The sequence below is a fragment of the Anguilla anguilla genome, chromosome 3 (genome assembly GCF_013347855.1).
Source record: "Anguilla anguilla isolate fAngAng1 chromosome 3, fAngAng1.pri, whole genome shotgun sequence".
Taxonomy (NCBI): Eukaryota; Metazoa; Chordata; class Actinopteri; order Anguilliformes; family Anguillidae; genus Anguilla; species Anguilla anguilla.
Window position 1 is genome coordinate 48,248,079 of NC_049203.1, and position 249,720 is coordinate 48,497,798.

Here is a 249,720-nt window from a genome sequence, read left to right on the forward strand (position 1 = left end):
AAACATCTGTATTGATACCCATTGATGTAGAGAAGACTGATATTAACGTTAGGGCTGATGCATGTCATTTTATGTCATTTGAGGCTTTTAACATTTACTTAAAAAATTCACTTAAAAACAGATTTTTGTGATTCATTCCATTACTGTATGTGTCTGGCACACCAAATTAAGTATTGTTTACTTAAACATGGATTACCAACCTTGCACATCATAGCACATACAATATTAAAGACAAAGACGTGAAATTGAAGTTTCACTATTAAACTAATAATAGAAAAAACATGATGACTTCTGTCCCTGGCTCAAACCATATTGTGCACTATTGAATTTGCATTTGGAAATGTATGCACTTATACGCAGGATCTTTCTCATAATCAATTGTGACAGAATGATTCTAATCAGTTCTAATACCTGGGGAAATATAGATACTTAATATTCCAGTTCATGTGAGTAATAATCCAATTAAATGAGCACTGACCGTGGTCCTAGACCCCAAAGAACCAGAGACATATAAAGAAGAGCACGAAGGTTGAACACTAACATGTATAATGCATGCATTGGATTTTATAAATGAATATCAACCATTCTGACATTGCTACATGCATGCATGTTATCACGTGTACAGTATCTGCAACTTTTAAACTGCATGCTTTTGTAACCGATGTGTAAATTTATTTATACCAGTCAAAACAAAGTGAGTGGATGGTACCTCAGTGGCAACAATGCAACCCAGAAACAGAGTCAGGAGTTTAATATAAGGATTCAAAGGCTTTAATGATTCAAACATACAGTCAGCCTAACAACCACAGGGCCTCTACCACAGCATGGGGCAATGTATTGTGTACAACCCATGCACAAGGCTCCCTTACTAGCGAGCAGGAATATACCTCACCACACACAGTGAAAAATTAACACCAGTCAAAGCAATTAATTTTGGAGAGCAGTGTGGAAATTACATCAACCGGGAGTATATAGTATCTTTCAAAGCACCTACAAGTACACGACTCACTCTAAGGCAATTAATGATAGCTTCCAAAGCACACAATACATATACAAATTCACAGCACAGTGTAAAGCCGGACGTGATCACACACGGCCACTCACTAGTCGGGACCCCCCAGCATAAACGTACAATAAACACGCTGCAGGGCTAGCCCCGTTTACTTAAAATAAACACAATGAAAATAACAGAACAGAATTAATACCTCGCTAACAAACAGGAATACAACAATTCTAAAACCCATGGACAATTTCAAATATATTCGGAATGTTACAAACCATATTAAAATAAAACACTTTACGTGTGGCGCCACTCAGAAGCGAATGCGAGGGGAGACAAATAATTAGGCTACCAACTACTTACATGGATCTACCCAAACAGACGACATAAGCGTGTAGGGTCACTATAGCGAACAGCCAGAATTACATTACTTTAGAACAACCATACAATACCCAAATGGAGGTGAAGCAATTCGGGTCTCCCAACTCACACAGGCTTGAACAAAAAAAGGGATTTTTGTTTTGTGATTCAGGTGTGCTACATTTTAAAATGTATGAGCCCCGCTGATTTGCCCAATGCAGAGGCTTAGCCACCGCACCTTCCAATCAGCACGCAGCAATTACTCAATTTGGGAAACCGATGGGAAAAAAACAGAGAGAACAATTAGGGCAGTGCCGTAATACATTTCCCCAGCGTTAAACACAAAACACCCCTGCTACACTTTCTTGATAGAAGAGTCCAATTATTAGCACTGGATTGTAGTCTTTATGAGGGGTTTCAGAAACATACAGACCCACTGAATAAATATTTTGCAGGCACCATAAGGTTTAAATTTAGAATTAAAAATCTACTTTTATGATGTCAGTACAACTGCATGCACTCTAGCCATTGTGTTTTATTTATTTATTTCTGTGAATGTCTAGGGTACAGTGTAGTCTATTTTTCCACTTGCATCTTGAAAGCAATCTCAGACCCACTTGAGTCTGTGACCAAGGAGTGCTTGAAACAAATTTTCAATCCAGCTAAATTGCACTTATAACTGTGTGCGCGGTAGCCAGTAAGCTTCATTTCTTTCTGGGGTTTTGTATTATGGATGAAGCAGCTATCTACCGATTACGTTTATATCTACCCAAAGGACAAATATTTGAATATTAATTAGGCCACTGCCTACTACTAAGTCATATATTGCACTCCAGTTGTACTGTAACTCTTTATAACTCTTTTCAGTTGTAACTACTTTTCAAACTATTTATGTTTTGCTGTGTAAATATGACATATTTATTAATAATGTGCTTTCATTAAAACAAAAATAGTCAGGTTTCTTGAAACTAAATAGGAAGGGGCTACTATATGATATCAGGGACTATGTGCAAAGAAAAGGCTTATTGGTTCAAACAAGTCAGTTTAGGAACTCATTGTAGTTTCACCTTATATGGAGAAAGAATCCTCTTTCTCCCACCAATTCAAGTGAATTGGTAAAATGTGTTCAATATTCATATATTGTTTTTATCTCCACTGTTATTGTTTGTTTTTCCTTAATAATTCTCAAATCAATGTGAAAACTAAACTTTTTTGTTCTTGAGGCATTGTTTAGTCTGACACAAGGAATGAGCCCAGATGAGGGAGTCATGTGGCAATGCATTCTCATCTTTCTGCCACCAAGATGACTCTCTCAAGATGAGCAATATCATATCCTTGGTCTCTTTCTCTTTGGATCCCAAAATGGTGTTTTCAGGTGGGGAAAAAAAAACTGGACAGGAGGACAAATATACCCCATGGGCTCAACTTCATCCATATATCTTTTTTGTCTGTCTGATTTTTTATTTTTTGAAACATTTTTACCCTCTAGCATGGTTGGCATGATTCTAATTTGACCTCAGTATTAGAGTGGTTGAAGATTTCTGTAATCTTTGTACAAAATGATTTCTGTTTCACATACTGTTGAACATAACTCCAGGATTGAGACAGCCATTTATTTCTATTTGTATTATTTTCATAGGTCATTAATCAGAATTGTGTCAAAGTTTATTATGAACTATAATATTGATTGTTGCTATGGCTTAGTCACTGCTCCATAATGCATTATCTAAAGTTTCCTGTACTTCCTACCCTAAATGAAGTACTGAACACTTCAACAGTATTACATAATGACAACAAAGAAAAAAGCACACTCCCAATTTGAGAACATTCTTATGAGATCTGCCTGACATACAGTTCAGTACAGTGTGTGTTCAATGTTGCGAAATCATGGATACTGATTTGTTTTTAGTAAAAAAGCTGAATTATTTCTATGGTATGCTTAATAATTTTTTTAGAGACTGATACCATACATTAGTCCACTGATAACATTGTTTTGAATTTGCCTCACCTTTTGTTCTCCCATAGTAGTGAGTGGTATATTGTGGCTTGTGCTGAAAATGATATTGTGAGCGAATTCACTTCTGTTGCTACTGAAAAAAAGGCCTGCCATGTCATCGACCATTATGTGACATTTACAACCCATACATTACTCAGTATAATAAAACAATGGAAATAATTGGAGGGAAGTGTGGAGGTTCATAGCATCAAGTAAATTCAAATTTGAGTTTGATTCAGTCCTTTGGGCTTTGTTTTCATGGAGGGCATGTCTTGTGTGGATAATTGGATTAGGGTTCAGATGTATGATCATTTGTGCAAGTGTGTATTTTATTTTAAGTTCCATTTGAGGCCACCAGCAGCTGTGTAGTAGAAAGGAGCATGCTATCTGTGGAGTCCAGCTATGCTTCCTGCAGCAGCGTATTAATCTTAGCCAAAGGTTCACATTCACTGTATATAGGAAATGCAAAATAATTGCATTAAAGGGAAAGACAAAACACTTATTTTCAATCTACACTCACAGGCCACTTTATTAGATACACTAGTTTTTGGTGGGACCCGCTTTTGCCTTCAGAACAGCCTGAATTCTTCGAGGCATGGATTCAACAAGGTGCCAGAAACATTCCTTAGGGATTTTGTTCCATGCTGACTCAATATAATTTCATGGTTCCTGCATATTTTTCAGCTACGCATTCATCCTGTGAATCCCCTGTTCCACCTCATCCAATGGTGCTCTGTTGCATTGAGATCTGGGGACTGTGCAGGCAGTTGGAGTAAACAGAAGACACTGTCCAACCAGCTTGAGATGATGTGCGCTTTGTGACATTGTCCTCCTGGAAGTATCCATTTGAAAAAGGGTAGACTGTGACCATAAAGGGATGTACATGGTCAGCAACAATGCTTAGATATGATGTGGCATTCAAAAGATGCTAAATTGGTATTAGGGGGTCTAATATGTGCCAAATAAAACATTCCCCACTCCATTACACCACCAGCAGGAGCCTGCACTGTTGACACAAAGCAGCACGGATCCATGGATTCATGCTGTTCATGCCAAATTCTGACCCTGCCACTTACTTGTCACAGAAATCAAGATTTTTCAGACCAGACAACATTCTTCCAATCTTCAGTTGTAGCCCTAATCTAGCCTTACCTTCCTGTTCTTAGTTGACGAGAGTGGGACCCAGCATGGTCTTCTGCTGCTGTAGCCCATCCACTGCAAGGTTTAATGTGTTGTGCATTCAGGCATGCCCTTCTGCACAACACTACTGAGAAAAAGCTGTAATTTGAGCATTTGTAGTCTTTCTGTTAGCTTGAACAAGTCCGCCCATTCTTCTCTGACCTCTCTCATTAACAAGGTTTTTCGGCACTGAACTGACGCTCACTAGGTGTTTTTTTTTATCACGCCATTCTCTGTAAAGAGACTGTAGTGCCTAAAAATCCCAGGAGAGAAGCTGTTTCTGAGATGCTGGACATGTCATCATGCCTGGCATCAACAATCATACCACAGTCAATTGTTGCTTAGAACAAACAGCTTGCCCATTCTAATGTTTGATTGAACAAAAACATAGACCTCTTCACCATGTCTGCGAGATTTATATATTGAGTTGCAGCCAAATGATTTGCTCTTTGGAGGAGGAGTAGGCTATTTTCGGTAACAAGCCGGTGTACCTAATAAAGTGACCAGTGAGTGTATGTTCCACATTACTTTGGCACTGACTAGGAGACTTGAATTTAAGATTGGTTGGCTGTCTTTTTGTCTCTTATTGACAAACCTGATTGTTGACTCATTCTCTCCAAACAAAAGGGCAACAACTGTTCGCCCGCCCTTTAATTAGTCAAATACGTGGCCTGGATTCATTTCACAAGCGGCAGTAGCATGGGCTAGTCGTTTAATTTTATTACATGGGTTGTAAAAGGGGCTACATAATGAGATACACAGAAAAAGTTTCAGTGTTAAATGAATTGTGATAAATTATATTTCACCCCAAAACAGAGCATATGATCCCTGCTGGAGTCATAATCTCTTATTTTAACACATTGTGTACATGTGATTGTTAGTGTGACTAGTGGCTGAAGAAGGACTTATGAATGTAGGTGTTGATAGATATGCCCTTGGCACTAGATCTTGTAGTTTTGTAGTTTTCATTAAATATGCAAAAGTTACAGGTTTACTGTACAGGAATATCTCCAGTATTTTTTGTTTAAGAACCAACTCAATGAAACACGCATAGGTTTAATGGTTCCCTCCCCCTGCAAGTTCAAGTGGACAAGGGTTAGAGTGACAGTTCAGAGGGAATATCCTCTGTGTTGCATGTTTTGTAGCATATTTAAAATTAACTTCAGAGACTGATATAGCCAGATCATTTCCCTCTTCCACAAAATATGCCTTCATACAGTGAGCAGATTTGGTGTTGTCCTGTGCCTCCAAATTCTGCTAACACAAATCTTGGGAAAGGTTTTAAACCCACTATGCACTTCAGGTCAAAATGATAGCACTGCAATTCCATGCCTATGAATGAACTTTTATTGCCAGTATACTGTATGTCTTGTCGTACGTGAAAAAGTTAGTACTTAAATGTCATTCTTGTGTTCTTTGTAAGTGTAGTGTATTATAGATTTAAGTCAGATAACACATTTAAACAGAAATTTAAATTTGAACACAGTAGCCCTTGGAATGTTATTAATACATTTATTTTATTCATTCAGTCATTTTGTGGAAATGCCTATAAATATATCATGTACCTGATCTGGAATATGCACTTTCCAGTTTGCAAGTCAGAAAAATTATGTCAAGCAAACTAAACCTTTTTTTTTTCTTTTTTTTTGTACTGTAACAACAGCCATAGTATACAATTTTCTGTTAATACTGAAGAAGCCTAACTGGTCTTAAAGTTTACTTCTAAATTCTTGGAAGGAATCACTCCCCTCCCAGAAGAATTAAAGTCCAGAAGCGATAAACTAGCCTGGCCAAACCCCAGGAGCAAATATGCAGTAGCATAAAGCGAGATTCGTAATACATTTTGATTAATTTCAATCTCAGGTGGATGCCTTCTGTCACAAATCCACAGTTCTTGACAAAATATCTGGCTTGCTAGTTTGGAAGTGAATTAAGTGCATTAATATTCCTCCGAAATACTGGAAACCCCACATTTCATATGTATTGACAGGTATGACACCCCCCCCCCCCCTCCCCCCCAGGCTATATCAGTTACGCATTGAAAAAATAATCGGCTGAAGCAAAGCAAAATAATGATGCTTAGTCCACTTGAAATTTCCCAAACAAAACAATGCATTTTTAATATATTTTTCTGTGTAGGTGTGTGCAGAATGTCTGAGTATGACTGAATGTACTATTTGTTGACTTTCTGGGTAAATACTGTTAAACAATCAATTTATATTACAATATTAAAGAGAGATTAAGGGAAGCACCAGACCACCGTAACCTGACATTTTCTTTACTCTAGAAAACATTCCCTCAACATTGAAATTAGTTTAATTCAGATTTTTGGTGTGTATAGACCTCATTGTTTTTGTGCCAGACACAATCTTTTAAAGGGCCATTGAAAAAGCTTTAGTGGCTGCAGTTTTAGTTTGAGTGTGCAGTTATGCACATCACCTTTACCTATGGCACAATCACCTGCTCTGTAACAATGGTTCACTTCAGTGCTTGTTTGATTTACCACAGAGAAACATTGCCTGCACTTCATCTTTGTCTGATTCTTGGATTTTTCAGCTTCTAAATATTTAATCAAAGCTTAAAATGTAATGCAATGGTATGGTAAATGGCTACGGTGCATTTGCATATTTATGATAGCCATATGAATTATAAAAATAGGATAATGACAGCAGACACATTCCTTTCAGTGAACTAGTGAGAAAGATTTAACCCATTACTTCAGTTATCATTACTGAAAACAACATAAAATGCAAGTGAATTTAAGTCATGCATTCATCCTGTGACTCCACTGTTACCTTAACTTAATTTATTGAATGCATCTTGTCGCCAATGGGTCTAAACTTACCAATACTACAAACTATGATTGTGATGGATCCTTAACGATAAATTTATTAATCAGTCTTGCGAACCTAAGACAGGGGGCTACACACGTGCATTCACATTTCTAACTGCAACTTATTTTATCAACAGTATTTTATTTTAGATATCAAATGATTATAGATTAAGATGTAGATTATAGTCATGCCCTATGCTTAATACTCATAGCCTTATAGTGGTCTGCATAATTAACCTTTTAGTCAGGTTCTGCCTCAGAGTTTTCATCAGGTCTTCCCTGTCAAAGAGAGAATCTCTTTTACTTTGCAATTCGTATTATCAGTAGTACTGTATTAACTATGATTGTGCTTTTCTCTCTCTTGTTACTCACATAGACAGAATGTCATGGCATCAAGCATTAAATACTGGACTCATTAGAACAGATTATTAAACATAGTGTCGGTCAGATTATTTGTATCAATAGACTGCGTGAAGAAAATTCATATTTTTGACTACTAATTGTCAGGCTTGTGTCCCTAGGTATCATTTCTAATGAACTAGTTTTAGTTCCCACTGGCTGACTTTGGGTTTAGTTGAGCATTCCATATCAGCTATTGTGTCACTTCTTAGTGTCTAACTGTTTTTACACCTGTAACATTTTAAATGAGGTACCATAAGATTCTAAACCATGTGTAAGTCCTTTCTGAAATGTCATATTTATAAGTGTTTGGAAGAAAAAAAGGCATTCCAATTCCTCTGTCCATTTAAAAGTTAAGGTTTATGTTAGCTCCCCTAAAAATGTACTCCTCATTCACATTTTACTTACAATATGCTCACTAACTGTCTAAACAAATTTTGGGAAGACTCTATTAGCTGTATTTGTTCCAAAGTATTCCCATATTGAGCAGGTGTTATGCTTTGGTTTACAGCCAACGGGTCCTTTAGAGTACCTGTTGTTTCTGCGTGACCCTTCCTGTAAACTATGAATAATCCTCTGAGAATTACAGAACTCTGTGTTCATAATGGATGTTTTTGACTTGTAGCCAGGGAACATTCTGATCATATCAGCTTTTGATGTAGGCAGCTGGTTTTGTTTTGAAACACCTGTTCAAATCATATTTAAAGTTTTTTTTTGTTTTTTTCTGGAAAATACTTTGATGTAGGGTTCACTCTTGTTGAATTCACATCATGGCATAGTATGGGATACTGGGGCTATATTTTGTGGAAGCCTTTTGTAGATTTGGAAACTGGCATGCTTGCAAAACTCCATTGCTATATTGAAAACCTCCATCAGTGCCAATCCAGTGTATTGCAGACTGCTAAAAACAAAAAAGGTGTATATTTCAAATGTCTGCTTAATTATGTCATTAAGTCAGATCGTTGTCATTGCCCATTTTGTTATCTAATATTCCTTTAATAGGAAATGAAGTTAGGCCTTGAAAATTATTTCATTGAGCTTGAGGAGATTAAGTTTGAGAGTGGATTAAATTAATAATGTGCCTTATGCAATCTTTGGCAAGGCAAAGGTAATATTAAAGTCGTGGTAGCATAATATTGTGCATACTAAAATATTAGTGCTGAGCCTTACAATTGCTTGTATTAATTTTTTAAAAATCCTAACTTCCTGCTTCCAAATGACCTCAGGCTATGGCAGGCAACCCCCTCTTACTGGTAGGCAAGAAAATACATTTAAATTCAGGCTACATATTCCATGAATTTGTTTGTTCCATGAAAATATTTGCTAATTGCTACACTGAGATATGTAGTCTCACTTTTTTATAGTTATCCTATGTTCATCTTGACGTAAAAGCTTCCCATGTTACACCAGGCTGGTGGGGTATACTCAATAAATGATTTCATGTTTCTTTTGGTAGACCTTAATATCTGTATCTGGAAAGCTCCTCCCTTGCTTCTGCAAAGGTTGTTCTTGGATTTCTTTCCCTCTCCTTGTACACCAAAATATCCCAGCTTATATACTATAAGCCCATCCCAGAATGTTCCTCCCTCACAACAATGGGGGGAAGCATTATATTTCACCCCAAGCATTACATCCATGCCATGGCTACATACTGTATGTCACATTAGGGTCCATGGCACACATGGAAATATCCACCACTTAACCACTCAGATGAAAAACATTATACAGAGTGAAATACACATCTGTATAAGAACGTGACTTTGCCTATGCATAACTATGGCCATTTTAAATTTTTGACAAAACCTACTTTGTGCAAACATGTCCTCTGCCATTAAGATGAGCGTCATCGAATTAGGCTTGAAATAATCTGTGGAGTTGGAAACTGAATAAAAAAAGATGAACTTTCAAAGTCATATTTTAAAATGGCTGTCATCAACCAATGAGTTATCAGTGGGCATGTGACAGGCTTTGCAATGGATGATCATCATGAAGCTTGTTCACCTTGCAGCTATGTAACATTTTTGGACAGAAACTTTTGTACTGTTCATCCAATATGTGTCTTTACAGCTTAAAAATTCATGGTTGCCGCATTATGCTTTGCCTCCGTTATTTACTGCCTTCGGTTAAATTTTAACTTGTGATTCAGGTACACCACTAGTATGATTATGATATTATTAAAGCTTCAGTAAGCTGCTAAGCGGGGTAGCGCCCATTTCAATATTATTATTATGACATTTATCCAGGCATGAATATTCCCCAATGGCTCTGTCAGTCACCATTTTGACAATGTACTGCATCTGTTTGATATACAGTATATTTCATTGTAATTCAGGCAGTATTTTAAAATACCTATGTTTTGTACTATATTCACCCCAGCGTCAAACATATTTACTGTAAGCATAAATGCAACACCTCATTATCAATCTCATTCAACAACGTAATTCAAAACTAACTCTTGCCTCATCCAGAATCTTTATGCTAATCAAGCAGGGGTTATGCCCATGAAGAAAGCAGTCATGTGTTAGGGTGTCAACTGTTTTGTGGTTTGTTATGCCCTGCAAATTGAGAGACATTAATCACCATTTTAAATTGTCACTTTGCCTGTGTTTCCATTGAGAGCCCTCTCTCTCTCTCTCTCTCTCTCTCCCTCCATCCCTCTCTCTCTCTTTCTGTGTGTGTGTGTGTGTGTGTTGGTATTTGTGTCTGTGCAGCAACAATATGATGTAAAATAAGACAATTTTCTTAAATAGTCCTGTCATAATACTCTGTACACTTCAAAGTTTGAAATATTCTATGCCCATGTCTACTTTTATTTCAGTTCCCTGTACTGGAATTATTAAGTGTATTTTATTTATTCATTAATTTTTAGTATATTGCTATGGAATCATTAATTAGTACATGACAGTGATGTGTAACTGCAGTTTGTTTATTTTTTTTTGGGTTATCCAAAGTGTGGGCATCAAGAACATGTTCTCTGTTAATTGAAGAGTATGCACACAAGCGCCTATGTCCTTTGTTCCCTCTGCAGTGGGCACAACAATTTCTGATGCTGTAATCCAACAGGCAGTTACAGGACCAGGGAATTTGCGACTGACATGGCTGGTGCATGAAGACTGTAGGTGCTTCATGACTTGAGTCCCTAATGAGTGATGTGGTGGGGAGTACTTAATAACTTTCTCTCTGAGTGATGCTATGGTCATTTATGGATTGTCCTGTTAGAGCCCTGGTCACAGTCAGCACTGGCATGGTCATGATTTGATTCCCCACTTCTCTAAGATTAAATGAGGTGGATGTTTTACCTTGGCGCCATATTACAGGGCATTTCCGTACATATACTGTTTAGGCTCTTGTGAAGTTCAGGTTCGCATCCTGGTTGTGTCAGGAAATAGACCCTAGTGTCCTCAAGATTGCTGCTGAGTATTTTCCAATGACTTGTGGCTTGTCGATGAACATTGTCCAATATTCCTCTCTCAGTCACTCATCACTGTGCGGATCCTGGATGATAAAAGCAATTTACCCTCCGCGTCACTGTACAGTCCAAGCTGATGGGGCAAACACGCTGACATCTGGAAAGAACAAATCTGCTTTAAAGTAAGTTGAACATAAGCAGGACTTTTCACACAGAGGAATATATTATGTATTATGGAAATTCAACAATATAGACTTGACTCAGTGTCTTCTCTCTTTTCTTATCCACTCCTTATTGTTTTCTACATTTGTGACTGCATATGGGTGGCAGTGTCCCAGTGTTCAGGGAGTTTAATTAATTGAATCAATCAGCAGCCGGTTCAGGTGTTAGAAAACAGGTGCGTGGTCTGTTTACCTAATCAGTGACATAAAATGAGTGCTGCAACACCAGCTTACACCCCAGGCCAAAATGGCTGGAGTTCTGTAAAACCAGTTTTGATAACAACATCTATAAAGCAAATGAATGATGTGTTTACCCATCCCTCAATTTTCTAAACCAGAAACTTGTGATCAGGGTCATGGAGGGGCTGGAGGCTATCCGAGCATACACTGGGTGAAAGGCAGGAATACATCCTGGACAGGTTACCAATCCATTGCAGGGCCTACACACTATTTGCTCACGCATTCACACCCAAAGGACAATTTAGACTCTCTGATTAACCTACGTGTCTTTGGACTGTAGAGGAAAGCGGAGTGTATGCCTGTAATGTAATGTAATGGAGTACCCAGAGAAAACCCATGCAGACACCGGGGGAACATGCAAACTTCACACAGAAAGGCCCTCGTACGAGATTCAAACTCGGTACCTTCTTGCTGTGAGGTGACTGCACTACTCGCTGCACCACTCACTGTGCTGCCTTTTATTTTCATACTAACTGATTTTTAATGGACATTGTCCTTGGAAGCCATTGCTCAAGGAATGATGAAGCATATCCATGAGGTAATGACTTCTACTCATCCTCATCTCCTGTTTCAGAATTCCTTCTCTGATCAGCTGTTGCACTCTAATGACTGAAGACCTCCTTGGTATTGGCAGGAAGTGAATCATGAATGTCTTGCTGAGATTTCTTCTAGCTCTTTATTGATTCTACTCAGGACCTCTCCCTATCCATGCATTTACTTAATATTAGCGAGGGCTCAGCCACCGGTCTGTTTCTCAGAAACTGGAAGTGCTGCCCACTAACGCCAGGTTGTATTTTTGGCTCTTTTTAGTCACCACATTTTACTGAGACCGAATGGACTGTACACATCATTTATACTGACTTTCTTGTGGCAAGTGAGGCATAATAACACAGTCTGTCTTCAGGAGTCACTTCTGCAGTATGTTCTCCGGGTGATGGCTGGCCATGTACAGAGCCTAAGTATGGATAATTAATGGACATTTAAAGAAGTAGTGCTGTTCTGCTCAATCTAAGCTTCATATTATATTTACTGTCACAAGTTAAGAACTCAGTAATAACATACCACAAAGGAATTTCTAATCACTGCTTCTTTCACAAGCTGTTACTAGTGAGCTGACGCTGGCATTCTAATGTCAGGTACCATAGGTAGGCCTACATTGAGGCTGGCAACCAAGTAACACAATTTCACTGATGAAGGAAATGTTCTTTTTGATCTACAATTTCTTCTGACCTTTCAATTGACCTTATAGCCTTCAATTTGCACTTGTTGCCTCCCGTCTTCAGAAATTACATTTGGTGTGAAGGCACAGCTCCACTAAGGCATTGTACATGTCCTCAATGTAGGCCTTCTAAAGACAATTTTGAAATAACCAGAAGGGTGCTACATGAATAAAGTCTCCAATTAGGATAGTGTCTGTTGAGGAAGTGAGTGGATCATGAAGAGCAATAAATCTCACATGGATAGCATATTCACACCCCCTTCTCTTATGAAAAATACACCTTGTAGTTTGTCAAATGAGATACAGACCAGTCCATTGACTAGAAAGACTGAGAAGCAATACATTTTATTCAAACTTTCTCCCAACAGGAAGATCGTGACATTGTGGATTGTGGTGTGATTATGGTGTGCTTCTGCAAATAATGCGGCTGGTCCATGTAATCTACAATGTCATATTTTTAATGTGGTGTATTATATACTAATTTAAGTATTTTATTTGAATTGGTTAGTATGATAAGTATTCGTATCACATAAATGTGTTTGACCAGTCGAAGTTTGATATTAATTTTGGGGGGTGTATGTACAATGCTGTCCAGTGTTAATTCAACTCTTAACAGATAACATTTGGTCTCACTTTACTGTGTGGAAAGAACCAATTAAGCACTACCCTTTCTTTGTAAATTAATTTTAAGGACAAGCTATTATTTATTCCAGGCCATATAGTATTGGCAATTAGCACATATTGACTAACTACACTTTCATTTCAGTAAATGGAAAAAGAAAACATGCGTGGGTACACGATGAGGCAATTTACAGCAGTCTGCAATGATAAGATTAGATAGAAAAAGTATCAGCCTTGAAACCTGATGTAGGCAAAGGTAATGCAGGCTAACAGCGGTCGTATGTAGACTGTCTTGCATTGGTTGCATACCATATGCGTTATTACATTTCTGATTGAAATTATAACCGACACATTATACACAAGCAGTTTAGGTGTATCGAATGTCCCTAATGTCGGTTATTGTTATCCTGCACGTTTAAATTGATTTAGTTGATTAAAGACAAAATCAGCCATGTTTTTAAAGTGTTTAAATGTGTATTTAATCGTGTAATGAAATCATTGATTCCAAGGGACAAACCGAAGGCTTTTTAAACATGCAGCGGAACAAACAGGAGTCTGATCGAGGCAGACTGCTATGTGACAGCTACATATTCCATTCCGTGTTTTGCTGTGCGCTGTGACTCGGTGCCTTGCTAATGTGCAGTGTGTATATAGTTCTCCCAAAGATTTCGGCTTTCCTCCGGGTAGATGGTAGGCTAATACAGTATCTCCCGAGAAGTTGACTGGACATATCACAGGGCGCCGCTTCCAAAGCCGGATTTACGTGGTTATACTTGGACTCAAATCGTGTGTTTTCCAGGGAAACGTCAGAGTGGCGGTGTTGGTTGCAAAGTAAAGTACGATTTTTCATTGATAAAGATTTTAAAATCTGCAGCCGAAAAAGTGGAAACTACGGTGCTCTGTATTATCCACGGATTGTACAACCGCCCGGTTTGTTTAACGGGAATTCGCTGTCGAACAAATACGGATTAATCAAGTTAAGTGCAAAATGTTGAGTATACAAGCCTTGTTTTGCACTTTCTCAGTGCTGGCTCTTTCAGGTGGAGCTGATCTAAAAGCACGAAGCTGCAGTGAGGTCAGACAAGCCTACACCGCTAAAGGCTTCAGTCTCGTTAATGTCCCTCATCAGGAAATCTCAGGTAGGTAAAGGATACGATATGAATGCTATTTCATATCGTCACTGATTTGTTTCTTCCCCGGCACATTCTTTTTAGCGGTGCCTGCATTTTCATTCAAGATAGGCTACTGTATGAAGATGCGCGTTAATAAAGTAACGGACAAGGCAATCGAAAATGCCCCCGTGTAGTGACCGATATGTTTAATTGAGGTAAAGCACTACGGTGCAGTTAAATCCTCAAGTGAGAAACTTGTCATAACATATCCACGAGGATGCCACCCAATCGCATGGGGTTTTATGCATCCGATCAGAGAGGTTAAATGGACATTCAATTATTATTATCGATAATTTCATCTCGTCAACTTGACAACAATACAGAACACACAGTTAATTGGCTTCACGTGGCCATTCTCTTGTGGATTCCCTCATGATTAGGTCCAACTTTCTGTCGTACTTTTCCTTTGTGACTGTAACTTTGGATAGCCGTGTTTTCCTTAATTATACCGCCGTCTTCCACGTAGTTGAGGCCAGGTTTTAATTTAATCCACATTACGTTATGAATTATACAGTATGGATTGCTCCATCGCTGCAACTGTTGCTTTATGAAGTTTAAGTGAAAATCAGTTGCTGAACTGTTTGCAGCAGTAAGGAGAAATGGTAGTAGGGAGGCCTAATTAAAGGAAATGGCAGACTGCCACAGGGAACAAGAAATCCAATTTATTGAATTGAATACAATCCTAAAATATACCACCAAGTAATGTTGTGTCCCTTATACTTTCAATAGAGTAAGAGAGAAAAAAAAAAACAATGTTGCAAGAGAATACAGTCATCCCTGTACAGTTCTTTCAATCAAATGGCAAATTAAAAACAATTGCTAGAATTGAGCATCTTTTTAAAGAACTAAACTGCAACTTCACTAAATGTTCTGAGATCAATGGCAAGCTAAATTGAATGCTTTTAAATTATTTTTTATATCTAAGGAAAATAAAGCCTTTACTGTATAAGTTTGTCTAACACTGTTTGAGCTACCCCCGTTGTGATTTATTGCAGTGTATATGCTTCAAGACCGGCATATTGGTACTAATAAAATGCCAATATGGTACTATGCAGGTTTTAATAACAAGAACAGAAAATTAAAAATTCTTTGTCATACTCAGTACTGTCTGCCATTATGCTTTCATGACCAATGTAATCCTTATATTTGGCATATATGAGTGATGCTGCAATTCTACATATTTGGTTGCGTGTGTGAAAAACATCAGGTCCATTTGTTGTCCAATGCTGTGCAAGCATGTACTTTTGATTTGTTGAAAGTCATTGCTGTGAATCTATAGCAAGCATAACTCTGGTTTAGATCTACTGTAAAATAGTTATGAATAATGTCACAGTTTATAAATAACACATCTTTTTCTACGTAAATGAAATACCCAGACAAACTATGTTTTGTTCCGCTCCTGTGGACACTCCTTTTAGTCTAAGGGTTCTGTGTTCTTTTATACAATTTTCATTTAAAACAGTTACTTCACTTCATGTTAACATGATGATTGTTTTGACAATGTTGACAATGTCATTGACGTGAGGCTGTAAAGGTAAATGAATTGGTGACATTTTGCTTGACTGAATATTTGTTCCCGGGTAAAATTTTGTTACACGTGTCCAATATTGTATCAAACTTTGAACGAGGAACCTTATAAAATGTCCAGCAGGGGGCTCTCTGTCTACAGTTGGATTGACTGATCTTTACCATTGAATTCACAATGTTCTTACAACTGAGTTTTATACATCTACTTTCATATGTTGCATGTAGGGCTTTTTATCTGTTCTGCAACAATCACATTTAAGGTTTAACCTAAAATCATCTTATCTGATTTGTGCAACTCTGAGAACATACTGCTGTGCAATATAACCAAACTTTGCATTACAAGTGAAAAGAAATGTACTGTATACAGAGGTGCCAGTTAAGGCTAATGTTGCGACTATAAGTTGTGAGTTGGAGATGGGGTAAGTTAAGTGTTTTCCTCAACCGTCTGGTGTGCAACATATGTCTGTTGCTAAAGGCAAGTAGCAACATATTTCCCTGGCAGTGAGTGTAGTAGGCTACTTGATATTTCCATTTGCTGGTTTGTTTCTGCTTCAGCTCTCCAAATTCCTTGCTGTTTGATTAAAGTGTAGGTTGGCTTGTAACAGACGTTCATGTATAAGAATGGAAGCTGGATGGAGTTGAAGGCTGGTGGATATTTTTTTAAATTGTCATGGTGAAAGAAATATAATTTATTCTTGGAATTTATATCTTGGAATAAATGGGCTTAGTTTTAGTATATAACATCTACATTTCTAGTCCATGGTATAGCCTATAGACTGTATATGCCTTTAGCACCTTAAATATGTGTTTAGAAAAAAAAATTATTAAAACATGTTATGAAAATTATTTCAGTTTGTTAAAGAGAATGCTCTAAATATCCTTTGGCAGACAGCCATCTTAATGTTATATTGTTAGCATGGAGACAGGCTGTTCAAACAAGGGAAGGCAGAGGCTGTTTAATTGCTTCTATAATTGTGAATCATTTAAAATCCAGAGCATGGTTTATATTGTAAATATATAAAGGTGAGCACTTTTTTAATTTGTCAGTTGGTGTTTTTTCCCCTCTAAAGATGGGTCCGTGAAGTAGGCTACATGTGGGTGCATACCAGTTCTCCATAAAATATCATATTTACTTATGAGCTGTAAGGGAATAGTGAGAAGGCTCATTGGATCATTACCAATTTGTGTGTGTGTGTGTGTGTGTGTGTGTGTTTTGAATGTAAGCTTTTGCATTAAGTGATACACTTTATATTATAGTGATGAGAAAGTGACTTTCTCTTGACTAGGTGTAATATGGGCTACTTTGTCCAACAAAAAGCTAATAAATTAAATAATTACATCATGATAAATCTATTATATGACTCAGGTTGTTTATAGTACACATTTTAATCAGTTATTAGACATTTTAATCACAGAGTGAGAGATGCTGTTTCTTTCTAACAACTGCAGACAAGCACACAATGCTCACGTTTGACAAATGAGGTCAGATGCCATGTTTATTCAAGATAATGATGGAGTTGCATATAATGAGCTCTGATAGTCTGATCACTACCTGCCAGTCACTGTTCCTTATTCATAGAACATGACAGCATTTTACCAAGTGGGCCACGCTACATTAATTGTGCTGGTATTGTGACCCTATGAATGTGTGGCGCATATCTTGTTCATTATCCCCAAGGAAAGGACAATAAAGCTGAAAGGAGGAATTTAAGTTTGCTTTTATAGTCATTTGGCCACCCGTGCATTAAACTGTCTTCAGATTACCCAAAAAACCTATGATGCCTACATACAGAGGGTAACTGGGAGACATTTTTGCCCGCTCTCATTTTCATTTTGCGTGATGCTGTCGATAAATCTGCATAATGCCTGCTCGTACCATGCAGAGCGAAATAGGCTATAACAGTTTATTGTATGTTTATTGCCAGTCTATTGAAACAGCTACCTGTACAATTCTCATCATGACTAGCATCATTTTGCAATAAAAAGAGCATAATTTTGCTTAATATAGCCTAATACAGGTTGCTTGTTTCATTTTGTGTGGTTAATTCCTATTCTAAAATAATGACTGTTGACAAGTGGTAGGCTAAGCCATATTGAATTGATGGGGCACATGTCAGAGGACTGTCTGATGCTGTGGACATGTGGAATAATTCATATAACTAATATTTTTCCTTGTTCATCATGTTCAATAAGTCCAACCAAAAACTGATACAAAATCATGGATTTTCATCATTTTTTTTTTTTGGATGTCAGCCATTTGTTTGCTGTACATGTTTGGTTAGCTTCCATTAAGTGAACATCAGAACTGGGTCATTTTCATGCATTTGAGTCAGCTCTCAATTTACAGAGGTAATGAAGGAGGGCAGTGCCAAGTAAAATTGAGGTACTAAGGATAATGCAGATGCCCTCAATATTAGTATATTTTAATCTTATTATTTAACGCAGTGTCTCTTTCCTGTGATGGTCCTACCCATCTGAAAATAAAACCCACATACAGTAATACAGTTGTTGGGCCAGTGCGTTGTCTGGTCTTGGTATCTGCAAATAAGCATTTTGCTACAGATTTATCTTTCGGATACTTTGTGACAGTACAGAAAATGTAATAGTTAATGTATTATTCCATTTCCTGTTTGAACAATGCTGTGTTAGTCATTTAAAAAAAGAAAAAAAAGAAATTATACTGATCCAAATCAGGTTTGATTATGCAATATCATCTTCCCACTGATCCACCTTTGTCACCTTAACTTCACTATGGCAGTCACTAAACTAGAAATACCCCTCGTTTAATGTTATTTGAATGATAAAATCCTATAGGAAAAAAAAGGTTTTGCTTATTTTTGTTGACCATTGTTTACCTCTGCTTCAGTTTCCTCACAAGATTCCACAGAGCATCATGGGAAATGAAGTGCTTATTCCAGTACTGGTACTGAATGCAAAATGTAGTGTTTGTCGCCTTGCCATGTCTCTTACACTTTATGAAAAGTGGCAGTTTGTTTTATCTCTTTCCAAACTCTGGGCACTCTGGGTAAAGTTGATTTATACTGTCAGTTTCTTCCATAACGTTTTAAATTATGTGCCTGTCTGACATGCTATTTTAATAATCCAGCATGGAATTATGCTTTGATTTATTTTTCTACACATGCCAGTTGCAAAGTTAATAATTTTTCTCTTTTTAAATGGCATTATTTTCAGTATAAGGTTTAGCTGGGAGTTTTCTTGCTGTGCAAACCTTTATCCTTCCCATGTTGCTATCACCAAACTTGTATCGCAAAAAAAAATGAAGTTCAATAACAAAAACGGGACAAGTATCAACATTAGAGTGATATTTTTTGCGAGCTGACGTGTCTGCCAGCTGATACTTTAGTTGAAACTCAGTGGTGTAAAACCATTGAATTTGATTCAGGCATTACAGGGAGTGTGTTACTGTATAAATATCAAGCTCTGATGATCTTGGAGATAATCAGATGTGCTACTCTATCTGCTGGTACTTTACATCCTGAAAATGTGCGGTTGTGTGCCAACCAGGCCACGTATTATGTTTGTGAGATGAGTGACAAAACTGTGATTACTGCTTTAGACATCTTGAAATTAACCTATGATCTACTTTCACGTATATCACCGACCATGAATATGTGTTGCAGTTCTATGTTTTCATTGGCCATGCACAGTAAAAGTTATGGTTGCATTTTTAAATTACATACATATTTATTTTAGAAATCAGCGCATACATTATAATGCCACGGGTCTTAATTCAAACACACAGTTTGAACTGTGTACCACCGAAACATCATTTTTAGTGACCAGCTATGCTGGGAAGTGACACACACACACAGGTATGCCACACATGCAAATTTGAATATAAATTCTATTTATATTACACTGTGTAATGAGTACTTCTAAATAAATTCTATAAGAAATGTTATTCACTGCAGAACAACAACTGTAACCTTCCTGCACATTGCACATTGCAAAAAGTCATAGTTTGTTACCCAGCTAGCCACTTCACGTTAATGCTCACTGCTGCAACCTCCCTCAATTTAGCAGTACTCAGAAAAGCATGCACTTTCCTTCAAGAAAGGCTGTCAGAAACTGCACATATCTAGACTATAATCTTACTACAACCATGTGAACGTTACCTTTAACAGCCATCCAGCAGCCCCCACATGTAAAAGAAAATGTGTCTGATGATTTTTCAAGTAAAAAACAAGTCTAAGTTCTGAAGAAAAAAATATGCATTTGGTGTCTTTAATAATTTTTAACATGGCTAAATAATTGTACTTTGGGGTTATATTAAAAAGAGAAGCATTGGAAATTGAGTTCCTACAATGTTTAAATAATTGAAACCTCCATTTTGTTTTTTTGTGTAGTCCTTCCGTTTACATCTATCGCAATGCTAATGAAAACTGGGCCTCACCATATGAGGTTGTTTCTGCTGCCCCAGTTGCTATTTCTCAATCAGCTGTCAGTTTTCTCTTTCTTTCTGTTCTGATAGGAACCTATCCTTTACATGTTTTTGCGTAGCGAGCTAACATTATTAAAATCGTTCTGTTGTAGTTATGCAAAATTATATTCATTTTCCCTGTTAGTCTGTTGTGTCATGTCATGTATTGATAGTTATGCAGTGGTGACTGTTATCAGCTCTTAAACGTAGATCCTAAACTTTACATAGTTGACTGCAAAAATGCCTTTGTTGTTTGAGAGAACATCAATACTAGGCTATATATAATCTGAATGATTGGCTCACTCTGCATCTTGGCTGTTAATTATCCTGTTAAAGGCCCTTTGCCTTAATAGCTAATTTCCCTGTAGGTACCACCAACTTTGTATCATTTGCACATGTCCCATTTTTTGCTTATCTGCTGAAGTGGATGTATATTTTATATGCTATATGGCCAAATGTATGTGGACATCCCTTTTAATGGCTACTTCAGCCAAACCCATTGCTGACTAGTGCATAAAATCAAGCATACAGCCATGCAATTTCCATAGACAAACATTGGCAGTAGAATGGGTCAGACGGAAGAGCTCAGTAACTTTCAATGTGGCAGTGTCTTAGGATGCCAGCTTTCCAACAAATCAATTAATCAAATTTTGGCCCTGCTAGAACTGCCTTGGTCAACTGTCAGTGCCGTTATTTTGACGTTTTTGATGTTTGGGGGCAACAACAGCAGCGGTATGCCACACAAGCTCACAGAATGGGACCGCCTAGTGGAAAGCCTTCCCTGAAGAGTGCAAGGTGTTATCGCAGCAAAGGGGGGACCAACTTCATATTAATAGCCATGTTATTAATGTTTTGTAATTAGATGTTCAACAAGCACATATGGGTGTGATGTTGGGGTGTCCACATACTTTTGGCCATGTAGTGTACTTGCTCATAGTTTATTGGTAATTACAAATTGTAATTCCTGTTAGGCTATATTGTATGGCAACCGGTGAACCCGATGTGTTTTACCAACGTACAAATAAGTATTTGATTGTTCAGATGTTCCCACTAGATTACTTGGCAAAGATTACCTTCATATCATATAGGCTAAATTACTTTGAAATATTTTTGTAACGAGGTTGTTTCTGGGTTATTACCAAGTTAAGTCTCTAAAGTAGAATCAAAATGAAATGCGTAAGTAGTCCTGGACTTACGTCCTTTGCAACTTAAGTATTGTAAGTAAAGAAGACGCATATGAAATAAACTACAAATAACCAAATAATGCAATAAATAACAAAATAATACCAAGGCATTTTAACAAAGGTTATATGCTACTTGTGTAATGTTTATACCTGGTCTCTAATGCTATTCCAAAAAAAAAAGAAATTAGAATTTTAAAAGTAATTTTTTAAAAATGTGCATGTTTAGTTATTTATTAAGCAATTTATTTTGTTTGTTTGTTTATAAGAAGTTAGTCTTTGGCTTTTCTATTACAAATTATGCAGAAATAGCCATAAATCAAGCAGCTTCCACAAAGTGTAATTCTCAAGCTAACCTGTCTCATGCAGACTTAAGAGGCTAGCTGGTGCCCTGGTTGAACTTGAAAAAAACAATAAAAACTTTGGTGACACATCAAAAGAATGCTCAATTGTGCATAGGCACTTGCATGAATATCCAGGAGCTTGTGCTTTCTTATAATAAAAAAAATATGTGCAGGACTAGTGCTATGTAGCTTCTGATAACATAACTATTTTGTCCTTTTAATCTTGCTTCTGAGAGAAACTGTGCTGTTCTGGCTTGCCTGAAATCCCTGTTCAACTTGAGGACACCAACAGTTGGATTCTCTGATTGAACATTTGTCACATACCAGTGATCCACCAGTGATTAGAGCGGTGCAGAGTAGTGTGGATTTTTCTAGAAGGAAGAAGGATGGCAGTTTCTGTTATGCTTGTTTGCAGGGCTCTGTTGCATTGAATTGGAATGGCCATCCCGCAAGTTATGGCTTGGTGAGGCATGCCCCATACTTATACAGCACTGAGAGTTTGGCACTTTTCAGGTTTCCTGCAGAAATTTCCTACAGAAATAACCACAGACTCTGACCCCTTAAGAACAAAGTTTGAATGACCACATTCTCTTCAGATGGTAAGAAAAAGCATTGGGCCAAGTTAGGCTACTTGAAATTATTTAAGAGACATTGGGTAGCATTTATTTGCAATAAAGCAAGTTTAATTTGTATGAGCCAAGATAGCCAATATTGTTTGTTGTAACTTGGGCTCAGTTCAATCTCAATACTATGAATGGAAGGCGTAGATTTTGCTAGTTTTAATTAATGCGTTATGGGCAGTGCTTTGTGTAAATGAGTAACTTGCCATTTAGGTTTAGGCTGAAAATGTGATCTCATTTACTATTGAGGTTGTGTCTTCTGAAAAATGAAGTATTGAAATACGGAATGTGTAATGAGTGGTGTTCAATCATTTATTTTTCGAGAGAGAAAAAGAGAGAGAGAGAGAGAGAGAGAGAGAGAGCGAGAGTGAGAGAGAGAGAGAATTGTCAAGTAAGCACATGTGGCCCTGAGTCAGCCAGGCCAGACTAAATGTCAGCACTGGTGTCAGTGTTATTGACAGGAGTGCTGCTTTCAGTCTGGGCCTGAAGGTCCCAGGATTGGCTCAGGTAGCATAGAGAGACTTTGGGACCAGGCTTGCACTCTTAAGAGGCTCAGGAATAGATTGTCAGCATCTACTGAAAAGGGGACTGAAAAGGCAAACATACAGAAATACAAGCCTGACAGGTCTCCTCCTAAACCCAGTGTAGCGTAGCTTAAAGACTTCAGCTACGCTACACAAAGATTCATGGTCCACAAAAATCATTTGCATTGAGGATAGTTCAGACAGTTTTAAGAGTAACTGGCATTCCAGAATCTGACTAAAAGCGGTTTATAAATGTATTTTTGTACCTTTAAACCAGCAAAGATTTACTGCTTAAGAATCCACATTAGTCTTTCAAATGGCTAGCCTAGAATGAGCTTAGAGTTTACTGTTCCTTAAAAAAAAAAAGAGTAGCCTAATAGCAAAGCAATTGAAGAGGTGCAAATGAGGTCCAACAGAAATTCTGCTTACTGCACAAAGCTGTAAAAAACTAAGAAGTTGTGCTTGTATTAATGTAAAACAAATGGAAGAGAATAAACATAATGAAAAACACTAATAAAGAACAAACAGAAAATGACACCAGTATGATACTTTATGACTTTTATTTATTTTTTAACATATTTTTCATGTCAAACTGGGACTATATCTCGTTATTTTGAGTTAGCCTTTTGGCTGACATGTTTACATTTTCAGATGTCATTCAGAGCTTGTTTAGAGTCAAGCATGCATTTCAGAACACACAATCAGAAAGTGCATTGCATTTCAGGGATGGAATAGTTTTATGTCCGCCTTGATAAAGCAGGTCCTGCTGCTCAGGCAGATGGCTTGCCTCATTTTTGCTGTTAAAACATTTATTTAATTCATTTTAAAATATTAATTTTAATTTTTAAAAATACTATATGTTTACACATTTAACTGCTCAGCCCTAGGCCTAAGGTTCCTGCCAACCTGGATATGTCAGTGAGGCCATGTGCTCCAGGCAGCTATATGTGAGGTCATAAGGCTTTGCTGCTATGAGATTCCCACCTGCGTACTGGACCAAGAGGTTCATCTGGCTCGGCTTTCACTGTGAGACAGACAGTGATGGGGGCATCCTGCAGGCGCCCACATGATGCCACATCCATGGTTTCATCAGAGTCTGGATGTTAGGGGCCACAGCAAGCAAGTGCTGGGCTGTCTGATGCCGGGAAACGCACCCACGGGGCTGCAAGATCAGATGTACTGGTTGAGCTGCCAAGTTTTTCCAGCAATATCATATCTAACATGGAATATTTATAGTTGAGCTCAGCGAGGTTTCCTAGAATGACATCTCTGTGCTGGTCTGCCTAGTTCCTGGCCATGGCAAGGAATGCTGGCCCCAGGCAACCCCCACCCTGCAACCCTGCAGCAAATCCTAACTGAAGGGAAAGAAGAGCCATTCTGGGACATCTCGAGTGACAAGTTCAGCCCTGTGATCCAACAGGCATCAGCCATATTGACAAGCTCCAGAGACCTCCATTTTGTAATCGTCTCTGTGACATCAATCATGGATGGCTAGTCACAATTCCAGGAAGTGATTTCACATAAATGTAGCATTAGTATACCTGAAAATGGGGGGGGGGGGTGTAAGGCGTAACACCAGGGAAAGGCCAGGCCTCAATGTTAATTGGGCCTCTCTGCTCCCAAAGAGATTTACACAAGAGGCACTGCCCATATACCCACCATCTCCTCCCTACTAAGCTCTCCCACCAACATAAAATCACAGCGCAGCGGGGCCTCACGACAGGCATTCCCCCTCTGTAAGAGAATAATGACAGAACAGTGTTTCATCGCATGGTGGTAACACGCTGAGCCAAATCACAGAAACTCAAAATCCCAGAGCCGAAATCCATCAAAAGAAGAACTTCCTTACCTGTGGATTTAGTTTGTTTTTGTCCTCTCGTGATTAGAGGGTATATGCATGTAACCAATGGCTTCTCAGAAACAAGAATGCCTTGGTTTCATCAGAAATGATGTTAATGGTTGATGTAGCTTTACTCCAAAGAGTACTTAATACATATCCATGTGCTCTGCCCCTACCTTTGATCCTGCTGACATTTTTCTCTATGAAAAGTGTTTGATCACTAATTTCAAGCTCAGGGGAAAAACATTTTCTCTGAGTGCTTCCATTTGTTTTTGTTTCAGTCATAGACATGCAGTAAGATAGCAGCACCATATCATGTTATCTTATGAAGTATATAAATACATGTACACACCACTCTTTCTGTGGTGAAAAAGTTTTTTTAAAGAGAATGGTTGGACTTGCAGCTTTATTTGTAAGCTTTTTAACAGGAAAATAATAGAATATTCACGGTAAATCAACTTCGTCTTAGGCAAAAATGTGTATTGGGGCAATCATGTCATTCAAAAATGTAAATAAACAAAACTACCATAATCCACTGGAGAGACACTAGAGTTGACAGTTTCATAGTTGCTCAGCTAGGCTATAGGCTGTGTTCATGTCTTGAGAAGTAGCTTACCTCTGTTCTGCTTGACAGTCTGCCGGGCTTCTATCTCCACCACTAGAAGGACAGTAACAGATGGTTCACAATGGAGCCAGTAGCAGTGGACTTCCTTGCTACAGTGTCACCAAAGATTAGTAAAGAAGCCACATTACATTTAAAGTGTACACTGACAACAGCCATTATTATACCTAGCCTTCAGATGCATACAGTACATGTCAATATGTATTATTGGCATGTACTGTATTAATCTGAAGGCTAGGGGAATTTTTTTTTGATGTAGTCTTCATGTAAAACTTTTGGAAAAAAACAATAAAATGCTTCACAGTTTTGGCAATTATAAGGAATATATTGTGGCAATGTTAATACTGTTTTATGCATATCAGTTGATTATTATTTTGTAGTGAATTAATATCAGATGTTCAATATTTTGTTCATGTTCATATTACACATTTATTGTTCAAAAAAAACAATTTTAACACAGTGTTTTGGAAAACTGAATATTGTCTGAACTTGAGAGCTACAGTACAAGTAGGCTATTAAAATCTGCCTTTCAGAACATCACATTGTCCTCTGTCCTGATATGTCTGGCCCCCAATGGAAATATGAGCTTCCTATTGCAGTTAGGACAGCATAAAACCTACAACTCTCCCAACACATACTGAAGACTAACCTCCACAGGCTGCACTATTCTCCTCTTGATCTTCTTTAGCTATCTACTTTGTTTGTGGATGTCCTTTGGGGATAATACTGTTTTAGGTATGGCTGTGTAAAGATGTGTTATCTGTGTCGTGGCATTTACTTTTGTTTCCAATGTTTACACTTTTGTTTGTGTGATCGGCTAACTTTATACTTATTGATTATACATGGGCCTTCTGTGCCTTCTTGTTTATATTGCACTTTTGTATTCCTGAGAGTAACACTGATCTTCTCCAATTTTTTAAGTTGCTCTGGATAAGAGCTTCTGCTAAGCGATTGTAGTGTAATGTAATGTATTGCCCATCTTATCCCCACTTTTGCTAAGTGGGGGTGAGAAAAACATATACAATATGGTACCATTACTCTTACGGTTACATGGCAGTGCAATAAAAATGTAGGCTAATTGGTTTCACTGTACAGAATACAACAGGTCAATAAAACCTTTGTAAGGTAATAAATGGGGCCAGGAGAAGCCTTCAGTTTTAATTTACAAGCCATGTGAATGATAAAAAAATGTCATTACATGGCCAAATTTGAACCTTTCTCTTTCTGAACTTTCTTTTTGACATTCAGCCAAATTTGATAGGCTACAGCAGATCCCCAGCCTTTCAATATAAAATCTGACCAACATTCTTATGAATCCTTGCGTAATATAGGCTAAATAAAGCTAGAAGCTTTTCTGTAGTGGCACGCTTGCTGCAGTCTGTAAAAACGTATGCCAGAACTGCTTTACAGTATGATCTTAGTTTTTGGCTGTCACCGTATCAGTATAGGACAGGAGACTGAATGGTTTCAACCCCTTTTTTTATTTTAAATACAATTAACATAAGGCAATTAACATGGAGGATTTGAATGATGTTGTAATTAACTGAAATGGTGAGAGTAAGGGATGGCAGAAGAAAGGGGCTTTACAGTGAATCTGAGCCAATTTTGGACTGAACATTCCTGAGTGGAAGGCAACTTTGAGCCATATATTAACCCAGGACAGGGAAATGGCTATATATTTAACTCTACCATTTATTCATTTTTTTCCAGTCAAGAAATGTCATCCTTAAAACAAAGCATGAATGCTAGTTTTCCCTTTAATTTAGGAGCACACTTCTGTTACGTGCTCTATTAAGTGAGAATTAATTTAGACAACTTTAAGACTGGCCTGCATTCAGTCACCATTTGTCCTTAACTTTAACGGAAAAGTAAATGCAAGCTTAAAACTTTTTCTGCTTGGTGAGTTAGTTTACTTTATTGCTGAACTCAACAAACTGTTTGTGAAGAAAAAAAAGATCTGATTGTCAATGTAATGGAAACTTTTTGATTGAATCCCAGCCAATACAAAGCATAAGGTCACATGACAATTGAATTCAGAGGTGAAAATATGGGGGGAAATGGCATGGCAATGTATTGCTTTTAATTTAAATTTCCATAATGATGAAACAATCTATGTGTGACTACTTTTGTAGTCTGAATACATATTACAAGCTCCTAAAGAGATGGCTGCAAAGTATGTCTTAATGTAGGCCTATTTATCTTTGTATTCTAGAGAAGCTTTCCCTCTTAGTGGAGTCTTTGAAAACTTTAAATTATGCAAAAGACTGTTATCATTTACTTTTATCCAGGCAAATCCCTGTATTTCACCACCCATGATGCACTACAGTACATTTTCAAAAGTATGTGGACACATAGGCCTAAACATCACACCCATATCTCATTCCAAAACCAAAAGTAGATTTTAGATCATGGCTGCAGGGATTTGCTTCCATTCAGCCACAAGAGCATTTATGAGGTTGGGCACTGACGTTGGGCGATGAGAACTGGCTCACAGTTGGCATTCCAATTCATCCCAAAGGTGTTTTATGGGGTAGAGGGCAGGGGTCTGTGCAGGTCAGTCAAGTTCTTCCCCACCAAACTCAGTAAACCATTTCTTTATGGACCTTGCTTTGTGCACTGGGGCATTGTCATGCAGAAACAGGAAACCCCAAACTATTATGGAAGTGCAAAATTCTCTAGAATGTCATTGTATGCTGTTGCATTAAGATTTTCCTTCACTGAAACTAAGGGGTCTAGCCCAAACCATGAAAAACAGCCCCAGACCATTATTCCTCCTCCAGCAAATATTACAGTTGGTACTATTTGGGCCAGTACAGTTGGCAATGTGCATTCTGCCAAACCCAGATTCCTCTGTCAGACTGCCAGATAATGAAGCGCAATTCATCACACCAGAGAACATGTTTCCACTGCTCCAGAGTCCAATGGTGGTGTGCGTTACACCACTCCAGCCGGCGCTTGGCATTTCGCATGGTGATTTTAGGCTTGTGTGCAGCTGCTCAGCCATGGAAACCCATTTCATGAAGCTCTTGACGAACAGTTCTTATGCTGACATTGTTTCCAGGGGTAGCTCGTAACTCTGTAGTGAAGACAGATGAACTTTTTTCATGACAATTTGCATAAACTGCATTAAATCAACATGTGTCCTTAACTTTGAATAGAGTAACATGGAAGTTAGATTTTCATTTTGCCTTCATAAACACTGTTTGGTGATTTTAGCAGTCATAAAAATTAATTGCCAAAATTGGGTGAAAAAAGAACACTTGTATTTATGTGTAAGTAAAGATAAGAAAATATATTGATTGAATCCTGGCCAACATGACAATATCAGTCTTTCAGTACCCTTTCTGCTAGTGTATCCACATAGAAATACATAGAAAAGGCTTGGTGCTGTGAATACTCTGAAACAGTGATCACAGATGCATTTAATTAGTGTTTTAACTCAAGCATTTGATGGGAAATGAGATGTTCATTATCCCTCTGCCCTGTCTGAACTGTGAAGACATTGCAGTGTGCTGCATGGCACCAGGTGAATAGGTATTCTGATTGTCATTTCCTCATGCACTCAGCAGTAAGGTCTGATGTGTCCTCTAGGGAACGATGAACTGAAATCCTGGCAGTTCTGTGAAAATTTAGAAGAAACTGAATTGAGGAACTCAGGCTCTCAAAGGTGTTATAGGCAGAAGAGAGGTGTACTCCCAAGGCATGTTTTTTATTTCTATTTTCTCCAAAACAACCTTATTCCCTTTGCGTATGAATTGTGATTTCAGAGCCATAAATGTTCTGAAAACAAAACAACAAAAAAAAGCTTTATGAATGGTTGCAGAAGTATGCGTCAGGCACTGCAGTGAACATTAGGCTACATATTTAGCTGTTTTTTTATAATGCATTACAATGCATAGAAAATGTGTGCCATTGGCATGGAAATGTCATTTGGTTGTCATTGTGTGGGGACCATTTACAAAAATGGGCAGGTTTGACATGAATTGGGTCGACCAGGTCTCAGACGTGAGTAATAGTATGAGCACAAGACCTGTGGCAGCAACATTAATAAAAAAACACACATATAAGTGTTCTGTTAAATCAGTTTTTTATTTTTCTTTCTTTCTCCTGTTCTTCAGAACATGAGACAATTGCGGCTGTAAGAAAAGGCAATGGGAAAAGTGCCATTGGGATTATACATTTGTGTACAAATACTTAGGAATGGCTTCCTTTAGTAAATTTGAAAACCTGACTCTATCATCCATTACTTAAAAAGTAATGTGTGTGCGTGTGTGTGCGTGTCTGTGTCTGTGTGTGTGTGTGTGTGTGTATTATAGGGGTGCGAAATATACCTTGTATGTCCTTGTTTCACAGAATGTTTGCCCTTCTTTTGGATGACATATCTGTTTTTCCTTTAGCTTTTTTTGTTTTTAACAAATATTTGTTGTATTTAAGAGTTAAGTTTTAATTTATGTATTTGAACCAACTGATTTATTCATAAAAAATATGACAGTTGCTAAATTTGTAGCTCCTAGCTTTGTGGCATGTTGAATTAGGCTGTACGTTCTATTAGAATTGACACCTGAGAAAATTAGCAAAATTTCATTTATTAGAAGTAAACACGAAGCAAGAGATTGCTTGAAGCTGGTTCTTCAGACATTAATAGATTTTTTTTAAGTCTAAATGCAAAGTGCAGTTAAATGCAAAAGTATTGGGACAGTGACACAATTTTAGTTGTTTTGGCTCCATGCTCCAGCACATTTTATTTGAAATTAAACAATTAATATGTTGTTAAAGGGCAGATGGTCAGCTTTAATTTGAGGGTATTTACAGTCATATCAGGTGGTCCTTGTATGGCTGTATACATAGTCCCCTGATTTTATGGGAACAAAAGAGAGAATTGGCTGCTCAGCTGTTTCTTGTCCAGCTGTGTGTGGAATTTGCATTTGTAGTTTGTTGCTGTTGTCTCTCGACAAGAGTACCAAAGAAGTACCAATACCAGGAAATTAGGCCATCATGAAAAATCTGAATAAATCCATCACAGACATAGCTAAAGCATTGGATGTATCAAAATAAACTGTTTGATATATTGTTAGGAGGCAAGAACGCACTGATGAGCTCAGAAATAGCAAACAATCTGGTTGACCATGGAATATCACTGTAGTGGATAACCGAAGAATACTTTCAGTTGTGAAGAAAAACCCCCTTTCACCTGTCTAACAGATGAAGAAAACTCTCCAGCATGGCATAGATGTGTTAACGACTGCCATAAAGAGAAGACTACACCAGTATAACCTCAGCGGGTTCACCAAACAATGAAAACCCCTGATAAACCTCAAGACAGAACAGCCAGGTTAGAGCTTACAAAAAAGGTTCAGTTCTGAAACACATTCTTATGGACAGATGAGATATTATTGTGTTAACATGTACCTAAGTTATGGAAATAGAAAAGTGTGGAGAAAGAAAGGAACTACTCATGATCCAAAGCACCCCCCCTGAATCACCCCTCTTGTGGAAGTAGTATTATGGCTTGGGCATCTACAGTATGGCTACCATGGAACTGGCTTTGCTTCCCTAAAATAGGGAGGGGGGCACTATGTATTAAAACGGCTGTAGTTCCTGCTTTGATCTCCTGATGTGGATGTAAATACCCTCAAATTAAAGTTGACAATATGCACTTTTCCCCTCATATTCATTTCTCTATTACAAATTAACTGTGCTCGAGTACAGAGCCAAAACAACAAAAACTGTGCCACTGTCCCAATAGTTTTGCATTTAACTGTACATTGAGTTTTCAGGATATCCAACGATTTGGCTTAGCAAGACACCTTGCTCTTAAAAAAAACTACTTAAAAAATAAAATAAAAATAAAATAATAAAATAAAAATAAAACATTTACATTCTCCACACCACACCAGTGTACCCCTGCAGTCTTTGGGAAGGAGGCAGAAAAAACAGTTATACGAATAATAATGAAGCTTCCTTTTGCTTTAATTCGTTGGGAATTGAAATAATATTTAAATAACTGCATTGCGGTTAAGCCCAATTGGAGCAGAAAGTAGGACATTGCTGAGAGGGCTGTGAAACATAATTATGGCACATAACATAAGGAGTTCCATTTAAATGAAAGAAATTGGATATTTTAGGGAACTTATTTAAGAAAATTTAAGAAGTGGTTCTTGCTGTTGTTATTGTCAGGAATACTTTAGTTATGTAAATATACTTAAGCAATTTTCGCTATTTGATTTTGAATAACAAATGCTCATGAAGTATTTTTTCCTTAAAGTTTCATATTTTCACTGTGGATAAGATAATTTGTTGCCGAAAGTTTGCTTTGTGGTAAATGATTAAGTATTATGCAATATTGAAAATATTGTAGAATTCTGCTTTATACATACTTGTCAAATTAGAAACATGGTTAAAACAGACTTCTTGTCTAGCTTTCTCAGATCTCTTACTCATGTGGTCATCTCTTTCCTTTCAGCTGTTGTGAGCCCAAAGGAACAGTAGGCTGGATGACTGTGTTATCAGTGTTACACGTTCTAATTCTTGTCGACCCATCGTGTCAGTTGGACTAAATAAATTGGCGCTAGTTTGTTTGCAAATTGATTCAAGTTTGGTTGAAATTTACTAGTCTGAAGCTAACCTCTGTTTCCATGCTTTGGTTAGTATAGTTATTGCTGAGGAAGTGTGTTTCAAATAATTTCTAAGTGTATGCCTGAGAATAAAAAATAAAAAACTTTTTCTTTGCAAAGATATTCAACCAATATTGCTTATGTAATGCAAATAAAGGTCCAGCTGCTGAAATTGTCTGTTATTTTTGCCCTTGAACATTGTGACAAGGAGGTCTATGGGAAAAAAACAAAACAAAACAACAACCCTAAAAAGCCCTGGCCTGTTTCCTGAACCATTATACTCAATCATATTTCCCTTTACCCTCTTCTGCCTGTCAAAACAGTGCATCATCCGGAAATGAAGCCCACCCCGAAAGCCTCATCGCCTTCGTCGTTTCTATCTTTAGCTACTTACTTAGGCCCTGTCATTTCCCTCCTGTTCACAAGCCGGCCTCGACAAGTGGACCAGGATATGTAGCCTTTACAGGGCTTTGCTGTGAGAAGCCGTGACACGTTTGGGGTTTTGGGAGCGTGGAGGTCGTTTGGCGGGTCCTCGTGAGTTTTTATCCGACCCGGTGGCCCAGCGGCCCAGCGCAGAGGGACCCTGCACCTTTAATTAGGTATCCAATCTGGGGAAAACGAGCGGTGCTGAAGTAAGCTGTAAATGAGGAGTAGGATCTACGATCGCTGGATGCCTCCGGGCTCCTGCTGGGCCCTGTCCAGCCGCCATCTGCTACCTGTAACGCGCTGCCATGCTCCAGTTAGCCAGCTTGAATTTCCGGGGTCTTCCCCAATCCGCTTTGACGTACAAGCCTGAAGACTGATTATAAAAATGGCTGCATTTTTTTGTCCCTCCATCTCCCACTTATTTCCTGATATTTACTGTAAACAATCTGTTTGAGAGGAAATTTTTTTTTTCCCTCTTGAGAGAAAATTAAGCTTTCCATTCCGTTGAACAACGACTGCTAGCTATTCTACCTGCAAAATAGTGACCTGTTTGTTTGTGGAAGGCTAGAAAGCTGTTTGCTAAAAGCATGTCTTTTTGAAGTAGATTGTCTCCATTATTGTTCAGAAGGGGCCACAGGCTTGACTGAAGTTCATAACCAGTAGCACTTTTCATTTGACATTTACAATATGGGCTTTCGACTTGTGAAAGGATTGTGACTTCTAATTACGGTTCATCAGGGTATAGCCAGGCAACTGTTAATAAGAGCATGAACTTTAAGTAATTGACACTGTGATACAGTGCTGTGATATGTGCACAATCAATTTCCAGTATGAGCTGTGTAAAAATGAATGTCCTATTTATTTATTTATTTATTTATTTGTTATATAGAGGCCCACTGCCTTGATGTTTTAAAAATGGGAGGGCATGACTTGGTTATTTATTTATGTCCAAGTAAATGTCAAGTTGTCAGGACTAGCTGGATATTATTGGATATGGTTTAGTAATTGACTCCCATCGTAGTAAATGGAGCCCATTGTGCCCGTCCTTGACTTAACTACAGCCCCGATCTTTGACCATTCCCCCATACTCAAATTTGTTTAATGCTCCAAGTTCCAACTGGCTGATGATATAAATTTTTTCTAACAATTTTCTTCTTTCTTGCTTTTTGTGACCACCATAACTGTACCTGAAATTATTTCTTCGCGGAGCCTTCTGTGATCATCTGAAACATCTAATATGGCTTTTAAAGTCATTTCATGTGTTCTTTTCCAGAATCTTCTCGTATAAAAGGCACATTCATTTTTTTTATTGTTTATTTTATCATTTAAACTCATTAAGATTAAATATTTAGTTTTCATGAGTGCTGGCCAAGGGCAGCAGTGTGCCAACGTTCATATACCTCTTCTCCATGTACAGTGTAGCAATCATTTAGTATTTCTGCATCGATGGCACTTTCCTTCATCATTACACTGTTTTTAAGAATTAGGCTATGCCATCTCCATTCCCTCCAAAATGTGGAATTTACAATTTGCTATGTAACTATGTACAAGCAAGCTCATATATGGCTCCTGCTCTCTGGAACCGCCACGTCTGGCACCACCAATCATACCACGGGTCGAAGTCACTTAGATCATGCATCTTGCCCATTCTAATGTTTGGTTGAACAAAAACTAAACTTCTTTACCATGTCTGCATGCTTTTTATCTTCATTTGCAGCCACAGCATATATGGCAAAGGCATGTGTATTTGAATGAAAGCCACTTCCCCTGAAATGTGTTTTACATTATCCACTTTTGTTGCAGGTAGATGACAACTCATATTCACACCAGCGATACTTGCTTACATTTCTTATCACAGCAAATACTTCTTAATATGTAATGCTGTGTATTTCCACCTGCAGGTCTATAAGGGCCCTTGGGCCCTATTTTAAAGTAGTTGCAATGCACTTACACATCACTCACACTTTTACAGGCATCGTTTAGTCTACAGCAGTGTAGCTAGAGAGCTAGGTGGCTTATTATAATGTGTGATCCTATAGGTTCTAGTAGTAACAGCTTTGAAAAGCTATGAAAAGGTTCTCAAAAGCTTGTGTTTTTGACGTTTAATGAAGTGTTTAATAAAAACGTCTTACAATGGTTGCAGCCAAAGCAGTGAAAGCATACTGCGATGAGGAGAGGGACAACGGAGTCTGCAGTATTTTCCAGAAGGTATTTTCTCTTCGATGCCTTCTGTATGCCAGTCAGTTGGATCACAGGTTAGAAATGAATGTAAGAGTGCACACCAGGAAGGTCCTGACTTTTATACCATGTGGGGTATGAAAGACTGAGTTACGCTAATAAAGGGTGCAAGCTTTCGCTGTTCTATTTCCACCTGTCTTTCAGAATCACTGTCCAAGGTGCTGAATGTGTTTTAGGGTCATGGTTTTAGACTCATTCTCAGAGACTTAGTGCAACATGTCTCTGAGAAAAAAGATCACTATCCAGAGGCTCCGTCTCTTCCACAGAAGTGCCAGTGAAGTGTTTTGAATAATTTGCGTTAACAGCGTACTGCCAATGAGAACCTGTTATTTCCGAATGTAAACTGTCATTCACACTGTGTATGACATAATTTGTGCCCTGCTCATTAGTATTTCACAGCTTATATATTTTAGGTTATATGTGGATTGTGAGATTAGATCATTACTCAGAAATATAATATATTCCATTCTCCAATTCAGCTTCCACAGAAGTTATCTCAGGGCCTTTAAGAGTTTAACCACAGCACTCAATCAATTCTAGCTCTTCCCCCTTACAACTTGTTGGCAGCTGCCTTTTTATTAAAATATTTTATTTTTATTTTAGAAAGATATTATAATGTTTCTATTGCAGTAACCAATGGAACACACTAGCAACCATGTCTCTGTATACACTTGTCCTGCCAAATGGCTGAAGTTAAGCAGGTTTGGGCTTGGTTAGTGCATGGATGGAGGACCTCTTGGGAAAACTATGATGTTGCTCGAAGTGTTGTGGGACTGTTTTCCCTCTGGATCAAAAAAAAACTGCAAAGCCTCTGTGCTGTGGTGGGGGCACAGCTATTGGATGAAGTACTGAATTCCTGACACACCATAGTCATTAAAGATTCCCTGGTACATATCACAAAGTAAGGTCGAGTAAGGCATTCTGTGGTATTCTGGCAAAATTCCCAAGCTGGAATAATAATAATGGATGTATAATCCTACTTAATTGGCTCATTAATTCCCTCTCTCTTCACCTAGTCTAGTGTGTGCTTAGTATTGTGATTCAAACTTCTGTACATTGTTTTATGGGTGGTAAATGTTGTTGGTTGAGGTGAGTTCCCTTCCTGCTCCCCTTAAGGGTAGACACTTGTAAATCGTAAGTGAAAAGTGCTGTATAAATGCAAGCCATTGTTATTATTCATAAGGAGGGTACCAGATTGTGTGTTTATGGCACATGCTATTCAAAACAATGCCTTTCTGCTCCCTGAGGAATAGAAGCAGTCTTTCAGAGCTAAAAAAGTATAAATATAAGTATATGGCATCATCTTCCACATGAGCCTCCACTGTTGATGTACAAATGTAGACACTCTGATTGCAAAACTACGCATGGGCTTACAGAGGTGTATTTGATGCCAAATTATTGTCAGAGTGAGGGTGATTCATTCTTCAGGAACATTTAACCTGCTGTTGGTATTGAGCGTCGGTTTAGCGCAGTGTGAAAACCGAAGTCGCAGAGAGGGACCCCGTTTGATTAGTCATGTAATCGGCATAGGCTCAGGCTCCCGCCTGATCTGCGTATTTGCCATAGTGTCGTTTCGCCACAGCGTGTGACAGAATTGCTGTTCTTCTCTCCCTTTCTGCTACCGATGAGCTTTCTGTGATTAATGGCCTTCTTTTATTTATATGCACGATTTCCCCACGCAGCATCAATAAGACAGAAAAGCGTTGTAACTTATGTGACTTCATCCTTTTCACTTTTCCACAATGGGAAACTAATAAAACGGCAGTTCATTTGCTCAACGGCTGTACAGTACGTCCGGAATCGCTGTGTCCTGTCAAATAAATCGAAGGCGTAAAACACAGTGCCTTGACGTGCCTGTCTTTTGCTTTCCTGTTTTTGCCAGATGACTGGTGTTAGGATATCTCCCTTTGTGGGACTATAACATTCAGAATGTGGATCGCAAGCAGTTCTACAGATAGAAGGGCACTTTTGTCATGGGCCACTTAGGCCTGGCACGATGAATACTGTGGAATGCTGGTCTATTTATTTCTGCCATGGATTGAGGTACTTTCATGCACATTTTTGTGACTTTTTTTTTGTTGTTCAATTTATCAACTAGCTTATGTGCTAACGCACCTTTCTTCCATGGTTCTCTAAGCAGTTTACAGAGAGAGGGTGACTCATTTCATCCAGCGCCTGTTTCTGCCCCCTAGCTATATGATACTAATTTTGCACCTGAAGTCAACATGTGCAGCGAGGCGTTTGGGATTTTAATTAGCCAGAATTGGGGGTGATTCAAAGGGTTAGGCTGATGTGTCATATTTTAGATTAGTACCCACACAAAGATTTTGCCCCCTTTTGCCTGGCATAAGTTGATTTCTGAGTGCCTCGCCAGCCCCGTCTCTTAAAGACTTCCTTGGAGAATTAATCGAAAATTAAGCGAGTGTTAGCCAAGCCTTCGGCACAGGCTCCAGATTGGCCTACAAATAAAGCAGGAGTAGCTAGACTTCACTCATGTAGGGTGCACATAGCCCTTCAACATACATGTAAAACCGCACACTGTCCAATCTTCTGCTGACTAGATTACCCACTTTGCCTGGAGGATCCCATGGAAACGAGGAGGCGGACTTTAAAGAAACGGACCTCTGCATCATTCTGAGCGGAAGACCTTCTCATTTTTATTTTTTTTCTTGTCTCCCATGTTTGTCCTGATTCTTTATATTCTGCATTATGAGCAAGCAAAGGGCAAAATGCAAAGCCCCTGCAATGAATACAGATGAGTGGAAGTAAGGGGAGAGGCCTACTTTATATGCAGAGTAAAGGAAGAGGTATGTTTCCTGGCAGTGTGTGGAATATAAACTCCCTCTGTTATGGGTCATGCGGAAGCAGCCCATCAGCGCTGCTATTGGGGAAAGTGTTATGATCAGGAGGTGCAGTCTGCTGCCTAACATGATTGTGGAGTTCTTGGCTACAGAAAGCAAAGGTGGCTTGGGTAGGCAATGCAAACGCCTGCATGTGGGTCTTTTTTTATTTAAGTATAGATATCTTATTACTATTCTCTATGTACTGTATGTGTACTTCCCTGGTCTGTGGTGATAAATCTATATACCCTCCTGGACTTTGCTGCTTTTCATGGAGGACTTCAGCACAGTCTGCATCTAACATCTACACTCCAATCCAGGGGCGTGGCTATGGGTGGGCCTGGCTGGGCCTAGGCCCACCCACTTCTTGCCTAGACCCGTCCTAGGGTGCAGCTCGAATCTCATCTTTTAGCGATAACAGCAAAAAAAAAAAAAAAAAAGACACGCGGACTTGTCACTGTTGTTACTTTGAGAGCGTAGTTTCCCTGCTGATACGATACCCCTCCCCCGACTTAGCCTAGTGAAAGCATTTTCATCTATTCAACATCTATTCAGTCAAGCTCATCCAAATTCAGTGCGCGGATTCCGTGAATACAGTACTAGGGAATGAAGCCGAAAGACTAAGTGAAAGGGATGAAAATGCCAACGAGCTTTGATTGATTCTCGTGGCTTTTTCTTTTATCTGATCCAGGAAAAAAACGAACTTTCAGGTAATGAATTCTGGTAACAATTTTGGTAGCCTATATAGCCTATCGAATAGCAACATGTACTTTTATATTTTGACTCAAATTTTCATTCATTTCCAGCAGCTGATTTATGAGACTTTCTCACGCCGATATGTTTTGAGGACATCGATTAGTTTACGTTACCTGTAATGTTAGTGGTTTAACACGATCTTTAAGTGTAATAGTAATGACAAATCAGTATTACTGAAAATAAACCTGGCGAAAAGAAACATCCACATAAGTAGGCAAAACTAAACAGATAAACAACACAGCAGTGTAACACAGCAGGCCAACGCATAGCAGAACACTTTCACGTTTGTAATGTACTGTAAATGCTATTGAGCTATATATGGAATGAATTCTGTGGCCCACCCACTTTTATTCAGGTGCAGCTGCAATTTAATTTCTGGCTACGCCACTGCTCCACTCCACTCCACTGTATACCTTGTGAAAACTGTCAGTAGCCTAATGCTTAACAGTATATTAGCTTCTTGATTGCATGGATGTCTACGTTAACACAGGAAGACATTATGTTAGGTATCAACTTGAATAATATGTAGGGAAATGCTCAAGATGTAACATAAAAATGCTTTCCTCAGAAAGTACAATTCTGATAGTGAATGTAAATTTTATTTGAAGTGGTAAATATTGTCTGCATATCATTAATGACTGGGACAATCCATTTCCTGAAGTGTGGTATGAACCTTTAAAGTTCCTGTTATGTTGCAGGTCAAAATTTACTAGACCAGTTCCTTGCCCAGTATACTATGCTGCCACCCTTTTTATAATGTAGTAACACATCATTGAAAAATTCACTCTACTACTAAATTAAACTATTGCAGTGAAGTGATCTCTAATGTTTCTGATATTTGCATGCACAGAGTACTCCTACCTGCATCAGAATGACAGGGCTATACAGTCACAGGTCTATGCTGCTGTAGAGTAGGTTTGATGAATGTAGCTGTAGCAGGAAGCTCTCTGTGGCCACAATGAAGCCAGCGGGATTGTCATTGCATACGTGTTGGGTCATTATGGCTTGACTGTGCCTTGTTACCACTGGATACCAGCAGGTTCAGTGTGTACCTTTGACAGTTTTTTTTATTTTTTACCATAGCTTGCTGAGTGTCTGGTGCCTTCTGTGAGCCAGGCTGGAGAGGAAAACCTTTACCTCTGCTCTTAAAGAGCCCCTTCCTCCAGTACATAGCCCATCTCTGACACGATCCTTGCTTATTATGGACTTTGACTTTTAGGGGAATTTGAACAAATCTGTATTTTCTTGAAGAGCAGTGTATGCATACTCAGACATTAGGAAAAGAGAATCTCTTTTATGGTACAGAGGGTTAGGGGCGTTGCTAGAAAATTGTAATTAGGCTACATGTTGCTCCTTCCTTCCAAATAATGTTATGTACATTATTGTTGATGTACAAATTCTAATTAGCAATTAAACTTCAGCTCATCTCACCAGTAATACGAACACCTCAATTTAGTAAATGTCTTTGTATAATTAAAAAATACAGAGTCAAGCAATTGTGCAGAGGACATCCATGCTATAAAATATATACTATGCCAGTATAGCTCACTTGGAAAGGAAATGGGGTTTTACCAAGAACTGCTTTGCTAATACAAAGAACATGTTTATTTATTTATTATTATTATTATTATTATTATTATTTATTTGTTTTGCTATGTGGTGTTTCCAAACAGAAACATAGGCTGTCTGCAATTTGTTGAATTTACTGTCTATTTTACCTGTTACTATGATTTATTTATGGAATATATTGTATTATAAAGGACCGCTGACCAATTTTCTCTGATTAATGACATTGCACTCTGTCAAAGTCAGTTTGTGAATTACTACTGTTTTCTCTGCTTGTGATCTTCAGCTTGGCTTTTTCTTGCCACAGTGTGATGTGATGCACAGTAGATGCATAGATACAGTTCATTTAAGGACAGTGTGGGTTCAGACATTGGGCCACAGAAGCTTGGATAAAAAATAAGAAGGCAAATATGGAGGCTTGTCACCTTGTTTTACACCCATGGCCTTCCTCAAGACTAATAGCTGGTCCTGAAGGCAAACTCTGCAATTGCAGGGTATTAACCAGGGGAAATAAAAGCAGAAAGCATCAGCTTCAGCAGACAGACATATTATCATATTAGAACACAGGCAGTCGCACATGATAACCGCCCTCACTGCTGCAAAGGTGCGACTTTATTTTGTTTGCAAATCAAATTGTATCACATTGTAGCCTCCGTGTATAACTCACCATTTCCAGTACATGTCTGTTTCATGTAACCATTTGTTTGTGTCGTTTTTGAGGGTGTATCATGAGTACTGGTCAAAATGGATGGTTTCCATCAATGACGGGATTTTTTTTCTAGTCCATTAGTACATAATGGATTTTTTTTCCCCCTTAACTGATCCAATTTAGTTCAGCATGGAAAGCTCTGAAATTATAATCACACCGGAAATGTACTCATGCGTGTGGATGGTGGTAATATTATTATATTAATTAACAGTGTCAATCAAACCAGACTTGCATTACAAACTGAGGAATTAGTGAAATTAAAACTCCAGTGCTTCACTGCAGTTGCTGAATATGATAGTGTTGCTGGCTCTATGGGTGTAACCTGATGTCATGGCAAGAAGCAACAACTGAAGTATATTTTCGAGCCATGCTGATAACCAGCAAGGTTTCAACCTTGTGTCATATATTTCCTTCGGGTCCTACCCATGTCACCAGCTTCACCATTGCCTATTTAATTCAAAATAAAAATTACAATTATTAGTGCCAGAGCATGCTTACATTTACTAGAACCATAGTACCTGACTGCTTTAGCCAGTGGCTGCAAGTTAAAATAAGACCAAAATCATAATCTTCAAAATCATAACGAGAGCTTAAAACCGTAGAAATAGTGCTTACGAAGCTAGTGAGCTAAATTAGTGGCCTCCTTAGCTCATGTTGGAAGAGTTTTGGCTTTGTCACTCATATTTTGCTTTACATAATTTATGTGGTGGGGATACAGGGCTGTAGTTACCTTGGTAAAGTATCTACATGCAATGCCATGTACAATTGCTTGGTTACAATTGACACCTGGCGTTTTATCTGATGTTGCATAAGTTATGTATGTAGACTGATTAAAAGAAAAGGAAGACCCAAATGTATCTTGATACCGCCACATCATCACTTAAAAATAGTCACGAAGTTAGTGTCATGCAGTTATCAAATCTAATTTTAGTATCATTCTAGACCCTGGACAAGGGCCTGGGTCAAGAGTTTCAAGCGGCCAAACTGTCATATGCACATTTGCTGCTATGGAAAATACAAATACTTTCTGTTTTCCTTTGGGGAAATGCATTACTTCATATCCACAGTGGTGATGATTCAGTACATTTGACCGCTCAAAAATACCTTATTTGATGTGTGCTGCAATCAAAACTGTCTTGACATACAATTACTGCCTCAACTCAACAAGAACTCAAGACTTGCTTTGTTTACATAGGAAAGGCATGCAGAGTCTTAAAAGATATTTCAATTCTTTTGATCTTTGCTACAGCAAGGCATTGTTTGATATATTATTCCTTCTGATTTAGTTCAGAAGCAATGTGCTGCTTTAAGTAAGCTGTCACATGTGGTCACTGGTTTAATTGGGGATTGCTCTCCTTTGCTGTGATATTACTAGTGCTGTTCTGCTTATCCCGTTTCTCTCAAGAAACTGGTGAATATAAATATTCTGCACATTGGCTTGCAATAGTGCTTTCATCATACTCCCAAAGGCTCATTTTTCAGTCATTCCTAGATATTATACAACATAGTTATGCAACATTATTACAAATCATTGCCAACCATTGGACATGCTGTATACATGTTTCTGTAGATTAAGCCATTTTTGTATGTATGTGCACATCGTTTTGGGTATGTGTATGCTAATAATTGTTATCTATTCAAATGATATTGTCATTGTAAAATGAAATAAAAAATCAAGGAAACAAATATTTTGGTGAATAAATAAGGTACATGCTAACTGTGTTTGTATATGTCTGGGCAAGTGAGATTAAAGGTACATTGTGAAAGAATGTTGTTATTTTATTATTCATCAGAATATGGACCAAAATGAAGAAATTCAGTGTTTTTTTTTTAATTTATTTATTTTTTATACCAGGGTTGGGAACAAAATGAACTGTTTCTCAAAAGGCTCTTAACTCTAAGAACCTCTTTAAGTGCCTCTTAGGATAACTCTTAAAATAAAAAGTGTCTAGATCACTTGTTCACAGCAAAGAATCTCTAAAATCCCACTTGCATCCGTCCACTCTGGCACCACACACAGTATGCATGCACTTTCAGTGAATGCTTACAGTCACAGCCTACAATAGCCTAAAAAGTGTGGTAGCCTTATAGTGTATTCTTTGCCATGTATATTAAGAGTAAATATTGTAAAAACGTGACAGAAACTCATGACATCGATTTATCAAATACTCTTGCTTTACAAAGAAGTGTTTCGCGCTTCGCAAAAAGTCTGTTAAGTTCCTCTTAAGCATCCGACTAACGGTAGTGTTTCGGAAACACACATAATGAGAGAACGTCCGTTGCTTAAAAAACCTCACAAACACACTCGTTAATTCTAAAATCTGATGTCATCGGAAAACCCACCCCTGCTCAGTTAGTGGCCTGTGATATGGACTATCACTCTCCAAAATTGACCCGTTTCTCTTCAGTGGATAGAGTCTTTAACAACTGTAGTATTGTCCATTTATGTACTGTATAGTACATTTTTCTCAGTCATGTCTGTGGAATGTACTGGAATGACTGGCAGCTTAGGTGCTTGGAAGAGGCTGAATTCTTACAATTACAAACAAACAAACAAAAAACAAAACATTGTAAACAGGTCACTGCACTCAACCTGTCTCCTTTCTGATGCTTGTTTAACAAGTTCCCCAATTACCTGAATAATAATTCATTTCATTTATTATAATTTTTTTTTTCCTTTTTCATGTCAGAAACAAATAAATTTGAGCATTCGATGTTAATATGAATAGTAATACTTGAATAGACTGCTTCTCAAATGTAACCGTTTTCTGGAGTTAAGCTTGATTGGCCTACGGGGAAAGGAAATTGTGTGTTTTCTATTTTTTATTTCTTCTGAGAAATGTATAATATGCTATGTGACAACCGGACAGCAATCGGTACTACCCAAAAAAGATTAAGTGACTGAGTGTTAAATCACATACATAACTGCATAGGACTTAGCGTATGTGACATACGCTAAAGGCTATAAAACAACCTTGTCCATTCTCCCAAGAATTTAACAAGACACATTCTTTCAAATGTTATTATATAAAGAAAACATTACTACTGCAAGATAAATTTGAGAGAGTACGCGTATCCATTAATGTATCACGTGGAATGTATTCATCAGTAAATAAATTAGCACTCAAGAAAACATGTATGGAATCATTTTGAAAGCCATGGCTTATGGCCTAATGAAAGATTTAAACATATATTTGCACTTCATTAACTGCCACTGATTCGATTTTTTTCTCCTCATTTATTTTTCCATCCCAATTTGGAATCAACAAGTGTGTCTCTGAACTCTGCCCTGATATCAAATAAGGGGCAATAACTTTATCACGTGGGTGATATGGGTGTTTTATAACTTCTTTCATTAAATAAATGAAATAATCATTTTGAAAATGTGTTTTGTTTACTCAGTTTCTCTTTGTCTAGTATTTTGTCTAAATATCTGAATCCATTCAGTGTGGAAAATATGCAATAATAAAGGAAATCAGGAAGGGGGCAAAAACTTTTCATGGCATCGTAAGTGTTTCATGACTTCCGGTTCCCCCAGAGTGAAAATATACTTTTTTGTTGTTGAAACCTGCGTGTAACACACATGAAAATGCTCGCTGCAGGTAACATTATTCCACCTGATGTACATACTACTGGAGCAATTTGCATTTGAGCCAGTAATTAAGTGTGTACTCACCACTTAAGTCCACAAATCAATTGCTAGCTGCCTAGCAAGATAAGCAGACAGAAAGACAGAAAAACGGATATTCTTGCTATATGCCAATAACAACAAAACATTTTGGCATAGTATTGGTCTTTGCAGGTGATAAGAAACAGCTTGCTCGCAAGAAAACACACATACCATGTATTTACACAGTGACTCAAAAGCGAAGAAAAATTTCTCATCCCAGTGTTTTTCCTCTAAAATTGTACGTGTGTCAACAAGGTTCTAAAATGTATTTGGTTAATTGGCATAATTCCCCCTGCTGAGACTGTTCAAAATGTTATGTTATTGAAGCCAGTGAGTCATTGTCTCTTGTAACCATTAGTCTTGTCATACTAAGATCAGATCAATTGAGCCTTTCAGTACACAGATCCAGTTTCCTTTTTCTTTTCAAGTTCTACAAGGTTCACAGGCAATCCTTTCTGTACTGTTGCAAATTATAATATTTTGCAAAATGTCAACTTGTTTTCAATAAAAAACTAGTATTGAACATAATTTGTTAAGTGCCAATCTTCACTCATTTAAAGTGAGCAATGTGCATTTTTAATAGTCTCCCTTGGCTGTTGGCTGAATAACAATATTGGTACTTAACCTCTTGTTATTCTTTGACATTTATATTTATTGGAGAAAGTTCTATACACCTATACATACACATAAATCTATACACCAGGAAAGTGTTCCACTTTCTGCAGAAAGTGCACACAAATACTCAGTTCTGTTTATACGGCTGTGCTGCACTTTAACTGCGTCTAACCAAACTATTCACTATTAAATATCTAAGTGCTTTTAAGCCATTTTTACTTCAAAACATCCCATTACATTTCTTCAAGATGATTCATTGTAATTCTGCAATGTATTGCGTCTGTCAATCTCTCCTGTCTGTAACCTTGGAGATGAAGTTGCATGGCTCTTTGACTTGAAAGCCATATTTATTTCAAAGTTGACCGTGGGCAGGGACTCTATGTTCACCAGATGAAGTGGACAGTACTCAAAACGTTTGTCTAATTTAGCTGTTAGAATGACTGAGAATCAGTCGTCTTTACCCTTGCTTAACTCTATTGTAGCAGAAAGGCTCTTTGGCTCAGGTTGAACATACATTGAGCTCAATATTGTTTGGGACAAATAACCCCCCCCCCCCCTTGATTGGGCTCTGCACTCCACATTATATGTGTAATTTAATAATTCATGTAGTTCAAGTACAGATTCTCTGATTTTATTAAAGGGTATTTTTATACATTTTGGTTTCACCATGAATACATTTCAGCAGTTTTATACATTGTGCCCCCATTTCAGGGCAGCATAATGTTTGCATGTTGGTATGTTATTAGTTATTGTTGTAATATTAAATGTTGAAATTCATAATCACGATTAATAATAAATATAATAAAGACTGATTAATTATGAGTCTGATTATACTTTTGCACCATCTGATCACCGCATGAAGTATTATATATTTATATCCCCTCCATTTCATGGTGCTTATGTGTGAGGATTGTTAAGATAGACACATTTCACAGTAATTATCTATCCTCACTATTCTATAATTGGTAGTATTTCACCCTACATCATCATAACAAAGAAAAAATCATAAACACCTGTCTGAAACACTCTTCAGGAGGCAGCTGTGTATGTGTCAGTGACAACTGCCCGCAGAAGACTTCACAAACTGAACTACAGAGGCTTCACTGCAAGATGCAATCCACTAGTTTTCCACAAAAGCAGGATGGCCAGGTTACAGTTTGCCAAAAAGAGCTCTGGAAAATGGTCTTGTGGATGCATGAGACCAAGATTGCAGGGCTCCTGGCTAACTCATATCACCATCATCCCAGAAACGGATTGTAAACTCACTAGAGAAGCAACTTTTGCAAGCTTTATACAGCTGGATTTATACTGAAGCAATTCAGGTTTCAACGATACAACGGCATCGCCCTGGCTGTTGTTACAGCCCATGTTATGAGCCCAGTTAACTATCATACTGCTACTACTGCCACTATGTTGTGTAGAATACAGCGTGCCACAAAGAATGTGCTGACTTTGTGAGGACTATATTGTAATATACCACCCAACCAGTCCAAACATCTGAAACAACATTCCAAAGTTTTGCTCAATCATTGACCTCGCCCTGCCAAACACGCAAATAAAAGAACGTTTTCAGTGTGTTTTGGACTCAATGTTTGATTCTGATGTTAATCAGTTTGCTTTATTTTTCAGTTGACACATTCAACACAAAGCACATGTGAGATTTAAGTATTCCCTCCGGGCTTAAAGGGGTTTAACTGATTTACTGGCCACATGTCTGTTTGTGTTATGTTATTGTGCTAATATTCAAAAGGATCTTTAGAAACAGCTCCCCTGTTCATTCTGTTCAGTTTTATTATTATTAATATTATTATTATTATTATATATGTTTTAACACAGGCAGTCAGATTGTTGTGTGCAGTGTTTTAGAAGTCCAGGACTTGCTTACACCCCCAAACAGGGCATGCCGTTGGCTGCTCACTGTGGTTTAAATGATGTTGCAGAAACGCTTCTCGAAAAGTGGGAGCAATAAAAGCTATCTGATGTTTGTTGAGGCGAGGTCCCCCTGGTGCTGAAAGAGGCTGTTTTCCAGAACTGAGTGATGTTGCAGGTCACCCACATTACTTTCCACGATGCATTGCTCTATCAGCACAGTGGAACTGCATTTTTACCAGTTTCTAATGTGATCCATTTACAAGTGTGCTTCTGAGAGGTTGCAAGACATCATTATGTTGTTATCAGAGCCTGATAACTTGCTCTGCTTGCAAAGTGGTCTGCCAGTGAGTTCCGAAGATGAATATTCTGAACAGGTGCTACTTTTGGCCTTAAACGTCACCATATTCCCATCCTCTTCCTTGATGAAATTGTCTTAAAGAAATATTAACCCACTTTATTAAAGGATAGCCATCTATATTGTGGCTTTGTTATGTTTACTCTCCTAGGAGTAGGAGAAATGTCACTGGATCAGAATTGCTATGACACCCTTACTCTAACTCGATTGGCATTTCTGAATCGATGATGCACTTTGCTTTTTCTGTAATTTTCCATACTTCCCTAGGCCCCTGCAGGTTGCACGTTCCGTTGTCTGCATCTGTGTGTCAGAGCTGCCGCCAACGGAGCGTCTTTGTGTTTCCCCTGGGGGGGGGGGGGGGGGGTCACGTTGTAGGAAATGATGGGGGAAGGATTCAATCAAGCTCCGTCAAATTAAATAAGGCTTTGTCATTGCGGGTCATGATTTGTGGTGAGAAGACCATGTACAGGAGGTGGGAGGACTGATGTTTTAATTGAATGGGCTGACAGATACATACCGAGGGACCTTCGTCAGACATGTGGTAGAAGTCAGGCTCCCATGAACAGCCAGTGCCTTGAATGATGTGTCTCAAAATGACAAGGTGACGGCAAGAACTCAGCAATCAATCTGAACAACGAATACCACTGCGGTGTTTAAAATGGCTGCGACTCATCTGCCCACCAGGCTGACATTAAGACATGTTTGCATTGTCTGAATCATTGGATAGCTGTACAAACAGTACTTTAGATATTAGCTTTGTCACTTTTGTAAATTATTTTTTGACTTTTTGGTTGCAACCAGGAATCAGACATCTGAACCTGATTGTGTTTTTTTTTTTTTTTTTTTTTTTGCCAGTAAACCTTTGTGATACATTTGCATGATTTTTTTAAAAGTGAATAATCAATAGTGACTTTCTCAGCTTACATTTACCATTATTATCTACTTTACTACTCTAGTCTATAACTACTTTTTAAGAAATGTAAGTAAAATCCCATTGTACGTCAAGGTCTGAAACCGATATACCACACTTCCCATTATCCATAACTGTGTGGCAACACAAGTCACGTAGCACTCTAGTGTAACTATATATTTCATCAAATTGGTTTACAGCCTGAGGATTAAATGGCCATGATATGGTCTTACCCATTGAGCGCCACATGTTCAGTTGCATCCTGGTGAAAAGTTGATGTATGGAACATTTCACAGAAGCTTATAATAAGTAGGCTATAGATAAGATAGATTCATAAATAAATAAGCATAGCAGAGCAATGTCAAAATGAATGGAGCCTGTAAGAATAAGTAATAATTTTCTAGAATGGCAGATGCCAGTAACCCCCAAATGGTGATAAAACTGTGCATTTTCATTCTGCGTGATATCATTTAGAGCAACATCATTGTGCCAGATGATAACTTGGAATGGAAAAATACTGAATATGGCCATTCGGGCTGTCCATTCAGAGGATAAAAAATAATCACACTCAGATGAAGATGAACACACACACGCACGAATACACAACATAATAACTCTGTGATTCAAATCAAAGGCATTCCTAAATCTTCTTTGAGAAGATTTGTGTAAATAGTTGTTACCTTGACAGGCTGTTGCTAAAGTACAAAAATCTCAAATAAGCCCTCAGTGAAACTTCTGGTAGTTTCTGCCATTATGTTGAGCGACCCGTGCATTTGCTTGGAAATGCATTATTTTCCGCCAGCCTCTTTTGATAAGCACAGGCATTCCCCACGAGGCCCAGATCAAGATAAGTCACGCTGCCATGTGGATGCCACAGATGCAGGGAGGAGCACAGAGCGTAAATGTTAAGATTTCAAAGCAAGGATTTAAAGATCTTCTGGATCGTGCTGTGGATTGCGCAAACTGGCTTTGTGAAAGAAAACTAGCACATGCTCCTGCACATTATGAACTGGTAGAAGCACACATTGGTTTATGAATGCATTAGTATGAATATTCATAATAGTTGGACTGGATTGTTTTTATTCTTATTAATAAATGTGAATTATCATATACTTCACGGACCATAAATATTTGTCACTCGAGTGGAAAGAAAATCAAGACTTAAATTTGTCTGCCTCAAATAAAAAATGTGACTAGTTGCAAAATATCTGTAGCATAACGGCACAACGTGTTTAATATCAATCTTTAATCTTTCATAAAAAGATTGGTTGTTTTATTTTATTCCCCCAAATCACAATTTACAAACCTATTTATGGTTGTTCTCATTAATTACATCATCATCTGTCAATTTCAGTGTGCACAAACTCACACTTTTATCCTCTATGAAATAACTGCAATCCGCTGTAATTTTTGTTACATTGCAGTCCACCAGCTAAGCCGTGCATGCATTGCTAATGCCCAGTGAAGCATTGAATATACTGTTGATGCTTTTCTGCACTGAGAAACACAATGGCGGATTATGTATCATTCCTCTAGCATCACTTCTCTAGCTCCCAGCTAGAGCCAGCACTGGCATAGTCAGAAATAGACTGTGGGGTGCATCCCTGCAGAAAAGACTACTGCTTTAGCTAGACATACCATCCAGGAGGCCCACCAGTGCTGCAATTTGATAGACAACACCCAGGCTGCAGTTAGGTAGTCCAGTTAAATTCAATTAACATTTTTCGATTAATTTTCCCATTCTCACCTAGCTTCGGCAACCTTTTATGAATTGGAATTATTTCTGCTTCAAGTCAATATGTCTGTATCAAGTACTCTTTCACGTGGCTGTGCACTTTGATTAAAATCATTAACATCCTTGCCTAAACACATTTTCAGAAATTCCTAAAGATTATTAGAATGCATCATATGTGTGTAATTAGTTTGCCTTCTGTAATTATGTGAAAGATCCACCTATGCTAAGCTCAATGTTAATGTTGACCTTTAAATCCACATCAGAGAATATAAATATCATAGATTTCAGAGGAAGACGTCACAGGAATTGAATGCGTTGATGAGATTGTTAGAAGAAGAAATTCTAGATTTATTTATTTATTTACTTCCCCCCCCTCCCCAACAATCCCAAGACGACCCACCCACAGAACTAGTAACTATTTACTCCTACAGGGAAATCTTCCTTGTGAATCTGCTTAACATGATACACAGCACATTCCCTAACAGAATATTCTCCCCCCCCCCCCCCCCCCCCCACAATCCATATCCCCAGTCACAGCATTACATTTACTTTAAATCGCTATAGATTCATAATTATTATGGTAAATGCAAAGATAAAACTTGGGTACCGCTTTTCATTTCAAGGCTTTCTCTTTTTATTTAGGTCTCAAACATGTCATCATGGAGTAGGCCAGTGTTTTCAGACATTGTGTTAGTGCGTGCTTAAAGAATTACTATGTTACCCAGTCTATTAATGGAGTTACTTTCTGAGATGGCATAGGTTTATGTCTTCACTGATTTCTTATTGAGATATAAGCTACATGCTAAAGTGTGAAGGAACATTATTTTATATAGCTAGACAGAAAAAAACATGTCATATACTTCTGGCAAAACAACAGGAAACCAAGAAAGAGAAAGGAGATGTTCTGTCTGCCTAACGGGTGTCAACAGAGACTTCCTCCTGCAGCTGTGCAGGTTCCTGCAGGATGAAGTTTGTTTGTTTTCAGTCCCAATGGCTGATCGTGGAAGTCTTCTGAAAGGCAGTCTGTTCTAGACCTTTTTAGGAAGTTTTCTGTCTCTTGGGGCTTGATGGTATGTGTGCACAGTGACTATTCATATAAAGGCACAGGTATCCAGGGGATTTCCTCAAAGGCAGCCCAAGGTTTTCCAGCAAGAAGTGTGGAAGCCTGCGTTGGTCAAAATGCCTTGTAGATGTCCTTGTAGCCAGTTATTGAATCCATTTTTGTACTGTACCCTCGCTAGCTTTTTTAGCACTATAATATTGTATTTGAAGTGACACTAAGATTTTTTTTTTTTTTTTAAATACTCTGACTTTGCAAACCTAGTTCGTGATTCTTTACTTTTTAATTAGATTGCTGAGAAATATGTTCTCTGTAGTAACGGTAGTAGCTGGGAAAACTTGACCATTTCCTTTTTTTTTTGCATCACTACAAATTTTACAAACTGTACTAACAATCAAAAAACTATTTTACAAGCCACATTATACATATGTGATCATTAGTGTTGCAATGTACTGGGTTTTCAAAAAAGTGGATCCAATTGCACTTAATTTATTGCAAAAGCATGAATTAATTCAGTTGTGAAATTATTTTGTATCAGTTTTGGCAGAAAGTGAGGGAGTTAAAGATCAAAGCACAGGATTAATTTAACCAAAGTGCTTTTTCACTTTCCTAAGGAAGCAAGGTCTGTGAAACCCAACAGAAGGAGTTCCATGACATTTAAAATCATTATCTAGTTAATTTTACTTATAATTATCTGTGATTATATTCATGAATTGGTGCTTAACTCATTCAAACTTGGCGTAGTGCACAGATGCCAGAATCCAGTCCTGCAGGCAGAGGTACCACCAGGGATTTTTGGCCTCATGAAAAGATCTTACATTGGGCCCCATGACCCCAGAGAATCATATTTTTTAAGGACCCCCGTCAGTCAGGGCCCTTGGGATTGTCCTTTACACTCCCTTACGAAACCCCTGCCTGCAGAGGTGCGTTTTCTACTGGTTTTTGGTGTTTTAGTACTAGTGATTTAAAATGTTGATTGGCAAAATAATCCACATAACTTGTTCCCAGGGCCTTATTTGGGTGCTGATTGATATAAAACCACAAATATCCGAGTATGACATCCCAGTATAGACCGATAATTGACTAATCGTATGTATATATAAATCATGTTCTGTCATTGGATGGCTTGCTGGATGGATGTGTTCACTGTATTTACTGATTCTATTGCAAACTTTAAGTTGTTTACCATATACAGTATTTTTTAGGTGTAGTGTACAATATACCAAAACCTAAAGCTTTTGTGATAATTTGCCTACCTTAAGGGAGGTAGCAGATTTGTTGGCACAGTAGTATAGGGAAGATGAACAACAAAGTTAATTTGGATTGGACGTGATTCATTTGTGGGGGTTTTTAGCGTTATAATTAAACCTAATTGAAGCCTCTGCAGGGCAAACACCAAATTCAGACGTACTGGTATGCCGATATAGTCTGCACTAGATGTGGAAGGCATTTTTTTCTGAAGATGAGTCCCTGTTCTTTACTGATAAAAATGTTCCAATGAACTTAATGATCCTTTTTTTGTAGTTAGAGTATATTAACAAAATCTTAATCATGTGTGGAGCTCTCATGATGATGACTGTTTTTGTAAATGGAAAATCTATTATTTAACTCTCTCATAGCTCTACCACATCAGTCGTGTAGGCTATTCCAAGCAGTTTTTGTATCTTTAAAATATTCTCAGAGTCTGGAAAATGTGTATTTTTCTATGTGTGTAGGCACAATTATTTCAATCCCGGAGAAAATATAATTGATTTTAATCAAAGATAGGTACTGAAATGTGATGTGTGTGAGTTCTATGTACGATTGATACAAATTTCCCAACTTTTTTTCATAGTAAATTTATGTACGTGGTGATAAATGGGAGTTCCCATGTGTAGAATTGTATGATTGATTAACATAATGGTTGCTGCAGAATGTAACATTGACATCAATGAGGAGAACGTGTCCCTGGTGTCAATGCTCATTCCTTTGTGGAACACTTCATAATCCAGCCCTCTGTGCTTTTTGTAAGACCAGTGCAATCAATCACTGAGCGTTGTGAATGAGTCTATGAAACAGGACTGCTCCAGAGACTGATTACATTACACACCGTGTCTGAGCGCAAAAATCCCAGCGTGCATTGCGTCTTCAGAACATCCTGAGTGATTGGTAGTATGTGCCCCACGCTATCATAATGAAAGTTTCTTCAATCTGTAAGAGATGAATTCAGAATGTCTGGTCCGCATATGTCACAGATGACATAGCCCCCTTCAGCCTTGTGTGACAGCCTGTAGACATGCTGCTTGGTCAGAGAGCTGGGAAAAAACTGGGACTTTTCATTAGAGCAAATATTGAGGCGATTCAAATAGCTGTAAGAAACAGGAAAACAGGAATGAAGAAGAGCACTGAAATAATGTAAATGTTATTCACTCTACATGTAAGCCGCTATAAACAGAACTGCTTATCCCAAGCTGTTGCGGCACACTACAGTGTTTGCTGTCTAAAAGGGACTCTGCTTGCCACAGTCACATTCATGCACTTCACATGCATTTCTCTGGGGGCAAGTGCTTGCAACACAGTTGCACGAGTATAGTGCTACAACCACTCTCAGCAGCCAGCACATTTCCAGCAGAGACTGCCTTTTACCCCATGCATACACGGGAGCTAAGTGGACCATTGGAGTGCACTTAATCTCACTTAAAGTAAAAAATAAAATAAAAAGTAGCCTATCACTTAAAGTCAAAAAGGAAAGCAGGAAAATCCAATCCTCTTCTTTCTGTGCATGTAATGGCCATCTCACCAGGTGTAAGGTTCTTTAATAGCAGCCTTCCCATTCTTTAGCTGGGGCTAAAACACATTTCACGAATTAAGATAGCCTGGATACCTGGTGTGGTACCTCTGCCAGTACCTGCCCTGTGAAGAATGACATTCAGATAGCGCCGTTGTCCCGACATTTAATAAACGAGAAGTGGAAAGACATATAATTAACTGAAGACAGGAAGAAATGAATTCAAGACAGGATTTTAAGAGACCCAGTAGTGGCGGGTTTCAAACCATTACTATGGCTCGACTTTAGATATTCTCCTGACAGCAGTTTTTTTTTGTCAGTCTGTTTTCATTTCACTCTGTATTTTGTTAGAATCTATTATCTTCCATTTAAAACAGAAATAAGATTTTGTAATTTATGTTTTCTTAATATAATGGACCATGTTGTAAAAGTGAAAATGCAGCTGTAACTTATAATTGGTATACTGTACCAATGCTCTGTTGTTGAACACTGAATCAGCTGACCCAAGGCCAGAGTTTCATTGTTGTACTGTAGGTGATGACTGGGAAAACCTACTTTAGCTGGAGTTGCTTCAGCAGATGTGGGTCCTTTAATTGTGACACACATTTTTGAATCAACATCAAATACATCGTACCTTCATCTTTTGAATGTTTTATTGATATAAAGGCTTCATTTTAAAATCCATTTGCATTCATCTTTAATGTGTCTCAAAAGAGTATCTTCTGTCTGAGGTTTGATTTTAAAGGTGCCTACATTTTTGATGTGATTGCAGTGTCTTTACTGTATAACTATTGCTTTGTAGTTGGTGTGATACATGCTCCTTTGTTCCTATTCCCTTATTTTTGCAGCTCTCTTGCAACAGTGGGTCTTTAAGTCTCTCTTGCTACAAGAACCTGCCAAATAAATACATAATGCTGCAATTATTTTGAGTTTGACATTAAGTTCAGGTTGCACAAATGGATTTTTACAGTTACATATTTTCAGTTGGCTGATGAGGAAATGCTTTTGAAAGCACTTGGTAAACTGCCCAGTCTGGCTATCACAAAGGCCCGCTGCTGGCTGTGGTCTGAAAGAAAATTGAGTCAATTAATTCATTCTCCAGGAAATGAGCAGTTTGCTTTTATGTAGTTGTGACGGTTCTTGGCACTTTGGCTAATGTGACATGCTCAGCTATGGCAAACACATATTTGAAGCAATCTGTCTTATTGTGGCCAGAAGTTTAAACATGCACGCTAATGTTCCCCAACATTTAAATCATCCAATTTCAGTACTACATTCTGGTTCATGGCTTTCATTTTCTGGAAGTCAGGTGCCATTGAAAAGTAGATTTCCGTAATCCTTAAGGTGCATAATTACATTACAGGCATTTAGCAGATGCTCTTATCCAGAGCGTCTTACACAGCATTTTCACATAGCATTTACATTGCATCCATTTATACATATATACATTGCAGTGCCAGTATGCCACTTTGTGAGCTTCCAATAGTAATCAATCAGTGGCAGCTAAAGTTTAAAGAACAGGGAAGTAATGAGGATCCAATGTGGGCCAAACCATTTTTGAACGAATTACACCAAATCCCAGCTAATGTGGCTGTCGGCGGTCTCCACACTTTGTGGGGGAACCTTGTGGTTCTTCTCTGCTGTACGTTAAAACAGGACTGTCTCTCTTTTGCAGGTGAACATCTGCGCATCTGTCCCCAGGGATACACCTGCTGCACCGCAGAGATGGAAGACAAGCTGAGCCAGCAGAGCAAGCTTGAGTTTGAGAACCTAGTGGATGAGGCCAGTCACACCTTACGGACTACCTTCGTGTCCCGGCATAAAAAGTTTGATGGTAAGTCCATAATTATTCTTGTGATAATTAATGATTGTCAAGCTAGCTTGGGTGTGTCTTCCTTTAGTTGTGACCGAGAATTAGATAACATAAAAATCATCTGTGAAATGTAGTGGTTCTATCTGACGCTCCTGGAAAAAAATGCATATTTAAATAGATCATTCACTATTTGCCTCATTGTGTAGGCTACATTGTTGACTAATGATGAACAAAAAAGAGCACTGATTTTATGGTTGTTTTTTGCTTATTTCTATGGAATACATGTCTATATAGAGGAATTGCTAATTAATTGAGATGAGTAGTGTTTACCATTTCGCCAGTGCGACAGCTCACAACATGCAGAGCACTGGCCATAAAATAGAGCCCAATATGTCATGGCATGTGACATAGTTAATGTATCATTTAAACAGATATCCATAGCCCAGTTATTGTACATTGCTCTAAATGCTCCAATCTGTGTTAGTGCGATTACAGATCACTCATTTACATATGGATCCTAATTTCGTTTTATAAGGATAGTTGTCGGCCTCTTTTGAGGTTTGTCATGAAAAATACTACTACTTTCATTCGTTTTTCTTATTGTTTAAACATTATATTATTCAGATTTCCCAAAACATGAGTAATCATAACACATTGATTGCATCTGTCTTTCAAAATGTTTTGAAAGGGGTCTATAAGCACAGCTACTGAAATGGAGCAGGTCAACATTAGAAAAATGGTAGCCAAAAAAATGGATGGCCAGCTCAATCTGTTTATGGATGCATTCATTTGCATGGACTTATAAAATGTCATCCTAATGAATAATTGATTAGTAAATTGGATCTTGCACAGACACCCAACATTAATCTACATTGGCATACATTCCCTGTCTTTCCCTCACTGCACTTCTTACAGTGTGAGTGCCATTAGAAGATCCTTCCAAATGTAGAGTGAAAATTGAGTTGCTGCCAAAATATAAATGAAGACCATGACCTTTTCTAAACTTTCTCCACTGCAAAGACTAGATAAGCATTCTTTGTGAACTTGCCCAAAATGAGAGTGAGAGGAAGTATATTTGACACAGTATTATCCTCAGTAGTGTTTGAAGACATAGCTGTATTTAAAAATGCCATTTTTTACAGAGGTTGTCCTGGCAAAACGATGATGTCCTTGTCATCAACTTTTAATTAAATTTACACGGGTAAAGAAAAGGGTAAGAAAGGCTGTTTACTGGAAACTTTCCATATACTTCCAATAAGGAACAGGTTTCTACTCCATTTGCGGTATTGTATTTAATTTAGAAAGGGTCTATTCATTAGAGGGAACCTCTGAATCATGGTCTTAGTTAAACATACGTTTGGTGATTTGGAGAGCCAAGTCAACAATTAATTATAAGATACTGATCCTCGCGGTAATACTTTAGAAGTGGCTTTAAAATATATTACCCGATCTATCAGTAATTAAATCCTCTTCTAGTAATCTCTCAGTGAAAAAATGTATACTCATTATATCCACTTTATCAGTCCTTCATCTTCCCATAAGTCAGTTCCATATACAGTACTGACAAAGATTATGGAAACACTGTGCTTAAAGAAGAAGTTTAGCCCTCAAAACTTTATCTGTGCCCCTTCTTCTATTGTTGTTTCTCAGAGCCATTTTCATCTGTAAAAATATACTTGAAACAGTTACCTTCTTGACCATGAGTGGTAAAGACATTATGTGACCATCAGTAATTTTGGAGTAAAGTAAAGTCAAAATACACATTGCATTATGCCAAAAAACAGAAATTGTGGTCAAAATATATTTAGGAATGTTGGGTTTCCATAATTTGTGCTAGTACTGTATGCATGTGTGTGTGTGTGTGTGTGTGAGAAATCAACTAGCCCCTTAATAATTATTATTGGGAAGTTACTCTCCTCAAAAAAAGATTATTTTCATTTAATGAATCTAAAAAATGGAAATATTTTAGAACCGAGAGCCATAAGACACCATATACTGGCATTAAAGTGTGTATATATTTAGGGAAGAGAATAAAAACCATTTGGAGTAGTGCTATATCTATGGTGCTTTCAGTTTTTATTAGAACCTATATAGGGCATATACTGTAATGTGCAGTCAATACAGCTATTGTGTGATATTTTGTTCATTGAGCACAATCAATGCTATTCAGGCGTGGTTATCATGCTCTTATCTTAATATGAGCGCATTAAAGTGAATGGATGGTGGAAATTAATTCTATATTTGCTCACATATAAATGCTGTTTCAAATTATTTCCACCAATAAAGTACACTCAAGCATCATTGCTATAATTTTTCATATGTTTTTCAAAGCATGTGGTGAAACTGAAATACTTGTTGATAGATATTAATTATGCATTTCATACTGAAGGATTACTTTAGATTACATTCAGGTGCGATTTTTTTGGGCTTGATTGTGACCCAGTAATAAGCTGCTTAGATGTATAAGACATTCAAGCACAAACATAGCATTTGTAATTCGATGAATATTTTTCTAGTGCTTGTTAAAAGTTGCGAAGCTGCAGGGTTTTTAAATGCGTCAGCCACTATCGCCCCCTTTTCTTCTGCAATGTTTTGTTGTGGATTGCGCGCGTCTTTTACAATCTCCAACATTTGCACAGTGAAATTGAATACATACCACAGTGAGGAGTCAGGGCTTCATCATTACTCTGGACAGGATCTCCAAAAATAAGGCCCAGACCTCTATATCCGCAATTGCGGGCTGTGGAAATTGTTTGCAGATTTTTTTCTTTATGGCTTCGACAAGAATTCAATGAATAAGAAAAAGCAGTTTTTTGATTCTGTGAAAGGTTGATTTGGGAGCTCACCCACATGACTGTAATTGTCTGCATACAAATCATGAAATCAGTAAATCACTGCGTTTGCTGCTCCAGAGAGTGTTCCTGAGAGGCCACATATGCACTGAGTAGGTGTACTGATGGTACTGTCTCTGAATAAGGATCGTGCATGCATAAAATCTGCAGCCTGAAGATGAAGAAGAATATCTGATGTCCCCATCACTGTAGAATGTGTTTAGGGAATCACTTAGTTAACAGTTAAACTCTGTTTCTAAGTAGTACTGCTGCCCTGTTAAATGGTAAATTATTTATTTATTTATTTATTTATTTATTTATTTATTTATTTATTTATTTATTTATTTATTTATTTATTTATTTATTTATTCATTCATTATACTTGATACAAATATTATACAGGGATAGTTACCTACACTGAGTTGGTTTAATGTCCCCCAAATGTTCAATTAAAACATTGGATAGGTTTGTCAAAACAGAAAATGGTATCTGTGAATATTTTTCATTTCAAGTAGACTACGCTGTAACATCAGACCAATATACATTGCAGTGCTTCTCATTGAAAACAAAATAAAGTTGCGGTAATTGAGAGCCATTCGTATCAAGCTGAGGGAACTAATGAATGGAAACAGGAAACGTACCAAATCGTAAGGATCAATGGCTATTTCATGTGATGTTAAACCCATTTTCATATGTACTAAAAAAAAATATCAATAAGATGGTCTCCATTGGTAATTATCTTATATAAAATGTATGGATTGTTAAGCTTCATTTTTATTTCACACTGTGCAAACATGTTAACTCAGAGGGGCACTGACTGTTGTTAACACAGGGAGAATTACTTAAATTTTAAACGGATTTTCTGAGGGTTTCTGTCAAAAGTCATGATCTTTAACAAACAAAATCATTAGTTTGTCTAGACTATCCATTTATTCATTAACCCTCTGGGGTCTAAGGGTAAAATGAGGCACACTGGTGATGTGCGATGCTCTGACATTTGTGTAAATTTCATCAACTTTATATACAGTGATTCCAAAGTTAAAAGGTTAAAAGTTCCAAAGGCTAAATACTCATATCAGTAATACATTTAGCCTATGCTTCTAGATTGCTGTAGCTGTAGTTTCCATTTCATTTTGTTTGTCTGAAGCTTTATTCATGCATCAGATTACTATGTGATGCTGCCATAAAACGGTGTCATTCTTGTGGGACTAGGTTTATATTTGATAAAGTGTGAAACATTTTAAATAAAATTTAAAAAATCAGATTTTGTAGCACTGATGAGACTCAAATGCAATTTTAAATGGTGTTACCAGGTTCATTGCTTATTTTTGATCTCACTTATTTCATCTCTCTTTACTTCTCTATGAAGGGAAGACAGACTACCCCTTAGCGTGGAGTGGGGGATGGTCCATTTATAAAAAAAAATGAGCTATTTGCCAGTAAGCTGCATCAATTTACCAGACCCTTCAGCATTTTTTATGTCCTTCACGGATGAGTATCAATATGCTGTGTCAATAAGTCTGAGTCATTGGCTTATTGGGGTGTCTTGTCTTTCCTGCATTTTCCTGTTGAATTTGTTTTTTATGCCTTATGTTAGTGAATGAAAAACACAATTCCGGAGGGTACTGATTTTATTAATGCCTGTAATGTAATGTAATGTAATTAAACAAAGCTTGGCATATAATCATGTTTACGTTACCAAAATTAAAAACACATACATTTTTTTTCATGTCAAGAACCAATATTGATCTTTATTTAAATAATTTAAATACATGGTTTCCCAAATTTTCCTTTGCACATTACTTTGAAACAGCGTTTCCTAAAACAGTGTTACCTTGGGGGGATTTCATCCCGGGCCTGAAAATCCATAGCTGTAGCCCCTCTACTAGCACTAAGCAATGCATTTTACAGCAGAACCTATACATACAGCCATTGTTGTAATCTTGTGATTTTGATGTGTTTTATTTATGATGCATGATTGTACAAGGAAGACCTCCCAGCAGTATATTAGCTCTGTTTCTCTCGGCTTCTTGTGATGGTTAGCTCCAGCAATACTGTTCAAGGCTGCCTCATAGATTTTTAAACGCTACTTCGCATTTGTGGGGAGGGTCAATCATTTTAATTTTCTTGGCTGGGCACAATCGTCCGTGGCTTGATATTTTTTCCGGCTGTTGAGCATTACATTTATCTTGGAAATGAGAGATCTGGACCTTAAATCTAACCCACATTAATGTTACATGGTCTCCTTTCTGTCCTGCTTTACTGTGCTCGTGCAGTAGCGACCTTTTTAGAAATCCTTAACTCTTCCGTTCCTTTACTGGTCGCCTCTGCTTCAAGGCCTGTGTTTTCGATGCATTATTGAATAACCCAAACACAGTTTGCTGCTGTCCCTGAGTCTTTCAAAGGGCACTGGGATTAATTCACAAGGACCAGCGTTCTGCTCTGACCCAGAATTTTTTTGCTCTTGTGTTGTACCAGCCCCTTCCCTTTGTAAATTGCCAGCTACCAGCTCTAACAAAACTGCCCTGCGGTCTCAGTTTCTCCCACAGTCACTTTGGCTTGGTTAGGCTGAACTGTGATAAACAGAGTCCCGCTAGGTTACCCTAATCTTTTTTAAAGGCATTAGCTGTTATTGTTTGGTAGAAGGCATTTAGAGCCTTTCTCTGGCCTGTTTTTTTAAGTACAGCAGCAGTGGGCTTGGATCTGGAATGGACAAATGCGAGGCAGCACCACAGTGAGCGAGACGTGCTGGAACAGAAGCCCAGCAATGATGAACCCTGCAGGGATTCACTGCCAGCCTGATGAAAAGCTCTCTGAAAAAATGCTTGTTGTTTCTGTGCAAAGCTTGATTCTGACCGAGTCCCAAGTGTAATTTTCTCAATGGATTATGGCTTGGTAGGACTGGTCAGGAAAGCAGATTTGGTTTTATCGTGCTGTGTTTTCAAACGCCGGCCTGAAATTTGTCCTCTGTCCAACCCTGTGGGCACACGAGAAACGTTAGAAATGCTGAACTACAGGGATTATCAGTTGGCATATATGGCTAAAGCACTGGGTCTCTTTGCAATTACAGTGTACAGGCCAATGTTCAGAATCTAATTCTGAACATACCAGTGCTGACAGCCGGAGGGATGCTCACAATAGACTGCCCAGGGAAGAAAGTTTTTGGGGTATCCCCTGCTCCATCGCACAATGACCACCTCTCTGGTCAATTGGGAACCTGTTGTGTGCCTGTGCACGCTGTGCAAGAATCAGCCTTCTTGCATCCATGATGCTCCTTCTAGTTGCACCCTCCCAAACTGATAATACATGTTGTAGTAATGGAGTATGGGTTCACAAATATATTTAGGCTTCTCAAAATTAGGGAATATTATTATTATTATTATTATTGTTATGACGAAGAAAAAGAATAAGAAACTGTTGATTAAAATTGCTAAAAACGAGAACTGTGCAGGTCTTTTTGTCTCTCAGCTGCTGTTATTCAAAAGGGATTTTGAGACAGGTAGGACAAGTTGTACAGTAAAGACTAAGGTGTGGTCACGTCTTTCTCCCAATCACTTTTCAAAGCAGAGCTTCTGACTTTGAACAGTTGTATGTCTGATCTTAACTCCGAAGAAGCTTGGATCCCCTCTGATAGTAGCACTCAGAGGGCCTGAGTAAAGAACAGAGGTGACCAGGGGCACCCCTACCTGGTACCCCTGGACCTGTACAGAATTTAAAAGCAAATCAAGGAAGGAAATATTTGAATTGCCAAATATCTGCTATTCAGCTATTTTATGTAGTATATTGTGATGAATATCGGGTTCTGTTACAGGATGCATTGTCTCGTTGTTGTTGTTGTTGTCGTCGTCGAATGCTTGTGTTTGTGTGCGCACCCATATGTTTGAGTGCTTAAATGCTCACTTAAAAAGAATCAGCGGTTGAAAGTGGGATTGTGGATTCTCTGATTATCCAGTGCTGCTCAATGCTTTGAGAAACAAATTCCACTTCTGACCGGAGTGTTATCCGCAGTGTAATCGACAGTGAACACAATCATTTGACCTCCTTGTAACAAAGAATTTTCCTTCAAACACACGCTGGCCTGGCAGGAATGCAATTTTCACACTGGGGAATCAGAGAGAGAACATACTTTATTTCTAAGAACCCGGGACCATTAGAACTTTAAATAATTGAATTTGCCTAATGTCTCTTGAGCCGGAATCTTTTTTATCAGCCTTTGAGGGTTGAGATGTGGGTTGCGGAAGATAAATTAAATCCGATGAATAATCGCTTTAGCCTGGACAGCAGAACTTGAAAGAATAAGAAAAAACAGAGCCAGAATTACTGCTATGTAGAAGCTACACAGATGGCAAACATTGCAAGCATCTGCAGCTAAGATTTTAAACAGTTTCAGTCTAGTTTTTATGGGATGTGTTGCATTTGGCAGACATGGATAAGCATCAACCAGTGATAGTATCACAGTGCTTGCCTTCAACCAATTTGAAAAAAGATTACAAGCACACACACACACACACACACAAACAAACAGTAATGCTTATTTTTCAAGAGCATTACTTACACACTATTATAAATTACCTAAAAATCAGACGCGTTAGCTTACTCAGACTTGTCTATTTTTTCTCCACTGCACATGTATGTTTTAAGACACACAACAAGGTAAATATTAACTGCCACGTTGAAATATGTTTGGTTTTGCATGTAATTGCTAAAGTATAGAGATCATTGGTGAGTTGCAAGAAAATGTAAAACAGTTGAAAATATGCAAATCAGAGGAGAAGAAAGTTCAGTGAGAAAGGCATGTGAGAAACATAAATATTCAGCATCAGTCCACTAGTCCCATGCAGTGATTCATGCTGGCTCAATTTCTGTGGATCATCCTTATAATTATAAATTGCCCTCTTCACCTGAGAGAGCATAGAGCATTTGGCAAATTCACCATTCAGTCACACAACACCTAATCTACATTTCAGTCCTCCATTTTATATAATTGAGTACTATTATGCAATTTATTCTGAACCCATAATGCACATAGTATGACATCAGCTTGTAGTTGTGTGCATTCACATTCCTTGCATCTGGGCAACAGTTGTAGCTTGCGGATTCAGCAGAATGCAAACAATGGGAAATCTTAATTAAGAGTTGCAAGGGCATTAATGTCATCTGCATTTATTCTAGACAGTAATCCTCACATATCAAGGCTTTATACTTCTAAATCAGTCGGGCTGTCATTGAGTGGAATGATGGTTTATTTTTACATAGGGGCTAATGACCACAGTTGGAACAGCTTGAATATTTCAGCTGTTAAGTTACAAGCATTAAGTCGAGGATTTTAATATAATTAATTACATTACACAGGGCAAATAGAAAACAGCAGATAAATAGTTTATAAATACCAAGCCCTAGTTGCTTGTAAATGCAGACAGGCTTACAAATTTGTCATGAATATTTTTATTTAAACCCTTCTCTACAGTTATTTGATTCTCATAACTAAACACAGGGCTTTTGCTGGAGAAGGTGTATTAGACAGACACTGGTGGGGAGCAGGTTTTGAGACACGATTATAAGTCAGAGAGGGGGGTAGGCACTAGCGGGAGAGGAGAGCTGAAGTGGCACTTAAGCGCTGATGGCCGTGTACCTGTGTTCACGTGGGGAGAGATCCCAGGGTGCCGGAGGAGTAAATGAACCCGGGCTTACTTCGCTGGCACGTTTAATGATTATGCGCATCGACGAGCCTTGCCGCGCTTAAAAACTGCAACGGGGCGCACCGCGGAGAGGCTCCTGATGGTGCGATTATGGACGAGCGCTTTGATAAGCAGTCTTCTGCCTTCCCACCCTGCCTCGCGTGCTTTGTGTGCGCTCGCCAAGGTCCTCTAAACCATTTGCAGTTTATCCTTATGACTGCCGTTGCCTTTTGTTCATTATTTTCTCTCAGGTTAACTGACTGCATCTTTGGCATTGTACATATCGTTTGTTTGCAAGTGTGGTCCAAACAGACTGTATTCCTCCGTGCCCAAACATTTAATTGGGAGAAAGCCAAAATTAAATAGTCATGGGCCATTTAAATGGAGATGCAGGAATTAAGGTAATGTATTTTGTGATAAGCCTTGGAAAAGGACTTCACAATACTAAAAAAGCAGGGAAATTAAAATGAAAGTGCCAATGTCTTGACAGTGGTTTCCAGCATACTTATTTTTACTGTGGCACTGTACCACATGTGGCTTCATTTATATAGACATAAGGAAAGCAAATTGGGATACACAAATTCTCAAAAGTCACAGGGTGGTTGAAAATAGCAGACTGTGTAGCATGTGTGATTGCATTCCACACTTTTTTTAAATTTTATTTATAAACATATAACACATATAAACACATACTTTGTATGCTCAAAACTTGAATAATTGTAAATACTGTAATGAACTGACAATTGCTTCAAAAATGAAGGTATTATTAGCATAAGTTCAAAATGGTATTGTGTGAAGAACAAACCAACCTTAATATGTTGTTATCATTAACATAACACATCCAGGACCACCTTTCTTTCTTTATATGAATTACTGAAATGTGTGTTTGTATGAGTCATTTTCCTGTTATCAGTATTGTTTATGCATATTAATGTCATAAGTCTAAGGACAATAGGGTCATGGCATTAATTTACTTCATAAATAATTAAGCCATCAGACATGGCTTTAAAACAATTAATAAAGTCAGCAGAATTGAGAAAAATTGACGGTGACATTGGTGGAGAAGAATAAGCGCAGTCTATACAGAATTGGTAATGTAATCATAAGACATAATGCAATTAGGACTCTCCCCACAGAAGTGAACTGATATGCTTGTACTACAGAATATGATCAATCGACCTATCCAGTATTGATTTGATTACTGGTTAACACAGCAGAGATCGTGATTATGTCTATGCATGAATAATACACTTAATAACAGGGTTACCACATTAGCATTCACTACGCTGAAGTGGCAATGAGCATGCCAACAGTGTATTTCCTCAACTACAAACACATACTGCACGTACTCTTGCGTGAACATTTTTATGTCTCTAATTTGAGTTAGGCCTACTTGCACTTCCATATTAAATGGAATGTAAGTTTGGAGAACGACGGGGAGGCTCAGAATGTGAAGAGGGGTTTGGGGGTATTCTGTGCCCGATCACACAATGACCACTGCTCTGGTCAGTTGGACACCTGTTGTGTGGGGGGTGGCACAAATCTGGTCATGTTGGCAAACACTAGCAACAGACTTCAAAGGCAATCAAAAGCCTAGAATCAAGATTAGATACTAAAAGCTCTCATATCTGCATTAAGGAAGCAATTGAACACAATTGACTAATCAGAAATACCCATGAAGCCATTTGTCCCAAACATTAGGGTGCTCTGAAATGGGGGGCTATGCATTAAAAGTACTGGAAATGTATAGAAAAAAGTATAGAAAAGTATTTATATATGGTGAAACCAAAAATGCATAAAAATACCCTTAAATAATAATAAAACAGAATATGCACTTAAACCACATGTGATTGTTTGATTACAAATCTAAAATTGTGAAGCACAGAGCCAAATCAAGAAAAAAATATGTCTTTATATCAAACATTATGGACTGTAGATAGGGGTTTTATGTTAGCTAGCCTGTTATCTTTCTGTAGTCACACATTCCATTTCAGCCAGAAAACAATATTGCCTGTTTATGCTAAATATGACACAAGCACCCTGCTGGAATGGAATAAGCAACTACCAATATAACTGTAACATTACCAATTATCTTTAATTGTGAGCCTTTCTGAACCCTTTCAAGTTAGGTGACAGTCTGTCATTTAGCACCATATACTTTGAAAATAACGGAAAGCCATTGTGGCATTCGGTCTGTCCGAGAAACAAATTTGTCTTGACCATGCCCACTTTATTTAATATATGCTCAAAAAACATTAATTTCCCGAGTGTCTTTTTTTCATCAACTTACAACAGAAAAATATCTTATGAATCTTTTATTTAAGGCAAAAAGCTCTGTGGCATGTGAAATTTCAGCCTTCATAATACTACAGCATTTACCTCTATTAAGCATCATCATACAACACCATTTTCAGAATTATGCAGCTCCACTGGGGTTTGAGGACATTTGTGTGCTCTCCCTTGCATCTCATGTTGCTTGTGTCTGCTCTATTTACCATGTCTGGTACTTCTGCTGAACTCTTGGTAGTCTCTGAGACTTATAACTTTCAACAACCTTGACATGCATCTTCAAAAGTGATTTCATTCCTTCTGCTCAGCCTTTTGTATGTGTTTCTCATTCACTTCCATAAATAAAGGCTGTGCTATCAACAGTGAGTTTGACGAGCAAGATTTTATTGTCACTATGATGTATGTATATTTGAACTCTATTCTGCTTTTTTATGTTGGTGATGTTGTGACTGATTCACTATGGTGCCTTGTCATTCAGATCAGTGGGTGCAACTTATCTTGCTATGTCCATGATATGTTGTCAGTGATTGACCTGAATAAGTCATTGCACTCGAATGCAGTCTACTGAAAACAACATTTTGAAATGCCTGCGTGGAAATAAGTTATTTATTTCTTCGTGTAATATTTATTCATTCATACTTTTACAATAGTTCCACAGTCATCTGACAATGCTGGACCAGAAATTTGATGTTAAGAAAAATATGTCTATCATTACAAATAATATTTCTTTCATATATTTAAAAATGTAAAGTGTATCTGTATTCTTTAACATGGTGTATATATATATACGGTGTGTGTGTGTGTGTACAGTGCTCTACAAAAGTATGTCATCTTCATATGTAGACTCTTGCTAAGATAGACTAGCGAGCTAGTGTAGTCTGGATCATCAGGTTAGCTTTAGCCACTTTTCGTGTCACTTTCTGAAACAAAATTATAAATCTAATATCGACAGGACTCTATACTGACCTTGGCTAAAATTCAATTACTTATTTTATGGTGATGTCCAATGGTGCAAATGGATGGGATGTCCATATCCTTTTGTGATGTATGTGCTGCAAAGCCCATCTTGGGTTCCCAAAATTTGATAAAGTTTTCTTCAGAAAAATGCTTTGCACACAACCGCAAACTATCACCAAGTTCCCCAATAAATTCCACCCACTGAGGTCGCAACCAAGGGTTTTGGCCTTCTGCTTTCTGTTTTTATGCCGCTAAAACTGTGGAACACCCTCACCCTAGAGCTCCATCTGTGTTTTAAAAAAAGGCTAAAGACCTATCTCAGGTAGCATTTAATTAACTCCTGCTGTTCATGTGGTTATAAAAAATTGACTTAAATTGATGAAAAAGCAAATTTAGATTTCAGTCTTCAAAGCCATAGTTTGTTCTCTGATCGTCATCATTGTGTTTGCCTTCTGACTCCAAATCCAATCACCACTGGCAAAAACAAAGGGTGAAACCAAGACTAGACACTCACTGCTCTTTTATGTGAACAATCCACACGATAGAGAACCACCTGAGCGACTGTTGAGCTGTCATTCATTAACTTCATTTTGCACAGCTCAAAATGGGGTGGACTCAGCGAACAAAAAAATTGCCGTTTTGGTAAAATTGGAAAACCTATACTCATCTAAAAACCATGAAATGAACGCTGGTTGTCTGTACTTTTGTCTCGTGTTCATCTGCGGCCCTGTAGGTAACAGCCCTATACCTGCTCCCAGCGATGTGCCAGGCTTTAACAAGATATTGGTTGTCATCAGTGTCATGCAGGGCTTCTTTCATGGTGACAAAACTCCCTGCAGCAGAAATGACAGTTACAAATAAGCGAGAAAATAATGGGGGGGAAAGGTTTTCACATGTTTAAAGAAAATGTAAGTGTATTTCTTGTTCGTGTATTTGCATCATGTGCAGTATGGCACTATACAGAATTGAAAGGCCATCAGGGACATGGGATAAACCTATCAAAATATTTAGAGAATATGGCAATGTAGATTATACGTGTTGAGCACTATAGTAATCCAAGTGATATCCGAGAGGAAACCTACAATAATGTACATTGATGTAAGCACTGTATAGTTTATTTTATATTGCAGTTATCTGAAGGTTTTTAATTGGCAGAAAGTGTTGGGTTTTTTAATCCAGCAGCAAGATTAGGAAGAGGACAGGAGGTCATAAAACTGCTATAACCAAACTTACAGCATTTCTGCCTCTTTTTGATACTTTGCCCAAGACTTTTCAATTTTGACAAGAATAGAAACTATTAGCTGGAGATTGTCCATAAGCTGCCAAATTTTTATTTATTTATTTATTTATTTATTTATTTATTTATTTCATGTGGGGAATTGTGCTCTTGCACAACTGAAAGCGTGATGTATTGTAGTTAATCCCTCAATTTCCCAGAGGTTGAAGTATGTTTTCCCTTTTTTGAAATGGAAAGGACAACCGTTTTATTTTAAATGATACTTTTAAACGTTAAGGCTGTTTGACAGAATAAATTATATCCCATATAAGGAAATAGAAATTAGACAGAAGCAGATGTGCCTGATTACTGTATTTTAATTGCTTTCTGTTATTGTCGTTTTCTTCTTTAATTTTGTTTTGAAGTAAATGTGGTGCCCAATGTGGGGCTAAGTCCCACCCCAATTTGGAATAGCCAGTCGTCTGCAACTGAAGCCACGTACATACGCAAGCCTCCGCTGCTGATTTGGGAGGGTGCTCTCCGTGATTCTCCTCACAATCACATGGGTTCACCAGCTGCTTCTTTTCACACTGCAGACAATAGGTAGGCTCGCATAAATCAGTCAGAGGAAGTCCTTTCTTATGCAGCTTTAGCATGCAGCCCACAGGTACCCAATTGACCACCAGTCATAGCAATGAACATGGACCCTTATTCAAATGAGCCCTTCCATACCCTGCAGTGATGCAGCTGACAATTTCATGTCGCCCAGTGGAGCTACTGGCCACAGTCAGTGCTGGCACAGTCCGGATTTGATCCATACAACAGAAGAAGCTGCCAAATAGACCATCCAGTAGTCCCCAGGTGTTCACATGGTAATTATCCAATTTGATACTGATATTGGTAATGTTGAAATAGTACATACTATGTATAGAATTTAGATATGATTCAAATGAAGTGTATTGGACCCCATTAATCATGTAAAGATATAAATTAAGATGTATGGCTTTATACAGAAATACTGTGTTATGTGGTTGCAGGGATAGCTCAATCCTTTCTTCTTCCCCAGGAAAGATATTGAATGGGGAGTGTGGGTGAAGGGATCGTGGAGCTTTGAGGGAGGTTGTGATCATAGACTGGCTGGGGAATGGGGGTGGAGTCTAGTGGGAGTGGGATGGATGGGTTCAGAATAGCAACCGGGTTAGGTGTGGTGGGTGTGGGGGGGGGGGTGTTTCATCAACTATCATGAATGCAACACATTTGTTGCCTATTTCGCCTATGCCTGCAACTGGCCCTGTCTAGATGATATTTGTTGTGATTTCATATATAAGCTATGAACCCATTAATGTACGTCCTGCTATCCAATGAGCAGCTGAGTCAGTGGATAGAGGTGCTATTTTGTTCCTGCTATTTATTCATAATTTGTCCTGGATATGTTTCATGTTGGTCACATTCCAGAATGGAAAAGCACTGTATATTAATGCAAAACATGCTTCCTGCAAATGCATAACATGTTGTAAATACAAGTGATAATTTCTATTATAGGTACCTGAATAAATCCAGCTCCGTTTGGTTCCACTGCAGTTTTACACTTTTGAAGAGTACATGTTTGTATTGAACGTAGATGTTATTTGAGTCTGTCCACGTGTAAGCAGATCAAGTATAGATGACTGTTCTGCTTGTTTGCTGCTACTGTGTCCTTTGTATTTTGAACTTGAAAACATCGAAAGTGAATATTTCACAACTGGCAGAAATCCATAGCCAAGCTCCAAATAGAGCCTACACATCACTAATTCATGTTATGATTCATGTAAGGCCAATGACGTTACTTTCTGGAGAACTGTGCCACAATGCTTTTCTAGCTACAGATGATTACATCTCAGTAGTCCTCATTAGTCTTGCTCTAGTTATGATTTCATGGTTGTGAACCAGTATTGAAATTCAGTTCTTGTTTCAGTGCAAGCTTTATTTTGAATGCAAGGAAAACCTTTATGTGGGAATCTATATGTTTTATGCAGAACGATACTTTCTGTGACTACGAATTGTTTGTGAGTCAGTGGAACCTACATTTATTACAGGAGGTTACCATAAGTTCACTCTGAGTTCTCTTTTCATTCAGTTCTGTTTCAGTTCACAGCAATAAGAGAATGAATGGATTTACAAAGACGCACTTGTTTGACCTGACTGATCTTTCTGCGTACGCTGTTATAAAAAATAGATACGCTGCATGGTTTATGTTTGAGTCCCCGCTCCAGAGCTTCTCAGTGCAATCGGCAGATAAAAAGTAGGCTACGCGGAGAGATGCTGAGCCCTTGACCCCTTTTTTAAGCATTATGGGGGGAAAAAAGTAAAGAAAAAAACAGTCAACATATGCAATTCCTGGAAGCGTTCATGAATAAATAAGCGTTGTTTTGATAGGCTGGTGTCAGAGAGAGTGAGCGTCATGAGAGGATGTCTCCTGTGAAGGAGAAAACGCGGCGCGCCCGGTACTTTAGCCCGTGCCTCACGGCGGGCCCCTACCGCAAGGGGCGTTCTGCCGCTCTGCGCAGTTTCATCAACGTCAGAAAGGACGCTCGGCAAACGGCCTGTCAGTGTGGCTTAGCGCCGCCAGGAATATTCCAGGAGACAATATGCCTGGCGAGTCTCCGTGGGCCCGCCGAAGAGGCAATATGAGATCCATTGCAAACTGATTTCATTTCTCGACTGTTTATTTATTTATTTAATCGCTGTCTAGGCCTGTAATTCACTTTGTTTCTGAACCCTCTCAGTTCTAGATATTGAATTCCTCAGGCTACAGTTGACATCAGAGTCTAGTATTCATTTTTCCTTTTTTCCTCGTTGACTGTGGATGCAATAGATTCACTCGTGAAAGAAAGTGTTTCTTCTCACTGTGAGAGGATCATTTCTTTTCTTTTTTTTTCTCTTTCTAATATCATCTTTAATTACGTGTTGTTGACGTTGCATTTACTTGATTTGGACTGGGACAAGATGATTGGCAGTTAAATGACCCAGTATGATTAAATCTTGTGCGCAACAAAATGGTGCATATTTGGCCTTGGGAGTTGTATGGAGCCATGGAACTACGTTTGATTTTTATATTAGTTTCTGCCAAGCCAATTTATAAGGTGCAAGAGTATACTTTCAGTGAAATGAAAATGTGTCAGGTCACAGCTCCAATACCAGTGTTAAAATCTGGACTTTTTTGTTGATAGCTTGCATGTCAGCATTGTTTTTTTTCTCCTGTTCAAATGGCCTTCTGTTTGGGAAAGTGTATTCAGTAAAAAATTCTGAAAATGTGGGCACTTTCAGATGTACTTGTGACTCATCTAGAACGAGGTTATTTTGTACAGTACATTGTGATTACTGGAAAATGGAACAGGAATTGTGTGCTGGGTATCTAAGGGTAAACATATAAAGGGAGAATCTTTGTTTTGGAAATACCATTTCACAAGAAGTCTATTTGAAATTGGCAGAGCATTTGAGAAAAACTTGAGTTCCTGTTGAGTAACATTAGATTACTCCCACCTGAGTGAATTTAAAGTTGTTTAGCCATGTGCATGTACACACCACTGAACTTTAACGGAGTTGACATATTAGCAGATATTAGATTATTGTAAAAAAAACCTTTTTGACTACAGTTTTGTAGAATTCTGTTTCCAGTGTATTACTGAGATGCCCCTTGACTCAATAAAATAACCATCTTAGTCATCTTAGTTGAAAATGCTTTAAAAAGGCTTAATTCATTTATTGTAATACTATTGGCAGACTTTTTTTAGCTCTAGTTTTAAGCAATGGGAAAGTCATTTGGACTTTGGAAAAGGAATGAAAAAGGAATGGGAATGATTTTAACAGCACTCAGGATTGTTATACACAAGCTAACTGAACTAATAATGTCTACATAATGGAAAAGGGTACATTTGGTCTATTAGTTTGTTTTTTTTATTTATTTAATTATTTATTTATGTATTTATTTTTACTCACGTGTCATTGGCATGTAATACATAAAACTTAATATGGGCATAGTTCTGTTCCAATGCTGGAATACCTTACTGGCCCAATGAAGTCAAAAGTTACTTCCTCATTCAGTTCAATTTAATGGAATAACATTATTTTACCAAAGAATCACTATGGTGCCAGATCTTACAACAGAATTCCCCTTCCAACAACGGTGGTACAGGAACTGTACAAAATGCAGGAGAAAACAGTAATGTAACACATATAAGGAACCATGATGAAAAAAGCAAACAAAAAGGTAAGAACATGTTCAAAATGCTCCAAAACAGAACTCAAAACAAAGTCTCTTAACTGAATTCACATCCCCTCAGCAGTCAGAAATATTTCACTCAGTAAGAACTGAGGTTGCTGACCCTGGGAGATATCAGTGAAGCACTAGAAGTGGAGTGAGGTTAAAATATGGCAAGGGCCATCTTATCTAGCGACTGAAAAAATATTCGCAAAAGAAACTGTCAGTTGTGAAAAGCAAAGAACTTTACTGTAATACTACAGTATTATCCAATTTGTTGTTGCTCTTTTTTAAGAGGACCAAACGTGAACCACTTAGCAGATAATCCATTGTAACTATTCAGTACGTCAAACAACAAATTATAATTATTTCTGCTCTCACCAAATAAAGGCATGTTTGTAAATTATAATTGTTAAGTCCACCCAGTATAAAAATCCCAATTCTCAGAAAAAGAATACAGTGCTGGTTCCAAAAGGAGGATTGTGGGCTTCCGACAGACTTGGCACCTGTGATATTCGAGTAAAATCCAACTCGTAAAGCCATGGGTATTTCGAAAACATAACCTCAACAGCATGCCATCATGTGAGAGGGCAGTGGCTCATAGTCTGGCTGGTGGTAACCTGACCCTCTTTCTTCCAGCCCAGAAAAAGCTCCTGTTGATGGATTAACCTGCCAGACCTCTGCATGTAAGCCATCCACGGGAGCTCTGGGAGGTTTAACAAAGCCCCTCAAACCGTGCTGCAGGTCCCCCCCAACCTTAATGCCATGTAATGCTATTTGTTACCAGCTGGAGAACAAGCGGATGTACAGTGGATTGTATTGTTTCACGATTTCAATCGCGGGATTCATCTTATTTTGCAATATTACATTTGTTTATACTTACAGTATGGCTCTGTGCTATGGAATACAGAATAAATATGTACCAAAAATTATTTCAGAATCTATTAAATAATGTGTTGAATCCACATACATGGTTGACACTGCAACTTCATAAGCAGCCATACATACTCTGAAGGTGTTAATTGGCAGCTTGCTGAGAGCTTTGGAAGCATTAATCTGGTACATAGTAGGTGTCAATTCAACTGAAATGATTGAACATATTTTTTGTTTGATTATTGGGTGTGAAACAAGAAAATTGTAGGCAGAACAAAAATGAAAAAAAATAACAATTGGACAGTTGTCTGCTTAGTCAAATGTGTGAGGTCTCCTAACACCTAATATCAATGGCTAATTCACAGTATAAATAATCTTGGCTATCCCTTAACACCAAAGATTCCAAATGGAGCTTGCTACTAATTGTATTTCCTCTATTTGTGTCTTTTCCTTCAGAAAAGGCTTTTTTCAGTGAGAGGAATCAACATGGTAATCCACGACATGTCAGTTTGCAGTGGATGCAGGGGAACCGGTGCAATTGAATCTTGACCCGGTCATTCAGCATCGTTTGAATGAAGTCATTAGCATCACTTTGCACCTGTTTGAGCTGCCTGGTTAATACTCCAGTGATGTCCATGCTTTGGTGAACTGGGGCTGGACAAAGCTGGGAGACAGAGCAAACAGCGGGATCAAAGCTGGAGGCAGACTGTGCACAGCTCTGCTGTACTTAAAGCCCCAAGAACCTTTTATATGCATTTAAAAAGTCACTGAAAAGTTAATCATGTAGATACCACAGAATTTGTCACTTCAGTGGTAGCCAGCACTGTTTCATGTTTTAATATATTTAAGACAGAAGAAAGCACACAACTTTTACAAAGCCAAACTCATTTTTGTTGTAGCTATACAGAAAGATATGCCGATATTAGTTATCATACAGGGACACCCTATCCAGCTCTCAAGCAAGCTCTTTTAAGTCTTTTGATAACAAGCACTTTGAATATAGGCCAGCTAAATTAGGAGAAAATAAGTAAGTTCTGTGGGGTTTCAGACAAATGTGTTCAGATGGTCTTGAGCAGAAAACACTTTTTTTCAGGGAGCTGTCTGAGGAGCCAGCTGCCAGGTCATTTTAGAGGGCCTTCAGCGCACGCCACACTGTTTCAGCGCCAACTGCAGCGTGGAGTCCGACAGCGTGGTCACGGTATCCCGGTGGGAGGCGGGGTTTCACTCGACAGGATTGCTCCTGCCTTTTCCGGCATTATAAATTTCTCTGGTTGGTTGAGCATTTGCAGTTTGCGTGCTGCACTTGAATTACACGTGCACAATGGCTGCACAGTTCACCTGGTGGACTGCAGTGAAAGGTAGCCAACTATATACCCCATGTTAGCTGCAATGCATTTCAGCAAACAGTGATGTATGCCAAATGGACATATTGAATGGACTTTCTTTTGCTCATGAGCCTTCTAAAATTCACATTGCTCTATGGCTAGAGCTGCTAATGTAATGAATGTTTTGAAAACAATAGGAATTTCATAAGTTAGCTGCCCCACCTCCACCCCTCCCCTAGTGAAGAGTCTCAACTTGTCACAACATTGCTAGCAACGGCAAAGTGAAAACCTGCACAAAGGGCATGGACAGCAGTCATAACACTAAACTGAAGTGCTTCTTCATGCACACTGAAAACATCATTTTGACCATTTTGGCTCACCAATTACTCTTTACATTATACTGTCAAGGAATGTCTAATGAAATAAGGCACAGTCTATCCACAATTCCCAAGCTTACAGTATATAAATCCAGTCAGGGGCCATTTCAGACTTCCAACTTTTTAATTATTGAATTTACAACTTCCTCTCAGCCTAGCTGCCCTGCGCTAAGAGTATCTTACGTAGCACCATGAGGGATATGCAGGCCTAATTTTTATCATCTGACCACAGAAACCTATTTTCTCCTTCTGGGATTAGACCTGCAGCTTCCCATTTGGGATAAGAAATAAGAAGTGCAAAACAAATGTTTCTTAGGTCAAATTCCAAGATGTTCTGCTATAGGATTTAAGGATTACTCCTTGGTTAGTTTATACAAGTAATTTGATTACTTATTTAGTTACAGAAAAAAATTAAATGTTCTGACAAACACTCAGGTCTGGCAGGTCTGTTGCTGAAAAGAAATTATCTTTACAAACAGCATTTAGATTAACTAAAGTAAATTGACTATTCTGCTTATATAAACAGCATTTGTGAAAGCAACGACTACATGGACAATCATAAATGATTCATCTATGCACGATATTCATCTGTGAAAGAACACTGTGTACAGCATTCACGAATGTTTCACAAATCTTTCTCGACCTTTGGAAAAAATTCATTTTGGGAATGCCGCTTGTAGTCTGTACTGTAAAATGTTATGTAGGCATTTGACATTGAGAAGATGAATGGGGTCATTGGTTGTGTAACCTCAATTCCGGTCCCATGGGAACTATTTTCTCACACCTCCTTGGAGAGCATGTTGCCTGTTGAACTTTCACCATGTGGTGTGTAGAAATCAGTGCTACCGAGAATGCAGTGCCTAGCATTGGACTGTGAAATAATCTGCATAGAGTGTACCAAGAATAAATGATTTTGAAATATTAGTTTTCCTTCCAAAACATGTTTTATTTAAATTGTTCTATGTATTTGTTTTCAAATCTATAACTGCATGAGAACAATATACAGTATATGAACAGTAAGAAAATGATTGCGCTTGTATTGTAGCCATGTGTTTTTTCAGAGATTGTGTAAGCCGTATCAAATGTGACATTATTCTACTGCTGAAAAAAAAGTTTTTTAGTCATCTATTGGCAGTCGGCTTGTCGAACTCAGACCTCACTCATGTTAAAATCGTGGAAAAAAACATTGAAGCTTTTATGCTTCATAACCTTTTGAGAATTTCATTGGAGAAATCTAAAAATAGAGGGGTAGCGTGATTTCACCAACCTGAACAGACAGACACTTCAGAGCATGGACAGTACGAGTGCTTTTCTTTGGAAGTGACTGATGTGCATTTTCTCACCTCATTATTCTTTTAATGGTCGCACTGAGCCTGAACCCATAATCCCCTTGTCTAAGGCATCGGGAACAGCCCATATTCCATAATGGGGCATGCGCGCACACACTAACACATTAAACATGCATACAGGGAACATTTTACCAAACTGAACATAACAGAATAAATTTCATTGGACTGTTTATGAAACTCTGATGGATTTGGAAAAACACATTCAAACCTCATGTGGAAACTGCTTTTTCATACTCTAAAGCTCTGATTTCTTAATTTTTCATTTATGCACAGCTGTCATGTCTTTGGTGCTTGACAACATGCGACTTGAGATCAATTTAATCTAATCTAATTAAACCTGACTTTTGTACCAGAGACATGCAGTGGCATACCTGAGCAAGATGGAATACGGTAGCATAGTGAGATCTTGTTGATGTTCGTTTATTTTTCTAGAGCATTTCAAATATTGTACATTTTACATTTATTGAACCAAAAAAAGAATGAATGAATAAATAAATAAATAAATAAATAAATCCAGGAACGGAAAATTTACAGCCAACGTTTGTGTACAAATATTGTAATATGGCTGAATTAGCAGTGGGAATCCAGCGCCCCAGCACTGTCGGAGATATGCTCTTTAATATTCATCGGGGTAGCCATGCAGCAAGGCTGAGACAAGTGCAGTCAAAGACCCAGTGTGAGCCAGACAGGGCGAGGGGGCCTTAAGCTGTCGGCCCGGTTCTTGTGCCGGGTGCGGAAAAGTTTTTCATGAGGAAAAAGTGCCCTCTAATTGCAAACTTGCCCAATTCCTGGCAGACTTCATCACCGGTATACACACAGGCACTCCATCATGCAGAGTCAGGCAGCTTTGCTTTGAAAATTAGGAAGAAAGCAATGCTTCTGTGATGGGTATCAAGGGATGCATATTTCAAAATAGTATCCACATTTACAATACTCAATCTGCAGTTCCATGTCTTTAGATATTACTTACTACTAAGTGTGGTCTTATTTTTATATATTTGTTTATTTTTCCCCATAGCTCTCAGCTGTTTGCATGCGATGGGAATTAACTCATATTTCTCTGTGATATGTGTAATGGACAGAGTGATATTTTAGCCATTTATCTTTAATTGAATCTTTTTCATAATTCATAATTGATTATGAGACTCTTCATTTTCCTTATTGATTTGGACATATGACAGATTTAAATGACTGAATGGTTCTGAATACAGCTGGTACAGTGAACTGAAATATATAACAAGGAGCTTCATTTGAAGGTCATAATTTTTCAAATAGAGTGAACATCCCAACTAGTGACAATGTTCAAGTCTAACTAGATGTATTATGACAGCTGGTTCAGTACCTTTGAAAGCTTGTTGAAATATTCAGAATAAACTATTTTTAGAAATGATAGTGCTATTACATTTTTTTATGCAAAACCATAAGCTACAATGTCAGATAATTATATTAAAATATATATATTTATATATAAAAACATATACTGTAAGAAACCAAAATAATATTGCTGTATTGGCAACAGCAAAATGCAGCGGTAAGTTTTGAGGAGAGTAAGTGTTTTTTAGTTATAAGCGCCCAATAGCTGAGACAAGGACAGTTTCTTCTCAGTGAGAAAAACACATCTTTATTTTGATCAGTGACCCCTGCAGGCATTGCTACAGTATATTTGCATCTGGACCTCAGCCTTGCGAGCATGACTGGACCGTCAGTAGAGAGGGCCACTGAGAGGGTCTGCACTGTCTGGAAAGTACAATGCTCTACAGCACAGTGCATTGTCAAGCCTGGCATCCGACGCCTGGCCTAAGAATGAAGTGAGCAGGTGGTGCCCTCTGAACACGGATATTAATTTGACACAACCTGTTAAAACCTTTACCACGTCAGTTGAAATTATTTGAAGCATGAGCCCATCTCTCGAGGCTGGGCTCAGCAGAGAGAAGATGCTTTTTGCCAAAGGTTAAAAGAACCCATTACGGGTCAGTGTTATAATGAAACTACTGCAGCCTCCAAGTGTAAAGCCAAATTGCGCGAGACATTAATGCACTTCCTGTTCACTGAAAATAATTGTATATAATTCTTAAAGACACCGGCGGTGAATACGGATGCCATTGCGGCCTAATAATTAGAGAACTGTATTTTTAATATGCAGTGTGACGCTGCTGTTGAATCGTGACCATTATGCTGACAATTCCCATTAGCCTAAACTGGAAATAAGTAAACAAAAAATGTTAGTTTTGTAAGTTTCCTTGGGCAAGGGCATCAGCTAAACAAATATTGTGGATGTCAGTACTTCCATTCCTTTAGAGCTATATACCGTAAGCCAGGCGTCGGCAACTCCAGTCCTGGGGGACCAGTGCATATGCAGGTTTCTGCTGCCACCAGTTACCCTGGTTCATTCAGCTAATTAGTCATGCATACCAATACCATTTAACTCAATTTAAAAGTCCAAAATAAAATGCTATAATGCAGGCATACAGGCACAACTGCTGGCCATATCAGAGAATGTAACTAAAATGACAGATCATGTAAATGGTTGGGCTAATTAAATCATTAAGAGCAGAAGTTTTTTCTGAAATCCAGAAACAGATATGGCCCCCCTTACCCATCCCTGTTGGGAAACCAAATGGAGATTAGTGTTTTGTTTTTTTTTTGTCTAGTAGAAAATATTGAAAGTGCTGTATATTGAAGGTCCTGAAAGTTCTATTTTGGTGGAGACCGGAAGTTGAATCTACTTCACCTGCATGCTTACGCTGTCTGTTGGCTCTGCACATGTCATGGGCAATTGCTTTTTACTGGCATGCATAAAGCAGCCCCGTGTGCACATGACCCTTCATCGTCGAGAAAGAGAATGCATGCAGAGCAGACCAGTCCTGCTCTGAAGAGCGGTCATGACCACTGCAGCTGGCTGATCACTGTGACGAGACATCACCTGGCAGCATGAGCCCCACCAAGCCCTGTGCCTTCTATTTAAATGTGAACACCAAACCCCTGTTTAACAGAATTAAGGAATAGCCATGATAATCAAACACTCTCTGTATGCAATGTTATTTATGTTACAATTGTTGTACTTTATACTGTTTGAAATGGTTACCTCTTAGTGTGTCTTACTGTGGAAGTATTTATATGCATTTGGTAATTGTGGCTCAAAGCAAGGAAAGTCAAAAGCAGGAAATGAGTTAAATTTATTTAGAATTTTATAAACTGGGTTTTTTCATATATAGTGAGGAATGCAATTGCCAAATTCAAACCTGACGTTCTACAAAGTCCTGCAATCCTTGGTGCCATAATAATGTGTGCATGAGCACCTCACTGGAAGGTGAACTGGATATAAGATGAAACAACATTTAAAAAATTAAAGTGTATGACAAATTGAAAAAACGAGAGTGCAAATGAGAGTGCTGGCTGTCTTTTTAATGTTGATACTTCAAATCTGTTGCATAGAAACTCCATTGCAATGAAATGAAACTTGATTTTGTATGATGCTATCAAACAGAGAGGTTTTATGTAGAGGAAAGGCACCAATTCCACTGCACTGATATCAGTTTTAACTATCTGTATTGAAGGTATTTGAACAAAGAGTGAAGGACTTTGCCCTGGCTGTACCACCATTTCATGTACTATAATTGAAATATGAAATAGTGGCATTCTAGAGCATTTTAATGGATTTCAAGAACAGAAAATGGGTTCATGAGATCAGTCATCACTGACAGATGAGTGAGTAATTTTATCTCCCTTTAATACTAATAAAAAAATGCCAGTGTGGTACAATTTTAATGACGTACAGTTCATTAGGTAGTGCAGTGCAGGTTGTAGGGTAACACATATTCCTAGCATATTCCTTTGAGAGTCCATAGATCCAGGTCAGTGTTTGGGTTCATAGTGTGGTATATTCAGATTTAACTTGATGAGTGGCTCATCTCCTATCATTAGTATATATAAAAAAGAAAGTATAGTGTATAGTATATAAATGGAATGAACCAGAAGGAACCCAGTCCAGTCCAGTCTTTTGAATCAGTGTGTGATTGTTGCTCTGTATGTTTTTCGACACTGGGAAAAAATCTGGAAGTTAGTGACTGTAATTACAGTGTGCTCCATAATGTTTGGGACAAAGATATTTTTCTTTTTATTCTTCTTTATCTCCATGCTCCACAATTGTAGATTTTCTATCAAGTACTTAACATGACTACTTTAATTTACATAACATGAATATGTCCCGAGCATTATTGTACCCTGAAATGTTTAAAAAATGCAGTAATTTATACATGGAGCAAAATGTATAAACATACTCTTTAATAAAAGCTGGGAATCTGCACTTTAACCATATGTTAAACCATATGTTAGATTACAGAGCCAAATCAAGAAACATTTTCTATTTCCCAAACATTATGAAGCCTGCTGTATGTGACATGATCACTAATTTTAATCAGTTTTGGAATGCAGTCCATTAAATGTGGTTCCATGACAGTGAAGTATAAAACGATCTTCTCCGTGCCTTATAACCGATGATGAGGAAGTATCGGTCCTGTATTTCATAACTGCTAAACTGTAATATACAGTCTGATATGTGCATATTATAATATAGAACATCAGTCAAGTTCTATCCTAGTTATGTAAGCAAAGTCTGAATCACCTTGTCTCCTGGTAAAAATAAATGACGTCAAATGTGTTTCTTAATTCCAAGTGTGGAGCTAATAGTCACTAGTAGCACTACAATTGTGCATTTATGGTTATTTTCTCATTACAGTTAATGTAAAACTCTGCACAGTTGAGCACATCCTGCTCTTAAAATCCTGAAAAACTGCAGCTTTTTGCAGTTTTCCTTAAATTCATTGTCTGTGTCTGGGGCAATAATTGCTTGATGATTTCTCCAGTTTCTGACTTTGAACTGGAGTTGGAGAAAAAGAAAAGATCCCAAGTTAATATGACAAGTGATTGTAGGATGCAATGATGTAATTTAATTGTGAATAATCTGACCACAAAGATTAAATTGTGACAAGCACAAAAACATTCTGTTTAGAAGTTAAACCCCAGGAAATAATATTTGTAGTAGGATAATTATCAGTCACATTTGTAATGGTCATATGTTTAGTTTGTACTGCAAACTAAGTTTGTATTTCTAACTAAAACACTTTGTATTATTGTACTACTATACAAATTATATTCTTCATTGTCCTGGAGAACATCACAAAAATCCACTCTAGAATATTTAAATATATCAGCAAATATAAGTGATGATTGCGTAACAGGAAGAATCATGTAAGCTAGTGCTTTAACTGGAAAGTTTTTCTATATTTTTATTTTTTATTCAATAATCAGTTCTATTCTCTGAAAATGACAGCATCACAGTAAAGGTCTGTTGAGATTTAAATTAGGGTTGAGTCGATGGGAGCAAGCAGGCCTGTACATTAAGGCTGTGTATGAGGTTAATTCTGAACCACAGTGGGTGAGTGTGTGGTTTTCAGTTAATCAGTCACAGAATTCCCTCCACACAGGCAGCATCCTCTACTCTGCTGGCTACCACACACACACACACACACACGCGCACACATAAAAAGTCTTAGCGCTTTGTCTTTAAGGCCTCTGTTTCCCAGCAGCCCAAAAGACTGTGTCTTTGAGGCGCATAGCGTTCTCTTGCTTACCGGAAGCGTTCGACAGCTGGTGCTTTACATCCTGTGAGCCTGTGCCACTGATGCAGGCGACACAAATGAAATTTAATCTGAGAAGAAAAGTGAAACGTCACAGTAGTTCACACAAATGCCATCAAAATGCCATTGAAAGAGGGCTTGCCCTTTTGGGTTCTGTCTTTGCACAAACCTCACTTGAAAAGATAGCTGTGATGTGTAAGCATGAGCATCTTCCCAGGGCCGGAAAGGTCATCGATGAAGCCGAGCATGATATCAAAAATAACTCATTATCTGCTCATTAAATCCAGGTTTCTGTGGAAAGGTATAGCTTTCCATTGAACCTTCACTCAGGCTTTGCAGCTATTCAAATAGGATGTGCTATTGGGTTACTGTATAACCACTGATCTATAAGCCATTTCACTGCAAAAAAAATGACCAGGCTCAATATTTATGATTATTTTTTTATTATTATTAGATAGATTATTTCATTATTTATCACATTATTGTAGATAATTTGTTGCTCTGTTTTTTTTTTCTTCTTTTATTGTAACTTAAAAGTTTTGTATGAAAGCAAAAAAGTATGTCTTGCTGGAGATAAAACCATATATACAGTGGCCCTGAGATGAAATCTCAGCTCGTCAGGCTTGGCTCACCATCCATCAGCCTTAGCTGTACTGTACTAGCTATCAGTCTAAGCTGCATGTCGTCAGTCTCAGCTGTGCTTTGTCAGCCTTAGCTCAACATCCATCAGTCTAAGCTATACCTGCGTAAGTTTCAGGTGTGCTTTGTTAGCATGCCAAAAATAGCGGTAGCTTGCTAACTGTCACTGCCCATTTTTCAAGGCCTGTCTGATTTGAAAGGGGGTCAATTTTGGGTTCTGTGCACAGTAACGTCACACGGCTGATGTAGATTACACTACCTGAGGTTATGTTGATCATGAAGCAAAGATTAGCTACATGTAGGGCTATTTAATATAAATTTAAAAAATCATCACAGATTATTTCTGAAGGTATTCACAACTTTATGTCACAGCATGTTAGCAATTTTTCACAATAATGAAATAAAACTGGATTTAACCAGCTGGTGATAACAACTATAGCCGTTTTGGCAAGCTAGCTAACTGATGCTAACCTTAATAATGGCGTGCAGCTTAGACTGATGTATAGTTAAGGCTGATGGATATTGAACTAGGTCTGGCAAGCTGAGACTGAGAGGTTGTCTCGGGGTGGCTACACATATGGCCTTGTTGTGAATTTGAGCAGAGTAACATTCACTGTGAAGTAAAGAGATGTTTAATTATGTAAATTAATCTGAATAATTTTCATGGCCAAAGCTCAAGAAATTTGGGATACTTTTTCTGGAACAGGCATACAAATGACTGGTGACTCGACCTTAATATCAGCTGGAGGTTAGATGAATATTGCATATTAAAACAAAAGCTTTATTAACCTGTTTTATACAGCACAGTGAGACTATTTATTACATTCGATGCCGAGTCTCTATCAAGAGCTGGTCTCTTTATTTGCAAATTCAATAATAACCAGAAAATTCATCACCCAGGTAAGAGGAAATCAGTTTTTCAATGTCCCGTTGCAGTGCAGTTAATGTAAGGCAGCAAGTTAACTTACAGAAGTTAGCACTGTGGCAACAAAGACAATTTGCTATTAAATTGAAATGAGATCCAATCAGAGTGGAGCAGCAGCAAGTGCTTTGGAATAAACCCAAAGAGTGTGTGAATGGAAAAAGGAAAAAAAAGTAAAAGCTTATCAATATTCCATAGACCAAACAAATGGATAAATGCGCTATCCACAGGCTAGCAATTTACTTTAACAGGTCCTATGCACATTTCCATTCCTCCGAGTCTTTTATCATTGATCATTCAATCTTAAATTGTTTTTTCACATCTGCTGTACAAAAATGTAGGCTATATACTGTCAGCTTCAGAACAAGTAGCCTAGTTTTAGAATAAGCTTTAGGTGAGGTGAGAAACACCAACAGATGCTGGTTTCCAACAACAGCTGGTCCCAAACAAATGCCAGGGCTTACTTGCATTGTAAGCAATCAAGTACCCAGGCTATTAATTGAGGTTTTATGGTGTATCATTTTATTGGGTAGAATAATGGTTAGGGAGCTGGCCTTGAAACTCAAAGGTTGTGGGTTTGATTGGCCAGCTGGGGTGCTGTTGTTGTCCCCTTGAGCAGGGTACGTAACCTGAAATGCTTCAGTAAAGCATCCAGCTGGACAAATGGATTGTGTGTAAAAATGTATAAGTCACAATATGAGCAAGTCACTCTGCATAATACCTCCTACTAAATTCTGAAATCTAATGGAATATCATGTTTTTTTTTTTGTTTTGTTAAATCATGGCCAACAGCTAATTTTATTGATAAATTGTAAAACAAAGTCTTCTTGATAATTTTTTAAGATTATAGTATATTCTTCAAATTAAGGCAAAGTGAAGTGATTTTTTTTCATGCAAAGGTATGTAAAACTGTATTTACATACAGAATAGAAACAGTTAGACGTGCTTCTTGTATTTAATTTCTTCCTCTGCCAGTAGTTAGCAAACACATGCTAAAATTAAATGCCTTATAAGACCCATTCTTAATATTATTAATTTCAGCCTTGGGTGGGTATTTAGAGCAGAGAATTGACTGAGCTTCCGAGTCACATTCAGGGTTAATAGCCTCAACACCTACTGGTTCCCATAGTGGTTTAGTAGTCCTGCTCTCAATTCTCAGTTTCACATATACATGAGAATCGATTGAATCCCAACACCCAGATTTCAAGAGCAAGGGATGTTGTGTATGTTGCTAAAGAGGGCAGGTGAAAGGAATAAACTGTTTTTCCTCTCTCTATTTTTGGAATGCAACATATTTTTACTGACATTTTGTAAAATAATGAGCTGGTCACAGAATACAGAGTCTTAAAGGAAAGAGATTAGATTCTCCACCAATATGTGTTTTATGTAAGGAAAGATTCTGACATATTTTCATCAATTTAGCCGCTTTGCTTAAATATGGTTCTTTTTTCATATGCATTTGGCTATGCTGACAAGCTCTTTACTCTAGCATCTCAAGAGCCTGTTTGTTTTAGTCAGGAAGTGGGCATGACTGGGTTTCTTGCTCCACTTCTCCCTGATGTAACACCCGCTACTCAGCTCACTCAGTAGCAAGGAGCAGGGGAGGATGGTAATTATAAGTCAATGTCTGGGCCTCTACTGGTCACTGATGTGATGAGGTCGGCCACCTGGGCTGAATGCTAATATATTCTGACATGAATCATTTTATGAGGAGCTCCCGTGTTTCATCCAACCCAACACTGGGGAAAACATTTTCTTTTTGCCGCATGGTAAAAACTTAATTATTTTAACTGTAATTTTAATGTTATTCAGATTCCCATTATTTGCCTACATTTCTTTTAATTCACGTAAAATACATTTAACTATGTTTTATACAATTTTTTATAAAAAAAATATGTTTGAAAAAAATTTTTATAAATGTTTTTGAAAGGATGTGAAAAGTCTGATAATCACTTTGCCAACTGCATTCATGCTAGGCACACTGTAGCTTGTAAGCGTGTGCCGTCATTGCCTCTGAGCCATGGATTATCTGATGCACAACAGGCCACGCAGCGGTCCAGCCAGCGCCAAGTCATATCTCTCACTGATGACAATTTGCATCCTACGGGTCCTTGAGGCATTACTGTGAGGCATTACAGCAGAGATATCCTGAGGAAGCCTGGCCAGCTTCAGTCCACTATACCCCTGGTGGGACAGAGCCATTTATGTCCCACCAGCTTAGCCAAAGATTAAGAGCCCAAACAGATTTAGATTTAGAACTCAAACACTTGTGGTGTAGCATTTATATTGACTAAACCATGCTGAAGCCCTGACTACATGCTTGTGTTTAACATAAGGATAACAATAGTTCAGACTTTTTTCACTAATCTACAGAAATGTTTCTGAATTAGTCTGTGAGATGGAATGAACTGGCAATAGAATTAAGGCTGTCACAGTATACTGTAGTATATTGGGTGGATTCATGGTCTGTATGTTCAGACATTGGGCAAATCTGGATTCTGGAATTACAGTAAATTATTATCTTTGCTTATACTGTAAAATGTTTGCTTAGAATCTATCTTGTAGCTTTAAATTGGCTGACCACATGTAAGATCTGAGATTGGCTATGGGATTGTTTGTGGACTCTGCAAAAAAAAAAAAAAAAAAACGCTTATGATAGGGCTATTTCATCAATGGTTGAAGTTGGCTTTGATGACAGAGAAGCGGGTAAGCTGACTGAGAGATTGAATTTTCGGGGTGTCTCGTGGCGTAGCCTGTAGAGCACTGTCCACATACTCATTACGAGCCATGACGTCGGCGGTTCGAGTCCGACCGCGCGACTCTTTGTCGCATATCTCTCGCTCTCTCTTCCCCTGTTCTTCCTGTGTCTCTATGCTGTTCTGTCCAATAAAGCTGAAAAGCCCAAAAAACTATAATTAAAAAAAGAGATTGAATTTTCTTCTCATTCTGTCCTTTCCTCCATTGTCTCCTCCCCTCCTTTCCTCCACATAGTACCTCCAGCTAGTAGAGGCATGGTAGTGAGGGAATGCAAAAAAGGGGGTGAGGAGTCTGAAGTAATGGGATGCACCCATTGAGAGAGGGAGCCCCCTGAAGCAACAAGAAGACATGTCATTCAAATGCAGTTTTACAGGCCATTAGTGAAAAATGTAATATTCGTTTTATCTAGTTATTAGTTTTATCAAAGTTGTATTCATTATAAAACATATACTGTACAGTCAATTCTACAATTATGGACATTAGTCATCTTGGAACTTTGTTGGTATTCAATTTAAAAAAAAGGTTTAGTAGTGGAACAATTTTACAGCTTAGAAGTTCAATTCTGTTTGATTTTAATTACTGTTGGCCATATCTTTAATTGTTTTTCCCATCTAAGACATCACCAAGATGGATTATTTTTTAGGGGGTTATTTTAAAAAGTACTTTTAATTACTTGAAAAGTACTGTGGAAACTGTTTTTGTGGTTTTTTCTTTTTTTTTTTCTATAGCTTCTTTAAAAGCAGCAGATTTAAACAAACTTCTTGTATGACACAGCTATGACACAGTACAGCTATTACACAGTCTGTGAGCACTGACTGACGTATACTTTTGTGCTTTCAATATTTAGGCATGCCACATTATTAACATTTTTTTTAAAATTCAGTATTCATTTAAGCATTTAAAATACATTTTATGTGTAGTATTGTTTGGAGACCATTTTGGGAGCATTTTTTGTTGTTTTTTTCCCCCAATGTCTTTAAAGATTATATCCAGTCCAAGATTGTTTGGCACCTGTAATACTACTAGCTTTTGACTTTCCTGGTCTGTGTAGTTCTATATTAAAGTCACTGTTTACATGATTTGATTAGAGAGCATATATTGATTGGGAGTCTCATATAGGATCCCCTGTGTTTTGTGGATGAGGAGCTCCAGTCATGATTTAAATGGCAAAAGCTTGGCTCAGATGATGGCAGAATTATCTGTATGAAGTAGAGGCAACTGTATGTTGTTGAAAGCAAAGTTGTGCTTCAATCTAGCATTATGGCTCCTCTTGTGTTAGAGTTTTCTCATGTCGTCTAATTGCCCTTCAGAATTGCACAGCTGTTTGATAGCTAGTCATGCATCAATCATAGAACATGGATAGAAAAGAGGATGGCATACACATGGTAAATTGCCCCTTAGAGAAGGAGCACAGTGTAATCTACCCCCTATAAAGAACAATGCATTGTTGATGTTGTCAAACAAAATAGCATTATATCTACAATTTTCCTCGGTAGAATTGGTTATAGATTTTCGGATTGAGATAGAACGGTTCAAAGAACAGTGCCTTGCATTAAGATTATTAGATATAGACTCTTGGAAAATAAGCAGAGATTGTTTCTGTTCATTTTACCTTATCCAGTATACATCCAGTATGTCTTGGGCAAAAAAGGAACTCTTGGCTCTGGAATGCATGTTATGATGTGAAGTTCCTATCTCACATAATGGCTCCTTCACAGCATTGCATGCATATAAATCCAATGGCCAGGTGACTGGGTGATAAAATGTTAAAATGAGTTGCTCTGGCTGATGCATCTGTTCAAACTTACTGGCACAGAACCTTTAGGTCTGCACTAAGAGCTCCTTGTGTTTTATATTACTTTGTGTGCTCACGGCCTAAGAGCCGTATTTCAGATTTGCTGCTAAAATTAGTCATTAGTCTTCACGCAAAATGTAATAAATGAAATAACCATCCAGTTGTAATCTGCATAATCTACTATAAATGAGTATTTATTGTTGGAGAGTTATTCTAAATGTCAGGTTATTATAAATGTCACTTACTGCACATGTCTGAACTGCCAAAGAATCCAAAACAAATGAAAAAAATCATGTCAGTCTGTTTATAGGTTGCAGGGAATTTTTGAAAAAGATTGGAAAAAGTAAGAATGCAGCAATTTTCAAATTGCTCAACCAACACTATAAATAAAATATGTTGCATCTTTTGACCTCAACAGCGAGCAAAATGATATGTGCGCTTCCTTATAAAAATGTTCACAGGAACAGATGTTATGTTTTATGAGGAACAACAAGACTTGATTTCTTGAATTCATACCGACATCCACCTGGATAGTTTACGATATGGACCAAGCAATATTAAGGGATTTTGTCTCATCGCTGGTTTCTCCTGCAGACATACAAGGTCTTTCATTTCTGAAATATTAAAGAGGATGGTCAGTATGGTGGGGCCATGTTTTGCCCTGTGTTCTCCAGAATATAGACATATCCATGTACTAGTCATGGTTGTGATAAGTAAAAGTTTCTGTGCTAATGCACCCTGGATGGGCAATATGCAGCCGGCTCCCAATTTCTTGCTGTTCATGATCTGCCTTAGCAAGTTGCAGTGATGTGATGTGGATATAGGTGTTTATCAGAGCCAAGGTTGGTGGAGTGAGGTCATTGATACTGTTTCTTGTGTAACATAAAGGCAGTACTCTGGTGTGTCTATCTACAAGTATGAAAAGGGTGTTGTGGTGTTTTGTTAGAATGCTTAGCACACGGAATCTGAGGAAAATACTTATACCCTCTATAGATTTCGTGCCATGTCGTTACCAGAATCAGAGGGTCAGATTTTATCAACTGATACCTTATTTCCTGTCACACCAACTGCGAATAAAAATATTGGAGGCAGGTCAGGTTAAAAATATATCTCTTTGGAAAGAAGTACCAGTTAGTTATCTTCACTGGCTCTTAGACAGAGCTTTGTTATTACACCCAATCAGTTGATCTTAGTTTGTTACAGGTGTATTGCATTATATTGTAAAACAGCACCACATGCTATTTTATTGCTTCGTATTAGCTTGTCCAATAGAGTACAATACATGCTTATTGCATATGTACAGTTAGATCTCATCATTATGATTTTCTTATAATTATTTATTTTTATATTTTCAAAGATGAGACATATAAATCATCACACAAACAAGAGAAGTAATATTTTGATTACATTTGTTGCATGTTAATTGTGTAATATATAATATGTTAATAATATCATTTGAATAACATTATATATTCATAATATTCTCTTAAATATTTCTGTCTGAAGGAGCATTGATATGCATCAAGATGCCACTGCCATAGATTGTACAGGCATTGCTTTGTTCAAGGATCAATGCCACATTTGAACACCTGCTATTTCCAGATGCCCTGCTTTTGAAGATTTAAGCATGTTATGCCTTAGGATTTCAGACATTCTCAAGGTCAGGTCATTATCTAGAATGCTTCAACCAGTGAGCAAATTTCAAAATTCCGTCAAAAAGACATGACAAATTATAGCCGCCAGTCAAATATTATGCTGCTGTACAGCATAGGCTATATCTCATTGAATCTTTAAAATAAAGTACTGTATCTGTGTGCGTGCGTGCGTGCGTGCGTGCGTGCGTGCGTGCGTGCGTGCGTGCGTGCGTGCGTGCGTGCGTGCATGTGTGTGTGTGCGTGTCTGCATGGGTGCGTGTATTTTTCAACTTCAGTTTCAATTTCTGTTATAGTGTCCCTTTGTTACTGAGTATGAACCTCCAGTCAGATATTGGGAGATATCTTGATGCAGAATCACTTCATTTTCAAAACTGCTATAAATATTTAATTTTCATTTAATTTAATTGTTTAAGGTGCATCATCTAGTTGAAAAATACGGCAACTCCAGGACTGTAGAAATGAAACGCCTGACCCATATTCCAAAATACTGAAATGTGTAGGCTAGTGCATGTTGGAGGGAGAGTGGAAGGCCAGTAAATGTGTCATATTGCTCTTACAGCTCACATATCACCAATGAGAGGTTCATACTGTCAGCGCAATAAAAGGAACATTATTTTACATTGTGTGATTAAAAAAGGATTGCTTTTTAAAAGAAGTTCCTTCAGCTGAGGGAGCAAAACAACATAATTGTATTGGCCATATGCGAAATTCCTGATTGATGGATGTCTGTTCATTTTATTTATGTATTTATTTCTTTCTTTTAGTTTTGCCTCTGTTGTATGCCATCTTGGTTGTGAGTGTAAAGATGTTAAAACTACCAAATGAAGAACTGCTCCAGTGTCTGAATTTCTGGTGCCTCCTCCCTCTCTGGCTCCCCTGTGGTCACAAACAAATGACCTCTCCCCAAGCAGCTACACATTTACCTGAAAAATGAAAGCTGATAACGGAATGAAAAATGTCGCCACTCCCTTCCGATTCTCCATAGCGTCAGCCCAGAAAGCGACCGTGCGCACAAGTAATTAATTTCTCAAGGTCAATTATTTTAAATCTTTAAAACATGGCCTAAGGAAAGAAGAAAAAAAATCATTTTCTTTTCTTTTCTTTTGAAGGCATTTCAGCCAGCAAATGGCTCCACCTAAGAGAATGAAATCAGTCCACAAGCTCAATTGCTTCACATTTCTTTTCTTTTTTCCCCCACCTCTGTGGCCAGATCACTTTGCACTGTAACTAGTTCAAAGCTACTTTAACAGTACCTGCTTTTTGTCTCATTGCTGTGACAGGGAAGAATTGGCCTCTGTTAAAGAAATAGTATCGGGTGATTTATGTCTCAAAGGCAATTCCACTAGCCGCGGAGGTGAGCTGAGGGACTGGGTTTGTTGTATCAGTAATCAAACTGTTCTCAGCACTGTATCTGGCTGTAAAGCATTGTAGTCATGCTGTGGTTCAGCTGAATTCAAAGTAAATAACTTTTAATGCAATAACTAATACATATCATTTTGTGAAACACAACTCATACATTAAAAACAGTCATTTATGGTTTGTCTTTCCAAGTATATCAATTATTTTGCCATTTCCACTTTATTTGTCATTTAATATGTTATACCTGCATAGTGTCGACATATCCACATATATGGATTCTTTAAAAATGTGATGCCTGTTGACTTATCTGATTGGCTGGTTTAGAACATATGATTTTTTTGCAACTAGAGACCTCAGAAGTGAATAGAATAATGGGACTGGCTACCTGTTTCCCTTCTCTATATATTCATGATTGTTTCATGTATAGATTGGTTCTATATATTTGTGGTTGAGTCCCCTCATTTTCAGCTGTGTAAAATTAAGTTAACGGATGACTAACAGGTGTTAACTGTTGCTCAGGTGTTTCCTTTTGCATGGATTGTTAAACAATTCATCAATAAAACAAAATTTTGAAAAAACCCTATGTAAATTACCAGCTGTTGAGTTATTCTTCACATTACGACAGCAGTGATTTACCAGTCTCTTAAGAGCAATTTACTATTTTCAACACATTATCAGAATAAACATATATATTCAGTGAGCTCCATAATGTCTGGGACAAAGACTTATTATTTTCTTTATTTGGCTCTGTACGCCACAACTTTAGATTTCTTATACATACTTTGGTTTCACCATCTAGAAATGGCAGCACTTTTTATACATATTCCCCCCATTTCAGGGTACTATAATGTTTAGGACATACTGATGTCATGTTAATGAAAGTAGTCAGGTTCAGTACTTTTTTACTTATCCGTTGCGATATCCTAAGCAATGGCTGAAGTAATTGAAGTCTGTGTCCCATAGAATCACAGTGTAGGCATTGAAGTGGCAGTGCGCCACAATGGCACTCTTCATTTCATGGGTAAATTCCCATATTTTGAAAAATGTATTATCTTCTAGGCAAAGTGCTTCAACTGTGCAACCATAACATTCTGAGATAGTTTTACTTAAGCCTACATGCAGCAGAGGTAGGATATTTTACCGTACATTGAAATATATGTTCTTTTCCATTGTTTAAATAAAAAGAAATCACCTTCAGATCTCATTAGTTCACTTATTGAAATCTTGCGTGGAGCTCCTTATCTATCCTAAAGGACAGCAGATTGTTGTCATCATAGTGATGCTTCAAAAGTTCTCTGGTTTCATAGATACAAAACGGTCTCTTGGCAAATTTCATAAATAATGCAAAAAAGATGTTTTATCTTGCTGTAAATAAAGACACCTAGCATTTGGTACAGCATCCTCACATTACTTTTGCCTGAGCATATTGATTCCTAAGGAATACATTTTGAGACATGATTGGTTAACCTGGAGAGCAATGACCAGGAGTCTTGCCAATACTGCACTTACATTCTGGGAATGTTCCCTATTTGTATCCCATTCTCTCTCCCTCTGTCTCTCTCTCTCACAGACACATGCGCACACACACACGCACACACACACACAATGGCTTCCTTCTCCACACGTGATGTACAACTTTGCCTGAAATCCACGAGACGCCGCAGCAATATCAATGAATATTCATGCTTGGGGCAGAAGGTCAGCGGGTCATGTTATCTCTCTGAGAACAGATTTCAAGCACATTTTAAAAACACTCCACTTACTCACACCGTTTCTTAAGGCTGGAATAACCGACATCGCTCTGTGAAACAGCTCTTGATTGACAGGTGGAACCACCATCCCCAGAGCCAAAATGAAGGTTACGTGTAGAAGCACGGGCTGATGGAAAAGCAGCTCACACGTGTCTGTTTCTCAGCCCTAAATCCTTCTGCACTGATAAGCATGCTCTGAAGGAGACTTGTTGGTCTTTCCTGGACTGATTCTTTGCCTGGAGAGTAAATCCCAGTCTAGCATGGCCGGAGATGCAGCAGTGCCCAAGAGAAATCCCTCGCATGGCGATCATTATTATCCTGAGATAACAGCATCCCACAAAGACATTCCAGTCTTGAAAAAAAGACAGAAAAGAGACACTGTCCTTGAAGAGTAGCTCATTCCAGCAAAATGACAAAAGTGAGAATGATGGGCACACTTCTGATGAATGAACATAAGCATACATCCATACCTTCATCCATCATGTGGATTTGCTTCAGTTATTTACCCACATAATCAATTTTTTCTCAGCTCTGTTGCTAATGATTAGGTGTGAGAGACTCCCATCAGAAAGCAAGATTTTCTAATTAGCTGTTGTTTTCACATCAGTGTGTACATTTGGGCTCGCAAGTGGCTCAGTGGATAAAGAACCAGAGCAGGCTGGATGAATATTTGAGCATGGGCTGTGTTATTAGCTAACTATGTCTGCAGCAGCGGGTGAGAGTTGGCCTCACCCTGTTAGGTATAGAGTTAATTTTGGTTCCTGGGCCCTTCCAGTAATGTGCAGGCACCCACGGGCTACCAGAATTAGCCCCTCTTGTGATCACTGCTGCCTAGTAGCTGTCCAAGTGTTCTGTAGGGCGTGGGGTTCATAGGCTGGTATGCAGTCAGAGTGCTCTTTGGCTGCAGCCCTCTGGGTGCACACATGGTTTGCATGTGGGGGACTTGGAGTTTAAGTGATTTGGCAGTTGGAGTTTATTCTGAAGGCCTAGTGCCAGATAAATTATTAAATTACGACCTGACCAGTGAATACTGACTTATTTCAATTTGCGGTTGATGTTGCCTTAGCCGTTTTTATGCCTGGTATGTCTGTGTACTAAGATGTAATGGTTGGGCAATTGAGCTTGTAGCCAGAAGATTATTGGCTTGAAATTTAAATGTGATGGCAATCAAGTATCTCTGAGCAGATAAGCTAACAAAGAACATGGAACTGTTATCCATGTCTGTGTTATTCATGGAGGAAGGGAGGGTTTCAGGAATGCTAATTGATGAGGTGACTTTGGACTGACTGCGCCAGCTCAATTAGGTTGAAAAAAAATGGCAGCACATTGCGCACTTCAGATAAAATATGTGCAGATGCCCTCCTGAATTAACACGTGAGTTTAGAATGGGCATTCCAAATTGTGAAATTAACTGGAAAATATTGATAAAAGTGTAGAAATATAACACATTATAAGAGCTATATGGGCACTGGATTATTCTTTAGCAAGTCCCAGGCACATTGGAGTTTTACTATTTAGTTCCTGTTGAAGGGTTATTGCATAAATAGTCATAGAACTATCAATGGTTGACCTAAAATAACCAGCTTGACTAGCCTGCTTGTCCTTGGGTGTTTACAGGGAAATAAAAATACTCAGAGACGCGAAGTGAAAACATGAGGAGATCATGTTAACTCCGCCCAGACAGACACCCGAGACAGACGTTGAACCTGCAACTTCGCAGCTACGGTATGAGTCAGCAGAGCCCTCGGCTTGCCTCTGAAGTCATATAGAATTACCTGCTCAGTTAATCCTTGGGGGCCTCACTGTAATACGTGCTTTACAGAAACAAGTCAATGTTTTTATACCTATTTCATTCAGTGGGGTACGCATTTGAAAACAGTAATCAGTGCAATAAATGGGCCACAGACAGAACGACATGACTTACGATAGACTGCAGACGTTGAGCCAGTTTGAAAATGTTAGGTTTGTTGTATTTACATGCATGGCCTGACAGTTTGATGCAGAAAATCTGTCAGGCTGTTATTATTTCTGCTTGCCGTTTTATTTTATTTCATTATTTCAATATGTATTTCATTTTATTGAAAGTATTTTATTTAGCCAAAAGTGTGAACATCACAAAAGGTTGGTTGCATGGAACAAACAAAAAATGGTTGCTCATGAATGGCTAAACCAGTCTATTGGTAGTTAGTATCCCATTAACAACACGTAAGGTTTATTTTACAGCTTAAAAAATGACTGAATACCATATTGTTTATAATTATTCAGTATAAAACATACTGAATAATTCAAGTATATGAACTTGTAGCACGCATGCTGGAAAGGTACAGTATGTAATGATCTCACTGCTCAAATGTTAAACTGAGGTCACTCGCTTGCACAAGTTTGCAACAAGACACAACCTTGTTTTGTGAGTACTCAATTTCAAGTGTATGTAATTCTCTCACTTGCCAATCAGCCGTAGCTCACATGGTAAATGCAGGTGTTTATTGCTGACCTTTCTCAAGTACAAAAACCTTCACTGTCAATAAGCTTTGATATTCTAAAATGCTGATAGATTGTTAAATATACACATTTATTTAAATGATAAAACGATTATATGTGGTGCTTTGAACTGTAGTTGATGTTTACCTGTATAAGAGAGACGTGCGCTTAGCAGGGTCAGTTTATGTAATTGGATGTAGTCCATGGAAAAGGGGGAAGAGCTTTGTGTGACACAAGGAAAAAGAAATCACAGGTGCTAATTGAAATGAGGAAGGGGGAGCAGATGGTCCCTTCGCAGCTGGAAGCATCAGAATGGCCCTAGTCACCGTGACGACTGAAGCCCACCATGCCGTGGGGATTTACAGCTGTTTTATTGACTTTTATCTCTTTGGTGAAGCTTGTTTTGCTTCATTTACTTAAAACTTTGCCTCTGGTGTTTTATAAATTCTTAAATAATACTTTGCCAGCCAGGTACTTAGCAACTGTGGAATATCAGTTTTTAATTGCATAGTTTTTGTGTCATAAGTCATGGCATGCTTACTTTTCTTTAAAATGCAGTGATTAATCAATCTGCCGAAGTACAGTAAATTGTCATTTTATATGCATTTATGAAACAATATTCTTTTCTTTAGGAATCTCAATTTATTTGTGATAATTCTCAGCAAATAGCTGCACAGACAAGTGCATGATGTTGTGTTTAGATTCATAGTTCATGTATACTGTATGTGTGTGTGTGTGTGTGTGTGTGTGTGTGTTCATTTTTGTCATATTTGTATAATTTTAGATTTTTAAGTTTTTATACTTTATTTTATGAGTTACCATACTCACCTGGGGTCACCAAAAGAAGTATTCTACCATCTGCTACCTTACCTATATTCTCTAAGAAAGCTGACTGCAGGAAAGTTCCAACTGAGGTGGTGAGGAGCAGGAAAAGGATGAAGAAGTGAGCAAAGGGAACTTTCTTCCAAATTACTGTGTGCAAAGGAACTGACCACACTGTACTAATCGTCTGAGAGGTTCCCATTTCAAATCAGAGTTCAGTACAGGATGTTATATTTGATAAGTGTTATGGTCAGATGAGGCCAAAATGTACCTTTTTGTCCAAATTAAATTGCAGGCATCTTATCCAGTGTGACTTTTTTTTGTTTCTTTTTTTACATTGTATCGATTCATACAGCTGTATATATGAAGCAATGCATGTTAAGTAGGTATAACAGCAGTGCACCAGGAAATCGAACCTGTAACATTTACATGGCCAGTTCCTTGCACCACCAAGAGGACTTTTTGGCTAAATATAGTGGTGGACCTTACATATTATGGTGTCGTTTTAGATGCTAGATGTAAAAGGATTGTTAGCGTCAGTGGAATCAAGTCATTCTGGCCAAAAACCTGGAGAATCTCAGAATTCTCATGGCTGAGAGTTCAAGACATAGTGCATATCAAGTAAGCTGCCAAACTGAAATTTAGAAATTTCCAAATAAAATTTACCATGTTCATTATAGACCAGCATTTGATTTTTTTTACACTCATACATACGTTCGTAAAATCTTTCTGTGCATTATTTATATGAATTTCATGGTTAAATGCTGTGAAGTACAAGGTGATTTAGGTGATAAATATGTCTAGAAAAATGGGCTTCCTTTGACAAAACTTACATGTTTTGCCATTGCTTAAAAAAAGAATTTGAACATAATGACATGAACAAATGCCATGAATATTACCTTCATGGAAAGAAAAATATTAAAAACAGCCAGAAAATGTTAAATGAAGTTGTAATGGAAGAACCTGCCATTATCCTGGTGAAACAGAACACATTTCCACACTGCTGCTAGGGATTTGAATGAAAAGCACTCAAGTGTAAGATAAGAGGAGACATGAGAATTATGTGATAATCAGTCAATGATTCTATCCATGTGTTGGAATCATTTATGAAATTATTTTGTTACTATTATTATTATTATTATGGTGTTTATTTATGTAGATCATATTGTGTGTTTATTTTGTTTCAAGGTAAACAGCATGTTCAACTACATTGAAACATATCTGATATTAAAAGTGAATTTTGAGGCCACAGAAAAGTTTGTAGCTGATGAAAGTGTCCACACGGACGCTCATTTTCACCAGCTGAGACAGTAACGCGGTCACAATATTGCGCTTCCCGTCTGAACGCTCTCAAATGCAAATGTAATGATTGGCAATGGGTTTGTCATCAGGAAATGTAGAGGCAGCCCAGTCCGCTGGCTTTGTGCAATAACATCCAAAACCTATTATGTTCGGCAAATATTTGTCCTCTCTGCCAGGGGTAAATAGCATCGGGTCTAGCATGCGCAATATTAGCTTACCTGGAATGGCAAACGGCCTTCCACTTAACGTGACCTGTCAGCTCTTTGCATGAATGCTTTCTGCTCTCAAATTTTCTGCATGGATCTTAGGCAAGAATTATGGCCTAGCTGTCAAATAATGATCACATGCTGTAAAATCAGACTGCTGCCCCCTTAATTTTAAATGTGTTATGAATGAGCTGTCAGCCGATGATGGATGGAGGGTTGAAAATTGTCTCTCAGTGTCCCTGCATAATGCAACATCTTTCTAAAAAATAAGGAAATAAATGAATAATAGTAATTATGTGAGCAGCATTGTTCCTCTCCAGTTAAATGTGGCATCCTCTCTGCTTTATGTAGGAGACAATTTCCTAGTCCAGTAATATGATGGCCTGCTGTGCTTAGGTGTGAATGCTCTTTTAAAAACGGCAGTTTCAGTGGGATGAGAATGGCAGACATCGACATGGAAGCATGTTGGAAACTGGTGCGCTATTACTATGGATCTGAGATGGTACATTTCAGCTGGCACCTTAAAGGATTTAAGGAAGATAGCCCTAATCAGTGGATTCCCAGCTATTTCCATCGTATGAAATAAGATGAACCTTTTTTTAGTGCTTAGCTGGCCTGTCTCAGTGAATCTGAGTGTAGGTTTGTTTGAGAAAATAACAGAAAAATGAAGGACCACGTGACAACTAGCAATCTGAAATTCATTTTGCCAGCTAAAAATCTTTAATCAGAGCTAGATGTAAATAGCTTACTGGCTGCCAGGTCACAATCAGCCAGAAAGCAATACATTAGTAGTGTGTTTTGTGGTCCTTTGCATTTTATTACCTCCAAGCACAAGAATACTGCTGGAACTGGATTGCTTCACCAACTTAAACATGTCCGTTTCCTACATTAGTGAACAACATGTCTCATGGTCTAGTGCTTCAATTAGACAAAGAAGTAGACCTGTATAATTTGTTGGCTTGTGATGTGAACTGCCGGACATTTGAAAAGGCAGGCATATTGCATGTACTGAGCTGTCTGAATTTAACCTGTTCGTGGTAAAGAGAAGACTGACTTCGGAAAAGTTATTTTTTATGGCTGTGTTAATTATATTGTTCATTGGACCTTTTCATAGAGTGGTACGTTAAACCAATGTATTAACCTCTCCTCTTTTTTAAACAAATATTGGCTGTCTTTTATGGCTTGTGGGTTGTCTGCCAGGAAGAGACTAGAAAAAATATTTTATGGACATAGAGCCTATTCAATATTTTTGGAGTAATTCCTCAATAATCTCTCAGGTCTCCTGCCAGCAAGATTTTTTTTTTAATGTGACTGAAGAAATAGGCTATATGTTTGTATTTCTTCAACGCTCTGTCTTCCAAACTAATGGTGGATCATGACACGTTTAAAATAAACTCACTCTATTACAGGAAATAAATAATACATAAAACTGTGATAACAGTGGCACAAACCTACAATTTTCACTGTAGAATGCAAACATTTGACATGCTTGTTGCAAATCGTGAGCTTCTCTTCTTGCATTTTTAATTAAATGTTGTTCTTTTCTAGGCACATCCCTATCTTCCTTTAAGTTAATAATTTACAGACTAAAGGAAAACTTTCACATGACTCCTGTCATAGCAGTAGGAGTACACTAATGATGCAGCCGGGTAGAATAAATCCCATTTTCCACTGACCCTCCTTAGCTGCAGGTCAGCTGTAAACTAGTGTGTTTTGACAGAAAATTGAAACTGAGCCAATGGTGTGTTGGTAACCTCAGACAAAATAGTGGGTCAGCTGCAAGCACTTTAAAGACAAATGAAGTAGCTATGGGTATCCTGTAAAATAGCATAAAGAAACTGTGTCTTTGACAAGAAGAGCAAACATTTTAAATGAAAATAAGTACTAAAACTTTTTTTGTGAGGGATGATTCAAACATTGAGCTCAGCAAGGATTTTTTCAGTTTAGTTTACAGCTTAATCTAAATCTGATTTCACACTGTTTCCCATTTCTATTCGTGTTTCCAATTTTGAAGCCCCTTTTTTCTGAGTATTTGCAAATGAGGGAGTTACATTTGAATCGCACAGCTGGGTTTGTCACTCTCCCGTAGTCTATTATAAACCAAAGGGAAGAAAACTGAAAATCTAGACAAGGCACTGTAGCTGTCCTTACCGGTTAAAAATAAACAAATGTGTGCAGTTGACAAAGGACCACATCCACCACAAGGTTTTCATAATTTATCGAAAATTACTGTGCTTTACCCCAAATCGCTGGATTAACCTGGATACTTTCCAAAAAAGGCCTTTTTGCTCAGTTGCTTTAAAATGCAATAGGGATGTCTTTTCTGTCATAACAAGCATTCGGTGAGTTGGAAAGAGAGATATCAGGGGTGGTTACATCCCATACACAATATCCAAAGCCTTTCACCTTTCCCAACATGCCTAGTATGTGATCTTTACCAAGATCTGCTAGCGCTGCTTCAGCAAAGTGTCCCATCATGCTCCAGTGAGCCCCTGCTGGTAAATGCTGCTGACATCACATGGTTCAGAGGAGAGAACGTGTTTGCCTGTGCTCGCCCAAATCGATTACCCTGAGGTTGCAGCAATCAGCACTGATTAATGTGACTGGGCATTTTAAATTGGGAGAAAAGGGATAAAAGGCATCAAAAAGAATACATATATACAGAATATATACAGCCTCTTTTGTCACTATGTGTCAATGATACATGTAAAAATGTTATGACCTGCCCCCCCCCCCCCCCCCCCGCCCCCGCCCCAGTGACATAACATGCATAACATATATGTATTATCCTTTCACAAATAATATTATATGGTAATACAGTAATTATTCAAATGAATTCTTGCTAATTTATTAGTGAATGTCAAAATATTACGAAATATTTATTATTTATTCAGAAATAAATATTTGAGTATAATTGTTTTGGTCCAGTTGACAGCTCTAAATATACAGTATACATTTCTTCTTTGTAATTATACAGTGACAGAGGGTTGTCAAGTTGACAAGCTTTCATTCATGTAGCCTTGACAGCTAAACTGTTAATGTGTTTGCTTTTATTCTCCTGTATAGTTGCAAATAAAAAAATAGGCATACCTGGGAATCTGTCTGAAAAAAAGAATTTTGTTCCATTATTTTCTTATATGATATATTTTTTTTCAGAAATTCTCCCGATCAATTTGCTCTCTCATTTACGAGGGGGAGGGTTGACAGCTCATAGCTGTTGCCTTCGTTTCAGAAAGTCCTGTCTGTGAATACAATGCTATATACTGTTATACATGGAAAAAAATACACATATGTGCAATAACAGTAGTAGAGTAGAGTGCAAATTAAATATGTTTATTTAGACTTGAAATTGTTTTAAGTCTATTTTAAATGAAGGTTGAGGTTAGTAATTGTATTCCAGTCTCTGTAAATATCCATAGCAAGTTCCTTCAATAAATAAAAATGTACCTGCATATTTGCTGGATTGGGAATATGTGCCTTACTTGTGTCTGTGATTTCAGAATCATTGATCTGAGAGCTATCTACTCCTCTGCATCTCATTCAAATGAATTCCTCCATTACCAATATATAGAGACCTTAATTGAGCTATAGCCTTAACTACTTCAGCTGTTAGCTGTAATTGTCTGGATGTAACATGTTATTTCAGGTGTTTTCACACCAGGATATTAAATCAAAGTAAATTACATTCAGTATATCTATGTTATTCACTGAATTGATAGAGGTTGTTTGTCATATTAATAATTCATTCTATGTGTTTTCAAATATAGGGATGTGTTGCACCAAATATCCCAGTAATAGCTAATATTAAGTTAACAGTTATATGTACTTGAAATTCAGGCAGTATAAATTGCTGAAGAGTGTACAGCATTCCCACCTTCGTTGATAGAATTCTGACCTTAATTATTGTATTATATGGTGATGGTGCATATATGAAACATATATTTTGCATATATTTTTACTGGATACAAGGTATATGCATTTCTGGTGTATTTTCTTTGTCAGATAATGAGCTGTGAGCTATTGAGCTGTATATAATTCTTTCTGGAAGCTGTACCTGGAAATAGATTTATTTATTTATTTATTTATTTATTTATTTATTTATTTATTTATTTATTTATTTATTTTATTTATTTGTTTGTTTGTTTGTTTGTTTGTATGTGATAAAACGACTCTTTTGAGACCCTTGGTAATCTCAACCATTTGCACAATATTTCACCCTCTCGTAAACGTTTCTCCTTCGTTAACAGCCTGTGTTTCAGTTTTTCAAAAGCTGCTTGGTTCATCTCGAATGCTGTGACAAAAGACTGCCACCCACTCAGGCCAGAATGTAATTTGGTTAATATTTTGGAAAATGATTGGCCCCTGAAAGGACATTTCACAGCAGCCGTTAGCCTCCGCGCAACACATTAAGCAATCACATGATGAAATGTCACAGAACCAATTGCTTTAGCATGAAAAATGTACCAATTATCTGGTGCTTTAAATGGCAATTGAAGAAAAAAAACTGTCAGAAAGCCTTGGAGAGAATGTGTATTTATTTAACGTATGCATACAAAACAAGCCTCATCAAACAACATTACTAAAATTTAGCCATTTTAATTGCATTAGATGTTGTACACAAGAGTACTAAACCCAAATAATCAGTCTCTATAAGAAGTTGCTCAAAAAAAGGTTTATGCAATTAAACATAATAAAGTGGACTTGATTTCCCATTGTTAGAACATTTAAGCCTTATTTTCAATATAAATCTCTGACTGATTTCCCATGGTCAAGAAGACATGCTGTGCAAGCTTTTTCTTTTGCATTTTTTTCTTTCATTCACCGTTCCACACTAACAATATATTTATGGCAGCCTCATTTTCACCTTGATGTGAATGTGGTTTCCATCACATGAGAACTTGAAAGAAGAAAAAGATGGGACTGATTTATATAAATCTGTATCCTTCATTTTCTGTCTCATGTGCAGAGAGAATGAAACAGACATGTTCCATCCAGCCAGGTTGTTACAGGCTTTTGTGAAAAATTAAAACCCTGTATATATAATGGTATAATGGTAATGGCTTCTGCAAAGCAAATAAATAATGTAGTACTGTCAGGGAAAAAACAAACACTGCCTAATGAAGACAGATATGTTCATGTTAATTCAAAGACAATTCCCCATAGAACTGGATGTTAAGGAAAAGCTCATCGGTTATGAAAATGAGAAATGTATGTGTATTTTGCTGCTAACTATATGGAATTTTTATTTTTATTTTTATGACCGATCAGACTAGAACACTAAGAACACAAGTAGCCCACACTTATTTTGAAGCCTATTGGTCCATGTGGAGGAAAAAAGACTGCTTATTAAAAAAAACAAAAATGAATCCTCAGCTTGATATGGACCTCAATACATTGTGCTTAAAAAGAGGAAACCATAATCATCTGTACCAACCAAGGCTAACATGCATTATGCATGGCTTTACATTATAATCCCTGTAGGTGTGACTTTCTGTTCAAAACAAGTGAAAGACAGCCAAGGTGGCCAATCACCATGATATCTGTCTATTTTGTGATGGATGGTTTTGATGGACAAATCGATATCTGCAGTTCACTAATTTATGACGGCCTGTTCTGCCAAGTAGGTATCCTGTGTCAGCAACCACCACTGCCATTTATTGCCCCACACAGCAAAATATTAACAGACATTTATGGAGCCATTAGAATTAGAACACTGCCAGGAGGTGTAAGGTTAGGGAAGATGGATGAACCTGAATCAATGTTTCAGTGAAGCATTGTTCTAACAGTTCCCTTCCTTTTTGCTCTTGTTTTTGTTGATTGACACCTTCTTCCTAAGCTTCTGTTTTATTGTGTTATTTTACTAAAATATTTTTTTCTTATTATGAGGCACAAATGTTCCCTTAAAGGTAGATGTAGTTTCAAAATACAGTGTTATGTGGGCTTGTAGCTTGATAAGCATGAACTCCAATATAAAATGTTCACAATAACACATTATAGATTTTCACTTGTGAGTGAAATGTTATGATGAATCACCGTCTGATTTATTTAATTTGTACATTCATTTCAAATAGATTTGTCATTGTTTCTACTTGAGTGAAGTAAAACTGGCAGTGGTGTTTGCATTAATTTCATTACATAACGATACATTTTAATGTACCACCAATTTGCAATATGAAACTTTTGGTCTGAAAAGACTTCACATTTTTCACTTTTTTCATTTCTGGAAGCAGGAATATGCTAAATGAAATTACATGTTTTTGTCAGCCTTGTTCAAGGGAGTTCTGTGATTTAGAGAAAAGCATGCAGGTGTTTTTTTAAGGCTTTTTTTTACTTTTAGGAAACATGAAATTGCTTTCCTCTGCAAACCCAGACTACTCCCATTAACGTTAATTGCCTCAGCTTTGACACGCAGGCTAAAGAAAGATGATGAGATTGCATGTGACACGTGGGTAATGACACCCCAAATAATTTCTCTGCACTCAATTAACCTGTTCAAAGTGCAATTAATTATCACCATAGACAATTTTCACCTCTGTGCCTTGTCCTAGGATTCTTCAGTCTATTGCTCTCGCTAAACAATCTCACACTGTGACCCCTGGCATTCATAACCTGAAGATGAAGACAGTCTAATTTTATCATATGGAATCTCGTGGAGCCATCTTTTGAGGGTGAATCAACACCAGCTTGAGGTGCTGGTATGTCGACAGGCATCTATATCACTGTATAATTTTGTATTTCCTTTTAAAAACCACTTATTCACAACTAAATGTGAGATAAGCATGGAAGTACCGGTGCTAATACTGTGACACTAAGAAACTTCCATGACAATTGGGCCGATTACATACAATGTTTATTTCAATTAATAAATTAATACTGTGTGAAAGTTTGACTAAAGTTGAAAACTATAACCAAACTTTGAACTTTTTTCCAACAAAGAATAGTGTTTGTTAAGGTATTAACGATTATCCTCATTAAAGAGACTCTCTAGAAGATAACAGAAAAACAAAGATAGCATACTGCTACGCATCTAAGAGGAATATTGAAAGTTTTGTTTTTAATCTCCACTATTAATTTGTCACATTTAAACACTTCTGAGAGGGAAAACATGAAGGAGATAATATGTTAATTATTTAAATGCTGATTACAGTTTATTTTACTTCTAAGGGAATTTGATGAATTATTAAAAACACAGTCCTCTAATTTAGTCACCGGAAGAAGTATCTTATTAAACAAGCTTTTGCAGAGTTCTGGTAATTAAATAAATTAGTGAGTGGTTATGTTGCTTATTCCGAGTTTAAGTGTTTCAAACAAACAGGTTTGCAAATTTGCACAATGAATAATAAAATATTATATGGCAGCCTTAAAATTTAAGCTTGAGGAATCCTACATCAGGAAGTTGAAACAAATTGTAAAAGGACTAGTACTTCATCTGCTATTAAAGTCTTCTATTCCATACATGAAGACTGTAAATGTGAAAAGTAAACAAAAAAAGTGACACTGCAGTAGTTTGACATCATTTAAACACTAATTGAAATAGTTTTATTGCTCAAAAATGGGACGTGGAGAAATAAACCTAAAAGCTCCTGAAGGATATTATTATTTAATAAATGAAGGCGAAATCATTGGTCTTTTAGCTGCAGTCAAAATTGAGTGAGTAACTGGGGACTTGGTTCTGTGTAATGAGAACAGCTGATATACCTGTTCAAATCAGGTTCAGAGCAGCCACAGAGATCCATGGAGTTAATGTAAAATGTAAGTGTCCTGGAAAAAAAAAATATGTTGCTCCGAATATAATTTTTATTTCTATGGCGTTGCGGAGCACTAATGAGCACTTATAAAGCCTTTTATGTTTAACAAGATCCATTTGATTTTCCAGTGGTAAGTAACTGAAATGTTAAGTTACATAAACAGAAAGCAGATGGGCATTATGTATGAGAAATTAGTTTAATTTGGAAGTCTCTGAATAGCAATGGACTTACTTTGAAAGGAAATTGTTTCAGAAATTACCTTGATTCTTCAAAAGGAACACATATTTTCTTTTTATAAGCTTTCTTTGTTGTGAAATTTACATTTTTATATGGTTGAGCAGATGTCTTTCTGGTCAGCTGCACAGTGAACATCACCTTAAAAAAGTGCCAGGGATTTAGTATGGGAGATTGACTGAGACAAATCAACTGATACCCTGTTACTGGAATAAAATGGCCTGTCCAGTGACTGTCCAGTTTCAGGTGTTTCCAATATGAGGCAGACGGGTATAGATCTGGTCATTGGATCTGGTCTGGCTCCAGGAAACTGATTCAGTTGGTGTGATTGTACCAGTACTGTCCCTTACCTAATCCAAGTCAATGTGTGCAGTATGTGTGTGTACGTGCCTGTCTCTTGAATATAGCCTAACATTGTTAAATGTATATGGAAATTTGAGAAATTCTACACCTTTAGTCGGTGCTTGTAATAAAAGCATAGACATGCTTTTCAGATTTAGCATCACTGCAATTACGAAAGAACAGTGAAGGCAATGGGCCAGTAGATTCTAGAGCTGTCAGAATAAGAGGATACTGTGCTTAAGTAGAAACGCTCATAAATTATTCAGTTTCTGTCTACACCAATGTCAGAGCAAAAGTACAAAAATATCACATTTCGGTCCATTTTATTTCATATTTGCGAGCCTGTAACTTTACAAGCAGCTAAGCAAAACAGTGATTTAAAAAAAAAAAAGATTTGATCAGCTGTGCTGTAAGGCTATTTGTATAATTACAAAAAAGTAGGGTAGGCAAATTGGATAACAGCTATCTCTTGACAACCTATATTAAACTCCCAAGTTCCTATCACCACCATCAAAGATAAATCGCAACTCGGCTAAACTCTGAGGGAGAAAGTCCTTTGAGCACCATTAGAAGGCATGTCATATATCGCATGCTTTGATTAAGTTTGCAGCATGGACAGGTAGAGTTGAAAAGCCTGCACTAGGGATGTTGTTATGATGTTTTTTCTGTTTAGCTGTATAGTAGCTCAGACTTTGAGGTGTTGGCTATTGACTGCTGGCGAAGGCAACACAACAGGGGAGAAGCCAAGGGGAGAAGTTGCAAATTTGTTTTTGTAAAAATAATAAACAGTAAACAGTTTGCCGAAGCTGCCACTAATGAAATTGCTCAATATGCTAGACCCTGTGCTCCTGTCATCAAGCTTGCATTCTTCTTCCCATTGTTCTTAAAATGTGTGTGTGTGTGTGTGCGCGTGCATGCGTGCGTGCCCGTAAGTGTGTCTCTGTATGTTTGCTGTTTGTCTCTACCAGCTGTGAGTGGTTTTTTCAAGTTTTCTATTGGTTTTTGTAGCTTTTTTCTGTGATAAATGCCACATGTTCTAACTTTGCAATAATGCTGTTATCGTAGAAGCTTGCTTTGATACCATTAATGCTGTGTTGTTATTATGATTATCATTGCAATGTGTTCTTTAAAAAAACACATTAGAGGTACATTTGAAGTAAGTTGTTGATATTCATTGTTGTAACTAGCTAGTATAAAGTTCATTGCTAATGGCTAATGTTGCATTTCCTTGTTTTGCCTCTTAAGCATGAATTTATTTATGCCCTACTCTGCACAGCTAAATTTTTGTTTGTAATGTGGCTTTCCTTTAGTATTGTTTAAAACATTTAACTATTTGCATAGGAAATTTCTAGAAACTGGCTCATCTAATAAAGAAAAAGGGTGTGAGTAAACATGATGAAAGCCATCACAATGGCTACTGTGATTTAATTCTGAACACTTTTGTTTCCCTAAGCAATAAGAACATGTTCATTAATTATTAAATTGGTGGTAGAGGCTGTCATTATTCCTACTATTAAATTATTTAGGTAATCTGTGAATTTTCAATTCATAACCAAGTGCAGCTCCTTAACAGTCTGAAAATGAGCAATGTGTATTACCAGTATAAGAGCATTCTGGACATCATAATGGCTAAATGGATTGAAAAATCGAAGCCATTCTGTAAGTCTGCAGTGACTGGGCTTCTGCTAGCTAAGTACTTTCCTTGAAACATAAGGAGGAAAGAGTGTGGCTGATCAGTTTGGAATTACACATCTGTTCAGTCGTGAAGGCTTGAGTGGTGAATTCAGGAAGTAAACGGTAAGTCTTGGCCTTAGTAGACACCGACGGTGCCGAAAGAAACTGGAACATTTAATATTAGTAACAGAATGTGATTTAAAAACCATATGGAAGAGAAGCAGCCTAACAAATGCAAATGCCTCAATAGAGAAACTGATGCCAGGCCTTCCCAGCTGAGTGGTGCATTTTTCTGTGCATTTTGTTTTCTTGTGGCAGTTAAAGGGGTTAAATATGAAACAACTCTCTTTGTTCTTGTGTTTACTAGCTTCTCTGTTACGCATTGGCTGTATAAAGTAAATTTCAGATGGTAAAGTTCGCAGTTTTACTTCAAACAAATTTATGAAACATTCAGCCATGAATAAACAAATACTTTGAAATACTCAAAATAATTGCGACACCAATGTGATTCAGATTATATTATCAGTATAGGCAGATATGCTATATTTGGTGAAGGAGCTCACATCATCTTACACAAGTGGTTAAAAAATCATTATACTTTGGATAGGGCGATTATTCTTTACATTATAAATTGAGCTGATTGAATCTTTCTGTACCCAAAAACAAAAATATTATAACCTCAAAATGCTGTGAATAATCAAGAGCAATGATGTTTCAGAGTGACTCTCCCTCTCTTGTGTTCCCTGATTCAGAATTCTTCTTGGAGCTCCTGGAGAACACGGAGAAGTCGCTCAACGACATGTTCGTACGGACATACGGGAAGCTGTACATGCAGAACTCGGGCGTCTTTCAGGACCTCTTCACCGAGCTCAAGCGCTACTACACGGGCGGCAACGTCAACCTGGAGGAGATGCTCAACGACTTCTGGGCCCGTCTGCTGGAGCGCATGTTCCAGCTCCTCAACTCACAGTACCACTTCACGGACGACTACTTGGAATGTATCAGCAAGTACACCGACCAGCTCAAGCCCTTTGGAGATGTGCCCCGGAAGCTGAAGGCTCAGGTCACCCGGGCATTTATTGCAGCAAGGACCTTTGTGCAGGGGCTCATGGTCGGTCGAGAGGTGGCCAACAGGGTTTCCAAGGTAAGGTCCGAACACCAGCTCTCGTACACTGCCGGTTATAGACTGCTGGGGGCTTTTTAAACTCCCAGCCCTGTGGCTTACACTTAATGAACTGAATGAATATAAGAAGGTATGCCCAGTACTAATGTAATTTTATTCATTTGAGATGAGAAAATAACTAAAAACAGTAGCCTGCATCCAATCAACATTTGTCATTAAATCTGCCTCACGAATGCATGCATGTTTATTCACTAATAGAGTTTGACAATTCAACCCAGAAATCATCAAAATGTGTCTGTAAATAAAAAAGATAACACATGGAATTATCTTATTTTTTTATATATTTTTAAATGTTTCAATCCAGGCCAGTCTATCCTTCTTAAATGTTTTGGAGAAGCCCCAAATCTGTAGGACAGAAAGTCCCTGAACTGCGAAGGCAATTTGTATGCTAGAGGAATATATTCTGATGTTGTTTACGATTTTAATGCAGATGTGTACCAGTACTCAATCTTTGAATACTGGCTTCCTAAAGATGTTCCTGCCTTTGGTGCACTATGTCCTGAAGTGGTTATTAGACCTAGTCATTCAATGTACTGGATACTTCTCTTGTCTCAGTTGATCCTGAACTCAATAAAATGGAACAGACAAACAGTATGCCTTTGAAAAACAATCTGAAAGATATTTCAAACATTATGCATAGAAATGTTTTCTCAGGTTTGGTGGCACTAATTGATGGCAATGAAAATATTCTAAATATTGAATTTTCAATATTATTATTCAAATTGATGGCATTTAGAATATTGATATTAAATATTTAATATTTAGAATATTTCCATAATAAATAAGTCACAGTGATATTGCTAATACAGACATACAAAGCATTCAACCATGAGACCAACTAAATAATTTGCCTAGGATTCATGTTTGGGCTCTTTTTTTTCCTTTTTTTTGGACTCTCATAATAATGTTTCAGTTCACACCAAGATGTGTTTTAAAGGTTTAAAGCTCTTGCTCTTTTCTGCCCGTGAGCATGGGAGGTCGTCCTGTTTCTTGTTAACCTTTTGTAATGACCCCAGGTCTTATTTGCCTGGCATTTCCAGTGGCACCATTAGACCTCACTTAAAACAATTGTGTTTGGATTGCATATTTGCATCACTGTCTCACAATATTTGTTTCTGTGTATAGTGTATCCTAAATGTAAACTAAGTGTATCCTAAGTGTAAACTAAATATTCTGTTTGATGCCAGCGTGAGAGAGAGAGAGAGAGATAGAGAGATTGAAGGAATGTCCAAGAAGTCACTTTGATGTTTCTGTAAGAGATTCACTTTGCGATATTTCTCCTTTTGGCTTCCACGGTGTCATATTTTTAGCAGTCCGTATGCCGTTGAACATTTTGAAAAATTAATGAGTAAACAACCCATTTTCATCATAAAACATGTTCATTTTTTTCATGTGGTTTTAATGCTACATTTCAATTCCATGTCTCTCATGAGAGCTTATGGGAATTTGAGTTTGGGTTTCTGTCATTTAAAGTACACGAGCTTTACCCAGGTTGTCATATCACGTTGATCAGTGTTTCATTACAGCGCGGCTAGATGCATGGTACAGGTTACTTTGTAATTAGCGATGCTTTCTCGGGAGCTATCCTTTTGAGGATAATCATCGAGTCGGGGAACTGTAAAAGGGCTATCAGTGTCCCGGTGCTGAATCTATTTATCCTTCCTGGTCGTGTTTTTGTCACGTCAGACAGGTGTGCCAGTCGGGACAGCGAGAGCCATTTTTCCCTGTCACTTATGTTTATTTCTGCAATGCCTCCAAGACAAAGGCCTTTCATTGAGATGTCCTCTGCGTGAACGGCCAGGAAATGAAGGTCCGCAAGGTGCCTTCTAAGATTCATCTGCTGAGGGCTGGCGTGGTCTGTCCGCGCAATTAATATGCTAATGGCGGACACCCTTTGTATCACGCTGGGTGATTTAATGCTCATTGCTGGAACGTTCCAAAGACCCTGACAGTGCTTTCAAAACTGCCAATTTAACATCAAGGGAGCGTATGGCTACTCTAGGTTGCACATTAATTTGTACTATGTACCTTTCAGAGATGCACAAATCGCCCTGTGTAACGACAGAGAGAGATGATCATTCAACTTCTTTGGTTTTCTCTGCTTTGTGTTCTTCTGACTTGATGTGCATTTTTTTGTCATTGTAAGACTATTCTGATTGTTGCCGTGTCCTCCAGAAATTGAGGGTGGGTGCAAACTAGTACTCTTCCTGTCTTCCAAAATGTGTGTAGCCAGCCAGCTAACTCTGCAGCCACTTGACTGAGCTGGGGACAATGCAGCTGGAGCAGCTAGTACAGGCAGATTGCAGAGTCACCATTGAGGAAAAGGTGGGGATAGATATCTAACTACATTACTAAAATTCTTCTTCTGGAGATGCTGTGGTAAATTTTGTATCTCCTCTTGGAATTACCAGTCAGAGCCGCCACTGCCACGGTCAGCATTCAATCGGGAGCTTCTCCATGGACATTATACTGTAGATTTTTTTTCATTTTTGCTTTGTTGTCCAAAATCCGCCCAATAAACTACAAGCTATTTTCAAACACTGATTGATGTCACGTGAAATTGAAGATTCACTATTTTTTTACAGATCCAATTGCGGTAGTAATTCTATGTCTTTGTCAGGTATAAAATATCAGTTTTTCTTTAAATTGATAGTTGCGTCTGGCTTATATTTTGGTTGCATTTTAGGCATAGAATGACAATGCATGACAGGGTTGAGGACTGATAACCTATAATAATATTTGCTGTATATAAAATATACTGTATAAGGTCACAAAAGGCTAAATAATGTAGCCACACTGGGAGTAATATTCCAGTGTTAGTCTTCCGAAGTATTACTAGAGATTTGTCTTATGTTTTTCCTATTGATCTATTTATCTTTGATAAAATCTACCTACATTTTGAGCATGTTTTTCCACTGCACTGTAAAAAATAATGTAATTGCTATTGGCATTGGATTAGTTGAATCAGCTCAAGATCAATGTATTTCTTATCATAGCCTTTCTAGATGACACATCACAATTTACATGTTAAAAAAAGACCATATTTATAGTTGAGGGGACAAACTGAGTGTACATAAGACCATATATTTGATTGAATAAACAGATCTATTTTTAGTTTTTAACTTTGACGTATATTGACGACAGCACAGTATTACTTAATAAACAACTAAAATAAATGTGGTGGTTTCAGAAATGGATTGGACTTACCCTAAAATCCCTTGAATAATGGGCTTATTCTGCATCCTCAGCTGACTGTTCCCACTTCAGTGTTTTTTTATAAGTGAGCGGTGGCAGTGTTGAAGCCGGATGCGGTTTATCTCTGACCCTGAGCACTGCTGCAGTCCTAGAGGGCACCGCATGCAGGATTACTATAAATCACACCCATCAGGGTAAACAAAGGCCCGTTAGAATCATTAGTGCACACATCCTCACTGTAAGGGAGACAGGTACCCCAGGTTTCTGAAGCTGGGAACTCTCATACACACACATATATATATATATATATATATATATATAGAGAGAGAGAGAGAGAGAGAGAGAGATTACATACATAATTATGAGTATAATGATAAGGATGGTTAAATTCCGCAGGTTATGACAGTCATTTGCCATTTGTCTTCATAAACATTGCTTCCTGCAGCACTATTCCTGTGTTTTCTGTTCAGATCAAGTGCATAAATTTACACCTTTCTCTGGCAGAAATTTATAGCCTTCTTACTTAAGAGCTTGCACCTGTTATGAACAAAAGGGAAGCAGTACCGACACAAAATAAAAGACCTTTATATTAATAATTGTGAGAATAAATGCAATAAATGATTTTTTTTCATATGTATAGCCTGTCGAAACACAACATGCTGTACAAGCTGCTAGGAGTTACTTGAAGCACATTTGCTTGCTTTCAGGCGGAAACCCGTCATTGCCCACATGTCATCAGAAATCTCTGTAAGTGCCTAAAATATCCTTAATCACTCACAAAAACTGTCTGGGCCAATCAAAAACAAACACTAAACTTGAAATAATATTTAAAAATTCCAGAAAGGGGACTATCCCTTTAATGTGTATTTATTTCCTAACAAGCAACTGTTTACTGGTAGACGCAGTGAGAAAAAAAACACAGGAAAACACATTATTTCCTTCTGCCAGCACATTTTAAGCACTCCTGATTATATCGAAGGAAGTAATGTGCCCGTGACAGGAGCAAGTATTAAAAATAAACACAAAAAGGCATTCCTGTTCACATTTTTTTTCTTTCTTACATATTCTTTCTACATATTCTTGCATGTTTTTTGAAGTTCTTAGGCTATAGATTTTTTCCCCAGATTGGTTTGTTTGCTTGTACCTCTTTTTTTGTGGGGGGAGAGAGCATAATGAAATGACCAACAAATGTTACGAACCCTTATCAGTAATGTTTCCGTGTGTGTTTATTTGTGTGTGTGAACTCTAGAGAGAAGCCTGTTTCCCTGACTACGGTGAAATGGAAACTACAAGCTGTTGGTCTAAAAGGATATGTGTATCTACTGTACCTTTACAAGTCTTTCTGGGTGCAGTGTTGATGGTGCATGGCCCATTGGTGTCTCTTCTTCTTGTTAGAAGCTTGCAGTGAGGGCTTTTTCATAGATATACTTTTTCACAGATACACAATATATCCTTTTAGACCCACAGATCCTAGTCGCCGTTTCTCTGTAGTCAGGGAAACTGGTTTTTCTCTAGTTGCATTGAGTTCTTCCTGTAGTTCTTCCATTGAACATAAAAAAGTGAAAAATAGTTTATCCCGGGCTCATGGCCGAAAATGATTTCAGCTTTCTTTACCATCTAAATCCCAGTGGGGTAGGCTGCTGACTGGCATGAAGAAAAGATGGTCACATACAAGTCAACAAATGGCACAGACAATTATGTTTTACCTTCTTCTGCAAGGAGAATCAGATACATTCCATTTAAAATGTGTTCTTGCCAACACTGTCTACCTTGATGCCATATGTGAACTGCAATGCCTACTGAACTCAGGATGGATTCAGTGTTGCCAACTGTTTTCTATGGAAAGTAGCTATGGCCTCCTCTAAAAGTGGCTAGATGACGTCATACGTTAATTTGCATATGTATGACGTCACCACATAATCATTTGCACATAAAAAAACGTATGTTAAGCCACGCACGGCGATGGGCATAGCGTAGGTTTTGTGTCTGCCTGCCCTCCAATGACGTTGGACGAGCTGCGTATTATCTGTTAGATCTGTAGAACATCTACTTTCGTGTAATTACAGCGGCTGATTCTACATAGGTCAATCATTACTTTTATAAACGTGGGCAACGCTAGAGCACTAGGAAAGGCAGACATCATTCACAAATCGGGGAAAGGTGATTTTTGCTGTTGCTCAACAACGAGAATGGAGGTTGTCAAAGTTGCGAGAAGTCACCAAATTTGTCGCTAGTCACTAGATACGATTTATAGTTGCTAGGGAAGGTCAAAAAGTCGCTAAATCTAGCGACAAAGTCACTAAATTGGCAACACTGGATAGATTGATTTCAACAATGTAATTGTATTTGTCTCAGATAACGTACAGTACATGCTGAAAATATACAATGTAGCCCTCAGATTTCATGCCAAATGCAGTTCCTGTATTGCTGACATTGTGTCACTTGCGAGTGGCAGTATGTGAGGACTTCTGTACTTTCTTAGTACTTGATTAAAATTATTGGCACAGGAACACGGCATGTACTGACACTCAGGGAGTTCTGGGATGAGGTGAAACAAAGCTTTCTAAATATCACACAGATGGCAAAACAATACTTGTTTGTTCCAGCCAACTACGCTGATGCAGAAAGACGTGTGCCTTCCTATTGACAAGTATAGATGAAGTAAGAAAGACATTGCTTCAATTAGTTTCATTTACAATTTTTAATGCAGATTACATGGTTTTATGTGTACTTCCCATTGCTCAGGAATGAAAAATCTTGAAAAACAATTGTTACCACCCAACACAATGAAGATGTATGCTACATGTCTGCGGTACTATGCACAAAAAGATGCACGTGAACTGTCAGTCATCGGTTGTGTGTAATTAGTGGCAACTGATGTAGATTACTGGAGAAGGGCAGTGAGAATTGACTGACAAGAAGGAAGGCTCTATCGACCTGTTGCTGAGGAATGACTGAATTGCAGGTTTAAAAAACTGCCCTAGATATATTGGTGTCCAATAGGATGAAGGGATTCCTTGGCAATATATCATTCTGTATTGAGTACTTTCATCTCAAGGAATAGCAAGCAATCATTCAGACCATTCATACCTAGGTCAGATGCATTACGTTTAAGGTTTATATTTTGTGCCATCTATCTAATGTACTGATTTTGTCATTCTGAAATATTTCATAAGAAAAATAAAAATACTGTGCGACCAAAATATACTTTAAACCAGCAAGGAATATTTAACAAATGGAGCCCTGTTGTTAGAGTGAAAAGGTGGCCAGTTCTTAACCGCGGTCGCTAAGTAAACAGCTGGAGGAAAGAAAGCTAAGTGAAAGAATCAGAGCCCAGGCAGCAACGGCAACATCCTTACATTACATTTTAATATTCAGACTTGCCTCAGTGCCCCAGTTCGGGTCCTCTGTCGCTTTCATCAGGGAAAAGAAACTTAGCTGGCTCCACTGTGTGTCATTAGATGAGGTGGGCACCATCTGCCTCTCTGCCTTCCACCCTCTCATGAACTCCAGCAGGAAATATTAATGATTGGCTGTCAGTAATATTCCCATCTTGGAACGAGTCGTCTGCACTGGAACTGGAAGTCAGTGTGAGCCCCCTTATACTAGAAAATGTACAAAGTCTGTTGCGAAAGAACTGAGCTGACCATTAATCTTGTGCAAGTAAAATGGATCAACTTTTACAGACCAGGCAGGATTATCTGAACTGTCTTGCCGTATTTAAGATTATGTCTCAAAGGACTGTCCATTTTATATATCAGTTTTTTTTTTCTTAATACTTAATTCTTAATACTTAATAGCTCACCATATGACTTTTATTGATTATCTGTAAGTGAACTTGGCCAGTTTTGGAACCTAAAAAATGTAATCGTTTGGCAAAACTGGTGCTATAGCAATTAAATGCATATACATAAAAATTAATTAAGGATTGAATGATTAATTAAACAAATTTCCTGCTATTCAAGGTCTGAAGGTATTTATTTTCAAAAACCATTGTCTTTTGTGGATCACCCACAAACACACACACACACACACGGGCACACACGCACATGCACACACACTCACACTCTCACACACATACACCCACACACAGACACGTGCACAATACTCTTAGTTGAATTCCCAAGCTAATTTTTATATTCTGTACTGTTAATATTGTTTGTGATGTCACTCTAGTGTGACGTTACTGATAGTACTTTACTTAACCACAGGCATAGATAAGTATCCAGTATTTCTTTTTTGCCATTTTCTCCCATTTTCTCCCTAAATTAGTCATTATACCAATTCCCTGTGTGTCTCACAGTCCTGGTCGGGGCGCTATCCTCTGTCGGTCTGGGGAGTCTCCATCCACATTCCTTAAGGATGGAGGTCATCTCTGTCCCATGATGCACCAGGCAAGGTGGACTCTCTGTCTGTCTCTAAGGGGTACACAGATTGGTGTGAAGAGGGCACCTTCATCATTGATTCAGTGGACAGATGGCTGTTGGGAGTGAAACACATTCTCTCTATGACCATTTTATTTTATTTTTTAAATAAAATAAAACACACACATATATACAAAGAGACTATACCAATACCACATGGGGCTTTCAAAAATAGTTATGCCTAGGCAAAAATGACAAGACAGAATTGGGAACCATAATTATGGTCATGACTGAGCGCCAAATTGCAGTTATACGCCTCAGACATTGTAGCATTCTTGTCAGATGTTGGCACAGTCTTTATCTGTCAATTACAGTCTTCAGGCATCGGGCATATTCATGGTGTCTGACAGTATATCTGTTCCTCTTTCAAGAACGGTGACACGGATTGATGTGTAGATGCTGTAAGCCATGTTTCACTCGGTTTTACTAACAGAATACGTCCTCTCGGATTTTCGAAAGCGGGGGACAAAGTAGCACCAGAAGAACAGGGAACTTTGAAATGTTCTCAAAGAAATAAACCTAATACTTTCTGAAACTCTTTTCTTGAAAGACCGTTTTTTTGGAGGCCAGAGGATTTCATGGAGACATTGAGAAAAGACGTAGTGTGAATATGGCATCTCAAATGTGGAATATTGATTGCTACGTTTGAGAAAGCAGTCTTCAGTGATTGCATTTCTGCCTGATAGTGAATTCTTTGAGGTTTTTTCCCCTCTGCAGTTTATTCTTAATAAGCATCATTCATGCAGAAGGACAGCCAATTTATCAGCGGTCTATACTGAGAAAAGGGCCTACTCTGCTGCAAAGAAAGGATAGATGGATTAAATGGATTGGCCCCATCATAAAAAGTAAGAGTTTGCATTATGCTAATCTTGAGCCTTTATAAATCCACATAAAACATATTTTCTCTATGGTCATGAATGCACCCTGACTGTATCAAAACAGAGATCAAAACAATGTATTGATTTTGCCACAGATTTGATATTCACAATTGATATTCATATTGTTTACAATAACCAAGGCCATCGTTTGTCTGAATATCTTGATAGATAAAATATCATTTGTGTTTCTGTATTAAATTGATCTGTCAGAACAAGCGCATAACATATTGGTTTATTGCTCATGTTATACTTACAGTATCAGAAACTACATTGTTTGTTTTTAATCCACCATTAGGTAGCATAGTATTTTTAAATACAATATTTATAAGGAAGCCAGGGCATGGTTGAGCAGTTGCTATATAATATATATTCCAAACAGGACGTATTTAAATCTATTGTTTTTTTTTTCTTTTCTCTTTTATCCCAACTTGCAGTCCTAGCTTTATTGTTGACAATGTTTGCAATATTTTTGACAAAATCAACAAAGTTTTTAGCTGCTGTCCAATATACTTACTAAGCATTCATTATTGATACATTGCTGCACTATGAGTAAGCACTACTAGTAACCACAAAAACATTCTAAAATATTCTGATACAATAATGAATAAATATTGTGATTATGGCCATGGTGTGGGGTTTCGTATGGTTCACTACCTTCAGTATCAGACATAAGTATGCTGCAAGTAAAAATGCTTCTTAGACATTTAGGTTATATAAGGAAAAAAATTGGTGGTTCAGGTAAGGTTGCTGAAGTGATTGTGGACCATATCTTATTTAATTTGAAAATCTTTACAGCAATTATCATTGTTAAAGCAACCCTATTCCCTCATTCTCCACTCTATTGATCAGGTTCATTACATTTAATTTACCCATAAATATCCTAAGTGTGCATACCATAAATAACCAGTGCATTAAGTGTTAGCTCAAGACTGTATATTCCTTTCCGTGATTGAATTGTCATTAGACAGTAAGTGTAACTAATGAATCGCGCCTGTTTTAAAATGGCAGTGTATTGTAAAGCACCTCCAGGAAGGAGAAATCAGCAATTGATTATGAGGTAGCAGACATGCAGTCTGCAGGACAACAGTTAAATCATGTTAGGAAAATGGGATTTTAACTGAATGGCTTCTATTTTAAATAAGTTGTCGCACTCTGCTTTTGAAACCCTGAAGCTTCAATAAATGATACCCAGCTATTTGAATGTACTTTATGTTGAATTCAAAGATGAGTCACCCTGAATGATACTGACTACTTAGAAGGTGATGCGCGTATTGGAATACATGAGGTCAATCAGGCTGTTTGTTACTCATGCATAGTTTCTGGTGTACCTGTATGGTTTCTGATTTTTCAAGACGGCACAAATTCAGTATGGATAAAATTCGGTAATGTGTGAGAAGAGACATTGTTGGTGTCTATGGTCACAGGCTGTTTGTCCTATTTCACTGGCTTGGTTGCTTTATGAAATGTAATCAGAATGATCACTAAGTCTACTTTTCCATTTTGATTTCAGCCAATTCTTAAATAGATTTTGATCATATCTAAGCCAACATACTAGCCATGTAGTTTAGATGCATTTCAGCCTGAGGTATCTTTTTGCCTGTGTTTAGAACACAATTGTTTAACGTCGTCAGTAAAATGATAAGAAAGCGAAAACATTTTGGTGGAGCTGCAGAAAGACAGATATGAAGGTGACCTCCAGGCACTGTACAACACAAGAATTGTGTGCCCCAGTCAGTAAAAAAGGAAGGAATATGCCAATTAAGCAATGAATTAAATTATAGGAAACAAAAAGAATGGAGTAATCATATCTATAAAATATTGCTTTTGAAAATAGCTGCAATTAAAAGTTGATGTAAATTGAGATTTTGGATTTAGTTTTTTTGTTATTTTTTAAACTCATATTGAAATGTGTTGTGACATCTGGAAATAGAGGTGTGAGTGGTAGTGTTTTTAATCCCAACACATGATTTGTGTTTAATTTCCTGTGGTGTTGATATTTAGTGCCAGCAGAGGAAAAACAGCTTTTATTTATGCGAATGAAAAGTTCATGAGGAATAGTTGTATTCATAACTGCCACCCAAGAAAAAAAAACACAGTGCCTGAAGAATAACACAGTAAATCAATAACAGTGAAAAATGGTGGACTGTGGCCATTTGCAAAAAGAATGTGCTAAAATTTCAAGAACCAGTGTAGTACATGGAAAACGCCATGTCCACCATAATTTTTGGGACAAAGACAGATTTGTAACAAAAAAATCTGTTTGCCTCTGTACTCAAAAATTTTAGATTTCTAATGAAATAGTGGTTAAAGTGCAGATTTTCAGCTTTTATTAGAGGGTACCTTTATAAATTTTGTCACTACATACCCCCCCCCCCCCCCCTCAAGTCAAGGAACCATGTAAGCTAGCTATAGAAGTGTTTGACTGAAGGGACTGTCCCCTTGCACTTCTGCTGGCTCTAAATATGTAGCTAATTATTAAAAAATGGCGTTGTGATTGGTGCATTAATGAGAGCAATAGAAAGACATCTTTTTTAATGAGAAACCCGAAGTGAATTATTAGTGTCTGCATTCTGACATTTGCCCTGGGTTTCCTGGTATCAGGAGTGCCCCTGCTACACCCCTGACATTTCTGTGGTACGCCAGACATGGGTCAAGTGGGGGGGAGGCGGCTTTAAACGCGGCTCTTTGAACCAAGGGGCCATAATTCAGCGCAAGAGTTGGGGTGACGGTGTGCTGACATACGACACTTGTGTCCCCTGGAAAAAAGGGAACTCACTGGTTGCCGCACTGATGGCTATCATCGTGGTGCTGCGGGAGCTTTGAGTAAGGATGTGTGTCACTATAAATCACAATGGCCCCGAGTCCTGCAACAGACATACGTGGGCCGGCTTAGCTTACACCAAAACATTCTTGCGTTACAGAAGAGTTCCACAGAATCTCATGCCAGTACCAGCAGTGGGCCTTGTCAGACATTGTCAGGCCTTGTCATCTCTGTTAACTGTGTAAAAACTGACACCACTGGCCTTTGTGGGATATGCTTTTCTCCTACCGACGCAGGGACTGTGCATGTCGCTACTAACATAGAAACTTTCCTTTTTTTTTTTTTTTAAAGAAAAAAAAGCACACACTGTGCTGGCTGGCTGTAAATGGTGTCCTTTACAGAGCATGTCAAGTTTGAAACCAGTAAAAATGCAGTGCTCTGATTAGTTTCCCATTCAACGTACAATAGTTTAATACAATTGTTCTTCTTTCACACTCACATAAGCTGCTAATTCTTGTTTGCTTAAAAGATGTAGCATACAGCAACGCTCTATATACAGTATATATATATGTGTGTGTGTGTGTGTGTGTATGTTTGCATTGGTCGGTTCTCCCATGCAAAACAGCGATTTTTGAACCTTGATATCTCCGCTGTTTCAAAACCAATCTCAATGCCATTTCACAGATCGACTACAATCACCGTGTGCTCACCAAGTACAGATTTGATTTCGGTATAACTAATTACGCCATTTTTTTGTTGTGGGAGAACCATTATATGACCCCATATATATATATACATATATAAGGGATGGTTGTTTTGATGATTTTTAGTGCTAGAGTACCCAGGGGAGTATTTGAGTGTACGCCTGAATTTATTTTCAAGTAATATTTTTTCCAGAGTATTGTGTAGTGCTCGAGCAGTCCTCGTCTTTCGAGCACTCGAACGCTGGAGTTCTCGTGCTCATCCCTAATATACTTTTAGTAGCAATTTCAATGAAGGGCAGACCAGGCATCTCACTGCATTGACCCATTGCGTTCATTTATTATCTTACAGGTAAATGCAGCTTCAAACACATGGCTGCATGCTCTTTTCATACATAGACTGTGGCATAAACGTCTCACAAAATTCATTGAGGCGTTGGATTTTTGCTAATTAGAACACATCATTCTCCACGTTTTCAGTATTTGGTTGCATGAATTTGGCTCTTCTTCCACAGATCCAGATGCTCCCTCTGCATCTGCCTCTCTGTATTTTATGGTGATATACTTGCCATTGTTTGACTCTCAAGATGTTATTTCATTCTTATAGTTCTTGCTGTATGAAAGCTGCCATTTTTCTTATAGGAAAATAACGACTTTCCATGAAAAGAGACTATTTGTAACAAGGGCAGTTTTCAATGACCGAAACATGTATAATCCAGGGCAGCGGGAAATAACATGTTCCCAGCAGATGCAGTGATAATGTGTATGGTTGAAATTCTCTGTGTAATTCGCAGCCAGAACAAGTATAATCCTGGAAATAATCTTTTTTGCCGCATTGGTAGGACTGTGTTGTGTGCATGGAGAGAAATGTTTGTGGGTCAAAATATTTTTCGCTGTTCTAAGAGCAGTGAGTATGCTATTTTACTGAATGTACATCCTTGAAAAAGAAAGGGATCTGAAAGGTTGGCTGCATTGTACTGTCAGAAAAGTTCTTTTAATTGTATGAACTGCTCTTGTTTTCATTACGTAGTGAATTCGTTGTGAGCGAGAAAAAGAGAGAGTAAGAGAGATGGGAGCTGGGGGGTAGGGGGGGGGGGGGTTACATCATATCTCAGAGCTTCCAGTCATGCACCAGGGAGTTTTTCCCATGGTAAGGAACACACAGCTCCATTCAGGCCTTGACCTTTCAGATACTGTTAGGCCTGACTTGAAGGGGATATCTTTTTTTTTCTTATCAGGGTAGGAAGTTAATTTCACTATATCTCAAATTCATTTTTGAAACTAAATTGGTTTGCCTCTAACCTTTTCTTATATATTTCATAAAATTATAAGACAAACCACACATTATCTTAGAAAACTACTGCCAGAACTCGGTGCTGACACTGACACATTCAGAAACTGTAATCTGATGTATAGGACAGAAATCCAAATGTAGCTTATGAAAAAGAGAAATATTTGAATCAAACCATGTTTAAAATAACTTTCATATCTCAACATCAGAAATGAGTGAAATTTCAGCTGCCTGTAATTTCTAGACAACATCTAATTCATTCACAATTGAGCTAAGATAAAGCCTGCCTAATGTCTGACAGATAAATTTTCTAATTACCAGCTTTCAGAAACGGCAATTCAATCCCCAGCCAACTTACGCTGAATACATTTATAAAAAGGTGCCCACTGCTTCTCCAGTGCAAGACAGGGATTGCCAGTGTGGTCTTGTAATTGACTGCTTTCCTGGCCATGGGGTATGCTTTCACATTAAGCTTCTTCATTCCACTTACATCAGGTGTGGTGCAGCGCTATGAGCCCACCCAGCCGTCAGCCTGTAGAGCTGGTGGTGGGGCCAGTGAAATTACGGCAGGGGTTGGGTGACTTATAGGCTTAGAACGTGTCCTATCCATAATGACTGCTCTTTTATCGCTGGTCATTTAAAGGCCAGGGCAGAATGCTATTAGGTTCCTTCTTCTTCGTTCAAACAATCAAGCGGTATAACGATTCTTGATCCTTCTTCATTAAGACAGATTTATTGTGATACTGACAAGGTCTGAATTCTTACTTGCACCCGGAGGTTAATCCACTTTATGTGGTGTAAATCAGAGGTTATCGGGTTTCCCAAATACTAACGATTTGAACTCCAGTTGGGTAGCATTTCATCTGCCATGATACAAAAAAAGCCTGAGGTAAATCCCATCATATTACAAAATTCTCGTGTCACTCATGCATTTTCTTAAAATAATTTCTATTAATTATCACATTATTTAAAATATATTCTTGTAAATCATTGCTATTAACAGAAGTATTAACACAACTACATGATTAGAAAGCCTTGTCGCAGTATATCAGAGTTTGGCCTTGTGTGCGGGGTTTACACCTCACTGGGAAGAAAATCACCTGATTCGTGACACAGCACAGTTTTAATGTTTTATTTCATTTTCAGATTTAGCATAGTCTGAAACGTATTTTTGTGTTTTCATAATTTATATATACAGTGAGCTTCATAATGTTTGGGACAAACACAATTTTTTTTTATTTCTTAATTTGGCTCTGTTCTCCCCAATTTTAGATGCAATCAAACAATTCACATGTGTTTTAAGTGCACATTCTCAGCTTTTATTTAAGGGAATTTGTATACACCTCGGTTGTTTCACAATGCAGAAATTACAGCTTGTTTTAAACGTAGATCCTCCCCCCTCTTTTTTTTGAACATATTAATATCATGTTAATGAAAGTAGTTATGTTTACTACTTTAGTACTGTTACTCTATTGGACAGGCATTTGAGGGTTCTTCTTCATAATGGTGAGAATTATTCAGTCATCAACTGTAGAAGTCTTCTTTGGCCTACCAGGCCCCTTGTGATTACTGAGCTCACCAGTGCTATTTCTTCTTAATGATGTTCCAAACAGTTGATTTTGGTAAGCCTAAGGTTTAGCCTTTGTCTCTGACTGTTTATGGCTCATTTCTCAGCCTGATAATGGCTACCTTGACTTTCATTGGTGCGACTCTGTTTTTCATGTTGACAAATCAAATAACAGATTCCAAAGGCAATCGAAAGCCTAGAACCAAGACTAGATACTGAAAGCTCTCTCATATCTGCACTAAGGAAACAATTGAACACACCTGACTCATCAGAAACACCCATGAAGCCATTTATGCTATGTATAGAAAGAGTGTGCAAATGTATGTAAAAAGAGGGTGTTTCTATCCAAAATGTATATAAAAGCTGAGAATCTGCACTTCAACCAGGTGTGAATTGTTTGAAATCTAAATCTCCATCTAAAAGTCTCTGTCCCATATATGTAAATTGTTTATTTAATTTATTGTGTACTGACTACTTCTCCTGAAGTTCCCTCTGGGAAAAAATGAAATTATTCTATTCTGTTCTATAGCTAAATGCAATGGTGTGACTCCTTTTTCAAAATCCAATTATATGAATATAATTATTGTATTATAAATAAGTCTTTGAGTTATCGCTGTGTTTTCTGTTATGTTTAGTCACAAGTAGTATTATTTTGAAAAGACAGCAAGCAGTACATGGGAAGGATTATGTGTATTATTTAGATCCTCAGTGTGATTGATATTCTTGGAAGTGCTGACTTCAGCTGTGCATTTTTATTGTTGGTTGTGTAGTATACATTAAATAGGTTTATTCCCCCACCCCCCCCCCCCCCATTCATTACACTGTACCAGAAAGGGCATCGCTAATGGTCCACTGAATTTCAAACAGAGAAGCAGAGTTTTCTCTATTTTGAAAATATCTTACACTTTGAGAACCACAATCTGTTTTCACTGGATATTCATATCTGTTTTAATTGCATTTTATTTATTTGACTAACAAATAAGTTAAAGGCAATGTGCCTTTTGAGAATTATTTTGTAAACTTGTACAGCTGGAATTTTATTAAAGTAATTTCGGTCAAATGCCTTGTTTAGGTTTATTACAGTAGTAGGCAACCTGTGAATCAAACCTTCAACCTTCTGGCTACAAGCCCAGGTTGCTGCTATGCTACACTGCAACTGAGCTATGAATGCCAAGAGCAGTAAGTTCAGTTGAATTAAAAGGATAAAATGTGCAAACCTCAAATGCCTATTGACTTCCCTGATTCTGATTTATTACCCCAGAATAAGTCCAAATGCTTCTTGCCCTGTTTTGGATGCTTTTCCTTGAAACAGGTGGTGTATTGACGTGTTCTGTGACAGTTCACTGATACCATCGAAGCTACTAATGAGTCAGCGAGTTTAGTGTACTCTGTGTACAAAGACAGGAAGTTGGACTGTAGACTCACCCTTTGTCATATCTCATGTTGAATTTTACATTGTGATTTACATGGAGGAAGTAATGGTAATGGTATGGTAAAAGCTGTCTGAATAGTCTCTCAAAGATGACAAATATAATTTTGCTCCAGTTGATCCCCTGGTATTTCTTTGGTTCAGCCCTGGTGGCTCACTATTTCAGTGTCATTTTTCACAACCTGATCACACCAGGCAGGAAATAATTCTCACACTCTGCTTGCTCTTTCCACTGTCCTCCAGGACAGTGTTGTTTGTCTCTTTGGCTTCCCAGAAATACTGTAAATAAAGAAATACTCTAGCTATTTCCAAGAATAAAGACGCTCACGGCGCACATACAATGCAGCTCTACTACATGTTGTGGCATCATGGTAAATGTACATAATCAGAATGCCCAAAATGGTTTCACATTTGAGGACCTGCATTTTGTGATGTACTTTTATTTACCTAGATATTTTGCAGCTCATCATGATAAAACAGAGACTGCCTCTTTAACAATCAGGGGTATTTGAAGACTACAGGACTGGTAGGAGAGACCGTCCTACCATTTCTCATTTGTATTGATTATATCTCCAGAAACATCGCATACATTGGCATGCACTTTTGATGAAAGTGAATACATTGCCCTTTCTTTTCTGAGACTTTGTTTTACTTGAACTTGAACCCAGCTAACAATTTTTGGTTACCAAAACATTCCCAGAAATTGAGGGTAAATGATCCCAGTGCATGCAACTGTGCCTGGTTTCCTGGATGTCCTCACAGTGCCTATGTGCATGTGGGTGCGTGTGTGTACGTGTGCATATATATATATATATATATATATATATATATATATATATATATATGTGTGTGTGTGGGGGCATGCCCAGTGTGTGTTGCAGTGTGCTCTAGCACAGTAGAGTGTAGTCAGGGGGAAGGTGCATGGATACGTCCCCCTTGCTTGCAACCTTCTTGCTATGAGCTCGCTGCTGCTGGCTAGCCCTTGTGGTCAGATGGAAAGCAGCCTGGTGTGTAAGTCTTGCCTTGCCAGTATATAGCCTCTCCTTCACCAAGACTCCTGCCAGGCCTCCTCGCGGCCACCCACGGTAACTGGGTTCCCTCGCAGCCCTAGGCTGACTTAGCAGGAAATCTCTGAGCTACAGTGGTCCCCAGAGGCATGATGTGCAGACCCACAGAGTGAACGCCCTGGCATCAGCCAACCACTGTTCCACTACCTTGTGGGTAAGTCAGGGAAGACAAAGGGGAGCACCTCCTGAGAGAAAAGCAAGTGTTGGTAGACGCACCATAGGCGGTCTTCCAAAAGCCTGGAGTTCTGGCAGCCTCCTGCAGCTGTCAGGAGATGCTGGTGATCCTGGAGTTCCTCCTTGCCACTGGAGTACATCTTCCCACAGTGAAGAAGTAGTGTTTGACCAAGCGCATCCCCTTCACCACAAATAATTTCAGTGCGCAGGTATCTACTGCTGGCTCAGTAGGGCTCCAGCCACATTCTTGCACCAATAAAGTCTCTGGGTGATGGAGTGCTTGATGACAGGGGCAGGACTGAATGATCTGTAAGCTCCTAGTCCGGCCTCTGCGCTGTAGCGACACAGGGTATGTTCTTGTCAGCAGCTGGAATTTGAGTGGCAGTTTCTCTCGGTAGACCACTGAGCAGCCCTATTAAGGATCCACACCCCTCACTCGCTGTGGAGAGGTCTAGAGCAGGTGACCTAAAAATTGCCTACTCTAATCCTCCTGGATAGGCTACCGCACCTATTGGGACAATTTACACAAAATATAAAGGATGTACCCTTACAACATAAGGACTCTCTTAGACTCCAGCCATAGCACCAACAGGTTCGGATGAAGGACTGCACTCATTGCGCAGAGCTTAAGCGATATAACATTTATATTGCTGTTGTAAGTTAGACCAGTCAAGGGTGAAGGCTCAGTCAGAGAAGAAGGAGAAGGCTACACCTTTTTTTTTTTCTGAAATGGATACCCTCCAGAAGGACAGCGCCTGCATTGTGGGCGCTTTGCCATAAAGAACCACCTCCTGCCTTATCTCACAGACACCTATTGGCATAAGTGAAGGGCTTATGTCAGTCTGCTTCGCCAAAGTTGAGCACTTTGAGGCCCTCCTAAACTGATCAAATCTAGTTGACTTCTCAGTCCTGGAGGAGTTTCTCACTCTACCCACCATCCAGAGCCTCGATCCCCCTCCTGCCTTTTCCAAGGCCTGCCCCGCTATTAGGTCGCAAAAATATAATAAAACTCCAGGACCTGATTCCATTCATGCTGAGATCCTGAAGCAGGGGGGCTATCTGTGCACCAGAACCGTCCACCTGTTCGTCTCCCTGGTATGACGGCAATAGACCATACTCTATCAATGCAGGGATGCAAATATTGCCACAGTCTATAAAAACAAGGGGGATGGATCCATTTGTGGCAAAAGCAGGGGTATATCGTTCTTTTCAATTGCTGGGAAAACTAGCAAAAATCATGCTCCACTAACTCATAAACACCATCACACTGAGAACCTGCTACCAGAATCCCAGCGTGGCTTCAGAAAGAAGAGAAGCACAGTGGACAGGGTCTCCACCATACGTCAACTGCAGGAAAGGTGTTGGAACAAAACCAACGCATGTTCATGGCATTTGTGGAGCTTTCCAAAGCTTTTGACAAAGTCCACTGTGATCGACTTTGGGAGATTCTCCTGCAATATGACCTGGCACAGACTCTGCCATCACTGAGCGTAACCGGCCAAGGAAAAAAGGGCACAGCATCGTCTGGCAAAGAGACGAAAACCTTCAACAGACCCACAAAAAGCAGTAGAAGTCATCATTGGTCACGATAGATTACCCACATGCAAGCAAGTGTGTGTGTGTGTGTGTGTGTGTGTGTGCACTTGCATGTGTGTGCATATATGTGGGATAAGAAGGACAGAGTCTGGCACATTAAGTAGGATGACTGTTTAAGCTGCTTGAATAAAACGATAGATCTTCATCTGGTCAGCAAAAATGTTCAAGAGTACAAATATGTGTGTCACAAAAGTGAGCATTTTTTTCCACTTCTCGCTTTTTATTCAAAATGTGTGAACAGTAATAATAATCAAAATTCCCTGTAGACTGCAGATTTTCTGTCAAGATTGTTGTACACGACTAAACATATTTCTTTCACTCTTCCACTGCTCCATAATTTATGACTGTCAGAAAATCATATATTGCTTGTGTCACATGTACTTGCACTCGTCCTCCACATGGAGCTGAATAAGCGCTTTTTGATTTGTATTTGTGATACACAAACAGAAAGGAGTATATGTTAATAATGGCTCCCTGAAATTTCATTGTCTTCAGAGTGAAATCTGCATTCCGTCCAGATTCAATTTTAGATTTTATTTTACTGTTAACTTGGTTATTGCAAAGACAAATGCATGAATGCACAATGAAAGATGATTCTGTTAATATTTTTCATTCATATGTATCTGTAGAATGTTTCTTTTCAATCCAATAATGCATACATAATTCATCATCATTTACTGTATACTGACTTATACACATGCAAAAATACGCACTGGCACTGGCATGTTTGGCATTTAATAATTAAATTTTGCTTTTAGGAATTACACTATAAATATTGATGCAAATATAAAAATTCAATTGAAATTTGGTTGCATGCAATATGTTTATATTGGATATACATGCGTGTTCATATAACTGTACACATTGGGGGAACAATACTTCTTCTTTTTGATATAATCAAATTTGGCCTGCACAATCAATCAGTATACTGAAAGAATATGCTTGAGAGTTGGAATGATGACTGCAGCTTTTGATTCTCAAATGTCCAGCAGTTAAACTGTGATTTAATATAGTTAATGCATTTCCAATGCCTTATAAATCAATGCAACAACCAACAACTCAGTAGGTAATTAAAAATTATAAGATGCTCTTTTTGATATAACACAGTACAATTCAACATATTTAAAAATCTTCTTGCTAATCTTTTGCTGCATTTTTTACAATACCACACATGTCTTACTGATGGTAAAGGTCACTTTACTTGAAGGTTAGACTGACTACATGCCTTAGCTTCGGGGAGTGAATTTTCGGCTGGAAATTCTTTCCATTACTGCAAGAAATTGATCTTAACACACACTGTCCCTCTGTTCTGACCCCAAGGTTAATGCTCTCTTACTTAGTTGTTAGGTGAATCACCTTTTTTAAGTGACCCTAGAGGCGCAGCAACAAAACGGCCAGATGTAAATGTGTTCCGTAGTGTGGCTTGAATAGAAGACAGGGAGGGAAAAAAAAAGTCTAGAAATGAGATGGGAAGAAAATAAGTTTTATTGAAAACTGATTGACAGCAGCTATAATAATAGAAGTTGTTGTGACAGAAGTTTTGTTGTTGTAGAAGTTGTTGTTTAAGGTATTGTATCCTAATCAAGAGTAATTAGCAAGAATGTGTGATGCACTAAATATATTTGACAGGATCAGCAAGAACAATAATACGGTGTAGGTGTGTACAAGTCAGAATCAGAGTAAACTGATATGTAATATGTGTAATAATGATATATAGTTGTTAAAACGCAATGGTTACCAGTTATCCTAAACATAATTATACAGGAACTCAGTCTAAATTTAGGAAGTGCTTTTTGCCCAATCCCAGTGACATGGGGCTTACTAGTCTCCAAAATGTATGCCCAATTACTTGAGGTGAGTCTATGCAAACATTTCATTCTCAAATGGGTTGCAATGAGTATAATTAAATTAGATCACCCTGACCCACCCCCACTGATGAAAAACATCTGTTCATGTTTCCTTTATATATTAAAAAACTACAAAAAAAACAGCTTTTGCTGGAAAAAGAATAAAATATACCACTCAGCTCAGATTTGTTCTGCTAATCATGTGATACGTGCACAGTGTTGTTTTTTTACATGATTATATTGTTTTTGCACAATTCAGATGAAAATTGTGGATTTTCCTATCAGCGGTCACTGATAATTTCAAAATTTGTCAAGTTTGTAAATGAAGCAAATGATACATACACATTTTAAAACATTGAGCCCTTCGTGTTATGTTCATGTACAGTATATCACACACATTTGGGGTACAGGAGCATGCACATTGGACAGGGTTGATGTAATCTTTGGCGTCAAGCAAACATGTAGTATTGAATCGCTGTTACAGCACGCATTTTCCATCTATTAACCCAAACAGGGATAGTCTTGTAGGCAGAAGATCCACTCTCTTGCATGCCTTCCTGTTGCAACTACTGTATGTCCCCTGCCATGGTCAGTGACAGGTTTACTCATTGTGCCGCTTTTAAATAGACTCTGCTGCATTACCAGCAGGTAACCTTTTTAAAAATCCATGCTTATTGCATGTGTTAATCTGTGTTCATCTTTGTTTATAAAATATTCCATGTATTGAGCTTATTTGCATGCAACTTTGTTATTTTGCGGCTGAAATTTATGTAGACAGCACAATTCATATATGCATGACCCAGATGGCACATGGTGTTACTATTTCTTTGGGATTGGGCTGTGCTCACCCACCACAGATGCTTTGTCTACCCTTTTTTTATTTTATTTTTCTTGTACTTGCGACAGTTTAGCAGACATGAAAGCATCACACTCCTTTTGTGGGCTCTCTCATCAGTGATCTGTTTTTCCTGTTTGGCTTTTTGGAAAAGCCTTTTATCGCCTCATTAATTATATTAAATGCTGTGGTTTATAGTCATTGTAGGGTTCCAGAGACAAAGAGGGTGTTCTTCTGGATGTACTGATTTAGGTAGATCAGGATTTCTATGGATTTTGTTTATTCACAGTATAAGCAATGTATAAACCTTTCACCTCTCCAAATAATGTTATGGATTCTTACTTTAACAGCAACATTGTTGAAATACCAAAACAATATGAGGATTCCCCACGGTAGGTTGCTGACACATTTATCGCCTGAGGGAGGCTGGTCTCGCTATTGATCATGGTCATATGATCCTCTCCAATGAGATTTTTAAATGATTAGACTTCTACCTGCTCTGTGAACGATTCAGTAGACTTACTTTGGCTTTGCAGGAAAGAGTTCAAACCATGTTAATTCAGAGTGCAAAAGATGGAAGACATTGAAATGGCAGATCAAATGTTAAACAGCAACACACCAGTCACGAAAAGATATTGTGGGGTTGCTGAAGAATCAATGCATTATAATAAACGTAGCATTGCAACATTACAATAGGCATGGATCTGGGCTTGTAGCTCAAGGATTGCAGGTTCAATTCTTAGCTGGAACACTGCTCTAGTACCCTATAACAGGGTACTTACCCTGAATTGTTTCAGTAAGTTTTCCAGGTGTATAAATTAATTGAATGTAATCAAATGTAATTGGCATAGTTTTTCTGGATGAGAATGTCTCCTAAATGTGATGTTTTGGTAGAATCTAAAATCCTTAAGTTTATTTGCTTTGAGACTACGTGCCGCAAGTGGGTTTTTTTTATAGCACACTGCATAGCAAGCCCTCTCTTCTCCGCCTACCTTAATTTTGGAAATGCTGTCTATACCAGGCCTAGTCTCCCACTGAGTGGGGAGGAAAGGAGAGGGGAGTGGGGAGTGATAGGCGTCTTACAAGGAGAAGAGAAAATTTGGCTTCCATAACTGACAAAGTATGTATGAGAGCAAATGAAATAATGATGGAACTGTATCTTCAATGTGTATCTTTGGCAGGAACCTGGGGGAAAAAAAAATGAATCTGAAGCTTGGGCCTCCCAGTCGGCATGCAAAAGCTGATTAAAATAAATGTGTACTGCCAATCTTAGCGTGACTGTGGATGATGAGATCAACAGTGGGAAATGTTTAAAGCCATCTGTAATGCATCATTGATGTTACTGGCAAAGCATATCTGTCAGACCAGTTTTATTTGATCACGGCCACATGAACCTCAATTTAAAACGGGCATTGTTAATCCATTTCAAATGTTAAAATGATTTACCAAATAATCTGTAACGTTAATGATACATCTGTCCTCTGTGAAATTTGCAGTTGAAGATCAAACTACAGTTGCACAGTATCCAATATGTACTGTGGGAATTACTCGCTGTTCTCAAAAACATACATTTAATAAGATGAATAAGATAAACTGGTGTATGAAAGAAAGAAGCAGGAACCTTAATGTGATGGAGCACTGTGATTGTTCATAGCCGATGCTTTAAAGAAAATAACTATTCCCTCATATTCAGATTTAAAAGAAAGTGTAACTATCCATCAAAAAGTTTTTTTTTTTGTTTGTTTTTTTTCCAGTGCTACTTGTGTAGTAGAAAATGAAAGCATGTCAGACTTCTTGACAGTATTTGCACTAGCATGTCTTTTTCCAATACTGTAAGTAGACATTGTGTGTCGCCTTTAGCTTTGCAAAGTATATTTAGTTCATTGCTGAAGATCCTTCAGAATTCACCTAGGATACAAGCTGGTATTTATAGCAGGGGTCTAACTAACTCAGAAATCAGGTTGGTTCATTATACTGTTAGCACACCTGATCAAAACCCACATACGATGTGCCTCTACGTGACCAAAGCTGTAAACTCCTGGCTCACAGATATACAGGTTTCATGCTGAGTTTGTGAGTTAGCCAGTTTAAGGTAAATAAGCCCCGAGTCAACATCTTTCTTTTGACTGGGAATAGCTGATGGTAATATACTCTGTGCTGTGACAGAGACACACTTGCATTATGAGAACGGACTAGGTCTTCCGCATTGAATGATTAATGCCGCACCATCGGTGTGACCAAACAATTAACAGTAATTTTGAGATTTGTATCATTATCTCATTTCTAATCTAAAATGAGCAGTTCTTGCTCTGTGCACTTAACCTGGAGGTGAAGCCCTCTTGTATTCACAATGGCTTTTTTTTTTTTATCGAATCACCCTTGTCAAGATTTAAGTGACCCATGAAATGAAATCCAGAGAAATGATTACGGGCGAATGTGATAAATGTTGTCTATTGGCCTGATATGACCTTTTGATTTCACGGCTGTTAATAATACTTAGAAACCATGGAACATTATTTATTTATTTATTGGGGAAGGGGTGCAAAACAAAAACAACTAGGAATTGAATCAGTTCCTGGCAGAAGCCATGTACAATCGCACCTGGCCTTAATTGAGTTCCTCCTGTCATGGCTACCTGGAGCTCATTTGAATAACCCTCACTAATTGATTTTCTAAACATGGCACACATGGAAGATAAATATAAATAAAGGTGACAGTACCTTGCTGGGAGTTTTCCCCATAGAGGAGAAGCTCTCACATAAGTCTGTCATTTTTACTCACTTTTGACTGGAAAGCAGACATGGTAGGGACAGCACCGTCATATGCATTGACATGCATCAAGTGCATTTGAATTGTGTCATACAGTGTGCTTCTTCTATGCAGTCGTTCTTATTTATTCATGGCAAGCTGCTGTTGCTGAACAGATACCTTAGTTTTCATGGGAGACTGCTGCAATTTGATTGAGTAGCCAGTTGTGACAGGTATGCCAGAGCAGATATCGTCTGGAGTCACCTACTTTGTGTGTGTGTGTGTGTGTGTGTGTGTGTGTGTGCACGTGTGTGTGTGTTCGTGCACGTGTGTCTGAGAGCGGGCGTGTGCGTGCGTGCTTGTGTGTGTGTGTGTGTGTGTGTGTGTGTGAGCACGTGTCTGTGTTGGGGTTGTTGCCCTTTGGTTGATATAAATGGACAGATCTGCATAGGACAGCAGAATCCAAAGGAAAGGAGTAGAGGACTCGTGTGTAAAATGTATGCATGTATTCAGCATACACAACATGCTTTATAAGGACACCTTAAAGGAAATATATGAGAACACAATATGATAAAGAACCTCTCAGCCAATGGAGGAATGTGCAAGAGCAATCCCTAGGAAGGCGGCCACTCCCATCAGGATAGAAGTGTTTCATTGTTTCATCATAGGATAAAGGTGATCACTCAGAATGACTTTGTATTGATTTGCAATATCCCTCTCTATGTAGTTGGCGGCAGACAGTTCTTGCTGACACAGTCTGATCATGTCCTGCATTGACATTCTCAGTCACCTGAGGAAGAGTTTTCCATCTGTTTTTCCCTTACATATTGCACTAATGGACGAGCACCACAGTCATCGAATGTATGCTTTCGATCACAATTTCCGACCCTATTTCTGATTTCTTGGTCTTACTTCTTTAGTCACTGCTCCTATTGAAACACTAGCCAGTTTATCAGTCTTTGTAAATCAAGCTCCTGCCATCCATGCCCCAGCAATGCACTCTTTTTCGAAGTCACTGAGATCTTTTCCTCTTGCCATCTTGATCCAAAATTGTGGTCAACTGGGCCTGCTCAGAATTTGTATACATGTCGCAAAGCATAAGATGTTAATTGCTTAACTGTATCATGCAACACATCTGTATGGAAGCACCTGCATTCATTATGTTTCTCCACACATTTATTCAGGTTTTTCCTTTAATTTTTCACCTGTCTATATATATATATATATATATATATATATATATATATATATAGTATCTGTGAACTGCTAAGAATAAAACATCTTATGGAGCACATTGCAAGACTTCATTCAAATGCACATTAAAGGCAGCATAATGGCACTGTGTCCCGGACGTTGTAACCAAGTGCACATACTGTACTATTAACACAGATTGTCATGGAAATTTTTCTTATTACCCCTGCAGTCAAACATGCAAATGATCCATCCCCGTGTTTCCTTTCTAGGATCACAGAACAGGACCTGCCATCAGACTGTCATGTGAAATAACAATTCTCTGTTCTCGTGTCCATAGGTCACTGTATCACCTGCTTGTATCCGCGCTCTAACAAAGATGCTGTACTGTCCGTACTGCCGAGGTCTACCGGCGGCAAAGCCCTGCAGGAACTACTGTCTGAACATCATGAAGGGCTGCCTCGCCAACCAGGCCGACCTCGACCCGGAGTGGAACCATTTCATCGGTAAGACCTGCTCTACTGTATGGGCTTGCTGTGGAAATATGTGTGTTCACCTGAATTCCGCTCCATTGTTGAATACTTGAGTCGCAGATAATATTTGAGTCTTGTTTCTATAAATGCTGCAATTTCTATTTTCAGTTTTGGATTTCCACTGCAAAATGTCCACCAGAAAACGATTTCAAAATTTCCCCCACTGTGTTTAGTAGGTGAATGGGAGTTTGAATGTATACGTGTTTATTTTCCATCCTATCATACTTTTCAGTTTGAGTTTCTTGGTCCTTCTGTGCACCCTTGTCGATCTCCAACACTTTCTGGATCCGCATTAGTTCAGGAGAGTAGGTGGTTAAAGCATTGTGTGCCTCGTAGTTGGAGAGACTGATTCTTGTGGGCAGTGGTTGCTATGGGACCTCGTGTTGCTCCTATGAACCATCCTGTTGAACATTCACTGACCCAGGTCCATGCATTTAACAACCCTTCTTACTTATTTAGTTTAATGCTTTATTTACAAATGTGGGCACTGTTGAGAAAACCAGCCATAAAGCAAGCAGCACTTTGCAGCAGTCTGACAAGCCTGCTGTCAAAAGCCACCCTGAAGAATGGTATCCACCTTTCCCAATAGATACAATGTGTTTCGGAACAGCAGAGGTGAGATATCCTGAGTGAGATGTTTCAGAGCAATGTGGCAGATGTAAAAGGATGTCTATAACACAAAATAACAGCTTTCTTCGTGTTGAAGGACGGAGTAAACAGATGCGATGGGAGAATGTAGTCTCTGGATCTTTCCAGCACAGAATGTGTTTAGAATCCTCTTTAAAGCAATAGGCTACTGTTTTTGTTAACCAGTTCAAAGAATTCAATCTGTGTGTGTGTATGTGTGTGTTTGTAATGTCTGTTATGTTGTAATGTTCCATGTGGCGATTGATTTGTGAGGATCCCGGTTGAAAAGAATACATTTAAGAGTGTCCTTGTGCCTCTCAATTTGTCATTCATCGGGTGATTTCCATTCAGTCCTGAGGGGCTATTTCTGTTTTGCATTAAGTGCTGGAGTGCCACCTGAATTTGTGCATGCATATTGATGGAAAAATGATGGCTTGACACATGACATTCTATGACTGAGAAATGTGAAATGACTTGAGTGAAAACTCCGGTGCATATATTTGGATAAGACTGTTGAGAGTGTGTATGGTTTAAAGCTTTGAAATTCCTCTGGGGCGAGGGCATCAGCAAATATGTGTGTATTTTTGAATTGGCTTTGAAATGTTATTGATATGTTGAAGGCTGTGGCTGAAGGCTGAGAAGTATGTGTGGATGGCTGGCTAGTTAACAGTTTGGAGAAAAGGGTTTGTGTGTATTTTTAATCTTGTGTCACAATTGTAATATTAATTATTTTTTGTGACGGATGGATTTCTGCAGAATTGTATTACAGATTAATTGTGTAGGTGGAAATACTGGTTTTATGCAAATTATATTTTATGTGATTGACACATTTTTTATGCTGCATTTGTATTTCTAAAGTACAGAAGTGATTCCTATCGACTCCCTAGTTAAGAAAATTTAAACAGTTGTGGGTGTCATTATCAGTGCATTTATTTTCACCATCCAGTTATATCGGAAATCACTGATCTCAGTAGTAGCATTTAATGATCCCCAGATTTAATGGTTGCTGTTCTTTGTGAAGATTATAAACATGTACTCAGCTTGCAACAGACTAGTCTCACCATGGGCAGAATTAACTCTTTTCATGTTTATGTTTGCTGTTAGATTAACAGTGGGTAATTAACTACAGCACAGCTTGCTAAAAGGTATTGCTGGCGTCCAGTCCAGGGATGGGTAACTTTGTCAGGAGTTAACGAAGAGATCTCTGGTCATATTCTCAATCCAAACTTAAACAAGCTACGTTTGTTTAACTAGCCTGCAAACTTCTAACGTTGGGTCTCATTGGTGGCACCGCGTCGTGAGTGGCGGTGGCAAGAGAGGTGAGGTAGGAGGTAAAAGGTCGAGAGAGGTAAAGTCCAATGGTCACTCAGTTTTATTACCTCAGTTTTCGGTTTTATGTCCTGTTACGTTTTTCTCTTTTACATGATTGGTTTATCTTAACAGGATGTCAAGCTGGGGATGATGTTGTTGACGTCCCCTGTGTTTCCTGTGGTCCGTTGTCCCTACACACACACATGCACACAGACACACACACACACATGATTAAACAAAAGATCAAGTACCATTTGGTGAACTGTACTTATGATTCCAATAATACATAAGCAACTAACACTATTAACATTTAAAAAAAAAAATTGGAGTAAATGATCTCTCTCTCTCTCTCTCTCTCTCTCTCTGTCATTAGTTTACGAGAATAATGTATTAGCATGATGGATTAAATGCCATTTTGTGTTAATTTATTTATTTATTTTTTGCTTTGACATTTCATATTCATTTTTGCTATAACGATTTTTCAATTAGCATATGGTCTGACCACAAAGCAATATTGATTTGGCTTTTGGAGGCCAATTTTGTCTATTGTGACTGTGAGCATGTCAAACCTCTTTTGGTGAATTTCTTTGTACTTTAAATATTCATGAAGTCATTGTGGATATACTCTTCTGATTATAAATATAACAGAAGACTGCATTTGGTTTCCTTCATAAGTGACACACCTTTACTTTGAGTTTGAGCCAATGGTATTTATCTACTGTATTGTTCATTTTTCATAGAGAAATACATGAGGATGCAGGAATAAAATGACCCTCAGGCGTATTTTAATTTAAAAAAATTATATTATCCAGTCCGTTATGTTTCTCTGTAGTATTAGATGATCAAACTTCAATGTTTGTTTGATATGCATATTTGATATTTCATTTACAAATCTTCCTTTTGTGAGCTCTTTTAAGGCATTTAATATAGAAATTCACGCACAGACATGTCATTTTTGTTTCTTTGGTAAAGACATTCGGCAACTTGAGGATTTCAATGCAATAGAACACAAAGTCCCTGGAGTAACTGACAGCACGGCTTTGGAAAAGATATGAATCCTCATACTTGTTGCAATAACCCAAGCTAACAGCAGATACTTTCTTTGCCTATCATAACATGGGATATCAGAAAGGATGGGGCAAAAAATATGATATTACCAAGGAGACCAAAATATGCCTCTCCAGCTGCAAGCTAAGCTTCTCATCCCTGCTCTCTTGCACTCTTCCCCTGGTGCCTCATGCGTGTCTTTGCAATGCAGAAAAACAGTGCTCTGGCTATCAGGGCAGCTTAACCGACTTTATACAACTTAAACAACAAGGCGTCCATTCATATCACCCCTAATTTGACCTCCATTCATCCCTAGCCGGGGTGTTAAATACAAGGGCTTTTTCGTGGCACTGCCAAAAGCAGGCGGAAACAGATGTTCACCCTCAAGAACTCCGGGGCAGCGCAGAGTTTTCTCAGACATTCCCCTCCGCTCAGAATAAATCTCTTCCGATTCCTTGTCCACTCACATACATTCGCAACGAGAAACGGTGGGGGGGGGGGTTGTAGATTAACCCCATACGTCTGCCTTTTCTGAGCCTTGACTTTAATGCTTTGTGTGTTTCACTTATCAGCTACACGTTTACTATACTAGTAAAATATAGATCAAGGGAACATTTCAGATGAACATGAAATCGGGTGCAGGAGGTGCCCTGTATAAGTCAGTTTAATTTCTGTTTCATTGTGCAATGCCTTGCCCATGAAGATACTCTTCACTTTGAAAAACTACAGACTCCTCAGTGTTAACCCAAGTTTTACTTATCCTTGGTAGGTAATAATTTATTTCATGATAAAACTGTGCTTGTTGTGCTCCTCTGTGTGTTGTCAGTACTAGTAGGAGTACCTTTGCACTGTGCGTTGCCTCAGGCTATAAGAAAATGGCTAAAGCCTATAAAATATAAGTGATAAATAAGTATGAAGGCCTCTCTAAAGCAGTGCTATTGTCTCCAGTTAAACTTAAAGTCCAGGGTCAAACTGTATTCTTTATTTCTTTGCTCAGGGTTTCAGAGAAACTCATTGGCATGAGAAAAGAACAGAGATAGATGCTCTGCTGTACTCATGTAGGCGGCTGTGTAGTATAATGGCTAAGGAGTTGGACTTATAAGTTCATAGGTTCAATTCCCAAATAGGACACCTTGAACAAGGTACTTTACCTGCAATGCTTCTGTATAAATAGATGTAATGTTAATGCAATCTAAAAAATAAAAAAGTTGTTTAAGTCGCAGTGTAGTAAGATTAATTGTTTTTAGCCCATAGTAATTCTAATGGGCAATCTCTTCACTGAGGACAGTATGTAAAGAAGTGACATAGCTGATTCCTTTGTGCAAGTTTCTTTCCCAGAATGTACTGGGCCACTACATTGCATCTGAAAGCCTTATTCACACTGGGGCAATTGGATGCGGTTGAGAATCAGTGTGGTGTGGAAACACGATGTGTTTAAACCTATACTAGCAAGCATGAATAATTTTGTTTGACATATGTGGTTGACTTGTAAATGGTATAATGTGTTTGATGCAGAATACGTGTCAATGGAACCCGTCTTTGGTTGCTTTCAGCGGTTTTGTCCATTTGTGGTTTCCGTTTTGAAGCTTCGCTTTCGTTAAATGATGTTTCCATTTTCAGTGGCTTTTGCGTAACAATAACAGACATCTGCAAACCCAAACATACATACTTCAAACCGGTGTTAAAGTAAAAGCATGCCTTGAACTTGAAGAAAACAGAAACTGTTTGGCATTCTTCATAACAGAATGTGACTGTTTTTGATGGTCCCCAGCTGTTAAATGCAGCATAAGACTCTGGCTCAAGTTCCAGGAGACAGTTTGTATAGGTCTTCCTGTGCTGAATATTTGCACAAATGTTCATTAAAATTGAGCATGGTGTAACTAACCTCTATTCTGTTTGTTTATATATTTGAGAATAAACCTTCCTTGACCTCTTTGTGAATTCCTTCTCAGCATTAAAATGTGATTCCCTTCACAGAGCAAGATGCTCCTAACTGTTCATGAATTACTAAACAGGAATTATCCAAACAGCTCCAATTCATGTGGCAACCCATATATGTTCATATATGAGATTTATATATGCAAACAAATTACAGCACGTTTCTGAAATTCAAACTGCAATAAGTAACTATTTTAATATACAAATGCCTTTGTAATTTTAATATTAGTGCCACATTCATATTAGAAATGAAAAATTTGAACCACTGGAGGACTGACATTTTATCTGGTTAATGAAAGTCTTTCTCAGTTAGCCAGATCACTGTATTTACAAAAAGAAAGGAATTTATGGCTATCCATATACATATGCTATGATTGAGCAGATTATACAATAGTTGTTCCTATTCAGAAGCCAAAACAGTGGATTAGTGGGGCCCTTGTGAGTTTTAAATTATGTCATTAACATATGACTGCCATTAGAAGATAATTAGCATTCCCTTTCATAACTGAGTGATCATCCACAGTACATAGGGCATCACCAAGAAGAGGCAAGCTATATAAGTGAGAATATTATCTCTTAACATGTACACTGGGCCCTTCAAAATTGTGTTTTTGTGAAGAAAATCAGGTTCCTGCTTAAGAGTAAAATTGTTCTTTTGAATTTTAACCAGTAAGCCTCACTGCCAACCTACAGTAATTCTACACATTGTACAAGACAGGGTTTCTCTGTGATTGATAAGATGGAAACATTGGGCATCATTCTCAAGCCTTTCTTAAATTCTTCTTACTTTTGTTTTAAAGAAACATTCTTATGAAATTAGTGAAACCTGTAGACCTTTTATTTTGCGCATATCCCAGGTGTAACAGATGATGAATGCCAGTTGTTCTTAAACTGGATGCGCGTGCATCCAATTTTTGATTAGCATAGTAAACACCACAGCAATCCTGTAAAAGGCATGCTGATTTTAGGGCCATGTGCAAACATCAGCCATTCATTGCTTTCCGCAAATACATCTGCATGGTCCCTGATGACACGTTCTCTCCCCAAGGCAAGATTAGCCTAGTAATCCAAAGGCAGCAGATACGCCGTTGCTAAGTGTGAGGTTTCATTGTGCACTTGTGAGTCTTTATATGTCTTCATAAATCATAAATCACTGTTTATCAAAATATTAAATTCATCCAACAAGGTTGTTATCCCAAACTATACAAGATGAAAACTAGGTGTGAAAAAAAATTAGTGTATACTGAAATTAAAAAAATAAATCAAAAAGAGTTTTTGAAAAAAACTAAACTGAAATTAGCAGACCTTCTCTCAAAATGAACTAATCTAAAAATTAACTTAAAAATGTAAACTAGCTAAACAATCACCAGTTGACACAGTCTCGGTTCAATCTGAAACCACAGGGATCATCGAGGCACCCAAATGAGCCATCCAGCTGCCCCATGAGGCCCATTATATTTTTTTGTGCACTTAGAAAATCTAACAAAGTACAACAATTACAGATGTCTCCAAGGACTGATACGCCCTAATGGAAGGGTGGGTAGTCCAGTATAAATTGTCATAAAACAGTTTTGAAACATTGTCCAAGCACCCTCTCCCTACTACTGAAAATGATGTATTTCCAGCTGGTGTCGATTATGTGATATATTAGTTTTTGCACACACTGAGGACGGCGTAGGCCAGAAACATGTCTGTCTCTTTGTCCAAATAGGAATAAAATACAATGAAAATTATTTTGTTGCGTAGACATCTATAATTTATATCTCATTCATTAAGAGTGCGGGCTCCCATCTTTCCATTCCACAAAGGCTGTTCAGCCATAACAGCCTTTCATCTTGACACAATGTGTCTATACTGCCATTGAGCAGCACGGTGGTGCAGTGACACTGTCGCCTCACTGCAAGAAGGTCCCAGCTTTGAATCCTGTGCCAGGACCTTTCTGTGTGGAGCGTATATGTTCTCCCCTTGTCTGTGTGGGATTCCACTGAGTACTCGGGTACTGTAGATATGAGTGTGTGAGTGAATGGTGTATGTACCCTGTGATGGATTTGCGACCTGTCCAGGGTGTGTTCCTGCTTCTTGCCAAATGCATAGGCTCCCTGACCAGGAATAAGTAGGTTAGATGATGGATGGATGGACAACACTAGATCACACTCAGCAATCAAGTTTTTTTTTGTTGTTTGTTTTTTGATAATTTGAGTATGCCTCTCTGGACATTTGCTAAAAATCCTAACCTCTGACCCATTGTTGGGTTTTTTCTTTTTTTTGGTTTTTTTTTTTTACAGCTATTTAGGATAAAAATAACCTATATTTTTCAGCACTATACAATATATCTTCTACAGTGGATTCCTGAAATTAAAATAAGGATCTTGATTGGTCAGTCATCATGCATACCTAAATTTGATTCACAATTGTATGCAAGGCTGTTTCCCCCTTTTTTTTAGTGATCACCAAAAATAGCTAATAAATTGTTTGTGAAGGAACAAATTAACTATTGCATTTATTTGTGATAAAACGTTAAGTACATGTGTTGGTTGAATTCAGACCATTTATTTAAAGATGCTTAACGATACAAGAAAAAGCTAAATTATACATTGATATTTTGTATCATAACTGTGCATGTGCATGTGACCAGACCTGAACCCAAAGACTCTTGCCAGAAATAGACTTACCCAGATATAAATAAATAAATAAAAATTATACAACCCAAATTTGGCACGAGTACAGCAGAAGATGCAGCTGTTCAGCTTGTGCTTTGAAATGAATGAACAATGAGGATGTGGGGTGTCCTATCCTAGTTCCTATTTGTTAATCCTATCCATTTCGTCAAAATTATTCAGCTTGTGAATTCTCAACATGGCTGAGATTTGTCTGAAATAAATCCTTTCTTCTTAATGTTTGGAGTCCCAGGTTTGCCCAACAAGCAAGGTCTGCAAATTATCTTAAACAACATCTTAGCACAGCGTGCTTGGAGGAGACATCTCCACAGCCACAGCAAAATGTGTTTTTTTATTGAGACAACAGCTTGCAAATGGAAAATCACCTCAAACGAACATGGGAGTATTTCTATGGAATACTGCATATGCGAACCCCAATAACACTAAGCATGCTTGAAATTAAAGTGACTTACATATTTCTCGGTTTCTGTAAATGGTGCAGTTCACGCAGGGCATGTATAATTCTCTGCGTGCAGCCCCTCCCCAAACATCTGGAAGAATCAGAGATCACAGAGAATGGCTATATCAATCAGTTTATATTCTTTAATGGGTTTCTGTCCCAAAAAAATAGCAGTATTACAGATAAATCATCAATTATTTAAATATGTATTCAACATTTATGAGAATGAATCATTGTGATAAAAATATTTTTTTGACTTGTACATATTTCTTGTAAACGAAACCATCTTATTTAATGGTTAGTTTTGATTTTGGTATCCCCCACAGTCCAATGGTGGTGCAAGCTCAAGGCTACTCTGAATGGATGTGTTGCTATCCTGTTTGTCTCTGAGGCCGAGTTTAGAAAACGAATCAATGGCTTTAACTGGTCGTTTGAGTTCACGTAATTTATCAATGCCATTTCAGCAGTATGAGTCCATTACGACATCAGCCAACTGGAGCTGATTGTTCTCCGTTGGTTTAAATGTCTTCAGGCGAAACCTTTGCCGGTTAAATTAGCAAACATACCTCTCAGACTGTGGCAGCATCAGAACTGTATAGTAATGAAGTCAGCCCAATTCTCTCTTTGCCCTGCATGAAAAAATCTCCCCCAATGGAGGGGACTTTAAGATTTATTCCTTAGCATTCATCTGTGCTGTATATATTTGATATATGTTCTATATTACATGCATGATGGCAATTCATTATGTTTTAGAGTGTGAAGTGCTGTGATAATTTAATTTATCATTTACTGTATAAATTTGTGTGTGAAACATACCAGTGTGTGGTTAATTTTACCTGCTCTTTGTTAACATCTGAACATATGTTATATTTTGGACTGCACTAGTGTTTGATTACAGTTGACTCACTATAAGTCATGATGGCTTTGCTTTGCCTAATAGTTACACAGCACTGTCATTGAATCGTTGAGTGATGTTCTTAAAGGTCGTCTAAAGAAACAATTAATCTGAAAGCCTGTCTGTGGATTGTCTGAGGGGATCCATTTTCTACCGATGAATTGCATCACAACATCAGTCTCATGTTCCTTTGACAAATGCACTCCGCTCTAGATTATGCACAATTCATTATCATTTCTCTTTCTGTCAGCTGGTCGAGACATATTTTCAGGGAGAGGGGTGGAAAAATCCTCAGTTTCATGCATTCCTTACCACACATAACTGTAAGTTTCTAGGTTTAAGCTAACATGGAAAAAATATCTTCAAACCCTCTATGATAAATATATATATATATATATATATAATTTTTTCACCCTAATTGAGATGCAGGCCCATGTTGTCCTTTGTTGACTCCTTTGTCACCACAGTGTAAGTGATCTGTATTGATTTTTCTTCCTCATTTCTTTTTAATTGTATGGTTTTGTTTAGCTGTGTAATAAGACCTAGCCACAACCTCACGAGTCATGAAAATTCAGGGCAGTCATATTTCCTGCCCCTGATAAAGGATGCTTATGAATAATATATCTTTAAAAAGATGCGTTTTCAACATTACAAAGCCAAGTGACACCGGGTGGTGTTTCCAGGTAAGGCAATTGTTCTTAGGGCAGTAACCCTGTTCCTCCCCTGGAACAGGATTGCAGGGCCTTGATCTATAGGGTGTTCACTGTCTCATTTCACAATACCAATTCCTCATGTTCAAGCATGTTGGAATGGTTTGGGTGATGTTCTGAATCACTGAGAGATGCAGAATCCTTCACTTCAGAATTATCATTATCAGACAATAGCTTATGAATCTGGCTGACGTCATAACCAATTATGTTCCGCCTTCAGGGGCTGCCAATCATAGTTGACGTTGGTCAGGATTCCATTACCATTACACTCATAACTAGTACCACTAGAACTACCTCAGTCATTACACTTAGATCTAGTGCTCTAGCGGGGGCATGCCACACAGCAGCCAATTCAAATGATCTTTTCTTCTTACAGCATGAAATACAGCTTTAGTCTTCTCCTATCCCATAGGAATTATTCAGTGTTAGTCACTGCTATAATGGGTACAACAAGATGCCATGACAGATAGCAGAGGGCTTGGATGAATTAATCAGGTTTGAAAAGGGATGTTCACGTGTTCTGTGTCTTCTTGATGGTGTCTTTAATCTCTTTTGTCACATACAAAGGCTGCTTTCTCTGTTGATCTAAATGAGTGGGAAGGCTTTTTCATTTTTAAGTCAAGTTTTGTTTTTAACTTGGGTACTTGTTCTGAGTATGTATTCCTCCTTTTCATATGTCATGTGTTTGACACATTATGCTATTATCCATGTCCTATGCCTCATTTGAAGTTGTAGCTTGAAATGCACAGTAGGTAACCAGTTTAATGTCATAGAAAAAAATAATCTGAACCCATTGATGTTGGTTAGGTTCAGTTTCCTCCTCATACTTTAAAGTTTTTTTTTTGTTTTGTTTTTTTTTCCCAATCATAAGATGAAAGGTGCTGTATGAAAGTTAGGCAAAATACATTTATAATTATTTAAACATAGAGTAAGCACCATATTTTTTGGGACAAAGGCAAGGTTTTTTCTTGTATGTGTAAATTTCCACATACTCATGATCCAGTTTTACATACTGTTATTTTTGTAGGTTGCTGTAACCTGAAAAGTTTCATAAAGCTTGTCAGATATAGTATATACATCAAATTCAATATTAGGTAAAACTGTCACCAATTTGTAATGCAGTTGGCTGTTGTAGCATTCCGACTGGCTGTTTTACTATTAATAAAAGAAGAATGCAATATTTGAGCTTCAGTGTAAATATTATCCATTCTGTTTACATAATGGGTGATTTTGCCATATCAATATTTTTCAGCTGTTTGAGAAACCATGATGGAATACAGCTGTCCGATGGCATTTCAGATTCTGGGGACTTTTTGTTATTAAATGTAATTGTGGCTACTGAACAGAAAGAGGGGCAACACGGCGGTGCCGTGGGTAGTACCGTTGCCTCACGGCAAGACGACCGGGGCCTTTCTGTGCGGAATCTGCACATTCTCTCCATGTCTATGTGGGTTTCTTCTGGGTACTCCATTTCCTCCCACAGTCAAAAGACATGCAGGCTAGGTTAATTTGAGAGTCTAAATTGTCCCTAGGTGTGAGTGTGTGAGTGAATGCTGTGTGCCCTGCAATGGCTTGGCAACCTGTCCAGCATCCCCTGTGAGAGTAAACCTGACCAGGTATAAGTGGGTTCCATAATGGACAGAAAGATTACTTTTACAATTGTCACAATACTCTTTAAAGTAATCCCTGGCCTTTTACATAATTTTATTATTGAGAAGACATGTCAGTTGTGGTTAAGATGGAGAGAGTTTATCTACTTTTTCAAAAAGAAGTTACTGTTCCCTAAAGTTAAAATATTGATGAGTACATATACTGTATCACACACTGTATGTGTTTTGTTGCATTCTTAAAACAGTTTGCATATAAAATCAGGTAAACATCATAGTAATGTAGAATGTTGTCTTTATGTTTTAGATATAAAGTTAAACTTTTTATAATACAAATAAAATTTGACATTCATTTTGGTTTCTGTTGGACTGAATAACCAGAATTTAAAAATAAATGATAACACTAAAAACACTTGCCCCCATTGCCCAATACCCGACCAAACTTTGTGGCTAAATTCCTAAAAAACACTGCAAGGACAGTGACAAACAGTGAAGATGAAAACTGTAAAATGATACCTCAGTACCGGAAGAGCACACACAAGGGGCAGCCGTTGTGAATTACATGCTGCATGAGCACAATATTGGTGAAGTCACGTCTCACCACCCTGGACTGACTCGACAAATTCACACAACATCCAAACATCCCCAGTCATCCCAGCTGTGTGACTAATACCCAGGCTCAATATAATAAAATATGCTTTGCCCAAATGTCTGACTAATTCTTTTTTCTTTATTCTGTCACAACATAGTGTTCAGTAAAATATATTTTAAAAATAGGATGTTAGAAACTAAATGCAAAATTGAAAACAAAGTGGTTGGCTGGTATCCACATTTAATTTCGGCCTTCAGTTCATACCTGGTGTCCACTTTATAATTATAAGTCCAGGCTTTAGAACCATGAGTAATGGTTAGACATGGCTCTGAACCTCAGGTGTATTGTACTCATGAATTACTATCAAATGTGCCACTGTACCTTTGAGAAGACAATTGCCTATGTCAGGGGCTTTCAGAACCTTAAACTGACAATGTTACACTAGAATACCTCATCGTGTTTATGATGTACCATGGAGACAATTCAGCAGTGGACTTCCTCTTGAGGAAACTGCATTGTTTACCTTGCTTCATCCCCTTGTATGAGGTAAAACTGTTAGCGGAGAGACAATTTCACAGGGACCCTGTCAGTTGCCATCTCATCATTCTGTGAGCCTCTCCATTAAATAGCTTTATAATGGCTGTTTTCTCTTCTCTCGTAGTCTCTCTGGTCCATTTTATTGCACTGGAACACAGGGATAAGTAAATATAAATAAGTAATAGTGTATCCCGTGTGATATGGCCATCCTTTGTGGACGTTCAGAAATCATTAATAGGAAATGGCCATGCCGAAGGTGCAGAACACTGCTTTGCTGCTGTAAAAATTGGCTGAATGACCCCTCTCTGATGCACAGAAACACTATATTTTAAGGTCAGTGTTGTTCCCAAAAAACATAAGCAAGCTTCTGCTACTCGCATACAAGCATGACAGGCTACTAATCTAACATGGATAGTCATTGTAGTTATCACTGTAAATAATTACTTCTTACTACTTTCTTCATGTGTTTTCACTCCGGGGATATAAGCAGTACTTTTTTTAAAAATCCTGTTATTAATACTTCTAAATATGAATTTGTAAGTTGTTATGGCTCTTTTCCTTGATAAAAGCTGACTTTATTATAATATAAATTGTTTATAAGCAGTACACATAGTATGACTGAATTTGTTGTTGCTGTTTTCTTAATTTATTACCGTATTTGTATTTTAATGATGACAGTAAAATACAGTACTAAATAGGCTCTGAGCATTTAGCATACGATATATGTGTTGATAAAATCTTTGTATTGAGCCAAGCATTGCATGGCAGTTTGTTGCTGTTCAATGTTTCATTGTGAAGGCCTTTTCTAAACGCAATCTATTTTATATGTAGAATTTATGGGGCAATTATCATTATATGGTGTGAGGTAGAGTTAGTTATGCAGAGGAATAAATTTGATTTATAAGTTCGATGGGACATATTCAATGTGGTTTAGTACTGCAAAATGATTTATCTTGTATTGTTTGTATTATGTGTATTATTCTCTACAGTTTTTTTTTTCATGTGACTCTATTGGCTATTTAACTCTTAAACTGCCCACAGTTAGCAATGAAGATAGGATAATAAAATTAAAATGGCAGGTGTTCCTGTCAGACTATATGGAACTGTCTTTGACAGACAATTGCATTTTTCCCATCAAGACTGTTTTTCTGTTCTTCTCTGTATTTGAGGGTTGAGGTGGAAGTTTTCTTTCCCTCTCTCCACAAATATTACAGTGACTAGGCATCCATAAAGGAGTAAAATACATTGATTTTTAATTGAACATGGATGAAAACGGCTGAAAAATGTTTTCATCCTATTATATCCAAAAGGTCACATGATCCCTGTTCTCTTGCATCTAAATGTCCTTGTATAAAAATAAGAGTTTTGACAGAATGAGTGAAGGTTGATCTCGACCCTCTCAAATAGAATAATTTCCATATTCAGTATGTGGTGTGCTATAGTGATTTTCATTTGAGTTCAGGTCACATTTCATCACAAATATTTTGGGATTAATAAAACATCTGAGAAGAATCTTGACTTTGCTGTCTGACTAAATATTAGAGAAACTAAGTTCAGTTCAGTGTAGGTGAATATTGCATTGATTGTAATTTTCTTTAAAGGAACTCAGAAGAGTACCATTCTGAAAGCTTTCTATTCGACTACACAAGGATACTTTCCTGCAGTAACTTGCATTGGTGATTCAGTTCTACTGCTCAGGTTAGATCCTGTAAATTGTTCCAAATGACTGTCCCTAAGCCCATGACCCAAATAACCTCAGAGTTGTGTCTGGAGAACACTGGACATTCTTTTATTTTCTGACCAGTCTGTTTCCCGCTGAAAGCCTGGAGCTATAGTGTGCTGAGTAAATCAGAAAAAAATATTTTTAGGCTTTACTCTTGACATGGAAACTGCACAACAGCACAGGTGTGATGTAATGAACAGAAAATGAATTGGATTGAATGGATTTTGAAGGTAACAATGAAATGAATTACTCAAACTTAAAGACAGAAGGCATATACTACGTTATTATTAGTACTACTAGTAGTAATAGTATTAATAGTAGTAGCACCAGCAGTAAGAATACCAGCTGTAGTAGTTGCACCAGCGGTAGTAGCACAGTAGTAGTAGCAGCAGCAGTAGTAGCACAGCAGTAGTAGCATCAGCAGTAGTAGTACCAACTGTAGTAGTAGTGCCAGCAGTAGTAGCAATGGCAGTAATAGTACCAGCTGTAGTAGTAGTGCCAGCAGTAGTAGCACAGCAGTAATAGTATCAGCTGTAGCAGTAGCGCCAGCAGTAGTAGCACCAGCAGTAGTATTACCAGCTGTAGTAGTAGCGCCAGCAGTAGTAGTAGTAGTAGTACCAGCATTAGTAGCACTAACGGTAGTAGTACCAGTAGTGGCAGTAGTAGTACCAGCAGTAGTATTAGCTTTTTTGTCAGCCGTCAGAAATCATAATTACACTGTTAGGCATACTTTACATACTGTAGTAGCAGGGGTATCTCATAATAGAGTTGACTTTTTTCTTACTATCATTTTAGAATTATATTTAATTGCATTTTTACAGCTAATGCTGTAAATTAAAAGTTGACTTTTTTGGTAAATTACTGTTTTCATTTTAGTTAAATGTTTTTATGTATTTTAATGTAAGCTACTTCCAGACATTGCTGATGTTTCCACTCTCTTTCTGTTAAGGCAAAAGCCCTTCATTCTTATAACACTTTAACTGAAACATGCATTATTCCCATGAAGCTAAAACTAGAAATAAAACTAAATAATAGAAATCTAAGTAGGCAAGGATTTCCAAAATAATAATAACTGAAGGCAAGATGCAGAACAAAGTGGCTACTGTAGAAGAAGCCACATATAGGATCTTGCAACCTTGTTTATCCTTTTTATCTACATGGTAACAAATTGCAAATCTTTGACAAAATTATATTGAATGGTGCTGTACTATTCGCAGGGTAAAAATGTACCTGAACCATATAATATCTTTTCAGGGGTCCTAAACCCAAAACGCACCCACCTCCCTAGGCTACATTTCTGAATGTGTCCTAACAGTGATATCACCATACAGGACATCAACATACATATTACAATTTACCTTCTCATCATTGAGTTTCCCAGTTCTGAACAGCTGCCAAACCTTGTATAGCCCAAACAATTCATTTTGGGTAATAAAAAACTGCCAAGTATGTGTTTACATGTTACTGCTGTATAAAGATGGTTTTATGCATCCTTTTATTGTGATTATTATAATTATCCTGAATTAGCTGCCTCTCATTACCTCCATTTTGGCTCTGTGTCAGATACCAAATGTAATTTACATAATAATTCTGGGTGACATTTCATTGCAGCTCTGCTGCACTAATAAAGCTATTTATGAAAGACCCTGATGGGGCAAGCATTATATCCTGCTAATACATATGTTGTGTGTCTTAAGCATATGGATTTTGCAATAAGGGTTAATGCTTTATGAGAATGGTATTGTTCAAAGTAAATTATAACTGAACAAGCTTTATTTTTCTTTATAAATGAGTTTCCTAACATTAATATTGTACTAGATGTATTGAGCCTAATTTGCACAACATGCAATTAGATTTGTTAACTGTGCTCCTGAGCATTTCCGCAGACATTATGGCAGGCTTTTTTTTCTATTTAGAATACTTTATTATGTTTACTAAGTCATTTTAAGTAGTTACAGACCTCAAATTAACCACAAAATGTATATCCATACAATTATTACAGTGATATTATAATTGCTTTTAACTACTTTAACTTACCTATCTGAATAAGCTCAAATTTTCCTCCAGGTTTTTTAGTTTATTTTAGTTAGGCTTGGATAGTTTTGAGAACAGGTTTTCTTAAAACTTTCTTTTTTCCCCTCTTTTTTCAGTTAACAATAATGTTTCTTCACATCTAGGTCTAGTCATAGTGTTTGTTTATGATAACCTATATAACCTTTTTAATGTATATAACCTAAATATACATTAAAAACTAAAACTGGAACTGTCATTAATCCTAATGATCTTTCAGTTTTCAATTTAATTATGTATGGAGGTTTGATGTTCTTCAGAAGTTCATCAGGATTAATGACATGAGGAGGCAAGTGCATGTTTCTTATTCATAAAGTACAGCTTTTAGTTAACAGTCAGACTTAACACCTTGTTTTGTCTCTACTGAAGTTGCTTTATCACAGAGGGTCTGGACATGGGTTGCATACGTAATATGAAGACAATACAGGGGCTAAGGTTGTATGAATATAGAGAATATTATATTTAGTGTAAACCTAATCTCTGCCAAATAATTCACTTTTTTTAGCTTTTAGATCTCAAATAGAAAGGGAGTCTTGTTTACTCCTTGTTGCTCAGAAGAAATCTGGTTGTCTAGATCAGCATTTGTGAGTGAAATCATTTTTAGCTATCCTTTGTACATTTCACATTGGATTGGTTTCATGAGATGCTGTTGTGCTTTTGTGCTTGCTTCTGTACAATAAGTCTGTGGTACAGAACTTTGATTTGCGTGTAACTGTGTAGCTGATATTGTTTTTTACATTGCATTAATAATTCATATGAAATGAAGCAAACTTTGAATAGTTTGCCTGAATCACATGCTTGGCCAGTATTTAATCAACATTTGTCTACAATCAACAACTCTGAATTACAAGTCAATGCAAGGGTTACATTTTTCAACACACAACTCAGTTTGGTGAGTTTTAGTGATGGTTGAAGTCAACAAACTGTGTGTGTGAAGAAAATGTTTCTTGTTTATTCGTCAAATGTTGATTGAATCCAAGCCAAAGTATCACAGATTAGTGTGGTTGGTTTTGATTTCAGGATTCCATTTAAATGAGTCTCAGAGATTGTGTGGTTTCGGCTGAACCCTTTTATTTCCATAATATAATCAACATGACAGTGCGCTGTCATTTAAATAGAATGCCTCCAGCAAGACTATGCACAGTTGGAATTTTGATTACAAGTTGAAAAGAATTCACAAAGTGATGTTTAAGTAATACTTAGTCCATTACTTTGTTTCTCAAAAAAACTAATAGAAAGGTCAATGATCTATTATTTTAACATTTCCATGAATCGTTTCAGTATTCTGCTCACTTTACTGTGGTGATCAAAGGTGTGGTGTGCAAGTCCTAAAAAGTGCCCTGTTTATTTTAATTAATTTGCAAGATCACATTATAACATTAGTATCCCGTGCAGTTATACAATTTAGCAATTTCCATCTTATTTTTTTTTAAAGTGGACATACATGATGCGGCCATTAGTATTTCAAACATTTTACTCTTACTGGTTAGTGTTTGAGCTGTTATTCTCAGAAAAAGATTCTTAGGATAGTAATAATAAAGTACTCATATTTTTCCATGTCTTTCCTCGCATAAAACATAATAAGTTGTTAACCTCCTTGCTCTCCCTTAAAGCTGATAATTGCGCTGGCAGTGTTTTTATCCCAGCGTTCATAGAAAGATGATTATGATTAGTGTTATTGATAATGTGATAAAATTATGTCGTATTTGTTCCACTTAACACAACCGCCTTTCACATAAAAAAATGAAGGGAGTATAAATTGCAAACTATACGCTTGTTTTAAAAACCGAAAAATCACTGTAGCTGAGGACTTTTTTGTACCGAACCAATCGCTGAAGGTTTTTTGTGTCCAATGTATTTTGCAGTAGCTGTACAATCGCTTTCTGTTTCCCCACTTGCTTTTTAAAACCCCATTAACCTTTTGTGTCCGTTCTCCTGTTAGAGTTATGCAGAAACCGTTTTTTCTCACCTCTCTTCCACAATGACATGAACACCTTGGTGTCTCAGAAACGACGAGGAGAAAAAACATTCATCACCTTCCCCTGTCATCCTCCACAATGTCCCTGCTCTGCCCCAATATGTGAATGAGGAAATTCCTGTTTCTGAGACCCGGTGCTGTGACCCTTCCAGTCAAGCCCAAACTCCCTGCTAACACCACACAATTCATCCCTCCGGCCCATGTAGGTCAGAGAAAATTCATTGATAAGAATGTGTGTGTGTGTGTGTGTGTGTGTATATATATATATATATATATATGTGTGTGTGTGTGTGTGTGTGTTTGCTTGCGTCTGTGTGTGCATGTGCATGTGTGTGTGTGCGTGTGTGTGTGGCTCCATGATTTTGTTTTTTCCTGAGCTGGTGAAGAAAAAGCCACTTCCTTGACAAGGCTTTTATACATTTCAACGAGGACATTATATTGGTACACAATGGGTGCGCTTCTGCAGCACAGATACAGTGCGTGAGTACTGTAGACAGAATTCTTCTCAGATGGTCAACTCATTTTGTGGCACGGAGTATGCATTAATCGCAAATGATGTCTTTAATATAGGACATCCCAAATCCCTTGACCCAATTTCTTTAATCATTGGGTAGTTCTCTCCAAGTTTAGAAAATGCTTGCAGGCCTGGGAATTTAGTACTCTTACAGATGTTTGAGTGACCTAACGGTTCGTGTAGATCCAAACTATGGCCAAAATTCATTCCTCCCTCACTGTGGTTTGTCCTCATGCATTTGGCAAATGCATTTACTTTTTTTGTTTAACAATATTCTTTTGCAGAGCAACTGAGTTATGATAAACATTATGATTAATAGAGTGACAAATTAGGAGCCTGTTTATTCACAAGTCTTTAATTTGATCAGTTTAAAAATGTTTTCCCTCTCTTTATGTAATCATTTGCAATATAGCACAGTGTTGAATGTGGGACCTTTATTCTTCATGACATGCATAGCTATTTCTGACAATGTGGCTTCAGAGGGTAAAAATCCATCAAAAGATGAAAAGCATTAAGAAACGTAACAGCTTTTAAGCTAAAATTCTGGGATTGCAATTGCAGTTGGAACAACAAACCAGCATACACAGGGGTCCTCTGGGAATTAACTTTAGAGCCACTGTACTAAATCACTGTGTAATTGCAAGTTGTTACACGGTAACTATTGGGTTATCACTTGTTTATTAAGAGACCTTAAATTAAAGTGTCAACAAAACCTATGTTACATTATTGCTCATTTTTATAACATCAGCAAATAAAATATGAAAATGTCACAAGGCGTGTACTGGAGTCTAAATGGAAGGTCTTGGGGACATTTAAGTTAAATTGATATCAAATTGTACTCCATTATTGAAACCTGTCCCAGATTTGGAGAAACTCATTACTCTTAGTGTCGACATCTTCCCACATGGACAAGGACTAATAAATAAAGAACACCCACTGGGATTTGTTTGTACATTCAGAAAATGTTTGCAGCATTTTACACCGAGAATTGCTTTATTTTGTTGTCAATAAGTAAAGACAGTTTAGCCTATTTCTCTTCTTACCCTCTTAGGGATAAGGCTAAGATGTCATTTTTTATTATTTTTATATTTTTCTCACCTTTATGATAAGAGTATTTGAAGTGATGCACTTTTGAAGGTGCACATGAAAAACAGCTTGTCAATCCAGACAGTAAAAAGCATATTAAGCTGTGGCTTATTACGAGTTGGCTTCTTGAAGGTCAGTCTTACTAAAGGCTGTTTACTCTGCTGTCAAGTTCAGTTTAAACAGAAATTATTAGTGTTTCCATAGCCTTGTGTTTAAATCCAAAGCATACAAATACTTTAAGGCCAGATCCTGTTTTCCCTTCAGAAGCTGTCTCCTTTACGCTTACAGAAGTGTCATGAGGTCAATACTGTAGTCTAGCCACACTCTTGAACTGACCGTGAGATTAACACTGAACCTTTATTCAAAGCATCAACCTTCTTTGAACATTTTTTAAATTCTTCCGAGGCTGGAAAAATACTATATCTACCAAGTTGGCTGCCAGTAAAATCTAACAGCATGCTCAAGGAGGTTTCTGGTAAAATTAAAATAAATATAAAAACGTATTTTAATAGTCAATGATGGAATGAACCTTCAGATCATGAAAGAATTGATTTTCCATGCTGTCTGTTTGAATTACCACTGGATATTAGCCTTTTTTTCACTACTTGTGCGAAGGTAGTACCCTGATAGATGAAATGAAACTATATATGCTGCTATAACTTCTGTGTTTGTGTAAATTGATTTAAGGTACAGTGTGTAAGTTTGGATAAATGAGCAAGAGAGAGCTAGATTTAAAAATAAAATGTTCCAGCACCTCCCACCCCCTCTGCTCACTCAGTCCTCCCTCCAAGGTTCCTCCCTCAAAACACAGCCATGCAAGCTGCCTCATATCTGAGTACTGGGGAGAGGACACAGAATAATAGAGCACGGAAAAGCAGAAAGAGTGCAGCGCATCATGTCCCATTCACAGGTAGAAAAGAAAACACATAACTTCATCATAATGAATGCAAACAATGAACATAGCTGCAGTTTTTATCTGCCAGGATGTGAAGGACATTTTACCAAATATTAACAAAAGTGTGCTAAAACAAACTTAAATACCACACCTTTAAAAAAAATGTCCTTCCTATGACTACAAATGTGAGCCCTTTTTACAATGTAACACCATCACAGTAGATGCCCAGTGAGCTGCAGATGAGATATGCTTTACAGTAGACAGATTACTGGAGCATCATTTTTAATTCAGGATTTGCAGGGGGAAAAAAACATAAGCAACTTATATGTGCTTGTTTGTTTTTAAGATTTATACCATGCCTTAACCCCGGTAGCTTGCTAACAAGCTGGGCAAGATTCCACGCAGCCTGCAAGTGCACACATTCAAAATGCTGATTAGGGCCAAATTAATTAGTTCCTGTGCACACTGTTGAAAGTGCTTAAAATTTTCTCTAAATCCCTCTTAATCCTCACTCGGTATGTATATACATGTCTGTGCGCATGATGTATGTGTGTAGGAGTACATACACATATACAAACACACACACACACACACACACACACACATACATATATCCGTGTGTTTACTGTGCATAGGCCTTCATGACTTCAAAGCCATTGAGTCCTTTTTTCTATTTTTCCATTTCTGTAATTATGCCTAGTAATGGGCTTAATTATGGTATTCCTTTTAAATTGAAGAGCTCTGACAAAATGTGTACACTGTACATCATTTTGGAGGAAACATGAGGTCAGAACAAGTTGTTTTCATTTATTCCCTAAGTCCATTTGCATTGGCTCCAAGCAGTCAGAAGATAGTGCTCTTCATTGCTGATAACCAGATCTCACCCTGTTGGATGTTAGCCTATCTCTGCACCACAAGAATACATGTTCAGGGACGTTTGGTGCTGCAGGACATTCATCTAATTAGGTTGGACCAAGTCAACAGAAATGCTTAATCCTCCATGTTGGGTTGGCTACCCTTGTTTGGCTACCTCGGCGGTGACGGTGGAGGGAGTGGCTATGGTCACGTTGCTCCGCCTCCCACCCGCACTCCATGTGATCCCCAGTGCCAAGCTCTGCCCTGACACAACCTCGCTGTTACTGGCACATCTGTCCCTCTTTCCAGACATGCCTACCACAGAGCACTGGAGAGGTGGGGAGAGAGAAAGGGGAGGGAGGAGTAGGCCATGTGGAGAAGAGCTCGATCAGACCTAGGCCTGCGGATGTGTCGGCCTGCCCTCCACCATGCTGTTTTCCCGCCGAGCCCATCTGATAAAGCGCTTCCAGTCAGTGTGTGGCTCCTCTGACCGTGGCCGGGAAAGATTGCCATCTTCGCCGATGTGTGCTGCCAGTAATTCCACTCGGTCACACTGAGCCCTCGGTTTTGCAACTCTTATGTTGTCGACTCCGGAAAATCTCTGCCTTCCTAGAGTCTAGTCTCTGGCTTCCTCATCAAGCCAAGAGTAAAATGAATCAGATAGGGTAATTTGTGGACACACAAGTTGGTAAATGCTATTCTAGTTATAAATTAAATTGACGGATTCATGGTCAGACATTGTACTGTGTGATTGCTAGCTAACAGCAGCAAATTCCTGCTTCATATAGTAAACAGTACAGCATGTTTCTAATTATGAATATTCATCCTACACTGTGTTTTGAGGCCTGTAATTCCATTTCAGTGTTATAAGCCACTATTTTCAATATATATCACAGTATTTCCCCACAATTCCAACCCTGTTTGGACCAGAGGAATGTTAGCCAGGTAATTGAATTCAGTGAAAAACTTGAAATATTGACTGCATAATTTATTAAATACAGTAAAATGTATTTGAAATATTTTTTAAATATAATATTAAAAAATTCTAAAATATTTTTCTATTAAAAAAAATGAATGAACTCTCTCATTTAGGCTTTGGACAACAACAGAGTAATTTGGAAGCTGGTAGTTTAGCCTGTCCGTCAGTGTTCCACACACTGCCAGAGTGCGGAGAAAAACAAGGTTTTTCTCCGCACAAATTTGTGAGTAGATACCCTTATTTAAGCTGCTGTTGTTACCAGCCCTTGATCCAAGGTTAATTATTTTTTGTGACTTTAATGAAGTGGCACATACTGCCTTCATAATGAGTGTGTTCATAGACATTTCAGGAATGTTTGTCACAAAACTTACCTGACTACCTAGGCTATGCAAATATGTTTGCTAAGGGAATTTGAAAGCAAAGTTTTTTTTTTTTTTAAAGCAGTATTTTATTTATTTCATTATTTTAATAAGCATGCTTCATCTTCATTTTGCAGGCATTACCATTTGGCATTTTTATTCCAAAGTGGTAGGGAAGGCAAAGTGGTTTGCAAAGCATACATTTCACAAAAAATTCAGTTGAAAGAGATCTGTGTTGGTGGTGTTGAATTTAACTTTATGAATTAATACTTTTTAGAATTGGGGCTTGTGGCCACATTTACCTGAGTCCTGTTTTAGTTTTCTCAACCTAGAAGTGACTTTAAATAGTAAACTAGATAATTACTGCAGAAATTGTGGTGTGGTTGCCGCCAATGCAAAGTCGACTTTGTGCTAGATGGTTGCTAAGGTGTTGCTAGGTGGTTGCTAAGGAGTTCTAGGCAGTTGCTAGGTAGTTGATATGGTGTTCAAGGCAGTTGCTAGGGTGTTCAAGGTGGTTGCTAGGGTGTTGCTAGGTGGTTGCTATGGAGATCTAGGCAGTTGCTAGGGTGTTGCTAGGTAGTTGATATGGTGTTCTAGGTGGTTGCTAGAGTGTTCTAGGTGGTTGCTAGGTGGTTGCTATGGAGTTCTATGAGGTTGCTGTGGTGTTCCATGTGGTTGCTGTGGTGTTGTATGTGGTTGCTAGGGTGTTCTAAGAGGTTAGGGTTACGGTTACAGCTAGGGTTTGTGTCAGGGTTACAGCTAGGGTTAGGGCTAGGTTTACAGCTAGGGTTACAGCTAGGATTTGGTTTAGGTCTACAGCTATGGTTAGCGTTCGGGTTAGGGTTAAAGCTATGGTTAGGGTTAGGGTTAGGGTTTGGGTTACAGCTAGGGTTAGGGATAGGGTTAGGGTTACAGCTAGGGTTAGGGTTTGGGTTACAGCTAGGGTTTAGGTTACAACTAGGGATAGGGTTACATCTAGGATTAGGGCAAGGGTAACAGCGAGGGTTAGGGTTAGGGTTATGGATAGGGTTAGGGTAAGTGTTAGGGTTACGTCTAAGGTTAGGGTTATGTTTACAGCTATGGTTGGTGATAGGTTTACCACTAGGGTTTGTGTTACAGCTAGGGTTAGGGTTACATTTATTGTTACAGCTAGGGTTAGGGTGCAGCTAGGGTTAGGGTTGGGGTTACTGTTATAGCTAGGGTTAGGGTAAGGGATACAGCTAGGGTTAGGGTTAGGGTTAGGGTTACAGCTAGGGTTAGGGTTAGTGTTACTGCTAGGGTTAGGGTTAGGGTTACAGTTAGGATTAACGTTAGATTTACAGCTAGGGTTAGGGTTACACCTAGGGTTAGGGTAATGGTTACAACTTGAATTAGGGTTAGGGTTACAGCTAGGATTAGTTTTACGATTACAGCTAGGGTTAGGGTTAGGGTTAGAGTCAGGGTTAGGGTTACTGCTAGGGTTAGGGTTTGGGTTCCAGCCATGGTTAGGATTAGGGGTAGGGTTATAGCTAGGGTTAGTGTTAGGGTTACAGGAAGGGTTAGGGTTAGAGCTAGGGTTAGGGTTACGGTTACAGCTAGGGTTAGGGTTAGGGTTAGGGTTAGAGTCAGGGTTAGGGTTACTGCTAGGGTTAGGGTTTGGGTTCCAGCCATAGTTAGGATTAGGGGTAGGGTTACAGCTAGGGTTAGTGTTAGGGTTACAGGAAGGGTTATGGTTAGGGTTAGAGCTAGGGTTAGGGTTACGGTTACAGCTAGGCTTAGGGTTTGGGTTACAGCTAGGGTTAGGCATAAGGTTAGGGTTACAGCTAGGGTTAGGGTTCCAGCTTGGGTTAGGGTTAGGGTTACAGCTAGGGTTAGGTTTAGGGTTATGGTTACAACTAGAATTGGGGTTAGGGTTATAGATATGATTAGGGTTAGGATTACAGCTAAGGTTAGGGTTAAGGTTACAGCTAGGGTCAGGGTTTGGGTTACAGCTAAGGTTAGGATTAGGGTTAGGGTTACAGCAAGGATTAGGGTTAGGTTAACAGCAAGGCTTAAGGTTAGGATTACAGCTAGGCTTGGGTTTAGGGTTACAGCTAGAGTTAGGGTTAGGGTTCCAGTTAGGGTTAGGGTTAGGGTTACAGCTAGGGTTAGGATTGGGGTTATGGTTACAGCTAGGATTAGGGTTAGAGATACTGCTTGGGTTAGGGTTAGTGTTACAGCTAGCGTAAGGGTTAGGGTTACAGCTAGGGTTAGGATTGGGGTTACTGTTACAGCTAGGGTTAGGGTTAGGGATACCCCTTGGGTTAGGGTTAGTGTTACAGCCAGGGTAAGGGTTAGGGTTACAGCTAGGGTTAGGGTTTGGGTTACAGCTAGGGTTAGGGATAAGGTTAGGGTTACAGCTAGGGTTAGGGTTCCAGCTTGGGTTAGGGTTAGGGTACAGCTATAATTATTGTTAGGGTTACAGCTAGGTTTCGGGTTATGATTACTAATAGGGTTAGGGTTAAGGTTCCAGCTAGGGTCAGGGTTAGGGTTACAGCTCGGGTTATGGTTAGGGTTCAAGCTAGGATTAGGGTTAGGGTTTCTGCAAGGGTTAGGGTTACAGCTAGGGTTAGGGTTAGGATTAAAGCTAGGGTTAGGTTTAAGGTTACAGCTAGGGTTAGGGTTACAGCTAGAGTTAGGGTTAGGCTTACAACTAGGGTTAGGGTTACAGCTAGGGTTAGGGTTAGGGTTGCAGCTAGTGTTAGGGTTAGGCTTACAACTAGGGTTAGGGTTACAGCTAGGGTTAGGATTGGGGTTACTGTTACAGCTAGGGTTAGGGTTAGGGATAACACTTGGGTTAGGTTTAGTGTTACAGCTAGGGTAAGGGTTAGGGTTACAGCTAGGGTTAGGGTTAGGGTTGCAGCTAGTGTTAGGGTTAGGCTTACAACTAGGGTTAGGGATTCAGCTAGGGTTAGGGTTAGGTTTACAGCTAGTGTTAGGGTTAGGCTTTCAACTAGGGTTAGGGTTAGGGTTACTGCTATGGTTAGGGTTAGGGTTACAGCTATTTTTAGGGTTATGGTTACAACTAGGGTTAGGGTTACAGCTAGGGATAGGGTTAGGGTTACAGCTAGTGTTAGAGTTAGGGTTAGGATTACAGCTAGGGTTATGGTTAGGGTTACAGCTAAATTTAAGGTTAGTGTTCCAGCTAGGGTTAGGGTTTGGGTTACGATTACTGTTACAGCTAAGGTTATGGTTAGGTTTAGGGTTACTGCTAGGGTTAGGGTTATAGCCATGGTTAGGGTTAGGGTTACTCCTAGGTGTAGTTTTCCAGTTAGGGTTAGGGGTACAGCTAGGCTTAGGTTTAGGGTTACAGCTGGGGTTAGGGTTAGGGTTAGGGTTACTGCTAGGGTTAGGGTTACTGTTACAGCTAGGGTTAGGGTTACACCCTGGGTTAGGGTAATGGTTACAGCTAGGGTAAGGGTTAGGGTTACAGCTAGGGTTAGGGTTATGGTACAGCTAGAATTATTGTTTGGGTTACATCTGGGTTTCGGGTTAGGATTACTAATAAGGTTTGGGTTAAGGTTACAGCTAGAGTCAGGGTTAGGGTTACTGCTAGGGTTAGGGTTCCAGCTAGGATTAGAGTTAGGGTTTCAGCAAGGGTTTGGGTTAAGGTTACAGCTAGAGTCAGGGTTAGGGTTACTGCTAGGGTTAGGGTTAGGGTTCCAGCTAGGATTAGAGTTAGGGTTACAGCTAGGGTTAGGGTTATGGTACAGCTAGAATTATTGTTTGGGTTACATCTGGGTTTCGGGTTAGGATTACTAATAGGGTTTGGGTTAAGGTTACAGCTAGAGTCAGGGTTAGGGTTACTGCTAGGGTTAGGGTTAGGGTTCCAGCTAGGATTAGAGTTATGGTTACTGCTAGGGTTGTGGTTACTGTTACAGCTAGGGTTATGGTTACAGCTAGGGTTAGGGTTAGCGTTTCAGCCAGGGTTAAGGATACAGCTAGGGTTTGTGTGAAGGTTGCAGTTAGGGTTAGGGTTACCGTTATGTTTACTGTTACAGCTAGTGTTAGGGTTAGGGTTACAGCAATGGTTAGGGTTAGGATTACAGCTAGGTTTAGGGTTAGGTTTACAGCCAGGGTTAGAGTTAGGGTTACAGCTAGGGTTTGGGTTAGGGTTACAGCTAGGGTTAGGGTTACGTTTACTGTTGCAGCCAGGGTTAGGGTTAGGGTTACAGCTAGGGTTAGGGTTCGAGTTATGGTTACAGCTAGGGTTAGTGTTAGTGTTAGCGTTACAGCTAGGGTTAAGGTTAGGGTCAGGGATACAGTTACTGTTCCGGCTAGGGTTTGGGTTTGTGTTAGAGTTACAGCTAGGTTTAGGGTTAGAGTTAGGGTTACAGCTAGGGTAAGGGTTAGGATTAGGGTTACAGCTAGTGTTAGGCTTAGGCTTACAGCTAGTGTCAGGGTTAGGGTTAGGGTTAGGGTTACAGCTTGGGTTAGGGTTATGGTTACAGCTAGGTGTAGGTTTAGTGTTAGGGTTACAGCTAGGGTTAGGGTCAGGGTTACTGTTACTGTTACAGCTAGGGTTAGGGTTAGGTTTACAGCTAGGGTTAGGGTTAGGGTTCCAGTAAGGGTTAGCGTTAAGGTTACAGCTAGTGTTAGGGTTATTTTTACAACTAGGTTTGGGATTAGGGTTAAGGTTTGGTTTACAGTTAGGGCTCAGGTTAGGGTTAGCGTTACTGCTCGGGTTATCGTTAGGGTTACAGGTCGGGTTTGGGTTACAGCTAAGGTTAAGGTTAGGGTTACAGCTTGGACTAGGGTTAGGGTTCGGGTTACAGCTAGGGATAGGGTTAGCGTTCACCAATGAACAAAGGACTCTTCAAAGTTCAATGAGGCATCCCACAACTCTCTATCACAAGCAGTTCAATAGCTCTGAAATAATAAACATTGGCAATTTGAATGAATGGTGGAATGTTCACCCTCATGATGTCACAATGCTCTGTCTTTTACTGCTAGACGGCATTGTGATGTCTATAGGGTCAACATTCCACCATTCATTCTCTATGGGGCAAAATTGCCCACAAAAAGTTGAATTTTTCAGAAACCGTGCACCGAAACTTCCACAAAGTAATAGCACACCATTCCCGATGAAGCCGCTCAATTTGACATATTGCGTGTATGTGGTGCGAAAACTATGGGAGGAGTAGCGGTCCAAAAAATGGGTGGAATAAAGAAGAATAGTTTGTGAGATAATAGTAGTGTGATTGCCAAAGGCAACCACACTAATAAAGGCTTTCGGGGCTTTATTACAATGCTTAAGCTAAATCATCTTCACCCTAATCTATCAATTGGTTGGATGTGTCTTGATTTAAATAAATGATAGGTTTAAATTGGTGGCTGTGACATTTAAAAAATATAGTAAAATGATATCACATACTCTTGATTCAAGATTCTTTTGTGATGTACTGAGTGCAAGTAGCCCATCAATAAATGTGTGTATCACTTTGCAGATGCCATTTTTCTTCATTTGACAAATGATATTCTGCTGTTCTGCAAGAAAAATGCTGTGCTCTAAACCACAATGGAGATGAATATTTACAGGGAACCGGGTTAGCCCCCTGCTCTGGCCTTCCCTCTCTCCGTCTCCTGTTAAGCTCCAGTGAAAGAAATGTGAGTGTTTTTCAAAGGCTGATCTGTCAGTAGAAGAAATGAAAAAGACAGGGAAAAGCCATTTCCACCTCTCTGCAAGCTCTAGTTACGGAGCATGTTCAGCTTTTGAAACAAAGAAATAAAGGGCATCAGTAGAAATATTATTTAATTTATTTTTTATTTTTTTATTTCATGCTGCTATTGTGTTATTACCAAATATAGTAAGTTGTGAAGTACTGTAAGTTGTGTTGCTTTCTGTGTTTTAATCAGAGCTCCCATCAGGGGAAATGAAGTGACACTTCGTTGCCAAAACTGTTATCTTGAGACGCTTTGAGAATCTCTTGTGGTTCTGTGAAAAATGAACTTTTAATAAAAATTACCCCTTAAAAGTAAGTTATGGGAAAACAAGCAGCATGCTGCGGAATGTGTTGTATCTTGTCTCTTTAAAATATATATATACATTTAGCACTCACTAACTGTGCATTCCTTTCACTGATTTTTATCCTCAGACTGAACTGTTTTTGGCCAATGATTGAATATAATAACAATGTGGCTCTCACTGCTGCTTATTACAAATGAGAGCGGAAACAGCATTTGCAAAATAGCACAGTATGGAATTTAGAGCTTTATGCCAAGTCCACAAACCGAACATTCATACTTCAGAAATTAAGTATAGGATTATTAAAATATGGAGCTCTAAAAATATGGGTAATAAATAGAAGCTATAAAAGCAGTGCTTCTGCTTCCTTTTAGTCTTACTTGTGAAGCTTATTTGTGTCTGGTTTCAAAAGCAATAAATCCTATTAATGAAAAAAAAACTGAAAGTACTCCTTTAATTATGGGATAAGCTCTCTCTCTCACTCTCTCTAAAACTGTTTTGTATCAGACTGATCAAGGATGTTAGATAGTTTTAAGCATCTTGGCATGTGCTTCTTTGCCATTAATTTCCTTTTTGCTGTCTAACTTAGTATTTATTATCCAGTTGATTTAATTAGTTTTCTTGGTTTTTTTTTACTCACAGGAACTATGTATTCATTTCTTTGCTTCAAAATATCTCATCAAGTATGACTGAGAATGTGTCATGCTGTGTGTTTGTAATAGCAGCAGAGTTTAAATATGGATTATTTTGTTTGCAGGAAAGCCAGGTCTTGATTCAACACATTGATTCGGTTTGCCAGGGTTTTAATTGCATTCATCATTTCAGGGCTGGCTTCACGTGGCTGCTGTCACTCAAGCAAGCGCAGACATGTGTTCCGTTTCCCTCACGCTGCTCGACACTAACGTCCCCGAAGTTTGTCTGTCAGTGTCACCTTTCTCCTCCTGGTAATGAGACTCAGAGGCTCTGCTTTCACATCCCAGAGCTTTTAAAATGTCCTGCTTGAGGTACCAGAGAAATCCTACAGAAAGGATCAAATGCTTTTTTTTATTCTTATATTCGCATATGAGGCTCAGGCGATCGATAGCGCCATCTTATCTGGGGTAATGGGTTCCATATGAAAACAAATTGATTACATATCGTTTTAGAGATGAAAATATTAAATCGTGGAATCATCCCCCCTCCGCCCCATTGATTCATGCCATCCCTCATGTACAGTAAGCCAGGCAATGGGAAATGGAAATGCTTCGGATATACTGTTCGTCCTTGCCCTGTGCAGTGGCCTTGCAGTTCCACATTATTTCCCGGAACATATTTAGACATTTCATTTAAAATGATTTATTTAACAATATAATGCACAATTTGTTTATGCAGTTTATTAAATGGTGGGAAATGGTGTCAAAAAGCAGTGTGATTATGGTAGCTTTATAAATAATGGAAATACAGAAGAATTGACAAAGATTTCTAGACATAGTTTTGTTGTTTAATGTTTTTACAGTTTTTCTTATCTGCTATCTGCAGATACATGCACATTTCCTATTGTGCATTGGCTGTGAATTGGGTCCTAGCCCCAGAGCCAGATTACAACTACGTGGGCCCCAGGACAAGGACAGCCTTTCACCACCCCCACCCCCCACCCCCGTCCCACCCCCACCAACCCTCCCCCTCCCGAACCACCCTCAAAAAATAAGATATTGATAGCACTATAAAGCGTAAGTGCTAGGTTTAGGACCACAGCCTAAGTTACAGATAAAATGTAGCCAAATGAACAACAGCTCACATCTCAGAATCACAGCTAGCATGAGACAACTGCACGAAAGAGGAGCAACAGCCTAATGTTAGCAAATGTGAACGCAAAACCAATACAGTGCCCATATGTAAGCCTACTGCTACTCAACAAACACTTCACACATGAAGAACACATCAATTATAGCTTGCAGTCAGTAGCAACTCAATGTAATCAGCAGCACAATAATATTGCACACCGTTAGAATCCGCAGTCCGAGTCAAATCCAAATGAAAATGGACAGCAGCAATAAGCATGGGCCTACACAGTGGCCCACCTGCTTATAGGGTCAATGTAGTCTGATAGGCCTAATAATCTAAAGGATAACATGTTACATTAACATTCCCTGTCTTTAATGGTACAAGGGAGGGGGTAACGTACCGATTTGCAAGCTCTTTTTTCTTGCTTTTGGAGCTGAGAATTCCATAATATCACTAAAATCCAGGTTGCTTAACAATACACTTTCTAAGGACTTGCAAATGAGAAAGCTCAGCTTTTTGTCAAGTAAGACAATTCTCGTAGCTGTTGTTTAAATATAACTAATAAAATTCTTGCCAAAGGGCATATATGCAAAATAAATGCTTATTCAACTGGACTGAAACCTATAAAACCTTTCTGTGGACTCCTGCTCCTATAAGATGCATACCCTCTATGATGCCGGGTGCTCTTTGAGTTCTTCCAGTGCTATTTCTAAATGAACTCTATACTCCAACTCGAGGCGTTGAACAGATCATTTTCCTGAAATCATTTGCCTTCATTACTTATTAATAGCAATTATCGAAATGAGTCATATTACTGTTTCAAACTCGCATTGCACAGTCATTGTGTGCTCACTGCTCAGCAGTCGTTGCTATAGCATCGTCTGAGTTGGCAGAGACATGTTGACCCAAGATGGAATTTGGCCTGGAGGACTAGACAGTCACTTGGGATACATCAGACTATACCCACCTCCCCGTGTTTTGAGGAGGGCTACTCAAAAAGGCCTTTGCACCCCTTCTTGATTTTTTGTGCAGCTGTTGCTTAGTCAGCACATGCTGACATCTCCCCTTGCTGTAACAAGGGAGTGGAAAACCTTATGTGTGGTCCAGGATTTGGAGTGTACCAATTTTGGCCACCTACACACCGTGAGACACCCAGCCATTTCTGTGGTAAGGCTTTATAAATCTGTCCTGGTAAAATACAGCACTCCTTAAGTACTGTTCATTTCTATTTCTGAGTATTATAGGAATAATATTAGGGTTACATTTGGCACTATACAGTGCCCTCCTTAATTTTTAGACCACAGAAATATTTCTATTTATTTATTATTATTTGGCTCTGTACTTCACAATTTTAGATCTGTAATAAAATAATTCACATGTGGTTAACACGTGTGGTTAAAGTGCAGATTCTCAGCTTTTATTAGAGGGTATTTTTATACATTTCGGTTTCACCATGTTGAAATTACAGCACTTTTTTTACATAGCCCCCCACCTAGTCAAGAAGAAAGTATATTACTTAGTTTTTATCGCAGACATTACAGAGGGCACTATATACTTATATCAAGTGTGTGTATTTACCTGAGAGTTCTGCACATAAATCATAACATTTTTATTCCTGGCACCTATAATGTGTGGGAGGTGTCTCTGTTCAGTTTATGCTGTACCTGCAATCACATATAGATCCGTTGAACTGTTGTCTCTACAACATGGGTATATTTAACCATAAACAGTAAGTAATTGAGCTCTGTCTGAATTTGGAAACACTAATATAAAAACAATTAGGCTGGACCTTCCGTATCCCCAGAGGCAATCTGTAAAGATTTGTTGCCCTCTGGCACTGTTCTGCATTGCTATTTACTTCACAACCCAAATTTAGCATGGTTCATTAGTTGGGAGAAATGATACGCATTCTGCCGTCGTTTTTGTTTTGTTTTTTTGTTTTGTTTTTTTACAGTAGAGAAATACAGTGCGGTTACAACTGACTTTTCTCTGGAACTGTTGGTGTCATATTGCGAAGCATTAGGTCAGTGTTCAAAATTTGATTTCCAATTAATTAAAACAGACATTGTTTTGTTCTGCAATTAACCTTTTCCGTTCCTCTGAATTTATAGGGGAGCTAACTAATGGCCCAGTGTAATAAAAGACTGAGTTTGGTATGTTCTTGGGAGGTCTCTGGTTGGAGGTTGTATATAACGGAGAACCTACGTGCGTGTTTCCTTGACCTGAGCATGCCCCCATGGGGTGGCGGGATGTCGTCATAGGTTCTGTTCGCTCTCTGTACTGCGGTTTTACCGCCACGCTCTAGTCAGCCAAGCAGTCGTACATTTATTTGCAGGCCCTTCTCGAATGTTGCAGGGTATCTCTTTCACTCAACAGCTCCCATCCGTCAGTCTTCCTGGCTATTGACGGAGAACCAGTGCTGAGTTCGTGTTTTTTTCCCATTTGAGGTTTTTTTTTTTTTTGGTTAAAATATACCCCCATTGCCACAAAGACAATGGAAAGAACATTACAGTGATTAATTACAGTAAGATACAGCAGTTCTTTTGAATGGGAACAATCATGATTTCACATACATCATAAGTATTGTAGTAAGCTTTAAATTTCAGATTTATAAGTAAATAACACATTTAGAAAGTTTTAGCACATTTTGAAATTATTTTTTCACCACAGACACTCAGTTTTTTAGGTTTTAAATTTTATTGTGCGAATCAAATAAGAACGTACCTCATGCAGTTCTCTCATATTGCAGATTATTGTGCACAGTAGTCTTATTGTTTGAATTATGCTCATTCGTCTCCTATCTATATGCTGTGCTAAATGCTTTGGTTAAAACAAGACACAAAGTTAATATTAATTGTACGCAAATCAGACTGATCAGACATTGCCGTGTGGTTTTTTATCAATACAGTGAAATGAATGGTGAGCAAACAGCACATGGACCCTAGCACAGCCACACTTGATATTGATGCAAATAAGATCTCAGAACGAGCCAACATTTTAATTATCTTCAAGTAACGGCTTGTTTGTCTCCCTTGGGAGAAATCATAATTATTCTTGGATAATGTGTTTTACATCCTGCCTGAATACACCATCCAGATTTTCTTTTTAAATGATATAATTCCAATTTGTCTACACAGTAATGTTAGCATGTTATTAATAAGTGAGCAAATGTTTCTGATTTCAATGTTGATCGAAATGCAAATTAAAATTCCTCCTAGAAGATAATATCATAAGAAAAGACATATTGTCATAATGGGCCTCTTTTATCTCACTATGCCTGGTTTACCTTTTCACGCTATTATGAAGATGGTATTTTCTTCAGATTTTGTAATCAGTTCGGAAAAGAATAACTAATGCACAATCCTTGTCTATTTAGATAAAGGTGATTGGTTGAAAGGATTTTGTTATAAAATTGGTTCTAGAAAAAGCTCTGAGGGCCATATCATCCACTTTGTATTTTGTGTTTAATATGCAGCCTCTTTCATCTCCATATTTTGAGCAGTCAGATATGATGATACATTATATGATCTTTTTGCTCAATTAGTCTGTATCTGTGCAACATGAAAGAGTGGTAAGGTTATGGCTTCGCTGTTTTTTTATTCAGTATAATTTTGTGAACATTAGTATTCCTCCTCTAACTTCGAAAAAACACTTTTTTTTACAAGAATTATTACTTAATAACAGTGCAAATCATGCCCACGTGATCCTGTAACAGATTAATTTTACTCTTGCTCTCAGTACACCACTGCATATCAACTGGCATCTAAATGAGGTGCCGAATCGGGTTAATAGATGTCAAGCATTTTGCTGCTCTCCTATCTGTAATCCTTTATTAGGCCCGCAGATTTCAAACTGCAGGGCCGACGTGAAGCCCATTTGCGAGCAGGGGCTTTGACTTACAGTACCTGTTAGACAAAGTAAAAGATTAGGTCACCCCATCTTTTTTTTTTTTTTTTTTACTAAGGCTTTCACCAGCGGCATGTTAGGAGATGACAGGGATATCCTTCCACATTACGGCACTTCAGCTCAGATCAAGCCCGACGAGAGCGAAAATCCCAGATAATGCGAATGGTGGAGCTCGGCGGGCCGTGCTGTGGGGGTTGTCCTTTCAGTCGCTTCTCCCCTACCGCGGTGTCATCTGTGCCGCTGTGTCCTGAGGGGAGGCCCGAGGCTATCGGCTTCGGCCGCTCCCCGGCCTGCCGGGTCGGGGGGTGGCGCCTCCTCTGGCCACCGCCCGGTGTGGGCTCGGGGGGGCCCTCTCTGTGCCCTCCCCTCTGACGATCTCCCCTGTTGTGACAGATGCCATGCTGCAGGTGGCGGAGAGGCTGGAGGGACCCTTCAACATTGAGGCCGTCATGGAGCCGATCGACGTCAAGATATCCGAGGCCATCATGAACATGCAAGACAACAGCATGCAAGTCTCAGCCAAGGTGCGTTTAGCCCAGAAACTCTTCAGATTTTACACTATGAACTGCCTGCTAGGTAGAGTATGTTTGACGCTTGTCATAATTATAATGCCCTTGCAGGCTGTCTGAAGGTAGAACTGGAATTGTAAAATGATAATATGCATCAGTGTAGTGTAGAGGAAGCAATGCACAAATGATGTGGAGATACCATTCTTTCACTGGAGAGCTGTGGGAATTAGAAATAAAAGTTACAATCCCTTTATACTTGAAAAGAAGAGCAAAATGAATACTACCTTTGGGCCTGAATGCTTTGAATTGTTAGACTGCCCTTGTCCCAAAATCTAAAAAAAAAAAAAAAAAAAAAAAAAAAGAGCCCAATTAAGCATATGAATCAGTGGCCAATTACAGATTCAGGGCTGACCAAAAATCTTGTCAGTCACGGGTAGGACTTATTGTCTATTAAAATGAGCCTGTGGCTAAGTTTCACTTGTACTTGCTTTGATAGTTTCTGGCTGAGTTACTGCAATGCAAGCGTGCACATTTATTTAATTAATATTTAGCAATTCAGTGCCCTTGTTACACAAACTAATGTCTTATATTCTCCTGAAGAATATCATCGAGTTGCATCATCCAGTAGTATAGTGATCTTCAGTGGCATATAATATATTTGAACAGCAAATGGGATTAGCTATGCCTGTTCCCTTAGAAAAAGACAAACTGCACTTTTTTTTCCAATTTGACACTAAGGAATAAATGTAACAAAGTAGAAATCTATATATTTTCTGGATTTGGCTCTCTACTCCACAATTTTAGAACTGTAATCAAACAATTCACATATGGTTAAAGTACACGCTCCGCTTCTATTTAAGGGTGGTTTTATATATTTTAGTTTCATGTAGAAATGATGGCACTTTTTATAACTATTCCCCATTTCAGGGCATCATAATGTTTGGGACAAATGGTGTTTCTGATTAGTCAGGTGTGTTGAATTGCTTCCTTAGAGCAGATAGAATAGAGCTCTGAATCTATTTTTGATTCTAGCCTTCTGCTGAGTATTTCATGTAGCAGGATTACTGAGTTAGCTGGATAACTGTGCTGAGTAAAACCCAGAACAGCTCTTTTTACTTCCGTACATTATCCAGATTTGGGAGGCTTCTGGGTTTTACTCAGTACAGTTATCCAGCTATCTCATTAATCTTGATTCATAAACTACTCCATGGTTGCTTTTGGAATCTGTTATTGCTCTTTCTCCAGATGGGGACCTGCATTGTGCCAATGAAAGTCAAGGAAGCCATTATAAAGCAGAGAAATAAGAAAAAAAATAGTCATTGGCTATTGACATTGGCCAAACCTTAGGCTAACCAAAATCAACTGTTTGGATTACATGAGCCCCTTCCTTTTTTATTCTTCCTGCTTTCAGTTCATGGTTTCTATCTAAAAACGTACTTAGGAATTTAAATAATATTACTGGGATTTCAACAAATGATATTTTTTCAGTGTAGAAAGTTGGCTTTGAGTCTTTTTTAGTACTTACAGGTGTGACTGTGCACCTGGCTTTTCAGACAGCCGAATTTGAATGTTTCACATTTTATCATAAAGAATGTAATATCTCCTTTAAGTCAAAACACATTGCTGTGTCAGTGTTGAAAGTGCCAAAAAGAAGGGATGAGATTATTATTTTAAAACAAGATGCAGTTCCACTAAACAAAGCCATATGTACATGAACAAACCAAATAAGTAACATTGTTTATATATGTTCTGAAAACATCCACTCATCAACTATTTTCTGTCATTTAAATCTGGACCCTTATTTAGATCCATTTTCTAAGCTCCACTTGAGTTGAGTTATTTTCCCAGATTAAATCAAATACACAACTTTTTTTAAGGACACATGCAATTCAATACAGCAAGACTTTTTTAAAGATCCATTCAACAAGCCTCTGCTGAGTATTTCGTGTAGCAGGATTACTGAGTTAGCTGGATAACTGTGCTGAGTAAAACCCAAAACAGCTCTTTTTACTTCCGTACATTATCCAGATTTGGGAGGCTTCTGGGTTTTACTCAGTACAGTTATCCAGCTATCTCATTAATCTTGATTCATAAACTACTCCCTGGTTGCTTTTGGAATCTGTTATTGCTCTTTCTCCAGATGGGGACCTGCATTGTGCCAATGAAAGTCAAGGAAGCCATTATAAAGCAGAGAAATAAGAAAAAAAATAGTCATTGGCTATTGACATTGGCCAAACCTTAGGCTAACCAGAATCAACTGTTTGGATTTCATGAACCCCTTCCTTTTTTATTCTTCCTGTAACAAACAAATAAATACTAAAATGGCTCTCTCGGTATAACTTTAGTCTGGACCTGAAAATGTAATGCATTGAATGTTAATATATATTGCGCTATTATTTGGGGATGTTTACACATGTACATAGCCTATCTGAGTCTTTGTTCTGACTTTAATATTAAAATTCATAATGATAATACTTGTCGCAGGTGCAAGATGAGTCCAAAGCTATGTAATAGCTTGTTGTAATGTCCCTTTTGGCATTTGTGGCCATTTGGATGCATCCACAAAAACTGTTATTTTATTGGAGGTTGAGAGCTGTGCACTTTATTGTTTTAATACTTTAATACTAACAATTTGTTGTTCATTATACATAAAATGACTAATACAAGTAGTTCACAAAACATTATGTAATAAATGATGGTATAATATATTAATTAAATATAAATATACATTTTCCACTATAAATCATATTTTTAAGCACTCAACTGGCCAGTTGTCCAACCAAAACAGCAATTTGAACAAACATTTTGAAATTCCTGGACTGAGGCACATTGGAGGGCAGAAACAGCTTTGTCTGCTTAAGGTCTGAGTGGTGAAACCACTTGGCCTTCTGTGAGATTCTTCTAAATAGGAACATGAGGTTTTCCACTTGTGTAATGTTGCCATGTAAATAAACAAGCTTCACCCAGTTATAGGCCTTTGTTTTTGAATTATAGGTTTGCTTTCTGGTCAGAAAGATTCAGTGGCGAGTAACCATGTTTAATGTGTTTCTTGCTTAACTGCATTTTTCACTGCCTGCAAACTGTAGTTAGAGTAGGAAGAAAAACAAAAGCAGCCACTGATTTTAGGGCAGACTTGAAAAATTCCTTGGCTTACATTTTCTTCGAGGTTTGGCCAAGGTCAGGGTCAAAAGCAGCGTTTCATCCAACGTAAACGGGAACACGTGCAGTCGGTGTGCTTACGTGTACGGCTGGGAAACATGAAAAGTGTTCCCGGTGTGAATGCCTCACATTCCATAGATGTGTCTCCCTAACTAAAGAGGGCTATGAATTTCTTCAGAGCCATTGTGATTGCCCTTTTGATAAGAAAAGATCACCAAATGCTCCCGAATAGCCACTTTTATTCTCAATACTTCTCCAGTAAAGTTGTATAAACCAACATCAGTGAACTGATATTCTTTCCAATGAGGGTAGGGATTCGTTTATGTGGCAGTTGGGTGGCAGGTTAACCGTGAAGGCCCTCCTTAAACCTGTTTGAAGTCTTGTACACATGTGTGAGCTATTCAGTGACGGAGTGTAGCACAGTGGGTAAGGAACTGGGCTTGTAACCGAAAGGTCGCAGGTTCGATTCCCGGGTAGGACACTGCCGTTGTACCCTTGAGCAAGGTACTTAACCGAAATTGCTTCAGTATATATCCAGCTGTATAAATGGATACAATGTAAAAATGCTATGTAAAAGTTGTGTAAGTCGCTCTGGATAAGAGCGTCTGCTAAATGCCTGTAATGTAATGTAATGTATTCCATCCATCCATTATGTATACTGCTTATGCTGGAGCCTATCCCAGCGTGCATTGGGCGAGAGGCAGGAATACACCCTGGACAGGCCGCCAATCTATTGCAGGGCACACACACCATTCACTCACACACTCATACCTATGTGCAATTTAGAGTCTCAAATTAGCCTACCGGAATGTCTTTGGACTGTGGGAAGAAACCGGAGTACCCGGAGGAAACCCACGCGGTGAACATGCAAACTCCACACAGAAAGGCCCCAAGCCAAGATTCAAACCTACGACCTTCTTTCTGTGAGGCGAATGTTCTCCCCACTGCACCACCATGCTGCCTGTGAGATATTCCTCACACTATAAAACGTTTCCAGAGACCTGTGGTTTTATGTTTAATAGAAGAACACAGAGGGCTGTGCATACAATGTGAACAGAGGTTGAATGTGAGCTTGGGGTAGCAGCCTTGGATAAGAAGTGACAGGCTATGTAAATCAGTATGCATGCTATACAGTTCCACTGCTTTCTTGTGGCTATGGATGCGAGCAAAGACAGCTCCTTGTCATTCAAGCCATTCACAGTGCATCTGGGCAACATATTAGCATACAAGCTACTGTGCCGTTAGACAGCGAAGGGAAAGAATCACATTACCATTCATGCTCAGTCCAATTCAAGCTTACACTTTAAACCAGTGGCAGCCTACATAGTTACAATATTTTTAACAGTACCAAGTTCAGAAAACCTTAGTTCTGAAAATGAAGTCCTCTTAAAACCGGATTACTTCAGTGCAGTGCAGATGTAGGACATTGTTGCTGAACCTGGTGCCTCAAAAGCTTAGTTTGTCTATCCTTTTTTTCTAAAATAAGCAAGTAAAATTGAGGTGTCTTGCCATAAAAAAAATTCTTATGCAGTGATGAATAAGAAGTCATTGAGTTTACACGGCTTTGTGCACTGGATTTCAAAACTCCACACCACAGGAAATGGTGATTGATCCTGTCTTTTAATGGCTAAAGACTTTCCTGAAAAACACTTGAATACCGGTAAGGCGTACGTGTGTAGAGCAACGAGCCGTGTTAAATCATCTTTTGAAGTCGCTTCCTGCAAGCTGAGTTTTTACTCATAAATTTAAATGCGTGCGTCAGTGTGCATTACACTAATTCTCGTGGAGAAAAATGTACCAGTGTACCCTTGCTTTCAGTTCATGGTTTCTATCTAAAAACGTACTTAGGAATTTAAATAATATTACTGGGATTTCAACAAATGATATTTTTCAGTGTAGAAAGTTGGCTTTGAGTCTTTTTTAGTACTTACAGGTGTGACTGTGCACCTGGCTTTTCAGACAGCCAAATTTGAATGTTTCACATTTTATCAGAAAGAATGTAATATCTCCTTTAAGTCAAAACACATTGCTGTTTCAGTGTTGAAAGTGCCAAAAAGAAGGGATGAGATTATTATTTTAAAACAAGATGCAGTTCCACTAAACAAAGCCATATGTACATGAACAAACCAAATAAGTAACATTGTTTATATATTTTCTGAAAACATCCACTCATCAACTATTTTCTGTCATTTAAATCTGGACCCTTATTTAGATCCATTTTCTAAGCTCCACTTGAGTTGAATTATTTGCCCAGATTAAATCAAATACACTCAACTTTTTTTAAGGACACATGCAATTCAATACAGCAAGACTTTTTTAAAGATCCATTCAACACGCCTCATGTCCATTAAGTAGGGGTTCTCAAACCCGGACCAGCAGGATCCCGAAGTGTGCCGGCCTGCTTCACGCATCGCTTATTTGCTACATTTCTTGTGGCCTTTGTGTCTTTAAGCCACGGCCAATTTAAACATGTAGCCATATTTCTAACAAACAAACAGTGATGATGACCTTGTGTTATGTACTATCCTAATTTATTCATGAAGATGGAGGCAGTGTTGCTTGGTTTTTTTTTATAAAATCTCATAGTTAGCAATAAGCTGTAACCAACACAATGAGAAGAACAAATTCATGTATTTTTTCTTTCATTGCCTTGTTTTTTTTAGCACTTTACTAGAAAGGCATAACATTATTTGAGATAGACTGTTTTCCCGGTGTGATCTCTGTTTAATACTGAGCAATGGAAGCATTTATATGTGTGTATTTTGAGTATTGTTATGTGAGTCACAAAAGAGAGAGTGCCTTTTGTACAGTATGGCCTATATATAATCCATCAACATTTTTCCTTTGACCTTGGCCAATAAATAACATTGCTATTACTTTCATCACTAATACAAAAAGGCAAGTTACATTTTGTTCAAAAGGAAAAGGAAACTTTTTCATGCAAAAAGAAACTTAATTTTGAGTCAAAGTTAAGGACTAATGTTGATCCAGGGCTCTTAAATCTATGCTTGTATAATAGTTTAAACACCATCTTCTGGGGTTTTGTGGTAGATAAATATAAAAGTAGAATCTAACTAAATAGATGCATATAACAATGCCCTGTGAATGTTTTAGCATGTACCTATTATGTGTAATGGACACTCTTGTTGTTTTTTCTCCCTGTCCCTGGAACGCTGATGATATGTCTGTGGTGTTAATTCCAGCTCTTGTTTCTGCCCAGCACTTGGTCACGTATCTCCCCGTAATCGTAGGTTTTCCAAGGATGTGGCCAGCCCAAGCCTTCGGGAATGGCCCGGTCCACCCGCGGCATCTCGGATGTGTTCAACGCCCGCTTCAGGCCCTACAGCCCAGAGGAGCGGCCCACCACAGCGGCTGGCACCAGCCTGGACAGACTGGTGAGAGAGAGAGACACAGAGAGAGAGAGAGCAAAATCTGATGCTTTGGCAATATTTACAAGTGTACTTCCTGCCAATGAAGCAATTTGAATGTGAATTTGAGAGAGCGAGTGAGAGACAGAGAGAAAGAGAGAGAGAGAGAGAGAGACAGAGAGAGAGTAAGAGAGAGACAGAGAGAAAGCAAGAGAGAGAAAGAGCTGGAGAGAGACAGGGAGAGAGAGCGAGAGAGAGAGTGAGAGCGAGAGAGAGACAGAGAGAGAGAGAGCAAGAGAGAGACAGAGCGAGAGCAAGAGAGAGAGAGAAAAAGAGAGAGAGAGAGGCGGGCTCAGCCCATCACGACCGACTCCGCCTCGGTGTAAACATAGTTAGTCACCAGGGAAGTCTTGCATGACTTGACACTGTTGATTAAAGCTGGTGATTTGCCGACGTAGGCCCCCGGAGAGGGAAATTAATCCTTTGTACCTATCTCCTGGTCACGCTCCTCTATTGAGTTGCGTGTCGTTATCCGTGCTCTGTGAGGAGAGGCGCATGCACTGCTAATTTGTCCTTCTCCTAGCTACATACCATTGTCGGTGTGATTTTTCTGCATTGCTTGTGCTCCCAGCACAAAGTGTACACCATTCTGCCTTTATTGAATTGGCTTTTGCGATTCCATTTGTTGCTTTCTTGTCTTTTCGGTATTTACTGCCAAATACTATAGATGATTTGTGTAGTTTTACCAACTCCCTGGCATGTCTATTTTAATTGCAGTTTTAGCCGTAAATGTTATTCTTACACTTCCATTTGTACTTTTGATTTACATTACTATGGTCCAGTCTGCAGTGCATTCAAATCAATGGATGGTATTGTACAGCATTATAGTGCAAGGTTAGCCTTGGTTGTGATAAACACCAATGTCATGCTAGACAGTTTAATCAGATTAAAAAGTGGTTTGGCCTCTAACTTCTATATGAAATGTAATGCAGTTTTAGTATTTTCATTTTAACCCTCAACAGTTTAAACAACACTATTAACTAAACTAAAGCAAGCACTCAAAAAATGTTGTTAAAGTTGACAGAACAAGGCTGTGCACAATCAATGAATTGGCCTCGGAGTCCAGTGAAAATTTGAGTTATTTTCCCATAAGTTCTTTACTGAGTAACTGCAATGCCTGCACAACCCTTAACGGAAAGAGACAGAGATGTTAATAAAGTGTCAGAAGTGCTTATACTTAAATAATTTAACCAGCCGGTTTTACACTCATTATACGCAATTGCTGTTAGTTGTAAATACATGATTTTTGTAAATGGTAAGTAATTTGTGAATTGTAATGTTCAGTTACTTGGAAGGTATGGATCGTTTTTCTCTTTCTCCACACACACATATGTCTGCCTATTCAGTGAACTGCCTCTCTTCTTTGTTTCAATGCTGCTTTCCAGAGGATGGTCTGGAGGACAATGCAACACAGCGTAAGCCTTTTTGTTGTGACCATCTCCCCTCCGCCGTTTGTTCGATGGTTTCTCCCAGCCCTCTCCCTGTGTCTTTGTCCAGTGGCTGTGCACTCACTCAATGTAACGTTGAAGAGAATTGGTTAAATTGCCGTCGTGTTGTGCAGCAACACAGATGGCATTTGAAAGGGATTTAGTGTAGTTGCCTTCTTTTTTTTTCTTTTTTTTTACTCCAGGGCCTTGTTTTGGGGTGGCAATAATGGCTATAATGTATAAAGATGAGCTGATGGTGCAGGAGACTGTCCAAACCACACTGACACCTCAGGAATATATGAATATCATTTAGATAGGTTATGTGTCCTGCAGGTGTGATGTATTTTTTAGCAGAGCGGAGTTTGCATTCGCTCCTCTCACTGTCCCTAAATCTCCACGCTACACTTGCAATGTTTAATAAGAATTTATCACTGAAGGAAATGCTCATCGGTGGCTGGCTGTGGAGGGGCCGAAGGTATTAAAACACAATTTAAGTTGGAAAGACAGGCCCGTAATTACGACAGTAAAGTACCGCTCTCGTCGTTTAGCAGGGATCCTGTTACCACGGCAAAACTGCTGAACACATGGTTTGAAAATGAGGTAAAACTGGATGACTCAAATGATGGCCCATGCATTTAGCTTCTTAAATTTAAATACATCTGGGGATCACCTTTATGGGCTGTGTCATCTCTAATCCAGGACATATTGTCAGGACCCAGAGATAGTGAATATATGAATGGTCACACCGAGTTGGGCTTGCACATGCATCCATATCACATACTGTACAAGATGCATGCATTCTCACGTGGTGAGATTGCTGAAACTGATACCATACATCCATTTTTCCACTGCACTGGCATAATGATCTTATAGATAGGCATTAGATGTTTGATATAATAATTACTTTTAGATAAATCCAGATGCATGTGGTAATGATCTATACTTAAGCAGATTACTAAATTGATTTGCAATAGAAGATACTTTGCTGTAGAGGCCCCAGACTTATAATGGACCCATACTGAACAATAATTGAATATATATTTTTCCAGATAAACAATTATGTTTGAATGATTCACAGAAAGCTGTCCTTAATTTCCCATGATTGAAACTAGGTTTCAGAACACTAAAAGCTAGGCCAGCTTGTTTTGTTTTTTTCATACTTTTTTTCCCACTATAAATGTGATGCTTTTTTAATTAAAACAATGAATTTTTAACGAAGGTGGGGGAAAACCTCTCAGTAGTCTAGGTTACTGCTCCATCTATGTGCAGTTCCTTAGCTAACGTCAGATTTGTCAGGGTGTCTTTAATGCTTTGGTCAGTGTCGCTGAGCTGCGGCTGCTATGAAGGGTCTGTCTGATTCGTTTCATTAGCTGGTAAAGTGGGTCAGCTCTGTGGGGCACGGCCGGTGCTGACTGTGGGGGTCCGTCCCGGGAGATCCTCCCTGGGCACTCTGACCATTACCACCCAGGCACAACTGGGGCCTCTGTAGCAGCAACTAATGGAGTCGGGTCCAGGAGGACCACAGTAACTCCTGCAGCCATGCAGCATGTCATAATGGCAGCTCTTCTTCTCAGAAAGCATGAAACTGAAAATGCGCACCATCAGCCTGCCTGCTTCTATCAGCGTCCTTTTTTTTTTCCCCCCAGTGATCTTACTTAGAACATCGGATTGTTAAGGTTTTTGCCATTTTCGCAAAATTTGGGATTAAGGACAAACTGCAAGGCCTGAGATCACAAAGTCATTAAAGCTTCTGTGGATGCAGAAAAAGGTACAGCCTATTCAAACAAATATTAACCTCTGTTCAGATCATCGGTGTACTAGTATATGGTCAGTGAGTTTGTTTTCACATTCAACACGCTTGCTAGGCATAGACAAGCTTGTTTGATCTGTTGGCAGCTGTGTCTGTGTGGTTCTGTGGGCCATTAGGAAATTAGGAAATGTAGTAAGGAAAGTAGCAGCGGAAAACATTCACTATATTGTGGTTCTGTTGAGGTCGCCAATACCGACACATTAACAACTGATTTTCCAGGACTAGTTCTATTTACGCAATAAAATTATTCCAACAACCTCATTTGCAATTTTTCAATAGGAGACACCCGCAAAAAGGGTGTAAAACAATATGGGATGCTTCCACAGCCACGTTACAAGGCGCTGAGAAATAGTAAACGAGACATGATTAGTAGAAATGTGGAAACGTATTTAAAATCCCATCTCCTTTCCAGAGTGTCATGCATCACAGAATGCATTCGTTCATCTCCACCCCACGCAGCCCACAAGGGAAACTGATTTGACTGAGGAGGATGTGTGTACAGCCCGACAACCTTCTCCGGCATCCTGTGTATGCGCTATAGGCTATATCAGCGCAAATTACCGCCTGGTTTTAAGAGTTAGAAAAATTCTCGATCAGAAGGAAAGTCACAATTAATGTATGCTCTAGTAAATTAGAGAGAATATTGAATTGGCCTAATTTACATAATTTCCACCCTGCTTTAGAACATTCACACCAGGTATACATATACATGAACACATTTAACAATGCATCAAAAAGATCCTAATAGCAATTTTGATATTGCGACCTTCAAGCAACTGTCACAATCCTTTAGTAAATCTGGCCCTGTGTGTCTTCAGTGAACTATAAATGCATTAGCCCTAAAGCACAAAAAATTGGCATTTTTACTGATGTCAGTAACATTTAAAGTTGGTAAGAAAACCATTTTTGTCTTCTTAGAACTTTGGAAGGAACTTGTTTGCTGACAAATCATCAATAACTCAAGTCTGGGGGAAGGAAAAAAAGCCTTTTAAAATGTCACAGTATGTACAGAGGCATTAAATCATCATGGGATCTGTTTGTCTGAATACAGCACATACTGTGCTCTATCCAGTATTGAGTTTATTTTCATCATAGTGCACCTGACAGGAGTTAAAAAGGAACTGGTCTTGCCTGAGAATCACAGTAAAGCAAAGTAAAATGGGGGAAGACATCAACTGTACTCAAAGCTTTTGGGAAATCAAGGAAGCTGACGGAGGTACATGCCAGTTTTGTGTTTTGTCATTCCATCATTTAGCTTATTCTTCTCATCAAATCTGTGTGTATTCTAAGATGCTGTGTATTGTATTAAAAGTGACGTATATCTTTGTAAGTTAAGAAAAACTTTCTTTTTCTTTTCTGTGTGTGGGATGCGGCATGTCAGTTAATGTTTTTTTCTCTCTTTTTGTATCTCTTTGGCAGTGCTGTGTTTGGAAAAAGATTATTATTATTTTTTTCCCTGTGGGAGTAAGTTTGATCTTAAGAATGCAGTTCCACTGTGCTGCAGATCCACTTTTAATTATTTTATGGATTCTGTGCAAAATTTGAATCATATGCCCATATGCTGCATGTTGTATATTTTTACCAAATTATTAGTAAAATGTACGGAACCCCCCTGGGATCAGCTGAGAAAAAAAAAATACCCATGTGTAAATCTGTACTCTCGGTTTAGAAATCTGTGCGCATGGTTTATAAACTGTGCTCTCGGATTCATAATTCGTGCCCTCGAATTACGAATCCATGCCCACGGATTTGTAAACTGTGCCCTTGAATTACGAATCCATGCACACGGATTTGTAAACCGTTCCCTCGAATTATGAATCCATGCCCACGGATTTGTAAACCGTGCCCTAGAATTATGAATCCATGCCCACGGATTTGTAAACTGTGCCCTCGGATTTGCAATCCATGCGCTCAGTTTTCGAGGGCACGGTTTACAAATCCGTGTGCATGGATTCGTAATTCGAGGGCACGGTTTACAAATCCGTGTGCATGGATTCGTAATTCGAGGGCACGGATTGTGAATCCGAGAGCACGGTTTATAAACCGTGCGCACAGCTTTCTAGACTGAGAGCACAGATTTACACATGGGTCTTTTTTTTTCTCAGCTGACCCCAGGGGGGCTCCGTAAAGATGTCTTTTCATGTCAAAAATGGATTTGGGAAATGCTTATTGTTCTAACAAAAAAAGGACAGATTTAGAGACCGTATCTTAGAATATGGAGACCGTATTTTATAACACGTTTTGCACAGAGCAAATAAGCTTGTCTTTTTCTATTGAGGGAGAATCATTTGCATGTTGCAACAGCAATATATTTCCCAGGATGCTGATTTTATGAATGTGACCCCTTTTAACATACACGGCAGAACAGATATTCACTGGTGTTAGTTTGACTGGAGAGTTTAGCTTTCCATTGCAAGGGACATAAATCTAATAGAGCTGTTCATTCCCCTGGGGAATGATCTAAAATGTAGCACTTGACAGGACAGTGAAGTAGACTATCAAAATGGAAATACTTCTGAGACTACAGAAAATTCCCAATGACAATCAATCATTCCATAGCTGGTAAATGCATCCCTGATAGAAAAGTCCAATTTATTGCATAAGGAATTTTTTGCGTGTGTCTTTTTGCCGTCCTTGGGCTCATAGCATGTTTCCATTTCCAGGGTTTTCATTTTTCCCTTCAAATCCAATTTAGACAGTGACAGCACAGAAGAGTCAGCCAATGATCTGAGCTGTAAACTGGGGTGAGCAGTGTCTCACCCATGCTTTTGTGCCATAGCCATGTTGAACAAGAGCAGTTAGCATGTGTAGCACTTCTGAATACAGTGGGATTTTTGTGTTTCTATCTTTAGTGTATTATGTCACTGAAATGTATCGAAAGTACATTTCAACCTCTGGCCTTCTCTCTCCACCACAGAATTCATATAAAGTGCAGTGAAAAAGTATTTTCCCCCTTCCTGATTGCCTCTATTATTGTATATTCAGATCATTAGACAAAATGTAATATTAGAAAAAGGGAAATTGAGTAAATACAAAACACATGTATTAGTATTATTTCATTCATTTAATCTCGTAAAGCCCCAATTAGATGTCAGGGTCTAAAAATAGCATTCTCTTAAATTATTACTTTTATTGGTCACTGATTCAAGGTGCACTGCTGTAACACCTACACCATTGGGAAGTTTAGACTCTTCACACTTTGATGCAAAAAACCCAGTCTCGATTGGTAGAAACCACTCGAGATAACAAAAGAAATAACCAGGCAGTCCTTTTCCCCAAAGGAGGGCTGAAATTGACACCCCTGGTTGACACCCCTATTATGGTCTTTTATAATCCAATAACTGTCCGCAACAAGTCAAACAACTCCTAATATTACAGTGACGGTATTGATATCACTAAAATCCCCCTCTGATCCCCAAGCAATCAACCTGCACTTTGTATTAGGCTAGCAAAAGTCATTATTCATTAGGCATTGTTTTCATTGAGCTGAAAGTGTTTTCAGGAGCATTTGAAAACAAGCATTTCTATGTATGTAAATAGAATTGCAAACACGAAAAGTGCCATTTTGGAAGCTCTCTAAAAGGACACCATTTGACTGAAATACTGGGCTTAGTCAAAAAAAGAATATTTGTTTTGTGAGGTTTCAGAGAGTACCGCCCTCAGTGGAATTAGGAGAGCTTGCTTCTCTCCAAAGCAAGCTTACATGTATAAACAGCCTCATCGTACTGGCGACCTCAAGGATGGTTGTTTGCTACCCAGGTTTCTGTAGAACAGATTGTGATGCCCGCTCTCCACAAAACTTGGTTTGCTGTCAAGATTATCTGCAAGTCTATTGAGCCATGTCTTATCTTATTGCCATTTAAGGGGCTTGTAGAGCTCACGCACTATATAGCAACAGAGTGAAACAAATTTGCAGATGTGCCGACTAGGCTGATTTAGTATATAAACCACAAGCTTTTTATTTCACTATTTTTGACAGTTTCATAAATTGTCCCTGTCATTTTAAGACAGTCTAGGGAAAATTACACATAAAAGACAGTTGGAATTACAAAGAATTTCGGGCACAAATGCTTTATTTTTTCATAAACCCAGGACTTCTCTCCAGATTTACTGTACCAGTCCTCTAAGACTAAGATCAAACCCTGAATTAATGTCCTGCAGCTGGATTCAACAAACATGGTATAAGAAGTTGGACCTGCTGGTACATGTTATTTTTCTTCCAAAGACAAATCCATTGCTAGTGTAGTTGGAGAAAACTGTTTAACAGGATATGAGTCATATTAATCTGAGACATGAATCGTTGATCTTCAGTCAATGTTCAAGTGCTCTGTGAAGCCACTGGCTTTGCCTGGGGGGGGGGGGGGGGGGGGGGGGGTTGTCTTCTTAGTCCAGTCGTAATGTATTACTGGCGACTTTCAGGTGTCAGTGAAACAAAAAAGTGCTTTTGGCCTTAGTAGCCTTGCTGTGTTTCTCTTCAGTGCCTTCCAGCTCTTTTCATAAAGTACAGAAACATTATTTACACATCAGGGCATTAATGGTGTCTGAATTCCCAGAGGAAGGACTCATAGATTCTGCAGCCTCTTATAGCAGCTTGCTCTCTCGTTTGCATGTAATCTGCTTAATTATTCATCCTCTTTCGCACCCTGTAGAATGTTAGTGAAACTTAGCTTCCCTTTAGCGGTCGGTTAGTATCATGGCTGGGATATCTGGAGTGAAGGGGCACATTTGATCGGTGAAGCATTAACGCGCATTGCTGTTCTAGGATGTGAGAGAACAAGGCCGGCCCACCTCCTGTTATGGCCTGTTTGCGTAATTCCCCGCCTCAGCATCACCATGATCCATGCATAGGTGTTCTTTGAAGAATGGAGAAAAAGGGATTTTAATGCAGGTGGGAAATGAGTATAGAGTAGAATGTCAGGCTGCAGCCTCCCCCCCGTCCCTCATTCCCCCGCTACAACGGTTTCATGATCTGTGATCTGCCTTATCACAAAGTGTCAGTAGGTTCATGGTTTGTTTGAATTACTTGCTCACGCATATTCTCATTCCTCCTTCCAAACCCTAAACCATGTGCCTGGAGTAACCTTAAATGGCGTTTAAATGCTGTGTGTAATCTCTGCTATAAGTCCTTGTGAAAACATGAGCAAGTCCAAATGGATCCCTTCTATTTTAAGAATCATACCCAGGAAATAAATAAAAAATCAGAATTCAGATAGCTGTAATTATTAAACTGAAACATAAAATGTCAATGTGATATACACTAAAATATGTATGATGTATCCTTTTAAAATTTTGTAGTTGTGCAAATACAAGTTTAATCTGGCTTTTAAGAGGTCACCAGATAACTTGTTCAGTCGAATTATTTGCATATGATAAAATTATAAATGGTTTCAGGTTACTGCCATTTGATCCGCAGTTGTCCATTACCATGCATTTGTGTGCATTTGGTTTACAGTCCTGATTCTCTTATGTGTCTGGAAATTAATTGTGCTTCCAGCTGATCATATTTGGAGTACATTTCTCTACTTCCACACTGATGTGGCGCCCTACACAGTCGAAGGGCAACCGGATAGCGCTTTGCAGCACTTTTCAAAATCGAGATATCAAAATTGCATCCTCAGAGTGGAAGTGTGGCTTAACCCCATGAAAGAAATGTTTGTTGTTATCCTTCCTGTACTAAGGCAAATGGATCATATATAGGTATTCTGTTCACTGCACCGTAGGAACAACTGCCCTAATGTAGCTCCTAGGAGCATGGGTTGGATTTTTCCTGGGGACTGAGATGCCTTGAATCACATGCAGTGCCAGACCATCAGTGTCAGCAGTGCTTTTAATAGGAGTACGGTGTTCACACTGGGACATACCTCATTCTTTGAATGCTTTTGCATCATGCCTGCCTTCTTTCTGTAGGCATCAGGTATCTGCCCTTTCATCTTCATATGCTCACAAAATCCATCGGATCCATCATTATAAAAGCTCCAATCTATTTTAAGTAAAATGAATATGTTTGTTGGCAAATATAGTCTCAAACCACATTTTGATCTATTGTGAAAGTAGAATATATGTCGAGGGTATATGTTTATTCATCATCTTAAAATATTTGAATATGCAATGATCAAAATTCCATTACAGCAGTGATTGAAAGGTAGTTCTTTAGCACTTGACTTAAATAATATGTCCTTTTTTGTAACAACCAATAGCACATTGCTGGTGGCAATTTTTATATTCTTTCTAGTTATGCTGCTGACTTCCTGTGGGTATTGGTAGCAAGCTGTATCCACCGATCACTGTCAGCATTGTTCTACTGATTGTTAGAACAAAAGAGAATTCTAGCCACACACTGCAAAAACAAACAAACACTTTTTCTTGTTATTTGATTCTACTGATGGTTACCAATTACCAGTGTGGAGACATAATGAATGTCGTATTCTTATATTATTATCTCTGATGAGTGCATCAGTCTGTGCATGTAGTAAAAAGTCCTATTTTGATTCTATTTGACAGTATGTCATATCCGTATCCATGTTGGTTCCGTCCTGATGTCTTTGGCTACAGGACTTAAGAGCAACTGCCTGACTTTTGGGAATATACTGTTAGGTCACACCCACATGCGCACACACACACACGCACGCACACGCACGCACACACACACACACACACACACCTTCTGTTTGCTTTTGCGTTAGACATACTGAAATTGAAGGAGGTGGTTGGCAGGCACACATTTTTGGTCTCTATCTTTGTCTCTGTTTCAAATGTTTTGGCTCATGTAACTACCAATTGTAATCTCCTTGTAAAGACCAGGGTCATTAAAATCTCTGAAACTTTCTTTCTGCTGGTTCAAGTTTCAGCCTCGTGGAACCAAGAATTCGGATGTCCTCTCTTGCAGAATTGGTTTCGTCTTTTTTTTATCCCATTAAACCAAAATTACATAGTGCCCTGGGGAGAACAAATCTGCAATTTTGGGTTTATATTTGTTTAAATTCCGTAATGTGGAGTCATGCTTTTTTGTAGATTGAGCAAAAGTGCCTCCATACATTAAACCATGTCAAGCATATTTTCATTGCTGTGATGACCATAATTATATTAACATATGGTATATTAAATTATCTATGAACATAAAATGGCAATGGAAGTGATCAAGGTTTGCTTCTTGGTACAGTAAAAAAAAAAAGTATGAGAATTTCAAATACAGAAAATATCAGCAAGTATATAAATAACACTGGCCTCTAATAATCATAGCCACAGAACTCATGCAATGTTTAATCTGACTATACTTAAAAAGGCTGACACTAAGAGCTTTAACTCTCTCTGACAGGAAAATTGCAGTTAGTGAAAAAGTGCTCTTAGACTGCAAAATGCTTTCACAATCAGTGCATGTACCTTAATAGACATAATACTTTATGATGGAAATGTGTAATGTAGCCTAATTACTTTGTTATTCAAGATGTAAGAGAGTTGTATGCGTTGAAGCATGAATGCTTAAAATATGGCCCTTTGTGTCGTTCTTATTGACTTTAGTGGGTAACTGATAGCAGTTCTATGAGCATTGGGGGGGGGGGGGTGTGAGCTACTTTGCAGATAATGGAGAATTATATTAATGATAAATATTATAAGCATGTTTCAGTAAACTAAATGGCCTCCAGCTTATTTGACAGTGATGAAGCACACTAATGTAACAATTTTGTCTCACCTTTTACAAAATTCTGCCGGCACCATGCCACCCAGTCCCATGTGAATACCCGGCTGCAGAAGGCTGAGGAAGTCCTCTAACCCGCTAAACTCCAAACGCTTCCTGAATTCAGCTGGCGAAAATGTTTAAAAGAGCTCAATAAATTAATTTAACGCGATTGCACTTTTCAACTTGTGCTGTCGCCGGGATGGAAGGAAGGGTCTGCAGGCGCATTCTAATGCCTCTGGCCCCATCCTACGGTTCATCATTATCATATCCACAGGAACTCCTCAGAGGCCCAGGGCAAAGAACCATCCGGGAAAATTACTCCACTTACCATGCTGCCCTTGTCCTGCAGAAGCAAATCCGTTCATTAATCCCTGTCAACAAACTGGGCGGGGTTCCTTTACTCCTTCCTTTGTAGATCTCCTTTTCTTGAACTCCCGTCTTTGCCACAGAGAACGGGGCATGCTCTCTGCTTTATTCCCCTAAACCATAATCTCCTCCTTAACTTTCAATCTTTTCTCCCCACTTTTTTTTATTTTTTTTAAAGCTGCTCGAAAGGTGAACTTTGAGTTGCCTCTGTGCATTCTTGTTGCTCTTCAGAATGGTGATCTGTGATAGGATGAGGGAGGTGTGACTCGGACTATCTGTTCCAGGACTCAGCTGTCTGAGTGATGTACATGTGTTATGTCTCACCTAGTATAGGGTGGAGTCTGTCAACAGTGCAGTGCTCTCAAGTGCCTGTAGGGTACAGTTAAATTAGTGTCTTATCACCTGGATTATTGATGTTTCACAAGTTCAGTTGATTATTATTTTTTTAATGTGTGGGGATATAGAGGCATTGGACATATTGACATCAGCCAGATTCACCCTTTCTGATATGATACAACCAACAGAAACAACCTGTGTATTAATTAAATGCATATAAGCATATCTTTTGACACAATTTTAAGTACTAACGTTATTCTAAAACATTCAAAGCAGTGCTGATGTTATCATGAAACAGATTTAACTGAATCTTATTTAAATATCAGTTCTTTGATCAAGAGAAAGCTCCTGAATATGAATAACCGATGTGATATAAGGTTGGTTTGGATTTTAATAAAACTGAGTCCACTTCTTGCAAAATATTTCCAGCTTCTGAGCACAAATTTCTATAGCCCACCATCCTGATTTAATTTGTTTGCGTAGCTCCTTAACGGAAGACTCATTATGGCCTCAAATGTATACTAAATCAGATGTAACATGTACCAACAAATTATTTTTCTTGCTTCTTGCTTCCAGTTATGCTGTGTTCAAAGAGCAATGCCCTGTCTAACATGCTGTATGGTCGCAGATACACACACAGTCTGCTTAGTGTTAGACACACTGAAAAGGAAGGAGGTAAGCAGACGGTCGGTAGGCACACACTCCTGGTGGAAGACTTATCACCATTCCCAAAGTCATTGCTCATTTATTTTCCATTTCACCCACATTTACTCTCATTTCCTAAGGTCAAAGTGGTTAGCTGGCTAGCTGAATTTTCATCAGCCTGCCTTATTCATGTATTATCTAGCTATTTCTTGCTAGTTCCATAAAAGAAAAATGTTTTTTTTTTTTTTTTTTGCATTCACAGACAACACACACACACACACACCCATAGTACAAAGTACTATATTAAGTTTACGTTATCAAGATGTACTGTAAGAAAAGTTGGTGGTGCCCAATATAGCATTACAGTCACTTGATTTTACCCAGGGCTGGACTTCATCCACTTATGTAGAAACTTGGTGGGTGGTATACCTGTCATCCAAATAAAGTGTGCCAAACAATTTTCACTCATCACGACAATTTATACTCAGGCATAGAATTGGTGAACTGCTCCATTTTGGCAAAATGATGATGATGGACAGTATGCTGTTCACCTGGTATGAAAAGGATAATGACATTCAGGCTTTTCTGAGACATAGTGCTGTCCAGGCATGGTGCATTTGGGCACGGCTATTAGAATCTGAGACACCCTGACAGGCATAAGATTGTCCTGTATTGACAGTCTTGCCTCGATGCTGTTCATCTGAATTTCACCAGCATCACTTGAAGTAGATGCTGATCTTAGTCTACATCTTGGTGACATTCTCTCTGAAATGTCCACCCCTCTAATGCATGCACATTGTGACTGAACTCATAAATACGGGTATTTACAGTGAGCCTATGGTGAGGTTGACAGGATAATGTCGTATGCTGTAATGGACAAGGTCATTTTGCTTTTAGCATTATACAAGCAACCAGCTTGGCTAGCTGTTTCTCATGTGTGGGATGTGTTTTAATGCCTCTTTTTAAACAAAGGAAAATAAACTACTCATGCGTAGCTTCGTCCATAACACTTTACTTTCGGTGAGAAATCTGTTGGGCAGTAAACCTGGCATCCCATAGATCATCCAGAAGAACCACACAGTAGTTTGACATAAGACAGCAGAGAGATGGGCCTTATTATTTTCCCATTTTTTTATATATTTGAAAACATCTTCTATTTAATTAAATTCATTTTATATGTCTCGTACACATATATTTCATTTCGCATTTTATTTTAAATATAGTGTGAACCACCAACAGCATTTCTGAAAAGACCACGCTATCCTTATATACTTTTTCTTTAATATTTAATCCTGCCTGTGAACAAGACCATTTTATTTACATGGTATTGATCTCAGTAAAGAGAGAAATCATAGTGAATTAATACAGAATGATGTATTCAAATAAGGGAAAAAAAAATAAAAAAACAATGTGCGCACTGCATTAAGAGCAGCAGTGGGAACGGGTAGAGAGCCAGTTTTCCTGTCTGGGCATGGCTGTGCTGGGGTGCTGGAGAGAGGGGGTCGCAAGGGAAGCGCTGTGTACAAGTCCCCGGGACATCACTTAGCAGCCAGCCGACATGAGCAGGCAGGACATCAGACGGCTTGTTGTGTCGCGCCGAGGTGTTCTGCAGCGTTCACTGGGAGGCTTTCATGCAACCCCCCTTTCTGGTAATGCCCCCCTCTACCCCCACCCCTCCAGCGACCACCAGCTGAGCCCTCCGCAGTACAATACAAGGACAAAACGCTTTGTGGGTTGATGGAACAACATACAAATGCACGGATGAGGCTGTGGCGATTTCCTAAGTTCCGCCGCACGTTTTCTTTTCAGTGCGTCTCACAGAATTGAAATTCTGCCACGGCGGAGCATTCTGGGAGTCTGAGACTCGCCGTCTAATCAATCTGTCCTGTCCTGAGGAATAGAGAGGCCCTCTTTACGAAAGCAGTTATGCTCATCTCACTCTGAATCGGAAAACAGCATGTGAGGAAAGCGTGCAATCACTCAAAGAGTGCACGGCTAGAAATCGCGTAAAAATGAGTGCATGTATGGCCTTGCAGACACGTGCATGCTTGTGTGTATTTTCTACAGATAATTACAATATCATGCTGATGTTAAAATATTCATGTTTTCATGTATTTTGAAAAGTGGTTACTTTGTGCTACAGAAAAGTGTCTTCACATTGAAGTAGGATGAAAGTTTTTATCCACTAGCACATCAGTCACAACTAGCACAGAACAGAAAATGCTTTAGCAAGGATCAGGTCTTTTTTTAGTTCCAGCTCATAGATTTATATTATCTTAATTGCTGTGAAACAGCTTGTAATTTTGGAAGAAGAGGAGTAAAATGATACCCTAATACATTCTCAAGAAGCTGCACTGAACTCCTTGCAGAATTGAACTTGACTGAAATCAACGGCCTCCTGTGCTCAAATGATTATTTTTCTGACGGTCTATACAGAATGAACTTATAATATTTTCATCCTTGCATCAGTGTCATTAGAGAAATGATTCTGCTATTAAAGCTGCAGTCGACAATTTTCTCAATGGTCGCAATGTTGTGAAAACATCCTGATTATGCATAACATCCATTGGCATAAAATCATAACATCCTCCTTCTTTTGGAGAACAGGATCCATTTCAACTGGCCAGGACACGATTGACCTATTCCTCTGAACTGGAGTGTTGAGTGTTATTCAAACCATCTTCAACAATGTGCAGTATAGAGCTGTTGCCTAGGGACTGACCTACAGCAGCTGATGCGGAAATAGCTACTGTGAATATACTGAAAAAAGCAATGGGTATTATGACCTGCTGCAACATTATGTGAGGGGCTTCATTCACGTTCTTGTAGAGACTTGCTGATCCCTCTTAGTTTTTGCGGGCAAAGCCAAATAAACAGGGATATAACCACCAGTACGCAGCACAATGATCAGTTTTAAATCAAATCTGACAGAATATGTTCCTTTCTGATAGAGCAAATTTGTCCCTGCTTAGACTCAAATAAACTTAGTCATGACTAGAGTTAAATTAACTCTAACCACTTTACAGAACAGTATTTCTGGATATATAATAGACAACTAGACATGTCGTAAGTACATGGAACTGGATATCTATAGCTAGACTAAGCACATTTTCTTTGTTTAAGTTTTACTTTTTGCAACTCCTTTCCTTTTCACTATGCAAAGCCCTGCATAGCATTTCAGCATTTTATTAAATATGTGCTTCATAACAACTGGTGCGTACAACCACATTTTTTTGAACATTCATGTTATTTCAGAGCTTAGTCAGGAGTTAATGTCGCGTTTTTAGAATCTCCTCTTATTTGTACTACTCACCTGGGAGAAATTAGACTATGGATGAGAATGAACAGATTTTCCTGTGCTAGAATGTGAACCGCAAACTGCACCTCTGAGAATGAGTCTATTAACAGTTAATCACGTAGCCCCTGAAACAACTCTATTTTAATGATCAGAGGTTTCAGAGATCATACATGGTGGTGACTCCTAACAGTTTGACTGATAGATGTCTGGGGAAATATATGTGTTTAACCTTTTTTCCCAGCATGTTACTGATTATTTCTTGGCAGGTTCAGCCTCATAGAGGGTTAGGTTATAATGAAAGGCAAAGTGAGAACACCTTGGATTACATCACATTTTTATAGGGTTTCAGTTGAACGTTTGGGATGAAGTGTGTACGAAACTTCTGCTCAGTAGGTAGATGCTGAGTGCAAAACAGGAAAGATTGGCATCTTAAATCCCAGACCTGCCTGTGTTGATCACTGAAACAACTCAAACTGCTCACCTTATAATCTTTTGCCTTGGAAAAGAGTGAGAGTGATTTCTCCCTACTTCACACTGTCAAGAATGACTAACAATGGCAGTAAGGGCACTACAAGTGCCTATCACAGTCTAACAAAAACAGAAACAGATTCTGGGTTGATTTTTGAATTTTCACCCCATAGTTCTCACTGAAAAAAATTGCTTTGATATATAATTGCTTTGTTTTTTTCCCTTCTTAGGGCTTGAGAAGGGATTTGAAGGGATAAAGACATGGCCACCACAGTGCTGTTCTGCTGCCTTTTTTTTGCCTGTGCTTTAAAATGTAAACATGGTGGAATGACTTGTGGACGGTTGAGTAATTTTTTTGTGGATAGACAAATCTGCTTTTGGTGAAAAGGGAAAACCGGAGTGGCTTGGGTTTGGCTAACATACTTGGCAGACCTGAAAGTACGAAGGTGGGAGTGGTTTAACAGGGTGGAAAAATAGTGTGGTTTGTTTTGAAACATCAGTGCAGACTGAACACTCAGTCAGAATAATAGTGGACACCGCTGTCCAGCAACTTTAAGAATAACAATCAAGCTAAGTGCAGTTATGTATGTGGTACAGTCCGCAAAGCGTAGATAGAGTTATATATGTGGCCCAGTCTGTGGAGCAGTTCTCATTTCGAGAAGGACACCGGCTTTCACAAGCAAGATATCTGGAAATGACCATTTACATCAGCATATCCAGTTAAATGCAAGAGTATTGGGACAGTGATACAATTGTTGTTGGTTTGGCTCTATACTCAATCAGGTCAATGAAATAAAGCAATGAATAAGAGGTTAAAGTATGATCTCTGTGGGAAGTACAGCCCTTTTATACACAGTTCCCCTGTTTTAGGGGAGTAAAATTGAATTGGCTACTCAGTAGTTCTTGACCAGCTGTGCATCTTTGCAGCAGTTGTTCATGCACAAGAAAGCTAACAAAAGAGGAGTTGATTCTACGTGTGGAATTTGCATTTGCTGCTGTGGTCTCAACATGAGGACCAAAGAATGGTAAATGGTAAATGGACTGCATTTATATAGCGCTTTTATCCAAAGCGCTTTACAATTGATGCCTCTCATTCGCCAGAGCAGTTAGGGGTTAGGTGTCTTGCTCAAGGACACTTCGACACGCCCAGGGCGGGGTTTGAACCGGTAACCCTCCGACTGCCAGACAATCGCTCTTACCTCCTGAGCTATGTCGCCACTTCGCCCCAAAGAAGTGTCAATAAAGCTGCAAATACAAGTCAATAAAGCTGCAAATACAAATTCTAGAATCAACTCCTCTTTTTCTAGACCGCTGAAATGGATAAAACCAGTTTTAACTGTCAAACAGACGGTTGTTTTAACCTGTAGCTAAGTGATGGAAAGAGGAATGTGTGGAAGAACAAAAGGTCTGCTCATGATCCAAGGCTAAAACCAAGACTAGACACTCACAGCTCTTATGTGTGAACTGTTCATGCAAAACGAGTGTTATATCCCAAAACCCACCTGTGTTAAAATAACCAGGTGATAATGGATGTAACACTAAGTCACATTAACAATAACCCCAACCTCAGAGAAGTCCCATTTGACTACACAGTGCTATAAAAAAAAGATAAATGGGAGTTTATTATCCAACAAAGCAGGGAATATATCCATTCTAAAAATCTAAAAATAATATATACATATATAAGTACAGCACAGCTTGCAGGGTCACTGGGCAGCCAGTGTGCAGATCCAGAACCCACACCAGAGGGGAAACAGCCCTCTCTTCAAAAGTTTCGCCACCAATTCCTCAGAGATGTTTCATAATAGGAATTGGGGCAATCACTGGCTCACTGCAATCTGTGCTCTTCTCCAAAATAATTTTCTATCACTAAGCAGAAGTAACACGTAAGCTACAGCAGGTGATCTATTATAGTCCTGCGTCTTTTTAATTATACTGCTCCGCGACATTCCTCATCGTCCCCGACAACAAGCATCCTCCAGTCTGGTTACAGTTGCTTATATATTTAATGTTTGTAGTTCTTTTCCACATTTTGGCATTTGAAATGCCTTGTACAAACATTATCTCTTCCAGCAACCATGTGTCAACACCCAGTGGTGAATAGCCTTAGCTTTCTAAAAAAGCCAAATTGAAGAATCCAAACAGGAGAATGGCACTCATAAATACTGAAGTACACAGGCAGAACTCTTTTTCTCTTCTTGCAAGGCCAAACCCAATGACGATCTTTAGCAGGAACATTTGCGGTCGCAATTCAACATAGTTTCTAATTCCTTAAGTTTAACATGGTGCCAAGCACAAATGAAAATGATCCCACACGACAGAGGGGTTTTTGCTGAAGTAATATTGCTCGAGCTAACTCTCACGTGTTGGGAAGCTACGTATGTGGCTGCCTGTGCAGGGACATGGCAATGCTGGTCATTTCCCTGACAGCGGGCTTCATCTCGATGGAGCCACAGCCCACCATCTCGCGCACAGCTCTGACTCATAGTTCAGCTCCTCCGCAGAGCGCCGAGTGTGGCTGTCAGGTGATGACATGCAACATTGTTCACAAGTCCTACCACTTCTATTATCACCTCTTCTGACATGGAACTGATAATGAAAACTTTAAGGCAGCTGTTCTAATGATGTTGGGAGGAGTGAGAGACATCTGTGCATCCACTTACACGATGATTCATTGCAAATAAGTCGGTTTTCGGGTTTCATCTTGTTGTAGAACGATTTGGTAAAATCATAAGAGAAGGTGCGAAATAATCTGTAATAAATGTCAGTTCTGTCGATTCGACCTCGAAGTTGTGACTGCAAAATTCTTGCCAGAGCAGACAACTGCATTAAAATTGTTAACCCAATCAATGTGTCATCACCTTGGCATTTAGCATCTAATTATTTCCAGTCTTTGAAGTATACAGTGTAATTTTTACCAATGCAGAACCGTTAAAGAAAATGTTTTAAGGTGTGCAATGTTTTTTTCTTCAGGACTTAACCAAATGCAGAATTAATAAGTCTGCTTTTGGCTCCTTCCAGTGCTTTTCCCATCGACTGCACTGTCAACGTGCTAGACAATTAACCAAAATCAATACAGTATATCGAACAGTATCTGTCAGTGGGGGTGGGTGGTGGTGGGTGGAACACCATGGACACCATGACATTTATAATGAATATTTCTTTTATGCACTCTGACTGCCAGCATGTGTCTCAGTTGTTCCTCTGACAAGTCTGCAGTCTGAGGACATAAAGGCGCTCTCTCTCTCTCTGCCGCACGTGCTGTCTCGCTCTCTCCCCGAAGCCTCCGAACAAAAGGGAGCCTCGTCCCACAGCTGATCCATCAGCCAGAGCTCCTCTAATTGCAGGGAGCTGCGGAGATGACAAGTCACAAAGGCAGCGCTCCCGAAGCCAACGGAGCAGCCGTCTTACGGCGCTGCTATTATCACCACAGGCCGCGGGGGGAGCATCTTACACTATTTTCGTTTTTTCTCTCTCCCCCCACCCCCCTCTCAAGATCAGGCCCTGGCTCACGCAGCAATCCCGCTGTTGCGAGAGACCCTCTTGGGCCGAGATTTTAATCTAACTGCCATGCACGAGATCCTAAATTTTGAGCTACAAATTGCCACAAGTGGTCTCTCTTTGGAATTTACCGCAGACTACCGTTAGCTCAGTAAGTGGAGGTAATGGAAAATGTTCACGTAAGGAACAAAAGTGTTGCCTTGCTCAACAGTCTTTTCTTTTGATATAACATATAAAAGGACAAATGAGATGTACTGAGAGCGAGATTAGACCGGGAATAAAAAAAAGTGTGCAGTCTGTACATGGCTATGTACAATGAGCATAATGTTTTGGGCAAAGACATATTTTTTTCTTGCTCTGTACTCAATTTTAGATTTGTAATCAAACAATTCACATGTGGTTAAAGTTCAGATTCTCAGCTGCAGCTTCATCCCACAGCAAGACAATGATCCCTCACATACTGCTAAACAACAAAGCTGGGAAATCCTTGACTGGCCAAGCCATTTCCCCGATCTGTGTCCAATTGAACATGCATTTCATATGCTGAAGAGAAAATGGCTGTAATACAGGTTTGGCGAATCACCAGAGAAGATACTCAGAACCTATAGTCTATAGTACTAAACATGACTTTAATTTACATAGCATGAATATGTACCAAACATTATAGTGCCCTGAAATGAGGGGAGGGCTATGTGTAAAAAGGGCTGTAATTTCTACAAGGCGAAACCAAAGTGCATGAAAATACCCTTAAACAAAATCTGAGAATGTGTACTTTAACCACATGTGAATGGGTCGACTACAAATCTAAAATTGTGGAGGAGTACAGAGTCAAATCAAGAAAACAAAAGTTTTTGAGCCAAACATTACAGAGCTCACCCTATATGAAAAGGGTCTATTGCATTGATCACTTCGTTACGAAACTATAATAATAAATTGTTAAATGGTAAAGAATCAGCCTAAAGGATACAAAAGGCAGATGGAGTTGCATTTGAGAGGGAGAAGGAAACAGTTTTCCTTCTTTCTCCTGTTCTGTGCGTCCTCTGTACTTGAGGGGTGGGCGGAATGCAGTTGTGTGCAGCTTGTGGCATGAGGCATTCTATTCCTAAATATGCTGTATTAACAGCATCATAATAGAGTTGGCCCTCGAAGCAGGGGAGGGTTTAAAAGATTGAGTCTTCTGCGAGTCTGAGATTGGCATATTAAGTTATCGCTGTCTTCTCTGGCAGATGTATGGCCGCCACGAGGTTGTCATGGCCCTTTGAGGAATGGGGAGTAAGTACCAGCTCAGGCTGTATTGTCACACCCCTGCCATGTGCTGCCACAATCTGTTGGTACAAACATGAAATACCCTCCTCCTAATGATATGCTCTCCTGGTATTTTATTTCACATAATTATCAAGCTACAAAAGCTATTTGCAAGTTTCCCTAAAAGGTCGTGACAATATACAGGTACTGTATACTGTATATAGCCTAATATGCCATATGCCTAACATACAAGATAATCTCTTTTATATGCAGAAATTTGCTTATAAATCGAACAATTTTAACAATAATCTTTTTCTCATTGCATTGTGCAGATGCATCGGATGAAATACTGGGAAAAAGCATGTCTCCACCCTTTCCTTGTGCATTTTTCTATTCCATGAGTACAGAAGGAATAAAGTAGAAGTCTGGACTACGAGTCGACTAAATGAAGTAATCTAGTGTCCAATTAGGCTTCAGTGTAAACTGCTGGGAGAACCCAGACCAAGAGGGAAATAGTATTGATCTCCACAGGTCAGGAGGCAAACAAGCAAACAAATAAATAAATAAAGAATAAATAAATAAAAGAGGGAGTTGGTAATCTCTTTCAAATAAATATGCAGTTATCCACGTTGTAATCCGTTAGGTTTAAAAACGTATTGCCATTGTTTCTTGCCTCAATGCTGCAGGGCAGGTAGCAGATTTGCTTCAGGGTGTTTCAGGCTGGATAATACCGACATGCAAATGCCCTGATGCAACTTTATATTTGACAAAATTCCAATGCTAGCCTGTTCATTTATTCATGCTCAGTAGCAGCTGCTCCTTTCTGGGGCCAACTACAGGACAACAATGAGTAAATTTACCACTGTGAAGCATTTAGTGACCTCTTATATGTGCTGAAGCCTTGGTAAGAGTAACAAACAAAAAACAAAACATTGAGTTTATGTTTGGCTGTATTGTGCAGCATTTTGAAAAGGAGATGCCTTTTTGGGGCTTTGTCACTGTTGCTGATGTGGCTGGGTTGGCTGTTTGGATTATGGTGCGCCACTAGTTCTGTTACAGTGACTGCCATTGAGCAGCAGTCACTGTAATTTTCAAAAACCCAGGGAAAGGGTGGAGAACAATGGCACTCCAGCAATACCACTCTAGTAGCGATTTATGTATTGCCGTTCATGACTTCATGACTGGTTTCATTGAGTTTTGCAGTGAGGCAGTTCCGTGGTCGGAGTTCACAGAGGTACAGCTAGCTCCTCGCTATCCAGTAAGATTATAGAGCAGCGTTCCGTCACCTGACCTACGCACGAAGGAGATGTAGGACGAAACTGCTGAAGTGTAAAAAAGCCTTCTGTGCTTACCCTGGTAATGTAAATCTGAAATGCAAACAGTTGGCTGGACTCATATCTATTCACCTAAACAAAAATTACCCAAGTGACCCTTCACGCTGGAGCGTGCTGCTGCTTCGTTGCCTTTTGTCGATTAGCTGAATCGAGATGAGCACCCTCCCGTTTCGTGCGCGGCACACCACCTCGAACGCACGGTGACTGGTCAGTGTTAATCCAGGAGGAAGACACGCACGGTTTACATGAGCAGGAAGTGAAGCGCTCGTACTGCATTTCCCGTACGGGCGAGCCTCGCTCAGAGACTCAAGAGAGGAGACCGTTGCATTGTCCACTGATGTCTCATATTGTGCTCTCGTACTGCAGCCGTGTTTCAAACGTTTCCGGTTCGTAGCTTTTACAATTTTTTTTTATTTAGGAAGGCTTTTACTGGCCGTAGAGTGCTTTTTTCATAAGCAGATGGTAAAGCATGGTTGAAAAGGCTTTGCTGTACACAGTTGGTCACTGCCCCCAGAGGAATAGTTCACAAGGTATAATATGCCAGTAATTTAATTAAGAGCTGCTCCTACCTCTAATCCATTTAATTATTGCATAATGTGACTGTAAGAAAGCTGTAGTCAGCACCGTTTATTATGCTGTTTTTTTTTTTTGTGTGTTTCTGAATGAATACATTCTTATTTTCTGATATACAAAAATAATAAGAATCTATGCTTAAAATATAGGATTCAATTTGTTAAAAGAAACTGTAATTTACATTATTTCCATGAACAATAGATTAAACACCTGAGCATATCACTTTTTTGATGCATGTTAAAATATACATGGAAATTATGCAAGTCATTGTTCTGATATATACATGACCCTGTTGTTATGACCCCTGTTGCAATGAAATGTAGACATTAGATATTAAGAGCATTTAAATCACTGAGACTAATATGCTCCTTTAAAAATGTGAAAGTTTTCAAGGCAGTTAGTCTTATGGTTTAAATTATTATTATCATTATTATTATTATTATTATTTTTATTATTATTATTATTATTTTTAACTTTGTATGTCTTCATATTGACTTTGAGCCCAAAGGTGCTGTATTTTTTCTCTAGTATTTTACTATACAAATAATAAAGCAGATTTAGTAGTAGTTTATGTGCACACACACATTTACACAGACACACAGGCCCTGGGGGAAACGTTGCTGTACTGTACATAATCTACTAGGCAGCACAGGCCGAACAGGCAGCTTCAGGACAACACATTAATGTGCATGTGATGCTCAGTCCAGCAAATGGGAGGAATGTGTAATACAGGCAATGGGCCACTGTAGCGATGCCATGAAACAGAAGCCACAAGCATGCGATTGTTTAAAGGGAAATGTATACAGTGAGAGCGGCACTCATGCGGAAAAGCGCCTCCTCTTTGTAAAGTTATAACCTCTGGGGACTAATAGGCTCGGTTACGCTAGCGCTGACCTCTCTACTCAACAAGTTTGGGATTTTTCAGCATGAATAATGGATACGTTGTGGAAACTTAAAAGCACGTTCTTACCATTTGCCTTTATGCGTGCCCTGCACCTCTGGGATGGCGCTGTGCCTCGTGCGCACTTATGCCTAAATGAGTCTTTCACTCCATGGCTGTTATGCAACACGGACAGGATTCAGTCGCTACGGCAGCAAAGTAAATGAGAGTGTTTTAACAGCATTAGTGAAGAAAAACACTTGGCTTTAATCACAAGTTAAGGATTGATGAGTTTCCATTGATGAGCAGCTTAAGTAATATCTTACAGTAAGCCGGGACTCCTAAGTAGACACGGTGGAAATTTGTGAGAGATAAGTGTGAACAGCAAAGACTGGAGTAGGAAGTGCACCGCCCTACTACGCATAAAATAATTTCCCCTGTGGAATCAGTCATTTTTCTCCCATTAAAATCATGTCAGTTAGATTTTTAACGTTGACTGAGGGTTAGCATCTTGGCAAGAGAACGTGAGGTCAAGTAATGTCATGGAAATTCCTGAGGCTGGACTATACACGAAATGACACATGAAGATTATCTCTTGAAACCATACCAACATTCTAATTTTTGTGAGTTATTTTGAACTAACAGTGGATTGAAGGAATGTATGCTTTGCCGCTTTTGTTATGTTTTAAACTGATGGAAATTATCAGGTTGTGAAAACAACATGCGTGGGTGTGTGTGTGTAAGTACTTCATATTGATAATTATTACCTTCTACTTCATGTTTATGATATTTTAATTTGTTTTTGGCTTGTGTTTATGTGTTTGAGGGTACCTAGGTTAGATGATATTTGTTAGTGTACAATAAATTGTGCATATGTTTGCAAAAGCATTTATGCTCTTTGCTTGAAGATAAAGGCAGCCTTTATCTTCAATATAAGACAAAACAAATCTCATGAACAAACGAAAACATACTATCAAACCAAATGGTCAGATGAATCAACTGCACAGATTCTACAGAACTGCTGAGAGCTGGAGAAACTGCGATGCTCCGATGACCTTGTAAAATGTATTCCAGCAGAGAAGCAGACTGCATTTCACATGTTTTCTAATGAAAAAAAACCGAACCAAAATCAGACTGGATAATTATTTTTCTAACTGACAGGTTTGTGTTGTGATTGTAGCTAAATATAATTTAATGGACTGAAATTATCAGACGTGTCTCTGTACACATCTCTGTTAAAAATATCCTTCAATTTGCATTGATATAGGCAAATCACAAGGGCTCACACTGTCACGGCTTCTGCTTATTCTGTACTCAGACAGTCACTCAGCCACTGTCCTACTTGTTCAGTAGTCATACTGCCAGCTGACTCAGGCCTGATAAGCAGACATAAAGCCCTTGCAATTGAATAAAAATAAACAAAAAAATTTACTTCAGCTTGAGAAACTCACAGATTTGCTGCGGTCTCTCATTTGTTATTAATTAGCTCCCTTAGCTAAGCGATAGCTTGTGCTGTCTTAGCTTACTGACTCCCCTGTATGAGCAGACATTCATGTACGGAGGTAAATCGGAAAATAAACTCACAGAAGTATTCAACTCTTCTGTTGAGTTTTGCATACATTTTACTGCACTGCCTCTATCTGCATCCGAGAGGACATTGTCAGTTTGTCTTTGGCTCGGTCAAGACATTCCTTTTAGCCTGTGGCAGTGGCAACTGTGTGTGGCCATCAGTTTCGCAATGGAAGTGCACAACTGGGGATAGCTTCCCCTACAGACCTGTGGGTTCACCGACTCCCGCTGGTCAATCAGGCACCAGGGGTCTATTTGCCAAAGCTGCTCATAAAGTGCGTTCATCCGATTCGGCCTGTGGGCAAACGGTGTTAAAAGAGGCAGGCTGGCGCACCGCGTGTTTCAGAGAACCGTGGATGTCTACACTCTCCCGAATCAGCTGCAGAGATCTCCGCGTGAACGCGGCCGTAAATGGCTAATTGGACATTTTCTAATTGGGCAGGGAATTGAGCATGCCTAATTTATTTTTAAAAATAAATGAATAATTAACATTCCTCCATTCTCTGCCCAGTACGCTGGGTCTCATTTTGGCTCTTCTCTGCCGTTTCTGTGTGCTTTATGGCCATTTCCCTTTTTATTTTGGTAGTTGCGCTTGAGCCACAGAGCTATGGAAAGGACAGAAAGTAAATTTGGGACACATGCTCAACTGCAACATGAACCAAACTGCTCTAAAAACTTCCTTTGATCTTTTTTGTGGGGGGGGGGGGGTATTCACATGTGATTGCCTTGGCTTTAATGGGGGCAAAAGCATGTTGTACTACCGCCAGTTTGCATAATCTGTCATCATGGCATTCATTCACCTCTGGGAAGAAGCTGACTTCTACTTTAAAGGGAAATAAAGTAGGACAGTCAGAGTTGGAAAAGTCTGGATGTTGCTGCTCAAAGTGTCACAAAGTTCTTTGAACGGCACATTCTCAACATTGCATACAGACTAGCGATCACTCCATCAGCAGCCTGAACACAACAGGGTGAACACTCCCGTCCTCACTGGTAGAGCTCGATGCCTGAACACAACAGGATGAACACACCTGTCCTTACTGGCAGAGCTCGATGCCTGAACACAACAGGGTGAACACACCCGTCCTTACTGGCAGAGCTCGATGCCTGAACACAACAGGGTGAACACTCCCATCCTTACTGGTGGAGCTTGATGCCTGAATACAACAGGGTGAACACACCTATACTTACTGGTGGAGCTCGATGCCTGAACACAACAGGGTGAACACACCCGTCCTTACTGGCAGAGCTCGATGCCTCAAGCAAGGACACAATGAACGCCCACTTTTTCATAGCCAAGGAGTAGAGCCAAATGCCACCTACCTGCGTGACCCTACGTGTATTTTTGCTGTAAATTTAATATAAAACGTACATTTGCTGTAAATTTGATGTGTGTCCAAAGTATCTTGTCTGTGGCATTTGAAGCACATGCTATAGTTTTTTTTTTTTGTATTTAAATTACACTGCCCACAGCTTGTCTGTGGACAAGGGCAAATAAAATTACATTTCATTTTATTCTTGTTTGTGCCCTCTGTTTGTTGCAGGGCCCATGCCACAGACACGTGTCGTATTTAGATGGGTAAATGAAAGCAGGTGTCTTGCTGTCAGATGCCCTTGCCTGGATCGTTTGAGCGCTGGAGACAGACGCGAAAAAGGAAAACAATCGCGGTGCTACCCGTCACGCTTCCCGTCGAGCTCCTGTTGCAGATGCAGGCGGTGTCGAGCAGGCTGCAAAAAGCTTGTGCGTTGCTACGGGTCCTGGCGAACGGCTTGTCTGTCAAGGATCAGCCGTTTCACTCATGACACGACAGGAATCTTCAAAGTCTAAGACCTTTTTCTATAGCTGGTGGTATAAAAATAGCTTGCATGTACGTAATGTGTCATCATACGTATTGTGTTGTGTCACATTGTTGGGTGTCGTTTTTGGTAATTATCGCTTCTAATACTAGATGTTACTGTTGTAATGCATCTCTGTTCCCATGGCCACCCATTAGCTTAACAAAGATGCAGTTATAATGTATAATGATAATTTAAATGAGAAAGTAATAGTTAAAATAATGAACAGTATTGTTTTGCTTGGACCCTTTCATGGGTGCCTTTGCATTCAAATTAATTTTTTTTTTTTGATTCTCGCCTGTGCTTTGATTACAAGTGCCACGAAGCAAATCCCTAATATGCGCCACAGGCACATTTAGAAGGCTTAAACTGTAAGGACTCTCCAGCATTCGAGCTCGTTAAGCGGTCCAATGGCAAGCCGAGGGACACGTTTTCACAGCGAAGGGAAGCGAAACGCACGCCGTGGTCTTCCTGACCTAATCATCTAAATCCACTCTTCCTCACTTCAGCTGACACCGTAATCATCGCGGGCGCAGAGGGTGTCCATCAATTGGCCCGGGTGTCCCTTAAGGAGGGCACCTGAAAATGAGCAAAGGCGGGTCTCTGTCAAAGGCCTCGCCCCAAAGGGCCGTCTGCCGACATCAGAGCCGCTCCTGTCGCAGGCTGTAAAAAGAGGTCGAGCCCTTTGGCAGAGAGGCTGGGGCTGCGACTTTTGGCCTCAGACCAGGAGAACGGCGTCATTTGATTTAGAAAATGGACGAGGGCAGCCGAGCGGAATTTAATTACACAGCACAGCTCCTCGCGTGTCTGCGTTGCCGAAGAAGAAAAATAAATAAATGCTTGGCCAAATCAGTTGAAGTTGATTGATTGATTAAAAAAAAAAGATTTGCATCGTTTTCTGAGAGAACAAAACTAGTGGGAGCTGCAAAGAAGCAAAGCTTTAATTAAATTGTTAATGCTGTCAACATGGTCTTGGTTGAATGTCAGACTGTTAAACTGAGTTAACACTGTGAAAGCATGAATGCATTGGTTTTTTTTCACAGCTTTTGCTTTATTCTTGAACTTGAGTTTTGCGGTTTGCAGGGCTGGAGGCAAATGAAGGCTTTGGGCATGACTCAGTGTAAACCAGGCTAAACCAATACATAATGAATTACACTGAGAAACAGGACATCACACATCCACGGAAATGTACAGCAGCACTAACAATTCACATGTAGTTTTGGTTTGCTTTGTGTGTGTGTGTTTGTGTGCGTGTGTGTGTGCGTGCGTGCGTGCGTGCGTGCGTGCGTGCGTGCGTGCGTGTGTGTGTGCGTGGCGTGCGTGCGTGTGTGTGTTATGAGAGATCAAAAACATTTCCAATATGTGCTTCTTCCAACTAGAATTCAACTGGCTCGGGCTGCTAAAGATGAAAAATCACATGCATACATGCATACATATATACTTACTTAACTTAAATGTTAATTGTGGAACTGGACTGTTGTATACCTAATACCTAATAAGTTATCTACGTATCTTTGAGGGTAACATTTCAGGATAATATGTTTGCATTTCCAATCTGTGTCTACATTTCCATTGGCTGAAGCGTGGAAAAACAGCTATGGCCATAGACATTAATTCTGGCATAATTACACAACAGGTTGCTTTTTAATGATGTTTACTGCAGCAGTAAATCACACAACTGCTGTTTATATCGATTAGTCAGACCTCTTGGTTTCCCACAGGTAATGCCGCTCCCTATTCCTGAGGAGAGGAAGCAGTGTGATTACTTCAAGCTGAAATCTGTAAAACCGTTTTACTGTTTCAAAACACTTGGTTTTATAAATGTATAAAGATAGCAACATATATTGCACACCAGGATATTAATATGGAATTGACAACAAGAATTAAATTCAAGGATTTGCTTTGTTCTCATTTTGCCCCATATTTCTATTAGCAGAGTGTGCTCTTTCCATTTAAAGTCTGTCGCAACAATAACATCCATTCTTCCGTTCTTCAAAGCAATGTCAAACGGCAAACGGGCAGGGCTAAATTCTGGTCCTGAATAAAAAAGAATGCATTAAAAAAGCGGGGAAAATGGCATTCATTTCATTTTAACACAGACCAAATTGTGGGGCTACGCGGCTGTTCTTTTAATCCTCCGGCTGTAAATGAGGATGTTTCCTTGATGTCTGCTCCTTTGCAAACTAGGGCATGGCCGCGGTTTGGACTGTCCTGGATCCGCGCACGCGAGGGAAGAGTGCCTTTCAATTTGGATCAGTACCAGGCAAACATCCACTGCAGGCATTACGCTCCATCATTAGCCCGGAATATCAAAGACTGCCCTTCAAAGGGCAATGGATTATACATGAAATGATTTCATATCACAGAGGCGGGCTCTTTTTCTGAGATAGAAACGCTGCGGCACATTGACAACCCACAAATCCCGTCATGATGACCCACACAGAGGCTCATGGGAGATATTGAACTGGGCGGGACACGGGCCAGTTTGAGAAAAGAAAGTTTATTTCTCCTCTTTTAAGCAGAATTAATAAAAAAAAGAGGCAGTGCAGAATGACCAGATTTATTTCCTGATCTTCACAAAGATCACCACATTTATCACTCTGATAATTTAATGGGTCTTATTTTTTTGCCAGTTGATTGAAAAACAACGGCTGCGGGCAAGGCTGAAGGAAATGGATGGAAAGAGAGACATCACCCAGAATTCCCTGGCTTAGCGTAAATCAACACTGTCCGATTTCCTATCTGAGGAGGCTTTATTGATTATCTCCCTCACGCCCCTTGCGTAGCCCCGAAGATGCAATTCGTCAATAACAGCTCGTGGGTCGAGCGAGTCGGGAAACAACAAAGGCCGACGCCTGAGGGGTTAAACCGGAGCCTCCATCGAGTCATTTCAGTCTGCTCCAACCACCTGCTGCACGGCAGAGTTTAAATTTTAATGTTAATTGCTCCAATTGTGGACCATTGGCACGTGCGGAGCAGCGAGGTCAGAACACATTAGAGCGTTTCCCCCTACCCTGATCTCTCTTTTTCACTCTGCCTCGTTTCTGTGTCATACGGAAGGTAGCCGCCTGCTCTCAACCCACCCCCCCCCCCCCCCCCCCCCCCCCCCACCTCCCCACCATCCCCACACCGCCATCCAGGCCCTGCCCCTCTTTCCCGCCTCGCATGTACATTATGCAGTAGGACACTGATTAACTTTGCCAATATGCCCCCTGTCAGGTAATAGCCTCCTTTTTGCATATATTCTGCGGAACCCTGGACTGGCTTCCTGCTCTTGACATTTGCACTGCTCCAAATATTTTGTCAGTCACTAGGAATACACCTCTCTGCTCTATTAAAACGGAATTCCTCCATTTACGTTATTTTCCATTTTTTCAGTTCAGTTAATTGTTTGTCATGCCTTGCAGTAAATGGTGCGCTTTCGTCTATAGCTTATTATTTTGATATTAATGTTGGTTTGCTTTCCGATTATCATTTTGGATTTTTAAATTCAGTTCAGTTCCCTCTACTAATCATTGACATTAATAATTACTGAAACAAATCACATTTGCTGTTTTACAAGACTGTTACAGTTTCATTTTAGAAAACCAACAGGAGGTTGTAAACTTTATATATGGTAGAAAGAAACCCGGTGTTTCCTTGGTTCTTTGGTACAGGTCAGATTGATAATAGAGTGTGTTTTTCTATTAACTTGGAACATTTACTGTGATCTTCTACACTAATATGCAAGTATAACTGGAAGTAAAATAATTAGTGGAAACATTGCTGTATTTTAAAATGATATTGCATATGTTTGTCTGGATTGAGTTATACTATAAATATGCCAAAAACCACCGTTTGTTATAATTCTCACCACAAAGAATAGTAGTGCCATCTAGTGGTTGTAAAACTGACTCTTTCAGTGAAAGCAGATCAGTCCTGTTGGTGAAGTTTAAATGTTCAGCGATGTCCAATGGTGTGAAAGACTACTCATCAAAGCAACAACGACAATAACATATGTGTATGATGCCTGCAGGAGAAAGCATGTATCTCTTCCTTCTTTCATAGGCAGAAGCCCTTGATGTAAAATCAGACTGTTTAATCGATTTCCCCACAAAAAGATGTTGAAGAAGAGTTCTGAATTTTTCCTTTTGTATAAATATGACTCATGCCATATTCCATTTTCAATAAATATCTGTTTGAATAGCATTGAAAGTCATAGTCTGAATACAAAAAGTAATGGTCTATTAAGGCCGCAGCTCTAGTTACACAATGGCATAGCTAAATTAATTTGTTAGCTGTGGAGCATGAAGGCATAAATATATTCCAGTGCTTTTTTATGATGTCTATAAACATCAAGGTCATAAAACCTATTGCAAAAACAGTAGCTGAATGCCAGTATGTGGCGAGCGCAGTGCTTGTCAGAGCAGTTGGAGGCTTCTCAGTAACAGCGATTAAGCACGTGGCGCTCGCAGCTGTTTAAATCAGAGGCTCCGTCACCGCGGAAACAGTCACTCTGCAGCCCCTCTTCCAGCTCCCTTCCGCTTAGTCTCACAAAGCTCTTTCCTTTCAGAACTCTCCAGAAGCCCCTCCAAGTGAGTGGGATTCGGGGAGATTAGCAATCCTGGTCGCCGAGCTCTGGAGTCCTATGTGTTGGGACTTGTCCCGTAATGGTGGGGGGGGGGGGGATTTGATGCGGCGGCTTTGTCTGTCACAGTCTGAGCACATCTGTTCCCAGAGAAGAACAAGACTATTTTCAGAAAAAAAATGACAAAATTGTGTTATGTTGTGCTCTTTATTAACATCACCTATAATTGTACTGTTAGAAAATGTTTGCTTGGAACAAGCACTTGTGAATCTTTCTTGTACTCTACATGTGTTGTCTTGGAATCATGTTGTACATCTTGAAATAGTTGTTACTTCCTCCAGAACCATTTATTTTGAAGCTTGGTTTTGCAATCTCTATTTTGTAACCTTTGATGTTTTTTATGTTCTTTTTTGAAATGCCTGCCAACCGCCTTGTAAATGGTACATCATGTGGAAAAACAACTTTAACACAAAAATTGTCCAGTTCTGGGAATGGGAATTGCAGGATAGCTCATAGCTCATTTTTCTAGTTCATAAAGGATGTGCCAAATGTTTGGTATGGCATCCAGACCATGCCAGTCTCAACTCTGACTGGCAGCCCTGCATGGTAGCATGTAATTGGCTGTAGGTTTGCTCTGGGAGGGAGAGTTCTCAGCCTGCAGGAAGCATTGCTCCACGCAGCAGCGACCCCCATCCGACCAATCAGAACCCTCAGTCTCATCCATCAGCGTGAACAGGTGCAGCAGCTAGCGTCACATGACTTTCAGCACTCTCAAACTGACAGAGGAGGGCGCAGTGATGAGATGAACACAAGTAGGCAGTCCTCCTACTTTTAATATCTGAGCTTCGAATTCAGGTGCGTTAGGACAAATGTCAGCTGGGTATGTAATTTTATCAGAGAACGGCCCCGGGTGCTCTTCATTTCATTCCTTATGATCTGATCAGTCCGTCAAGCCCGCGTGTTGACTCTGTAGGGGGACGGTTTTGAAAAGGTCAGTGATGTCGGAATTATGTGAATCAGAAACCCGAGGTTGGGCGGACTGAGCCAGAACAGCTTCGGTGTCCTCGTGACAGGTTTACGACATCAAACGCGGTGGCAGGCAGGGCCGCGTTATCAGCCCGGGCGCTTTCATGTTATACCCGAGGCCTCGGTTCATTTTCTCCTCAGCCGCCCACGTGTGACAGGGATCCCCGAATGACAGGATCTCTCTCTCTCTCTCTCTCTCTCTCAGCTGACTTCTCAGCTGAGGTTCTCTTAGAAAATTGGACCCGTCTGCTCTAGACCGCTAGCCCAGGGGTCAACTCCCTGCTCGCTTTTTCTCAACACTGCGGTACTAGTAGCAACCTTTGTTCATGAAGAAAGCGGTTGAGTTCACGCCGTAGCATTGCGGTGATCAATTGTGTTTTATTTTACCAGCGCCCGTAATTGACTGCGCCTTCTTGTTGGTGGTTACATGGCAACAGCAGTGCTTTAGACAAGCTCACCTTTGTGCTTTTCAACATAAGTGGCTGATCATTAATTTTAGCGAAGATTTGCTATAAAGGGCAAAGACTAAACAGGACCATTTTTGTTCAAATGTTGCTGATACTCATATCACGCCACTGAGTACATTTTTCCTCTTCAAAACAGTTTTACAAGTTTGGTAATGTCTCAACTTCCTAAATAGTGGTTGTAATAAAAAATAATATAAAAAAGACTTAGTAATTGCCAGAGTTAAGGACCAATTGATTAAATCTAATCTGTACTCGCTATGAAATGGAATCTCAGTGGAATCTTATACTATATGAGGAGATGAGACAGCTGTTTATTTATGAGCCGAGTTGTAATGGATCTAGATACACTGATAAACATCAATCTGTTTGTTTTGTTTTTTTTTAGTGTTCTGCACTTCATTAATACCAATTATATCCCCTGTGATGTTCAGTAATAAACAAACAGGATCGTTAGCCCGGAGAGATGGCTTCACCGACGGTTGCGTCCACAGACTGGCGTTGCAGAACTCATCAGCACAAGCTCTCGTATCTAATTTACAGAAACTGGGGGAATTTGCTGCTGCTTAACTGAAACACTGTATCTGCAAACCCCCGGTCAACCCAGAGGAGACGCTTCACAACATTGTAGGAGTCTGATTAGCATCATATAGCCATGCTGTTCTTTCAAGGTTGCCATTAGGATGACAAGTGCATCCTCTGGTTCACAATCTTTAAAGTAGTGTATTCTATGACATCAACAAACAATAAACATCCCAGTAAATGGATCATTTTTGAGGATACAGTCATTTTTGAGGTCAATTGGAGGTTTAATATCCGAATATGACTAATTGTGATATTAATAAAGGAAGTGATGTGTTATGAAAGTGCATAAAAAAATGCATTAATTGTTCAGTATGCTCACTGTGATATATTTGTTGCCTAATTTGTCTCATCAATTGAAGAGTTTTACCTCACTTAGCTAGACCTTTACCATATGGGGCAGAATTAAATGCCATTAGACAATTTAATGACTAATCTGAGCGCAGTATAAGCACTGACACGGAAGTGCTAATTGCTAATACGTTAGTGCCAAGTCTGCATGCTCGCGCTAACATTTGCAGTATCCTTCGTCTTGTTTCCAATAAAGGGAAAGTCAGAGGCTGTTCATTTCCATTACTTCCAGCTATTTCTTATTACCAAGCAAATTCATTACAATTAATCTTTCATTTCCTGCCTTTGCCCAGGTGATCGACATTAAAGAGAAGCTTAAGCAGTCCAAGAAGTTCTGGGCCACCCTACCCGATGGCATATGCTTGGAGGACAAAGTGACAGCTGGCGAGTCCAATGAGGAACAGTGCTGGAACGGGCACAGTAAGGGCAGGTACTGTACGGGCACTGTCACCACCAGGGTCTGGCACCAGGGCAAAGGCCATGGCATGTTTACAAATCACTCTACAGACCACATGATGATGTCTCTGCAAGGGAGAGAGAGTGAGCGAGAGAGAGAGAGAGAGAGGAGAAAGGGGAGGGTGAGAGAGAGGAAGGAGAGAGAGAGAGAGTGAGAGGTAGAGAGTGAAAGAGAGGAGGGAGGGAGAGGAAGGAGATAGGGAGAAAGTGGCTGCTAGAGATATAAAAAGAGAGAGAAGGAAAAACAGAGTGAGAGAGAGAGGCAAACAGAGAGAGAAAATGAGAGATTTCCTTTTCCTCAATGGAGTTTGCTGCACAGAAACGTCACTCCACAACAACCTTTCTGCCTTGAGTGGTATTTGTTAGTTTTACATTTGTTTGATGTTTTATGACCAGCCTACTACTGCAGTGTGGAACTAATTCCATTAGTAGCAAAATTGGTGGATAAATTAGTTTAAATGCTGCTGTGTCACATTATGGGAGAGGCAATCTGCTGTGCTTAACTTTCCCCCATCTGTTATTCCAGTATTCAGGAGAAGGAAATGGTTATAACCATTAAGACTACGACATAACTTCACTCTCAAAAGGCCAGTTGCATCAGCCTTCATGACTATACCAGTTTAATCTAGTTGCACTGCACCTTCTTCTATTCTAAAAATGATTCATGTTGTGAACCAATCTATATGACAATTTTCAGGCATCGTTGAAATACCCATTGTGTCACAGAGGGAGCAAGGTCAAGGTGGAGCTTCGTTTATGTTAGTACCTGTAATGGTGAAAGTAGGAACTGCTGACAGCTAGTCTGTTTGCAAGCCATTCCAGCTGGCAATCTGCTTACGTAGATACCCATGTTGCCTTTAAAACCTCAGTTACCCTTGACACAAAGACCATAATCCTTAGTCTCCATAAAACCATGCATAACTCTGGTATTAATATCTCATTACACATTTATAAATCATTCTTGAGCAAATGCAATTTTTATGAACAATGACAATGTGGAAAACCGGCCTCTTACAGTTTATATGCAATATTTTGACAGCAATGTTATTCCATTGAACTCACTAGTCATGGGCACATAGATAAATACAATGTAATTGGGGCAGGTGTCCTTACCATTTGAAAGAGAGTACCATGCACCACCACTGCGTGATGTTTGTGGACATCTGGTTTAACAAGGTGCCAGGAAGCTTGGCAGAAGTCTACTTCTCTCTCTGCTTTGACATAAAGAGATCATACCACCAGATGGAGGCATAAACAGCCCTAGAATTTCTCGGTTAGTGCCATGCGCTTTGAATTCTCCCCACTTTTGGCACGATCAATCCGCAAGCCTTTTTGAGGTAGTTCCCGTCTCACTGACATCGAACCATCCAGGTTAATTATCCTTGATTTTGGAATATTGGGGGTGTTTTCTTTCACCACAGTGACAGACGTGTTCTTGATCCTAATCTGATAGGTTTACAAGAAAGTCTTTCTTCTCTGATATTCTTGACTGTCTGTTGTATTAAAGGAGACATTTTACAGGCTTATTAAGTTCTTAACATTCTCGCTGCTTGTAGTTTTCTGCGCTGGGTCTCACAGCTCAAAATGTCTGTTTGATCGCCTCCTCAAAGGTACGAATTTCTTTTGTCACAGCAGTCATAGACACAGTGTAGCTCCCTTTAATTGAAGGAGGGAACATGAGGAAGCTTGGGGAACTGCTGTAGGAATCAATGAACTAAAAGATTAGTGCCACGGCCACCATAGGTGGCAGGAAGTGGGTGATAATATAACTAGGAACTGATTATGCTCTCAACTTTTCTCAAGGGAATTTTTAGATGGTGTAGAAATCCACCCTGGGGTGCAGCCCCTTCATCAGGATCAGGAGTATGCCAGCTCACTCCATTTATGACACAAGAGAGGGAGTGTACTTTTTTTTTGGGGGGGGGGGGGGGGGTTTGGAGGGGGAGGGGGGGCAGGGAAGAGAATCCACAGAATATACTCGACTATGCTGTCCAAGTTTTTTGTCTGATATTTAATGGTGCTCTGTTTCTGAGATGCTTGAATGTTCCATGTGCATTTTTTCTTCACTAGGAGCTGATTTTGCTTGGATTTCGCTTAATTGCTTTTTCAAAAACCGCCATTTACAAACCTATTTGCTCCTTCTAAGCGCTCCAAGAGTGTACGTATAACATTTGAGCAAAGCAGATCTGTTTAAACACCCCTGTTAAATCCTACCTACCAGACTTCTGAGTTTAAGTGCGCGAGAAACCTTAGCGAGTTCATGCCGACGGCGCTGCCTCGAAATCAAATTGGGTTTATGTGACAGGGCGCCGCACGGTAGCGTAGGGCTAACAGAAATTGACTCACAGTCACAAGGCTCCAATTCAGACAGGGCAGGTTGAAGGGCTGTGGAAGCCCTTGGCAAGGTATTTTCATTTTGCCGTCGCATGAAATATTTATACAGCGTAAACTGCGTACGTCACCAACGATTAGGGCCTGAGGAAATAATTACAAACGAGTAATGATTTTTTTCTTCTTCTTCTAGCTTCTCTGTCGTGTGAATGAAATGAATGTTAATTTTTACCCGACCCAGGTATTTTCCTGACGTTCTGAAAGACGGTCTGACGAACCAGATGAACAATCCCGAGGTGGAGGTGGACATTACCCGGCCGGACACTTTCATCCGTCAGCAAATCATGGCCCTCAAAGTTATGACCAACAAACTAAAGAATGCCTACAATGGCAATGACATCTACTTCCAAGATTCCAGTAAGTCACGCCTGCTCTAGAAATTCCTTCTATTAGTCATGGACAACTACATGTGAGCTGCAGCATGCTGGCCATTTTATTTTATGGGTTTACAGTAGCAGATGCTACTGTAGCTTATTCTGAGTGGTTCGCATAGCTTTCATTCCTTACATACAATCAATGTATGCAGCTGGATGTTTTAACTGAAGATATTCAGATTAAGGACTTTGCACAAGAAATGCGACGGCAGTGCCACACCTTGGAATCAAATCTAAAACTTTGCTGTTACAAGCACAATTTCCTTACCATTATGATACATTGCCATCTGGTCAGGAACAGGCAAAGACTGAATTTCAAATGAAAATTGAATGCAGGTGTATCCTTTGTTTTTGAGGCTGCTCATTTAAAAGGAAGCAATCATTTATTTTAAAATCTATTATAAATAAAATGTATTATATGAATTAATTGGAAACATCCAAATCTTACCAGAAACGTAATGAATCAGGTATAATAACTGTGCTGTTGAAAATAGATGTGCACATCTGCTTTAAAACCATTGGGTGTGGTAACTGCCTTGCAGTTCAAACTTAAATCTTGACAATTTTAAGTTTTCAGTAACACCAATTTAGTGTGCTCTGCATTTCCTTTTTTATTTCCTCTGTGAGTATAATCAATTTGATTTATCCAAGGAACACAAACAGTAGTCTTCAGGCTCTCAATGTTGCAGCAACAGGGGAAAAATCAATGGGGTGCCTGTTAAAAGAAACACATGAATTATGAATCACATTTACTTTACAGCGAGTACCAAAGAGAATAAGGAGTCAGAAAAGAAAGTCATACATTTATTATGATGTGCAAAGTTCTCCTGTCTTCTTCACTTGCTCGTCCTATTTACTGTTACATAAAAGCAAACAGACATCTGAGAGAGACTTTTCATGCGCTACGGAAGTGCACAAATTAACATAATTGCAAGAGTCAGTTTCTTCTGTATATTGTATGTCATTCTAATAGATTGACTGTTTGCTAACTTGATTGTTTGCATTTCACAAAGCCAGTTCAGAACAAAATGCTGTTCCCAGATGTGATACACGTGTCATGCTTCTCAAGTTATTGGGCGACTACTTAGATAATCACACTGTTAAGTAATAGCTGACTTCAGCATCACCTTACAAAAGTATTAGCACACCCAAATCATACCAGAAAAAGTTACCCACATTATTTACCAGAAAAATGTACTCACGTTGCACTCACCCAAACATTTTTTTTTTTTTTAACTGGAAAAATACAGTATTTTGTACTAATTTAACCCTAACAGAGTCCATGAGATATCAGATCAGTATCAGATGTGATTTAACACTGTACATAAACTGGTCTATGCTGAGAAGGAGAGATAACAGCTTTCCATTCCTCTTCCTTTGGAAGCAGTTTGTAGAATTCAGCATGCGTAGCTGAGCAGCTTCATTATTAATGGAGTTGCTTCAGTCTGGACACAGACAGAAAGCCTATGCAGCGTGCTGTGAGATGAAAATGGCGTCTTTCATTCAGTGCACGTAGCTTTTCAGGACGAGCGGCACTCTCATCAGTGAAACAAACGGCACCCAGCAGAGTGTTCCAGGCAGACGCGGGGACTGAATCCGCAGAGGCCCGTATTTAATCAACGTCCGTCCTTAACTTTGACGAGTGAATCCGAGTCTACATGCCATTTGTTTCTTTACAAACATAGTTTTTCAAGTTCATTTATTGCTGACGCCAATCTGCGTTTGTGAAGAAAGAGAACACTTTGGTTTTGAGACTTAACAAAACTGAAGGACAGATGTTGACTCGATCCAGACAGAATCGTTTGCGGTTAGAGGAGGTGACAGTGCCTCAGAGCAACATGATGAGTTTCTCAACCTGTGGCACAACAGACAAATGGTGCCACCCCAATTGTGTTGTCTGTGGAAATAATATATAATGTATGAGGTATTTATTTATTCATCTGTTTATTTATATAATATGCATAAATACGAATATTTAAATCAATGTGTGAATTGCTTTTTTGTACTCAAAAAAATTGCATTATAAATTAATGTTTTTTTTTTTTTAAACTGCAGTCCACATTAGACAGTGACATGTGGCCCATATAGTGTAAAGGCTTGAGCAGCACTAGTGTAGACTGCAATGCTGGGTGCCCTGTGCCCGTAGCTCTTTTCCCACTTTACCGCCGTTCCGCTATTTTACAGGCGACGAGGGCAGCGGCTCGGGGAGTGGGAGCGGGTGCACGGAGGCCTGCGTCACCGAATTCGACTTCGTCAGCCCGGAGGCCCCGGTGGTGGGCGCGGACAGGAGCGACGAGCGGGCGTCGGGCGGCGCCCGCCCCGGCTCCTCCCTGGCGCTGGCGGCCATCCTCACCCTCGCGGCCCTGGCACTGCAGAGGCAATGGAGATAATATTCGGGTGGGGCGCTCACCTGGGACAGCTGATATCCCGCTGCTACCTTCCCAGACAGACAGGACTACAAGCTCGGCCACCCAATGAGAAAGACTTGTACAGAAGAGTTCAGCACCTGCAGCCTGCTAACCCCTTCTTTCCCAAAGAATGCTTGGTGACATCACAAGCAACTTTTACATGCCAAACTGCATTCTCATTATTCCAGAACTTTGTGAAGACGCTCTCCCGGAAAACCTAGTGTTCGAGATGTTGTTTTAAAGTTTTTTTGTTTATACAGCATAAGTGTTGAGATCTTAAGGATGCTGAAGCAATTCCCTGGGATCGTTTCCATTAGGTCAATCCTGAAACAGAAAAGGAAGAATTTTACTTGCCACTGTGAGAATTCATGAAGAAGTCATCAGTAACAACTTCAGATGTATGAGCGCTTACGACTATTTACTTTTAATAGAGGCAGTGGTCCAGATTTAATTTACCCACGATGCATTTATTTGCTTTTTCTTTACCTTTTAGTTAATTAATTGAAACAATTGTTGTTCCTTTCCATTTTCTGCATAACATTTTCCTTTCATTTCAGCAACATTCAAGATCATGTCATGAAAGGCATTTTATAACAAAAACACCTGCTTAAATGGTAGAAATTAGGACAAGATTGTGTCTGGGCCACATTTTAATAATCAGTAAAAAGCGGACTTTTTCTTAATGAAGAGTGTTGGCCCTGTTCACAGTAACCATGGGTTCAATAGGCTGAGCATGTCATACTACAATATGTATCACTTCTAGTTCTCATAAAAAACTCCTCTTTTGGTTCCATCTGCTTTCAAAGCAACCATAAATTCCTATGACTTATTTTTCTAAATCAAAAGATAATTATATATGAATAAATTATATGTTTTAGTTGTTATACATGTTTAAATAATTAATTTGAAGTAAACGTCAGGCTATATCTCATCAAGCTGTTACTAATGACTGCATTCTTTTCTTTCAAATGCAGACATTACTTTTCTACTGGTATTGAAAAAAATATGCGTCCATTCACTGAGAACAATGTCATATTGTTTTGAACAGAGAAATCAGACCCCTACTTCTTAATTTATACAATTGTCAAAGAACACGATTTCCCATAATGCATTTCCATTCACCCAAATTTTCTCCACTGTTCTCTTTACAAGCTTATGGCAGTGTTTCATATTCCTAATCTGAAAACCTTTTCATACAAGTATTTTTAAAGTGGAAGTGTGCTGCTGCATTAAAGTGGGTGTACATCTATAACAAAACAAAGGCAAAATAAATCTTCTTTTTAGTCTAGTATTAATCATCTATTTTTGTAATCACAGATTTTAACTATTATCTATTTGCTCAGGGTTGACATGTCTGTTAACATGTAAGGTGTTTTGTCAACCATTTATTTTTAAATTGCACTTACTGGACTTTCTTTCTTCCCCATTTCATAATTTGTCCTATTCACTTTTAAAGAGTACTAGTATTCTATATCGCTCACTCATTCTCCAGGTTCCTGGTTCACAGTGTATTTCATATTTTGAAGACATGCATTTCATTCTTAATTATGATCCAGACAAGTGAAGAATCGCTTACATATATTTGGTCCTATTGATAATCGTAAAGATATTGTTTACAATCAGTGGAGGTGATGACTGATTATTCAGTTTAGTGTTTTGTAGGAAAAAAAAGTATTGCCATGACAAAGGCATTGAAGAATGTAGCCACTGCACTTTGAAATGAATGAAGATCTTTCTGTTAGGCCATTGCAAGTTAAGCTCTGCTCATTGATTTAAAACTGAAAGTAAATTATTGGAGAACATTGAGACAAACACAGCCTGGCACCTTTGTAATATAGACATATGTGCATTCCTCAAATTACCTCAAAATACTGATAATACAGGATGACAACATCCATAAAGAAAGGTTTGTCTTTCATGTATCGGATATTTTAATCTTTGAACATTGTTCTATGACTAAGGCTTATAACAGTGATGTTGAGGATTTCAGCATCTTTCTCACCAGACCCTTACTTGCATATGAAAGTGAGCAAATTCCCCAGTGACAAGCTTTCAGTACATCTCTTTTCATTAAATTGTGGTTTCACATCATTGAGTATTACTGAAATGAGTAGACTGACGAAAGTGAGATTTGGCTTGCTGCTCTTTACCGACAGCTGATTTATTTATGTGAAATGCAGGCTGAATGCCTGTGAAAAAAGGAAATAGGGGCTGCAGAAGCTGTTGTAGAAAACTGTGGTGAGGACTGGAAATGTAAAGGGAGGGGAAAGTCACTGGTTGTGTATGTATGCCCCTGTAGGCTTCATTCCCAGGGATGCTGAATACCAGCAACAGGAAACAGGGAAATGACGAACTCAAGTACATAACATGGGGATGAGCTGCACTGCTGGGAATGGCCAGCAGAGGGCAGAGTACAGAGACTGTCATGAAATGTGTATGGTTGTGCGGATAAATTCTACAAGTGAAAGACAAAATAAATCAGATCTTCTTATGAGCCCTCAACCCCCACCCCTTCAAGCTTCAACTTCAAAAAATGTTATAAAGTCTTAAAAATTAATCCCCTTTCTCTTTTCAGTATAATTTATTGTTAAAGTCATCATAACCACAAGCTTTAGCACATCTATTGTGTAAGCTTGCTTTCTTGCAGAGTTATATTTCTCTTTTAAAGGTCATTTGTCCACAATCTTTGGTTGCATGGCTGTCACATATAGCCTAAATAGCAAAAATCAAGAGGAATATATATATATATATATATATATTACAGTAATTTGATTTAAGCACATTTTTACTGGAACAGCGTGTGTACAATGTTGGGGACTACATGAAAATGGAAACTGCATTCTTAATTTTGAGCTATACAAAATAATTTTATGTAATGATAATGCAAGAGGTCTTTTTTTGTCTTTTGTTTTGTCATCGCACTTTAAATTGGCTGTTTTTCAACACCAACGTGTCCTGTTAAGAAATGTAAATGTATGTGCATCAGCAGTCTTTAAAGCCATGTCAAAAAACATATTTGTGTCCAGTTTTGGTGAAGACCTCATCCAGCTGAATTTTACTGTACAAAAAAGTATGAGCAGTGCTTATTTAGTGAAAAAATGTTTAAAGTTACTGCTGGAAAGCACTGCTTTAATCATGCAAGGTTGACATTTCACACGACATACAAGTCGTATAAGCAGACAAGCCTTACAACTTTTTTTAAAAACGAGTAAAATGGTTTGCATTTGGGTTTTCTTACTCTCTCTTGTATACAGACAAATAATGGTGTGCAAATAAACGTTTATTAAAAATAATACATTTTCCTGGTGCTGCCATTTTACCACTTCACAATTACTGCTTTGATTCCATTGGTCAATGTTTTGTCATGATAATCAAAATCATACAGAACTTTAAGCACAGCAAACATACACATTTGCTGGTCAAGACAGTGGGAAATGCATCCATCGTGTTTTGATCAGCCGACCATTTCAGAGCCATGTTATTTCATAAATGGATTATTAACCCACAGATATGTGATGATACAGATAACGTAAGGGTGTTGGAATGAAAACCAGCATACACAGGGGGGCCCCATGATCAAGTCTGGGAACCACTGAGTGCAATGCAGTAGAAATGCTTACTCTGTTACAGCTAGAGAAAGAAACAAACTGTTCGTTTGTCGGTTTGTTTGTGCCCAGAGAGCTATTTACAGATTCTTTCAGAATTCGTTTCTTCATTTTCAGAAGACCGCTGTTTTCCAGAGTCGGGTGATTTCACTCATTGGTTTAAATTTCTCGAGTTGAGACCTCCCTCGCCTAAAGGGTTAACCGTTTCACGACAGACTTTCTGTTTACGGCATTGGTGACACGTATGAACTCGGGGCTTGCGCTGCCCCATTTTCGCTCCTTTTTCTTGAACTCTTATTGGCTTACTTTGTTGACAGATAGCAGGAAGTGCTTACTGATTGGAGATGTGATGATTCAATCAAGCCGCGAAGGCGTAGAGGACTGCAGCTACATATAATCCCATTCATTGCCACATATCCATGCAGAGTTGCCACAAAGTTTTTTTCTTTAATGCATCTAAATTAATTAATAAATTAAATATGTATGCATTAATGGTGTCGCTTATTGTGTACTCACAGTGTGTTTCACTGGCAAACGGAAAAACTGTATTGGGAGTTTTCAAAAGCGATGCTGCCAGGGAAAACAAAGGACAATACATAACAAGATTTTTGTTTCATGGTAAGAGTTCTGATCATACTAGCAATACCATTAAAAGTATATAGTAGCTGAGGCTATAGCTTGCTGACTGACCTGATAGCTAACGTCAGTTAACTGACAACATCTCGCTGGTTCTATGTAACCACGATATTTGGCTGATTTCTAGTCCTTCTGTTGTGGTTTGCTTATTGTCTTAGCGAATAGCTTCTCCTAGTTTAGCTTGCTATCAGGCTAAGATTAGCTTATCAGTCAAGGTGCCAAGTGCGTGGTAGCTACCGAAAAGAGTGTAGCTAGCTTGTGTTTTGTTGCCTACGTTATCGAACGTGCTGTGTGTACATTAGCATTTATTCAGAAACTAAAATATCGATCACTTAATGGTGAGAATCGTCACGAAAAGTATGCATTCATATAAATAGCTAAGGCAAATATTTCAGAAGACCGGTTCGGTTGGAAGAAATGTAACTTGGCTAGCGTCACTGCTGTCGTCTTCCATATCATCCATACGCGTTCAAAATAATGGAATTGTCGTTAGCTTGCGTTACTGTAACGTTGGCTAGGTGCTGTAGTTAACTTGAATTAATGTTCAACTTGTCCACTGGAATGCACCCACATGCATCCAGCCACGCTTAAGTCCGCAGATTTGTTTATTTCGGGGCACCAATGTCGAGCCAGCGTTGCACATTTGTTAAAGCGTTTAATACATTAATCTGGGTAGTCGTCAGACCTCGCTAGTGATAATTTTTTTTTTTTTAAACATCGTGTTTGCCTTGTACCCGATGCTCTTAAATGTTGAGAATTTTCATAAAATTGCTGATATATAGGTGACGTCTAAACCCTCAGTCCCTCCCTCTGCTGTGGAATGGATGCACTTCTGATCAGATCCCGCACATTTAAAAAAGATCTCTTGGCCTTGGCTTGATTATATACGCAGTCGCTTGCTGTTTCGCAGGAAGTTACACGTCTTGCCTGTAACAAGGGATGTTTTAAAGCTACTGGCTTTTTCAAAGGCACATACATAAGGCAATTAATTATTAGACAGTGAATATGTAAATGCATAGGGAGATGGTGTTTAGCCCTTTTTATTATTATTTAGATAGTGTGAAACTTGCAGCCATTTGAGTAGAATATTTTAATTTTTAATTACCATATTGTATTACTTTTGCCATATTCTACCTATTTAATTGGTTTACTGTTGTGGACAAGCAGTGAAAATTATACCTGATTCGGATGCGCGTCGCCTAATTGAATATCGAAGATTACTGTTTTCATGTTGCTTCATCATTCATCAGACTTACTGTAGGTCTTTGGTCCCCCCCTTCCCCCTAAACGCTAATAAAGTTGTTTGGTGTAATGCCTGGTACTGGCCTGGTTTTCAGGATTTATGAGAATCTGATGATCTTTGTCAACTCTTTTTTTTATGTCGTGACACTCGATATATTGGCATACTTTATAACCATAGTCGTCTTTGGTTGTCACATATCTTCTCTGCACAGATGTAAATGAATTACACTTTGTTCAATTTACATGCATTCCATATAATGCATGTAATATAATATAATATATTTTTCACCATCACATTGTGTTCAAATGCTGAATTTGAACACAAGGTGGTGGTACAGAGCTATCTGAGATTTTGGTTCAATTTCATGCATAATGTTGGCTGTGAAAGATGTCAAACTCCAGTAAAACTTGTTACATTGTAGCGGTATTGTTCCATGTAATTGAATCACATCAGAGTGAAATTATCAGAGTGTTGCTTATCTATATGAGTCTTTTACATGTATTGGTGGGCTAATATATGACTTCCTGTATCCAGGACAGAATGCCTTGATTGTTTACAAGCTGGATGATGTGCCCATGGCAAAGCAGAAAGAGGCCAAGCTGCTACTCTTCCAAGCGCCGAAGGGAGCGGACAACCTGAGCTGTCTGGAGAATCTCTCTGGAGCTCAGCTCTCCAGTAAGTCTAATGCCGGCTAGCACTAAACTGCAGGTCATTGTGTATCTCTCTGTCTGGCTATTTGTACCCGTCCTCCGTTCAAGGCTTGCCTTTGCCTGTTTGGTGTCGGTAAAGCACGGGAGGGGTAAGCATCTGTTTAGCTGAAGTTCAAACTCAGGTGAAAAATCTTTTTTTGAACTTTGTGCTTGTGTAAAGGACCCACATGGTGTAGACCAGGGCTTCCCAACCCTGTTCCTGGAGATCTACCGTCCTGTAGGCTTTCACTCTGGCCCTAACAAAACACACCTCATTCAACAGCTAGAAATCTCCTTGAGCTGCTAAATAGTAGAATCGTGTATGCCAAATTAGGGTCGAAATGGCTTTAATACAGGGCTTCTCAATCGTGTTCCTGGAGATCTACCATCATTTCATCTCCAGGAACAGGGTTGGGCAGCCCTGTATTAAAGTATTGTTTATATAATTAAAGTATCTTCCCTCCTACAACAAGTAGCAATGTTTTTGATGCACAGACCTTCTGCTGATCTTAAAGAAGAAGCTCTGCAGCCTAATGAAGATAGCAGGCGAAAAGCATATTGCACAGCACCGTGCTTCCTGTTTTACTTAAAAAATAAAAATAAAAAAAGAAATCGCCATTTGCTTTGCAATTCCCTCTAATGCGGTTCTTTTTTTAAAATCCGTTAACATAAAACGTTGAGCGAGATCATCCTTGGCCTTTTTAATCCCCATCTCCAATTATTGCAGAATTACATTTATCGTTACCCTTTGATTTTGCTGCGAGCGATCAAACAGCACGCGGGCGCAATGCGAGTGGCGTTAATTTCTGAACCGCTAATTACACTAGCGTACGATATGCGTACGGCGTTGTCCTCCTTTGTCTATAGAAGAATGGGCCCCTGTCTTTGTCAAGAGTCCTCGACGCCTGCCTCTGTGGACGCGGCATTGTTTAAAAAATGGAACAGCAAATTGAAAGGGCAGCATCGTGCAGGAGGGAGAGTGCTCAGTCTTTGATGTGCAGAAAATGAGAATGCGCCTTCAATAGCGTTTCAAAGGAGCGTTACAGATGAAGGTGATGCTTAATTCGTGAAACTATCTACTTTACTATGTTGATGGTGAAATGCATCCATTTCCCTAATGGCTCGGTGTGAATATCCTTTTAAGACGCATTTTGTCATACACCTTTCAGGGGCATGTAATGTGTTGGTTGGAATAGAAACCATTTTTTAAATTGCAAGTGACTGCAGTTTTACTTCACTCATTATACAAAAGAGCCAAATATATTACATATAAACATAAAGCAAATTAATTGTTCTGAGGCAGAGTTGTGTTTGGCTACTTAAGCAATAGGCTACTTCACCATACATTTGAAATGTAATGCTTTTATTCCTTTTTCCCACATTGAAAAGGTCTTTATTTCATTTAGTAACCAGAACTACATACCGATTTCATTGAAATACTTTTGTGCTTCTGTAACTAAATTGTAGGGTATCTCTCCCAGAATGCTTTGCTCTGAAACATTCTATTTTCTGTAGTTGTGTATGGACCCTGGAAGACCTTTTGGGCTTGGTTCATGGGGAGTGAAGGTTCAGCTTTGTTTTATGTGCTGTAGTTCTTCTGTGGTATCATTCTGCATTCGAGCATTGGGTTGCTTTTGCTCAGTTGAAAAAAAACTGGTTTCATGTGAGTGTAGGACAAAGAAACCCATGAAAAGGTATTACAACATTCATTTAGCCATGTATTTAGATATGTATTTAAGCAATGACTGGTAGCTATTATTAGTGTCAAATATTCAGTCTGGGCAGTCTGGTTGCAAGTCTGAGTGTGTAGCTACTAGCTGCCTTTATAACTGCCATTATAACCAATAATTGAACCTAGAGATTTGTGGCTTGAACTCACAGCTAAATGATAGCATTCCCACTGAAGTGAGGTGAAACAACTGAGGTGAAAACTCCCCAGTGGGCAGAAGAATACTCAAACAGGGGTGAGAAAAACTCCCCAAATGGAACCCGGCTCCAGCGGGGGAGCCCATCCTCCACTGACCGGCCAATTGGCAGGTGTTTTTTTTATTAAAACTGAGTTTGTCTGTAATGAGAAGCTTCGAGTAGTTCTGAAAAGACAAGCCTTCTGAGGTGCATTCTGAGAAGGTTAAACTCCATTTCCCAGTTACCCTGAGCACAGAGGAGCACAACCAGACCATCCCCAGTCAGCCCTTTCCTCTGATGTGGCATGTGATGTATGCCGACCGCTACACCTGCCAGGAGGGCAGCATTGACGAGACTGAGAAAGACGTCCGCTTTGAGATCAACCTGTTCAACCCTGATGCCGCCGGCAACCCGCTAGACCACTTTAGTGCCGAGGAGGCAGGTGAGATGACCTCTGCATCTACAGCCTTTTGAGTGCCTCTGTGCACAAAGCAATGACGGGGACATGCTTATGTCTTACGCCACTGGCCTGGATTCAACATTTGTCCTTAACTTTGCAAATAAATGGAAGTGTTTATTTTCCTGTTCACAAACAGTTTGGTGAGTTCTTTTTCGTAATAGTGTTTATTAGCAAAAAGCCAAATACCTGGATTTATTTTATTTTTAAGGACACACATTTCCATGTCACCATTCTGTCATTTGGTACTCAAATGCTCAACATTATTGAACCAAGTGTCATCACCAAAGCTCCTTCAGTTCAGTGATTTAAAGTGAGAAGTTCATCGTAGCCGCAGTTGCTAGTTTAGCATTACTACCTTATGTTACAGCTTTGTATAAAAGGTACTATATACGCATTATTATTATTATTATTATCTCTCTTTATACTGTCTGAGATTGTACGATGTGTGGCAGATAATATCATAAAATAGAAAGCCAGCGCTACACTGCAGTCGCTGCAGGATATGACACGCAGGCTGTTCCCATCCTCCCGCCTCCCTCACAGGCCTGCACAGTTTCTACTTTCTGCTGATCCTGGCGTACTTCGTGGCGGCCTGCATCTACATGCGGCCGCTGTGGCAGGCGCTGCACAAGGGCGGGCCCATGCACACCGTGCTCAAGGTGCTGTCCAGCGCGCTCCTGCTGCAGTCTGTCTCCGCCCTCTTCAACTACATCCACCTGGCCAGGTCAGGAGCTTCCCCCCCACAGCCGCCGGGCTGTCAGTCAACCCTTTCATCGCCAGGACACAAGCATTGAGCATTATTGTATGTAATATTTGTGGCTGTTCTGCGTTCAAGTTAGAGCAGCACCTTCTCGCTGCGAGATGGTGTGCTCTCAGCGTGGTTTTTTAAAATGAAGAAGTGCATTGCGCTTTTAAATCAGCCTTCATGTTCAAAACAGTGGTGCTTATAGGAAATCAGTCCTGTTGCAAATGAGGAAAAAATCAGGAAGTCGCACTTTCAGGTTCCTCCTTCCTGTGTTTATTTAACCGACACTTCCGTGGAAGATTCCCTCAAAAGATGCCTGACGAAGGCACCTTCTGCCAAAACGTTGGTTAAATAAACGAAGCAAGGAAGGACGTGAGTGTGTGACTTTGTGATTCCTTCATTATTTATGCTACGATAGTCTGCACCTCTTGAAATTTTGGGTGTGTGCCATTTTTGTGTACATTCTGTTACAATGAGGCTGAACACTGAAACGTTTCAGCATATAGTGCCATCACCAGCAATAAAGACTTAACTCAGGAGTTAATTGGAGGCACTAGCACACATGCACTGAGTCTGCTAACAAGGTCTTAACTTATGGCAAGAAGCCCAAAAACGACTATGCAGAGAAAGGTGGCGTGACTTCTTATTTTGCCATTTAAAACTTTTTAAAAACTTGTCACTACATTCCTAAAAGGTCTACGCTTAATGTTTGTCAGTTAAGACAAGGCTTATGATCTGTGTTTAGGTAACATTAAAGGGTTTCAGTGATTTCAGTTACTTTTGGAAATTGTTCCCGTGAAAAGAAATTGTCCCAGATGTCAGCTTGCATAGTCCTCTGTTTAAGTATAATTGCCGTGGACTTATCCTCCAATTTGAAGAGGCATTATGTTTATTTTCGGGTTCCTAAGGCAATTTCCGAATGGATGTAATCAAAAAGAAAAGTTACCCTCGCTTCAGTGTGTTGTAAGCAGAGGCTTTCGTACTGAAACTTTTAGTGACACAGTAAAAAAAAAAAAAAAAAAAAAAAAAAAAAAAAAAGGAAGATTTCACCGCTATTTGCTGGTATGCTTGCGGCCTTGTCTTTATGTGTCAGTTTAACGCCGGATATCCGCGTGCTTGTTTTCCTCAGATACTCCAGGGATGGGATCGGGGCTCCCTTGATGGGCAGCTTGGCAGAGTGTAAGTCGCAGCGTTTCATCCCTCGGAACCATTTTTCACGTCTGACGAACGGGGTGCCGCCGGGCCTCCCGCTGAGCGTTTGGCAGGCCATTAAAGGGGAAAACGCGTTTTACTCCTCGCTCAAAATAACGGCACGCCGCTCCCGCTGTCGTGTCCTCGCGAGGGGGTGGGGTGGGGGGGGGGGGGGGTGTGGGGCGGGTGGGGGAGCGTGGGGAGCGGTGCTCTGAGAGTGAGGCTGACGCCTGTTTGTCGTGCCCACCCCGCGCAGTCTGTGACATGGTGTCCCAGATCCAGATGCTCTACATGCTGATGAGCCTGTGCATGGGCTGGACCCTCAGCCGCAGCCGCAAGTCCCAGCCCAAGCCCCTGCAGTGGGACACGTCGCCCGCCTCCACCGCCCTCGCCCTGGGAGCCGTGGCCACCCAGGTCAGACCGCCGGAGCCGCCGCTGCGCTTCTGCCAGGGAGTCATTACCGCCAGTAATGACCCTGCTACACGCTGCCCTTACTCTTCTGTTAGCGGGTCTTTCCCTTTACCACCAATGAGTTCAACAGCCCTGCTGCTCAGTCCTTATTCCTCTGTTAGCAGGTCTTTCCCTTTACCGCCAATGAGTACAACAGCCCTGCTACGCGCCACCCTTACTCTTCTGTTAGCGGGTCTTTCCCTTTACCGCCAATGAGTACAACACATTTCCCTACATCAGCATGCTGATATCAATATCTAATGGTTTTTTTTTTCCATTAATCTGCAATAATTTCTGCAAAAACCCCTTCCTGTCAATATTGAGATCACTTTCAGGTCTCAATATTGAGCTGAAAGTGGTCCACACTTGCATGTGGTTCTGTCTGCAGGGGGCGCTGTTGGTCTGGGAGCAGTTCGAGGACACCGAGCACCACAGCTACCACGCGCATCACGGCACGGCGAGCCTCCTGCTCATCGCCCTGCGCATCGCCCTGGCCCTGGTCCTCGCCTCCGTCCTCTATCAGATAATCACAGCCGAGAGGAGCACCCTCAAGAGGGACTTTTTTATGAACTTCGCCAAGGTACCCCGATCTTACGCCTTCACTCGGGAGCGAGGAGCCGACGGCTAACGCCCCCGCCCTCGGGAGTAATGGGTTTACGAGTTAAACTTTCTCCTGCGGTTGGGAGTAAGGGTCAGCGAATTCAATTTTCCCGTCCACTTAAAAGTAAAAGGTCAACAAATGTGCAAATTGCTATGCCTTGACCGTAGCAGCTAGACTTTTGGACCTCAGCTACGTTGCTACATGCAAATGCGTAAGGCAATTTTTCTTCCATAAAAACATAAGAAACCCACCTATATGGATTGAGGACCAATCTCACGCTCACACACCCAGCTCTGAAAATCTCATGCATTTCAGTGAAATAGGTGATATGATTTAAATCAGAAATTTGTATATTTTTCCACCCCCTCCACCACTCCCCTTCAACAATGTCAGCATCAAAATCCCCCCAAACAATTAGTCATATTTCATACATGTGGATTTAGGAAATTTGAGATTACAAAATAAATTTAAAAATACAGTTTTTAATGCAAACAAACACCCCTTTGGCTAAGATTTCTCTTCTCTGCAATGTTGGCACCTCTGGGTTCACAAAATCTTCTCCTCACTTAGAATTAATATCTCTATAATGAAAGCCTTCCACTTTAAATTAAGAGTTAGAAGTCTGTAACTATGCGAATAACATAATTTGTTGCCAAATGAGAACATATCCATCGTTGCTAATAGTTTGGATTAGTTTTGTGAATCAGATTGATTGAGTCCGTGATCATTATAGTATATATGTGTAAATAGTTCACATAAAATTTTTAAAAACCACAATTTTTATTTTATTTTTTGAAATCAGTAAACCAACCAACCCCCTGGAACAGGAAATTTAGACAGTCTCAGTTCATGAAGGGCACTCGTTTGGTTTTGTTGGCAAAACAATCACAAGTAGGTCTTACGAACATAAGTAGGTCTAGCTACTTGCTTCCTCTCATGCGGGAATCAAAGCAAAATGACCTTATTTTGGCTACAGATAGTAAACTGCTAAAAATGTTTTAGCTTGAGCACAATCAGTATTTTGGATAGCAGAGCGCTAACAGTGATTTTGGGTTTTTCAGGGCTGCTTCCTGTGGTTCCTGTGCCATCCTGTGCTAGTGCTCCTCTCTGTGGTTTTCAGCGTGCATCAGAGAGAGAAGGTAAGATTCGACGCGTCATTTATGAGCAGGCGCACGATACCTATTAAAGCTGCTACTGGTAGTATCCCTCATGTCATTGTATGTATTGACCTTCATTAACCTTTGTGTTGTCACCTGCTTTAGTGCTGTAGTGAAGTTGTATGTACAGTCTCTGTGGTCTGGGAGTGTTCTTAGCCCCGTCTGTGCCACTGTTGGTCGTTGCATTGCTAAACAAATGTAACGCAAAAAGCAGCAGGCCATCCGTAACCGTGCTTTGTGTTCACCATCAGATCATCACCATCGGGGCCATCCTTTGCCAGTCCATATCCGTGGTCATTCTCTATAGACTCTTCCTGTCCCGGAGTTTGTACTGGGAGGTCTCCTCCCTGTCCTCCGTCACGCTGCCGCTGACGATGTCCAGGGGGCACAGGAACCGTTATTAACGTGCAGCCGCCTGGTAGAGGGGGAGCGGATTAACTGCGGCACCCGCCCTTGGGACAAAGTGACTAGGATGTGGCCTAAAGGTGGGGGTGGTCTCCAGGCTTCCAGGTGAGAAAGGTGCTTCCCTGGGTCAGAGGCCCAATGCGGATGTGAAACGTAATGCTCGCAGTGCTGAGATGAATTGGGTCTGGTTGGGCCTACAGGAGGCTTAACCTAAGCATTGCATTCTCAGGGCTGGTACCATAGAGTTGTGAGGACTGCTATGTAAACAACACAGAAAAAGCACAGGAGGATGTGTATGACATTCAACACGCTGAATTATTAAAATATGATATGAAGAAGAAAATATTAGCTATTCTTATTTCACAAGGGGGGCAAATTGTCATACAGGTCATTGTAAAACTGTATGAATGAATTATAACTCAGTGCTGCTGATGACTTATGATCACTGTGGTAATATATATTAGGACCAGTGGTTCCCAGACTGTGAGCTAGATATTCACAACAGTCAGTCTAGTGCACATACTGTTCTGTGCCGGATATTTAGAATAAAATAGGTTCTGTGTCTGATTTTACTGTGTATTAGTCTAAAGTGTAATGTTGAGTCAGAGAAAATGTATGCTTTCATGTGGCCTGAAAAGATGAGATTCTCTTATTTAAACTTGTCTCTCCTTATGATTCTCAAGCATGCTGGGCATGCCTAGATGACATAACTGTAAAGCTGTTGCCAATGAGTAGATGGGGAAAATAATTCTGAGATATTGTACTCCGACCATTTTCCGGCAAATACTGTAAAAGAAAACGAACCAAACTGAATTTTGAGTTTTTGAAAGATAACATTTTGGAAGAAGGATCATGGAAAACATATTGTCCTAAAATATTTTTTATCCGTACACATTTTTCAGGCATTGGTCAAAGGTCCAGTAAAATTAGTAATTTATTGATATCTTCCTCATAGACTGTTTACAGTATGTTGGCTTGTCATTGTTTAAATAAATTTTATATTTGTGGGGGGTTTTCCCAATAGTAACAGAGGTAATAGAGTATATTGGCAGAGGTGGCAGTGCACACCTTTATGTGCATTATTATCGTGTGTGGGTTTTTCAACTTATTGCTAGTAATATCACGGTGTTTGAGTAGCTGGCCACCCATTTATTCCACAAACTGTGAAGACTGGGACTGTGCATTATTAACACCACTAGAGAGAATATGTGGCTTCACAGATAAATAAAATAAAGTAAAAAGAAAATAGCTATAATGCTCCTGTATGACAGCGTTCTTATGTGGTCCATATTGATACTGCATAACTGCTGCTTTCTACAAATAAATAAATAAATTATGGATTTACTGAATTAAGTTGTTTTTCACCTAACATGAGTTATATTAAAAATGGTTATTGAAATGTTGGGTAAAACAAAATGTAAGTTGGTAACATATTTTGTAAATTTTTTTATGAGGCAAGATGGCTTTTTGTGAATGATTTGTTTGCTTTGTTTTCTTTTATAAAATACTGGTTAAACTCGACATTACTTGAACACTAATACTGAGTCACTTTGCGTTATATATGTACATGGTGTTATGTCGCATAGCTCATCATTACATTTTAAGAAGTGCCTGTGAGAATATACATAATACATAGACAATCACTTTGACTTTGAAAGGTGCTGTTGCCATATTTTTTACAACCAAATATAAGCATTTATGCTGTTTAAGGAAATGTATTTTATTTAATAATCTAACCGATACAATTTTTTGTTAAAAGTAGTGCATGTTTTGTATAGGTTTAATTAATTTAGTTTTAAGTTATGCTATAGGTAAATTAGTCATTTCTGTTCATTTGCTTCATCTGTCAAAGTATTAAATTAATTGCAGTAAATTCCATGTCTCTTCACTTGCTTTTGCTTAAGATGTTGGTTAAATATTGGGATGGAATGTTTGATGATTTGCACAGGAAATGCAGTGCACGTTATGGCACGTAGAGGGCAGTGTTGTTTGTCAGGTTGCTCCAGTTCTACCACATCAGTACACAGCCATTAGCTCCGGTGCTGGTGCATGACTGACAAGCCCACCTAGGATGCCTATAAGATGTTTTCTAAAATCAAGCATAAAATGGCAAAGGCTTGGGCCAATGATTTGTACTCAAAGCGCAACCATGTAAATTATGTTTAAATGAACAAAGTAAACATATGCATCTGTGTCGAATTCTGCCAGATGTAAGAAACATTCAAATTAAAACAAAATGATAAATCAAAAAATGGGAGAATGAAAAAATATGTTGTGCAGATCAAAACTGATTCCAAGCTGTTAAAAATGTTACTCAGAAAACAAGATTAAAGCTCAATGTTTTTTTTCCTCCTCTTGTTCTTATTCCTAAATCTTTACCAAATGTTTAAAGGTAAAAATTAATTTATCATTTTTTCTCAATTAGAGTGCATGGAAAATTATTTGGTATGGGAAGTTGTCATTATGTATCCGGATTTGAACAGATGTTATTCATGCTTGCCAACAATGAATGTGGCTATCTATGCAGTTACATTTGCACTCTTTGAGAATTGGGATTGCATGGTGTTACAGTCTACTTTCATTCTTAGTAAACATGCCATTTATAAACAAAATACTTCCACTTTAAACTGATGGAATTGTTGACTATGTTAAAATATCTTGCAGTGATGTTACATACAGTATTCTGTATGAAACGGGATTCATCTGTTTTGTCCAAACAGAATACCTGTACAGGAAGTGTAACTGCGTTTGATGCATGTGAACCCAAAACATTTAAAATATTGCTTTAGAAATTAAAATGAAATAAAAATGCCATATGATTCAGTTTCTGGTCATTTGTATTTATGTTGTGCTACTGGCCTACTATCAACAATGCACTATTTCAGATTAAGTAGATGTATGCATGTGCGTCTTCTGTCTGAATAGTGTTATTCGACTCCAGCTAGCTATTTAATTATGTCCTTGTGTGAAAAATGTGACTATGTGTAAATGTGGATAAACTATTCTTACTACAAAATCAAATTGACGTGCTGGCTTGGTTACCTAAAAGAGAGCACTTATCAGTTACTGAAGGTAATGTAACAGAGACACACGGACACAGCTTTTATTCACCCTGTCATTATGAACCTGCGGCTAAAATGGGCAGTAAGTGTAGTATTACAGCTTTTGGAATTGGCAGAGAAATAGTTTTGATCCATTGATGAATTTAATACTATCAACTTTGCCTTCTTGCCTTCTCACATGTATAGATTTTGGAAGGGTTACTGTATCCTGTCATCCATCATGCGGCAAGTGTAAATGACCTGCTATTGCTACATAATAAAAGTTGTAATATGGTACCTGGTAATGGTAGCTAAATGGAGATTTCAATATTTCAATATGATAAGGACACTCTTTCTCAGAGTGTCCTTATCATGCTTTTAAAATGTCAGTCTCAATTGCTATGTAAAAACTTACATGGAGTAAATTAACTTCAGACTGACTTTCTAATTAATAATCTGCCCATTGCATCCTTACAAATGGTAATTACAAGTGAATGTAAGACCTTGGGAAATTGGGCATCATTCACAAAATGTGTACAATCACATTTGATCGTAAACTGTCTGTAAAAACGTTTCCAAGAACATTTCGGCATTCCGCATTTTTTTCTTATCTGCCTTTGTTCATGGCTGTTTCCTTATGCTAATCACATGTATAGGATTGCACATAAAATTTACTAACAGTCTGCACTCATCATCTCATACACCTGGGATATGCACAAAAAGGTCTGCACATGTGTCATGAATCCCATGTTGGTTTTTTGTAGGAACATTTTTAAGAACAATTTAAGAAAAGTTTTCTGAATGAGGCCCATTGTATTTTGCACATTGATGATCTGTGCTTACTAGCATTCTCAAGTGAGCATTTATCTGCTCTTTGTCTTTATGACATCAGGGATGCGGGTGAAAATGAAATGAAATTTTGAAAAAATGATCTAGATCCAATATTGTGGTGCTTGCATCTGAAACTGAACTATTTTTTTCACCACCCAAATCAGTGCTGGATAGACCGGTACCTCTTCCTCCGCAGTGGTTCCCGCCCACTTCTCTGGAAGCTTAGAGATTTACATTTCAGCATAATGCTTGCATTACCAGGGGCACAAGGCAGCCCTGATAAGTTACAAAGTGCTGCAGGGGTAAACCTTGTAAGAGCAGTTTTGGAGCTATTTACAGCGTTCAAATCCTTCAAATACTCATAGCTTGGGGAGAGGATCCGGGTTTTATTTATTTATTTGTTTATTTATTTATTTGCAGCTGGTGTGTCTTTTGCGCGAAACAAACTGAATGTGCAGGGAGAGTACGTGCAAAATACATTTCCCATACTGCATCCTGGGGAGTGGACCCGTCGTGTGTTCTGGGGTTCACTCCCTCTGAGCTCGCAGTTAATTAGCTTTGATTGAGCTGTTAACAGTGCGCCGATCTTCGTTTCATATCTCTACATTTGATCTCCCATGAATATGTGCTGAAACAAAAACAATAACAATGTTGGAGGAGGTACGTTCGCTAGTAATATGCAGATTGTCTTGTTTACTGAATATGCTGTATGTTTTGTTAATTTCTGCCCCTTGAACTTGAACTACTTTGGTGCCACAGAGTCAGTTTCTCTTGAGAGAAGTCGATTGCTTGTCGGAACTTCTCATATATTTATTATGTTCACATGGATAGAATGTATATGGATTAAAATGCATATCAGATTATTTTATTTTTTTTAAATATTTTAATGTAGGGGCAGTTACTTTACAGTCTATGCAGGTTTGCCAGTTCGGACCTTATGACTTCTCTTGTCATGATAAAGAGCTACCCAAATGGGTGATCACAAACGTATGTGTTATTGGAAACTTTCGTATTAGAACCAGATTGATTTAACCCTAGTGAATTACTATGTGACAGCTAAGTGTCACTAGTCTGTAGTGGCTCACTGCTTGATCATAAGTGCATTTTAAAATCCTAAAAGTACTAAAAAAACTATTGACTTGCAAAAGACATTTAAGCAAATGCATCTTTTAGGAAAAAATAAAAATATTCCAACAATCCATATCGTTGACAAATAAGCAATAGCTCTGCTTGTGAACTTGCGTAGTATAATTTCTGTGGCTAATACAAATATGTTTATAAAATGTGTTTATTATCCTTTAACATGTAATCCCTACATCATATTGATTTGTCGCTCAGGCAAGAGCATAACTGCAACCTAGGCCATAAAACCCCAGACTAAATTATTGTTCTTGAACCAGCAGATGGCAAACACTTGCAGGTGTTTCTCAAACAGTAGTAGTGCCTTACCTAGCTTCATACCTAATGGAGTTACAGTTAGCAAATTAACTCTCTACAGCTACCTCTCTGCATATCCATGGGGGTTAGTTAAGCTTAAGACTTAAGATTCTGATTTGTGAAAACATTTATAATCTTGGAGTCCCTGAGACTCCTGAACAATCTAAGATTGTAGACAGTAAAATTCTCAGTTTTAATCTCATTCTATGAGGGTTTATAGTAGGGATCAAATTTACTTGATCAGAGTAAAATGCACTCTGTCAGAATTTAACGCCTATGCAACTGTTATTGATACCTTTAATCCTCATATCAGGTTTTATATGGAGCTAGCAATGATGTTGCTAGCAGGTGTGAAGGTGCAAATTACACTTCCGTAATGACCTCTACCTTTGCATAGACTACTCTCCCCGACAGCCCTCGACCAATCCCAGGCCTTTTCCTCCCACCCACAGATGGGTGGGTCTTACCAGCTTCCCCTCTACGGCCACACACACAGCCACACACATAGCCAGCTGTCCTGGAGTATGCCAGCAGCGTAATGGCGTAAGATAATTTGCTTGATGTGCACGGGGATGGTTCTGGGGATGCAGTGGCGCTCTTTCTGGCCACTCGATAAGACGGGGCCAGCGGCCACAGAAATTCCACCATGACTCGTCCAGGCCGACATCAGGTTTCGCAACCCGGCGCTGGCCCGGAGTTCGTTCTTTGATCTGTGTCACAGAGGAGAGGGGTGCGGGGATTAAGCACAATGGAGCCATCCCAGAACAAGCCCCGGAGCACCCACCTCCAGACACCGCAGCACCTGCCCGGAAAAAGAGTGCGCCTCCAAACTTTCCAATGCCACCGCAAACAGTCTCATCAAAGCTCTATACATATTTATCGAAGCCCCCCCCCCCAAAATACAAATATGAAGAGGAGGGAGAGAGGGAAAATCTCGAAACTGCAGAGGTAAACTATATGTAAATGCTACAAAGTAATAGACTTGCAGTGCAAATCACACCATTTTATCTTTAATTGTGCTCCCCCCTCCCCCCTACACACACACACCCTCCTCTTTCCTCTGGCTTAAAGGTGCATCAGAGATATGAATTTAAGCATATTCAGAACACCGGGCGTGAAATTAAATGTGTGGCAGAGTGAGAAAAATATACAGACTACGGAGGTGCCTTAAAAATAGTCATTTATGCAGATGGAGAGGGGCGGAATCATTTGCAATGGGATGACCCTCTCTCCGAGCATTTTTCTCCTCACTGTTCTCCGCTAATCTGCCGCTGTATCTCGCTTTTTCATTGAACTCGCCAGTTTGCCGCTAAGCAGCCTTGTAGATAAGGCAAAGAGCTAAAAAGGAGACGGCAGAAGGAGCTCAGCGGGCACGTTTCTATTGCACTTTCACCCAAGGCAATGGGCAGAATTTAACGGATTCCTTCCAACATATGTTTTTGCCAGATAAGTAAACAGTGTGTGTCGGAAATGGGGGAAAAAAAGCATTTGCAATTTAATGACATTACAGTTCCCAGCTTAGCCCGCCGAGCTGCGAGGCAGAGAGCGGAGAACGGCAAGAGCAGAAGAATGGAACCGGGGGTTGTCAATGTTTTTTTTTTTCTTCTTTTCCCTCTTTTTCCTCTCGAGGAGTGCTCCCGAATTCTATCCTACCCCTCCCCCCTTCCCCACTTCTCTTTTACCCCCTTCTCTGTTGCTCCTTCCCCGCTGTTTTCTCTTCCCATTTTTCCCTTTCCTGGTATAAAGGTAGGGCTGGTCTACCTTTTATTTTTTTAGAAGAACTGCTGTTGTACCCTTAACCGGCTGTGTCTCCATCTTAAAGGTCAACCGATGTCAGTTTCACACAGTTCTCTACATGCTAAAGATGCAGAAATGGGTTAAAGATCCAGCCATTTGAAGCATCAATCCAAAAACCCAATCACCTTTTCCGATGGCATGTTGTACAGCACATGAGCTCAATTATCAGATATTTTTATAACATACAGCTTCAAAACATGGTCAATTCTGGTGAAAGCCTGTGAAAGGGATCAATTTTGTTTGATAGCATTTTCAGCCCTTTAATTCCAGGTCTCTGACAGTGGCTTCATTGTAGCAGGCTAATTGTGCAGGAAAGCAGATTATAAAAGCATTAGGATGTACTCCTTGACCATGAGCTAATGTGATGACAAGTTGGGGGTCCTCTTAGTGCTGCCGTTGCATGCCAAGACACTTTTGGCACCGCTTTTAATATGCCTTTGGTATTAACCCAGCTAACTGCTTTTTTTCCCCCGGTACGGATCAATCGCTCGCTCATTATTTTTACAAGAAAGACTTATGTTGAACACGCTTCCCCGGTTTTGATCTCTCATTAACCGCGCTATGTAAATGCACTGGCAATCCCCTCTGTAAGGGATACACTGCTACTGTGGGCCCCGGGCTCAAAGAAGCGGGCTGCGGAGGGAGAAGGGGCTGGGAATTTGGGTCGAAGCTTGAATTTCTAGTTTTGACAAACATCATTCCTTTCTTCCTCTTCTTTATAATCGTTATGGCAGCTGAGGCCGTGTTTTACATATCAGCCCTGAAACTGTCCGGCTATTATCGAACAAGAACGAGACCCCTATGTCTCAAAAGGTGGTCCATGTTTGTGTTACTGCTGATATCTAAGGGGGCTTCTGTGTCCTCCATTTGCCCCCAGTCTGTTTGTGGCAAACAAGGTGTTGGAAGTGGTGGTGGAAGTGAGTGGTATACAGGTATTTAGTATAAAACTGTTTGTATGTTTGGAATCTAAACAGTAAAATATTCCTTGTTAAATCTACTCAGAAATTGTGGATTTTACCCTAAGTATTTTTTACCCCGTATAAGCTCTGATAAAATTCATTTTCAACTGAATATTTGACTGTTAAAGATGTCAGCTCTATATTTGTGAATAATCTGTAACCTTTCTGTATTTGATGCATGCATTAGGGTGATGGAAAACATGGAAAAGAAAAATGCTAACCTTGTCTGCCCTGAAAACCTTTTATATGAGTAACACAGTGGCATGTGTTGTACCACAGAAGGAGAAGTTTTACTGTGGACTTGTGGCACTTAATTTGGGACTAGTTTTACTAATTTGAGTGATCAGGTACACGTGTTCATGACATATGTATTGGTTTATACTAAACTCAAACTTCAGTGATTATAATGCTTTCTGAACGCTTCAGAATATCTTTGATGCTGTTTAGCAGATGTTCTTATCCACAGCAACTTACAACACAAAGATCAGGGATTGAAGTGCAGTAATTCCCTAGAGGGGAAAAGTCTATTCCCAAGAGGCAGCAAGTGCAAACGTATAGCTCAAAGCATTTCAAGTGATGGGAATAAGTTGTTTAACACCACTGTCCACTGAATTTTAACATTGTGCGGCATTTACACATTTATGTGTTTTTAGGCTTAGTTATTTGATGAATCGGGTCATACACAAATTCATCTCAAGTTCTACCCTTCCTGTTGAAAATGGCTTTTGAAACTAAATGGGAAAAAGGACCAGGGGCAAGTTGTTCCTCTCAAAATCACACTCACAAAGAACAATTCGAAGAACTCTTTTCCATCCAACTCATTTCCAATTATCGCTCACACATTCCCATTCACTTGACCCAGTGGTGTTTGTGGTCAAATTACTGTCAAACAAACTGTCAAACAAGCTTTCCAAAGGCAGAGAAATGAATCAGATCAGTAGCTTTTCCCACACTATTCAATTCAGGTCTGCAGCCACTGACTAGAGCAAGAGAGCAGGAGCCTCATCTGTGTGACGAACTGCCAGTCGCTATTGTTGCCATTGAGAGTATGCACATACCTTATCCATCACTTTCTGTATTGAAACACAAGCACAGTACTAGATCACAAAAGATACAATGTTCTAGATAAACAATATGGAAAAATATAAAGCACTTGCCTGTGTGCATTGTTGACCTGTACAAATTCTCAAGAATTCAGACAGGTAATTCCACATTGCATGGCAATGAGATGCCATATGCCTGCTCAGTCCTACAGTGAAGAAATTCTGCACAGCCTGTCGCTGTTCTATTTCTCACAATACTGACTGACTTATCGGCAAGCATGGTTAGAGAAAGGCATTGTACCACATTGGGCTATGATACGTCAGTATCATAGATATACTTTCTGTTCTTCAGTGAAAAGCTGTCCAGTTTGAGAGATTCACCGGAAAATAATTTTGGTAACATTCTGTATTGTCAGTGATGCAATGCTTCACAATTCACAGTATTAAACCTCATGATTATCTTCACATAAAACCAACAACAATGGCAAACATTTCTATAAATTACATTCTCTGATCATTTAACTTCCAGTGACCAATAAAGAAAAATGAATAAGGAAGAAAGCAGAAAATTTGGTTAAGTTATACCAGCAGTGATGTAAATTCAGACAAAAGCCATTATTAACCGTAGTCCTCAACACGTGTTGATTATAGGCATTGAACCACTACTAGTGGTTCTTTCAAACTAATGAACAGTTAATTTGGCCTGCATGACACACCAACACACGATGACTGTGGCCTGATGAGTTCTTTACTGTGTCCACTTTTGAGTATGTGTGTTGAGAATATACACATACTCCTGGAAAGCTGCAATGTAGCTTTGTAGCCCGCAACTTCACAATCCAGCCTAATTCAAAATTATTTAATCAAACATTCCAATAATTCTTACTCCACAATCGGCAGATGTAATTTTTGGTAGTACAGAGGGCTAAACTGTTGTTTCTACAAAAAAAAAAAAGTGCAAGTTTAATGGTATATGTTATTCAATAAATAATTATATTATTTAAAGTACATAGAGAGAAGGTAAGAAGATTATACCTTGTGGGGCTCTGACTGGCTAAGTGTTTAAAGTGGTTACACCAACAGCCAACCAAGATTATGTGTGTAATGGGGGAGGCTAAATCCTTACACAATCACCAGGAATGACACACCCGATTTCTCTGCCAATCATTTCATCGCCTGTAGTTTGCTCAATGTCATTGGGTTGATATACAGTGGTACTAATACCCCCATTCACACTAAGAGTAAGGGTGAGGACCAGTGCAAACTGGTTATAAATCCCCAGGTGACAGTTTCGGTTTCAATCGTCGACTCAGGTACCATGAATCTTAGATGGTAGGAGACATAACACTACTGCCAGTCTTGCTGCATAAATGATTTCAAGTGGATTTACAAGATGGCTTTGACCCTAAAATAAATGTTCTTCTAGCATACAGATTTTCTTATAATGAAAACAATCTTTCATTTTTTTATTTGTTTTAATCTAAATAGATAGAGTTACAGATGATATAGTCACAGGACTTGTTGTATATAATTCACAGAAATATATATATTTTTTTTTAATTTAATAAACAGTTATATCTGTTTTCATTGTTGTCAGTTTGAGCTTGTACCTGCAATGTGAAAGGTTTTTAGCTTTTCACTCTTTTTTTCATATTAAGGAATTGTTAAAAGCACCCTTTTTTGCTATGCCACCTTGGGAGGAAAATTGGACAGTCAAGGCTATGGTTATGGCCTAGGAAGTTCTCTTTGTGGATGATGCAAGTCCCATCATGCCTATCATAGAGAGTCCACAAGTAGGCCACACCAAGCAACATGTGCCAGCCTTCCTGAAAGGAGTCATCATGCAGAGAAGTGGATAAGCCATAGGCTAATTATTATTAGTTTCTGTCTTCTGTCTTGGAGCAGACCACTCACAGTATGAGTATCCTTAACTGCACTCAAAGTATGAGTTCAGTTAAGGATATCTTCAGTTGCATAATTAGCATACCTTGAATAAGTTAATGCTCAGAGAGGTATGGTTCCATTCAATTCAAAAAATGTTTCTCTAAAAATGAGTACTTAAATTAGTTTATATTTGTGTGACAAACATATATTCTGCCCAATAAATATTTATTTATTTATTTATTTATTACAAGATGTTTAAACACAACAAAGCTGACATAATATTGTTACTGGTCACTGAAGTCTGCTGTATAAATGGGAGCAGCTCTTTGTAATGGTGAAAACATCAGCAGACACAGCTATAATTCAGTCACTGTAATCTGTAGAAACCAGGAAATGGTCTCAAACAGATTTTACTAGATATAATAAACACATACATTATTCTGAAAATAATTGTTCTGCTTTCAGTAGAGCTATAGAAACCTAAAGCCTAAGTTCCTACCCTCAAAATTGGAGGCTGTTTTCCGGACATGGGGATTAGCAAGGAAACAACATATCATTTGGCAATGATCTATTTTGCTGCTGTTTTTAATTAAAGCAAGTATACGGGATTGGAGTGTGAAACCATGATAGCACAATGCACTGAGTGAATCCCAAATAAGGCTTTGCATATAATAATCCTGTTGAAATGTGAATAAATCAAGCATTTGAATTAATGTAGTTTCTTTTTTCATTTAATAAATGCTGGGAGAAAAAAAGAGCATTACATCTCACTTATTTCAAGTGGAGTTTCAAATGTGTGTAATTCATTCCTTTCTCAATTAAAGGTGCAATCTAAAGCACCCCAGATCTCTAGTGTAATAAGCACCACAGTAATCTTCTTTATTGATAGGCACATGTAGTGGAGTTTATTTTTTTATTTTTTTGCCAACTCCAGGTACTTATCTATTGCCTGTGTCCCGTCTTATACAAGGATATAATTCTTTGTGACTGTTCTTTAGGGCATCCGCTCTTCAGATTCATTATTTCTATTTCTGATAGATATATTTTGCCCTAAAAACATGGGAATTTAATATGCAGGCTGACAATCTCAGCCAGAGGACATTTTGGAGCTGGAACAAGAAATGTCATGGTTGTGACAGTGATGCACCTTCATTTCCATTTAATTTTAATTTATTTATGGATTTGTCCGGTAATTTGGCATAAACGACCCTCTTCACAGAAACATAAATGCTTTGGAAATGAATAAACAGCCGGATTCGGCCAGCTAAATTACAAGCCCAAATTCTGTGAGTTACAATTATATAAATTGTATTACAAAACACAAAAGGACTTGGTGCCTCAAATGTATTCTTCAAATATTTACAGTCCTTAAACCGCAGTTAAGATGCTATAAGACAGTAACAGGACAATTTATCCAGTGTTCTAAACACTTTGCATTTGGTCAATTAAGCTCAAAGAATACGTTCCACTTTTTATGGTAATAATCAGTAGCTTTACGCAATGTTGTCTCTTTGTTGACCAACAATTTCATCAGAATGGCTAGTTGGTGCTGAACATTTTGTTATATCTGTTAGATATCTTTTCGTTTTAAGAGAATGTCAATGAATAGAATATTAAGCCCATTTAAAAACCCTTTGTGTCACAAATGAAGTCTTTTTGGAACAGGAGGCCAAGCTTGAAGGACCATAGTTTTTTCACTTCCTTTCACAAATGAATAAGGAACACTACTCACAAACTTAATTGCTTATTTGATCTTTATTTATTCATGTATTTTAGGGGGAGGGGGATGGGTGCGATCAGGTACTAATTTTCTGAATGTCCCTGTTTCTGTTGATCTATTTTAAGTACTTTGCAAACAAAATTGAAACATTTTAGCATTTGGTCCTGGTCGATTAGGTCATTGCTTCCCATATTTTACTCAGGTCATTATAGTTGAATTGCTGTTAGGTCATTTGTCTAAAATAGGTTTTGATTACTTCCAATATTATTGGACCTATTGTGGTCAGTGATTGACAATGATCCAATCTAAATAATTTAACATCTTTGCAGGACAGGCCTATCCCAAGAATGTTAACTAAATGCATTTCAACCTGCAGGAGTCCAGGGAAAATTGTAGTCTCCATGATTCACGTTTGCCAGTGCTTGGTTTTGCCAGGCATGAATTGTGGAGAAAAGCAGAAAATGATACAGCTTTTTCAGCTTTCATCTTACGATAAGATTTAGTAGTGCTATGGTTCATTGATGTGCTCCTTTTGGCCGATGACCATTAGAGGATTAGGGCTTATTTTAGTTCTGGAAGTTTAAGGTCTGTAAAATCCTTGTTCTCATTCTCTTCTTTATTTCATTTGCCTTTAGTTCTACAGAAATAAAAATTCCACTTTGACTACATTTTTTAATAAAACTAAAAAAACATTGAATAAAACTACCACTGAATCTTATTAAACCTGAACCAAGAAATGAACTTTAATCTACATAGGTTTGTGCTATGTGTAGACAAGCAAATCCACGCACAGCGATGACAGCAAAAAATCCAACACTGTAGAAAAAAAGGGCATTTAGCCTCACACGTCTAAAGAATCAGCTTGCTCTGGTCCTTGCACATGCACATGATCAGCTACAAATGATTGAGCTGAAGATAAACTGATTCCATTTATCTTCCTCTACCTCAGCTGGATTTCAGGTTATTTGTCTTCTGGGTGAACAGTGGGTGCTGTGGGGACGAATGCTTTTGGTTGACCCAGGTCAGCATTTCACACCCCCAACACAATATATGCTCCCCAAAAAAACTTTAAAGTATCTGCTTCAGAGAATTCAGGATGTTTGTATGAGCATATAGAGACCTTCTTATTTCTTTGAATGACCTTGGGCAAGAAGACATATATGGTTTTAGAGCTCTGATTTGGCGTGTTAAGGTGTTTCGGAAAAGGTGCAACGCAAGATAATTTATTTTTCCCCTCCTGGGAGCATAAAGAATTTTAAAAATTTATCAGAGCCTTTTTCTGAATTTACAGGTAATACAGTACATGGTAGTCATAAACATTCTTGGCACAGTACCATGATGGCAAGATTGCTTCAGGAGAGGTTTTTCACACTTTGATTGACCTAAAATGAACTGGAGGAGTCAGAGAATTTCAGGTTCTTATTATATAAACAAAATCTCACTCTGCCTCCAAGACATGTGGACATATGTCAAGTCCTGAATTTAAGCAAGTGCTAGTTTTTGGTTGTTGTTGTTGGTGTTGTTGTTGTTGTTGTTGCTATATAATATTTTCTGTTAATTGCAGTTACCACAAAATAATAAGCCCTTGTTTAAATGCAATGACAAAATAATAGCGGTCAGACTGGTTTCAGTATTACTGCAGCAAGAATACAAACACTTAAAAAGGCTTGTATCATGCACTAAAACCTAATACGATGAATAGCCTTTAGTACTAATGGTATTGAACTCAGAAGATTCTTAATGCAATCTTTAGAACTTAAATCTGATACCTGTTTTTCTTCTGGGGTCAATGCTGAGCTGATCCACAGTCGTAAACACACATAACCATGATGCTACAGTACATGTGTCTTAAAGATGACTTAAAGGTATAATACTATGATACAATAATACTGGTATATAAGAAAAGACTCCCTAGAAGTTCGACAAAGCCATAAATGCCAAAAAAGCCATAACTTCTCATAACAACACAGGAAAATTAAGGTAAAAGACCACCAAAGAGGTTTCACTTCCGCAGAAAGTTGAATGAGAATCATGCTAATAAGAGACAATTATAATTAAAATACATACAAGTAATTTGCCAGTTTAAATGTATATAATGGACAAGAGCATAAAATCCTTTTATCACTGACATTAAATGTATGAGAGTCATCTTATAATGCATTATAATTTAGATAATGTATTACTTATCTTCATAATGTTATTGCCCATATAACTTCTGCGGAACTTGTGTGAAACTCCTTGAGTATTCATTTTCTGTTGCTCCTGTGGAATTAAATTGCCACTTGTGGTCCAGTCTGAAGTCATGCTTAAATATGCATTACCATTTCATAATTGATAATAGCTCAAATGACCATGATATTAAGAATGGTGCCACTTTAGATAAATATAAAATTGTTATAATTTGGCCTTTTCTGATTATCTACAAACACGTGCCCACAACTCTCTTATCATTTGGACATAATCAGTGCTACCTGTGGATGGTTAAAATACAGTGGTATAATCTCAATTAGACTGCATACTACAGAAGCATTCATTCATACCTCATGTAAGAATGGCTAGCATGGAAGTGCTTGCTCTCATTTCTCAAACCTGATCGCTGTATTCCATTTCACTTTTAAATATTGGGTGTTTTAGCCAATTACTATTGGAGTTGTTTTAAATGATAATCCCTTGTTGCCTTTGTGACCAATTTTTTGTCTGAGAAATATGGTGGGAAGACACTTCAGAGGTGATGAGCTTTAACCTCAAAGAGGTTTGGGCTGATTTTGAAGTACAAATAGTCAGTTTAGTGAATTATTTCATTGCACAGAGATTACTTTTGCTTGTTTAAAAATGGCAGGGTTAGAGATGTTTGGTTGCACTCTGTCAAAAGCGTCATCCAAAATATGATGCAGGTGCACAAAGCTAAAAGTTAATCAATAAATGAGAATGTGAACCACACACTGCAAAAATATATCAGCCTTCACTGTATAAACATTGGCATAAGTTCACATACTAACAAACAAACGCAAAAACAAAAAGCACTCTGATGCACCAACCAAAGTGAACTGCGAACAGACTCAAATGCATGCCTCTATTTAAGAGCTTGTGACTGCTGTGCCCCTCAGCACTGATAACATGAAGGAGATCAAAACTTTTGTGCCTTTTTTTGTTTTGTTTTGTGCACCAAAGTAGTGATTACTTTAGCAGTTTGTTAGTATGTGAGCTGAATTAAACCAATGTTTATATTGTGAAGACTGATATTTTTGCAGTGTGCAGTTGCCATTTATTTTGGTCTGAAATTACATGAAATGAAAATATTATGTATTTCAATACAACTGCACTACTGCCCTTTATGATCATTAATGAGGCTTTGACAGATGAAGAATAATCTAGAATTTACATTAAGGCAGTTATACTTGACCTAATGATTGGAATTGTGTCACTTTCAATGCTCCTTGGTTGGCAAAAACAATGTGTCTGAAGTTTAAATGTTGCATTCAGAAGGTGTATTGCTTCATTGAATATGTGTCAAACTGTCTTGGAGCCCAAAAAATGTATAATTAACTGCTATTTTGAGAACTCGGTTAAATGGGTATCAATGCTATGTCAATGGGTGTCATCTTCTGGCAGTTCATTTTTATTGGCAGAGTGAAGGAATACATTCAGATCTCTCAAGAAACCAAACATAGTGAAGTACACATGAAAATAGCCAAGTAGCATGTGTTTAAACTTTCCATTAATTTGACATGAGGAATGAATAATTGTGTCCATTTACCCATTTTGACATTTGTACTTTCTGTGCATAATAAATGTATATAAGCTTTTTTTCCATGTCTTTCAGCATTTTTAATTAATTTGGCAATCGGCAGATGGCTGCAAGAAATGTATACTGTGTAGGAAATTGAAAAGAGAAAACTGTTAAGGGCATTGTGGTTACATTTAATCTGGGTTTAAGTGGTACTGGTGCAAGGTACAACAACAAAATTGCTACAATTACTACAATAATGCTTTAACCGAGAAAGTTCAGCTTTATGATTTCAGTGACAGTTTCACTGTGAAAGTATGATGTCAGTTTGAGTAAAGGAATTCATCCTATCCTGGGAAGTAAGGTGTGGTTAGTGACCTATTTGACCAGTGACAAGCTGACCTCATGTCTCCTGGTCACTTCAAATATTAGAATGCCTGATAACTCCCAAGAGGCCTTTGGTGAAAAAATTAACAATCTCAAACAAATAGAGTAGTTGTGTGGTAACCTAAATTACCCCAAAAAAGTATTTTTTGTCCATAATGAAAATTGAGTAAGTTGTACTGTGGAAATCTGATTGTTGATTTAAAAAAATGAAATTATATATTCATGTATTATTCATATTTTACCTGTCTCAAAGTGTCCGGTTGTTCCTTGCAATCGTTCCAGCAATTCACACATGCTGATCAAAGAGAATTTAGTTCCATAGGACAAATCTAGGTAATTATCTGGCTAAATAACAAAATAATAAAAGCACACACACACACACACAAATAGTTAAACGCAAGAGTATTGGGACAGTGACAGAATTTTTGTTGTTTGGCTCTGTATTCCCACAAATTGGATTTAAAATAAAATATTATAAGTGCAGTCTGTCAGTTTTAATTTGATGGCATTTACATCCGTATTGGGTGATCATATAGGAATTACAGCACTTTCTATATTGTCCCCCCATTTTAGGAGAGCAAACGTAATTGAACATATTTTCATAATCTGAAATAAACTCATCATATTTAATACTTGCAAATCATTTGCATTCAATGACTGCTTGAAGTCTGTGGCCCATAGACATCATCAGACATAAGGTATCACCCCTGGTGATGCTCTGCCAGGCCTGTACAGCAGGCATCTTCAGATTCTGGGGCGTTTAATCGTTTGTCTTGTCTTCAAGTGAGTGAAATGCATGGGGGGGGGGGGTGCTTTGGAACATGAACAGCTCTTTTTGTCTCCACACTTTCCTCTCTCCATCACCTGTTCTTGGGGCCTACCAGTGGTTTGAATCTTGTAGTCAACTCTCTGCAGTAATGCTGGTGTAGTCTTCTGTTTATGGTAGTCTTTGACACATCTATACCTGCATCCTGGAGAGTCTAATTGATCTGTCAAATAGCAGAAAAGAAGTTTTTCTTTACAACTGAAATTATTCTTCGATCTTCCACTACAGGGGTCTTCCGTGGTCTATCAGGTTGTTTTGCTTTTGCTGAGCTCACCAGGGCATTATTGCTTCCTAACAATGTATCAACAAGTAGATTTTGTCACATGTCTCTGGTCAAATTATTCTGATTGTTCAGCCTCATGATAGCCTGCTTTACTGGCATTGGCACTTATTTGGTCCTCATGTTGAGAAACAACAGCAACAGACTCTATCCATCCATTATCTAACCTGCTTGTTCCTGGTAAGGGTCGTGGGGAATGTTGGAGCCTATCCCAGCATGCATTGGGTAAGAGGCAATAATACACCCTGGACAGGTCGCCAGTCTATCTCAGGGTCAACACACCATCCATACCTAGGGGCAATTTAGACTCTCCAATTAACCTAACATGCATGTCTTTGGACTGTTGGAGGAAACCAGAGTACCCTGAGGAAACCAATGTGGACGAACAACAGCAACAGAATCTGAATACAAATTATACACCTAGAATCAACTTTAGACCTTCTGTTACCTTTCTTGACTTGGCATAGTGGGTTGTCTGAGTAGGCCAATCTTAAAGAATACACGTGTATGCAATATAGGCCTTCCAAAGATAACCTGTCAGGGAATCATCCAGCCTTGTCTGGCTTTTATTCAGAATAAAAGTGACTTGCATATTTTCTAATCTCTCACTTAATCCATGTTGTGGAGTCTAAATGTGGTCAATCAAACAATATCACAGCTATGAAGTGGATGTGCAATATTACATCAGTAACGGTGCACAATTCAGCTTCCCCTTACTAGTCTCTGAAAAAATGAACTCCTTTAGTCCTGGGATTCTCACTTGGAAATACATGTATGTTCATCCAAAAAATCATTTAATATAAGAATTTTAAGGAATGTTATTATTTAAATAATGTACATATACAAACACAAGTACGCAAGGAAGCATTATAATGTGATCCTTATGAAATGAAGGGCAAAACATGTCTGAATGTAATATTGCAGACGAAGTACCATCTGTATATGAAGTAATTAAAACCTATATTGGTTAAATCTGAGCCTTCATATGTTACTATATTCTCAATCAAGCCTAAAATCATGTCAATGATTGAAATAGCTCAACTGCATAAAATCTCATCTTTTTTATCAGCTTTAAAAATGTATTTTCATTTTCAACCTAAGATGAATAGCCTATGTAGTCTTAAAAGAAAGGCAGCATGACTCACATGAATTTGTGATACTACACACTAAAATATCCAGTGTTAATTCAACTCTAACAGTGTAAAGTTAGCTCTTAACGTTCCAGAGTGAGACCAAATGTTATCTGTTAAAAGTTGAATTAACACTGTTAGAGCTGAATTAACACTGGGCATTTTACTGGGTAGATTTTGAGCATTTAACAGACACTCTTACCCAGAGCGACTTACACAACTTTACATTTACTAGTCCTGCTCTGAGTAAAATAAAATATAAATTTCAATTCAAATTAATTCTAAAAACTTTTTGTGATGAAAAATGCTTATAAAACTGGAGTATCACTTTTACATTTGCGATTTTAAAAATTTAAGCAATTTCCTATTCGGTCAACTGTGACGTGCGCTATTTGGACTCTGTTATTTTTTTGGAAGTCAGTCTACTGACGTTCCCATGAATATGAATCATTTTCAAAACACCCAATAGAGATTAAAATTCATTTTTCATGATAAAATATTGGATATGGCATTTTTATATTTAAAAAGTCGCTTCATGGCCTATTTTGCATAGCTGCATCTCCACCTTGACCATTCTGTCCGGTTTCTGCACTGGGGGAAAAAGTATATCTATTCAAAAGCCATTTAGTCCATTTCTTTCTTGGCCGGTAAACCTATTCATCAATTGTTCTGCCTTGTAGATCGCATTCTAATGCTAATCTAGTGTGTTAAATATCTTTTTGTTCTCCTTTCACCGTTTTGTCATTCGGTTTATCCAGTTTTGGTCACCCATTTTATTTATTTATGCGTCGGCTTCTATTCACGCGCTCATGTATTTTTTATTAT

At 38.8% G+C, this 249,720-nt stretch overlaps 2 protein-coding genes across 3 annotated transcripts; both read left to right on the forward strand.

Annotated features, from left to right (window-relative positions):
* Positions 1-14,108: 14,108 nt before the first annotated feature.
* On the forward strand, positions 14,109-220,039 carry LOC118222421 (glypican-6-like). Of its 2 annotated transcripts, XM_035408008.1 has the most exons (10): positions 14,109-14,616; positions 55,557-55,715; positions 108,908-109,299; positions 135,383-135,548; positions 170,462-170,592; positions 176,988-177,131; positions 178,550-178,579; positions 211,411-211,547; positions 214,146-214,321; positions 216,523-220,039. In XM_035408008.1, the coding sequence occupies exons 1-10, from the start codon at positions 14,466-14,468 to the stop codon at positions 216,726-216,728; spliced, it is 1,692 nt and encodes a 563-aa protein (XP_035263899.1). In that variant the 5' UTR covers positions 14,109-14,465; the 3' UTR covers positions 216,729-220,039. The 2 variants fall into 2 exon arrangements, with proteins under 2 accessions (XP_035263899.1, XP_035263900.1); XM_035408009.1 differs by lacking the exon at positions 178,550-178,579.
* Positions 220,040-220,728: 689 nt separating this feature from the next.
* On the forward strand, positions 220,729-232,656 carry gpr180 (G protein-coupled receptor 180). The gene is made up of 9 exons (XM_035407653.1): positions 220,729-220,969; positions 222,765-222,905; positions 225,066-225,266; positions 225,828-226,008; positions 227,159-227,208; positions 227,477-227,634; positions 228,059-228,250; positions 229,333-229,410; positions 229,680-232,656. The coding sequence occupies exons 1-9, from the start codon at positions 220,771-220,773 to the stop codon at positions 229,830-229,832; spliced, it is 1,353 nt and encodes a 450-aa protein (XP_035263544.1). The 5' UTR covers positions 220,729-220,770; the 3' UTR covers positions 229,833-232,656.
* Positions 232,657-249,720: the final 17,064 nt, after the last annotated feature.

Excerpts from the sequence above, each read along its gene's own strand:
- LOC118222421 (XM_035408008.1), top strand. The coding sequence starts at position 14,466 with ATGTTGAGTATACAAGCCTTGTTTTGCACTTTCTCAGTGCTGGCTCTT. Across the intron at positions 14,617-55,556 it reads CCCTCATCAGGAAATCTCAG|GTGAACATCTGCGCATCTGT; the intron begins GTAGGTAAAGGA and ends TCTCTTTTGCAG. Across the intron at positions 170,593-176,987 it reads GCATGCAAGTCTCAGCCAAG|GTTTTCCAAGGATGTGGCCA; the intron begins GTGCGTTTAGCC and ends CCGTAATCGTAG.
- gpr180 (XM_035407653.1), top strand. The coding sequence starts at position 220,771 with ATGCAGAGTTGCCACAAAGTTTTTTTCTTTAATGCATCTAAATTAATT. Across the intron at positions 226,009-227,158 it reads AACTACATCCACCTGGCCAG|ATACTCCAGGGATGGGATCG; the intron begins GTCAGGAGCTTC and ends TGTTTTCCTCAG. Across the intron at positions 227,635-228,058 it reads TGGGAGCCGTGGCCACCCAG|GGGGCGCTGTTGGTCTGGGA; the intron begins GTCAGACCGCCG and ends TTCTGTCTGCAG.